Source organism: Ammospiza nelsoni, chromosome 10 (genome assembly GCF_027579445.1).
Source record: "Ammospiza nelsoni isolate bAmmNel1 chromosome 10, bAmmNel1.pri, whole genome shotgun sequence".
Classification (NCBI taxonomy): Eukaryota; Metazoa; Chordata; class Aves; order Passeriformes; family Passerellidae; genus Ammospiza; species Ammospiza nelsoni.
This window is the reverse complement of record NC_080642.1, coordinates 10,766,966-11,022,888: the sequence shown is the minus strand read 5'-3', so window position 1 is coordinate 11,022,888 and position 255,923 is coordinate 10,766,966. Positions and strand designations below refer to the sequence as shown.

Genomic DNA, 255,923 nt, shown 5'->3' with positions numbered 1-255,923 from the left:
ATTCCCTTGTCAGTTCCCAATTCCCTTGTTTTTTGTCCCAACTCTCAGCCTGCACAGAGTTTTCTGATTTGTTTGTTCTTAGCCAGCATTTCTGATACTGGGAGATCAAGGTAGTTTCATAACCTCTAAAAGACATGTTCTTGCTTGTTACTCACACCCACCTAACCCATTTTTCCTCCTTCCTAGTTCAGGAAATAAGCCTAGACTACATATAATTATAGTCTGTGCAGTTATAAATGAACGTGCCTTCTGTGTTTGACACCTGCCTTTTAACTGGCATTGAGAGGAGCACGCCTGATAACCTAAGACACAGGACACAGGAAAGATGGGAGAATGACAGATATTTCTGACATAGCAGCACATGGACCTCCCATCTGCTTCTGTCAAGGGAGCTGATGCTACCCACATGGAGCTGAACGTTTTCTGCTGAGACCATTTTGCAGCGAGGAACCTGTGCCTGGCTCAGCAGGCAGGCTTGGCTTTCAGACAGGTATGAACTGCACATTCACTAAAATGCATGAGGAGTCACAACTGCACGTGTCAGGTAAGCCTGACTGACAGGGATTGTGTATTCTCTGCGGTATTGGCTATGCCCAAACCACATCCTGGATCTCACTGCCCAGTGAGGCATTTTGTGTGAACCACTGTAAGAGCCCTGCACAACGAGGAGGATTGGAAGCACAGCTTTGTTGTGAGTTCATCTGTGTTTATTCCTGAGGATGTAGCAAATAGCTTTTGTCCATGTTAATATGCTAAATATCATTAGTGTCTCTTCTCCTGTGCTATTACAGTGGTAGGACTGCTAATGCAAATGGTTCTTAAATGGAAACTTGACCTTACATGACTTGCATCCAAGTCCATTTAAATCTCTGTCACACATGTTTTGATGCAGCCTAAGGCCGGAGATATTTACAGTCCTATGAGTCTGTGTTTCATACAAACTAAAGCTGTTTCAAACAGTGGTGGAGAGGAATATCTTCTCATCCTACTGAAGGCTTTGGCTTTTGGCAGGTGTCTGACCCACAAGTACACAAACATTGGGCCCTGTTTGTGTTTAGGATGCCTGAACATCCTTTTGCACAGTGTATTCAAACACACCAAATCTGTGTAAATTGCCTGACTGTGGAGGTTGCAGGAACACTTAAACTGGGTTGGCATTTCTGTTGGGAAAAACCAGCATCTGTCTCAGTCAGTCTTTGAAGAAAGCCTCTAGCCTGGCCATTAATTAGGCTGCAGTTTACCTGGCTTGCTCAGTGATGCCAGTGAGAAGTGGCAGGCTGTCAGCAGATTAATAAAGCTGGATAGGCTGAACACAGCCTTGGCTTCGAGGCAATTCCCTTCTGATGGGTATTTCTACAGGGAGTGGTCTCTGGAGATGATTTCAAACTCCTGGTTTCTCTGGCTGATGGTTTGCTGACACCACTGCAGAAGGGAAAAGGCACTAAATTAACACATTGTCTTTCCTGGGTAAATGGAGCCAATTAAAAGATTTTGTAAAAGCAAGAAAAGGCTTAATGCAGTGTATTTTTATCCTACCTATTTGTAAGAGTTCCTCCTGTCTTGACATAGGTTTATACAGGTGTTTTGGTGCTTTAATAATTTTTCAACACTCTTTTTCTGAACAAAACCCAACTTCTCTGGAGAACTGTAACTGTCTGATAATAAACTGGAATGGTTAAGGAAAAAAAGAGAGCATCAAGTGTGGTAAATGAAAAAAAATCCATTAGCATATTCCAAAATCTTCTTATTATAGTCAATAACAGTTTATTTTCGCCTAAAAATGCAAGATCATTCTGCAGAATGACTTTTTAAATCTTTGATTTCACTTCAGCGGTGATGAAGCAACATTAACCTTTAGACTCTGAGTTTATCTGTGCATATGTTCAGGATTTCTTAAGGAAAACAATTCTTTTGTGTAGCTCGTAAAAAGATTACACAAGCAACAGAAGATTTTAGGAGAAACTCAAGAAATTGCAGAAAGCCTTACACAATCACTGGAAAGGGCAGCTGCAGGTTAGCAAGACCTTGATGGACAGAGATGCTGTTACTTGCCAAAATGGGGAATTCCTCTGTAACAGGCAGGCATGATTTAACCAGAGGGCAGGACCCTCTGCTCCTGTTAATCAGCACTGCTAATGGAGATGTAGCAGTTCTCACTGGTGGAGGGTTTTGGCAGTGCTGATTGCTCTGGTTAGGCAGAATAGCCATCTGCACAGGGAGTGATTCCTGGCACCCTTGCAGCTCTTTTCCCAGGTCAGTGTATTTCCTGGCGTTTGAAAGTTCCTTTCTCTTAATAGCTGCTATCCATCCTTATAAAAATAAGGATAACAGATGAAGCAGAATGGCCAGTTTTGCTCTGCCTCTATTGACCTCACTGGATTTACATTAGAGAGGATTTTGGAGTAATAAATTTGCATTTGCACAATTACTAGGAACTGTAATTCCTCCCACCCTGACTGCTATTGATTCCCAGGTGCCAGATCAGTGCAATGCAGCCCTGTGCCACTGTAAAGGTGCAACAAATATTGTTAGCCTCCCAGGATAAAACAAGCCTGGACAAAGGTTTCTGAAGGAATGGGTGAGCCACAGGAATATTTCATTAGTTTTGTGGATGGTGTTCAGAGAACAGCTCTAAAGGCGAGCAGAGGAAGTGTTCAATTTATATGGAGAATTATGAAAGGCTGCTGCCTGCATGTGTGGGTAAAACCTCCAGCTCTCACAGGAATGTGGGCATCTTGAGGAAAACACTTCGTTTAGGGCAGTAAATTATTGCTATGCAACTTGACAAAAAAAGACAGAATTAAGTCAATGGAAATTGGATGGATATACAGGCAGCCTTACTCCACAAGCCATGCTTATGGAAACTTCTTTTTTTTTTTTTTGGAAGCAGATCTCCCACCTGCCTCTTCCTTATGAAATGAGAGATCTTAAAGATCACTGAAGAGGAGGGAATCAAGAGCAACGCATTTGTTAGCAAGTCATAAATTTGCAGGGAGAAAGCGCGGGGAGCAGAAGAAGGATGAACTCGAATTTCGCAAGGGCGAGAGGCGCCCTCGGAGCCCAGCAGTTGCTCGGCTCTGGCACGGAGCCATCAGCTGGGAGATGCAAAGGCGCAGAGCAGCATCTGACAATGAAGTTCACAAGTTGTTAACCAGCAATGGAAAGATGCTCTCGGCAGGCTGCAAGTGAAACGACCTCCCAGGTTTAGCACTCAGTCTTCATAATATGCCAGAGACGTTTCTGAAGAGAGTAATTGGCCAAAAGGAAATGAACAATAAACCCTGTGATGGAAGTCAATGCTCCTGAGAACTTCTAATTTTTTTCACTTAACATTCTCTGTATTACTATTTCTCTGTATGTAGCATGGATGAAAGATCCTGGATGAACTGGAGTCCTCTGCCCACCCTGGGAAGGCTGAACTTAGAGGACATTTCAAATCAAGGTTGTTCATCCTGGTAAACACAAAATCTTCATCTGATCCGAAACAAAAGGTGTCCTTTCATGTTTGAGCCACTCAACTTTTTTTTAAACCACTTAAAATACTTCAGATTTGCATTTTTTTCTTTAAGATTTTGACTTCTATTTCAAGCACATTAAAATTCTCCCCTCCACTCCTTTTTAGTCAAAACTCTTCACTGAATTCTTCTTCAGTTTATAAATAGTTTTGGTGCCTCTAAACCATCATTTTTATGACTTTCATATTTCTGGCAAAAAAGGAACTGCTATTATTAGCCATCTACAGTCTTCAAGACATTACCCAAAGTATTGTCAAACAAACTCCTGTTCCATTATTGCTGAGAGAACACCCTATTAAATGGATGGTGTTTTTTATTTGGCCAGTCACTTCACACAGGTTTCTCAACCCACAGCTGTGAAATCAGCTAGCAAATTGAGGTTGAAAAATACCCTTGGAGGAAATTTCCAGTTTGTTCTCCCATGGCTTTGTGCTCCCAGTAGCCTTTTGCCTGAGCCCAAGCCACCACGTTGAGGTTCACCAAGAACTACACCTGACAATGTGGATGGAGAATGTGTGTGAGATCCCACCCTAATGGACACAAGTGCATGGGATTGGGCTGAAAAGTCAGGAAAATATCATGTGCTGGTGCTACAGTATAACAGAGGAAATTTAGTGTTTTGGATATCAACATAAGTTCATGGGGAGGTGGGGAGGGATAGAATGTCAGAAAATAGTGCAGAAGGTAATCTCACACCTGAGGAGTTGCAGCTGTACTAATCACCAGAGATTAGGAACAGGCCTGCTCTTAATAGGTCACAGCTGTGTCCAATAAGGAGATGAGTGTCACAAAAGAGTGGGTTTGCTGGGTGAAGAGGGGAGCTGGAGTTTGTTGGTTGTACTGTGAAGAAGGAGCCAGTGCTGTGAGGAGGTGACCATGAGAATTCATCAAGATATGAAACTTTTGCAGTAAGATAACAGGGGAGGAGCTGTTTATAAATAAGCTATGAGTCCCCATTACTTTCCAGATACATCTGTGGGTAGTTTTTGGTTGGTTCTTTCCTTTAGCTCCACTTTTCTGCCCTTGCCACACCTGAGATATAATTACAACCTGTGTTACCTGCACATAAGTCAGGTTTAAAGTACAATTTTTAGCACATCTAATGAAATGAAAGTTCTCCTTTGCAAGGAGTAATAGGAGAAAAGGTAATAGAAAACAAATGTTACCTGGCAAGTCAGGTAAAAAAACTTCAAATCTGGACTTCCTTGTGAGGAAAAATATGGGGCTGCAACTCTTCCATTCTCCATGAGCACTCTGCTCCACTGGTGAAAAGATATTTCCTTAAGCTTTTCATCTGGTGAAATCACCTAACCTATCCTTCTCAGACGTGGAACTTTTCTGCTCACACATGCTGTCAGTTGTTCTGTGAGGTTATTTCTCATGCAAACCAAAATAGTTCCTGATTTAAAATGTTCCTCAACCTGACTGTTCACATGATAAATGACATAATGGAGTCACATTCGTTAGCACCAGAAGCAAACTCCAAAATAGAAGCAGACAATTACTAAACAAACATTCTGTAATTATCTTTTTTTTCCTGACCAGCTGAACGATGAAGAAAGCAGCAATGTGCAGAGCTCATGATTAGAGCTGGTCATTTAGGCAAGAAAAAATATCGGGCTCTGGTGTATTTCATCAATCAGAACGTGGAGGGAGCTGGTTTCAGCCGATGGGACCACTATTGTGGTGGATGTTGATAATTTTCCCAATGTTGCCTCCCACTGACTTCCCTTTTTATATTTTTAATCTGTCTCCTAAATCACTTCATGCAGCTGTCTCTGGCTTATTTTCTTCTGTCTTGCATTAATAATTAATTGGATTGCTTTTGGTGTGCCCTTGACCTTTAGCCACTTCCAACACTTTGATATAAATCTTTGGATGTATTGCATTATACATTCCATTATAGATGTTTGAATGCTACATGGAGGTGTTCACACGCTGGCCTGTCCTCATAAGAACTGCCAAGAGTCTTTTACAGACCTTTTTTACTACTTCGTTGGTGCTCATTAGTCCATTATCTGGCAAAGTAACAGTCTTCTTCTGAGGCACATCACTATTTCAATTACAGAATGATCATAATTAGACTCTCTGCTCATTAGGACTTCATTGCTTCATCTAAACATGGGAACCTGTATAAATCTTAATTAAAAGAAGAAGAATTGCTTGTTGTTTAAACATGAGTTTAACCTTAAATAGGAATCTGCAAATTAAGGAAAAGTTTAAGTGCTCTTTTACATATAGGTAAGGTAATGCTTACTGAGGGCTTGCCCAAACAGAATAAGTGTTCCAGATGTTCAAGGCAACACAGCTGTGGGATTATTTGCTGGGGATTCAGGGAAGGCTCAGGGCAGTTCTGCCTGATGTACTGTTGGGTCCCTTCCACCTACCTGGCAGTAGAGGGGCAGAAAGTTTGGTTTCTCTTAGATTAAATGTTAGGAAGAAATTCTTTACTGTGAGGGTGGTGAGAAGCTGGCACAGGTTGCCCAGAGAAGTTCTGGATGCCCCATACCTGGAAGGGTTCAAGGCCAGGTTTGATATGGCTCTGAGCAACCTGGTCTAGTGAAGGGTGTCCCTGCCCATGGCAGAGGTGTTGGAACTGGGTGATCTTTAAGGTCTTTTCCAACCCAAACTGTTCTATGATTCTTAATATGCCATTCTGGCAAACATTTAATTTGTTGAATGAAGAAGCAGTTTCTTTCGATGTGAAGCAAAAATTGTCACTGGGGAATATCTTGAAGGGGAGAGTCTGAAGTGTAATAATTATTTGTTAAAAATATTCAGTGTGTATTTACAAAGAATGAGGCACAACTGCAATGCAGTCTGATGTTTTGCCATTCCCAGAAGTATTTATGACAGATATTATCATTAGTTAACTCCTGATGAGCCCTAACATGGGAGTGTTTGGCACCGTGAAGTTTTGTGGCTCTGTGGAACTGGGTTTCTGAAAAGCCAGGGCACAAGTCCTCACTGTGGTTTGTTCTGTACAGTGAAAAACCAGGCTGAGGGGATTGCTGGGGACTTGCCCACAGCAGAGCATGGACACCCAGCTGAGAGCTGGTGAATCCCACAGGCCTCCTGCCTGCCTGCAGGAGAGGGAGCTGCTCAAGCCTCCAGGGAACAGCTCTGTGGTTTGCCTCTCCCGCTGCAGCCAGGTCTGCTTGTGCCTCTGGAAGCAGCTAAGCAAGTCTTTTGCTTTTCAGTTACATATCCAAAGGGCTTGTGCTTTTGTTATTGCTGGCAGCATCTGTCAGCTCCTCCTGAAACAGCTCTCCAGGCGTGCAGTAGATAAAATTTGGTGGTACTATGGATCAAGTCAACTACTGCTGGTTTCTGTAACAAAATAAGGAACATCCCAGCCTTGTCTTCAACAAAGAGAGAAGGTTTAATTTGCAAAGCAGTAGTTAACAAAGCATGTGTTATCCTCTTTCTATTAACCTTAAGATTAGCCAAGAGAAACGTGGAATGTCATTTTCCCCTCCAAGCGATGTCCAGGGCTTGAATTGATCCTAGGTAAAAACAGCTCAATCTTATGGGGTTTTTTATAACAAGGAGTGGATTAAAGATCCAAGCAGAGCTACTTCATCACTGTGGCCTAATGACATTCAGTAAATACAAGTGGACCACTTAGATTCCAGAAGCAGGAAGAGCAATGATTGATTAATCCTTCAATGTTCAAGATCAGAAATAAAGTCAGGGGGATGCTGCAAAAAAGCCAGGAAAAAGCATGGAAAAGTGACTCAAAGCCCCATCAAGTGTTAAGGGAGCATCTCATCCTCCCAATGTCCAGGGAAAACATTTCTTTTTTTAATAGTTCTTTTTTTAATCAGTCAGTATCACCAAACTCATTCTGGTGGTAGCCATTATTCTAATCATCCCAATTTTTATATGCTCAGGAGATTATGCAATATCAGATCCAATGTTATTGCTCAAGGATTCATGCCTTGTGGTTTAAAGATGCAGCCTGAGGTGGAAGTGCCAGGACAGAAGTGGAACTGGCTGTGCCCACCATGGCTGGTGGTGAGAGCAGGGAGGGGCAGGGACAAGCAGAGCTGAAGCTCAGGGCTCACCTGCCCACTTGTCAGGCACACGAGTTTCCCTGGGAGATCTGGGAACGTTTTGGCTTCGGTAATGAATCAAAAAAGTGGAAAGATTTGTTCTAAACACTCTTAAAATCAAATATGTGGAGTTCTACCTTTTTATCTGGTGAGTACTTGTCCCTGATTCATGCTAGGGAAATAAACACTCAGATTTTTAGAAGTATCATACAAGGGTTGAATTGCTCAGATATTGAGAATAGTGTTATAAAATCAAAGCTTATGAAATTACAAATATAAAAATCAGGGTTTTTTTTATTTCCTTTTTGAAAATATCTCTTCTGCTGTTTGTTTAGACAAAATTATTGAGTATGGCTCACATTAATTTGTTGGAGTTTTTTCCAAAAAGTATTGTCTTGGTAAGAACAGAGAATTCTGTCTCTCTGTGCAGTCTATCTCTGCATACAAATGATTGTTTTTAGCTGTGATTTCCTAACTCCTGAGGGAATTAATGAGTAAAAAAGAGCTCTCCATAATGCATGCATGTATGTGTGTAAGTCAGTATATACAGTTTATATTGCTTATTTATTATTTATGTCACAGCAGCATATTCAAAAGATAGGTCTATCTTTTTTTCTTTGAAAATATTCATCTAGAAAAATTACTGACCTGTCTATCTGCCCCGTCCCTCTCAGTGCCAGCTCAGGTCCCTTTTTGTGATCCCACAGTGGGTCCAGTGCAATGACGCAGCCTGTGCCAGGCCTGGGCTGGAGCTGAAGGGTTTGATTCATTCTGAGGGGTCCAGGTGCTGCTCCTGTGTGACAGCAGGTGCGTGCCCTGCGGGGATGGCAGTGGGGAGGGGGGCTCTGGACAGTGTGGGATGCAGTCCATGGCCCCGTGGAGCAGAGCATCCCCACAGCCTGAGGGAAACCCCCACCATCCCCAGGGAGCTGGGACCAGGGACTGCAGCATCCTGCTGGCAATGCCAGTCTTCTGAGGCAGAAAGACACAGCAGGCTCTTTTCATTAAAAATAGGTCAAGAATTAATTGAAATGAAGGAACATTTTTGGTAGTGCAGAAATTTGAACCAGAGTTGAACCTTCCTTTTCCCCCCCCCCCCTACATTTGATGCTTAGTATTTGAAAGATGTGCAAAATTTCTGGATTTCTGCAGTTGGTGGTGATCCAGGAATGTAATAAAGCTCTTCCCTCACTGCCCTCTCCCCCAAAATAATTCCTGAAGATTTATTCATTATTTCACACATCACTAAGTAAACATCCCCCTTCCCATCACTGGCCTGATGGAGACTTAGTACATTACTGTGTAAAGCAGAATGATCATGATCTGAAATGCAATACACAGGCAATCTCAGTATCCTTGAGGTATCTCTGCCAGGAGCATGGAAAGCAGTTCAATTTCAAGAGTAATGAGTCTAATTTGCAAGTCTCTTCTACTGAGCCTTTTGTGATTTTGCTGTTCTCTCCTACAGTTACAAGTCTTGACTAATAAACAGTGTTATTATATATAATACAGAACATTTGCATGTCTCACTGTGCAGTGAGGCTGGATAGGGTAGACCTCAGCTTGAGTTTTGTAATATTTTCCAATTAGATGACCAGACACTAGTGCTCAAAATTCCTCTTTGGTGGAGGTTGGCAATCATTGTTCCTTAGCAACTGAAGTAATGTTAAATTAAACTGATAAAAGATGCTCTAAAAAAAAAATTAAGAACTCAATCAGAGTGATTAATTTGTGATGCCCTTTTAGGAAAGGTTTACAGGATGTGTTGTGAATTTTCTGTCTGCCAAGTGCAGTTCTTCATCAGCTGGGTACACAAGCTTTGAAAAACTGTTTTCTGATGAAGTGAGTAGATCTACTCACCCCTCCCAGCTGATGAGGAAAGATGTACCCCTTGTAAAATCTTTTTTTTCACCCTGCCTGCAGTCCTGGGAAGTGCTGGCCAGGCTGGGAGATGTCAAAGGTGTCACTCAAGGCACAGATCAGCCCTCAGGACATCAGGAGATGATGTCCCACCCCAATGCTGTGGACAAACTCTCTCCAGCACCTGTTTCCACCATGCTGGGCCACCTCTTCTCATGCACAAAATACTGAACTTACAAACAGAAGAAAATCACAACCTCCACACCCCAAACTCTGTTTTACCATTCCTCCTTGGTTTAATTAAAACCACAGTTTCAATCCAGCAGATGGAAGACTTTGAGACTAAGCCTGTTCATTTCTTGGTGGTGAGACAGAGCCTGCTCTGTCCACTCAGAGGGACAGGCAGCATGTCCTGCCTCCTTCAAGCTGCTCCTCCATGTAAGTTTTCATGGTGGGCAGTGTGAGGCAGATTTCTGGAGGGTGGAGGCAGCAGGAGTGAGGCTTGGGGTGCATCTCATGCACAGAGAGGTGATGCTGTGCCCACCACCCCAAGGCCACCCTGGGAGCCTGCCTTGAGGAACCTGGAGAAAAGGACCAACGCTCAGGTCAAGGCAAGGCTGCAGGCACTTCTTCTTGACTGAGCTCCCCAAGCATTCCCATCTTTCCTCTGGGCTGTCCTGACATGTGCCACAGGCCTGCCATGACTTCCAGCTCCTTCACCATGCAGTCACTAGTGAAAAGCTGCTTGTTTTATGCCCTCCAGCTCCCTTTTCTTTTCCAGTGATTGCTGTTGATTGCTGGCAATCCTTCTGACATGTGCACTTAATCCGTTTGTGACAGCAAGATGGGTCAATGGGCGAGCTCTGAATAAACAGTAAGAGCTCCAAACTGGAAACAGGGATTGCTTTGCTGAGCACAATTCTGGTGTCCTGGCTCCCACTACAGCCAGAGGAAAGTAAGAGAGTAATTATGAGTTATGTTTCTTCTGCATCTCTGTTAGTGTGAATCTAGTTTATGCATCATAACAGAAAAGCTTTCCAAAAAATATTGTTCTGCAAATTTTCCATAGTGATGTCCAATTTTTCTTCTGAATTATGTTTGGCTCTTGTCCTAAATAATTTCCAGCAGCCTTGGATTTCACAGGGCATTTATACACTTGCTATAAAATCTGATGAGTTTTAAAAGGTTGGATTAAAGGATTTGACACCCATGAGCTACCTGCCAGTTGGCTGACAGTGCCTTCCAGCTTCACTCCCTTCTGTTGTTGTTATCAAGCAAATTCTTACCCAGAGATTATTTCCAATTTGCCCTGATCATGGCGGTGATTCTCAAAGTACCTTCTTTGGTAAAGACTGAACAATCTCAGGCTGGCCTCCATCAAATAAACAAATTACTCTTATAGGACTGCAGAGTCTTGAGGTGTGACCTGATCCTCTCCTCTGAAGCCATTAGAGATGGAAGTACACCCCTCCAGGTTAGTTATTTCATCTCCAGGTGAACTAGTCCATCCTTAGGTTGCTCCATGTGCTTTCCCAGACAACATGAAGCTGAACTTCACCACATGTTCTCCACTCCCCTTCTTAGCAGCTTTTACAGCAGGACTTATCTCTGCTTCTTTTTCTGCCAGCATCACCCACAGACCAACGAGCAGCTCACTGCTCCTGGCAGTCTCCTCTTGCCTCTCATGGCAGTCCTGTGATCTCTCCCGGCTATGCACAATCACATTTTCCAGTGTTTGTGCAGAATAATAGACATCCATGGAATCTGTGCAGCCCAAACCTTCCTTCGGTTGGGCAAACATGGCCTTTCTAGCATTGTGTGCCCAGCAGTCTGCAGAACACCAGAGCAGGGGCCCCCAGAGGAGCACAGGAGGCTCAGCTAACACACTGATCTTAGTGAGGTGGATCTGTTTTAGTGCAATGCTCCTACTGTTCTGTTGTTTTTCAGAATATGACATAAAAATATTCCTAGACATCTTGTGAGCACCAAGAAAGCAGGTGTTTTGTCATGGACCACACAAGAGCTTGTGGTTTCCTCTCGCTTTTAATGACACAACCCATGAATTCTGTTTATAGCGTTTTGGATAGACCACTGTGTTTCCCTTGCTCCATGCTGTCCTCAAGCTCTTCAGGCAGACAGCAGCTCTGTCACAATTGGATGTGATACTGGCACTTACCTTCCATCAAGGAAGATGTTTTTCCATAGCGTAATTCCATATTTATTGAATCAAGTCTTAAACCTCAAGAGGTAAAGTGGGCTGTATTTTATACAGAAAATGGTTTTCCCTGCCAGATGAAATCTCAGGGCAGAGTGCCTCATTTTATATAGCTGCTTGGATATTTCTTCTATCTTGGGATTAATGGTGATGGGGTAATTTAGATTCTGTAGCAACCTGAGATGGCCGGATTTACAGAGTTATCAGTCCAGCCGCTTACAGGCATCTTTGCTTTAATTGAGTTTAGTGCTGTGAAAATGATGAACTTGATGAAGAAAGCCTTTTCCACTTGCCTGGAGAATAAAGGCCCTGAGGCCTTTGTAGATAAAGAATAAAAGCTGAGGCAGGACCAGCACACTGCCTGCCTTGCCAGTGCAGCACCCACAGTGGGATGGCAGAGTGGTGCTGTCTGGAGGTGCTCCCAGCCTGTGAGGGCAGGAGGGAGCTTTGCTGCCTTGTGGTGCCTGTCCCAGAGTCTGACCTGAAGCAGAGCAAGTGGCTTCTAGACCTGGCACCTGGCTTCTAGACCTGGCAACTCTGCATTTGAGGTGCTTTTGTTTGCATCACCTAATCTCCTAAAGGAAGAGGGTGGTTTGGACATATGACTCATGAGCTGATGTCCATCTGTCTGATTCCTCTGGCTCCATAAACTGTCAGCCAATTTTTAGCCTGATTTGAATCATCCCAAACCAGCTCAAACCTAATCATGACTTCCTACAGGTTAAAAAAAAAAAAAAAAAAAAGTAGTTGACATATAGAAAAGATAGAAAAGAGAGAACTGTTAATCCTCCCCTGAGGAGGAGGAGGAGGACACATCAAATGCAACAACATTGGGACAATATGAATCTGGAACTGTCAGACTGAGACCTCAAGTGGGAAAGGACCATCTCCCTAACCAGGACCAGCTTCTCAGCTTTAGCCAGTGCATCAGAAATGCCAATCTCCTGCTGTCTCACTCAAAGCCTGGCCACCCTCTCATTTTTCTCACTGTGTTGGCAGGAGATTTGTGAGTACATCACCATGTGCCATTTCAAGCTTCATTTGAATAAGCGTCCCATATAATAGACTTTTATAGCTCTCTTCTGTGAATTCTAAATTAACACAACTAATTAAAATGTTCCAAAGTTTTATGTAAATAACTAATTAGCATTTGAGAAGGAATAGTAAATTCACAGATGGTCATGCTCCACTCAGGGCCCACTGTGCACAGTGTTGGGCCCTTGGTGCAATGTCCTGCCTGGCAGGACTGGACTGCCCAGGTTTCATCCCAAGCATGACCCAGCACCATCCACCCTGCCTGCAGGCTCTGGGAACTCTGCATGTCATGGGGTTGGGCCCATTCTCTCTGTCCCTGACATTGGGGCTTGCAAGAGTACGGAGAGCACAGGAGTGTGGATGAGAACATCAAGGAAGAAGAGGTCTGTGCACAGGAGATGAGGGGAGTGTCTGAGCTGGGATTTTCAGTGTTTGTATTGGCATTGCTGTAAGGATGTTCCCCTAGAAAACCTTCCTCAGGGGTACCTTTTAGGAGTAGAAGCTGCTACACTGAACACAACACAGCTGAACCTCAGCACTGTGGGTTCCAGCCTCAGCACTCCCACTGAGACCCTGGAAGTCTGTCCTGTCACACAAACCATGTGTCCATGGACCACAGCTGGGAATGAAGCTAAATATTTTGTTCCTCTCTCATAGGACTAGAGCTTATTGATATCTGTAGCACAGTGGAGAGGTGATGCAGGGGTAATACTCCTGTAAGAATGGGGAGATTTAAAAAATAGATCTGCATCTAATTGCCTCCAGGTGGAAGTTGGAAAGTTGGCATCTGGACTCTCCTGTGTACCAGGATCCCTACATTTATGCAGCCCATGGCACCCTGCACATCTAAGTGCTGTTGCTCACAAAAAGGACCCCCACAAATACAAGGAAGGAGTTGGCCAGTTGGAGTTTGCTCTAGAAGACAGAGATTATCATTAGAGCAAGTGAAGAGGGGGAATTCATATTCCCTTCCTACTGAACAGGTCCTACAGGATTACCCTCACCATTTCAAGGGCAGCTCTGACTGTTTGCACCTTTTGCTCCCAGAGCTGCAAAGACCTGGGGGAGATGGAGAGGTTATAAAAGTCTGCTTTAGAGTAAGATAAGGGTTTTTGGTATATTTGAGTGGGTCTCTAAGGAAGGAAAATGAGCTTGGGAAGATTCATGTTGCTAGGACAATTTTTCTTGGCCAGAGGGAAATCAAGAGAGCAGAAGCAGGAGTTGGTGGGGAAATCAAAGGGTGAGTTAAAAGAAAGGAGTGTGAAGAGCCTGGCTGTTTGTGTTGAAATTATAAACAGGAGTGTGTTTTTCAGATATATTCTTGGGGAAGATGTAAAAGTGGGAGATGAAGTAAAACAGTAAAGCTGTTGAGGGGGAGAAAGGGCTAAGCTGAGCCTTCCTATTGCGTGGTCTTATTTGCAGTCCCTGTCTGCCCTGGAAGCATCCCCCATATCTCTCTCTGTTTATACATGCAGAAAACTCCTGCAGAGTGGGGAGGAAGATGCAAGCTCTCCATCTGGTCTTCCAGACGTTGTTTCTCATCCTGGCACCAGCCTGGAGAGGAGGTGAGCTCTGAATTGGGTGGCCAGAGGGCAGCCTGGCCATGGTACAGGGCTTTGGGGCTCATGGGGAGGGGAAGCAAACCCAGAGAAGCCTCATTGTCCCATCCTTACCCTGATCCCAGACACATTGCTGCAACACCCTTGGGGAGCACGAGGTGGGTATGTACAGAGCATCTCACCCCAGCATCAGCTCCCTGTTCCTAGGCAGAGCATTTGGCATTTTATCTGTCACAAGAGGAAGCTGGAGAGCAGCCTGCTGGTCCCATGTTTCTTGAATCCATAAGTACTGGTACCAGCCCTCACTAATTCTGGGCACACAGGAGCTTGGCTAGAGCCTGTTCTGAACTGACTCTGCCTGCAAGGAATGAGGGTCAGAAATCACTGCCCTTCCTGCATGGAGCCCAGGTGGGTGGGGATGCTTGGCAGGGGACAGGCTGCACCTGAGGCCCCCTCAACAATTCAAAATAAACCCAGAAAGGGCACCTGGAAGGAGTTCAAGGTGCATGGGAGGCTGGTAAGCAATCAAATGTAAAGGTATTTGGATCAACTGAGGAAGGTTCATCATCTTAGGCTGGAATGTCAGCAGGTGCCTGCCGTTCAGGACAAGCACAGGGTGCCCCCGGGGTGCCTGGATTCTGTCTTGCAGGGGGCACAGGGGACATGTCCCTGTCCCTGTGCCCACGTGAGCCCTCTTGCAGAATGAGCCCCTGGACCACGGGGTTTCCTGCTGAAGCAGCACATGTGCCAGCTGATAATGACCAGCATTCATTTGTATTTCTGCATTCACTGCTAAACGGCTCTGCCTGGAAAATTGCCTTGAAAATGTGTTTCAGGATGTGCCAGATAGTCTCATGCTAATTTCTCAGCCAAAACCTCCCATGTGGTGTCCAATGTGATATCAGTAACTCAAAGGCAGAGGAAAATGAAGCCTCTATTTGCTTTCAAGCAATTTATTCTCTTGTTGTCTTTTTACATCCAGCAGCTAAGTAAATTACAGGGATGAAAATACTAAAGGCTTTTAATTTTTTCACTGTAATTTCTTAGCCCCTGGCAACTGAATAACAACAAAAAAAAAAGAGATATTATGAAAAAGTAATAAAGCCTAAGTATAATTTTTAATGATTAAATCCACGTACAATTTTAACTGATTAAAAGTAAGAGGACCTGTTGGAGTACAAAGAAACAGCAGCAGGCTTCAGAGTTCAAGTAGTTGTAATCAGCTTCAATTTCATATTAGAAAATGAAAAGAGAAAAATTTCTGCTGGTGATAACTTTGTATTTCTACTATACTTCATCTTTCTCTTTTTTCAGCCTGCTTTTAATTCTATCAGCTTTAAGCTTAATTCTGCTTTTGTGTTTCTTAACTATTGAGGATTATTCAGCCCTTTGAACTGATTTCTGACATGCTCTGTGTGAGGTACAGTGGTATCTGGAGAGATTGAGATGAAAGATCTCTTAAAATATTTTTCTAGCGGGGCTGTAACACACAGAATTTCATGGATATTTGGGAATTCAGTGATAAAGCTCAGAATTATTTCATGCCCTGATGTCCAAGCTGGAAATAAGAGAAGCCCCACTGTCATTCAGGTGCAGTAGGTCTTAAAATGTTATTCTGAGCTCTGAATTCTCACACAACAAAACAACTGCTAGGCTTACGCAAATCCTGTTATTTTGGCACCTTTTATTTTTTAGGATCCAGCTTGAGTTTTAAAGACAAAACTCAGCTTGGAAGAGGAAAGGAAATAGCCACTTCTCTAAACTTTCAGCTTCACCCTGCCCCACCACAACACAGCTCTCAGGAAATCACTGCATACTGATTTCTGTATTTAATGGTGGGAGCAGAAGCAGCGCCAAAGTCATCAGCACACACAAAATGTTTGCTGGAAATATACATTCTCAAAATGCAAGAATTCCAGACCAAGAAAGCTCCTGCCTCAGTCCTTTCAGATAAGCTTAATATTTCAGTTGTTACAGTATTTATTTCAAGTCTTCATTATAAGGTTGGAACAGCAGTCCTTGGACAAATCACAACAATTTCTCACAAAACCTCAATGTTGGGACTTCAGATAGTTTTAAAGTTTTGACTTCCCTGAATATATGAACACCTGTGTATTGAGTTCAGTTTTCTGTAGCTCTCAGCAGGGTATATGCATGCACATATAGGAGAAATCTCATATGCATAACCTAGAGGACATTCCTTTTCTTTATCTTCCTGCCAGGCAGGAGCCTTCACTGACCCCGTTCTCTGCTGGATTTTCCCTGCTGACACACCAAGGCAAACAAAAAGGCTCTCTGGACCATCCAAAATGAGGAGGTGGCAGATCTGTGGGGTGACCTCCGAAGCCCCGTTCCTGGGGAGGATGCAGCAGAACAAAGTCACCCTTGTTGGCATTCAACATTTCAACCCCTGTGCAGAGCCTCTCCTTCCCCTGCAGCACATCCCCCTCACGGGCTCACAAAGGGCTGCATTCATCAGGGACCAGCAAATGGGTATAATCCTTTTGAAAGACAACAGGCCCTGCCAGCTCCTCCAGGCCTTGGTTTAAAATGTTCATCCTTCCTCAGTTACTCAAGGCCAGGGCCACCTTGGCTGGCTCTCGTGCACGTGGAGGGGTTTGAGGGTCTGAGGACCCTGTGGGGTGGGGAAAGGGCTGCCTGGGTCAGCAAGCCCTGTTGAAGTGGTTACGTGTTGTGTGGGAGCTCGCTGACTTGTGTCCCAGGAGCTGTTTGGTTTCATGCCCACACTCCTCCCACAGACAAGCTGCTGCTCAACCTTGCTGCTCTGGATGGGGTGAACCTTCTTTGCTTTTCCAGCCTCAGTTTATTCATGGTTGGTTTGCTCTCATTTGTTCCTGTGCCAGCACTGGTCATTAGCTTAAAAAGCTCTCCCCGGTGCTGGATTTATCATCTGTGTGGGTGTAGGGAACGAGCAGCTCCTTGTGGCTTCCATTCACAGAGGATGAGACCGAAGCTGCTTTCGTTCTCCCGTTGCACAGAGGAAATGCTCAGTCCTCCCCATTGCTCTGGTCTTCTCCTGGGCTAAATAAATGGAATTTTCCTGCTGAGTCATCCCAGGCCAGGCCAAGAGGCAGCCTGACAGAGCCTTGATGCCAGAGCTGTGGCTGCAGAAGCAAAGACTGAGATGGTCGTGGTGGTGCAGTCAAGAAGGGAGAGGAGAGATCCCAGTGGCCTTGAACTGGAGCAAGGATTGATTGTGGTGGTGATGTGAAAACACTGCAGCATAAAAAAGTGAACACATGCCTAACCCTTGTCAGTTGACCTTAATATAGAGAGCAGGGTTGCCCTGATGTTCCTTGTCTCTTTTCCACATCTCTGTGTGTTCTCCATTCTGTTCCATGTCCCACCTCTCCTGCTGCCAGTTTCCTTCTTCTCTTTCTGAGTCTTTGACAGTCTTATTCTGCACTGCTCTGGGAGGGCGATCAGAACTTAGCAAGGTGATTGCTTTCCCAAAAGTCATCCCAGCAACCACCAAATGCTCTGAAGGCAGCCTAGAAAGAGCTTGAAACAAATTTAAGCTGCTAGCTGTGCTTACAGGCTGCAAGGTGTTTTATGTGGGCTTCTGTTTGCCAGTGAATTGCCTCCCACTCTTACCAAGATCCAAAAATCCCCAGGTTGTTCCCTGAAATTTTGGCTTAGTCTAAAAGCATATCTGAAATTGTATGACACACAGTGAAACACAGGCCATCAGTTCTAGTGCACACAAATACAATTTGGAGCCCATCTCCTGAAATTCAGACCCCTGACACAACTCTGGCCCTCTCAGACTCGATGAGGTGCATCAGCTCCTCCCAGATTCCTCCTGTCTCCCCATCTTGCATTCCCTTTCACACCTTTCATGTAACAACGCCCCCAGTGGAGGTGATTTCTGTGGCAGCTCTGGAAGTCACCCTCTGAGTGATCCTAGAGCTGTCCCTCTTCCCACTGGAAGGAGCAGGCCCTTTAAGGAAAGCCATAATGGGCAGTCAGAAATTGCCCTATGTTTTGGTAGCTCCTGTTGCTGCCTGGGAGATGCATTTGTCACCTAGCAACGACATAAGGTGATAAGGAAATAACAGCACGTTAATCTAATGGCCATGAGTTACCATCCATCAGGGAGCAGCCTCCCAAATCTACCAATCAGGGGAATAGGATTGAGGAGGAAAGAGATACCAAACTTGTCATCCATAAGTGGAGCAGGAGTGAGCACAGGTTATCTTCATGTGTCTGTACAAATGTATCTCCTTGTGGGGGGATGATAAAATCCCTGGAGAAATCCCTCAGACTGGAGCTAGCCCTCAGACACAGAGCTATCCAGAAGTTGGGTCTCAGTTTTGCAAAACCCAAAGGCAGCAATGCCCCAGCAGGCAGGGAACAGCAGGAGGGTGCCAGCCCACCAGAATTTTGGTGCCAAACCTCTCTGGGTTTTTGGTGTCCAGTCCTGACTGTCTCAGAGCAAAAGCCAAGGCTCTTTATGGCATTCATGTATTCAAGCCGTTCAGCTGATGATGGACAGGGAGAGTTTTCCTGCTGAAGCAGTGATTCTTTTCAGAACTGGAATCACTCCTGAAGCAAAAGACTGGGCTATTCAAGGACCCCCTTTAAGGCAACTCTGTCTCCTTTTGACGTCATTACAGAGAGTGCAGGACAGACTTCACAAATTGCTATCATCCCTTGGAATCCCTGTATGTGTCCAACCAGCAGAAAACATCGAAGTTTGCCTCAAGACCAGGAGCTGAGCAGTGATAGAATTCAATTATTTTCCTTTTCTTCTGGAAATAGATCCAGAACAGAGGCCCCATGTTATTTTTCAGTACCAGGAGCTCATTGAGGTACCTGCCCCCTGAAATACCAGGGGTGATCCATTTGATGGCTCTGAATTGAAAGTACCCTGGATGCTGATATGAGGGAAGTAATTGTGAGAGGAAGAAAACTGAAATTAGTTCAATGATGGATGACCTCACTGAAGCCTGTAAGATTGTAAGAGTCACACAAGGAACAAGAGTTCCCAGCAAGGCTGTGCACATTTTTATACTGCAGGAGCTTTTACTTTAAGAAAACAGCTAAGAAATTGGTTTGGCAATTTACTGTTGAGCAGCACTGAAAAGGATTGGTCTGAAGCAGGACAGCATGTTCAGACCATTTATTTTGTGTAGCACATGCACTTAGCACCATGATGAGAGATGCTTTCTCAGCGAGCATCATTTCAGGGACTCGCCTTTCATTAGTGCTGAGCTGGAAGTAAACATGAGAGAACACCAGGGCTTGGGCTGGGTTTATGCAAAACTTGAACATTAAATAACAAACCCGTGTTGTGCATGTATATCACAGCTGGTCAGACTTCTTGACCTTTCAGCTGAAGCAAAGCCACAGAGGTACATCTCAAGAGCAGCTCGGCTTTGTCAATCATTACAGAAGTAATGGCATCCCGACATAATGCTTAACTCTGGAGTGACAGCTAAACATATTCATGGCAACACCCTTTGTGTTAAAATCTGGAAGAACCACAGTTAATGGTGCATTTCAGCCACGGGCTGTAAACTTCAGTGACAACCTATTACTGACTGCTGAACAAACTGGGATTGTCCCTTCCAAGGGGATCAGGGCTATGGTGCAAACCATCTTCTACCCCTGTTTAACCACATCACCTGGGTGGCTCTATAGGAATTGAACGTGCAGTGAAATTTTGTGTCCCTTGTAAGAATCATTAGGATGTATGGGGTTTTTTAAGCTGCATTTTCCTGGCAAACCCTGACAGCTGCATAACAGCAGTGCTGGTGCTGGTGCTGAGTGCCTCAGGCTGGGAAGGGTTTCCTTCATCCTTGGTGCAGGTTTGAGGTGGTGGGCACAGTGCACAGGACATGGTTAGAGCTAACTCTGCTTTTTCTGTAATGCCAATATTCCATCTGAAGGCAGCATGCCATGAAAGCGTGGCCCCACTGCACAGACACCAGTGACTCTGTTTGTAGCAGCTCCTGTTAAATGCAGCCATGGGTTAATATGGAACTAAGCCTCAGCAGCAGGAATTTGTGAACAGCTCGGAAAATACCGAAACAACTGCAAGGTGCTGACCTTAAACCCGTGTTCCTTTAACTTCTGGTGGCTGTTTGTGTCCCTGCAAACCCAAATTCACTCTCTGGCTAGCGGTAATTTCTGAGGGGCAGGAAGCCATTGGGTAACGTGTTCTCTGGCTGCAGGCACCATGTGCAGAGAAGTTTTAAAAGCACCAAATCACAGAGGGTAAAACACTGCTGCAAACAAAGCTCTTCCAATGTTTCTCACATTAATGATGCAGAGACCTGGAGCTTTGTGTTTAACTTCATGGATCACAGCAGGAACTGCAGTTCTGTGTTTAACCTTCTTCCAGGTAACCAAACCCTTCACTGGGACCAAGCTGATTTTAGGGGTTTTGTCAGGGGGAGGGGAAGGTTCCAACTTTTATAGAATTTAATAATCAGCTTTCTTTTGTTATTATTATTCTGTGAAGGATTTTTTTTTTTTTTTTTGAGAACCTAATGAATTTGGGGAAGATTTAATGCTCGCAAAAATTCCAATTAATGCAGAGAAAACACTACTGCCTTTGTCCTTTATTCTGTCTGTGCCCATTGAGATGGAAGAGCTTGGGGCTTCAGCAGCACGGGTGGGTGTTTGGCTGCTGTGACAGATTCCTGCCTCAGAGCAGATGCACTTTGCTGCAGTTTAACCACGCTGAGGTGGCTCTGCTGAGCTGGTTTGAAGGATGATAAAAGAGAGGCCAGAGGTTGTCATTCAGCCATGAAGAATACTCAGGATACATGTAATCACAGCAATCAGCTATCTGCTTTTGACTTGTTATTTAATAATCAGTTGAAATGCAAAAAAAACCCAAAGGAATTAAAATATTCTGCAACAGGGTGCATGTGTGACATGGCAAATTACCTCAGTTTTAAAAGGACACGTCTGGAAGAGTTGAAGCTTCTGTCTTTTTCTCTATTCCTCATTTGGATTTCAGCCACTTGTGAAATTTCACAGATAATGCTTTATATTAAAGACTTGCTGTACCCAAAAACCTCTGGTGAAACTGGGACTGAAAGGCAGTGTGTGCACAGGATCAGACACATTATAGAGATCTGAGGGGGCATTTCTTACTGTTTACAGTGGCTTGAGCTTTGCATAACAAATAGAACCTGTTAATTAGAGACTTTAAAAGAGATTTTTCAGTTATGCATATTTGATACAAATTTCTAGTTCAGAACAGAGCCTTCAGTTTGACTCAAAGTCAAAAATCTCTAAGTCTTTTGGATATATGCAGAGGGAAATCCAAAGTAATTATTTACACATTACATTCTAATAGGTTTTTTCCGAGAAACAAATCTAAATTCCTCTATCTTGCTCATTCTGCTTTCCAGTGTTATCACAACTCTATACCCGATCTGAATTTTTTTGTAGCAACATTGGACAACTGTAATAACACACCTAACACCAATCAGCCAAAAGAATCTATTGAACTGGATTCAATTATACTGATGAACTGCTCTGGTTACTTTTTGCACAGATAATATGAAACTGAGGCTAAGATCAACAAGGCTTGCAAAAATAAACTGGCTTAAGCTGAGAATAGAAAATATACCTGAAAAACAAGTTTCAGGTTTGCATATTTGCAATACCTGAAACCTGACTCTGAGAATGATGCACCACCACTATCTGAAAAGAGGAAAATGCTGGGTAGAGCACACTTCTGGTCAAAATGACTCAAATTTACTGCTGCATTCACAATTAGCTCCCAAAAAAAAAAAATGAGCCACAGAACAAGAATTTGGTCATGGGCATTTTCAGCAAGTATTTCTGAATAGCAAAGCCCAGTGCAGCAAGCAGGTCTCAGACTCCAGCTGGTGTTTCCCTGCTCTTGCCTTTCCCTCTTTCACATCAAAAGAAATGCTTTCTCCTTGGCCTAGCTTTCATCTGAAAGCTATTGAATTTATTGAGCTCTTGGTGAGGTTCTCTGCTGATTTCGATTTGGGCTGGCTCAAAGCAGAGCCCCACAGAGGCAGATCCCCAAGGAGAGGTCTGGTTTCAACCCTGCAGGACCAGCACTCCTTTTGCTCTTCCTCTCCAATTTTCCACTCTAAGAACAGTAATTATACGGATAAATTGTGAAAAACAAAACATACTTGCCCTGTCTGATTTATACGTTGTTTTCAGTCAGCAGACTCCGGGTCGGACTGTGAGCTTGGCGAGAGGTGAGTGTGGCTTCATTCTCTCACCCAGGCTCTTTCAGGGGTGCTGTGCTCCTGCCTGGCACACCAGCACAGCTGAGGAATGAGGACTTTCAGGAAAAGGCCACTTAGGGTTGGTTTTTTTTTTCCAAAAGAGGAAATAGAGGCTGGCAACCCTTTGGGTTTTCAGCAAAAATGCTGGTGGAGGGCGCCAGTGTTGAAAGGCAAACAAGTGGAATTCTGCTTCTTGCATTGTCTGCATTGCTCCCATCCACACAGAGAAATTTTTAATGGGCTCCCTTTATGGAAGAAAACTTCTCAATCTTCTACTTACTGATAGTGCTTATCTTTGTGTTGGTAGATGTGCTGGGGTGGGTACAGCAGCCCCCTCACGCTGGACTGGGAGTCCTTTTTATTCTTTCCTTTTTAGGTGTGTTGGACAGAGCGATGAAAACTTTAGCAGCTGGTATGTGTGGTAAGTCTCAGATCTGCTTTAAGGGGAAAAACTGGCAAATAATATTCTTTGATGGATATATGGAGAGAAAGGCATTAAGAGAGACTGATAGCTAGAGAGCATTGCTCCTGGGCTGTCCCTGTGTTCTGTCTTTACAAACTAATGGAAATCATTTATCCATATCCTCCTCACTGTATGCTGACAACTGAGCTGGGAAAAAATGATGGATTGTGTCAGGGAGAAATGTTTGAATTTCCAGCCAGCACTGGCTGCTGAGCATTCAGGAGTGAGACATTGGTTTCTGGGGACTTTGATCATGTCCAGTGTGCTGGTGGGGAAACACAACATTTAAGGGCTATTTGCAAAAAGATGTTAATGAATATGTTAATTTGAAGACATGCAGCCATCTGTCGGTGCTGCCCACAGATGGTGACAGTGCTGTTCCTCCCCTGCTGCCTCTGCCTCAGGTTCCTGGTGTTGTTTTTCCTGGCCCTGCTCCTGTCCTGCGGGATCTGCTGCTGCCTGCAGTGCTGGCTGAGGGGCCGGAGCCGCCTGCCCCGACGCACCGTGGCTGTCTTTGCCCTCAGCAGCTCCGATGCCTTCTGTGGTTAGTCCTGTCCCTGCTGCAAGGTCCTGCTGGCCCTGGTGGCCTTCCTGTGGCCCATCCATAACCCAGTAAAAAGCAGCCAGGCTTGGGAGCTGGGATGCAGCCTGGGGCTGTATTGATGGTGAACAGTAGAGTGCCCAGTTCTGGCATCTTGTCCATGTGTCCCAAAGGTGCCTACCTGGGGCTTGACCAGGCAAACACTGGAGGTGTGTGAGACATTCTCCTCGGTACCAGGCCACTCAGTGGTCCAAGACATTGGGGCAGCCACAGGCTCTGGGGTCAGGCAGCCCTTTCCAGCGTGTGTCGTTCATTTCTCACTCAGGTAAAACTGTACTGGTCTAACTCGAGCAACCCCAGTATAGCTGAACTGGCTAACACACCCTGATCTGTCAAAAGATTGTCCTGGTGGGTGCTGTTCCTTATTGAGGCAGCCACCCTCAATATTCCCCCAGGAGCACCCAGATTTTGAGGACTGGGCTGTAATGACTGTGTAGCAACCAGAACTGATCTGGAGTACGGCAAGCAGCATCAGCAGGCTGAGCCAGACAACATCCCTCCAAGAAAAATAAAGCTAATCCTGTCATTAGGCTAAGCCCTTCCCAGAGGACATATTACCTGCTTGCTGGGTGGTCACAGACAGTGTCTCCACAGGGAGGACCCACCCAAACCCACCCAAATTCCTCTGTCCCAACTTCTTGTATCTGTAGTTTGTGGTGAAAGACTTTGTGATGCCATCCTTCAAAAATTACATCGGTGCCTTTCTTGTTTCCAAGTGGTTTGGCAGCTCCTCCTGGGCTCACCCCTCTCCCTCCCACACTTGCCCTTCACGCCTGTCTGCTGTACAGTGGTGACTTTGCTTTTTCCCCAGCTGCTGAAGCACCTCCGTGCCCATTCTCCGGATCCCTGAGCTCCTGCAGGACTGCAGAGATTTCCTCTTCTCCTGCCTCATGCTTCAGCCTCGGGACAACTGAATTGCCTCCATCTTATGAGGATGTTATGAAGGAAAACAAGGTCTAGACACCACATGTTGGCTTTCAGGGATCCTGCTTGGTTCATCAGAGATCTTCTATCGTGCCAAAGGAGTGTGAGATCAAATCAGCCTTTTCCACAGGTCGGCCGAGAGTCTGAAAAGCTGCACAAATTTCATCTGAACCTGAAAGACGAGACTAAATGCAACAGAATAAATGCCAAAAGTATGTGTTGAATCTGTCACAGGAGTGCAGCTTGACATTTTGATATCTCTGGATTTCAAGAAGCTTCCTCAAAGGCCTGAATGCATTTGGGGTTTCTGGCTCAGCCTCTCGATTTATCTCTCTAAGGCTGCTTGAGCTGGTGCAACCCCATGTATTTTAGGACCAAATGTTGATAAATGACTTGGTAGTTACTTCTCAAGCTTGGGCTGCCTCCTTCACTCGGCACTGTGCCAAGAAACACCCTCTGGCAAAGTCATGTTGTTCTAATACATTGCAATGCAATCATGCCACTCTGTGATGAAGGATCATTTGCCACATTTAAAATATTTAGCACAGCATATCAGATTTGTCTAGTGCAAAAGGCAGCAAATTTATGGCCAGGGAAGAGAAAACAAGAGACAGGGATTATGTAGGAGTAGCAGGAGTAGGAGCTGGTTACAGTGCCTTAAAAAAAAGTGAGTTTGCTCATTTGAGCTGTTCTTAATTTCATGATGACGGTCCTCAGCTAGTCTTCCCCCAGCACTGCAGACCAGAAGACTTTTAATGGCCCAGGATCCATGTGGATGTTCCCCACAGAACTAAATTAGGGGCTTAGGTACTTAATACTTAGCTACAGAAATCTATTAGGATAAAGAATGCCATTTCCTTTGAGGTGATCACTGCAGACAGGATGGAAAAATAAGAAGCCATCTACACTGCCTTGTACCCACACAGGACCATCTCAACCAAAGCCATTCCTCGGAGGTATTAGCCTAACTAGCTCTCAAATTATTGAAGAAAGATGCTGAATTTTCCCCTTAGCTGGATTCCAGATGAAAGCAAAGATTCCCCTTTGTTTGTCATGGGCAGGGCAGGTCACTGAAGGCTGAATTCAGCCTGCCTGGGCTCTCTGCCTCTGCTCTCTCAGTGGCAAGGGCTGGGGGTGCAGTCAGACCTCTCCAGCTGCAGAAGGGAATGTCAGCCCTGGTCCTGTGCTGCCATGGAGCCATGAGCCCAGTTTGGGCTGCTGGGTCCATCTGGGATTAGAATCTCAAAATATTAATGGGAGTCCACAGCCTGCCTCATGGAGCACCTCCCCACCTGTAGAGTGAGGCTAGCACCAGTGCTCAGGAAGGAAACTGGGAAGATAAATGCACTAAAGGTTATCATATTCCCATAATGATTCTATGTAAGTACATTTTTTAGATAAAGAATTGCAACTTATTCTGAGAAAAAATTATTTGCCAAAACCACTGCAAATTATCTCCCTAAAATCTTATTTTAGAAGCAGCTTTAATGTTTGACACTTGTGTGAAAGGAAATAAATGTCACTTGTAGCCAAATGAATGTTTGTGCCAGCAGGCTAAAATATTACTGGGTTTATTAATAAGGAAAATTAGCAAGTGCAGACTCAGCCAGGGGAGAAATCAAGCACCTTCTGAGTGTCCTTTTGCTGGCTAAACTTAGTAAGAATTGCAGGTAATCAGCACCTCTCAGGATCAGATCTTTCACGTACATAACTGCTTCCACCACTCAACCCCTTCAATTTATGCCCTGAAGCATGAGATTTGATTATGTTTGTCACTGCAGCTTGCATAGCCTGTTAGTGGGCATTAAATCAGCTGTCACTTGATTCCCACCTACACACTGTTAGCTCCAGTGACCCCTTCATGGCAGAGAACTCCACAGGTTGTCTGCATTATGTGCTGCATAAAACATTACTGCCTCCTGCTTATTAATGGCTTGGCTCTAAATAAATTGCTGCCTTTGATTTCACTGAATGTCACCTTTCTAATCAGATGGCTGGAGAGGCTAACAAGCAAGGACTGCTCAGGTTTCAGTGCCTCCAATCCCTCTGCATCCCTCTTTCTCCAGGAGCAGTGATTCCTGAGGTGTAAATCCTTCCCCAGCCACCCAACAGAGGGCAAGCAAGACTTTCAGCACAAAAAACACTCGAGGGAAGGGGTTTGTTCCCCTGCTGCTTGTGTGCATTCAAGTGTGTTCAGTTTCATGTTTGAGGTGCTTTAATTATGCACAAAAGGAATAAAATTTTTCCATCAGAATTGCAACAAGTGGTTCACAGTAAAGTAAGCCAGTGCCTGTCCTGAAGTCAGGCTGCATCTGGAGTCACCAGCGTGGGTGAACCTGTGTGCTGTGGTACCTGTGCAACACCACAGGAGCTTCCAAAAACAGCTGAAAGCCAGAAGGTGTCTGTAAAAAAGAGCTCATGTAGAGCTGCTGTGGGGAGGACATAAACTGATATTGCTGCTGGCTTGGGGTAAGGAAGGGAAGTACCCTGAGAAGGAGCTCAGAGCCCTGATCCTTGACTTCCTGATCAATGGAGTGGAGAAGAAGATGGGTTTCTTTCTTCTATAAAAGCATTTTGGGTGCCCCACCAACCCCTTATTATCTATGGAAGCTGCCTGTCCCAGCTTGCCACCTCTCTCCTGTGTTCTCCAGCAGAACAGACAAGGTTTCTCCAGACCGGTGTTCCCATTCTTACACAAGCAGAGATTTTGCTGGGTAATTGATATTTTTATAAGTACTCAGCTCTTAATGAGGGCAGTTAAAGCAGTTTGGCTGATGTTTCCAGAATTGCAAAGAGAGAAGAACCATTTCCTTATTATTCATCACCTTAGGAGTAGGGTTCACCTTGGAAAAGCACTTGTCCTGCTGTGACTCTCTGGCTGCCACTCATCCTCTGGTTTACACTTCCTGCTGACTTTGACAAGAAATGGCAAACAGCTCTAGAAAAAAGCAGAAAACACTAGAAGGCAGATGTGTTTCTGAGTGAACTTGTCACCAGCAAGACTTGTGGAGGGAAATGGGAGTGGTGCAGAGTTGCCAATTGCTTGGTGACCAAGCAAAGGACAAAGGGAATGTGGTGGGCACAGGGCTGGACTTCCACATCTGCAGATTAAGAGCTGAATAATAAACTCATAAAGCGGCTCTCAGGCAAAAGAGAGCAAAACCAGAGGTAGCTGAGCCATAACAGGGCATCAGTTTGGAATGCCAGGAGGGTTGGACATGAAAGATGGGGAAATAATTTAAATGCTCATTAATTTTTTTTTTTTTTATTGTGATCCAAAATTCTGCATTATGGGCTGTAGACTTCTGTGCAGGGAGGATGAGGACGGGGCTGGGGACAGATGCCCGCTCTCTTTGGGTCACTAGATGGCACAATTCTGGCTCTTTTCTTCCTTGCTCAAAGGCATTTTGCAGCAGGAACCTAGCAACTACAGGAGAAAATAGTTCTCGCTGCCGTAGCGGCGGTTGGACAGAGCATTTCAGTCATTAATCACTTGCCCACAATATTTAACAGATGGAGAAGAACAAACTGCGGGAGTCCAGCCCCAGCTGAGAGAGAAAACCTTGCACTCTTGGTGGAATTTTACTTTTCTCTCCTGGAAAGTTTAGGAAATGACTCTAAGCAGATGTGTCTACGCTGAGACAAAGTCCTCAGCTGCTGCAGATGCATTGCTGCAGGTGTGTCCTGGGGCCTGAGCTTTGTGGCTACCAGCAAAGGTCCAGGCAGCCTCCAAAATCAATCCCCCATGCCCAAGGGTTGGTCCCATTTGTGCTGCTGCCTTTTGTGTGTCCTTGCAGGAGAGCAGTGATTCCCTCCACAGGAGTCAAAGCAGCTCCTGAGCAAAACAAAACAGCTCCTGAGCAAAACCTGGATGCGGGTTAGGGACACACAACACTCAAAGGCAACTGTGCTTATTGTATCCCACTGATGTTACAGCCTGTAAGGAAAACACAGTTCTGCACTGCTGCTGCTGTCTCCTGGAAATAATTGTTCAGATCCACCGAATTCACACCAAAATCAGATGGCAATGTCTGTGAAAAGGCAGGAAATCCATATCCTGGGAAACACTGATGCAGCTGCAGTAGAAGATAGCCTAGTTCACAAGGTCACAGTAAGAGTGGGCACTAATTACAGCTGGAGATGTTAAAAGCCTCATGAGCAAGGCTGATCTGGGCAGGGAGAGGACGAGATGCTGCAGGCAGAAAAGGACAGCCATTGCAGGTGTCATTTTCTAATCTCCCTCACTTGCCTGTATGAAAATGGGAAATCAATAGTTATCTGTAAGGCATGGAATCAACTTAGCAAAGGTCTTACCTAAACACTTTACTGCTTTCCATAACCTGCAGCCAGCCCTGCCAGAGTGCACAGAGATGTCAGGAAGAGGACAACGGGGAGCCCCAGTCCAAGGAAGCACCCTGGGGCAGGCACACAGGCAGGAAAGGTGCTGATCCCTGCTCTCAGCTAAATCCCTGACTCTCCCTGTGCCCCGGGAAATGAAAACAGAGGTGCCCAACCATAGAAAAATGCCCCTTGTAAGCTAGTGAAAATATGGAGAAACCTAAAAATCTGTTGGAATTGATGGATTAAATGTTGGGCCTCAACTCAGCTGGAAATTGCAATTGAGCAAAAAGCCTTGGTAAGCCATCAATGGCCATCAGGAGGGGAAAATCAGTCTATTGCCATTGCTAGTGAGCTGCTGCTGATGGAATGCAGGTAGGTATTAAGGAAATACCTTAATGACCGAGCTCACCTGATACATCTTTAGCCTTAGGGACTGGTTGTGATTTTGAAAGAATAAATAAGTTGTGTTTACTTTCTGGGAGGTTTCTTGCTAATGAATATATAATTAAACGAGAATAGATCTGCATTGTGACCTGATAATGAGCTAATGAGGAGTGAATCCTGCAGTCATGAAACCAGTGTCAGTATTAAATCAAACAGGGATTAACAATTAAATATTAACAGCTGATCAAAACATCAGCTAGACTGTCAGCAGAATTTGAATAATGAAGCAATGCAGTACTGGACTGGTTACAAAACATTAACTTAGCAAAACTAAGAGCTGCTGTGACCTTTTCCTGGTCCTCTTGTGCAGGAGATGGGTCCTCAAAACCTACCATAGAATTTGGCTACAATAGAAGTATGATTAAGGAATTAACTCTTATTCTATACACATACTGAAGAAGAGAGGCTCACAAGTGTTGATGCAATATTCTTGACATACAAAGAATATTTGTACATAAATTCTTTGTGTCTGAAGTGTATTTGAGGAGGATGAGTTAAGGTAGTATTTGTGTTTCCCAAGGAGGAACACAGGGCTGGAGGGGCCAAAGAAACTAATCCTCAGTATTTATCCCTGATCAGGGCACAGACATTCAGTGCCCACTGAGCCACTGCTTGGTGTGACACACACATTGCAAGTCACAAAACAGCTCCCACCACCTTGAAACAAACTGAAGACCATTCAAGATAAAGGCCAAAAATTCTCCTCTATCACTGAACAGGAGAAATCAGTGATCTGAGATTTGTAATTACACCTGCACTTCTTCTCTGCTTAACAAGATATAAATCTTCACAGCAAGAAATAACCTTTGTGCTCAGAAACAGCTAGGGAAAACAACAGCAAGAAGCTGGCAGGCATCCCTGAGTGTTTGTGGGGAGGGATAATGTGCTGGCTGCATAGGCTGGGCAGTTTTTGATGCAGAGTGGATGTTTTTGCTGGGTACCTCCTCCCCAGGAGCAATCTCTGAGCTGGGTGAGCTGGGCTGAGGCTGCCTGCAGCATCTCTCCTCCCCTGGGGAGGCTGAGGGAGCATTTGCCTCTCTGGGCAGGAGCGGGGATGTGGGCAGTGGAGCAGTCACTGAGCACAGCTCTGCCTCTGGGGTGTGTTCACCCTCCATCTCCTTCCCACTGTGTCTCTGAAGGAGCAGGGCAGCAGGGACACAGCCCAGGAAGCAGAGCCAAAAATGTTCCCCGAGTTTCCCTGCCCTGGCAGAGAGAATCAGTAGTGCCAGCTCTCCTGCTCCAAAGACCCACAGAAAACACATTTCTGATGGGGCTGTAAAAAAGTTTAAAAAAAAAACCAAACTGCCAAGTTCTGAATGCAGTTTCCAGCTTCCTGCAATAACAGACCAAAATTCCTGTCACCTCCAGATCTCTTTGTGCATTCTTGGTACAATCTGTGAATTCATCACATCGCTCATAACTCTTGTACTCGTTGTCTCTCAGGACCTTGTAAAAAAGCCTCCATCACCCCTCCTACTGTGTTTACATCTGTTTGATATAGCTCATCTGTTGGCAGTAACCTGCTCCCAGTTTGGCTGACATAAACGTCTGCCAGCCCAACAGCACCAACTCTGCAGGCACCAACTCTGCAGGCACAAACTCTGCAGGCACGAGCCTCCCTTGCCTGGGCAGCAGAGCTGCCACCAGGGCTCTGCTGAGATGGTTGTGCTGTGCCCTGAGCCCTGTGGAGGTGCCAGGGCTCTGCTGAGATGGTTGTGCTGTGCTCTGAGCCCTGTGCAGGTGCCTGGCTCTGCTGAGATGGTTGTGCTGTGCCCTGAGCCCTGTGGAGGTGCCTGGGCCTGCAGCAGAGCCATATGGAGCTGCTGTCGTCCTGTCTGTTCCAGACCCTGGGTGTTTCTCAGCTTGGAGCCATGTCAGGGCTGGGTTATGTTTTGGCCTTGCTGGTCAGCTCTGTGCTGCAGCACAAGGTGCTGCTTCCAGGGGAGCCCATCAGAGGACTCAGCCCTACATCTTCCATCATAGGAGTTATCAGAAGTGCTGCTTGGGATGCAGCTCACTCCAGCCTCAGCCAGCCCATCTCCCTCTGGCCCACGTAAGATAAAGTTTCACTTCATGCTGTCTGGGAGAAGGAAATCCAGCCTCCCCATCAAGCAGCCCATGGAGGAAGCCTCCCTCTGTTAGTGCTTCACACCCAGCTGAGACTCCAGCTTTGTTTCTCCACTGTCCCTAAGCAGATAAATCTCTGTGCTGGGAGATTATTCTCAACCCTCAGTGGCCATGATGTGGTGTGGTGCCCATGGTCAGAAAGGACTGGATTTGGACAGTTCCTATCACCCCTAAGAAAAGTCTGTCTCAGCTTCTCTCTATTAAAGGCATGAAAAATGTTCACATCCATCCTTATGGAACATGTTAAGCCACACAGGGGTTTTCATCTCCCACCCTAGTGAAGATCTGGCTGATGCCCTAACCTCATCCAGCCTGTGGCAGCCTGGATTGCAGCCAGGGACAGCAGTCCTGAACTAGGCTTAAATACCTTTTGATGGAAAGGGACAATAGATTTTAGTATCATTTATCCTAGCTTCTAGTTAATGTAGATAAATTGTAATGCACAAGTTCAGATTTTGGATCTTCACTCACTTTGTCCAATAAATGTTTTTATTAAGCAGAATGAAGCTGGCAATTTTCAGATTTCACTGAGTTTAGTGGTGTACCTTTTAACACTGACTGAGAAGGACTGTATTTTTCAGGCAAGAATGCACCTGCATTTACAATCATTTCTCACTGCAGACTCATGGACCAAAGAGAGGGTCAGATATTTAACACAGCTCTTATCTCTTGAAAAGCTCCCCAGCTGCCTGTAAGAGGGGCAGACCCTCCTGCTGAGGGCACGGGGTCCAGATGTTGGTCAGGCAGTCAGTCCCTCCCTTTGGCAGGATTTTCTCCTTTTCTCCTCTGTTGACACATTGCCAGACATGGAACAGATCCATCTTGCCGTTTGGGGGTCTTCATGCAAAACACTGTGCTCTGGAATGGCTGGTTTACCTCATTTCCTCCAATATTGTTGAGACAAATGCTGAAAGGAGTTTGTGTTGGTTATTTCAGTCTGTGCTTATACAAGTGGTCTCAGCACTCAAATCAAGAGGATTCCAGAAAGCAGGATCTTCTCAGAGTTTACTTTCTTGAAGGAAAGGTATTTTGAAGCTCTCATAATGCAAACATCGTAGCATACAGTAGATCCTTGAAATTCAACTGCATCTGTATCACAACCACAGGAGCTTGAGTCTCTGTGCAATCCACTACAAATCAAAGCAGAGCTCTTTCTGGAGCACTTACCTCCTGCTCACACCCTTGTGTCCACCGCATACATTTTGGAGGTGGCTGTCTGGGAGGATGGCAAATGCACGTTTGTTACGAAGGTGGCAGCTGAGGAATAGTCCTTCCTCAAGGAGTAGGCAGAATGGAATCTTCCAGAACTGGTCTCTGTGAGGCACAGGGAGAGAAATAAGAACTGCTAATGAGTGCTTAGTGACTTTCAGCTGCAAAGTTTCGTTATTTAGGGAAAGCAGCACTCCAAGGTGTGATATAATAACAACAACACACTTTATGTCATCCTTACACCCCAGCTCCCACATGAAGACCTTGATGTTCTTTCTGGAGCTGCCTAAGACTATTCCCATTTTACAGCTGAAAATACCACCCCTGGATGATGAGCAACCATGCCAAAGGACTTTCCCCACCCTGTAGCACACCTTGAGCAATGGCTCTGTCCCTGAGCTGTGCCTCAGCCATGCTTCCTCACCTCTGAAGAGATACATGCAGCAGGTGAGCAGGGACCCGGACAAGAAGCAGCCAAGTGACCCCGCCATGCCAAGCCAGCAGGACCAACCAAACTTGTACTGGATGCCCAAGAAGATGTTGTGGAAGAGCAGGGAGGAGCGCTCCACGTAGACATCCACGGCGTACCACACGGAGCCCGTGATGCCAGGGAGACCTGGAGAGAGGGGCCACACACAACCATGGGGGATCATACCTAAAGTACAGCTGCAGGGTGGGAAGACCTTCCTGGGACAGCAGGTTTTGGCCCCTGTCCATGCTCAGGTGGATTCACCCTGGCTCCTGCTGATACCCTGTACTGCCAGGCAGAGGCTGCACCTCTTGGCTCAGCACTCACACACACTTCCAGCACACTGGCAGCACTCAGATTTCTGCAGCAAAAGGCAGGAAACTCCTCCCATCTCAGCTGCTTGTAAAGTTGTCTCCAGAATTCAATTTTCTGATTTGTTTTTTTCTGATTTTCAGAACTTTGATGATGTGCTTTTCAGACAAACTTTGAGAAGTGAATTGGAAGATGTTTCAAAGAGCCTCTTGATGTGTTTTACATGTGCTCCCAGTGGCTGGGGTGAGTTATTAAATCTGCTTAGACTGAAGAAGAGATATCTGCTTGATATCGGCAAAAAGTCAAATTATATTATTTGGTACTTAGTTGGCTATTTTCGTGTTTAAAATTCTCCCACTGGCTGTAACAGCAAAGCACCTCAGCCAGTTGGGTATTTTTCACCTAGAAGGGACAGACATGCTATTATCCTTTTATTAGAGATCAGCTGCAGAGATTTTGGGATAAGTGACTTGCCCAAGGTCACACAATCTGTGGCAGAGCCAGGAACCAAACCAGGATGCCAGGACTTTCTAGTCTTTCAGCAACTGGTCTAGAGACCCACAGCAAGATCTCTTTGCTGTATCAACAACCTCAACTGCTCCACAGTGAAACAGCAATAAATGGAAGTCAGTCAACGCAAAGCCAACTCACCTGGTCAAAGCATGAACTGAAAGCAGATAAACTCAGCTACATGCTGTTTAAGGCAGGTGGTGAGCAGAAGAAGCTGCATTACACAAATAAATCAAATAAAGATCCTTTCCCCTACAGAAAATCACCAGCCAAAATAAAAGAAGGCTTTTAATGCTTCCCCACTTTGCTAAAGGGTGTTCTACAGAATGGGAACACTGTGGGGAAATACCTGCAAGGAGCAACATAACCCCAGCCACCAGGCAGATTCGCAGCTTGATGAGCGGCTCGTCGGGAAGGAATTTCACACAGTCCAGTCCCAGGACCAGGAAGAGAAATCCAAATCCTGACAGGAGGTCTGCTGTTATCATCATGGCTCGGGTCAGCACCAGCTTCACTGCAGGACAAAAGCAGATCATTCCAGTGCACAAGGAATGGAAATGTGGGCAGGGAATGGGGTCAGATGCCACGGGAACATTTTATTTTCTGGTGTTCAGCTTTTTTCAGCTTCCCCTGGCAGTAATACCTGACTGAGAAAAGAAACATGCCTCTAATTATCTGTCACTGAGTGGAACAGATACTCTTAGTCTGCACTCAAGTGTCCCCACCACTTGCAGAAACATCTCTGACTCTTACATACCAGAATGCTCGGCGTAGATGGAGTCGTACTCATCACAAGTTTGGATCCCATCAAAAACGTTTGTGACACATTCCCACCACAGGCCACGGCATTTCGTACTCACCTGTGGATTGAGAGGACAAAAGAGACCATAGGTTAAAATATCCACCAATGCAGCAGGTGGTTGTCTTAGTCCTTCAACAGAAATCCTGGTCCAGGTACAATGATGGTAAACCAGAATGTTTAGCTTGAAGAGAAAAAGTAGAAATATGGAGAGAAAGGACAATGTTTTCTATGTCCCTACTAATGTTTTTACATTAGAGCAAAAGAATTCAGACTAGACATTAGGGAAAAAAGCCTTTCCTAGTAAGGATACAAATTTTTAAGGAAATTTCTGGGAGGAGCTGGGGGGTGGCTGACCAGAAAGATCTAAGAGCAGGTTCGCTCACTCATTGTCAAACTCTTGTCTAGGCTGAGCTGGGCAGGGCTATGGACCAGACAACCCGAGATTTTGCTGCCTGTGCTCCCCTTCCTTACATCATCCTCCTGATGGCTAAGGAGCAGCTCAGAGAGTGGGAGAGGAGTGCAGAGGAGTCTGGATGTGAGCCCGGGGAGGGCTGCCCCCAGATGACTCAGCTGTAAACACTGGCTGGAAAACCAGAGGCAGCTGATGCTGATCCCGGCCCTGGGGGTGCTGATCCCAGCCCTGGGGCTCCCTCTGTGCTGCCAGCCCCGGGACCACGCGTGCCCAAGCCACAGTCATCACTGAGACACGCAGACTGGGCCAGGCCAGGCAGCAGCATCGTGGTTAATCGTCTGTCCCCCAGCCGTAGATACCATTCCCAGCCCAGCCTTCCATAAATCACTTTAATACGGGAGGCGTTTCCATTTCCAATGCAAATATGGCAACAAGCTCCTTTAAAATATTCCTGGAATTGCTCATAGGAGGAGCAGAGTTAATGTTGGTGCAGCCTTGGACTCCAGCCCGCCCACTTCTGCCAGTGACACCCGCTGCAGTTAATGGAAAGAGAAACTCTCCCAGCAAAGGAGCTTCACGCAGGGGAAGGGGACCAAGCTTGCTTGGATGATGCAATAAATTCATTTTTCTTGCACTGTGTAAATCACAAAGCAGATAATAACATATCTCGGGCACATAATAAAGTCTTATTCAGGATGTACTGAGGTCTGTAGCCAACTGTAATATTTTCTCCACAACACAATGTCTGAGCCAAGCTGTGCACCTCCTCTGTGATAGTGCTGTCTGGATCAAAGGGGAGGAAAAATGACTCGCTGCTTCAGACTGGCAGAAGAGATGCTATTTATATTTGAATGAAAATAATCTACATGTTTTGTTTCATGAAGATGAGAAGTGCTTAACGTTTCTGAGAATTTCAGAGCATATTTAATGAAAAATATGATGAAAAATGAGAAGCAGTGATGGAAAAAACTAATTTCATTGATTCTGTGCTTTTCAAGAGAACAGAGTCTCGTAAAACAATTTGCTATGTTTACATTCAATGTATTTTTACCGTGGCCCTCTTAATGCAGTTGCAGGTCCTCTTCTGTCTTAATTCACCACTGTTCAGGCTGTGCTTGAAATTAGCATATTTTTATTAAATTACATTTTATTCCACTTTTGTTTATATAATTTCTCTTTCCTCCCAAACCACCATAGGCTTATTTATACTACTCTGCATTCAGCTAATCATGTCACTTACTTCCTCACTTGCTGATATTATTACTGTTTTTTAAATCTTACAAGCAGCATCTACATCTAAATTATTTATAAGAAGACTAACAGGATTCCAGGCTTTGTCACCCTCCAAGCAAAACAGAGGTCTTAAGCACAACAGTTATGGTCTAGCTTGTGAAATAACCCCCTTCCCAGACTAATAAAAATTTGTTTAATGTTTTTTTTTTTTCTTGGGATGTTTCAGTTGTCACTACTCCTGGGCAAAGCAAGAGCCAGCCCATCTCCACACAGCCTGTGTACAGCCAGGGATAATTGTCCCATTGCCTGGTGCAGGAGGGATAGGAACAGGTGTCACTGTGGGGACCTGTGGCTGCTCTCAGCTGCTGCTGAGCTATTCTGCTTTCTGCTGCCAAGGGCCAACACTTGCTCCCCTCTGCTTTGTGTACTGTTGATCCTTCTGGTTGTTAATCTGCTCCCAAGCCACCCTTGAGCATCTTCCCTTGTGCTGTCAGCACAGACCTTCAGGCACACGGGAACTCACTGCTGTAAAGGGGACAGGGGTCAGGGCATGGGGCACCATGTGGGGACATGGATTTCCCCATCCATGGCTGGACTCCTGCACCATGTTGGTAGCACTAATTCCCCATCACTTCTCTCCCCCTATAGCAGATGTGCTCCAGCTTCCCTGGCCCAGCTGAGGACTCCCAGAGCAGCCAAAATCACAGCCATGCTCCTCATCCTCCACTCGGATTACAAAACACGACCTGCTTTCCCTAACACAAGTATGCATGTAAAACATGAACTGCATAATGACTGTAATACACATAATTATATCCTATTTATAATGTATAATTAATATTAAAATAACTCTCATACAGAAAAAAAGGGAAAATTACAGAACAAGCGCACGCTTCTCCTTCTGGGGAAAGCGGAGAAGACAAACACGTAAGCGATGTTAGTCACAGTGTTTTACCGCACTCTGAGAAGGTGCCAGCAGACAATGATTACAAGCCCAGCTTGAGTGTAAAACAGGCAGCATTTAACAGTAGTGGTGGTATTTATAATCCACCTGCAACAGGGAGGGACTGTCTACACAATACAGCCCGCGTTGAGAAGCAGATTATGGTCTTTTTCCACTACAAACTACCGCAAAAATGGACCCAGCCCTGTCTTAATGCTTCACAGGGAGTCACTAACTTGAATAACTTTCTGTAACCTGTTGTTTCTCAAGGGAGGTGAGGGGCTGTGAGAGCTGAGTCAGGTCCCTGCAGCCTATCTGAAGGTGGCTGCTCCTGGCACTCTCTGGCCTTTTCTTCCTGGGATGCTCCTCTCCACTGGGACCACAGTGGGGGCTTCATCCTCCCCACCTGTGAAGGACCAGGGTCAAAGCCAAGCAACCAGCCACGATCCAGCAGCTGCTGAAGGATGGAGTTCCCTTCTTCTGGGGCCAAAGTTGCCTAACTTACCCTTTTTCCAGCTGAAAACAGGAGTAACTGCGGACTCTAGCCTTTCTGGCCATAGACATTCCCTATTTAGAGAGGCAGTGAGTCATTAGGGTCATTAAGATCAGTGGTCAGGTATTAAGGCTGGGGGCGTTTTGCTCCATTATTTAGTATTCACACTCAGAGCCGGAATGTGAGAATAGTGGTTGCTAATGACCAAACTGGGTGTTAATGGAGCACTTCGGACAGCCCATCGCAGGTGCCTTTGCCCAGGAAGACAAGGTTACACAGCCCCAGGTAACGGACCAGCTCTTTACTGGACTCACTCAGGAGCTGGGCTTCTCTCATCTGGTTTTCCCCACAACTGGACTCCCTTGGCCCTTCTGAGTACACTGATACTTTCATCTGAGTACTTTCTGATAGGAATCTGAAATGTCTCCCAAATGAAGAGTCAGATTCTATCCAGCACCACTGGGTGCACTCTATTTATCCTGAAAAGCAGCTCACTGAGCAGACATGCTGACCACCAGGAGCTGCACTGCATTGGATCATCACCTTGGCACTTACATCCACCTTTCAGGGTTTCTGACAGTCAGACAGTCAGACAGTCAGGATTTCTTGTGGCGTAGAGAAAAAATTTTTTCTTGTAATTAGTTTTATCCTTCTTTCCCTGGATAATTCACCCCTTCACGTGCTGCAGCTAAATGCTGCATTGCAACCACTGAGTGCAGAGGAGCTCGTGGTTTCATATGCTGGATAGCAGATAGAAAGTTTCCTCCTGATAACTTCAGCCAAATTTTCTATCCTGGAAAGTGTTTCACCGTCACTGCCTAAACGATACAGTTTGCCAGAGAGCAGATTCCTACACTGTGGACCTGCAGCTTAAATGTACAGAAATGAACGGCTGTGCTGGGAAGAAAATTACAAATTCACAGTACTGAGTGCTGGAGAAACAGGGATGATTTTGGACCTTTTTGGAGTCCAAATTTGGAGTCTTTGGGGCACACCTTGCCTGTAAGCAGCAATCTGCTCCCTTGTTTGCAATTACCTTTTGCCAATATCTTTCTCTAATACAAGAGTGCTACTGTCCACATGAGTTCCAGGAGATATTGAGTCCCCATGCTCCCCTTAGATTTCTGGTAGCCCTGTAGCTCAATGGCTGGCCAGAAAAAAGACTTGAGGAGAACAGTTGTACATGCTGGATGTCTCCACCAAGAAGGCTGAACTACAGAACTAGAGACATCTTCAAAATATCCATGCAGTTGGAGGTACAGGATAACTCTTCTCAAGTTCATGCACATGTAAAACTAGAGCCTGTAGATCTTTCCTGAACTTATTAAGTAAGAGCACAGTCTGGATAAAAAAGTCTGGCAAAGAGAATTTCACAAAACACCACTTTTCTCCTGCTCTTGCCACAGTAATTATTTTCATTCTCATCCACTTTCATCCAGCACAACAGGGAGAAAGAACATGAGAGTGGAGTGGAGCAATGACACCAGGAACAAACTCTCTCTAGCACAGATTGGTTTTGGTGATCAGACTCTCCTCACCCCAGTCTTACCTCCAGGGAGTCATCGGCATTCACCATCCAGCAGTCTGTCCAGGTAGATATTATCAAAAACACAGCAGAGAAAAAAGCACAAAAGAAGCCCACATATTGAAGGAAAAACTTCATGCCAGCAGGTGCTCAGCACACCCAGGGGAGTGCAAACAACAGCGCCCAGCCTTGTTCCCAAAGCCAGGGCAGAGACAGAGTGTCAGTGTGCCAGAGGCCCAGCAGGGACCATGAAGAGCAGGACCTCCTCTCTTGTGCAGATTCCATCTGGTGTGATGGCTGCAGGGCAGGGCTCATTGCCGGGGGTCAGGAGGAGGGTGAGAGCGCCCACGGGAGCTGCTGCAGCCAATCCGCCCTGCCCCGCTATGGCTGCTGTCATGCCTGACTGAAGAGAAATGGGGCTGTGCAGAAGGGACAGGTAACTGCAGCCCTGGCTGCCAGGGGAGGCAGCTATCATGGCAGGTTTTGTCAAAATAGGCATTAGAAAATAGAATCAAAACTTGTTCTCCAGGGCAGAAGTCTTGAGCCTTGCTGAGGGATACAGAGAGGAGCTCTCATGTGCACACACACATTTATTCTTGTTCAATTATTTATGCTTTACCAGGGAGCAATTATTAAGTGTCTTGGTGTAGATCCCAGGCTCCTTGGTTGTTACCCTGTTGGTCTCTGGTGCAGTGATGATCTAGTTCAATGCAGAAATGTCACTAGGGAGGAAAAGGAAAAGGAAAAGGAAAAGGAAAAGGAAAAGGAAAAGGAAAAGGAAAAGGAAAAGGAAAAGGAAAAGGAAAAGGAAAAGGAAAAGGAAAAGGAAAAGGAAAAGGAAAAGGAAAAGGAAAAGGCAGCAGTCATGGGCCTTCAGAGCCAACATCCACCCCCATCCCAGACACAGAACTCTACATTCTGAATTTAAGTCAAACTTTGGTACCTCTCATGCCTAGGCCTCAATTTGTTCATGGCATGAGTACACCTCCCATGTGGAAATCTTGAAGTTTTCAGACTAGTGCCAGTCTGGAGGATTTCAGTTGGTTGGAATTCCCTGCTTGCTTACTCTGACTGCAAACTTCTGTTTTCCTGCCAGGCTCTGCAGGTGAGCAGGGGTCACACAGGCTGCCAGGGGCAGGGCCTGTGTAAGAGGCTTCTCAGTGTCTCCTCTCGTGCAGTGCTGAGAAAGCCATCAGGGCTCCAGAGCATCCTTCAGGAGAACCAAAGGGGAATGCAGCTAGAAATTGCTCCCACTCCAAAGGTACAAAAGCACAGAAACCATCATATCCCCAATTATCAATATTTTTGAATATGAAGAGAGGCAGTAACAGGCTGAAGAGCTGCCTTGAATGGACATATATTCAACACAGGGCAGAGGAGCAGCCTCCTGCTCTGCGTTCAGCTTTGCTTCCAGCTGCTTGCCCAAGCTGGCGGTGTCTGTCATCTGAGCTGTCACCTCCAGATGGAGCCAAGCGGCACCTTTACAGCACTGCTCAAAGCTTCTGCTTCTCCGGGATTCCCCTTCAAATACCACAGCAATGAGAAGTTTATTCTCACAACAGATAACCCGTATAATTCCAATCATAACCTCATGAGACAGTTTTGCCGACAGAGATCACAACTTTTACCCTCGATGCCAGGCTTACTCCACTCCTCATAGGTCACCTTGTGGAATAGGTCCTCAGCACATGCTTTGGGAGGCTTAAGTGGAGAACATAAGTCCCAGGTCATAAGGCCAGGGTATGCAGGAGGCTCTGCTGCTTCAGCTTTCTGTTTCCTAATTCCATTTGTAGAAGCTGACAAGTGAGAAACTTTTCTTCTTCCATCTTTCCCAGATGCAGGTCCCGATGTGGTTATGTGGATATGATGCTTTCTGCTAAGTTTTCTGGAATCCAAATGTCTGGATAAGTCAAAGAAACCTTCATGATTTTCACTTCATGGCTGTGATAAAGGTAGCTTTGTGTTTTCAACAGTCCTGACCCATGGGGACATGGCAGTGACCACACAAGTCCCATAAAGGATCATGACTCTCATTAGCACATACATGTATATAGATTGCATTTGTCTGAGACAGGTATGAAAACACACATCATCTTCCTGTACTTGCATTGTTCTGAGCTCATTAACCTCTGTCTGCACCCATTTTTAAAAAGCATCCTAGTCAGGTGTTATTAGTGGCAACTCAGAAAAAGCAGTGTGGTGAGCTAGAAAAGGCCTGAAAAATCTGAGACAGCCTTCCCACAATGAGCATTAAGTCCTCATCAGTGTCAAGACCAGAGCTTGACAGCAGCAGAGCCTGGATTAACCAGGAAATGTATTACAGCCATATGAAATGTACTATTGCCATTGCCCTCTCCTTCTGTCCTGTACTCACTTTCAGAGAGGATAAGCCCAGTGGAAAGAAAGGGGACATTTTCTCTGATTTGGTGTATGGTGGAAGTGTCTCACGACAGAGGTAGGAAGTGAAAATCTCCCATGATAATAGCCAGAGGGGTGTCTCTAAGCTTGTGTGATGGGCACATCATACTCTGTTCTTCCAGCCCAGCCAATGAAATGCCCATGGATGTCAGACCATGAGGCAAACTCCACCAAGGGGGGGAGGCAGCATATGAGGCACCAGTGCTGCCTGTGCTTCACTCCATCTCTCCCCAGCTGTTATTGTAGTCCTGGTGATGTTTATTTTCCGCATGCCCAGCAATGTGCTGCTGTCCCAGCTCCTTCCACATCCCCGTGTTCACCTTCCCTGCAGGGCAGGGCAGGTGAGTGACCCTTCCTGGAGCAGGATGCCAGTGCTTCTCTGGCCATGAGTCACTGGGGGCAGGAAGTGGCTCCAGCCATTTGCATCTAGCTTGGGGCTCTGGAGCATCCTGGCCTGGACAGCAGAGCAGGTCAGGATCCTCCAGTTTTCCCTGGTGTGAGGCTGCTCCAGAGTGTGCAAAACACAATGAAGGTGGCTCGTGGCTTTTCACCTGGTGGAGAGACCAATCCAATATCTGGTCCCTCTTTAGGTCTGTGTCTTCAAACACAGCCATAGAATCTGCTGTAGTTACTAGAAAGAATACAATATTCTTTATTTAGTAGAAATTGGCAATGTACATGTTTAATATTCTTTACTTAAAACAAGTCAGCATCTTCTTGAAGCAAAGTCTGTAGCAGTTTCTCATCATGGTCTGCTTTCCTAACTTGCATGACAGATGTCCCCTCAGCTTCAGAAAACAGCTCTCCCAAAATAACCTCCCAAGATGCCTTTGTATAGCCCAAAACCTGTCTGACATGATGCAGGGTAGATTTCCAGTGAATTTGTAGGCTGTACTACATATGCTAACTGTGCTTTGACACTAACAAAAGCATTAGAGTATCCTAATATTTGATTGTCAAAGCTTGGCCTTGTCAGGCTCTCACTCTGTGTGGTATCAGTGCAGCAAAACTTTGCTAATGTAAGAGTTTTATCACCTTGACTACACTCAGTCCCAGCTCAGGGACAAATGCACCATGGGTCGATTGCTTTTATTACTCATTAACACAAGGTTGTCTGTGCTCTCCCTTAAAGCCAAGCTATTTTATGTTAGAGAAAGAGAAGCTACTGCCAGTCTTGGGAAGTGGTTGCCACCAGTCTACTGACAAAACCATTTTTGCAGCACCACCCCCTGAGGTTGCAGTCCCGTGAGCACAGAAGGGTGGGGTTCTGCCTTTACTTCCTCAGTGTCTAATACACAGTGTAGCAGAGGGCCTGGAGCAAGAAGGAAGTGGTGATGCTGTGCATCCATGCATGGAATACAGACCTCTCTGCAAACAGGCAGGCACCCATGACGTGACTTGTGCTCAGAGCTTGTCCAGCAGGACGGGCTCAGGAGTCAAAGGTGATGGAGAGCTTTGGAAAGGGTTTTCCTAAGAGCCCTTCTGCTCCATGGGCTTGTCTGCCCAACCCTTCCCACTCCTCCCTCCTGGCTGTTCCACCTCCATTTTCCTGCTTCACACACTTCCACCATGGCCTCTAAGTGTGTTCAGCTCCAGAGCAGTGCTCCTGGGATGTGAGATGTGTACACAAATAAATTACAGAGCAGTGTGTAATGTACCCCTTCAGCCATGCTCACACAGTCACAAAACCTTGGGATTTAGCTTGGCTTTAGCTCAGTAACCCCAAGGAAAATAGTAAGACTTCTGAGCAGCCTATGATTTTTCAAGCAGGCAATATATAAGATTAAAGGAAAACAGGAAAGCAAAGGCATGTTCTGGTAGATGAGAGCTTAAAGGATTGGTAAGTAAAAACTGTGTTTGTACGTGCGTGGTTGTGTGTGTCTGTATATTATACACACAGATATTGCACACACTCCTTTAAAACAGCTTTTTTAGTCACTACAAAGCAATAAATGCTAAAACAAGCATTTCATTACAGTCTTTTCAGGTTCTCAAAGTACCATCTTCTCCTCAGTACAATAAATTTAGTTTTATGGCTGCCTATGAAATCCCACACCTGAGAAACACATCATCTCAATGATGTATTGCTAACCCCACTTCAGAGCTGGGGCAAACCAAGCCCTGACTAAGTGCCTATAGATGGAGAGCGAGGAGTCCCGCTCCCCTTTAGCGCCGGGGCAGGACTCCCTGCCCGGGCGTGGTGAGATCCCTATCGGTGAGAACGTGTGTGACCGCTCGGCTTTCCCGGGAGCCGCCGCAGAATACGCGCTGCCCTCGCTGCATGCCAGCTGCACGCAGGTGTGTTTTGGCAGAGGAGCTGGGTAGTGGAGCAGACACACCTTTTCTCGGCATGTCACAAGTTCCAGTGCACAGCCCTCGTCCCCAGGCACCCCGGGGGCTGTTGATGCCCTGCCACGTCCCTGCGGAGTCATCCTCACCCAAGCGTGCCTTTCCCAGCATGAGCCTGAACTTTCCCGTGCGCTGATACCAGGGTGATTAAACGCAAGTGAAGCACAACCTCCGTGCCACTGCTAGCAATCGTGCGGGAAGGGGAGGGAGAGCAGCGTGGGCATTTAGCACTCTCCAGAGTCCAGAGAAAAGCACAGGAGAAAGGAGCCGCGGTGGAAGGGCACTGTGTCGTGTCCTGCTCCTCAGGGACACCTTAGCGCACGGGAGGGGCCGCAGGTGAGCCTGGCCCTGCAGGGCTCTTCTGGCTGGAATCCAGCCCCCCCTGTGACTCACTTCACAGGAAACATCCGCTTCAGACCTCTGTGCCTCTCGCTGATACTCACCAACCTGCTTATCAGAGTGACGAAAGACCCTTTAGGAGACTCATCGAGAAAGGGATGAAAGTAACTAGAGGGTTAGAAATGCACAGTTTGGTAACAGGATGTTTGGTCTGCTATAAAAAGCCCAGGAGGACGAGAGCTGAGGCTCAGAGAGAACAGTTGCTGCTGTGATTCACAGACCGTGAACGCAGGAGAGTTTTGCGATCTGGTTAGATGAGTGGGGGCCAGGTTTGGGTGCAGGGTCTGCAAGGAGTTTCCCTGCAGAGCTCTGGGGGTGTGACTCTCTTAAAATCAGTGTCTGCCCACTTGCCTGCCATCTGTCCGTACCGACACACTCACTGTCCTGTCTCTCCTCCACATCGGAGTCTCTCTGCGCACTAAAACAAGAAAGCCCAGCATGTCCTTTTTCCCTCTTTCTTTCACCTGCCCCTATTCCCTATTCTGCCCCGGTGGTCCTGGTTCATGAAGGGCCCAGTTTCTGTTCTTTAGGAAGATGTGTTGTTCCTCACCCACGCTCTCCCGAAGGAGATCATCCCTCCCCTCTTTTCAGGCTTAGAGCTTCATTTGCACCTTCTTTGTCAACAGCACAGGGCGTGGGCTCACGGAGCGCTCCCGAAACACCCATCGGCAAAGCCTCTGTGTACATCGGGCTTAAGGGATAGTTTCACCAGCAGGGACACAGCTGTGAGAGAAACACCCCCAGCGTCTGACCTCCAGCCAGATAACTGGGGTTTTAAACTCCCTCCAGGCATTGAAATATGACCTTGGGTTTCCAATGTGCTCTCCCAGTCCTAGCAATAAAGGGTGTGTTGGAAAGTCCGGAGAAGAAACTCCTTCCCTCCTCCTCTGCCAACACAGTTCTGCTTTCAGTGCAGACGGGTCTTGCACGTAGCCAAGGCGTTTCAAGAGTTTCATTTCCTTGCAGGCATTAGAATTTAACCAGCCACATTTAAATACTAAGTGTTAAACTCTGCTCCCCACTGAAAAATCCAGCCGTGTGTGTCATGGCAGGGGTTAGTGAGTGCTTCAGAAATACCTGGCTCTGATTTGGGTGTCTTAAAGAGGACTGACCACATTGAATGTCAATACTTACAAATCCCATCCTTCTGCTCCTCTCAGTTTTCAAAGACAACTGCTTGTTGGAAGATGGTTGTACAGCGCCAGTGTGCCTCTGAGGATGTTGAGCAGCTGTTAACTGTTTCTGGCCTGTCATGAGATTTCCTACAGCACAGTAATCTGTGCATCTTGAATGTTTCCAATGTCCAAGGACATCCCAAATAGGTTTGGTCTTACTGATCCCCAGAGGAATTCCTAGCAGCATGTGAAGGGGACTAAGTTCAGCAACCTGAAAAAGACACGAAACTTCATTTTCTAATCTTTGCATTGCCCCTAACAGTCTGATCTAGAAATCTGGCAAGAATTTATGGCAGAGCCTTTCTAGGAAGGACACTGGATCACTTTATCTTCCCAGCACTAATTATCTGACATGTCATAAGGGCTTAGGAAAAGGGCAGAGGTTGTGGTCCAGGCACAGAAAGGTGAGACATAGCCATACCCTGAGATGAGAATCTTTGAGTAATTTCTAAAGTGCTGAGTACAGCTTGGGCTTTTCCTTGGTGTGAAGGTTGCCCCCAAAACCAGACTCACAGGTACTTGATCTTGATGGCTCACTTGGTCAGTGGTTGGGCAATGTCAATGGTGGTAGCTCTGACTTCACAGAGGTAACTTTGTCTTCAGGACTGCCTGAACAGCAGTTCCTGCAGAGCACCTCAGATGAAGTCATTAGGCATCTTTTCTCCTCCCCATCTCTTTGTAATACCATTCCAATGCCTCCTTCCTCCCTTGATCTGATTTCAGCAAGAACAACCTGAGGTTATTCCAAAGAGGAAAATTTTTCAGTGGTGATTCTGAAGGTGATCAGATTCTTGCCAGTCTCAAGAAGTTAATTTCATAATAGGGTATCAAGTTCATAAATTACCATGGGCACCATCCATCTCTGAGTTCCTGGCGGACACTTGGTAAGATTTGGGTAGAAATGTGATTCTTGCTATAAATTATCTTGGAGGATCTTGACCAAGACCTTGGAAGTATCAGGAACGTGATGAGAGACAACAGGATGGGTAGATGGCAAGGACTGGCTCTTTACAGAGCCCATCTGCTGGAAATGCACTTAGAAAACTCTTCCATGGATGGTACCAGGGATGATTTTTATCTTGTCAGGACCTTGGTGCACATCTCTCATGGCTCATGCACTGAGCATGACTCTCACACAGACATGGATCTGCCTTGCTCTCAGTCAGTCTGGGTCTCACTTACTCTCCTTGTTCCCCCTCTCCTGCCCTGGGACTGCTGTGCTCCAGGTGTTCCTAGTGGCACATGGTGGGGAAAGTGGCCACACTTCTGACAGGGCACACTTTCCATCTGACACATCACTGCTGAACCTCTTCCCAGATGCCTCACCACACCTGTCCCAACGTGACATTCTCATTAGTTTCATACATTTTGAAAATTGCATTTCTTGTTGATATGATGTAAAGCTACCCTCTATCTACAACATTTAACTCCCTGCTTTTCCTACCATTACCTCTCTAGTACTATGAAACTCATTGTTTCCAGGAATTTGATTGTGTCTGACTTTTGTTTTCTATCTGGCCTCTGGTACAGAATGTCCAGTGAAAGAACAATACTAAAATAGAAAAACTGAAAACAAAATAAATCCTACCATACGGGTCAAATCTCTTGGCCTCCAGGGGTTGGTTTTCGTGCCTTGGAATCTCTATCAGAGCTTCCAGTATTGCTTTGGGAAACAACACACGAGCAGCCAAGTGCAGGACCACCTTTATTCCTTGGCAACTCACTGCCTTGCACAGGCAAGCCCTGAGATCTGAGAGCTGTGGGTAATGACACACAAAGTACAGCTTTACACATGCCAAAACCACTTACTTACAGACGAGAAAGATTCCAGTGTTTTTGAGGCATTCTGAGGCACAGTCTCAGGCCCTGTAGTCATTTGTTGGTTGCTGATTCAGAAGAGAAGAAAAAACAAAGGTAACAGGTGAAAACTGAGAAGCTGGGGAGGAGACACGATTCCTTTCAGAGCCCTCACTAGGGAGAGGTTTGGAGGAGAAGTCAGGAGTTCAGCCAGCCTCACACAACTTCAGTGTGTTACATGTAAACACATTTTAGCTACAGCCAGATGAAATCCATCATGTGAAGAGTGGAATTAAACTACTCCCAAAACTGTAACCTTATTAAAACTGGTGGGAAAATATGAATGTTTGAATGACTGCAAGAAGAGGGTTGATTATTAGCTTGGTTTATCTCCAGATGATTAGGAATTCCAGGTCATGGCTGCTGACCAAACATAGATCAGTTTATGCTTTTTCTGTCCCCAATATTTGAGAATGAATAATTACTACAGCCTATTTTAAATCATATTTTCAGAATCAATTCCCTGTGTGTAATCAGTATTGAATAAGTCCTGTCAGTGCTTCGATAAATGCTACCTCCATCGAGCACAAATTTCAACAACAAAGAGGAAATCTGAGCTTTGCTCCTGGAAATGATGGTTTCAATTCATCTGTGTAGGTAAAAGCTCTGGTTTTGATGCTATTCACTGCCCTGTGGTTTATGGGCAATGGGAGTCATTTGAAGGAAGTCTTCTCCAACAACATTTTTGTAAAAGTTTGTACTGAATGGCAGCCCTGCAGGAGTAAGCAGCAGATGAAGGGTTAAAGTTTCCTTGTGCTGTTGCCCTCTCCAGCCCTGAAAGCTGTGATCTTTGGCTGCTTCAGCTGCTACCATGGTCAAACACAGTCTGCAGACCAGGCTGGACACAATCCTGACTAATCCCAGGGAAGATTTGCAGAGGTCTTAGATCCTCCTGACATCTGGGCAAAGACATCTAGGCGCTGCCTGCAAAACAGAGCTCGGAGCTAAGGTTCAGCAGGGGTGTTTCCCCTGGATGGATGGAGGAGTAAGTGGGAGAGAGAGAAGAAAAAGCAGCCTGCAGAAAACAACAAAGTCTTTTTGAGGTTTTTCCAGACAATGTAAACCTGAGCTAAACACATGTGGTCCTACCAGTCCACCCTTTTCCTCCAGAACCTTGGGGACTTCAAATGAAACAGCAAGTCACAGAGTTCAAAAGAAACAAGGTGTTCCTCTTTCCTGTGAAATACTGAGTAAATCTGCAAAACTCCTTCCTGTAGAATGCTGCAAGCACCAGATGTTTAAAAAAACAAACAGCTGGATTTATGGAGAGAAAATCGAGTGAACAAAATTAAAGTTAAAAGTACTGGCATGGACTCAAGGTTTATTGAGACATGGATCAGGGCATGTTATAATGCATTTTGGAGAAGGGTCACTGTTCTTGCATTATTTCCTGGCTCTACAACCAGCTGCCACCAGAAACACGGGCTGGAGTGCTGCTGTCTGGCCATTCCCATTTTCTGGTCCAGTTGTGAAGCTTGTGCCTTCACTCTGAAACCAGAGTAATGCAGCTGTGTGTGCCTGCTCTGCACACCTGCTGCTCTGTGCACCTGCCCATACTTATAATAACTTACAATCAGGCGTTTACCCATGTGCATGAATTTTAGCTCAAGGATGAATTCAGGGGAGTCTGGGGGCAAGCTTTAGGGTATGCAAGGACAGAGAACCACACGTGAGCCCGTGCTTCCCAAACACAGGCACGCACAGTGAGACTTTTGCCGAGAAATGTCTGAGAGAAGAGGAAACCAGGCTGCTCACCTGCAAGTCCTGGCAAGTGTTGAAGCTTGTTTTTGCCAGAAAAGGAAACAGGTATCGTTTACTACCCACAGAGCTGAGATCTGTGCTGAGTACAGCGCTGAGGCTGCTCTCTGACTCACACCCCCCGAGGGAGTGACATGACCAAGGTGTTGAGCATTTGGCCAGGGCTGTGGCACACGAGGGCAATCTCTCTGAACAATTAGAGGAGTCTCTCTACCTGCAGACAGAAACATCCCAGTTTGATTTCACGGACTGTCTGTACACACGCCTCCTCTCACTTGGTCATGCTATTGTAAAGGACAAAAATTCAGCTTGCATGTTTACTTAAGAGCAGGCCAATCACTGAGGACTGTCACTAGGGGAGTACCTTTAGCCTAAAGAATACAGAGGAGATTGCAACATCTTGGATAAACCCAGGTCTTTCAGCTGAGATTAATGATCTGAAGGAATGGTATTTCCCAAAAGTCAGGTATAAAAACTAGGTGAAAATAGAGGGAAAACTCTTCGGGAGTTCCAATGGGGAAAAAAAAAACCAACACAAACAAACCAAAAAACAAAAGAGCCTCAGGCAGAGGAGGAAAGACAGTGATTAGGAGTAAAAAGAGGTTTTATTTTCCCCATTGAGGCAGAACAGAAAATCATCCAAGAAAAGAAATCAAATATTTCATGACTCAAAGGAAGGAAGTTCAGAAGAGGAGACTAGGTACTCTTAGGGATACTGTAAAATCCACTGCAAATTCCAGAGCACTGAGAACATTGAGGAGTGATGAAGGGGAAAAGTGGAGTTTCAGTGTTTATCTTGCTATGTAAATTCCTTGTGATGATTCCACAGAAATAGTTTCTGGGTTTTGAAATCTTCATGAAACATGAATAAAAAGTATCAACCTCAAATCATTCCTAGAAAGCAAAATACAAATTGGGTGTTCATGAGGCTGGCACTGTGCATGAGGGGACTGTGTAAAACTCTGTGTACAGATTGTCAGGGATGTTCAGTGGTCAAAGAAGCACTGGCAACTTGTGCCGCAGCCTGTGAGGGCTGCATGAGGTCTTGAGAGCACATGGATGTGTGTCCTTACTGCCTTTCATTGGCTTTGTTTGACCCAAGGCCACTCTGTTAGCCAGCAGCCCTGCCCAGTGCAGCACCATCAGGGACTGAGGAGCAATGCGATGGCTGCACTGCCCCTCAGGAGCACAGCATCCATCTCCAGGCTGCAATCCCACAGTAATCCTCACAGAATATTGCTGTTTCCAGTCTAAGTTCCATGTCCTTCTGGAAGGGGAAGACACTGAGCACAAATGCTGTCCCTACAATATGAGCAAGCAGTTAGACTCACTCTAACAACAGTTTTGGCACAAACTGTCCCCAGAGTGCCACCAGGATAAATTCGAAGATAAATCCTAAACCAAATTTTCCCAAGGACACCGTGGCCATGAATTTCAGTCCATGCAAGAGCTAGTAGCATGGTCAGGGTGCTACAACATGCATCACATGCTAGTTGCATGCATTTCCCCAAGATCAGTCTTGATGTGCCTCTCAGTACCAGCGCAATCAGATCATTGGTACCCAGGACTCCTCCCTGTACTTTCCTAGAAGGTTCAGTATAAAGTCCAAGACCTTCCCATCCCTCCTTCTGTTTCCCCTCCTGGCTGCTCAGAGCTTGTAGACAAAGGATCTAAATTTTCTAAAAGTGTCTTGGTGACTTTTAACCCTGTCCAGAGCTGACCTTGCACTGCAGGAGTCAGTGAGGAGCTGCCCAATCTGTCGGGGTAGGGGCTGGCAGGAGGGCCAGGAAAGGGGTGAATCAGTTCAGTGCTCTGAAGCACCAGGAGCCCTGCACATTCCTGTGCAGATGGACACTGTTGGACTGAAATGACTCCACAGATGTCAATGATCAAATCCAGACACTCCTAAATCCTCTCTCCTTAGGTCCACAAGAATTTCTGCTCTGCCTCTTTACCAGGCAAGGAATTGTTCCTCACAGGAATCAGCTCAAATAGCAAGCACCACGCTGGTTCCCCTGCTCCCTGTATCAGAGTTCTTCATGAATACACAGATAAATCCAGCTACTTTGTTATCTCTACATTGCCAATGAAAACTTTGCTGCTTTCTTCTTCTCCACTCCCAGAAGTATAAAACTGTGGTCCACAGAAACACAGGAAATCATTTATTCACATGCAGAATCACAGCTCCCTAATCCTTCAAAAGTGGAAAAAGGCATAACTGGAAAACTTTGCTACCAGGCAACTGGGGTGGATTTCATCACACCAGCACTGCTGCCTGGACACTGGAGACCCTGAGCCACAAGTGTTTTCAGAGCAAACCAGCTTTGCTTTGTCTCTGGCCGGTGGAGCAAGATTGCAGTGGCTTTTCTCCCCTTTGACCCCCCTGGCATTGCACAGGACTGCTCAGGTAATCATGAGTGTGTTTGTTTGTCTGTTTGCAAATCTCAGGAAGCAGCTCCAGCAAAATCTCCTAAGTCATCAGAATGCAGCAAAACACGGTGTCAAAACAATGCAACCCCATCCCTACCTCCATCAGGACCTTTATCAGGAATTATCACCTGCTTATCTCAGAGTTTGGGATTACAGCAGGTCCAGGCTGAAGGACCCCTCCTTCCAGCCTGTGGTGAGGGCGGGCAGCACTACCCAGCCCATGCTGTGCCCTCTGAAGGAGACATCATTTCCTCACTTTGCCTGCTATGATGCGTCAATATTCAAATATTCGTGCGGGAGAAAGGGAAACTAGAGTAACTGGACAAACACACACCCAAGACGGAGGACACTCCTTCCTGGTCTGTAATCCCCTGGTTCAATATACCTTAGCAAATCACTGAAGAGAAATTTCTCCCAGTAATGCAGAGGTGTACTGTCCTTATTAAAATGGTAGGTTCAAAAGTTTGGATTTGTTTGTGGATGATGAGTGTTTGCACAGCTGCCTCTCTGAAAGCCCTTCAAAAATCAGAGTGCTCATAATTCCCATTGCTGCTCTACTGCCTCCTCTGTGGCTGGTTATCCCACGCGTGCTGCATGTCCAGGAGCCAGGCAGCGAATCTGCCGGGGGAAAATGTCCCCTGCCTTGCCCGGTGGCACTGAGCGGGGCTGGGGAAGAGGGTCACACACACAGCACAGGTGGAACTGGCACAGCCCTGTCCCCACTCCCCTGCCCGCTGTGCTGGCTCCGGGAGGGACGGAGGGAGACCCGGAGGGCCAGGTTTACAGCTCCAGCAGGTGAATGGCAGCGGCGGGCTGTCAGTCCCAAGGAAGGCAAGGAGGGGTTCGTGCTCTCAGCAGCCCCAGCGCGAGGAGGGGGCAGACCAGGGCACAAACAGGGCACCCTTTCGAGGTGCCAAAACATCCAGGGGTACCAACGCAGCCGTCCTGTAGGGGACAGAAGGGATCATTCCTCTGTGGGGAGGGTGCAGGGAGGGGTCACGGGCCCTGAGGGAGGGTCACTCCCGTGAGGGGGGGTCACTCCCGGCCGTGCCGGGGCTGCCCGGGGCGATGCGGAGGGTCACAGGCCCTGAGGGAAGGTACACTCCCCTGAAGGAAGGTCACGGGCCCTGAGGGAGGGTCACTCCCCTGAGAGGGGGTCACTCCCCTGAGGGAGAGTCACTCCCGGCCGCGTCCGGGATTGCGCGGTACGATGCGGCACGGCGCGGGGGGGTCACAGGCCCTGAGGGAGGGCCACTCCCCTGAGGGAGGGTCACTCCCGGCCGCGCCCGGGGCTGCGCGGGGCGATGCGGAGGGTCACTCTCCTGAGGGAGGATCACTCTCCTGAGGGAGGGCCACTCCCCTGAGGGAGGGTCACTCCCGGCCGCGCCCGGGGCTGCGCGGCCCCCGCGGGGCGGGGCGGGAGCGCGGCCAGCAGGGGGCGCGCTGGGCGCGGGTTCAAGAGGCGCGCGGGGCGGCGCGCGAGCGGCAGAGCAGCAGCGCAGCGCGCGGGGCAGAGCGGCGCGCGCCCTCCGTCTGTCCGTCCCCTCAGGCCCCTCAGCCCGCAGACATGGCCAGCGGAGGGCTGCAGCTCCTGGGCTTCGTCATGGCCTTCCTCGGCTGGATCGGCATCATCATCAGCACCGCCATGCCCCAGTGGAAGATGGCATCCTACGCGGGGGACAACATCGTCACGGCCCAGGCGCTGTACGAGGGGCTGTGGATGTCGTGCGCCATGCAGAGCACGGGGCAGATCCAGTGCAAGGTGTACGACTCGCTGCTCAAGCTGGAAGGTAAGTTGGGGCTGGGAAGATGGTGAGGGTGTCGAGGTGTCCGTCCCGTCGGGGCTGTCCCCTCCGCCTCAGCGCCTCTGGTTTCGGTCGGGGCGGAGGGGACCAGTCCCGCAGGGTCATTACCCGGTGTCGGTCGCGTTAAAGTTCAGGGTGAACTCTCTGGACTGGGTTTGCCAGTCCTATTGCACGTCCAATGTCCCATCTACGCCGTCGTCCCCTCGCCCCCGCCCGGGTGCCTGTCGCTGTCGGGTCTCACGGTCTCTGTCCCGTTGGATTTACTCAGCCTGTCCCTTCAGGGTTGAAGGTGCAGGGCTCGGGGTCCCCCATCTCTTTCATGTCTCCTCATCCTGTCGGGGGTGGGATGCGTGTCTCTTGGGGCTCCCCGGGAGAGGAGCGGGGCGCTCCAGGGGCGGTGCTCGGGCAGGCGCGGGAGCTGCCCCGCATCCCCCTGCCCGCCCCCCCAGAAATGCCCCGGGAGGAGGAAGGGTGAGATTCTGTACGTGCGTTCCGGAAAGCGCCGTGTTTGCGAACAAGTGCTTTTGGCTGTAGAGGTCCAGCCCAGGGACTGGGCTGCCCTCGTTGGGCAGCAGCGCTCAGCAGCGTGGCCGGAGTGGGCTCTTGAAGCACGGGTCCTGTTTGCCTTTGGCTGTTTTGGTCTTTTGTTCTCTGGGAAAGTCGCTGCTGCTCCCGCGGAGCTTTTAAGCTGAGGACTGGCAGGTGAGCTGGCCTTCTGCCCAGGTAGTACTGCCTGGAGTTTTTAGACAGGCCAGTATGCCGAGATAATCTTTGGGTCTCTTATCTTGTCCTGGGACAGTGAAGCCATGGTGTGCAGGCAGGAGCTGCAGCCTGGCTGGCCGGGGGTGGCACGGGGGGTACCAGCCTGGCTGGCCGGGGGTGGCACGGGGGGTACCAGCCTGGCCGGCCGGGGGTCATTCGGATGCTCAAGCCGAGCTGGAGCCTCAGAGAGGGCTGTTTCTAGAGCGCCGGGGCAGATAACTCAGGCTGAGACCGAAAGGGGTTAAAACAAATGTACTACTTTCTCAATATCCCTTGTCTCATCGCAAGTCCTGGAACACCCTCATCCCTCCCTAATTAATAAAATATTAATTGCCACCGTGGTCACCTTCTCTTTCCCAAAAGAGTGAGCAGGCAGTTTCACGTAAACCGATGTCGGCGGGGAGTGTCCCCGAGTCCCGATTGCCACCAGCCCTTCCCATGTGTCACGCGGTGGAGCCCGAGCCACCTTCGCGGCCAGCCCACATCTGTCCCGCTGTTCCCTGCCCCAAAGCCCCGCAGGAGGTGCGGGTCGCGCCCATCGGGAGCGCTTCGCACCCACTCGGCACTGGCAGGGTGCGGGGCCGTGCTGATCGGGGCAGGGCTGGGCGCGCAGTCCGGACTGCTCGGGGTGCTAATTATGTGTCAGCTCAGCTTCAATCCTCTTATCTCTCACTGGGGGTGGGGGGCGAAGATGCTAGCAATGGCTGAGGAATCTCCATCCACCCCCTGGATGGCTTGCGAAAGGTAACCTTGCCTCGGGGACTGTGTGCAGCCCATTGTGCTGTAAATGGAGCCCGCCTTGAACAGGCTCCCCAAAACCTGCCCCAGGCCCTCCTGACCTGGCCATTCATGGCCGAGCGCCGAAACCAGCTGCTCCCTTCACCTTTGTCCGGCCAACAATGCGGGCTCTTCTCTTCCAGGGGAGGGAGTGACGGGGACCGAGGCTGAGCTTGTGGCGACCTTTTATGTTCTCACCGAGCTCTGCAGGACGGTATGCCTGAGAATTCTCAAATACCAGGGAGATCATAGGGTGTGTTATCCTCAGTGAGGGCTGGCAAAAGGGCTCCTCATTTCTGTGCGCCCTCAGCTTGCTTAGGCTGTGCCTTTCCCGCTTTTAGGCAGATCACGCCTGGGGGTGTACACCTTATCTTTCGTTTTCCCTCCTGGTGTCCCTTCAAGGTCTTGCAGTCACATAGGCCTGGGTCGGGACCAGCAGTTCTGGTTTGGGTGGAGGTGCCAAAAAAAAAACAAACCCCCCAAACCGTTTATACCCGATCAACAGCCACACCCCAGGACAGGTGCAATTGAGAGCTCCCTTACTGCATTCATCTGTGTCCCGGTGAAGGTGGCACAGCTGTGTGGGCAGAACTTCTGCCTGGCCAGCTTTCCTGCCAGGGCTTCATCTGCCCCAGGTGCTCTGAGCCACATGGCAGAGCCGCATGCACTGATGGGAGCGGCTCAGATCTGTAATTACTGTGTCCCCGTAGAAAGGACTGAACCTTCTTGCACCTGCAGTAACTCGTGTTGTGGGAATGCTGGAAGGCTTTGCCAGCAAGTTTTGGAACATCTGGTAGCTGTTGCCGTTCCTCTGGATGTGTCAGTGTTTGGCTGCAAGGCAGAGATGGGGTTGGCACAAGCTGATGAGCACCATTAGCCAAGCGAGGGGCCTGCAGCTTCCCGTGTGGGCACACTGCTGGAGTGCACCCGTGCTGGCACTCCTCCCGCAGCTGCGTTCAGCTGAGGGCTTATGTCACTGCTCCTATTCAGGCAACAGAAAGGCTGCGTTTTGCTGGCTTACGTGAAAAGCAGTGCGTGGCCACACGCAGACATAGAGGCAACAAATGCCACCCTTGCAACGAGGCTTTGTTGCACAGCCTCAGCATTGTTCTTGTGGCCCTCCAGCATGGTCCATGGAGCTTAGCCTGGCTTTGTGCTCCTCGGGGTCTCAGGGGGATGGTCCCAGACAGGAGGGAGTAGGGCTCCTGGTAGCTGTCTCTGAAAGGTTCCAGCCCCACCTAACCACATTCTTCTGTTCAGGACAGATGTTGTTCTGGATCCTGTCTAGGCTGTTTTAGCTGAAGATACTCATCGACCTGTTTTTTGCTGGGAGAGGTTCTGTGTTTGAGACAAGCTGAGACTCATCTATCACTTCATCACCAAACCTAGTACATCCACAATGAGCTTTTGTGCCCTAGCCCAAAAAATAAACAAGGTTTTGAATGCCCTCTGGGTCAAGCAACATGGCTGAAATGTGAAATCTTCCCTCCTACACCTTTACCTCCCTGGCTGAGCCTGTTCCAGTGGGTGGGGGGAAGGAACGGTTCAAGCTCAGGTTACTGCTGCTCAGTTCTGGTGGTTGGGGAGTTGGGATGGTGGCCCAGGGAGGGACAAAGCATGAGGGACATGTGTCCAATTCTCCATCTTTAGATCTTGATTAAGCAGGTAGAACCTGCTGATATCTGTGCTTTCATGTGGGTTAAGGGTTAATTTGCTACTGTGTTTCTCAATCCTTGTTCCTTCCTGATGAAAAATTGCGATTGAGTGATAAAACAGTCTCATTTGTGCCGGCTTTGAGAAGGTAGAGGGTTACTTGGAATGCCACCGAGGCTGTTCCTGTGCAGGGCCCTGGTGTCTGCAGGAGGGGATGGATGGAGTCTGTCGCAATACACTGGCTTTATTGCTCTGCAGGCAGCTTCTAAGCAGTTTTCAGTAGCTGGTGTTACTGTGTGTTACTAAATCTCTTGGTGAGGGAATTTCCAGGCTTTGTGGGAAAACAGGCTGCCCAGGTCTCCTCTGCCCAGGAATCTGGAAGTGGTGGGATCATGCTTGTTTTACTACCAATCTCTATTTGTCAGTGGGGGTAGGAGGGCATCGAACCTTACTTGCTTTCAGATATGCAGAGTACAAGGCCACTGTTACCTACTGAACTTGCCTCTTGTGTACTGGACATGCAGTAGGGAGTTCCTAACCGTCCCATTTTGTAAAAAACCCCAGGACCCAGAGTCCCTGTCCTGCCTGGATACCTCGGTATGGTCTTTTAGACTTGTAGGGAGGTGATTTGAAAGTGTCCAGACTGGAGTCTGCTGCTGGGTATGCAAGGTGGGCCTTTGCAGGGTCCAGTAGGGGGGTTGAAAGCCTCCAAGCCATTATCAGCTTTGAGTACAACTCCAAAGTGTGAGAGAGATGTTTGCTGGCCACCTCTGAAGCTTGCTCAGATCTTCAGTCCCCTGTCTACTGCACAAAAGTGACTTTCACATGCTGGCAGGGCAGACCTGCAGGATCTCAGCTCTCGCTCCTTCCAGGGAATCCAGCTTTCATGAAACCCCGGTGGGAAGGAAGGCTTTGAAGGCTGCTGGCTTCTCTCTCTGCTGGAGGTGGACAGTGGAACATGCTTCATGTACTGTAGGAGTGCTTGAAACTCCTGGGGAACTTCCTTCATAAGGATTAGAGGGAACTGCACAGCATCTGTTTCACCTGTATTTTGTCATCAGTTAGTTGGATGAAGGCCCATGGGAAGGGAAGGAAAAGTCCTTATTTTAAATTAAGGCAGTTGATGAGCATCCATATCAGAGAATAATCAGCACACAAAGCCATTACAGCAATTTTGCCTTACAAACAGGCATTACAAAAATCCCATGGCACTTTCCCAACAGCTTTTCTTTAATATGAAGTGACATAAACAGATTGAATAAGGAAATGGGATGATAGAGAAGACCTTCAAACATCTGCAGGTGAAGTACTGAAGTATTTTTTTATATAACTAAGCAGTTACCAGCAATTACTCCTGTCTCAGTTAATGGTAGTTGTGGGAAGGAAAGCATATTACTTAGGCCTCAGATAAACTGAATAAAGTTGCTTGTGTCCAAAACCACTAACAATAATTCTGAATAGTTTGTTAGTATTTTTTCAAAAGATGTGGGTGAAACAGGTGTGAGCTGCAGCTGCATGTTTGTGGACTTTGAGGTTTTTTATGCCCTGTAGAATGCACATTTGTAATTGTCATCAGGCATTTTAAGCTTCTGTTTTTCAGTTCTTGCTGCTCTGTTGCTGCAGGGTTTTCAGACGATGTCTCTCATTGCTAACCAGCAATCAAAAGGCTTGGCTTCAGAGTGAATACTGGTTTGTATTGACAAAATACTGTTGCCATCTGACAGCTCTTGTTTAGTGCCAGGCCACTTTGTCTTACCTTGTGTAGGACTGTTTTTTCCTCAAGGGCTCCCAGGGCTGCCTGGGTTTTTCTGTTCCTGTTGGTGAGACAGTTGCAGCAGCAAGGAGTGTGGGGGAAATCCTGTTTTCCCTCTAATATGGTAGAAGTTGTAAAGTTAAATTGCTGTGGATTACTTCTACTTGCTGTCAGCAGCCTGTCCTGTTTAGCAGGTTGAGACAATATTGTACTTGTATAATTTTGGATTTTTAAAGCATCTGGAAAGGCTCGTGTGAACAGCAGAACTATTATTAAAGTAGCTTTCCCAGCCCCTGGATGTGCAGCTTCCATTGACAGCGTGCCTGTTAATGTGTAGTTACTAACTGCTAGCTTGTATGATGATTAACTGTGGCCAGTGCACTGCACACATTGCAAAAGTGGTCGGAGGACAAAAGCCCTCCCTCCCAGGCTGTGCAGGGAGCACAGGGCAGGTGGAGGGTGGTTGGCTAACACAGCCATGTCACATTTCAGCTTCTTGGGACAAAGGAACAGAACGTTCTGCACGGGCAGAACCTGTTCTGCTGTCCCACTGCAAGTTTCCTCCGTGTTTCTGTCCCTTTGTGAGCCATGCATGAGGAGGGGGCGAGGGCACCAGGAGTTGTCCCAGCAGCGTCTGCTGAGAGTGGGCAGCCCTGGGGAATGCTCACAATGCTGTATTTTGTTCAGCTGCTTCTGCCAAGCTTTTGTGGCATGCATCCAGTTAATACTTATACATATTGAGATTTTGGTGCATTTCATAGTTGAGTTTTTAGAGGTCATAGAAACCTTTTCCAGCATTTTCCTTTGTTTGTCCCTTGGCACTGTGTGTGAAGGTGAAATGTTTTTTTTCTACCCTTATAACTATTTTTCTAGTTTTTAGAGATAGCATTGCCTATTTTGAGCTTCATGAAAGAACTCTTTCAAAACCCTCTCCTATAAAGTGATTTCTTCTGCAGCAAGACTGAGCCAAACTTCCTGTAGTCTTGATAAAACAGTTTTGGTACCTCTGCAGAACATAGGGTTTCCCATGCCTAGTACAAGCTGGTACTCAGCTGTGGGCCTCTCCAGAGCTTCTGCTGTAGGGCACAATTTAGCCTTAACTGTATGGCAGCTGAATTGGTTGCCTGTCAGCTGAAGCCTTTCTGAACACTGGCATCGCTGTTGTAAGGTAGAAATTACTTTTGGAGTGTAATCTCTGACACTGGAGATAAATAAATTAAAAACCAGTTTGGATAGTGCAGTGGTGATTTATGCTAAAGTGACAACTGGCTTTGTTAAAGGGTTTCTGTACGTGCAGCAGATGGGCTTTGATTAACACAAGGGTGGTGCAGAGGTGTGTCACCTTCCCCTTTGAAGGAAGTGAGAGGTGATATTAGCCAAGCTGATGGAGGAATTTTTCCCAAGAAAGCCAACACTCATCTTATGAAAGTGTGTTCCTTCCTGTTGCTCCGATGGTCTTTTTGTTGTGTTGTTTGTAACTGGTTTCATAATGTGTTGACAGAACAATAAGGCTGTGTGCAGGGGCAGATCCAGATCTGTTTTAGAGCAGAATTAGAGCCTGGTGCTGGTATGGGTCACAGGAGTTTTCCTGCACTAGCAGCTCTGTGGGACAAAGTGTAGTAAAGAAGCTGCAGAGGGTGGCTGTGTGGCTTTGCTCTCCTCCTGGCCAGGTCTGGGCTCTGAGTTTCAGGTTGGGCCACAGAGCCCATTGTTGGGGCAGGGACTCAGATGGGCTCACCATGAGCGTGCAGGTGCTCTGTTGAAGGCTTAAATCTTGCCCTTCAAGCCTGAAATGCTTTGTAGAGCTCTACCAGGATGCAGTTCAGGGTGTTTGAGGGGTGAGCTTCAGAACTGAGATTCTGTGTCAGGGGACACCTGTGCCTTGGTAACAGCATGCTCCCTGGAGCTTATTCATTTTATTAACTAGCCCTGTTTGTTCTCAGGGCTTTACAGGGCTGTGTATGAAAATTCATTCTGTTCAAACAAACCTGATTTGCCAGACAATGAAGCTCAGGCTCTTATTTCACTGCTAGTCAGGTGTTTTGTCACCTGAGGGTTTTTTTAGTAATGACTTGATTTACATTAGTACTTTTCTTTGGTATCAAGAAAATCTAAGTTCAGTAGCTCATATTCATAGGATTAATGTGTCCTCATGCCTTCAGATGGCTCCATATGAAAACCAAATCCCGAGGTACATCAAGTCTGTCTGCTGAGAACTCACTATGAGAGGCATCACTCCATGTTCCAACTCTTCAAAAGCACAAGAAGCTCTTAAAGCATTTAAGTGTCTGAGTCAGTTAAGCTAAATATTTTATGTAGAAAACAAGGTATTTTTCAATTGTCCGGGAAAGTCCTATTTCTTTTGCCATTGTATTTTTGTACCCTCTGAGACTCAAACTGAGAATGTAGCACAAAAACATCTGAATCAGCACCGAGTTACTTGTATAAAAGACAGGTTTTGGAAGTGTTGAGCAGTAAATGGGCCTCTCTGTCTGCTGTAGCACTATTCATATGTATGTCACTATTCATATTAAAACATGTGCTTAAGTACTTTGTCAAGGTAGAGCCTAAATCTGAATACTTCTTTTGATAAACAGATATGTCCTTCCAATTGGGATTCAAATGATCAAGGAACAAAAGATGTCTGGGGGCAATTCCCAGGTCATTTCCTGCAAAAGGCCCGTTGCCTTGCATGCCCTTGTTTGCCATGCATTTTAGAAGAGGCAGAGAGCCCTCTGATCCTGATGCATGGCAGCCTTGAGACTAAAGCTGAGAAGGAATGTCTTGCTTGGCTGTATCCTGTGTATTAGGGAGCAGGAATATTTAGATAGAAGATTGAGCCCAGTAATTTGAATTTTGATTTGTATCTTGACTTTACTTTGTGGGTAACTCAAATCCTGTTGTCTTCCAGGCAGTCTGCAGGCCACAAGGGCTTTGATGGTGGCTTCAATACTCCTGGGGCTCGTTGGAATGTTTGTTGCTGTGACAGGCATGAAATGCATGAAGTGCATGGAAGATGACCAGGTGAAGAAGATGAGGATGGCTGTCTTCGGTGGGGTGATCTTCATCATTTCAGGTTGGTAACACACAGATGTGTTGAGTGTGCTGTTTCCTAGGTGGCACATATCCTATGCAGAATGTGGGAGGGCTTGATGTGTTGCTCCAAGAGCATTTTGGTCTGGGAACTCCTTAGAGGACTTTGGCTCAGGCTACCTGAGACACCTTGGCACAGCATTACAATCTCCATATGGACTTCATGCTTTCCATATCTGTTGACCCTGCTTCAGTGAGAAAAGGCTGTCAGCAGAGCAGTCCTGCCTTTGCTGCATGTAACTGCAGGAAGCCTCAAGTCTGCTCTTAACTTCTGTCCCAACCAGCACTAAATGGAACAGCTCAGAACTTCCAGGGTAGCAGCAGCTCAGCTTTACTCCAGATTCTGATTCTACTGCATTCTTACTTTTGCAGTGATATTTTTGCTGATTGTTTTCTCTTAAACCATGACGTTATGTTCTCTTTGCAGGTCTGGCAGCACTGGTGGCCACCTCGTGGTATGGCAACAGGGTGGCTCGGGCCTTCTATGATCCTTTCACCCCTGTCAACACCAGGTACTGACCCATTTGGTGTAACACACTATGGTTTAGCATGACAAGTAGTCACAGGGCTTAGGTTTGGGTAGCAGTCACTCAAAACAAAGAAAGGAATTTTCTGAACTAGCTGGGCTGGCTTCAGGCTGTGCAGAAAGAGCTGTGACTGGATCTCATTATCCATGTGGCTCTTAGGTCTTGGCTTTAAGGTAACATCACTGCCAGAGATCTCACAGCTGGGACTTGTGTAATTTTTGCCCCACTATGTGCTGAAGGGCTGGTTTGCACAGAGGTTGGCCTGCAGCTGTTGGGGGTGACCCAAAATACTGGAGAAACCCAGCTCTGAGCTTTGAGGGTCAACAAAGCCTGACTGCTCCAAGCTGCTGCCTTGTAGGAAGCCACATCCATCCCAGTTTCTGCTTCCTCCCGCTATGTGTGAATGCATAACTGCAAGTAATACCTCTGGATCACAGTGATTCTCACTTTCTCTCTTCTTTCTTCTCCAGATTTGAGTTTGGGTCAGCTCTCTTTATTGGCTGGGCAGCTTCATCTCTGGCCATACTGGGGGGATCCTTCCTCTGCTGCTCCTGTCCACGGAGAGAAACTTCATATCCCCCCACCCGAGGCTACCCAAAAAATGCCTCCTCCACAGGGAAGGATTATGTATAAGGAAACAAAGAAGAGGAGCCACCAGCACTGGTAGTGAAAGCATTTTGGAGAGGACACTACAATGCCACTGTCCTGAGCAGAGTCCAGGCTCTAGGTTCTGCCTTCCTCTTCTCCCAAAAATGTGTATATTTTTGTAATCCTCTTTGCTACTGGACGTAACTTCTCCTTTCTCTCCCAGCCCGTGGAGGAAGGCTAGCCTAGATTCATAGGTATTGCCACTGGAAAGATGAAACCTCCAAGCTTGGGTTAAGTTTAGCATTTGGGAGTAAAAGGGAAAATGATACTGTTTTTATAGACGGATGTTGGTGCTTTTTTTAGTTGGTTGTTTTTATTTTTTTTAACTAGATGGTAACAATTCAGTCCCATATCCCATTAAGTTAGAGCCCAGTTTGGTGTGTGTAGAAATTAAAGGAACTTATATACAGAATGATGAAACCAATAGCTTAAGGGGAAACATAATTTTGGGGAAAAGGCTTTACATGTAAGAATGTTTGGAGATGTAAAATGCTCTTGTACTGTCTTATTGGCATCATCTTCAGCACCCTCCTTTCCATGCAGACAAAGGGTCAGAAACAAATTGCTGTGGCTTAAGTGGAAATCCACATTGTCCATGCACATGCTGTTGGCTAATGGAAGATGCAGTGTAAGGTAGAGACCACAGAAGTTACCAGACTCCCAAAGCATCTGCAGGTTTCCCTGGTGCCAGGGAAGAGCTCAAGGAAAAGGATTGCCTTCTGTTTTCACTGTGTGTCTATGGTGAGGCTGTGGCTGTTCCTTAGACACCGAGTGCTGCCAGTGGTTGTTTCTCCATGTTCCCACCCTGGCAGCTGAGCTTCAGCTTTGTCCCTGTGTCTGTTACAGGTCACCTTTTACACTCTCCTCTTTCCTCAAGGCTTTCTCACTTGGGCTTAGTTTCCCAATCTCTGTTTGCCTGAGGCAGCTAGCTGTGTAAAACCAAACTGAATGCACTGCCACTCCCTGATGTTTCCCCAAGGATACCTCACACACTGCCATTCCATCCTGTCTATTTCTTGTAAACACTTCCAGTGATGATATGAAGGCAAATTCCAAGAAAACTGACCCAAAGGTTATGGCATTTGCTTGTAATCCAAGTTCACCAAAGAGGAAGAAACAAACATTTTAAAGATATAGCCATCCTTGCATATTAAATCATGTCTAAAAAAATAATAATGCTGTTCATCAAAGGTTCCCACCCCTTCCCTTGAAACACCCACTCAGTCACTTGGTGTTGGCTGATGCTGGGAGTTAAGTCTTGTGATTCCTAGAGGGATGGTGCCACTTCTCCAAAGCTCCAGAAGGAAACTGGTACTTCTGACCAGGCTTTATAATGGTGTGTATGTTCAGAGGTATCAGATCTCTTGATTTCTTTCCATAGACAGGGAGAGCCTCTGGCTGAGCTGTGTACCACATTGGTGGTCTGTACAAACCTTGTACCTGACTCCTGCAGCATAAAGTTACTAAAAGAAACCAACCAGAGCATTTGCTTCAGGCTCGAGTTGCTGTTGGCCTGTACTTGGAGCTGGGCCATGTGGCTTCCCCTTCTCCATGGGGAATTGCCTCTGCACAGCAGCTGCCTCGGGAGACCTCTTGTCTTGGGAGGTGGCAGCTCAGGTCACATTAAAGAGCTGCTGAAGTCTGTGCTTTTGTATTTGCATTAACCCTGAGCCAGGGAGCAGATGCTTGTACTGGGAACTTGTACAAAGTGTTTAAACAATTTCAATAAATGGACTTTTTTAAGGAAAATCAGACTATTACTTCATTTCTTGTTTTTGAGCAGAACTTGGAACAGTGCACATGGAAGTGAAAAGTGGGACTTGGGCTTTTGGGAGCCTGCCTGCCAGGATGGAGCTTGTTTAGCTGTGTGTATCTACAGCAGACTTAGGTGGGGACAGATCTTCTGCAGTGAGTCAGGCAGTTGTGGCCTCTGGCAGAAACTCACTCAGTAATTGCTCCAATTGCAGCCCAGAAACCAGAAGGTCTGCTCTGCTCCTCGGCAAGGCAGGCTGCACCCTGGGTGGAGCAGGAAGGGGCAGGGGCAAGGCAGACTGGCCCTGGCAGGGGAGTGGGAGCTGCAGGAATGGGGAAGGGATGGGATAAGGAGCCAAGGTGTTCCCAGGAGAGGTGCTCTGCCTTCAGAGCAGGGAGAGTTCTGCTGATCCATGTATGACTCCTTCATCTCACTCTAAGGCCCTTCAGGGAGTGTACTGTGTGTGCTTCTATTGTGACAGCACAATGTTTCTTGCAGGCCAAGTAGAGAATGGTTCCTGTTGGGCATGGGGTCTTACAACCTGCTCTGATACCTCCCCAAGCTCTAGCCCCCTGCTTCTACCTGCCCTGGAAACCTTTTTCTGTTCATCAGGGTTTTGAGTTCATCCCTTTCATATTTTTAAGTACTTGTGATGAGGGACAAACTGTATTTAAAAAATTTTCTTAAGCTCGGTCAAGGAGCTGCCTCCTCTAGTCCCTCACTCTCCAAGGGCTGTTTGCTTTTGTGATTACAAACAATAGGAACAAAGCTAATTAGGCCTTGTAAAGCTGGCAGAGCAAAACAGCCAGGCATGTGGCTGGCTGAGTGAGCTTGCAGTGCCTGGAGCAGGCTGGTTGCCTGGCATAGTTTGGGCTCTATGGTCATTCTTATTCCAACCTGTCAATTAGTCAAGGATTTCCATTGAGATTAATTTTTTCCCATGTTTTCATGTTCTCTCCCTCTCCAAGGACTCTTGCAACTTCTACTCTGAGGTTTCCTAGGCAGAAGAAAAGAGGAAAGCAATTCCAGCTCTAAAATGGTCACTTAAGACTTCTCAGCAGCACTGCAGGAGATGCAGCTCTGTGTGTGAGGCTGGCACAGAGGCAGGAGCCAGAGGCTACCTTGTTTGTTTGTTTGCTATATTTTAACTGGACAAAATTCAAAGCCAAACTTTCCTTTCCTCTCCTTTTCTGCCACGATCATGCAATTCTACTTGGCCATGTTTCCTACAAGCCTTTGGCCATCTCTGCTGTAGTTTGCATAGGAAAGGAGTTGCATGGGTTGAAAGTTGGGGGAGTTTCTCAGTGGATTTCAGTCTTTGCACATGACTGACATTCCTGCTGCTAAAGCCATCTTGCAATGAAATGATGGCATTTGTGTCTGCAGACAATAGGAACTTTGACTGCTTTTTGGCACCTTCTTCCATATCATATTTATTATTCACATGGTGCCAGAGCTCTGTACACTATGCAGAGAACTTCACTGTCAGTGGGAATTACATGCTCATTTATATTGCTTAGATATTTTGAAGGAGTAAGAGACCTCAAGATGTTTTTGGAATAGCATCAGCCTGTTGGATCTCTTGGCTTCTCCAACTGAATAATTTTAAGAAATCATCCATGCCCAATGCCTTTTTCAGATTCAGTTTCTGATTTGCACATGAGCTTCTTGTAATAAATTTGGCTTTGTTTTCTGTATTGCTCTGAACACATAGCTAAAGAGTATTAAAGCACTGAAAACTGACAATTAAGATCACAGAAATAGCAAAGCAACCTAGTGACAGCTGTTGACAGCTGTTTGTGAAACACTTATACAAGCTCAGAATCTTTTTAATGTAAGGCAGAAGCAGAAATTATGGCATTACTGAGGGAAAGAAGTTAATGAAGGACTTCTTCTTGAGAGAAAAGCCCAGAAATGTCACTAACCGTCTGAAGCTGCTCAAAAGCAGCAGATTTGCAATCTAGATGAGTAACCAGACTGACAGAGCTTGAGCCTTTGTCCTGAGCATAGAGACATATGGAGTAACTTTGGGGCAGCCAGTGAAGTGACAGTGATGTGAAATTGTCTCAGTCTTTTCACAAAGGACAGCTAAAAGTTGCCAATGGTAGCAGCATCTTCCAGGGTCTTACACCTAAGTCTACCTGGAAAGTTACTTTGTGCTCAGCTCTTTGCACAGTGCCAGTGCTGCAGTCAAATCCCAGAACAGCCTGGCTTGGAAGGGACCTTTCCTCGTCACCTTGTCCATGGCCCTGCAATGGGTGGGGACATTTCAATAAATCCTGCAGTGTCACACCTCACCAGTGGCCAAAGCCTGGCAGCTAGTGTGTATCCCATCAGGATTAGTCGCCCACAGTGTTGTTTGCCCATCACCTTAGCAGCCACCAGCTGGCAGAGGAGATGGCTGGTGTCACACGGAGCAGAGGAGCCACAGGCTGACATCAACCACGTGTCTCAGCCACGGCTTTGCATCCAACTGGGCTGAGCTTTCCAAACTGCCCTTTGGGTTGCAGCACTAACACTATTGCAAGGGTGTCCTCCCCGTCCCCCTTCATTACACTCTTCATTCCTCCACTCCCACTGCTTCTTCAATTTGCCTTGTAGCTGTTTCCCTGCTTCTAGAAGTCTAGCCTGTGACAAGGAGCTTGTTCTTCTATAGCATATTGCTTTTGACCCTTTCTGCAGCTCCTGAAGTCCTGTGCTCAGGCATCTGCATCACTGAGCAGAAAGGGAAAAACACTCCTTTGTTGAGCCTCATGTGCTTGATTGGAAAACATTCAAACTCCTACAGCTTTTCCAGAAAAGCCCTGCCTGGATTCCTAGCATACTGCATCGGGGACTTGGAGTTCCTAGGGTCTACATTTCCTTCAGGGACCTGCTGTGGATACCAGGAGCCCCTTCAGCTATGGAGCCTGTGGGTGCTCCTGCTGTGCTGCCACAGGGGCCACAAGGAGCCTTCAGCTGGTGGGTCCTGCCTGGGCTGGGGGCCGAGCCCTGGGCAACACTTGGATAACACATCTGCTGGGCTTGCCTTGAGGCACAGAAGCCACCCTCCACTCCAATCTGGTTCATCAGCCAGGCCCAGGAGCAGGTTTTATGTCAGAAACACGAATTTTGATGTTTCCCATATTGTTTGCCTTGCTCTAGAATGGCTTTGCTTCCATTGTGTCCTGATTCACGTAGTTGCACAGGTTGTCCCTCCTGCTAGGAGAAGGACTGTTTGGAAAAGTGTTTTCATCACCAGGCAGGTCCATCTGACCATCCCAGGCTGTTGCTGGCTGGTACAGCCAGGCTGGGTGGCACATTCGGGGACATTGCACAAGTCTGCATTCTTACCATGGTGTTTTTGTACTTCACCTACCCCATCATACAATTCCACACCTGCCTTTTGTCCAGGAAGGTGAAGGATGTGACTGACATAAAAATCTGCGTTTTCACATCAGGGCAGAGGATCCCCAGGACTGAGGGGTACAAAGACAGCCTTTGCCAATGTCCTATAGCTTGCAGGTGGGTTTTAATGGGAAAAAAAAAAAAAAGGGAGAAAGTGAGGAAAGAACAACATGAAGTAGCTAGTGCCAAGCTTTCTTCCTTCCTAAGCTCCTAGAAAAGTTCCAGCTATGTGAAAGCTGCTCAGTGCTGCACCAGTGCTCTCGCCTGCCACGGATTCACCTCCCACTGCAGCCAAGGGCTTTGACTTTTAGTTTCGAGCCACCCAGCAAGGTTCAGCAGGTGGGAGGTGTGGGATGCTGCTGCTCCCAGCCCAGCACTCCTGGCTGCCCTTGGAGCCAGCTGCCCCAGCAGGACAGCAGCCGGGGAGATTGAAAACAAGCTCGGCCAAGGGAAAAAAAGCAAGAAATAGCATTCTTATTACAAGGTAAACAGCATTAACTGCGTCTTGGGGGAGTAGGAACATCACGGCGGTGATCGGCTTTTCTGCCCACAGCCGGGGAGGGGCGGTGGAACGCGCTCCACCCTCCCTTGTGCAACACTCCCCAGGCAGCAGCTGTAAATAATCATTTACCTGTGTCTGCTCCTCTTTGGCAGCTTTTGTCGCTCAGTGCAGCTCCCTGTGGAGGGGTGGCTGCCCTGAGGTGTGCATGGCACAGACCGAGCCCGGGGCTGGTAGGGCTGTGTCCCACCAGCCCGAGCTGGGAGCCCCGGGCCAGCCCTACCAGCAAGGCTGCCAGCTGCGCTAAGGGGGATGGGAGAGTGTGGGCTGCTTTTGTTGTTTTTTCAGGGAAAAGAGCTCAACGGTTCCTTTTAATTATTGTTTTCCCAGACCCACGATAACATTTCTCCACACTGCATTCTCTAGAAAAGGTCTGGTAAAAACACATTGGCCAAAACACATCTGTCAGAGAGCCAGGTCTGCTTGTTTACCTGACTCCTGGATTTCAACGCAGGTGCTCTGAAGTCTTCTCTGAGCCTTTCCTGACTTCAGGTCCTCAGAAACTCAGGACAGAAAGGGGAAGCCAGTCCCTTCCTATGTGCTTTCCCCTCCAATGAGTAAAAATGCCTCAGAACTGACCCAGACCTACGGGTAGTCGCTTTTGTTGAGATTTACTGGTCACTGTCATATTGTAACATGACAAGAGCATCCTTTGGGAAGTATGCGTGGGATGGATGCTCTGGGAGCATGAGCAGCAATGTGCCCATGCCCAGGCAGCCCTGTGCACAGATCAGGGGACATGAGGAGGAATGAAACCCTGGACTGCTGCCTTCCTTCAGGGAGGGATGTGGCCCTGGCCCAGCGAGCAGAGTCTGCACGAGAGGGAGTCTAATTTACAGTGCCCTGTAATTTGCTGATGCTGTAATATGTTTAGCTTGGGGAGAAGGCTGTGTTGATGTTACTGTGTTCACTCACATTGGAGCTGTGGTGTGTTCCATCCACATGGAAAACAATTCCACAAAGGGTTGGGGCTGGGCCATCTCCGTGAAAATAACGGGCAGTAGCTCAGCTGGGGCTGAGCTGTTGGGGCTTTCCTGGGTGGGAGCAGCCCCCTGAACCCTCCAGACCCAGGTGGGATGTGACAGCCCAGCACCTGCTGCAGTGACACTCACTCTTCCTTAAGAGCTACTGCCAAGGTTAATCAGACTTCAGGTGTCAGCACAGGACCAGGCAGGATCTCCCTAATGCTTTTGAACTGGCCCCCAATCACTGGCTGCAGTGTCAGAAAACATAGATCCATCCCCCTATCTATGACTTTTCCTCTAGCTTGTGCTTTTTTTGAGTCCAGGCAGTGAAGGTGAGAATATTGTTGCCAGTACCAACAGTGATAGCAGAAACAATAAAAATTATTTCAAGACACAGACTGGGGTGCCAGGGTGATACTAGACAGACAGCAGATAATTACTGCTCTGATCAGGTCCTGCTTTGGGATACAACATTGTCTTGGCTCAAACACACCTCTGTCTTTGCCTGGTAGATTTGTCAGCAGTAATTGCTTACACCTGTGCAGGGCTTGAGCTCATGGGACTGCTCCAGGCTGTCTGCTCATCTTTCAGGGTAACACTGGAGGACTGAGCCCTGCAGATATAGGAAACAGTTGTTTGAAATTCAAGCTAACTCCAGAGCAAGTATTTCTCTCCACAAGGCTTACATGGCTCTTCACACCTAAATTCTTCATCATCCTCAGAGCACCTAAGTGAGTTAGGGCAGTGTCTTCACTCTGCTTACAGATGGGCAGCAAGCAAACCATAGCCCTGAACCCTGAATGCCTGAAACCAAGTGAAGTGCCTGCAGATCCAGGAGGCTTTGGACTTAGGTTGAACTTGGACCACTCAGTCCTCAAACTGCCCTGGAAAGGGGGAAGTCTCCCTTGCTCCATCCTTGCCAGCCATGTGTTCTTGAGTCCTTCTTTTTGCCATCTCTAGGCTCTCTTCACCCGCACTGAGCTGAGTGAGGAGCTCTCTGCAGGGTTTGCCAGTGGGTGCTCAGGCCAGCAGAAGGCAGGGACTGGGCTGAGAGCCTGCAGCTCAGAGGCAAGGGAGAGAAGCAGAGTGCTGGGGTAGGACCACACTTCTGGCACCAGTGACTCCTTGGGCAAGGCAGGCCAGCAAAGCTCCCAGGCTTGCCACAGAATTCCTCAGAAACTGAAACATTAGGTAAGAGTCTGCCTGGAGTCCTGTGTTTCAGAGGAATGATGAAATTTTCCTTGCACACACCTATTTCTACTGAAGGCAAGAGTTAGTCCTGATTCAGAGCAGCTCTTATCACTGCAAGACAATGTTTTAATAGGAATTTCCTTACAATTTGTTCCCAGAGCCAGGCTCAGGCCAGCTTTGAAAGATGATGATATCAAGACCGAAGTCCAGAGCAGATGAAAATTGCTGTTACAGAACTGCACTCAGCATGAACCTTTTTCCAAAGAAGACATATCAGGTGTTTTGAAATAAGGTAAAAACATTAATTACAGCCATAGCAGTAGTTCAAAATGTGACAGGCCTTTTAGAACTTGTTGCCATAGATCACAATGTCAATATTGCAAAAGAGTAGTTTGTTTCCATCATAATCAAGTTGTCTAGCACTGAATAATGGACTACTGGAGGCTGCCTCTTTATCTTGGCATACACAGAGCTCAGCAGTGTGTGTCAACACCAAGAACACTTGAAGGATTGCATTGCTTTATCTGCTTGGACCCAAAAATACAAGAGCTTTGGAGGAGATTCAAAGTTTTGTAAAGTACCTATTCTAAGCCAGCTTACCCCCTTCTAATATGGGCAAACTTGCTTATCTATGTCCTGGTGTTCAGAACTTAGCCCTCCCTTTCCTCCTATTATTCACCTGGGTAATGAAATCTGTGCTGTGCAAAAGGGGCACACAGGGCACACGAACTTACAGAGGTTTCCATTGGTGCACTTCTACCCAAATTATTTCCGTGTTACATAAATGGTGTCAGCCCTCAGCCCCTCTGAGCAGTGGCTTCAGCTAAGCTGTGCCAGGTGCCATACAAACAGCTCAGAGCTTGGAAAAATACATAATGTATTAAGGGTGGGACAGAACCAAATATATACACTTAAATCAACTTGTTCATGCATGACTGGAGTGCAGTAACAGCTCCAGTGAGGCAGCCAGGGTTGAGCTCAGTGTCCCTGAGCCTGCAGCACCTGGACTCTTTTCTGGGCCATAACTTGGCTGTTCCTACTAATTTTAAAGAAGGCATACCTATGGAAATTATAGGACAAATACAGCACAGAGAGTCCCAGAACTCGCCATTGTCTTGTCCCTGTTAGGTTCACTTAATAATTTCTTAAAGAACAGATGGCACATTAAGTGCAGGGCAAGCTCTGCTTCCTTCCTGCTACAGCAGAGATGTGCAAGTAAAGCAGTGGATCTGCTAATCTCTTCCATGATGAGATTTAGATAAAGGCTTGTTTGGGACTCCCCTGTGACATGGGTAATTTTGATTCACATCTCTTGGACAAACGGGAGCTAAAAGAGTGATTACAACATCCATGACTTCCCACAAGAGATTCTTTCAGGACATTTGAGTTTTTATCTTTTTGCAAAACTAATAGAAGTTCAGGAAAAAAAATGCTGATAAAACCTAAACCCTCACTCTTCCTTCTTTCCATGGAATTCAACTGCAAAACAACTTACAATGTAGCTAATAAAAAATGGAAAATTTCCTATCAGAGTCATAGCTTTTCCTCTCAAGAGCAATTGAGGCGATTTCCTATGAAAGCCTGTTTCTGCCTGGTGCCAGTAGCAGTGTTTTTCTTCCCAGGAGAGGTGGCTGCACATATTTGTGGAGACCAGCTGTGCACTTGCTGCTGGATGTGCCGTCACACCCAGCCTGGGATGGCAGATGTCCCTCCCCACAAGCATGGGTCTGCTTCTGACACCAGTAACTCTGCATCCCCATGATCCTTGGGGCTCCCGTTGGCAGCGCAATCTCCTCCATGTCAGAGATTTATTTTTTCCTGCTGGATGTTTCTCATGTGGCTTTAATTCTGTTTGTGGAGGCAGCTGCATGCACAGATCAGAGGAATGGGCTGGGCGCAGAGTCAGCTTCCCACAACTTATCTCTGGTTGACTGGGGCAGGTGGGGAAGGGAGGATATGGGCTCCATCCATCCCAGAACCTGTGGGATGGCTCAGGATTGTTACTGTAGTGATGGTATCTTCTTGCAGAGAAGACCAGAAGAATGTGGCGGGTGCAACCTGGGACACATTCCCACACCCGCCTCTGAGTATTTACACTCATTCAGCTCCAACATCCCATTAGGCTTGATGGAAGCAATTAAAAAAAAAGCAGCAGTAGCTGTTCTTGTTCATTTGTTAAAACCAACTAGTGAGATTCTGTTACAGATGAGCAGTCAAATTTTAAGCTGACTGGTGAAGTTAGGCTCCCAGGGTAATTCTGTCTTTTGGAAAAGTTGGTGTGTGTGTGTGTCAGTGTAACATAGCCCAGCCCAGCACAGGGAGCCTTCCAGCAGAGCCAAGTTTAACTGCTCAGTAGAGGGGAGAATGGGGATCTGTTCTGACTAGGACCAGCAGGAGAAAAAGTGTGTTTATGCAAGCATTCATGTGTGTAGGTGGCACACACACACACTGGACTGTTTGCAAAGACCAGTGCCAGAACATTAGATGTGATTCCAGCATCTGCTTGGAAAAGACTTCTAGTGGTATCATAAGAGTAATGAAAGCCTGGAACTGCTGCCATTTGTGGGGTAATTTCTGTTATTTTTGTGGGGGGATCCCACTGGGAAAAGATTTAGTCCATTTGTTTGTTGTAACAACACAGGAAGGTAAGAGGTTTTCCTTTTATCCTGCTAGAACAGCTACCTTTGGCATCATATCCCTTTTCTCATCTGGTTGAGATCCATATTCAAACCAGAGCTTGTCCATGGCTACCATTCAGTAAACAGTAACAAGCTAGAGACATCTTTTATCTAGATTGAATTAAGCAGGCAGCAGATTGAGGATGTAACATGTTCACCTTTCCTTTTGCTGGAGCAGGAAGGGATGGATTGGACCCCACTGGGAAAGGGCCTCCCTTGATTCTGATCACAGAAGCTTCTCACTGCAGCTGATTGAATAGGAAGCCCTTGAGTTACAATAAAACATTCTAAATGTGGGTGACAAGCCGCTGACAAAACCAGTGGTGAACCCTTGCTTCAATTGGGTGCTCACATCATTCTAATCCAGAAATGATCACAATCTCTGCAGACTTGTACTGTTTGAAAATGCCATCAGATTTTCCGACCTGGAAGTGCCCTGAGGCAGTCCTCGGCTATTGACTCTGGACTTCCAGCAGCCACCGAAACTTAAACTGAGTCCTTTCTTCTTTTGGATAAACAATCCACCCTTTGCCTCCCTGTTCCCATCCAACAAAACACTCACTCTTGTAAATGAAAGCAAGCTAATTTACTGATCTCAACCGCTCTTTTCCCAACATGATATTCAATGCTGTGAGTCACCAGAAAAGGCTCTCCCCTTTTCCATTAAGGTCAGCAGAAGCTTTAGCAGGGAGTAGGTGCCTGGTCGTAGTTCCAGGCTGAGCTGGCAGCACCAGCAGCAGTGTCCAGGTGGAGAAGGATTTTCTGCATCTGCCTCTGCCACAGATACAGCACCATGTCAGAGGAGGTCAGATAAGCAAGATAAGTTGTATTGCCTGAATCTTCTTTTTTAACAACTCTTTTCGGATGCAAATAATTCAATTTAATACAGGTAGGTGCTGCCCCAGGTCTAAACATAATTTGGGTGACAAATGAGGAATGGCTTAGGGGCAGGGAGCAGTCACCTAACTTTAGAAACAGTTTAATCTCTCTCTTAGAGCTGCAACAATGAGGACTTTTCTTTGTGTTTCTGTCCCCAAACAAACTTCCTTTGTTCTGGTGCAGTTTCTCCTCCCTTGGAATTTGCTGTCCCAACTGCCTCACTCCAGTCATGCTCAGGCTTGCTCCAGTGCCAGCAGTGTCTCAGAATGAAACCTGAATGATCCCTTCTCCCCCTCTCTGCCTGTGTCCAGCCATCCAAACAGAAGCCAGAAGCCATTCCCTGCAGCAGTGTTGGCCCAACACAGTGCATGAGGATCAGGAATGGAGGGATGGCACCTGCTGGAGCCCAGCCTTTGGGTGCAGATACTGAGTCACTCAGATATCCAGAGTGGTGGTTGACTCACCAGGAGCATGTGAGTTTGTCCTGAGTCCCTGATGAGTGTTTTCACACCCAGACACTCCTCAGCTGGAGTGGAGGACAGGAAGCCACCCAGAGAAGCCACCACCTCAGGGTTAGGGCACTGCCTTGAGGGGACAGGTGCAGCCTCCCAACTGACCAGAGCAGGAACATGAATTCAATCTTCCCTCTTTCACATGGATATACCAAAGGTCAGCACCAGCAAGGCTGCCTTTGTTCAAGGTGGCCCTGGTTTTGGCTTTGAGCCTGTCTTGGGCAGAGGATGGGGAAATGCACATCAGCTCTTCAGGGAGTCCAGCCTGAACTGCTCCCTTTAAGGGGCTCAGCTCTTGGACACCTTGGCATAGCTTGGTGAAAGCTTGCGATCCTGATGGCTACAAGGACACTCCTAAGTGAGGAACTAGAGGCTAGGAGCCCATCCCATTCCCAGCTGAGTCCAGTGGATCAGCAGTCTTGGTGCCTGACTCAGCCCAGCTCTCCCATTCGACCTTACTGAGGAGCAGCTTCTAAATCATGGTGTGACTTCAGAGTCAGGTGAATCAGACACTTGATCAAGAGTCACTCTAGAATTTATGGATTTCAGTACAAGCTTAACAGTGGCCATATGCCAGGGTCATTTTCTAAAGGGAAATGTCAAAATGCAAAGTCGGTGAGATGCCTGCTGCAAGAAACCCCTCCATTTCCTTACTGCTCATGGAGCTGTGCAGCCATTTCTTCACACAGAATCAGAGCAGTCTGACATCTCCTGTGTCATCTTTAACCCTTATCAGGTTCCTCTACACATGATTGCAACAGGTAGGATAAGGCTAGAGTGAAAAAGCAGCCCACGTTCAGTGAGGGATTCTCACTGGTAGTGTCCAAGCCAGTGTGAAGTTGGGACCTGGAATCATTGGAGAGAGCCAGGTTTTACCTGGAGAGGCTGTTTCTACCTGCATCTGCCTGTGTGATACCCACCCTGAAGTTGTAAGTGGGGGAGCAGGAAGGGACCCACTCTGTCCCTAATGGAGTCTTTATTTACACCCTCACCTTAGCTTCTTGCTGCATCCTGGTTTGTGTTTTGTCCTGTGCCTTGTGGGAGCAAAACCCAGGTTTCAGGAAGCGTCTCATTAGATTTTCCCTATTTTGAAATGGAGTGAGTCACTCTCACCAAACCAGCCACTGTTTTGTCCTTGCTTTGGGCACTGAGACAAGCACAGGACTCACCCCTGCCCCATGACTGGCCCCAGGATTCTGGGGAGTCGGGGGTCCAGGCAGCAGCAAACACTCATCACCTTCCCTCTCAAAAAATGTCCCTCTGTGGCTTTTAGACACAAACATGAACGTACATGAAAGGGCAGTGGGTGGGGGCTTGTGCTGAATAATAAGCAGCAGCCAAACAAGTCGAGCAGGTCTGTGGAAGCAATTCAGGCAAGCCAAAAAGATCGGTAAGGTGAGATGTAATTATACTCCCTCCGAGCTGGGACACAGGAGGAGCCAAGCACCCAGGACACAAACATCAGCCATGCAGCCCTGCTGCACCAGGGGGAACTGGCCTGTGTAACAGCTTGTTTACAACTTCTCATTCGTCCTGGCTCAGCCAGCCCCACAATGATGTAACTCTGAGCACCTTATACCTTGGCCAGGCCAAAATTATTTGGGGTGTAAGAGGAGATAGGGAAGAGGCACACAGGTACTTAGGTCAAATTTTCTTTTTTCCTTTCATGTGTCCTATCCTAGAAATATTTAACTGAAGAATAATTTAGTCAGGATTTTTCCCATGTTTTCTGTTGCGTGTCATGTATTTTGCTGGTGTGTCAGTGATGGAGGAACTGCAGAGCAATAGCTCACATCCAACAACAGTAAAATGAAAGTTCAGAGCCCAAGCAAATGCTCTCCAAACCTCTTTTACCCTGTTAGATAATAAAGAAACCAAAAGGTACCTTGGTTATCACCAGAAAATAGCCTGTGGGAACATCCTGCTCATTCAGCTATCCCTAACTTGTTTTCTTTCTTTAGCTGTATGAGGTTTCCAGTCTCAGCTGTCCAATGGCACAACATGAAAGGGTGAAAGGGTGGCCCTTGGGAGCCAAGTGCCCAACCAGAAGCTGAAAGAAACCAGTTACAGCCAAAGACAAAGCTTAACCTAATGAGCATCATCAACAGAGAAAAAAATGAAAGCAGGAGAGTTTCAAATTGTCCTGTCACTTCAGATAAGATCTGACTTTCTACACGTAAAAATGGAAGTAAAATTAAAGGGAGTGGGGGCGAGAAAGAAGCTGGGGAAGTGCTGAAAGCTTTCAGGCTTTGTTCTTTCATCACAAAAAAGAAAAAGAGGGGCACGTTTTCCCCTTTGTAAGTTTTACTTAACGGCTAGACCCTTCTTCATTTCGAGCCAAGGGAATTTTTGCTTTTGAGTTTGAAAAAAGCAGAATCAGGGTCATGATTTTTAAAAAGCTTAAATCCCAGGCGTGTTTTAGAAACAGATTCAAAAGCACATGCTCACTGCAATTATCTACGCCTGCGGTGTTTTCAGACATGTGGACTTCAGGAAAACAATAGCCAGCCCTGTTATCAGCACAAAGGAGGATCAGTTTGGAATTACCATACCTGTAACGTAGGCAGCCCTCAGCTCTGAGGGCTTCTATTCCTACTGTTGTTCAGCTGTGAATTTACTTACAACATTCCTGGAAAAAAAAGGAAAAAAAAAAAAAAAGAAATAAAGGAGGGCATTCCTGACTGAAGTGTGGAGCAATTGAGAGCTGGCACCCCCTAAGAAATAGCTCTCAGCACAGGTCTTGCCTAAAAGCAGGGGGATATTCTGCCACTGGAAACTGATGGTTTTTGAAGCAGGAAAAAAAATCAGAGCGAAAGAATGTCTGAACACAGGGACACTGCTCTCCAGTGCAGGCACTGCATAAGGGTAAAGAGGTGAGGGATGGAACACTCCCCTGTACAGGAGCCATGACTCCTTCCATCCATTTAAAACAAAGGACCGTGATGAACCATTGCAGCTCCAGAAAATGGTTCAATAGAAAGGTTTGGTGCTGATGGCAAATATCCAGATGCTACCTGGTGTGATCACTGAGGCACACACACCTTGGGCTGGGCTGGTGAAATGCTGTCACTTGGAAACCCTAAGCTTGTTATTTAGGTTAACTGCATGTGACTTTTTTATGTATTTGAGTTTCAAACTCCCAGGGATAATACTGTTGAATCTCAGAAAGCTGGCTGGGAATCAGGCATGGGCAGTCAAGCCTTAAGGACTTGAACTGGGGAAGAAAAAAAGTGATGGTGAGTTTTAGCCGGTCCTGGCTCCCCTGGGCGGCACCAGAGGAAGTGGTCCCTGTGTGGTGTTTGCATTGCAAACTGCACTGAGCAGGCAGTGACGCTGCCTAACCAAAGTACCAGAAACATCTTAAAAACATCTCAGAAATCCTGAAATCCTGGCTCTCTGTGTCAGGGGCTACAAATCCTCAGTGGCCTGGGTCTCAGTGCAGCCCAGGGACAGGGGGACAGGACCCACACCCCGGTATCTGCAGCAGCCATCTCGGCTCCTTCCATAATCGATGGGGAGAAACTGGGAGGAAGGCAGGCGTGATTCACCGCACCTGCCGGCGCTCCTGCCCGGGGTCTGCTGTGTGTCCCGCTGTGCGGCACTGCCCTGCCTGTCACCGCACTGCCACCACCTGTCCCCTGCTGTGTCCCCCTGTGCGGCACTGCCCTGCCTGTCACCGCACTGCCACCACCTGTCCCCTGCTGTGTCCCGCTGTGCGGCACTGCCCTCCCTGCCACCGCACTGCCACCACCTGTCCCCTGCTGCTGCCCGGGCACAGCGCTGCTATCGCCCGCCCTGCCGGCAGCTCCTGCTCAGAGCCGCGGTGCCGAGCAGTGTTGTACATCAAAGGCGACTCCGACGAAGGGGAGAGAGAATGATGCATCTGACTCCATCATCGGAAGGCTAATTAATTACTTTATTATTCTATACTAGGTACATTGTATCTAAACTGAATCTGCCCTGCACTCACTGTTGCTCACAGCTGCTCACACTGCACTCATCTCTGACTCTCCCGTGACACCGTGACAGTCCCAACACACACACACACACACACACACACACACACACACACACACACGCACACTTCTTGGCCCCGATAGGCCAAGGGAACAAAACATCCTCACTTTGGGTAAACAATCTCCATATTGCATTCTACTTCAGCACAACACAGGCACACCAAGCGAGATAAGAATTGTGTTTTTTCCTTCTTCTCTGCTCGTCTCACAGCTTCTCTCTGTTCAGAGGGCATGTGAATACCACAGAGCAGCACCCCCAAAAGCAGCACCCCGCCTCCTGCACGAGCGATCCCTTGGTGGCACTTGGGAACAGGAGCAAGTTTGTGTCACCCTTATCTGCGAGATCTCAGCTGTGCATTTCATTTCTCTGTGAGCTGAAACCTGCTCCGGGTGTGATTCATGTGCCATTACCATGGGTAAGCCCCGTGGTGGCGATTAGCAATCTCTTATATAAACCGTGTTTCCAGGGTACCGAGCACCTGTGAACGATATTAAACCGTAGGCAGAGGCTTGGGAAGCTTCTGGACCTTTCTGAGCTTTGGCAGGGGCACCCGTGGGCTCCCCCCTGCCCCAGGCTAGCCAAAACTGTGATGCTGCGTGGCAGGGAGCCAAGGCCAGAGCCCTGCCAGAGGGCTTTCCCCAGCGTGGGGAGCAGATACCAAAGCTCCCTGGCAGGGTTACATGGAGGGAGAAAAAGCCAGCAAGAGACAGGGATGGGGAGGAGGTAGAGCAGGGTGATCCTGGAAGGGAGGGCTGGTTTGGAGAGGGGGAAGTGCTTGGAGGCTTGGCTGGGGAGGAAAGGCTGGTGGAGGTGTGGGGTGAGGAGGTGACAGTGGAATGTGGGGACTCTCAGAGCAGCCTTGCTGGGGTGATGGGATGGAGCCTGGAGAAAACCAGTGGAGGAAGGGCAATGAGGCAGATTGGTTTCCAGCTTTCTGTTGCAAATGAACAGAGGTGGGGGAGGCTCTGAGGATAGATAGGGAGATTCAGCTAATCTCTATCAAATTAGCCATTCTTTAAAGACTTGCTGAGCAGGCAGTGCATCCCTGGGGGATACGGGTGCCAGTTCTGATCCTTATCCCCCTGTGCCCATGGAAGTGCACTGCTCACCACTAGTGCAGCATGTGCAGAGCCTGAGTGAGTCCCAGCTGGGGGCTGAGTGTGCCCTGTGCCACCCTCACACCCCTGGGGTCCCTGTCAGGGCCACACTGAGCCTCTGATGAAGGGATAAAGGGATCTGGGAGAGCTGGTCCTGCAGGGAGCTGGGCAAAGCCCACCTGACATCTTGTGCCCAGCTCTGCCATGCACTGGTTAAAGCCAGCTCCATTCTCAGCCAGAAAAACCCTCTGATCAGTAGTGAGCCAGCCAGCTGCGTATTTACCTTCCAAGGCTGGCCAGCACTGACACGCTCTGCAGGGCCAGGCCCAGCTCCAGTGCGAGGGAGTGCCCGGGAATGCTGTGTGGGAAGTGGGAGGATTTACAGTGTTTGCCATGGGGGTCGGGGGGGTCACCTGAGCCCAGGGGGCCTCCCAGGTCCTTCTCCTTGCCAAGAAAGACTTTCCTTGCTTGGCCTCCCAGATAGCTGGATTGAGCAGCCCCTTCCTGGGGTCACTTTGGAGCAGCTCAGAAATGAAGCCGTGGGTAGGGCTGCATCCCAGCGGGAGCAGCATCCTGCTGCTGGCACCAGGAGATGGCTCCAAGGGCTGTGGGGAGCTCGGCTGAGACATGAAATGGGCTGCAGACATTGTTCTGTGTTGCTGAGCATTTTTTTTTCTTTTTTGCCTGCTGACCATCTCTTTGTACACCCCCACCCTTCTGGGCTGCCCTGACACCAAATTACAGCAAAAAATAGATATTTCCGGGGTAAAATGGGGTCAGTGCCTGATCCAGGAGGGGTGCATAGGGATGGACTTTCTTTTCAAAGTGCAAAGGCTTAGAGAGACTGCTTTACCAGCCAGCAGAGCATTCCACACGGGCTGTAGCACCCCAATGTTTCCCCCACCTCCATGGACACTGTGACCATGTTCACAGGGGTCTTAGGATGAGGGAAGAGATGAGGATCTGACCCCATGTTTCAGAAAGCTTGATTTGTTATTTTATGATATGTATTATATTAAAACTATACTAAAAGAATAGAAGAAAGGATTTAATCAGAAGGCTAGCTAAGAATAGAAAAAGAAAGAATGATAACAAAGGCTCGGACTCTCTGTCCGAGCCAGCTGACTCTGATTGGCCATTAATTAGAAACAACTAACATGGGCCAATCAAAGATCTACCTGTTGCATTCCACAGCAGCAGATAATAATTGTTTACATTTTGTTCTTGAAGCCTCTCAGCTTCTCAAGAAGAAAAATCCTAAAGAAAAGATTTTTCATCAAAGATGTCTGTGACAGGACACAAACGTAGCTACAGCTGAACTCCCCCACCTCTGCTCATTGCTGGGTTGTTGGGGCTTTTTTCCCTCTGTTACCAAGAATGCAGGAACCTGCTGCTCCTGGATGGCTCTGAGCTGAGTTTCTCTTCCAGCAGAGCCGCTTCCCAAGCAGGGCAGAGAGTGCAGCCAGCCGAGCTGCCGGAGAACTGCACAGCAAGGGAGGCACCTGGCACTGAGAGCCCTGCAGAGCCCTGCAGAGCCCCAAGCAGCTGCCCTGCACAGGGAACGGCCCTGGGCCACCAAAGGGACACGGGCAGGGAGCCCTGTGTGCCCCCTGGGCAAGATACAGCCGGGGCACATTGTTCTGGCCACTGCTCCGGGGGAGGCTGAGTGCGAAGAGGGCTCACAGGAACAGCTTTCCACAAAAGTGGTTTGAGTGACAATAGGTGACATGTAGCCTTCTCCTCTGAGAGGAGTTCTTGCAGGAAAAGGCAAAAATCTGAGTAAGGTCTAGCAGGATTTCCTATAGCCAGCCCTGGGGACAGGGTCAGTCTTTCTGGGTCAGTGAATATTGGATATTTATGCTAATTGAAAAGCCTGGCAAGGTGAGGGCTGGCTCTGCAGATTCGTGGTATGGTAGTCCCACTCCCTGTCTTAAACTGTGCTGAACACCATTTTCAGCTTATTTGCCCAGCAAATGCCCTGACAAGGTTTGGGTGCTTCTGCTGTTGCCAGGGCACTTTTGTCCAATCCCCATTTCTGAGATTTCTCACCCTGGTTAGGAAACCAGTTGCAGAGCACCAGCGATTCCTCTCAACACGACTATTTCCCAGCCTGGTGAGTCTCCACCTTCCTGAGACAAAGTCTGACCAGGTGAGAGCCTCTCCAGGTGTTCCTCTCCAGCCCTGCCTGGCCGCCTGCCTCACCCCCCACACACATGGCTTTGCAGGCAGGGGATGCTGCTGCTGCTGCTGCTGCTGCTCTTGCAGCTCCATCTGCAGGTGCTCACCCAGGCTGTGCCTGCACTGAGCCGCTCCCCAGAGCCTGGATTTCCAACCAGACTGCTTTGCTCACGCTGGGCTTGCACAGTCTGTTGCTGTCTGTCCCTTTGCACCGGGTTCCTGCCCTCGGTTGCGTCATGGGGTGCCGCTCCTGCTGGCTGCCCCACTGTCTGCCTCTCCACGCGCTGTGTTCTCATGCCTTGCCTCCAGACTCTTCGAACCAGTCTGTATGATCCTTCTTATCCTCCTCCAGATCTCCCCTGAGATGATTTCTCCAGGACAATGATGGGAAATTCATTGTCTAGCTATGAGGAGAGGAAGGGTGTGGGGAGGAATCTTTATCTCCCATCCCTGCTGGGACATTGGCTCCTGATGTGATGTGACCCATTTGCTGAAAACCACATTTTCAAACTGTCCAGCAGTTATTCTGCTCATTGCTGGGTGAGAACAGTCTCTGGAGAACAGGATCACACAGCCACAGCAGCAAGTCCTGGGAAGATGGTGCAGGCAGTGTGCAAGGCTCCTGTTCCCATCTGCCCATGTCCCCTGTGTCACAGCAGCTGTCCCTGGCAAGGCAGGAAGGGCTGTTTGGCCAAAGTCCAGCAGCAGCTAAAGCAGAGCCTGCGACAGCATTTCATCATCCCAGTGTCCCTCTGCACTCAGTGCTCCCCAGGGCACACAGGGGACAGTGGCAGCCTGTCCCAGCTCTGGGCAGCCTGTACAGCTCTGGGCAGCCTGTACAACTCTGGGCAGCCTGTACAGCTCTGGGCAGCCTGTCCCAGCTCTGGGCAGCCTGTACAGCTCTGAGCAGCCTGTAAAACTCTGGGCAGCCTGTACAACTCTGGGCAGCCTGTCCCAGCTCTGAGCAGCCTGTACAACTCTGGGCAGCCTGTACAACTCTGGGCAGCCTGTCCCAGCTCTGAGCAGCCTGTACAACTCTGGGCAGCCTGTACAACTCTGGGCAGCCTGTCCCAGCTCTGGGCAGCCTGTACAGCTCTGGGCAGCCTGTACAACTCTGGGCAGCCTGTCCCAGCTCTGAGCAGCCTGTACAGCTCTGAGCAGCCTGTACAACTCTGGGCAGCCTGTCCCAGCTCTGGGCAGCCTGTACAGCTTTGGGCAGCCTGTCCCAGCTCTGGGCAGCCTGTACAACTCTGGGCAGCCTCCTGCTGCTCCTTTGGCTGCAGCTGTTGTGATGGGGGCTCTGGCACAGCCTTGAAACCACAGCCACAGGGTTCTGCATCAATCCAGGTGTTGGACAGTCAGGTTAGGATCTACAAGGAGAGGATATGAGGGCTGAGAAGGCCTTACACACAAAGAACATCTCCAGATCAAAGTGATGCCTCAGGAGCTGTCATGACTGAGGAGGGGCCTTTGGTTTCACATTACTAATAACATAAATCCTACAAAAGCTAGTGTGGGGTTTACACAGGAAATTCATGTCCTGTTGGCTGTGCTTTGTGGAAGACCTGCTCTGAGATGTCTGTGGGCAGAGCTTGGCAAACTCCGCACAAGTGGGAATGTTGAGATATTGGAGCAGACTCTGGGTTTACTTTCCAGGAAGAAAAAGGATCCTCTGCCCAGGGCTGACTCACTGTCAAGTAGGAATTCAGGAAGCTGTTGTACAAGATGATAAAATAAAGAGGAACACCAGCCTGCAAGGCTTTTAACTTGACAGATGAGTAGTTTGCAGCCTGTCTCTTGTGCCTACATGCATGGGCCTTGCTCATCCACCTGTCTGGAGAAGATGGCAGCAAGGGCAGGTAGGCTGACCACTGGCCTAGAGTCTGGGAACTGCTGGCTCTCAATTTTGGAATTGGAGAAGTTCTGCCACTTGTGGTATATAAAATGGGGGGTAGTGATGCCTCAGCAAAAGTTGCTTAGAGTGGCTGTGGGGATTAACTAGTTAATCCTGCAAAATGCTGTAGGTCTCTGAAGTGTGATGATTATATTACTGAATTTCACACAGGCAAACTGTGTTCACTTCACCTGAGAACTTAAAGAAGACTGCTCTCATTCAGACTCCCAGAAGAGTTTTTGCAACCTCTTGTGTATGTGACCTTGTCAGGACTGACACACCAGTCTCTGTGAAATCAGCCGTTGTGATCCCATTCATTTTTCTAGCAGGCAAGAGTAGTTCTTTCATCAGCTCACGTGTCTGATGCAGAGACCAACACCTGGGATTTCAGGTCCCTGGACCTGGTGCCTCTTTTGGCACAGCCAGGCTGGTGTTGGACTGGCTTCACCTGCAGGTTTGCAAGCTCTCCATCCTGAGTAAGCTGGCAGGAAGCACAAAAAGAGCATCACTCACACATCCCCACATGGTAAATTCCAGCAGCCCTGTCAGGAGCAGAGCGTGCCTCGAGCATTTCAGAGCTAGCAGTGATGCCTCATGAGGCTGCCTAGAACAGAGGCTAGGCAGAGTTAAAGGAATAAATAGGTATTTATGAAAAGGCCCTCAAAGAATACACCTTGGGCAGTACAAGAGCCTGGCCAAGATGAACTCCAAGTAATGAGTTTTTGCACTTTTGTAAGTTCTGACCATTTCCATATTGGGGTTAAATGTCCAGCTACAGCTTCAGGTTATGAAGTCCCATCCTCCCAGTTTGCTCTCCTCAGCTTGCTATTGTTTGTTCTTTTTGAGCCTGAAGCTGCTGAACCAAGTGATGTCCTTGGTTCTCAGGCTGGAAAAGGATTGCTTTGTGTAACTGAACTGTGAGGAGATACAAATATGTACATATATGTATATTTACATATACATATATACATACATATATATCCTATAGTGACATATATGTATATTTTTATATATATGTCACTATAGGACACGAAACAACACAAGCACACACCACTGTTCTCAAGGTGAAGAAAAAGGAAGTTTATTTTCTGACTCCAACATCCATAGTTTTCCAAAAGTGACAGTGGATTGGAGGGTGAAAGTGCCACCTCTCCAATGACACTGGACAAACCGAGAGTCCATCAAATTTCTCCTCCTCCATAAAAGAATGCAACACAATAAGTTATTTACAGAAAGTGTGTGAGAAAGTTTGCTACAAGAATGTAAACATCAGAAGGCTCAGAAAATCTTTAAAAATCAGGGCAACACCTATATGTTTTATATGTAAAAAAACATATATGTGTCGCCCTGATTTTTTAGCATACAAAGTGCTAACACTATATGAAGTTCAAAGTCATATAGTAATGCAGTATTGAATGCACATAGAATGCAGTATAGAATGCCTGTACCTTTATTCTTCTGCCCTTTCTTTTCTGCTACCATATAGGTCCCTAACTGTAAGTGCTGCTGTCTGCAGTACAACTCCTTGGTCATCTGAAGCATCTCCAAATTTGAGGCACTGACCTATATTCCTTCTGTAGGCTTCCTTGACCTACTGTGGCTGTTCTGTCACTTGAGCTGCTGTATTTGAATCTGATGATCATACGTAGCATTTGGAAGAGCATCTCTGAGTTTTGAGACTCCTTCCTGAGGAACATAGGCTCCATGTAATACCCCTTTCATGGAAAGGTTTCATGAGATGCTGATCTGGCAGTAGCTCACACATTGCTCACCTGGCTGAATGACTGGCAGCCAGTAGAAGAAAGAAATTTCTCTTCCCACTCCTGTCAGAGCCGTCCTACCCAGTGGGCTGGGCAAGTCCCAAAAGAAAAGCAGCAGAAGTTCACCCGAGGGATTGTGGTAAATTTTGAGGGCAGATGGATACATAAAATTCAAGCACTTTGTTTAAAAATAATAGATAAAAGCAAGTGTCAGTTAACAAGCAAATTTGTTGACATACAAGGGTATCAGTAGTATACAGAATCCAATAAGAATGCAATACAGGATCTGGAAAACATGAAAGCTAACGCCTAAGGCATCAGGAGAGGGCAGTGAGGAAGCAGAGGGCTGGGGAGGGTGCCGAAGCGAGCGGGATCCCTGCGGATCTGTCCCGCACCCCCGGGAATCCGCGGAGCCTGCAGTGGCGGGGAGCGGCCGCCAGGCGGCGCTGCGGGCCCGGCGCGCTGCGGGCCCGGGGAGCGGAGCCGGTGCCGGGATCCCATCCCGAAATCCCGGGATTTCCCCCCAAATCCTGCCCTGCAGAGCACCGTGCCTGCGGCTGCAGGGAGCCCAGCGCCCCGGAACTGCACCGCATCGCAGCCAGCCCCCCGTGTGCTGCTCATTTGTGCGGCTGGATAGCGGCGTTTGTCAGCCGGGCTCGGCCGAGGGACCGCGCGGAGGATGGAGGCAGGAGCTCGCCCAGGATGGAGGCAGGAGCTCGCCCAGGATGGAGGAAGAAATTCGCACAGGATGGAGGCAGGAGCTCGCCCAGGATGGAGGCAGGAGTTTGCCCAGGATGGAGGCAGAAGTTCGCCCCAGGATGGTGGCAGGAGCTCGCCCAGGATGGAGGCAGGAGCTTGCCCAGGATGGAGAAGGGAATTTGCCCAGGATAGAGGAAGGAGCTCGCCCAGGATGGAGAATGGAATTCGCCCAGGATGGAGAAGGGAATTCGCCCAGGATGGAGGCAGGAGCTCGCCCAGGATGGAGGAGGGAATTCGCCCAGGATGGAGGAAGGGATTTGCCCAAGATCTCACTGCATCTCACTGCATCCCAAACTTCTTCTGCAATACAGACCCCTTGCTTGCTTGCTACCCCCCAGCTCCCAAAATACAGCCTGTACAGTCCTGCACTTCAGCATTCCCATACTCTCCTTCTTGCCCTGCCTCCCATTCCAAGGAGAAAGGGAAGCCACTCTCACTGTCCCACTTTACAGGGCACTCCATCCTCATTCTCCCCCCTGCACCCATCCTGGCCAAGAGGATGAGGACAAGGGACTGTGGACAAACACCCAAACTCTGGGGCAGCCATAGAAACCATAACATTGGATAAAACCCTGCCATGAAGGCCAAGCCAAGGGCTGCTCCTTGCACATGCAGCGTGCTGAATCTGGCCTCGATTTCCAGCACACTTGTCAGGCCAAATCCTGATTTATTTATGGCAGTTTTCCAATCAACTAGAGTAGACCAGGACTCAGGCTGAGACACACATTCTCACTAATGTTTCATAGAGCTGTACTTTTTCTTCCAACACGATGGTCTTGTTAGTAGCTGGAAAGCTTCAGAAATGTGCAGAACAGATGCAGGTAATTTGGGATTTCCAGTCTTGGGAATATTTTGTGCACACTGAAGTCAGTGGGAAAGCTACCACCACTTGCAGTGGGTGCTGGAATGCCTCTGAGCTATTTGGCAGAATAAATTTGATTGCCTTAATGAGTAAAGGAGGGCTTGGGTTTTCCACAGGATAAAACCTTCAGCAGCAGTGAGCTCTGGAAATGGCTGTGTTATCACTCAAGTGTCCCATAAAAACAGATCAAACCCAACAACAGCAGCAAAGTCCTGAATGAGGGAAAAAGGAAACATTTTTTTCTTAAAAGCTTTGGGAATTTGGAGCACTGGGAACCATCTCAGTGGAGGGATCAGTTTGAAAATGAAGATGTTTCTTAACCCCAGCTCGTTGTGGGAATATGCAGCCTGATATTTCTATTCTGAGCAAAGATCTTATCTGGCAAATGAGCCAGATTACCCAAAAGGCCTGTGTTTATCCCATTGCCATGACACAACAAGGCCCAAGTCCCACTCCCTGACTCACACAGCTGTGTGTGCAGCAGAGCTCATGGCAGGAGGACCTTTGAGATGGAGATTCCAGGAGTTCCACAGTGTCCATGGGCTGCTTTTGTCCCACACCATGGGTGTTCCATGCACTCAGCTCACAAAGGCTGTGTCTCCTTCTCAACCACCCAGGGAAGGCTGCAAGGTGGAGTGAAAGGCTGAGATTCAAACCTTTGCTGCACTTCTTCTGGTCTGTTATGTGATGATTTCCCTTTCTCCAGTAAGGAGGTTAATTTTCTCTCTGAAAAGAGGTCCAGCAGAGGCAAAAAGAGCCCTCCATGCAAGAGCCAAATCTCTTGCATGGTGCAATGACAATTCACAGCCTCTGTCACACTGATAGGTAACAAGAGTGTCACCTGTGTAATGGGAAGACTATTCCCTGGAGAATATTGGAATCTTGGACTAGATACAGAAGTATCTCACTATGGAATATTTTACATCATAAGGCTGTTTAAAGAAATCATGAAAGCCACAGCCCTCTGAGCTTGTTGCTCAGGGAACTGCACATTTTCCTATTGTGGGAACAGGTGATGGAAAATCCTCCTTCCATTATCAAATGCTCATGACTGACCCCAGCCAGGAGAGTGTTTTCCCTATAGTGCATTTTCCCTTCACATTGTGTTATTTCATCAGTTTAAATCCCCTGCTTGTGTTTCTTCAGTTCCCAGCTCCAGCAAGCAGCTTCAGCTGTGGCTGTGCTCAGCCAAGCTGATGTGCTGCACGTAGGAGACCCTGAGCTGACCCTGCAGTGACTTCCCTGGGTGCCTCACAGTAACCTGTAGATACTGGTGCTGTAAAAATGCTTTTGTGAGAGGCATAAATACAAACACTGTGAGATCACATATTCCGGGCTGTAACTGAATGCAGGCTCTTGGAAGGAAAACAACTCAAAGCCCTCCTGGAAAATGCTGTCAAGTACAAGCACACTCCATAAATTTTTCCACAGCCCCAAATGTACCATGCAGCAAACAGGCAACTCTTGGAAAGTGGGGCTGTGAGCCCCACAGTGGCTGGGCATTGCTAGTGTTGTTTGTGATCTGTGCAGGATGGGAGGAGGAAGGGTTATCTCAAGCCCTTGTTGTGGTGATGTCCTTGGGATCTCCATGGGAACCAGGAGCATCAGGAAGGAGTTGTGCTTGCTCTGCAAAGAGAGCCTGGTGCCGTTGGTGTGGGGCCACAGAGCAGTTCCCTGTGCCCAGGGAGTGCCCAGCTGGGCTGCTGCAGGCAGTGCCAGCAGAAAAACCAACCAGGGGCTCAGGAGAGCAGCACTGAGAGCCCAGCACTGACACTGGGCAAGGAGGGCACACAGACTGTGCAGGAAACTGCTGAACTCTGCCTTGCTGCACTCAATGCCACCAAAGGACCTGAGAGTCAAACATGACCCAGCCCAATACTTTCATTTTTGCTGTCTTTTCTCCCTGTTTCTAGGCAGAGCAAAGAGTCCAAGCAGGATTCCTAACAGCTTGCTCTGGGGCCATCACCCTTCAGATTTCCTTTGAGAAGCTTGACCATCCTGGCAGATGCAGTCAGAACAGCAAACATCTGCTGTGCAGGTGATTTAGGGACAGCTTACCTGGCTGTGCAAGGTGCCCCAACAATGACAATTGCAGCATGGCCATAGGGAGCTCAGAGCTCCCCACCTTCCATCTCACACTTGTCTATTAGTGTCTGGTGCTGTTGCACAAATGCCAGGAGCAGGCAATCAAAAAGAATTATGAGCTTAATTAAAACCCACCATGACCATTTAACGAGGCATAATGAAGCTCTCCAGGCTGGAATTTGCCCAGCACTCAAACACTTGCTATTTCAAATGAGTGAGAGTGGCCAGAAGTGGTTTTGCAGTTCAGGGGAAAACGGCTTGTCCAGTCCTACAGTGCCTCTACATCCATGCCAAGGGCTCAGGGCAGCACAGTTGTTTGTGCATCTCCCATTGAGCCCTGTCTGGGCACAGAGCCACCCTCACACAGCCCCTGCCAGAGCTTGGCCCAGCTCAGTGTGCTGCACACCCCCTTCTGCCACTCTGCATGGATTTCTCCCTGTTTCCAGCAGTTACTCTCTAATTATTCCCTGGAGCAGGGGCTGGATGCTGGGACAGAAAAGCTTGTGCCACAACCCTGCAGAGTCCCTCCCAGACCAGTAAATAGTTGTTGATATTGAAAATAATCCCTCTGGCTTCTGTTCACCCTCAGAGGAGGAGAATGCAGAGGCTGCACCCGGCTCCACTGCCATCTCCTGCTCACGCTGCTTTTAATGAGCCTTAGCCATGCTCCTCAAGGCTCTGTCCCAGCAGCACAGGTACATCTGGCTTGGGAGAAGTGCCAGGGCTTGGCCATGATGCAGGACCCCATCCATCAGCAGGCTCAGCCTGCAGAGCTGTCCCTACAGGCACTGAGCATGGGCTGGGGGCACTTCCAGCTCCCAGACCTTGTCCCGTGTCTCTGTGAGCACTCTGAGCTAAAGGTGTCCCTGTGAATGTGAGCACCCTGAGCTAAAGGTGTCCCTGTGACTGTGAGCACTCTGAGCTAAAGGTGTCCCTGTGACTGTGTGAGCACTCTGAGCTAAAGGTGTCCCTGTGCCCTGTGAGCACTCTGAGCTAAAGGTGTCCCTGTGAATGTGAGCACTCTGAGCTAAAGGTGTCCCTGTGACTGTGAGCACTCTGAGCTAAAGGTGTCCCTGTGACTGTGTGAGCACTCTGAGCTAAAGGTGTCCCTGTGCCCTGTGAGCACCCTGAGCTAAAGGTGTCCCTGTGCCCTGTGAGCACTCTGAGCTAAAGGTGTCCCTGTGCCCTGTGAGCACTCTGAGCTAAAGGTGTCCCTGTGACTGTGAGCACTCTGAGCTAAAGGTGTCCCTGTGCCCTGTGAGCGCTCTGAGCTAAAGGTGTCCCTGTGCCCTGTGAGCACTCTGAGCTAAAGGTGTCCTTGTGACTGTGAGCACTCTGAGCTAAAGGTGTCCCTGTGCCCTGTGAGCACTCTGAGCTAAAGGTGTCCCTGTGACTGTGTGAGCACTCTGAGCTAAAGGTGTCCCTGTGCCCTGTGAGCACTCTGAGCTAAAGGTGTCCCTGTGAGCACCCTGAGCTAAAGGTGTCCCAGTGACTGTGTGAGCTAAAGGTGTCCCTGTGCTCTGTCCATCTCAGGCACTTCCCTGGGTTTGGAATGTCTCAGCTGTAATTGTCCTGTTCTCTGTGGCCAAGATTTTGGACAGATATGCAGTTCTGTGCATTCTTGCCTCTGGTTTGTTGTGAAAACCAAGTGCTGCCCAAGCCTGGAGGTTTGGCAGGGAGTGCCCACTTTGATTGGGAGGTTTTTTGCTTTGCCCAAACTGGACAAGTCACAGGTGTCTGAAAAATTTCTTGTTGCACTTGCTCAGTGTGATGGGGCTTGCAGGTGCTCACTGATGTGGCTGATGTTAATATTAAATTGTGCTCTAGATAGAACAAATATGCCATAGTCTGAAAAATCAGCACATTGATGTCCCAGTAGGCACACCAAAATTTGTTGCTATATTTCATTTTCATTTTGTGAGGATTCATTTTATACAGCTAACGTGGAGCTAATAGTATTTATTTCTTGCACAAAGAAATTAGTGAATGTCAGAGCAGCATTTAGAGACAGCACAAAACAGAGAAAAGCTGAAAGTGAAGTTGTATCCTCAGAGCAGCATTTAAACACTTGCACTGAAGCTACAAGCTGAAGAGGAGAAAAAAAAGGATGAAATTGTTTCATATGACATGAACACCTACTCTGTGGTGTGAGCAAACCCCAGTGCTGAGGGGGAAGGAGGAAGGAAGAGTGAATAATGGACAGTATCCCCTGGAGATCTCCTGAAGAGCACTCAGCTCACAGGAAATCAGCAGAACCTTTTGGAAATAAATGGGTAGCACTGATACATGACAAAAATACAGCTCAGAACATGTTTAAGGGAGGGATAGCTTGGTCTTTTCTGTCCAAGCTGTTTGGATAAAGGAGTGAAAATATAGCTATGACAAAAACAAGCCAACCAGGACGGTTGGAGGCCTGGGGAAGAAGAGGCTGGGCTGCATCCATGGGTCCCTGCCTGGCACTTTCTCCCTGACATGCTGAGAGGAGCTCACAAATGCAACAATTATTGTCTGGGTGTCACATTGCTGAATGTCATTGAAATGTCCCAGACTTCAGGTTTTCTGTGCTTGGTGCAGAGGAAATGTCCATGGCCAAACCTCTGCAGAGATGAAGCACTGCTGGCATCAGCTGCTTTATCTTGTATTTGGGGCTAACTCTGGCCACTTCTGTGCTGACCCTGCTCATTGTTCAGAGCAGAAGAAACCCAGCCTTGACATAGCTTTTGGGCTGGACACAGGAAAACCTCAAGTAATGCTTTTTTGAACACAGAAGCTCATTCTATTCACACAGGAATGTTTGTGTGCTTGCGAAGCTGGGGGTGCAGCATGGGAAAGAATGAGTTCCTGTGATGTTTTGTGATGAAAAAGTGGACACACAGTTAAAGAAAAAAGGTCCCATTTTATCCCAGCCAAGCCTCATTGGGGAAACTCCAACAAAATCAGTGATGTTTGGCCCAGAGATTGAGCATGTTGGCATGAGCATAAAATGAAGCATCCAAATGGTCACAGATGATTTATGAGAATTCCTCATGCCTTCACTGCCATTTCCTCCAGCTGTCCGAGCTCCTTCCACACCATTCACCCATTGGAGAGCAGGAATTAATCTCCTTTTTCCTAAATGCTACATTTGGGAAAGACATCTGACTGAGCAGGCCTTCTCTGCACATGGGAATGGCTTCAGATATTCAGGAGTTTCCTTAACATAAACATAAAATGCTGGCTCCAGCTCCCTGGAAAACCAAACACCTCCCTTGGGTTCCATCTCCCTGGAAAACCAAACACCCCCTTGGGCTCTCTGGAAAACCAAACACCTCCCTTGGGCTCCTTTAGCAGGTATCATTTCCCCTGTGGAAAGTCTGTGTGGGATGGACACAGCATCAATTAGGGAACACCCAGCCCCAGCTCATGGGCAGTTTGGTACCTCCCCAGTGTGAAAAGGACAGAGTTGTTTTACTTTGGGGTCTCTACTTGCTGGTTATTTCTTCCTGTCAAGTTTGTCCCAGAGCTGAATAATGGTTTTACATGTGTCCTTCTCCAGTGTTCACCTACATCTTCAGGTGTGAGGGCTGGGTCCTCTGGGACCCCTGGGATGTTTAATGTCCTGCAGAGCCCTGCCATGGCTGCTGAGGGAGGAGGAAGGCCACAGACCTTTGGTGTTCCTGTCAACCTGACCACCATGAGCTTGACAAATCTCACTTCCACTGGAGCACAGTGCTCCTAGCAGGTCTTGCTGATGCCTCATGCCTGGGGAGCAATGCTCCAAGCTGGTTTCTTTGCTGCCAGGTGTCCTCTGGCTGGAGCTGTGCCATGCTGAGGACAGGAGCCCAAAGGAATGACAGTGTCAGAGCAGCTGGGGCTTGAGGGTGGGCACCAAAACCACAGCCCTGGGAGGGGCCCTGGGTTGCTGCTACCTGTGCTGACCCTGATGTCAATGTTAACCCTCAGCACTGCCATCACAGATGGATTTTGCTGTCCTCTCTCCTCAGGATCTGTCTCTGGCTGTGCTGTCCATGAGCCACCCTTGGCCTGGGGCTGTCCCCTCCATCTCCACCAGGATGCTGCTCTTTGGGCAGGGAGGAGCTGAAAGAAAAGCTGTGGGCACAGCCACTCCAGGTGCCACTGATACAGCACAGGACCCTGACTGCAAGCTGCTTTCATGGAGCTGGGGAAAATCCCCAGAAGCCCTAGCACGTAGGGAAGCTCTGGCCAGTGCAGAGTGAATTATTCTGCTCAGATGTTAGTGCAGAGGGAGAAGAGCTTCCCAGGGATGACTCACAAATTCCTGAATGTGCTGAGGTTTTTCTGGGATGAGGTCAGCTCTCACAGAAGCAGGGCTGCTGCAGAAGGGGGTGAGCTGATGGCTTGGTCTCCATGCTGTGTGTGTTCAAAGGGACACCACAACAGCCCTGGTGCAGGGTCCAGCTCTGGCACACATCCCTCTCCAGCTGCTGAGGATCTCTGCCAGCCTCCCCTTTGCCACCTCTCCCTGCTGAATTAATACCTCCAAACTCATCTGGAAGCAGAATATCAGCAGTTCCTTGGGATTTGCTCAGTGCTCATACCCAGCAGTGTAGCAGGCTTAGAGGCAGACACAGGAGCAGAAAGAAACACAAGGAAACAGTGCTAACATCAGACATGCTTTTATTTCAGCTTTCAAGGTGGTTTTCCAGGTCTAATTGTGTTCAGTAGTTAAACAGCACATTCATTTCTTTGTTACCTGCAGCATATTGGGTGTCCCTGTTCTTATGTTGTTTGGATTTCCAGGTATTTGAGGGTTTAATTAGGTCTTGTGTTTGTTTAAGGAATTATTGCCCACCCAATTGAAAGATAATGGGACGCTGTGGCCTTGCCAAGTGTTTTTATGCTTCAATAAAACAACCAGCAATTTACACAAGGCAATAAAACAGTACCCTGCCTCCTCAATGAAGAAACACAAAGCCAGGTTTGAAACCAAGTCTAGCTCAGAAAATAAATCCACTCTTACTCAATGCACTCCATAAAATTAACTGGGTACAGAATCCCCCATACACTCTCCTTTTCCCAGAAGTTTGGAAAATCAGCACAAGATGTGTTTGAAAATCCTGTAATGTATCAGCAGGATTTGTCCCAAGCCAGGTTGCTGTCTGTGAAACAGACTGATTACTTATTAAGGCTTCCAAAGGGGCATAGGTTTGATCACATACCCCACCAATCCCTTATTTCTTTTCTCTCTGGGCTCTCTCACCCTTTGAGCCCAGCCTGGTGGTGTGGAATGCTGGAGAACCCCCTCTGATGTAAGGAATTGCCTCTTTACCCACTCTGCTGCAGGGCTCAGGCATTTGAGGGCATTTCCCACACTGGCATTCAGAGAATTCTGAAGGCTGTGCTGACCTTTTGCCCTCTGAACAGCTCTGGCATCTCTGTTCAAGGGCTGAGAGCATCCTCGAGCCCTCAGGGTGGGCTCCTGTTGCTTTGCCTGCTTCTTCTGTAGTGGCAAAGGAGAATTCAGGAGACTGTGGCAGGGAAGAGCCCTGTTCCCTCAGAAGTGTCTTGCCATGTGTCTTACCTCAGTTTGAGTCTTGAGCTTCAAAGACCTCCTGGCCACAAGGATGCTCTGGCCTGCCTGTTCAGGACTGCCATAGAGGAGAGATTTAAAGCTCTGTGGTGACCAAAGTGGCAAGAAGAGGTCTGAGCCCAAAGTGGAGTAGATCTCCCTTCTTGTTCTCACACAGCACTTCACTCTTCAGCAGAAAAGGATTTCTGCTAGCTGTTGCAGTGGGAAATGCCACAACAACACTGAGCTTTGGGTTTTGCTCTATGCAGCAGTTTGTGCTGTGTGTTGCTGTTGGTAGTGCAGCAGGGGCACCACCTGCTCAATTTTGCTCAATTTTGCCTTTGGAGATGCCAACCAAACTGAGGCCCTGAAGCACAGGATGGCAAAAAGGATGGTGGTGACTCACTCTGGGGCACCAATACTGCCCTGGATTGCAGCTGGAGCCAGCAAGAACACATTCCCCAGTGCATCCCCTGCTCTAAACCCATCAGCCCAGCAAACCCAAGCATGTGCTGGTTAAGAGCTGGGAGTCGATCACAGCAGCATTATCCCTGCTGCCCCCCCAGAGTGCCCCCCCAGCTGTGGCCAAGGACAGATATTGAGCGGCTGAGGTGTTTTTTAGGCCTGCATCTCCACCCAGCCAAATGCTAATCCTCTGCAAGTGACCTTTGCTTTGGGGTGCCCCTGCAGCAGCTGCTGCTCTGAGTGACCTTCCTGGCTTACAACAATGGAGCTGTTTAAAGGAATAAATACTCAATCTGGCCCATTGCAAAGCGAGGTTCACAGCAATCTCTCCTGACAAGAAAAGGTCAGAATCTCCTCAAATAGAAACACACCCTGGTACTAAGATTAAAGCTTTCCCATATCTCTTCTGCCATTAAAATCCCACTTCTCATGAGAAACATATTTTCTCCTTTCATAAAGGATCCAGATCATTTGAGCCATCAGCTTGTCAAAGTATGATGGATTAATGCAGCAAAAGGTTGCTGAGGCTTTTAGCTATCCTTCTCTGGACAGATACTTCAAAAACCACTCGACCTGGCACACAGAGCAGATTTCACTCCTAGTCCTGCAGGCTTGGCCAGGGGATGCTTGTGAGACCAGATCACTGCTCTCTGCAGAAATGACAGGGGTCAGAGAAGTAACCACAGCCTAATTTCTAACAGCTGAGACCTTCGATGCAAGGAGCTGATACAAAAGCAGCACTGTCTGTGCCTTACTTCTTTTCCATTAAAAGCTGGAACAGAAACCAGAAAATTAAGGAAAACTGAGTCCTTGCTACTGTGTTTAGACATCATCTCCTCTTGGCTACCCTCCAGAATCTTTTTTTGGACAAGTCCCAGAGGTAATGCAATGTAGGAGAGAGGGAGCAAATGCACACTAGGGTCTATTTTTAGTGATTACAGTAAGGCTGAAATCTGTTCCCTTCGCCCAGGCCATCCTCAGCCAAAAAAAAAGGCCCCAGAGAAACTGTACTGAGAACTGTACTGAAGCACAGACTGTGCTCTCTGCTGGGCTGCTCACCCACCAGCAATGGGTGTCCCCTGCAGGGAGCAGGAGAGCTTCTCCTCTGGCCTGGGTGATTTCAGGCTGCTTGCTTCCCTGCCTGGGTGCCCAGCATGTGGTGTGCTGGGAATCTGCTCCCTGCACAGCCTCCTGCTGCTCCCCTCAGAGGAACAGCTTCTAACCAGAGAAACAGCAGCTTTCACACAGTGCTGCACCACAGGGAACACAGAGGCCATCTCCCTTCCCCTTCTTCAAGAGTGTTTCTACTCTGCTACTTCTGTAATTACAGGGAACACTCCAATGAGACAGGGTGTTTGCTCCTCTCCATTATCACATCTGGATCTGCTGCTCCTGCCATAGGTCCCACAGCTGATGTTACAGCCACCCTCTGTGCCTGCACTGCTGCCTGGTGCAGTTGCTTGCCCTGGAGCCTGGCATCCCTTGGAAGGGCAGGAGGGGAGCCTGAGGCAGATCTGATCTCACAGTGCTGTTCTGGAGCAAACTGGAGTCACTCCATATCCTTACACTGCTGCTCCACCACATCCCATGGCTTCCATACCCAGCCTTTTTGCAATTTACACCACTGTGAAACCGGAGTGAGTTTGCTGCTGCAGGGGGTTTGTCCAGCTTTAATGAAGCCTAAATGTTATCAATGGGGGAAGAGAAGGAAAGAGACAGAATGAGGGAACATGTCATTGCTCGGATTGGCAGGATCTTTTCCAAACTGAATGTTTTCCACTGGCCTGCAGTAGTTCAGCAAATAATGACATTAATCCACTCCTTCCAAGTCTCCTTCCTCCATCCACCCCTTCCAGCCCTTTCCCCAGCAGCAATGGCCCTGCAGAGCATCTGTGCAGCATCCAGCTCTCCCCAGTTATTGACACAGGCACAGGGGATGGGACGAGAGGAAGAATGGTGCTGCAATCTCCTGCACACCTGAGCTGGCCACAGAACCCCAGCTGCCTCATTCCTTTCAGCTGGAGCTGACTGTGAGGAGGTTTCTCATGGATTGAGGGGCAGAGGGTACCCCTGGTGCTCTGTGCTCCCAGCCTGGTGCCAAGCATGGCAGTGCAGGTGTTATGGACCCACTGCCAGGGGAATCTGGGCATGGTCCATTGCAGGCTCTGAAATCTTTGTGTTTGCTCTCATTGCCCCAGGGCCACACAGTTGGCTCCAGCGCTCTGACTCCAGTATTACATTTGTAAAGACTGATCAAGACCCCCCAGAGGACTCTGCATTACACAAAATGTTAAGAATTCCAGTTCTGTTTCCTTTCCCAGGAGTAATTTCCCTTAAGACAGGGTTTGCTGAGATGTCCTGGGTTGGTTATTCCCTTCCCACATCTGGGTGGGAAGAAGTGTGCCAGCAATCTGTCTGCCTAGCAGCTGTAGTGAAGTGAGTTTTATGTGTATAGCATTAGCAGAACATTTTGGGATTCTCTAGGATGAAAACTGTGGCCATATAAACCTAACACCTTGCAGTAAAAACGATTCAGCCAAATGTGCTCTGGAGTGTAGCTTTAATCACCTCTGGGCCTCCCTCTCTGCATGCAGTGTGTCTGTGATCTGCCCCAACAGCAAGCACTTCACCCTCATGAAGGTTTTTGATTTTTAACCAGGGCAGGTCTTTAAGGAGATCAAAAGCTATTTAAATTGATACTTAAATGTACATAATTTCTTCTGTTTTCCCTTGTGCTGCAGCTGATAGGGCTGTAGGTGTTATTTGCACCTCTTGGTCAGCTCAGTCAGAACTGCATTAATGTACAGGAAGATGGACTGTGAAAAGTGAGCCATGTGGAACCCAGTGCTTGTGAAAGAAGTCAGCTTAATGTCTTTCATGGTCTCTCAGCCCCCCAATGTTTTACGGAATCATAAAATTAAAATTGTGAAAGGCTGCAAACACAGGAGTCCCCTCTACACCTCTGCCATGCCACTGCTGTGAGAGGCTCTGGTGTTTGCTGTGGTCCTGGTGGGGATGGATCTCAGTTATCCCTGCTGGTGATAACCAGGGAGCTCCTCCCTGCTCTGTCCTGCCATTGCCAGACTGTTTTTTCATTTCCTCAGTGGGCTTTGCCTTCTGGGCTTCCCCTGCTGCTCTCTTCACCCCTCAGGTTTCCCAGGCAGGACGTTGGGTTTCCCCCTGTGAGAGATCTCCACTCCCTCCTGTTGGGCCTCTTCCCCCTGCCTGACATTCCCTTCTTCCTTCCATAAGTTGGGATCTGGCTCATGTGGAGGGCTCTGTGGGGAAGACAAATATTTACTCTTGGAGTCACAGTCTCTCACTGCTGGGCAATGCAGGCAGAAAGCTCTCTGGATAAAACCTTGCTGCTTGTAAATTATATTTTGGATGGGATGCAGCATCTACCTGAGCTGGCTCAGCTGCCCCATGGCTTCTGCATAATATTATTTTAAAATGCCTTCTGAGTCCTGAATGATATTTTGAAACCAGAAAAGAACTGATAAGAGGAATGACAAAACCAAACCAAACCAAAAAACAAAAACCAAAAAACGAAAAGATGAAACAAAACAAAGAAACACCAAAAAAAAAAAAAAAAAAAAAACCAACAAAAAACCCTCAAAAAACAAAAAAAAAACCCAAAAAAAAAAAAAAAGGAAAAAAAAGAAAAGCATCAAGGTGCTCAGATTATAAATTAATGCATACAAAAAATAAGCATGAGGTCATACAGAAGAAATATATGGCCATACTGGATTAAGGGTAGTTTTATTGATTTTAATGAGGGTTTATTTACCATTTCCACTAAAAAAAACACAGACTGCTTCAGACAGCTTTTGAGAGGCCCTTGAATATTTCCCTGTTGGCCCACTTCAATGCCCACATCTGACTTTCACAAACTCTGATTCTTCCATGCCACTCAAGTCCTCACTCAGCTGAGGTGAGGCAGCTCAGGCCAGCCCCATTGCAGCCAGCACAAGGAAACCTGGGGATCAAATCCACCTGATGTTTACCCCAAAGGCTTTCAAGGGCAGGATTTTCATGGGAAGCTGGTGGTGAGTCTGCAAACATCCATACCAGCTGCATGTGAGTCTGGGCCTCTCCATCTGCACACACACACATCTCCATCAACCTCATTTTGGGCGAAGAGGAGGTTTGGTCTCTGTGGCCTCTCTGCCATGCCATCTTTCTTCTCCACTCACACACCACCACAGAGAGCTGCAGTTGATCAGCCAGAAGTGTCACTGGTGTCTCTACATCCCTCAAATCCAGCTCAGCAGGCTGTGTCACCTCCAGGCACTGATGCATGTGAGCTCCAGGGCTGAGCCAGGCTCCGGCTGTGTGAGCGCACGCTCTGCACTTGACCCATCCTGTTGGCAATGTCACCCACTTCGGTCCCATTACAGCAGCCATGAATTGCACCCTGTTCATGCTCTGGAACTGCCACAGCTCCCAGCTAAAGTTCAGACAGTTGCACAATGGAGCCATTCACACGTCTCATTAACTCCGGACTATGCATTGAAAATAACTGTGTCATATGAGTCTCCGATTCAATTTTCCCAGTTTATATCATTTATAGGTGCCTTCCTGTTCATAACAGCAACTCTAGTTATGTAAAAATTTTTGTCTGTCAGTGGAGGAAAAGGGTAGAGTACAATGGTACAGTAGAGCACAATGGAATAATTCTTTGGTGTTATTAATTGTTGTCATCCCAAATAAGATAGGCCATAGAAGTATTTTAAATCTGAGGTCAAATGTGACAGGCATGGAGCCAACTCCTTCAAGACACCAGTGTGCCTTTGGTTCTGTATTTTAAACTTCTTGAACTTGTTTTTTTTGTTTTTTAATTTACAACAGCAGTCAAGTTCAAGTTTCCAAGTAAGAAAAGTGTGAAGGCACTTGGAATTCCATAAGGCTCATACCATTGCCTACACATGGGAAGACACAAGGATCCTCTGCTTATGTGATTTATAGGATTGTATTTCTCTGCCGAGTGCCAACAGCAAGCCTTATGTTGTATCTGTCTGTGCTCTTGTATTAAGGTTTTTATAGCAGATGCAGCACAGGGGTTTCTGTGTATCACATAGCACGTGCAAACTAAAGCACACATGTCCAAAGCTTCAGGAGGCACAGTGGAGGGGTGATTGCAGAGATGGCTTTGGGGAGTTACTTTTGGTTTGTGCTGCACTGGAGAAGCAATGGCAGATTCTAGAACACAAAACCCTGTCCCAAACAGGCAGAGGTACAGTAAATCCCATAAAATGCAGCAGAGAGACAGGACAGACAAAGACAAAGAAAAGAACGAGCTGTCAAGGCTGGTATTAATAATGGTGTGCAACAGAGAGAGAAGGTGACAAGCCTGTGCCAAGGCAACTTTGCTGGATGCTGCAAAGGAAGTTATGAGATGACCTTGACAGTCTGTGTGAGGATACAAGAGCAGGTCAGGCACTTAGAGCAACACTGCAAGCAAAGCTTTGCTGGCTATCATTTTGTGCTTCTGCAGAGGTAATGTCAAGAGGAAGTCATTAAGGAAAACAAGGCGGTCATCAGCAAGATATGAGGTGGCCATGCATTGGAGAAATATCAGGATAGAGGGCTGCTAGGACAGAGGACATTCCAGGTTCTTGAGGCAGTAGCTCATGAAATAACAACAGCTGGCATTTGATCACAGGTCAGATGTCTGGGAGAAAGTGATAGCTGCTCCCAGGTCCTGAGCCAACAGAAATATTGCTAGAAGGAAGTAAAAGTCAAAATGCTTCGGAATAAAAATTAAAGACCTGTTCACCTGTGCTGACCTCAGGTTATCAGCAACCCATGCAGTGCAATGCACCAGAGACAGGCCCAAACATACAGGGGACAGCTGTGGGGAAGCAGATTTGTGAGCCACCAGCAAAGAAACAACAGGTAGAACCTGGAGCAGATGCAGAGGCATCCCCAGCAGGCACCTTGTGCTCTCTCATCCATGTTCTACACTGTTGCAATGTGCTACATCTTGCTATACCAAGATTTAAAATTTACAGAGATAATTCCTCCTTGGTCACTCGTCCTTTCACTCTGCCCGAACCCAGACTTGTTTTATACAACTCTGATGATGGATTTTTCCCAGAAGGAGAGTCTCAAAATATGGTGCATGATTAATATTGCATCTTTTCATTTGATATTAATTTCCTGACATTAACTGACATTCACAACCACTCTCACACCTTCTAGAATAAAACAGGTGTTGGGTAGATGGAGGCATTCTATGGAATTCTGCTATAGATTCAGGTCTAAATCGTGAAGTACTTAACTAATGGATATGATATATTCAATTAACTTGCACTTTTGTACATGAGGAAAAACCCCAAACCTTCTAATTAAAGGTATGTTGTACTTTTCCGTCTGATTCAAAGCTCTCTATCTCACTAATGTGCATGGCTGAAGGGGTCATCTGTGTTTGATTTGGAATTATAAAGTTTGTCCATATTAAATATGAAAGCAAGTCTACAAATGAAACAAAGAGGGCTTGAAACCTGGGTCTGCTTGTACAGTGCACGTTGGAAAACCATTTTGAAAGGCATTTTAAGTTTTGCTCTTATCTTCTTGCCAAATCATCAGTGGTTTGACTCACATATCAGAATTTTCAAGCGAGAAAAAAAAAGCTTCAGATGAACCAATTCACGTAGGAATAGGTTTTTCAAAACAGCTGCACAGGGGCCAGGATCAACATCTGAACACGGGCTGAGTTGTTACATTTTTAGAATTATTCCTTTCATTAAAGGCATGAGGGATATCTCATGCATCTTGGGGCCTGATTCAGAGTTGTAACATCCTAAACCAGTAATTGCTGTGCTGGGTGAAACCCTCCCTTTATATTTGTTTTGGAAGCAAAGCCAGTTCCTTTCCAGCTCCATGGAGGAGAGCCTACCTTGCCTGTGATGCTGATGGCTGCGGCAGCAGCACTGCTGGATGTTATGGTGCAGATCTTCTGCAAGAACAAGACAATAAAGGGACCAGCAAACTTCTTTCCATCTTCTGCTTGCTGCTCGGGCAGTGAGCAGGCTCATAAAACTGAAAGTGGTTGTTCAAGCAACTGCCCTGAATGCCAGAGAGATACACTGGATTGAGAGCCTTGTATGTGCCAACTCTTGTTGAGCTCTTTGCTGCAATTAGCTAACAACAGACCACCACAGTGAGGGAAAGCCAAATGTCTGTGAACAAAGACAGTGTGACTCCAGGCAGGGAGGCTGCCAAGTGGGGTGGTGGCAGTCTGGTGTCTGCTCTAAAGTGAGTGGGTGCCTACAGGGAAAGCCCTGCAAGATGGGCAGCAGAATGGGTCAGAACAAATAACTTTTTCTTCACTGTTTCAAAAAGGACTTTTAATGACAATAAAGATCTGGACCAGAACATGCAGCAGCGTGAAATAAAACATTTTGTTTGATTTCTTTCTCTCTCCAGTCACTTGTGTACTTTCTGCATTCCTTCCTATGCAGGGCCTCAGTTACCACTGCAAGCGCAGAGATGCTGTTGACTTGGAAGCAACGTGGAATTGGGTACAGCAGTTCTGCAAACAGATCAGCTGAGATGTACCATTCAGAACATTCACCCAGAACATTCCCAAGCATTTTATCCCTGTGATTTGGGGCAGAGCTCTCCCCAGCTCTAAACTTCTGCAGTCACCAGTGGCACCTCTGGAACCCTTGAGAAGGTTTAAGCAGCCCTCTCATAATGTCACCTCTGCTCCCAGAGGAGTGCTGATAAACTTTTCATTGCAAAAGGCTTTATCTGGACCTGAGACCTTTGTTTTGCATGGGCAAATGGTTACAGCATGTACCCCTCCCACTGCAGATACCCCTTCAGGGCTGGGTTTTCCTGTTTGATACCCTCCCCAGCATGCCAGCCTGGCAGGCAGAAGGGTGCAGGGACACCCAAACCTTTAAAACATTTTGTGCCAATTTGCAAGAAAGCAACAAGGACAATTGTTATGAAATCGTTGCCAGATGGGAAAGATCTTCACCAAGAACTCTAGTAATCTCTAGTCATGTGGAAAAAAACTTCCTTTATGTGAAACCGTGGTAAACTGACTCCATAATCTGATCATTTGCCTGATGAGAGGCTGTTTAGCCCTGTTTCTGATCCAGGACACAGCAGTATAAACAAGGCATGATTTGATCAAAGTCACTGGAGCAGCAGAGGGGGATGCACAGCATGACCGTGAAGAACATCTGGCTTATTGCAGTAACAGAGTCTGGACCAAGTGGAATTCAAGCATCTCCCATTTCCAGCTGTTTTAGCCTATGAGAAGATAGGCAATATCTGTGGAGATATTCCTGAAATGTCTGAAAGAAATAAGGCCACAATGCTTTGTGAAAAACCCTACTGAGAACAGTGCTGTACACACAGCCTTTGGAGCAGCAGAGCCCGGCACATCTTACAGTAAAGCACCTAGCCAAATCCAGGGTTTGGTAACTCCCCCTCAGTCAGGAACAGCTGATTTCAGCCAAATTAACTGTGTTAATATGAAAAACTTCTTGGTGACAGGTGTTCAACACTGAGATTATTTAAAATGCCAACTAAGATATTTTTTTCGTGTGTCACCAGTCTGCATTGCCAAGCGTCTCGTCACAAGAAAGCATTAAAATTCATGCAAAAAAAAAAAAAAAAAAAAGTAACATTTTTGGCAGGGCAGGGCATTGCAGCATTGGAAGAAAGAAATCTTGGAGGAATCGAGACAAACACACAGCTGGGAACTGGAAAAGCTTCGCCAGCCACTCACTGTGCCCATCCCAGATTATTTATTTGCAGAATTCCCGAAGGCAGGAGGGTGCCGGGGTAAGAAAAGGCGAGCGGAGTGGAGAACCCAGCGAAAAACGCTCCAAGCAGCAGCCTGGCAGGGAGACAACACCACAACACCAAGCATCCTTTGAATAATGCCGCCCGCGCGGGGATGCGGGGCGGCGGGAGGAGTGCGGAGCGCGGAGGGAGAAGCGGGAGCAAAGCCTGCTGCCGCTGCTGCCTCTGACATCACCGCGGGACGATTCACATTTCCCGACGTCACTCCCCAGCCCCTGCGGCCGCGGGGCCGGGGATGCTCGGAGCAGCCCTGGCGGCCGCCGCGCCCCCTGCGCGCCCCCGGCTCGCTGCGGGGGGAGCGGGGCCGGGCCGGGGCCGGGCGGGGCGGGCCGGGCCGGCGGCGCGGGGCCCTTTAAGAGGTGCCGGCGGCGCGGGAGGCGGCACAGGCCGGGCGTGCATGGAGCCGCGGCCCCGCCGCCACCGCAGCCCAGCCCCGCGCACGGCCCCCGGCGCCCGCCGCACCGAGCCGCGCTCCCGCTGACGGACCCGCGTCCCATTACACCGACATCCATCGCTCGGAGCCCGCCGGGCGGACTGCACGGCGCGGACCCCGCATCCCAGCACGCCGGGATCCGCTGCACGGACCGCACCGCACCGAGCCCGCCGGGCGGACCGCGTATCCCGGACCCTCCCGCATCCCGAGCCCCATCGCCCCGCGCTGCCCCCGGCGCGGCGGGCATGGCCCCCGGCAGCCGGCGCGGGGGGGCCCGGCTGCTGCCGCTGCTGCTGCCGCTGCTGCTGCCGCTGCTGCTGCCGCTGCTGCTGCTGCCGGCGGCGGGCGGCGGGTGCGCGGCGGAGGGCGGCCCGCTGGAGCCCTTCGATGCGCTCTACGCCAGCGGGGTGGAGGCGTACTACGGCGGCGACTTCGCGGGCGCGGCGCGGTGCCTGGAGCGGGCGCTGCGCAGCCGGCGGGAGCTGCGGGCGGCGCGGCTGCGGTGCCGGCGGCTGTGCCGAGCGCAGGTGCGGCTGGAGGAGCCGGGCCCGGGCGCCGGAGGGGACCTGCGGTTCTTCGGCTCGGTGCTGCGGCGCGCAGAGTGCGTGCGGCGCTGCGAGGAGCCGCGCCTGGGCGCCGTGTCCCGGCACCGCGCCGCCGAGGAGGTGCGCGCCGACTTCCAGCGCAGGGTGCCCTACAGCTACCTGCAGCGCGCTTACATCCAGGTAGGCACCGCCCGAACCGCCCTCTCCAAAGGGTTACCCGCGTTTCCACGCTCCCGAGCATCCCAGGTGTGCCCCGTCTGCCAGCTCTCCCGAGCCGTACAGGTGTGGTCCCCCATAACCTTCTCTCTGGTGTGTGCCGTCAGTGTTCATGGCCAGTTCCCCAGACAGAGAATCCTGGATGGCAACGTAGATTCTCTCCAGTTTCGGTTCACCTGTGCTTTTCCTGTCTTGTTTTGGGTGGTTTTTCTGTTTGCTTTTGGGAAAGGATGTTTTTGTTTTAATGTAACACAGTTCTGAAAATAGTTCTGAAAATTGTCTGCTTTCAGTTTGCAACCCAGAAACCCCTCAGTAACCCCTCAATGATCTCTGCCAGAGGTGTTTCCCTTGCAGACAACCTGAACTGATTCCATGTTTCTGGAGCTGGAGCTGTGGGTGAAGCTGGAAGGTACATAACCTGTGTTCCAGGGACCTGATGGTCATTGTCCTGATGTGATGTGAAATACTTTGCAGTATTTCTGCAAAGTAACAGTGTGCAGTCAGTGTTTAGCAGCTGCTGACATCCTGAGTATCATCCTCCTATCCTAGTAACTTCTGCCTTATAACTGGTGCCTTCCCTGAGAAAAATGGTGTTATTCTTTCAACTTCTTTGCCAAAAAGAAGAAAAAAAAACCCAGAGGGAAAAAACCCAACCCCCTCCCACAACCCACACCACGATAATGGAATTTTTCTTATTCATTCTAGACTTGTGCTCTGTCAAGCCAGCTACCTGTAGTAAGTCTTCCTGTTCATGACTAGTAAGGACAAAAACTCTGGGAATTTTGTTTCATGCCAAGCAGAATGTTTAAAGCATTTCTGGAACATCTCCCTGTGGATTTCTGCTTTATTTGAGCACATTCATAACCTTTTAGTTGCTATAGGCAACTTAATAGGTGAAGACCTGCCTAGTGGTGCACAGGGAGGGTGGTTCTGCTGAAATCCATTTCTAGGTGGAGAAGCAAACATCTTTCCTAGGCAGTGCTGGTGCCTGTGATGCAGTTCTTACGCAGCAACATCAAGGAGGCGAACCATCAGCACTTTGAAACCTAGTGGAAAATCATAGCTACATTGCTTTTTCTATGCTTCCTTTTCTGTCATTGCCTTAATGTCCGTTTCACAAGTCAGGGACTAGAACTCCATTGGCTTAAACTGTAGTGGCCATGTGATGCATAGAGTTCCTGACAGAAATCCTGTAATTTGGCTTGTGTGCAGTGCCAGTGCAGCTGATGGTCCTTACTGTAAAAGATACTCTATGTAGTGTCAGCATCTGTGGGAAGTGACGCAAAATTTGTCATGATAAAAATTAATGATTCCCTTATCTGATTTCAAAGCCTTTTTCAGACTCACTGAAGAACTTTCCTCTAAATTAAATGATAGGGTTTTTGTCTCCCACTTCAGTAAAATTGATATACAAAACCCCAGAAAATTTTGGGGTGTGGGCTGTTCTTCCATGTATGCTTCTATTGAGACTGAGGTAATTTTCCTAACAGCATCCTAAGCTTATCAAAGCAATGTGTTGAAAACAGCCCTTTTAAAATTTATTTTATGTGTGACTCATCTTAATTTGCTTTTACAACATCTGGGGATTTTATGTTCATGCTAACACTGATTTCACTGCTCTCAGATGGAGTAGTGGATCTTCTTGTTATCTGCATGGCTGTCCAGGTGTCGGGCTTTGGAGCCAAGGGAAGCCACTCTCTGATTAGACTTGTTCGTGTTTTTAATACCTTTTCTTTAATCCTGTCTGATTCTCTTGGGTTTTGTAAGCAGCACTGTCATCAGCCATGCCCCTCAGAGCACCCTGCAGTGATTTATCCACATCCTCACCTGGCTGCTGCCTGTACCTGAGCTCTGCTCCCAGGACTGCCCTTTTGCTCTGGCTCAACAAGTCTGTGCACAGGAGGAAAAGCCCCGTGTGGGATTTGCCTGCACTTGCACCAAACACGAGCTCTGCTGTCGTGCACTTGGATGTGAACCATCCCCTCATGCCAAGGCTGAGTGCCAAGGCTTTGGCATGTTCCCTGGGGGTTGGGATGCATCAGCTCCACATCCTCTGCGTTGACTTTGGCTGCAGCAGCTGCTCAGCATTTTGTCTGAAAAGGGGAGCTTCAAAGTGGGGCTTGTGCAGAGTCCCTGTGCCTTGCTGTGGGTGCACGGACAGGCTGCACGGCTCTGGCCACTTCACCCTCGTGTTTTGCTTCTTGAACCCAAAGAGGAAATGGGATGAGGTGAAATACCCTGCTGTGTGCCCTGTCCAGCTCCTCCCTGGGCTCCATCACAGGACCGGGATGGTGAACCCTGGGAGGATGGCAGGGTTTGGTGCCATTTGTGGTTTGAGAGAAGAGCAGCAGCCTGGAATGTGCTTCCCACCTCCCACTCTTGCTGACCTCGTGCTTGTTTGTTTCTCAGGAGGGGAGAAACACATCCCGTCAGGAGGGAGTGACAGAGCAAGGAACAGATGAAAAAAACGGAAGGGTTTGGCTCTTGTGCAGTGCTTTGAAAAATGGTGCTGAATATACATGAGGTAATCCTTGCACCACTCCTGTGGGGTAGGAAAAGCAAAGGCTTTCAGTCCTGCTGGACACATGCACAGCCTAACGCTGGCCAGCACTGTGTGTGCCTCTGCTCTTTTGGGAGCAGCACAGCCACCCAGATGCCCAGGGAGCAGGCAGGGCTCCCCACTGCCTTTGGTGCCCTGGGAATTTCAGGTTGGGGTCTCCCACTGCCTCTGGTCTCACTGCAGAGCAAGAACCAGCACAGCCTGGCCCAGTCGTGATGATGTGAATGAGACTCTGCAGTGAATTGCTGGAAAACTGGTGCTAGATTTGGAAGTTTTGGACTTCTTTTCCTCAGCTTTTTGGGGGCTTTTTGAACTGGACAGTAGCGGCAGCTGCACTGGGCTGCATTGCTCCTGCTTCTAAGCAGATGCTGAAGATATTCCTGCACAGAGCACTTTAAAGGGACAGGGAGGTGATGATGTGTGTAGGTGAAATACCAGTGCTATCCCTCTACGAAAACATGTTCTATCAGCCTTTGATGTGATCATACCCATCATCCTATCAATTATTTCCTCATTTATCCGTGCTTTTCTGAAACAGAAACAGTGTTCTTCTGAAAACCGCTTTTCTATTTCTCAGACATGATCTGAGTGTTTCTGGTGACTCTGGCATGATGTGAGGGGAGGCTGTGGTGCACTGCAGGAATGGGACAGCTTGTGGGTTCAGCGAAGGGTTTCTGTCAGCTCTGGGCTCAGGATCAGGCTCCTGAAGTTGACTGCAGACTCTACAGACTGCCGACAGATTGCATTGAACAAGCAGCCCAAGTCCATGTGTGTTTGCAATACTACTTTGTGGCTTCTCAATATGTATTTAAGTAGAAGACTCCTCCTTTTTCTAGGATAGCTGGTGTTTTCAGGTAATTCGGAAATAGAGTGGGTGCATCTGCTTGAGGCAGTTAGGGTGGGGTGAGTTTGAGAAGGTGTGGAAGCAGAGAAGGAGATGAAAACATGCAATGCATGTAGTGGGCTCTCCAGCCACAGTGAGAAGGTTCCTCAGTGGGTTTCTGCTGCCATGTCCCATGGGCTGGAGAGCTTGCCAGATGCTGGTGAGTCTCAGCTCTGTGCTGGCTGCGTGGTCTTTGTCAAAGCAATAACCTCTGGGCTTGGCAGGTGGGTGTGGTACGATCTCTTTGCCCTCTTAAATATTTTATTAGTCATGTCCTCCTTGCTTTGTTGCTGTAGTCATCTTGTTCCTGTAAAAACCCAGCCTGCAGGCCATGATGTTCCTAACCCTGCTTTTTGGAGTTTTTCTAGCTCTGAGAGTGAGTGGAGGAGGAAATGCACACAATGTACACTGTGGCAGTGTTTGCTGCTGTGTGCTGCTGACTCAGGAGCCGTGTTGGAGCTTGCCCTGGATGGTGTGCCATGAACCCTGTGACAGAGCATTGCTTCCAGTCCCCAGTCTAACTTCTGCAAGTCAGCTTGGTCCAAAAACAACGAGTAACCTGGAAAAGTTGATCACTGTGTCAATTGCAAAACCAAGTCTTGTTTCTCTTCTACTTACTGATCCTCCCCTTGAGGTCTCTTTCCTTTGTCTCGCCCTGTTACCAGCCGCAGCATTCCCTGGCCTGCTGGCTGGGTCGATGGCTACAGCCTGTTTTAGTTTTCTGTGGATATTGGTGTGCTGTTGGTGAGCCCTTCCTCCCAGTTTGTAAATCCTGAGTTGAAGTGTTCTTGTCTCCCCACTTTGCTGAATGCCCCGTTGCACATCGGTGAAGCATGGCAGGAATTGTATGTACGTAGCCTGTAACCACCAGCCTTGGATCTAGATGATGAAAAGCTTTTTAGCCTGTGCTTGGGTTTAAAACAATAAATAAAACAAGTCCCCAGCATGTTGGACATTGCTTCTCTCTTAGTAATGCCAGATTGTAGGTGGAGCAGAAGGGGCAAGAGCCTGACTGTGTCTGGCTTATCCTGTCCTTGGCTTGAGCTCCCCTTTGCCATGTCTGAGATGTTTTTCAGTTTTGTTACCATCATGACTTCATGTTTTGCAAGCATAAAACAATAACGTTTAGGTTTTCTGAGTTGTAGGAGAGACTGTTTATTTGTTCTTTAAGGGTGTTTCTCTTTTTTTTAAAAAACAAGGTCTTGTTTGGGGAGAGCTTCCACTTTTATCTGCAGTGCTGTGTTTTCCACAGTGCAGCAGACGGGGCAGTGCTGGAGGCACCACTGGAATGTGTCCTTGGTCACACTGACTGTCCTGCCCACCCACACCACCAAGATGTCTGAAATGCAACAGGCACAATCACTTGATAAAAGACCACAGGAGAGAAAGAGGAGAGACAAGTGTGAGGCCAGACTTCAGAAACACTTGTGATAAAGATTATTCCCTGACTCCAGTTCTGCCTTTGAAAACTTCCTATTTATGACAATCCAGACCCAAGGGAGGAGAGTTGTGTATGTAAACCTTGGCCTTTAAGCTCTCCAGTCTGGTTGTTCTGTCTTCTGCCAGTGCTTGTGTGATCTTTCCACAGCCACATTTGGGTGTCTGAGTGTACCAACCCTCAGGGTAGTGGTTGTTGAGACACTTCAACCAAATCCTTTCCACCTCGAGTAATTAATCACTGCCCACCTCTGTGTGTTTCACAGGGCCAGAGACTTCTGTCTCTGTGACAGGTATGTGGATCACCTACCTAGGGGTTGTGGAGCAATTGTGGTTTCACATCAATGTAGTTGCTTAGGGAATTTGGTGTGTTTCACTCAAGGACTGCTGTTTTCCATGAAGGTTTTGCTCAGTTTTCCTTCATGCCACAATGCTGCATGCACCTAAGCAGGTCATGGGGTCCTGTCCTGGGTGAGCCGCAGCCTTTGGGGAGATGTGGTTTCACATGCAGCATCTCATGGGCACTGACACAGGATAATGTGTAAAACTTCTTACTTTAAAGTCCTTGGGGGAGCAGCTGTTTCTCACCACAGGCACCACCTGTCCTGCAAAGTCTGTCTGTGCAGTTGGTCCTGTTTTTGCAGGATTTATGTGACATCTCAGATGAAGACCTATAGTAAAACTGTCAGATAATCATTATTATTTGGATTTTTACTATTAGTGGTGTTTATTTATCTTCAATCTTGAGAATTGGTATTACTCAGATACTGGATAAATAAACAGATCTGAGACTTAATCTCTTGGAAAGTCTCTTTATTTAGATTTTCTGAGAAAGCATTCCTACTCCTCAGCAGAGGGTAAATGTTAGTGCTCAGAAAGTTAAAATTATTTTGGACAAAAATAAACTCAGTTTATGGGGATGGAAAACTTTGAGTCTTGATGGTTGGGTCAGTGTCCTGGGTTTAGGACAGGATACTTAGTCCTGCCCTAAGCCCGGGACACTGACCCAACTGCCCCTGCTCCTGTTCTTGCTGACCATTTCAAATGAAATGCTTCTAAAATATTTAGAGTTGAAAGTATTGACAGAGAGGGAAAGAGGTGACCCAGTGGTTCAATTCTGCTGCCAGCAAATGCAGCCTAGGTACATCTTTGTCATGAAGGTATCTCAGTGTCTTCACAGGAGTCAGTCTTGACTTTTTGGCCTTGAGTATGGGCTTGTGATGTACTAAAAATTAGACTAGCTGGTTGTAGTGATATTTCTGCTAGTTTCTTTTCTTTTTTGGGTGTTTGTGTTTGGTTTTTTTTTTTTTCGTTTTTTTTTTTTTTTTTTTTTTAATAGAGCAAATCCAAAAGCAAAACTAAGGTGTTTGCGTTTGCCACATCATTTCAACTGGTAGTAAATTAGCACAGCATTGCCCAGCAAATCAAGACACAACCAGTAAACACTTACTGGTCTTGGACTCACTAAGCTCATTTCATACAGCCTAGTAATCATCCATTTTGCCAGGGCTGCTCTTTTTGTCTTGCCAAATTCCCCTTTCTCACTTCATGGCTATGAGGTTGTGCCAGGGCTTCAAATTATACTAAATAGAATAATATAGGAAAACATACTAGTTATAGACCCAGTGCAGTGGGTCCCAGCCTGCAATATTTTGCAGTCTTTTGGAGAAAACAAGGTAACCCTGACTTCCTCCTTATTTCTTGGCAACCTCTGGTGACGTGGCTTGGATGATGGATGAGGCAGGTGAGACTCACATGGTTGGACTGGATTTTTTGAGACCTTGATCTAAAAGCCCCCCAGTGCAGGTTAATATCCCAAGTGGAACAAAACTGGGCACCAGCAGTGCAGGAGAGCCCAGGCTCCTGCTGCTGGGATGGGACCCAGGAACCTGCCCCTTCCCTGCTCCTGCATCTCCTTAGCTTCTCGTGGATATTGCACTTTCCCCTGCTGGCTGCTCCTTGGCAGAGCCCTGCTGCTGAGCTGCCCTGTCCATGCACCGTGGTGTGCTGGGATTTGTTAAGTGGCTTTTTGAGCTGCTGTTAAATCTCATCCATACGTCTGAGAGCTCTGCTCTGGCTTCTGCAGGGCCCTTTTGTTGTCCTTGGCCACAGGAATAACAAACGGCAGCTGATGATGGACTGCATGTGAATGAGCAATGCAGCTTAGCCTGCTAAGCAAACTTGTGCCCAGTCCTCTTGAGTTGTGGCTGAGGTTTCAGCAAGGATTATTCCAGTTTCTTGTACAACTGGTGATTTCATCGTGGATGGCACTGGCAGTGGTGAGAAGCCATCCTGTCAGTAGCTGCTGCCTTACTGCCAACCTCCTGAGCACTGCTGGAGCCTTGCTAGCAGGATTCTGGGCTCAAGGCACTGCTGGACGTCTGGAGCAGGGAATTGAGGGGTTATTTATCTTAGTTTTTTCCTTTGGAGGTGGTATGAATTAGTCATTGTCATTGGGTTTGTTCCCAAGGAGTAGGAACCCCTGTGCTCTGCACAGGGCATATTTCCATGTGTGGAGTCTGGAGTGAGGCCAGGCTGAGCTGGGATAAATGGATGTGAACCCGGAGTGACCCAGCTGAGGGCCCTGGAGTTCCTGGGGAAGCTGAGATCAGGGCTTGGCCGGTGTGTTTCTGCAGTAAGGGATGGCAGGAAGGAGGGCACGAACTTCCCTGCACGCTTTTGTTTCCAGCCAATGTATCAGCAAGGAGGTATTGACATTTTTATTTCTTGGCCATGAGCTGGTGGTGACTAATGAAGGCAGGGGGTCTGCCTGTGGGTGGGTTCAGGCAGCAAAGAGCTGTTCCTCATCAGCCTGTACCTCCCAACATCCTTCTCCTTTCCATGACAACTGGTCACTTAAACAGACCCTCCAGGGCTGACGTCAAGGGTCAGGGATTTGGCCACCAAATAATTACAGCAACCAAAATAGCATCACTTCCCCACCCCTTCCTTCCCACACGATCCTGCTGAATCCCAACTCATAAATGTCCTTTTTTTTCTTTCTTGGATGAGAAGCAAAGCCCACATGTATTAGCTGGAACATATGGCAGGGTTTGGCTGCAGCCCATAAGTTGTGAAGGCCAAATATTCACTTGTAGCTTCTTGTTCACTTTAAAAAAAAAAAAAGAGGGGAAAAACGCGTTCTTTCAGGATTGGATGAAAGGCTGAGTCTGTGCTGGTGCTGGGATGGGTGTGGGATAGCACGCTGACCGTGCTGTTGTGACAGGGAACATGTCCCCTCACAGCCATTGAGAGCAGTGGCCGCTGTCCCCTGCTCCCTGCCCTAATGCTGTTGCTCATGTCAGGCAGGGTTTGCAGACAGAATGTCACCAGCACCAGGGGTGCAGAGCAGTCAGCAGGTTTTACATGTGGATTCGTCATGGATAGAAGAAAATTCTGTCTTTGTAGCTCTAAAGGTTTTATTAAGGGTCATGGGAGCATCTGGGTGGGTGCAGAAAATTTGTGAAGGAGAGGAAAATGAAGGGACATTGTCAGAAATTGTCTGTCTGCACCACCAGGATGTACCTGGTGTACCCAAACTAAAAAAATCAGAAACATCACAAAAATGCTTGTTAGACACCAACATGCTGCTTTTCACCATGGCTTTTCCAAAGCAGCTGCAATGGTGGTCTTGATCTCACACCATATCCCTGCAGAAAGATGAGCCTGAGACTGTGCTTTGTCCTGTCAAAGTCAGAGGTGGGAGCACATGAATCCACAGAGCCTTCTGCCTGGAAAAAAGGGTGGGTAAATCCTGCTCAGAGTATTGCAAGTACGGCACTGCCTGCACCCACAGCCCTTTGAGGCCAGGGCTGGGCCCCGAGGGTGCAGTGGGGAGATGTGCTGAAGTTCATTGCCCAGGGCTGTGAGTGCAGCTTCTTTTGAAGATGGAGCCAGCCATATTCCTTCCCAGGAAAGATCAGTGGTGCACAGAGAGCAAGAGCTTGGAAAATATCCTTCAGAATATTTGCTGAAGGTGTTGCTGTGACTGCCCAGGGACTGAAGCACAGTCTGTTGGTTCCCTTGCTTAGAAAGCTGCTTTAAAGTGGTTTTTGCTAAGGCACTGCCTGTTCTAAGGTTTATATATATTCTGGGGCATCTGTGACCTGAGTTACTCTGTGTCTTTGGAAGCAGATGAGAAACTGCAAAGTTTTGTTGAAATAGTCCGAAAGGAAGATTTTAGTGAAAGAGAGGAAAACATTGTGTCTTATCTGCATTTTTCCTATTTATGGAGCTGCTGGTCTCTCTGTTGCAGGGGCTGAGAATGGACAGCAGTTTTTCTTACCTGTGGGCAGCACTGATGCTGGGGATGTGTTTGCAGGCTGTTAACCAAGAGCTGTGAGATGCCCTGAGCTCCAGAGGTGGCTGGAGCTGAGGAAAGGCTGTTTTTGTAGAGGGAACTCATGCTGCTTTGGGAGAGGCTTTTATTGTGTGGTGATTATCTGTGCTGCTGAGAGCAGCTGCTTGGGGCAGGGTTTGCTGAGGGAGAGGTGCTGCTGCATCTTGTGCTCCTAATTACCCTGGTACACTCAGCACACTGTGTAGGCACTGCAGGATGCTGCTCTAACTGCAGATCCCATTGTGGGCTGCTGGGGAAGCTGGTCACCACTGCTCCCTTTGCTTTAAATATCTTTTAAGATCTTTTAAATGTCTTTTGGGAGATGGTGGTTCCTTGGTTGGCAGCCCCACTCCATTTTCTTGAACACAAGTGTTGCACCCTGGTCCCCAGGTGGCTCTGCTGCTTCTCTGGAGCTGTCACTCCAGGGTCAGCCACAGACTCCTGCAGCCAGCCACCTTGGCTCACTGGGTGCTGCTCAGCAAAACTTGGGTTCAGCTTGGATCCTGCTACAAGGCAGGCAAGCACCAAATAAAACAGTGATGTGCCACTTGAGGAAGCAGCTTGTCCACTCAGCTGTCAAACTGCAGGTCCCTTCTGTGCATCCTGGGCTGGGCTGCAGGACTGTGGCAGCTCACTGCAGGTGTGTGCTGTGTGTGTGAGGATGGAGAGGACTCCTCAGGCTCCCCCAGAGCTGTTTACCCAGGTAATGCCCATGTCTGGGCTGTATCTCCAGCTGAGTTCCAGCTGCAGCCAGGCTCAGACTGGCTTCATGCAGCACTTCTGCCTGCATGGGGGAGCTGAAGCTGTTGCACCCCTGTCTGCCATCAGCACGACCTTTGTGTGCTCTCCCAGCCACCCCTCCTGCTACTGGAGTTTGCTCTCCACCACCCAAACTGCAAAATCTTCCTCACTGTACCCTGAGCACTTCTTGCCCAGGCTCACCACCCTCTAAAGGGGCAGATCCTACCCACACTCAGTGCTTTAATGCTGGGCTCAGGTCTCATTCCTGACTTGGGAATTTCAGGGTGTAACAAAAGCACAACATGGGTCATCAGTGCCTGGTTGTGCAAGCAGTGTGAGAGGAGGCAGCTCTGCAAGGCACTGCTTTGTAGAGGACAAGGCTTGTAGCTCCCTGGTGGCTTGGGATGTGCAGGACAGTTCAGTTTTGGCAGCTGGATTCTTCCATGTGATAGCTGAAGCTCTGGGAGCTGGAGTAGGCTATGATTCTGTGAATGTTGCCAAACTCAGATCTGAGCTTAACAAAAGAGATTTTCCCATCTTGGGAGACTCATTCCAACCTGATTACTGTTTGGGTAGTTCAGCAAAACAGTCCCTAGAAAATGATTTTTGCACTGTAGCACAAGGCTTCCCACAGTGGTGTTTTTAACTCCAAATCACTGTTTCTTTAATCACTATGCTTCTGTTTTCCAAATATATTTTTGGATCCTTGCTGGGAAATCTGGCTAGATGACAGACTCGGAAATAAACCCTTTTTAGCTTCTAATCCTTTTTGAATCAAACCAAACCAGGTAGAGACCTGAATAGCCATTCATCTGGACTTTCTCTTGGAAAGTTACAGCTCTTAAAGTTGTCACTGAGTTGCCAGCAATCAATATGCTCAGCTATACTGAAAAGCACAGTGTGGAAGCCATAGTGTCCTTCATTATGCTTTTGAGAAGTATTAGATAGTGAAGGTTTGCATGTTTCAGGCTTATTGTTTACATTCCTGTCCCTCTGCTGCTGTTTTGCATGGTGGATGTGGCAGCCCAGCTCCTAAGTGGTGGAGCCCTACTCAGAAAGGGTTTCAGTCCTTTGGGATCTTCTGTGCTGCTCTTTGGGGTTACTTTGGTATTGCAGCCAACCTGTGCTGAATGACCAAGTCCTGCTAAGTAGGATTGCCAGCTGAGCTCTTGCCTGCTCTGGGTGTGTGCACAGATGTGCATGGAGCTGGGGAGATGGACAGCAAAGCCCTCCTGGTGTTTGCCCACCTGAGATGGGAGGGAATGCTCAGGTGTAAGAGCCTGCAGTGCTTAGCCCCTGAGTGAGGGATTATTTCATCAGGCTAAGAATGTACTCAAGCCTAGAAAGGCCTGTGTTTGGGAAGTGATCAGGATTGCTGTGCCCAGTGAATGCTGCTGTTTAAGTGCCAGTTGGTCAATGGCACAGCTGGGTCAATAGTGCATTATGTCAACCACTTTACTGTCCATCTTATTTAAGCCACTTAATGGCAGCTTTGGAAGTTATTCTCTGCTATTGAAGGAGGAGAGCTAAGCCCAGACAGCTGAGAGTTCAAGTGTATTTAATTTTGCTGTTTGGTCTTGAGTCCTTGGGTTGGAAAGGTAAGGACTGTCGGAAGACAAGGCAGAATCTGCTTTTCTTTTTGTAGTGTTTTCTCTGTGTCAGGACGATCATCAGGCATTTTGGAGGTTATCCTTGTAGATTCCCCTGTTGCAAAATTGCAGTAGAATTTTGGCTATGCTGTATTCTCCCTTTTATGTGCCAGCAGGCTTGGCTCTCTGCTCTTATCTACCCTTAGTGCTTTAGCAGTCCTGAGCATGGAAAACTAGATCTGCTTTTGCTTAGCATTATAAGCCAAAAAGCAGCACTCAGCTATCTCTTGTTTCAGAGCCAGGGTGCTGCTGAGTGCAATCAGAGACTGTGTCCAACCGGTGACGGGTGACAACAGAAGGATGTCAGTGCTGGGGAATTTCAGACAGAGATATGTACCAAAGGCTGCTGAAAATAGCACGGTTTGAAGCCTTCTGAGCTGCACACTTTGATCTTGGTCCATGCTGAGGACATCTGCTCTGACTGATGGACTGCACTGTAAATTGGTGATGGGTTTAGCAGAGTCCTCACAGGTGTCTGGATTTGAGATTTGCTGATATTAGCAGTAAAGCTGTGTAAAATGTCTGAAGGTGTATCTGTCCTTTAATGTGAAAGCAGTGAGATGGAGGATAAATGGAAGGGAGTGTGATGCAGCTTATTCAGAAAGAAAAAGAGCTGAAGTGGTGCCTGTATTTGCTGTGGGCTCACATCTGTTCTAATGACTCAGGTTGATGCCTGATGACTTACTAAAGCACAGCTGCACTGTGCATTGAAGTGTGTGTGTTGGCTGCAGCCTGTTGGGTTTTTGTTCTGCACAGAGCTCAGATGAGATCTGGCAGACCTCGGGCTCAGGCACAGCAGCCCCTGATTGTCCCAACTGCGCTTGATTTGGGAGCTTGTGACCAGACACCAGGACAGCAGTGGCTGGGTTTGCTCCAGCCCAGCACTCCCAGCCCTGCTTTGCCCATCTGTGGAATGAGTTTGATGTGCAGTAATTGCACACCAGGCACTCAGTGTGTGAGGCAGGGCTGACATCACATATTTGGGGAATGTCAGATGCGCTGCGTGGTGTCCGTGCTCCGTGAGGGAGTTCCAGCAGGAACAGCACACACAAACAGTAGCAGATTAATTAAAGATGTCCTGCTCTGCAAAAGGCCAATTATGGAGCAGCTTGCTCAGAGTCAGTAGTGCTGCCTGGCCTATTAGCAGGGTGTGAGCTAAGTGTCCCCTCAGAGGAGAGCACTCATCCAGCTGTGGCAATGCACTGTCACAACTGTCCTGCACGTCAGAGAGGACACGTGGCTGTCAGCCATGCAGGTCCAGGGCAGGTCAGCTTCCAGCCCTCTGTTAAAGCTGCTCCACAGGCAGGGTCTGTGTTCCACACAGCAGACATTTGCAGCCAGGTGTTCCTTACTGCCTTTGCAGAGACTTCAGTACCTTTGGTATGTTTATTCCAGATGTTTCTCCTCAAGCTGCTACTGCTGCTGTTTAAAGGGCCCTCAAGACCTGATAATATTCATGGGATCTGGGGAAATTGAGCATTTCAGATGAGTGGGAGTCCAAAATCATCATTAGGCTGCAGAATAATGGCTGTCCTTGTTTTAGGCCTTCAAAGCCTGATAGGATCATGGTAAAAAATGTGACTCAAGGGTTTTCTTTGGAGTGGTTCCTGAGTTACAAACATTTTCTGATTGGGACCTGAACTGAATGTGGAAAACCAGCTGCCTTGTCCAGGGCAGCAGCTTTCATTTCACAGGACTCATCTGGCTGAGCATGAAGGGTGAAATGTCCTAAATGTCCTAAACCAAATCCCATCCCTCTGTCCCACCACTTTATGGCCCAATGCCATAAATCCCATTCTGTAGCTCACCAAAAATTACCCTGTGAATCTTTTCTACACACATCCCTGCTTCTTTCTGGTGGACCTCACCAGCAAGACCCCTGCAATCAGAATGAACTCCTGTAAGGAGAGTCAGACCCATCAGCCATGGGGCTGAGCAGGGCTGACAGCTCATCCTGTCTCAGCTGCACTGCTTGAGGAGAGTTGCTGAGAGGGATTCTCCCTTTCCAGCAAGGCTTTATCTATTTTTCATATTGCTTTACTTAAAGCAAACAAAAAAATCATTCTGGAAAAATAATTATTTCAATATCCACTGAGATTTGTTTTGGAAAGCTGATACTCTGCTTGATTTGAAATTCACAAGGTGAACTGAAATTTCAGCTCTGGAGCAGATTTCACTTTGTCTTCCACCGTGGAGAGCTGAAAGAGAAGAGTAAGCAAGAAAATGGGGCAGGGAAGAGAAGTGGCAAAGGGATTGGGGAAAGGATTCACAGCATCAAATGTGTTTGGCAGACTCCTGTGCCAGACTGGAGGAGGAGGCCATGGGGATGCTGTTGTATTGAGGGGCACTTGCCTGCACCAGGGTTTGAGGAGGATGAGCAATGATGAGTTTGTTTGTTTTGAAAGGAGGAATTTGCCAAAAGGTTGGATTTGAACTTTCTCCTGTGGAAAACCAGAGCAAGAGCTCCCGCTGAGGCTGAAGCAGGCAGGCAGGCTCACTGTGGCTGGAAAGGGAGCTGGGGGTCATCCCTCACAGGGTCTCAACCCTGCACAAAGCACACAGCTGCTGTCGTGTCTCTCAGCTTGTCACTTGGGAAGGTTTTGAAGGCTTTGTAGCTCTGCTTTCACCTCTAAAGCCCGTGTGCCAGGTGTATGGAAGAGCCAGCACTGTCCCACAGGGGATTTGGCCCTTCCTCAGGAGGGACTCATCCTCCAGGCCAGGCAGGCAGAGAGGTTTAACCAGAATTATTCTCAGGTAGTGTGCATTGGGTTTTCACATCGCTGAAACATGTCAAAAAATTGTTATTACTTTTTCTCCTAGTTCATAGTAGATTTCACATTTACAATAGGACATTGGTCTTCAGCAGCAAGCATAGACACATTTCTTTTCTGAACTACAGAGACAGGGATTGCTGCAGAAGAAAATTCACAATGTTTGGTGTTTTGATGGGCCCCAGGTTACCAATTGGGAGTGTCATAGCCTGTCCATAAACACCTTTTCTGCTGTAAAGTGAGGCTTTCCAAGAGCTTTTGGCCTTTGCCTTAGCAAAGAGGATACACTTCCCTGGTATGGGATGCAGTACCCCAAACCCTGCTTTACCCCAGACACACACCTTTGTATCCACTTGCACAAGTGTTAGTGTGTTAAACTGCTGTGTGATGTCTTCCACAGAGCTGGGCAGGCAGGTTTGTAAATTTGGGAGATCTGAGGCTTGCTTGTGCTTACACACTCATGTGCACTCGTGAGTGCAGAGCCTTAGGAAGGAGTAGAACAGCTGTATTCCTTGGATCTTTCCTAGCTCCTCAGTAGAAGAAAACTTGCCAAAAATATGGCACCCTGAATTTGTAACTGCTCTCTTTGTTCTCATTTGCTCATATCTCCAGAGGAATGAAGTAATTTATTTGATTTGCCCCGCTGCTTCACACTCCTGCTTATGAATGGCTGGGACAAGCCTGGCTGCGTGTGGTTTGGAAGGATGTGTTCACTTGCACGTTGGTGTCCAAGCAGAGTAGCTGGCTCTGAAATCCTATCAGTGAGGCTTTTGAGTAACTTGAAACCCTCCTCATAGATGCTTTGAATTTCTTCCACTCTGACATTGTGTAAGGCCCTGTTGAAGTTTCATTACCTCAGTAAGCATGGAAAAGCAGCCAGGCTTTTCACTGAAACCTTCCCCACAAAGGTCTGGATTCATTCCCTCACCCCCCTTTTTCCTTGAATGCAGAGCACAGCTTATTGTAGTTTAAATAACAGGGGAGAAGGCCAAGGCTGCATATGGATCTGGGTGGCATCCTGCTAAAGAAATGTGTCCTGTCCCCTGGCTGTCTCTGTGCCACTCTGTACTAAATATGGAAGGTGGCCTGTACAATTTTCAACATAATTAGGATATTCAGTACTTTTTTTAGAGTAACTTATAACAGACCAGTCCCAAGCAGCTGCTGTTTCATGGGCCATTCTTGGTATTTTCTGTGCTTTAAATAACTCCAGAGTTTCGTGATGTGCTCTGGTGAGACTTTTCCCTACTTTGTCTCGAAAATTTGTTCCAGAGCCTTGTGTATTGAGTCATTGATTCCCCATTGGTTTAGCAGGGCATTGTGGTGTGAGCAGTCAGAAGATTTCTCTATTGCTCCTTCTCTTAGGGGCAGTGTTCCTGGCAGAGGAACTTCAGCCCTCCCCAGAATGGTGCAAATCCTCCTCAGCACAAATATCCCCTTCCCACATTTACTGCTGAGCCCCATCCAGGTTGCTTCTAGCCTGACTCCTCCTGCTACTTGTAACATAGATCAGAAGAGTTACCCAGGAATAAAAAAATGTAATTTTTTGCCAATTTTTCATCTGGTTTCACCCAAGGAGACAACCACAGTGTATGCCACTGCTATGTAGAGAAGCTAAAATATCCTGTTAAAAAATAGAGACAAACATCTGCCAGCAGTCACTAATGGAGCTGCTGATGAGTTTTCCTTGCTGTGGAATACTGCTAGAATTTGGGAAAGATTTTAATTTTTGCTGCTTTTTTTTTTTTTTTTTTTTTTTGAGTGACCTAAGCCCAAACAACTGAAATTGGTGGCGAACTGAACATCAAGTGAAAAGGGGTTTTATTTGAACCCCACACTTACCAGTTTAAATCAAGTCAAGTTTTACTTGCTGATGCTTGGAGAGGAAAAGGAAAGACCTTTTTAGACACCAGGCAATGCAATATATGTGCCTCCCCAGACACTCCAATTTTCAGCCTTTTTATATTCAGACACCTATAAAATTAAGGGATTATTTTGTTTGGCACAAGATCCTGTCTATTTTCAGAAGCACCCAGAGCTGCTCCAAATGCTGCAGTTGCTGCTGCTGGGGGAATTGGCGCCAGGCAGCTGCTTCTCATTTCTAGGGAATTTAAGAAAAGTTCACAGTGCTTAGCTGATGTTTTGTGTTTAGTAAAGCCTTTGTTTTCTCCCTCAAAATTTCATTAATGACATTATTTGTTCCTTAAACAGCAAGGAAGCAATCAGGCAGAAATGACTGATGTTATTTGCTCATATGCAATCCAAAGTTGTTGAAGCAAGGAAAGAAGATGAGAAGACTTCTCGGTTCTGAGAAAGAAAAGCTGTTGCTTCTGGCTGTGCTGTGGGAGATCCAAGGCAAGAAGTTTACCTTAGCTGAGTGAATAAGCACAAAAACCCCATCTAACAGCTTTCCTCTTTCATGGTGGTTATGGCTTTTTTTTTTTCCCCTCTAACTAATGATTTTTTGATGTGCAATCTGCACAGAGCCAGTGTGTGATTCTGCTCAGTGCTGGAGGATGGGATGCTCAGAGCCAGTCACAGGTGTACAAACTTTTGGAGTTCTTTCATCTCATAGAGCCTGGAGTGCTTGCACAGGTGTGGTAAATAAATTCCTGGGAGTGTCCATGTTCAGCAAGGTGAAAGCAGGAGGGAGAGTTCCTACTCTTGGTTTGTACACCTGGTCAGAATCTGTTGGGCATCAGGCACCCACCACCCTGGTACAGAGGCACTAAAGTGTGATCATGTGCTTTGCCACAGATCACACCATGTCTTGTTAGAATTATTTGATTTAAAAAACTAAAAGAGCCCAGTAAGTTGCCTTCCATAGAAAAAATTAAGAAAAATAAACCAAAAAGCAATGTATGCCAGAAGGGTGGCAGAGGGAAATGGACCAACAGGGCTTCTCTGCCCTGCTCTGGAGAGCATGAACCTCTCCAGAAATCCATCCCTTTCTTGATTTGTTAATTAATTTCCGTGGTGTAGCTATTGAAACTCCTGTGCAGGTGGGAGGGTTTGCTCTGCACATTTTCATTGCAAGTAACTGCAGTAGGAAAGCAGCTCCAGCACACCACAAGGGGGGCTGAGCTCTGTGTGTTGGCAGCAGGACAGGAATTGTCTCTTCATTAGCAAGCTGTGAATGTTTGCTCTAAACTGTTGTTGTGAATTGACTCCTGCAATTCGTGTCCTCCCCATGCCAGATGCTGTCAGGCTCATCAGTAAAGCCACTCCAGGCCACCCTGTAATTCTGGTTAGACCTAACCAAACCCACAGTGGGGTGTGAGGGGAAACAGCTCTTGGTGTGTACACGCTTGTGAATGGGTGAGGTTGAGACACACGCTTGGTCTTTGTTAATGTTTCCAAGACAGAGGTTTGCCATGTCTTTGGGTGGATGCTGGCATTGCCCCTGGGTCCCTCTCTGGCTGATATGCAGGAAACCATTTTGCCATAAAAGCTGTGGTGCTAGAGCTGCTTCTCTGAGACAGCTGACATTTCACCCTCCTTGCTGAGAAAGCCTGGCTGTAATCTGCTAGATAAGGAAAGTGTTTTTATTTCACCTCCAAATACTGTGCTTGCTCAGAGTCTGGCTGTGCCACAATTCTGCAAGGAGAGGGGAGGCTGTTGTTTAGCACAGATGCTGATCTTACCCCCTCACAGCTTGCTGAGTCACACAGATGCAGCCCAGACATGATGCAGGCTGCATCTCAGACTTCCCAGGCTTTCCCACCCTTGCAGATCTCCCATTGTGGTTTCAGCTAAAAATAGAATTGAGGGACTTGATTCATTCTTCAGGAAAAGAGCAGAGGAATGACCTGGATTTTCATGTCTTTTGCATGCAGGAGTTGATGTTCCAAAGGCAAACATTGATGTTGGCTCCTGGAGAGATGATTGCCTTCCTGCTTCATTCCTGGGGACTCTTTCTGACTGTCACATTTTGGGCTGTGTGCTGGCTCCTGTGGCACTCAGAGAGGGGAAGCCTTGCTGGGTTGGGATTTTGCTGTGGTGCTGATTCAGGAAGGCAGATGGGGAGGATGCTGGAAGATGCCTGTGTTGTGACATGTGACCAGTCTGTTTGCAGGAAGAGAGCTGCTATGCTGCTTTCACAGCTTCAGTGATAAGCAGCCAGCCTGGAGCAGGGCCTGGAAAATGTACAGAGTCATGGGATTTTTCATTCTTGGTTGTGCACAGCTTCTTCATCTTGGCCCTTGAGAAAGAACAGAGCTCTGGTTTATTATTTTCCAGCTCACAGCCAAGGCAGACGAGTCTCATGGAAACTGGATCCTTGGGGGAGGAAAGTTTAGAGGGTGTTGGTTTGTTTCCTTTGCCATTTATCTTGCTTGAGGAGATGAAGGGCTGGGAGTGAGACAGGTATATCACCATCTGAATAATGTGGATTGTCTAGTGTGTTTTGGGATGAATCCCAGTTTCCTTTGGCTGTTTTCATCCTAAAAGGTGTCAAGTGCTTATGTACATTTCATCAAGTGACTTGTTGATGTTTCTCAATCAATAAATGCCTCAGCTGAACTGAGGCATGTTTCCAGCAGGAGGAAATGATCAGAGGCTCCCGAGTGCCCTAGGTGGGAGCAGCAGATCAGTCTGGAGGTGTCAGCTGAGGAGAAGGCTCATGGAAGCAGTGCCTGCCTGCCCCTGACACACTGATCTTGCTCTACACATTGATTTTCTTCTCTGTTTTCAAGGATGTCCATGATATCAGTCCCCCAGCTCCTTTTCATCTCCTTTCCCATGTCTATAACATTGGGTCCAACTGGGTGCCAAGGGGCAGCACAAAACAGAGGTGCCTGGCCCACACAGGGCTCCTTTGAATTCTGCTGTCAGGAGGAGGCAGAGTTGGATGAGAAACAGTTTCCTACTTGGAATTTCCTGTTTGGGTGCTGGGAAGGTTGTTAGGGATTCCAATCTTAATTACGAATTTTCAATTAAGATGCCTCACAGATAAACTTGAGCCCAATACCAGATGTGTCACAAACTCTTGCCTGCCATTCTGCTCCTTTGAAGCTCCTTGCAATAACAGACTATGGACGTGCAGTGCAGTGCAGAGACTACATTTGGATTTTCTAGTGAGAAAACCTGTTTGTCCCAGGCTTTTTGTAATTGCTGATGTTACTTTTAGTAACGTTTGTGTGCACTAGAAAATACATGATTAATGATATGGGCGAGGAGGAGGTTTAATTTTGGTTTTTGTTCTTATGCAACTGACAGAGAGCAGCTGTATCCAGTTACAACAAAGGTCCCCAAGAGTGGCCAGCACTGGGCACTCAAGGAAGGACAGAAAAACATGTTCAGAGCACAGACAGGATGCTTGTTTTCAATATACAAGGCAATTAGCAATTGCAGTGCTTCATTAAGAACTGGGGCAAATGATCTGGCCTGGCAAATTTTCTGAATTGAAAGTGCTCAGCATCTTTCAGAAATTGTAATTAATTGTCAAAGATCATAGATTCGTGTGAATGCTGCATTGAGAGATACTAAAAACCTTCTGTAGTCCAGCCATCTGCTTGAGATGGGTGCATGCCAGATTATTATTATTATATGTGTTTTTAAAATCCTCCTGAGGACAATCCTGAATTCCCAAAGGAAAATGACCTTGAAGTTGTGTATTCTTTTTCCTGATACCCAGATAAACATTTTCACATGGTACAAACTAAGCCAGTGGCTGTACTCTGGTTCCTCACCACCTTTCTTTTTATATGTCAGCCTGCATCTGAAGTATGTTTTCAGCTCCCCTCTGTGTTTTTGATTCTAGCTTGAGAAAGCCAACTGCTTTCAGTCCTGGACCAGACCTTCCAGAGTAATTTTCTCATGCCTCCTGTCCCTGCCCCAGCTCTGCTGGATGTGTGTTTAACTTGGTTCCTCTTTCTCCAAAGCACAGCCTTGGCATTTCTGGCTCTGGTGCCCTGCAGTGGGAATGCCAGGGCTGATGTTACTGTGAGATTGGCTCTTTGGAAGGGAAGCCCACATTCCTCAGGTTATCCTCGCCCTTACCTTTCTGCAGGAATCAGATCACTGGCAGGGCAGGGGTGGCCTTGGTGTTTGTAGGTCCAAGGCTGAGTTAAAGGGAAGGTGCTTGTAAAAAGGCTCTTCCTTGGCACAGCAGGGGGATGTGCCCACCCCAGAGCACTGACAGCATGTGCAGATGTTTTGGAGACAATGGGATGGACAAAGGCAGCGTTTCCTGTCAGAGAAGGTCCATTTGCTGAGGAAGGTGGTTTCAGGGCCAAAAGAGCAAGAGCAGAAGAGTCCCGTGGGTGGTTTCTTGCAGTGTTTTTCCAGAGGAGATGCTGATTTAATGCTTCCTGTTGTTCAGTGGTATTCTGCAGTTCCCAGGGCAGGAGAGTTCATGATGCTGAGCCCTTGTGAAGTGCAGTGGCCACACGTGCTCCCCACATCAGCAGAATTGGGAGATGCTGGGTGCTGCAGCCTGTCAGGCTGGAAAACACTGCCAGCTTCATGAGGAGGGGTCTGGAGGGCAGGGGCAGGACTGCAGGGTGTTGCTCTGGATATTCAGGGATCCTCCTGCCCTGCTGGGAGCTGGTGAACAGGATAAGGCCATAGCAGAGGGTCAGAGCCAGCTCCACAGCAGCTCCATAGCTCCTGAAGCTGCAACTGCTGGTGAAGACAACAGTTCCTCAGTGTTTTACTTATAAGCAAATTCCCCTGCACTGGATTATGAATTATCAGATCCAGACAGAGGAAGTCTCTCATAATTCTCTTCCTCTGAGGTAACTCAGATTCTTTGTGAATTAACTTGTTTTACAAACTAGAAGCACAGGATACAAAAACAGTGGTTAAGAATCTCCTCCAAGTAGTACTCCAGTGGATGGAAAGTTAATGTAAGTCAGACAGCTGTGCCAAATCCCAGCTATCCAAACTGGGTAGCAGACTTTCTGCTTTCCTATATGCCTTCACTTCCTATATGATGTAAGCACCAGTAAGCAGCTTGACACGTGTGTCTGTTCCAATCATGTCAATGGATAAAGCCACACAGAATGTGTGCTCCTTGGGCTGAAGTTGTCTTTGGAGAACTGGAGATGTGTTTTCCACCCCTCCTCCTCACTCTGGTACCTCCAAAGAGAGCTGATAGCCTGTCTTCCCTTCCTCCTGGCTTTTTACTTGCCTTAACCTGCTGATAGACAATGCACTCCAGTCTGTGATGAGCTGTCACAGAGCAGGGTTATCATCCCATACCACTGCAAAAGTGACAAGTGTTTGATACCATTTGTTTTTTCCTTTTTCCCTTTTCCATTTTCCATTTACCATCCTATATGAAGTTAAAGTTCACTTGTTTATGGCTGATCACATTTTGTCAGCCTTCCCAGCAGCAAGCAGTGCTTGGCAGGGTAATGCTGAGAGTGCATGGACCAAAAATTATAAATACCTTGAAATTTAGGTTGCATGCTACAAATTTCGGTTTTTATAGGGGAAAAAGTGTTGCTTCATGTTACAGAAAGGAAGTGGAAGAAGTGGGGAAAATCAAATGCTTCAAGGCAGGTCTTGTCCAGGAATGGAGTCCAAACAGATGCTGTCAGCTTGTGGCTCTGCAGGCAGAGGCAGTTTGGGAAGGGGACGTGAGCTGAGCACTGTACTCCTGTGTCCAGGGGCTCTGCTGCTGCTGCTGCTGCTGCTGCAGGGTGGGGAGAAGGGCCAGGGGAGCTGGAAGATGCTGTTCCCAAAATGAGGGAGCCTCCTTAAAAGCAGGAATTAGATGACAAGCAAGGCCCCTTCCCGCTGATCAGGTGGAGGAGGAGATGGGCAGGTGTGGGTGCCCTCCTTATGTGACCCCTGTGAGTGGTGATGAGTTATGGAAATGAGGATGTGTGCTGGGGGTCCCATCTGGAAAGAGATTTTCCTGTAAATTCTGGATTGCAATGAAACCTAGGTGGGAGGGGAGATGTGTGTATGGGTGACATTATCCTGCAGAGTTTTGGGATGCTCCAAGGTTGTTCTGGAGTGTTGGCTACCTGGATTTGTCGCTTCAGTGTAACCACCAAAGTTGTCACCATGTCCACACCTGTGAAATGAGGCTCCTAGTCATGGATAAATTCATTATATTTGGAAATTTTCATCATACTTACATAATAAAAAAAGGCCAGATACAATCCTGCATAAAATTCTGGGTGAGAACTGTTAGAAAGAAATTTTAGTAGGAGATGAGAGGTGACTTAGGGGAGAGATGATAGTAGGGATTATGGAAAAGTTGAACTGATGTGTTTCTGCTTTGTTAATTGAAAAAATATCCCAGGGAGAAAAAAAAACCCAGCACAGTAAATTTCTTTCAGGAGCTGGACACGAGTGTTTAAATACCCACTTTGGTTTTGCCCTGTGGTGTGAGAGAATAACCCCATTCAGCAATATATTCTGATTACTGTGTCAGTTCCCTTCTCTGGAACACAGAGATCAAAGTTTTTTAGAAAATTCTTCCTTCCCACACGGAGAGCTATTCCTAGTATTATTTTTGGAACTGGGGTTACCAGAAGTTTTCCAGGAAGAAAATTGCAAATCTCAGTGCTCTGTGGGCCATCTGCTTAATTTAATTTTATTCTTTTTTTTTTTTTTTTCGTACACGAGACATTTTGGAGCCTGTACGTAACCAGACAGTCGTGTTGACTGATTCTGGCATGTCACAGAACGAGCACCTTGTAGCCTGGACCAGATGTGGGGAGGCTAATGAGGTGTCTGTAACCTGAGTGTGAAAACCTGAAGCTGCAACAAAAATTTGGAATTTGATACCTCTTGAGGTAATGGAAATTAGTGCTTTAGGCAGAAGAGAAAGTGCAGATTTGGGGTAAAGTGCTATTAAAGGCAATGAAGCAGTACATTAATTAGAAATTAGGGATGTTACTTTGAGAGTTGAATGCTGGCTAGAAAGTGAGCTCCCTGGAAAAGCTTTCATGATGCTTCTTTATATTTGGTTATTTTTAACTGCTGAGAAAGCCTGCAAACATGGAGTTTAAATCCATAGTCACATTTACCTGGAGTATGATTTCCTCTCCTGCACTGAGAGCCAGAGCAGTGCTGGTGGGAATTGTGGTCCTGCACAGGGTCTGGGGCTCAGGAGTGGCCACGAGTGGTGACACAGCCACTTCTCCCCACCAGTCACATGTAGATGGAGATGGGGATGTTAAGGAAAGAAACTGTTTTGGAAGCCACCTTGGGATGCTGGATTTTCTTCTGCCTTGGCAGGAGCAAGAAAACTCAAACTTCCAGCTGTGTGCAGTGCCTTCAGACCACTGTCAGTCATTCTGACATGCTTGGACCTCCAGCCCTATAGCTCAGAACTGTTAATGACAGTATTTTTCTCTTCACCTGACCTCCTGACAGCTTCCTTGGAATGTGAGAGCCTGTTGGGCAGCACAAGTAGCAGGGGCAGAACCAGCCACTCTCATCAGCTGGAGATGTGGCTTTGCCTTTGCTTTTCTGGTTCTGGATCCTTGACAGGCACATCTCACCATCCCTGGATAGCTGGGAGTGTGCAAGCCATCTTCTCAGAGCTAAGGCAGGTCCCCCATAATCCCAGTGCCCATTGCCTCCTTGGGAGCTGAACCCAAGGAGTGGTACCAGATGGGACAGCCCATGGAGCCCAGGACGTGCAGTGCACGCTGTTGCCCATGTTGGTGAAATCAGGGCTAGCCTGTGTGGTGGCTTTGAATCTGGAACTTGCAATTTGGTGTTCCCAGGGGGTTCAGGCTGTGAAGATCTCCCTGTAAAGATCTCTTCTCTGGGGTTGGATTCCTGCCTACTTGCAGCATAGCACAGGTGCTGTGAGCTGGAGCAGGGACAAACTGCTTGTGCCTAACCTGGGGCTGCTAAACTCCCCTCAGATATATGAAACTGCACTTAAATTTGAATGCAGAATTTTTGTGGTGTCGTTCTCATAAAGTAGCAGGAGTGTTTTTATCATCTCTTGGAAACAGAAGGAAAACCCAGATAGCTTGGGGTGCAACCCCAGGCATTGCATGTGTTACAACTATCTAGACAGATAGAAATAACTACTTTAAATCATCCTTCTTACTTAGGGTTTTTGCTTTCCTTTGGGAGAGGACTCTTCACTCTCTCACTTATATTCCTTTGAGAAACTTCATATGTTTGTTTTTGTCTTGTCTGTTTGGCATGTTGAAGCAAAATGATGTGATTGACCTTTAGGGTTACAGATGAAGCCTGGTTTCCGATCCTCGTTAATTTAGGATAACTGCAGGAAAATCTCAGAAGCACTGAGATAGATATTTCAGATGAAAGCAGAAGCTGAATGGCTTGAAGAGGTTTAGCACTTGGGAAATTTGTAAATATTCAGCTGAGAGGAGCAGAGCATATGTGTGATTTACTGGGTGTGCTTGGCAGCCTTCGCCTGTTTATTGGAGCAGAGCAGGAATAGCCATTATTAAAAATAATGGCTAAAAAATTTAGCCTTTTTTATGATTAAAAAATCCCAACAAACTAACAAAAAAAAGTCCCCCAGGAAATATTTTAGAATTTTGCTTGAGGCTTGACTGAGCACACGGATTTGGTGCTCTTACCAGGGAATGCCAAAGGCATGGAGAGGAGGCAGAGAGCACAGCAGTGCTGTTCCTGTGGTGCTTCCCGGTGCATCCCAGCCTTGGCCCTGGCTCCCCAGCTCTGCTCACTCTGCAGCTGCTCAGCTTTTTTCTCAGGGATCTTGGAACGTGTTGGCAGCACCACGTGGATCACATGAAGCCAGGTCCAGTTCCCTGTCTGTGGGATGGAAACCTGCCCATCCCTGTTATCTGCCAGAGAGAGAGGAGGGAGCAGCAATATGTGAATTCAGCTCCCAGGGGCTGTGGAAAACCAGCCTCTCTCCTGTGCAGTCTGCTGCAATAAACATCAGCCCAGAGCCCCTGGGACAGATGGATAAATCCTCCAGGACTGTGCTCAGGGACCACTCCAGGTCACCATGGCTCTGTCAGTACAACACTGAATATTCAGCGAGGTTGTTGCTGTCAAGTGTCCTGGGCTTTGGTTTAAACATCAGACCAAACCCTTTAAGCACCAGACCAACCCTGCTTGGTGCAGCACCCTGTGTGCTCGCTCAGCCCCCGGGAAGCCGGGGCTCTCATGGAGTGAAGCAATTCACTGGAAAGCATTGGGGTAATTACTGACAAGGCTGTTTACATATCAAGTTCCCTCGTTGTGATGCACTGATTTGGCTCTTTGTACACAGCTGCCGGTTTAATGCTGAAGCCAGCCCTTTCCCAAGCTGGGCTGTGAGAGAACCGCTTAAAAATGTGTTGCCTAATTGCTGTTGCTTAATTAATGGTAGGAGCATGCCAGCTCTGCTCTTGGCTGTGCCAGGGAAGGGAGGCAAGCAGAGCTGGGAGGGGGAAGCTCAGAGGAAGCCCGGAGCACAGTAGGTTTGTGCTGGTCTTAATGATCTACCAAACACTGCTGAACTTTTTCACTGGGCTGCAAAAAACGTTAAAATTTTTCCTTCTCTTGTCCCTTCTTCCCCACATGGAGCCAAGTCTGAGAGGCAGCAGCTTGGTAAGGTATAGGTTGGAAGGGAAGGTGTTAGGCTTAACAAGTCCCAGAATCACAGAATATTCTGAGTTGGAAGGGGCCCACAGGGATCCTTGAGTCCAACCCCTGTGTGAATGGCCTGTCCTGGAGGTTTGCTTCTGCTACCTCCATGTTTTCTCTGGGTGTGTGGAGCGTGGGTGTCCCATGGTTGCCAGCATCTGGGGTGGCAGTGCAGTCAGTGTGGAGCAGTGCAGCCCCAGCAGAGTTTCCAGAAGGAGCTGGGAGCACTAGGATTGTATTACTTCTCTGCACCCAAGCCTGGTGCTTCACCCATCTCACTCTTCAGCTCTAATGTCACATGTTTTTTTGTTTTTTTTTTTTTTTTTTAATTTTTAGTATTTTACTGTCTTGCTGTCTTGCACTACTGGACTTGGGTGTACAAAGGTAGGAAAGGCTTGCATAATCTCTTGCTCTTCCCTGCCTGTGCAGGGGTCCTGTCCTGGCGTGCTGGAGGCTGAGCAGCATTGTCCTGGCTGCCCTTCTGGTGAGAAGTGCCAACAGGAAGGTGCTGATGTTCAGACTCAGTCACCAGCTCCCAGCTGTTTTCAGCATTAACTGTCTGCTGCAATGGAAGGGTCATGTTCAAGTAGAATATCCCTCTGTGGGTGTTGGATGTCTGTGGCATGGGTGAGGGTATGAATGAGTGGGTGTCCTGCAGATGAGTATGTGCAGCTCCTGCCCTTGGAGCTCGGAGAGGAGTTTAGATCCATCTGCAGACGTGCACTGAGCCTCTGCCGTGGTTAAATGGCTGTTCAGACTTGGAGGGAAGGAGTGGAACATAAGATCAAAGGTGGATGGATGAGGCTGTAGGTCTCAGACATCTGCTAAGTGCATTGCAACTGGCTGTGCTGCAACATTAAACTCCCAATGCCTCCTGCAGAGGAGAATTCCCACTGTCTGCATTACATGGCAGCCCAGATTCACAGCCTGTGCTGTGCTGCAGTAGAGTTTAATTTTTTTTTCCAGACCAGTTTTTAATCCACTTACTTTTCAATAGGCCTATTTGAACATAAATGAATGTAATTAAATATGTGTTTCCCAGTTGGATGAAGGCAAGGTAGAGGAAGGCAGATGGCTTGGAAGGGAACACAAAGGCTTTGGAACAAGGTGCTGTGAGGTGCTCTCATGTGGTTTTTGGAGTTCATGAGCATCCAGTGAGAGAGATGCCAGGGAAAACGTGGCTGATACCCATGTGAATTGCCTTGGTCAGAATCCTCCTGTTTGTTGCAGAAGTGCGTGGGACTTGTCAGGGGAAGTGGTGAGGAAATGATTTCTTTGGGATCTCGGTTATTGCTCTGTAGGAGTGTGAACATGCTGTGCTGCTGCTGTAGATCTGTTGCAGCTGTGTCATCTGATGAGGTGCTGAGCAAAGAGCTCTTCAGGCCAAGGGGCATGGTGCCTTTCAGTGCTTCACAGGATTTGGTGCACCAGAGTAACTTAGGAGAGACTTCAGTGTGTGTATGTAAAAAGGAGCATCTGGGTATGAGCGCAGGTCAGATTTAATTCTCACACTGCTATGGAAGCAATTCTTAATTTCTTGTCCAAGTGTGGAGTCGATTACCTGGACCAGTGAAAATTACCTCAAGTCCTTTGACTGTGGGACAGCAGAGTTCAATGCCTGCCTGTGATCAGATAAAACCTGAAGCTTGCTACAGTCCTTGGACTGAGAAAAAGGGGCTCCACAAATTTGTCCATAAGTTGGAGTTGCTTAAAAGGCCCTCCCGCAACTGAATCTTTGGTTTGTTTGCCCATTATTCTGGGAGGTGAAGTGGGATGCAGTTTCAGTGCCTGAGTTCAGTACTTTCAGAACTAGTCTGTGAAGATTTTTTGATTAAATTTCTCTGCAAGCATTAAAGGGAAAAACCCACAGTTTGCCATCAAATCTTCTCCCCAGGACAAGGTTCCTGCCAGCAGTGCTCTCAGAATGCTCCCTCTCATGCTGGCACCAGATTAGTTTTACACTGGAGGGGGCTCAGGGCGCTGCTGGCAGCAGATCAGTGCCAGCCTGTGCCTGGGGAAGGTGGCATTGGCTCAGGCTCAGCTGCTGGAAGGGAAAGGAGCCTGAAGGTTAAAGAATAGTTAAGCTGTTGGTACCCTAGAGCTGTTGGCCACTGCTGGCTGGTGGAAGATGCTGCATGTGCCTGAAGCCCTGGATTTCTTTCTGTTTTCATACAGCCAATGCTAAGACATTCATGCACACTGAGGAAACAGTGCAAGGATCTCTCAGGCTGCAGAGGACCAGTTTTGTGACAGCTCCAAGGCCTGAAGTGTGTAGCACCTCCCATCAGGGGAAGTGGGAGAAGGGGCAGGAGCAATGTTTTTGGGGTTTTGGTGCTGTGGGCTGTGGCTGGACTGCTCCTTCCCTCCCCAAGGCAGCTGAGTGGGGACAGGGCTGTGCTCAGAGCAGCTTGCTCCCCTCATGGTGACAGTGCCGGCCCAGCAGCAGTGCTGTGCTCAGAGCTTGCTCCCCTCATGGTGACAGTGCCGGCCCAGCAGCAGTGCTGTGCTCAGAGCTTGCTCCCCTCATGGTGACAGTGCCAGCCCACCAGCAGTGCTGTGCTCAGAGCTTGCTCCCCTCATGGTGACAGTGCCGGCCCAGCAGCAGTGCTGTGCTCAGAGCTTGCTCCCCTCATGGTGACAGTGCCAGCCCAGCAGCAGTGCTGTGCTCAGAGCTTGCTCCCCTCATGGTGACAGTGCCAGCCCAGCAGCAGTGCTGTGTGTGTGTGTGCAGATGGAGCACAGCAGCTTGGGGAGGGTGGCAGAGGACAGGGCTGCTGCCAGGGCCTCCTCAGGCCCCAGAGCTGCTGCCAGAGCAGGGACAGGGTCAGGGAGGGCTGCAGAGAAGCCAAGGGCCACACGCTGGGGCAGGGTGACCTCTGAGCTGTCCTGTTCCCTCAGTCAGGGCAGCAGGGCAGGGAGAGGAGGTCAATGTTTCCAGTCTTGGCTTTTATGCTTTGTTGCTGCTGCTTTCAGCAAACTGGTTTGGCCGGAGGAGTTGTGGGGGCTTGCAGACAATGGCTGCTCACATTTTCCAGCTGTCAGATACTTAATGACATTAACTCCCCAGCCTCCTGGGTTTTTTTTACTGATTTAATTTTTTTTTTTTCTTCCTGGCCCAGCCGGCTGAAAATCCTATCTGAAAATCAGGTAGCCCCAAATCCTGGCCCTCATCAGTGCCCTCCCACTCTGCCAGGCTGCCCCCCAGCAGCAAAGGGGTTTTTGCTTATTGGAAGCAAAGTGCCGAACATCTGAGGTGCAGTGGGGACCCCTGGCCTTTCCCTCCCCTGGAGGAGCTGTAAATGTGCATTAACCTGATGGATGTGTAGGAGGGAAGCAGCTCTCCCTTGAGAGCAAGGAAATAATTCATTTTGTGTATGGAAAAGGCATCTGTTCTCTGCACAGACTGCTGAAAGCAGCAAAAGCCACAGGCTCTGAGCATCCCAGAGAAGGGGGGGGCTCAGGGGTTTGCCAGCTCCATGGCCCTGGTCACACTCAGCCACCAGTGTCCCTGCCTTGGACCCTTGTGGCCCTTCCTGCCTGTACACTGATTAATAAACTAGAGCACTGACTTTTTGTGACTGCCTACTGCTATAGCATTATAAGCAAAGAAAGAAGATAAAAAGGTTTGTTCAGTTAGTTTTGTAAATTAACAGACAATTTGTATTCAGCTTTTCCTGAAGGAAGGGTGGTTGGAGAGAAGACACTCAGCACACGGAAACAAAAGGAAAAATACCTTTGAACTCTGTCCAGCTGCTTGAATTCTGGAGCTGAGGTGCATCACACCACTTGTAAACTGATAACTGATCCTTTCTACCTAGCTTTGACTCCAGGCATACAGTTTGCCCTTGATATAATATATAATAGATAATACATCATTTAATATTTTATATGTAGTATATACTATATACTATATACAATATACTATATACTATATAATAATGCATGCAGGTGTGCAGACAGTTGGCATGCTGTCACAATATGCTGCTGCTGTGTGTGAGCATGCCAGTATATTTAGATGATAAGAGCTCTAATGCTTGAGGAGACTTTGGCCTGGGAACATCCTGGAGATTGACAGTGCCTTTATGCCCCACTTGGGGTGTACCTGCTAGGTGTGTGCTCTGGATTTTGCACAGGATCTGCACGAAAAATAAAAAAAAAAAGCTCATTAGATATTTAGGAACATTCTAGAGAGTTTCAGTAAGTTGCTTCAATTGTTCTTTGGTGCTCCTGCTTTTTATCTGTCTTTGTGTATGATGCTATAGCAGTAGGCAGTCACAGAAAGTCAGTGCTTTAGTTTATTAATCAGTGTACAGGTGTGTTAGCAAACCCTCTCTGCCCAGAGAGCCCAGACTCTGGGCTGTGGGGTGGTGGAGTGTGAGTGACCCAGCATGGGAGAGCCACAGCACCAAAGTCTGGCAAGGTCTAAGCTGTCATTCTGTGTAGCAGCAAGGAGATTTCCTCTGCAGGTTTTGATTTAAGAGCTGAGAGCCCGTGGGTCAGGCTCATGAACCAAAATTCATTATTATAGTTAGATGCCAGCAAAAGCATCTTTGCTCCCCTTTGTGCTGAAGAAAGTGAACCTCAGTTGTTCTCAGAGGCAGCAAGTGAGGATGTTCTTCCCCCAGCCTCAGAGTGGGCAGTGGGACCATCTGGCTCGTGTCTCCCAGGGGTTTGCTTTAGCCTGCAGACACTTGCCAATTTACCATCAGTGCAGGGGCAGGAGTGTGGGAGGGTTCCCATGGGTGGTGAGTAGGAGTTGATAGCTTGTACCTCACAGACCTCCCGATGTGCAAGAGGAAAACTCAACTATAAAGGGCACTTGAGGGCTGTTGTTGCTCCAGACTTGACATTATTCCAGCCCGCTTCACCTGAGGCTTCTCCTTTTTGCACCGTTTCATTTTCTGCTTCACTGCCAATGAAAGCAATATTCTGTTTTGATATTATTAGTGCTAGAAAGCCTAATCAGCCCTTTTCTCTCCCTGACAATATCTGCCCTGCCTGCCTGAGAGCTGATCCACCCTGCCCAGCCAGTCATGCAGCAGGATTTCCCAAGGGCTGTGGCACAGCGTCCTCCTCCTTTTCTTGGTGTTTTTCCTATTTACCAGGCACAGAAGGCTGTGGGAAAGAGTCAGGCTGACTGTGTCATCCTTCTCCCTCTGAACTGACACACACTGAAGTCATTAACTTGACTATCAAATCTCAGCTGTGGGCTGAAACTTGGCAAAGAAGATTTTGGGCCTAAGTGTGTGTGTGGAACAGGATATAGTGGATTTTCCTGTAGGAAGCCACCTGGGTCAGGGACATAAGAGGGGTCATCATGACCATGCCTTCAGATTTCTTCACAGCTATGTGATTTATGGGCAGGGCACTCATCCTGGTTCAGATTTCTTTCACTGGTATTTATGGGCTGTGGTTCTTGCTGATCTGCTGTGCCTGACCCCTTCTTGTCAGCTGAACACATAATTGAATCATGTTAGGGTTATTGATTACAGTGTTCAAAGTGCAGTCATAGAAATGTGGATTTCCCCCTGGGAGAATTCACAAGTGCCCCTCTCCCCATCTTCAGATTGGATATTGCCATCCAAGAAAGCTGTGAATTAAGTTGTTCAGAAACAGACAAACCTGGAGCATCTGTTTATTGGGCCAGTTTACCTGGGGTTGTATTTTGGACTCCCCTTAGCAGTAGGAGTTTTGCCATTGACTGTCATGGCTCTAAGTTTTGATGCAAGCAAGGTGAGCTGAAGAGGATTTTCTTTCATTTTGTTTCACCAGCTTTCTGGTTTGAGTCTGCCTGTTACTTCGTTGCTCCAAACTACTTATTTGGCAGGTCAGGAGTGTGAGTCACAGCCATGGCCCAGGATCCTGCCTCCTGCTTTGGCCAGCAGCACTGCAGCTGGGGCAGAGCAGAGCTGCTGCTGATGCTCCAGTGCCTGCATGCTGCAGGGCATGGAGGCACTCACCTGGAGCAGGGCAGGGGGTAAATTCATAGGTTAATGGGTAAAAGCACTCATTCTGATCTGAGCCCAGACCGTTTTCTAATGTGTTGCTTTCCAAGGAGAACACTGTGTACTCTTACTTGGTAACTTCAGCAAACTTCTCCCAAAGGCAGGATTACTCTCAAAAGAAAAAGTCAGTGGGAGATGCATCTGCACACAGGCTGTCTCTAATATCATGGGCTGGGAAATGAAACTGGATTCTAAAAGGAGATATTCCCTAGAGATTGAATGGGCTTTGCAGAATTTGTGCTGACTAGGGATAACCTTTCCATGAGGATTGTAGGGAACATGGGTTTTGTTCTCTCTGCTGTCTGACTATATGACTTGTGCTGGACCCACTGCTGGAAAAAGAAAAGCAGTTCCAGTTGGCAGGACAGTGAGATACAGAGTTTCCTGGAGATATCCCTCCTGGTGTCTGTAATGGCAGGATCGTGTGGGCCAGTCCTCAAGGATTCATCTCTTGCTCCCCACTGCTAAAAAAAGCAGAGAAAGTGAATATGCAGACCCTTAGAAAAACTGCCTGGCAATCTTGTTGGTGAAAATGCCAGTGCCTGCTTCTAATAAGAAAGACAGGGAGGGAGGGAGCAATATTTTGTTTCTGGTGTGTAATGTCAAAGCAAACAAAAGCCCTCTTAGGGATAAAGGAGGCTCTCAAAGTGCTGTGGCCTGCTTGAGACGTGCAGAACTTTGTTCACAACCTTGAGGACTTGCAGGCCAGCTTCAGGCATCGTGTGTGTTGGCCAGACAACAATGAACCCTTTGAGCACACTTTGGGTCAGGGTACTGTTTTCTTGGAGGGGGAAAGGGAAGGGAGGCTGGTGCTTTGGTCTTGTATCAGCAGCCGTCTGTGGTGAGCCACAGATGGTTTCAGTGGATGGCAGGGCTGGCTGTGGCTTCTCTGTGCAGGGCTGGCTCCTGAGGCACTGAATCTGCAGCAGCAGAGCCATTGCTGTCTGTACAAGACTTGAAGTGCCTCTGCCCCAGCTCTGTGGTTTCAAAGAGAGCTTTTAAACTAACGTGGGAGTCTGTGAAATTACCCTGCTGCGTTGTGTCAGCTGTTGACACAGCAACATGACAGTATGTCATCACTTATTTCCTGCTTGAGGGATCATAAAGCCTTTTTGCATGGTTTGGTGCCATCTGTTTTCCAAAAGAGAAACTTTATTGTATTTCTCTTGCTCTCGTTGTCCTCCTCCTCCAGACTTGGCCTCTGGTGCCTTTCCTGAATGTTGCTCATGAGCTCTCTGGGGTGAGGTGAGAGAAGGAGTTACCCACCTTTTGTACATGTTTGGGGCTGCGCTGGCCCTGCTCTGAGCCATCTCTTTGGGCTGCTCTCATCTGCTGACAAAGAGGACTGTTCAGTGCAGTTCATGGGTACCTAAGTCTGACGTCTTTGCCTGGGCAGCCTGGGATCAGCAGGCCAGCTGACCTGTTGAGCATGAGACAAAAAAGTGTAATATGATACTTGGGAAACAGCAGTTGCTTTGCAGCCCTGGTTTGAGCATCTGGGCATAGTGGGAAGCCCTCAGCCCATATCTGAATGTGAGTTTGAATTTCTGGCTGCAGTGGGAAGCCCACCCTGTCCTGGGCAAACCAAGGGGTGCAGCTCCCGAGGCTTTGGTCCTCCTGGTGCTTCACTCAGAGCAACTCTTTTTTTCCAGCAGCCAAAAGCCGCTACTGTTGATGTTGTTCTGGTGCAAAATCCAGCCCAGGACTGACGGAAAATTGGAGGTGGTTGTCTCTCCTGCCCCATCACAAGAGAGCTTTTGCTGCTGTCCTGCACAGCAGAGCCTCTCCCCTCACCAGGGCAGGGGCAGTTCTGTGCAGCTGCAGTCGGACACACGGGCGGTCTCACGGCAAATCCTTCGCAGAGCTGCTGAAGGAGCTTGGCTCAGGTCTCGTGTCAAGCAGGATGAGGGAGGAAAACGCCTCCAGCTTGTTTGTGGTCTGGCAACCAGAGACCTTTCTGCTGCTGTTACTGGGAACCAGCGTTCCTTTTTACATTTACGTCGTTCCTGGATTGTTTCTGCTGCGAGTGGCTGTGCCACAGCCAGGCACCGTGAGCTCCAGGGAAGCGCTCCCAGGCAGCCAGAGGAGAGGGATGCTGCTGTCATGGGCAGCATCTGTAAATAATAACCCAGAGAGCTGAATGCAGCACTGATGCTAGCTCTGCAAGTCTGCCCATGGTTTGCCAAGTCACCATTTAGGTCATGCAGATTTTATTCTGTGCCCCAGATTTATTTTGGATGGAAAGCCACGTGTTTCCAGTGAAGTTACACCTGCAGGGATTTATGTTTTGAATTAGCTTCAGAAATGACCAAAACACATTTTTCAAAAGTTCTTCATATTTGCACTTTTTAAAGTACAGATTTTTTTTTTTTGGTAGTGTTAGAAGGATGCTCAGCATTTTTAACGGTAGTCTGATCTGGGAGCAGATGAATGTTTCTCCAAGAGCTTCTTGAAATGAACAGCTGTTGTTCACTAAGTCAAACAAAAGAGTTTTGTGGAAACTAAGTCCAAATTGATTCTCTTAAAAAACAAAACCAAAATTAGATGCGGTATTATGGTTAGGTGCACGTGCCAGAGGCTGAGTAAATTTAACAACAGACTTCTGACTTAGTCTTCACCCTATTTAATCCATCAATAGTTGGCTGTAAATCTCTGTTTAGAATAGAAGTGTTGGAAAGTGCTGCAGCTCCTGCACTCTCACTGGAATGCTGTGAGCTGTTGTTAGGGGTGTGTGGTGGCAGATCCTTCTCACTGATGGGATTTCTTTTTTCTGAGGTTTTGTAGTTTCCCCTCAGGGGTTTGGGGTGAGTCCCATACAATGTCATTTCCTCCTGCCTGCCTGCTGCCCTCTGTGACTTTCTGTCTCTGCCTACCTGTGTTGTCACCCTGGATTGTGTTTAAGCAATTTAAGGGATCTTTGTGAACCAGATGATGATTAGCATCCTTACCAGAAGTTTTGCTAAAATACTTAGCTGTATTTTCTTTTAAAAATCCCTGTTTCTTTCAGCTTTATCTTTTCTGTGCCAAGGAAAGCCAGACTTGGTACCAGTGAGAGAGAGACTGGTTCCTCTGCCTTCATCCATGTCATGTGCTGCCAGGGAGGTGCTTGCAGGTTTTATTTTCTAAATAAATAATTTTTAAGGGTTCCTGAGTTTGCTGATTGGGTTTTCAATAAAATGAAAACATTTGCAGAAAGCAAAAGGGTGAATCAACATCTGGCAACTTCCTCAGCCACTCTATTGGAGTTCTTTCTTGTGGATAAATGCAAAAAAAGAATTCAAGTGAAGTCTTTGTGCACATAAAACCCTCAGTGTCCAAGCATGATTGATTAGGAACGCTTGCTGTTTCCCTAATTCTCTTTCTTAATCTTGGCATCATCCACGTTTTCCGTCTTAGCTGTTTCCAGTGGGGCTGAAATGTTTGTGGAGGGGCAGGAGCCACCCACCCACCCACGTTGGAGGCTCCCCAGACAAATGGGGCAGTGTTCCCTGCAGTCACGGGTGGGAGCAGGGAGCCAGCCCCTGGCCACAGCTCAGGGCAGCAAAGCCATCCAGAGCCTGACCCTATTTGACTTCTCTTTTCTAGATCTCGGTCTCTATAAACAGCTTTTTATGGTATTTGCCCTTCAAAGAGGAACCAGGGTGTGGATGGGAACAGTGACAAAGAGCCACTTATAAGGACTCAGTGAGCTCTTACAGGAGTCCACTGCGTAATTTTCAGGTCAACAGAAAAATCTTGCAATGTCTTAAGCCCTGACGTGTCATCTGAGGTTTTTAAATGCTGTCATTCTGCCTCCCAGCAACCAGGGCCAAGAGGTTTGTGCTCCTGTTTAACAGGGAAACTGAGTCATGGGGATGCTTAGTGCCTGGCAGAAGAATTCCCAGTAAATCAGAACAGAGCCAGCAACTGAAAGCAGAACCTGAGTGCTTGGAAAATACTGACTTCTCCCAGGAGCATGACTTCATGTGTCCTCAGCAAGGGCAGGCAGCTCCTCATTTTTGCACAGTGGAGCACAGCTCTGCCCTAGACGGCAGGTACTGTCTCTCAGGGGGGCATCAGTGCAGGGGCTGCAGCAGGGGCACAGAGCTGCAGGGCTTTCAGTGATAGCAGCCTGTGCTCAGGGGGTCCCCACAGCATCCCTGTGGGACACACCACTCCCTGGGTGTCCTGCTCATTCCTGTGCAGCTCCCCATGGGCTGTGGATCATCCTGCAGCAGCTGGGAGCCATCCTTCCCTGGAGCTGCACCAAGCAGCTGCTTTCTCCATCTCAGGCAGGCAAAGCAGTGCAAGCAGAGATGGAATAAACACCTGTGTCCTGCCTCAAGAGACACGTGCATCCTTTAGGATGTTGCTTCCCAGAGCCAGTTGAGAATTGAGGAACTGAGGAGCTGGTGATTGGGTAGGAGCCCAGTGAAGGTCATCCATCACCATGTATCTTTCCAGCCCTTGATGTGAAGCAGGTTGTGGAGGGGTGTGTCTGTACAAGGTTTCCAGCAAGCAGGACCACAAGGGTGTGAGAAGATGGAGATTTACACTGTGTGTTATTAACTTCATCCAGGCTGTGACCTGCATCCTCTGGCTCTATCCACATCTGCTCCCAGTACAGGAATGTGTGCAGTCCAAGTGCCCAGTCCATGCACTGCTCTTGCCCAGGGTAGTGCTCTGTGTCTTATTTCCAGCTTGTGAGGAAGAAGGGTGAAGGTACACACCCATAGGAGAGCCTCCAGAGTCAGAAATGTGGGATGTGCTCATCATCAGCACTTGGCAGAGGGCACATCTCTTGGCTGCTCTCAAGGACAGACATGTGCCCACTTCCCCTTGGGTCACTCACTCCTTTGGCCACGTGTGAACTGGTCAAACTGGGAGCTGACACATCCCATCCATGTCATTCTACTAATTCTTGTGAAGGGAAAACTGCACCACTGGGAGGACCCGCTGCATTTCTGTAGTTCTTTACCAAGCCAGGAGAATAGAATCAATGAGAATGCCTGGAAGCCTCAGTCAGGGGAAGCACAACCCCTTAGCTCAGGTCTCCTTGCCTTTGTTCTCCAAGCAGGTTTGCCATAGGTGTCTCCCATTGGATGGGGATGTTTGGCAGCCCTCCAGGATGGGCAGCAGCTCCTGGGCAGCTCACAGGGTGAAAGTGATGCTGCTGCAGCAGCAGATCTTGTGATTTGGTGCTAATGGCTCTATAACTCCATTACTGTGCTTTTGTAGGGGGATTTTTTATACACTAATTAACCAACAGTTTGATTTGGTGGCGATAGTCTGGGCTCTATTACAAGTGGGCAATTGTAACTCAACATCCCAGTGGGGCCCTGTGGCACAAAGGAGGGGTTTGAAAGAGCTGCTTTTGGCAAAGGCTCCTTCATCCCACCGGGGATGGAATGTCCTGATAAGGGATGGAGCTGCAGGGCTAGTTTCACTCCTTCGAGGAATGGCATTGGGAGGCAGCCCCAGGTCTGGTTCTGATTTGCTGTGAGACAGACTCCTTACCTGCAATTGAGGGAAAATGATACCTCTGTGCAGGGGCCTCGCAGGGTTCAGCTGAGATTAATAGGGGAGGGAGGGGAGGTGAAATATCTCTGGCATTTTGTTGTTACTATTAATGATGTAGAGTGAAGCCAGGGCATTTCTGTGAAGGATCACTGCATTTGCCTCTTGAGATCTGGCTGTGTTTCTGCCCTCCCCTACACTCTACTAATCAGAACAAAGTTAAACTGTGTAGTAGAAGGGCTCAGAAAGCAGCATTTCTCAGTGTCTGAAGGAAAAGCAGCACATTTCCTGGTGTAATTAGGTTCAGGCTCTCAGGAAATGAAGGCTGTCTAGCTGATAAGTGTTTAGTAATGATTACCAAGCCAAGGCTGGGGAAAGCAAGCAAAGTGTTTTCATTTCAGAAGCAGCAAATCCAGCTGAGATTGTGGTGTGTGTCATGTATGGAGACAATTGTCCCAGTGGTATGTGGCCTTGCTCCCTGGAGCACGAGCCAAACCTGCCCTGGTGTAAGTCCACAGGAGCCTCTGGAGCAGCACCAAGAGCCTGAGCAGCAGAGCACACATCTCCAAACAGTGCCCCTGGGCTGGCAGAGCTGCCATTCACCCAGACTGGTTTGACTCTGCTGTCAAAGCCAGCAGTTCCTCTCTCAAATCAGTAACAGTGCTCATCAAAGCTGGGGGAGCTGGAGGAGGGTAAGAAGCACGTTTGCAAGGGTAGAGTTACATCCTCTCCAAATGAAATACACGTTTCTGCAGTGGTGCTGGGTAAACTGAATGTGGCAATGCACAAAGTGGGTTCTTCAGAGTGCTGTGTGTCAACCCTTATGACAGGGAGCCTCTCCCTTGAAATTCCAGGGTCGCATTTTTCAGGGAACATGCCTGGAGGTTGCTCTGCTTGAAGTCAACACAATCCATCCAGCCAGCATACTCATCCTGTCAACAGCCCTTGAGACCTGATGCGCTCTCAGTGTCCTGGATGAGAAGATGCCTTGTGGACCCCTTCCTCTGCCCTGTTTCGTGTCCCTTAATTTCAGAAGATGCCTTTTGGTAGGAAACCCTATCCCTGTTGTATTCGGATGTGTTTGAGTTTTATGAACAACGAGCATTGGAGGTACTGAGGAGTTTTGCATCACTGCTGCAATTCCTCTTGCCTCCCAGATGAGTCAGCCTGTACTTTGCAGCTCCACATTTTCTGAAAACTCTACCATAGCCTAGTGGTAGGTCTTTCTCTCCCTAACGTGTACTCTGGTGGAAATAATATACTGATGTCTTAAAATCTCCCAAATCCCTTATTTATTGCAGCCTGTGTAAATGAGTTCCAGAAGGGAGTACCCAACTCCCAGGAGGACAGGGCCATCAGTGGCTTTTAAGCGCAGTGCTCAGAGGCAAATCCTGGTTCAGGAAGCCTGTAAGCTGCTGGACATTGCTGACAATGCCCTGTGTGTGAGGGTCCCTGTGTACCCACCATGTATTTATGGCTTGCCCACAAGTGTCCACCCCTGGCCACTGCTGGGGGAAGATTCCTGGGATAATCAAACCTTTGGACTGGACTTGGTAGCCCATGCAGGCAGTGTTCCTGGCAGGACCTCTCCTTTGCTTTGCAGACCAACCAAGATTAAATTGCAGAATTGTGGATATATTTTCACTTCTTCCTTGTACTCTCTCCCTTTATCTGCAGACTTTGTTTCCAGTGCAGTGCCTTCGTGCTGGCCCAGTAGTGGAGAATCAGCACAAAAATCTCTCTTCAATTATGGCAGTTTTCTTCAAACCCACCTAAGGCATAAGCTGAGTTTACTTCCCCTTGGTGTCAGTCAGTTCCCCTCATGGTGAGCACAGCCCACCCCCAGTCTGTAGATCTCCTACAGACTTTGCAAAATGCTTGGATTGGAACGTGATGGGTTTATTTAATCAGATCTGCAGTGCCCTAATGTCCATCACCATCATGATGGCTTCCATGAATTCAGCAGCTGTCAATTATTATTTGCTGGTTTATGATTTGAGCCCTGGAAAAGGTATTCGAGAAATATTGTGTCTGGAAAAAATGTGAATTAAAACCATTTCCTTGAAGACTGTCAAGGTTTTGGGTGAGAAACAATGCACAGATATGCCATGAGTCTGCTTTCTTGTTGAAATTTATAGTTTGTTTGCTTTTCCCTTTGCTGCCCCATCACAGATCAGGGCAGGGAGAGATAACCTCTTCCTCAGATAGCACAGTCCTGTTTGCAGCCCACCCTCAGGGCTCTGCACTCTGCTTTTCAAACTAAAGCTCTGGTGCTAATACCACAAACTGACCATGGTTAGTCAGCTCCTTCTCCAGAAGACCTTTCTGTGGCCTAAGGGAAAGGTAGGGAGGCAGTCCTCAGGCTGGCACAGGCCTTAAGCCTGTTGACAAAATTCCATTTACAGCATGAAAGGGCTACAAAAAACAAGTATCATTTATCAGCAGGTTGCTGTGTCTTCCTGGCTCTGGGATGGAGGTGGAAAGCCATGTGTGCTCTGAGAAGGGCGTGTTCTGGGGACACAGGGGCTGTTTGGATGTTGTTAGGTAGCAGCAGACAAGCACATACATCTGCACAGGAAACTTTGGCTCCCAAAGGGCATTCAGCAGCTCATCATGTCTGACTCTTCTAAGAGGTGCTGAGCCATTGCTAAACCGTAGAAAGGGAGGAAAGTTTCTGCTGTAGGAATTTTTCTGCTTGTCTCAGATTTTTCTGTTGTGTTTTTCTTAAGTGTTTTAGTAATTACTGCCATAGAGATACCAGTGTGGAGACAGCTGGGTTAGGAGTGTGACCCAGTTATCAGTCAGTGCAGCTTGATTAGCTGCAGTGTGGATGCTGGAGAAAATTACCATCTAAACTGCAAAGCTGCTTTTAACTGCCTGCCAAGTTTGTTTTGTTCTGGTTTTCCCCTAAAAGCATGAGACCCTCCTCCCTTGATGGCAAAGGCTTCCCTCACTCCTCACCAGTGTGTTGAGTGAGATTCACCTTTCTTCTGCCAGGTATTCCCATGACTTTGGGGAACACCTGACTCTCAGTTATCAGTCATAATATAGATGAAAGCTCATTATTTGTCTGTCAAGCAGTGGCCTATAGGAGTGCTGGTGGTCCAGGGAGGGAATAGTCACATCCTGCTTGTCCTAGCTGCTTGATTTCATTAGATTAAAATGCCTAGGCTAATCTTTGATATTTTTCAAGGTAAGCAACAGCTCAGGCTGCCACAGGGATGTTATAACAACAGGAGGAAGGACATGCAACAAGAAATTCTGCTGTGGGAAGCCTGGCTGGTTTTATGCTGTTCACCTTTTGTTGCCATTAGTGAGTGAGTGTATTGCTTCTCCCGTGCTACTCATCTCTGAAGGAACTGGTTAATTATCTGGCCAAGGAAAACAAAACTCTGGGGTGCAGGAACTTCATGGGTAACCACCTGCACAGATTCCTGAGGGCTGAATGCATCCCACCTTTTCCTCATTGAAAATACTGTTTCACACACAGCTGCTGCTCTCAGGGTTTGTAGACTGAGTGTCTACACAGGACAAAATGTGGCTCAGAGTGTATTTCACAGTCAGATCGAAGGTTCAGTAAACACAAACATACTTCCCACTGCTTTCTCTGCAAATGAATCCTGCAATGCTTCAGTGTGTTGGAGATTTATATGGGAAGGGTCCTTCCCGCTGGGAAGTGGTTTTGCTGTGAGTAAATGCCCTGCTCCTTGTGCAGGATTGGTTACACAAGTGTGCACTGAAGCATGTAATGCACAGCCAGAAACGTGTGGAAATCTTCATTCTTACATGCCTGGGAACAGTCCAAGAAGAGCATGTCAGAGAGGGAAGGAAGGGAGAATGTGAGGGTCAATCTAATTTGTTTTTTTAATGCCAAATGGCCCTTTCAGACAGAGTTATCCAGCCAGTTTGCTCAGCATGGACTCATGCACACATGAAATAATGCCAGCGTGGCTCAAGTGAGAGATTCATTAAAAAAAATATTATTTCTGTCTTCATTAATTGAAAGAACTTTTTTCCATAAAGAATATTGAAGTGGTGTTTGGTTTTAGATTTCCAAGTATCTCCCACTTTCTGAAGACAAAATTAATCATGTAGTTAGCTCATTTGACCACGCAGCTACCAATCCACATATGTTTGTGTCCTGAAAATTGCTTGTTGGAATACCAAAAAACCCCAAGCTGTTTCTAAATTTCCTTTCTCATGAGAGATTTTCCTTGTGTCAGTTCTGCAAATTTGTTTTGTTTTGGATTTGAGTCTACCAGAGTGATTGGTAGGCAGCAGCACACCAGCTGGGATGGTCTGAGAGGAACTGTCCAAAGCAGGCTGGAGGTTGTCTTCATTTTGAAAATGAAAAAAACTCTGAAAATTTACATGGGGAGCCTTCAGGAATGCATCATTGTTGCCCTCCAACACAGCAGTAGCAGGGATAGGAGGCAGCCCTGTTTATCTTGAGTTGGAAGACAAGAAACTGGTAAAAGGTTTGGAGAGCAGGGGATGGTGTGGAACTGAACTCAGAGATGGCCTCACACCTTTGGCTCCTGGTACCTCTTCCCTGCACTCAATTAAGGTCTTTTCCTGCTTGCCTTGCTCCCTGATTTTGGTGGTTCTGTGGGAACAGTTGGTGCCATAGTGGGCTGCAAACACTTCAGCAAATGTGTGACCCATCAGCAGAAGGAAAATTTCCTAATTAACTTCTCTGGAGAATTTCGTCCTTCTTATTTGCAATAATACAATAGTTGAGATAAGGTCAGATGCTATTTATAACCATCTCACCGCTCCTTGCTCCTTCTCTCCTGGGCAGTAAGCTCTGCACAGACACAACAGGATTAATCCTTCATGGCACTGAACCTTTTATTTCCCTTGTTGTGCTTGCAGGCTCCAGAGCCTCCTTGCTCTGCAGAGCTCAGTGCACTGAACCTTCAGTACAACACAGCAGCACTGGAGCTGTGGAAAAGTTTAGAAAAACATTATCTGTTCAGCAAACCAAGGATTGTCTGTGAGGTTGGAAACTTTGGTTTCTAGGTCAGCTGAATGGTTTGAAATCTTTCATCACAGGCTCCATGCCAGGTTCATACACTCTGCAGTTAACTGAGGTTATGTGCAGGTAGGTCCAGTCCTGGCATGGGAATAAATGCTGAGGGATCTGACATATTTTCCAATATATAAACCTTACTTCTGTTCCCCCCCAAAAAAAAAAAAAAAGTTTTAATTGAAACTATATTTTATGTGATGAAGAAACCTTAATATAGAAGCAGAGTGAGTTAGGACAGTTAGACACAGAATGCATGACAGCTGCCAATATCTGATATTAAGTTCAATGCAATGGGAACTCAGTATGAAGAATAGTCTAAGGTCTTGGCTATATCATACCTGTGACCTCTTTTCTCAATCAGTCAGTTTGGCTACATTCTCTCTAAAATCCTCTGGCTTTTGCACCTCTTTCATCCTTGTTTTTTGCCCTGGCAAGCTCAGGATGAGCTGGGAGCAGCTGAATACCTGTAGTTGCTGTGGTTACAGCTGCAGAGTGTCAGTGCTCAGCACAAGCAGAGTGGTGGTGGGAGGGCAGCCCTGGCTGCATGAGCTGACTGTAAAGCTGTGCAGTGCTTGTCTCACAGGCCTGGCACCCTGCCTGTTCCACTTCCTTGTCCCACTGCCAAGCTCCAGAGAGCAGACCTAAAGGACTGTGAGTTTTGGGTTGTTGTAGCTGAAGCCATGGTGCTGCAGTGAGCCCTTTTCCCTGGGGAAGAGGACAGGAGTTTGTGCCAGCCTGCTGAGCATCTGGCACCAGAGGGGCTTTGGTCAGAATTCATTTGTCTGCAAGGGGTGAAGGCAAGTGTGAATTGAGAGCATGTGCCTGCCCTGGAGCTGAGCCAGTCTGAGGTGTCTGGGCAGCTGTCAGTGATGGGGTGAATCCTCTGGGTTTCTCTTTAGGGCACCCAGCAGCCGAAGTGGGGGTAAAATCAAGCAGCAAGCCAGACATGTTTCAGTGAGACAGCTTGGTTCTTTAGCCCAGCAGGCTGGTGACTGTGGCATCACAGGTACAAATCAGGTTGCTCAGCATGGAGTTTGCTGGCTTAAACATACCTGGACAGGTACCAGAATGGCAATCAATAGTAAGGGTCTGTTAGAATTGTGTTGTGTGTCACCATGCAGCCCATGGAGGCTCCATAAAGGATTTTCTCAATGGTTATCAGTGAGAATTGGGTTCAGTTGTCTAGTGATGATCAAGATGCTCACTCCAGGTCCTTTCTCCAGCCTGTGTTTGTTCCTGCACAGTGCTCCAGTCACAGCAGCCTTCCTAGTGCAGGCTGGAAGCCACAACCCCACTGAAGCCCAGGCCAGCACTGTCCCAGCTGGGAGTGAAACTGAGCATTGCAGTTTGCTCAAATTCTTTCATCTGAGGTTCTGCTGCTTAAAATATTTTTTATACGAACCACTCCTAAATCTCATTGAGGAAAATAAACATCTTCCAGCATCAGAGCCCCGCAGCACTTACGTGTTGTGTTTTCCCCTTCTCAGCTCTAGGTGTTGGTATGTCAAGATCAAAATGGACAGGACAGGGTGTTCCCAGGGCTCTCTCAGTGCTGTGCTCTGATTTCTTGTGTCTTCTCTGGCTGAAATACACAGGGTTTGGTGCAAAGCTGCAGCAAGAGTCCAGCAATCTCATTCCAGTGGGGTGAGCAAGCAGGGCTTAGAGCACATACTGAGGTTGTGAGTGCTCATTTGTCATTTTTTCCTTGCTCATTTTCATTCAGCAGTTGTTGTGCAAAGATCAAAATCTCCTTGTGTTATGTGCTTGCACATGCTTATGGCCCCCAAGTTGTTTGCCATCCAGATAAACAAAATTACTGCTCTGTGGGAGAAATGCTATTATTTTTTATTGTTATTAGTTAGAAACAATGGAAAACCAGGCACAAAGAAAACAAAATTATATTTTTCCAGTGGCTGCACAGTGAGATTGTGACAGGGCCAGGAACTGAGTCCAGGTGTCCTGAGTCCCAGCCCAGACCTTTAAGCACCAAAATATCCTGCTCCTTTTGAATTCAAAGTGTTTTGGCAAAAGTTTCCCCAGAGTGTTTCATAACTAATGTCAGAGCTAGACACTGAACGTGTCTTACCAGTTAGGAATTTTGCTTTTATACACACTCACTGACTTAAAAACTATCCCTAACCTTAGCAGCTGTTGGCTTCTTCATGTTACTTGAATGTTTCTAAGGCAAATATGGAACGTGATAAATTGAAAAGCATTGAGTTGAAATGTTCTGCTTCAAGTCCACTTAGCAAACTCCAAAGGTCATCTCTGCTGTGTAGAGCCAGCAGGACTAGACATAGAATGAGCCTTGTTTGAAAGGGATTTTCTGTTGTCTAGAAATCAGGCTTGTCCTATTTCACAGAGGTGGATGTTATCCAGAAGAATTAAGCCCATCCTGGAATCTCTGACAGTTTGCTGAAAAGGATCTAGAGCTAAAGGGAAAAAGAACATCCCACAGCAGACTATTGCAGGTTGTGTCTTTAGGGACCACTTCCCCTCCTGAGAGGTCTTTAGTCCCTTTTAAATCTGCACGGGCAGGGTGCTGTTTGTGAAATCTGTGGTGTGGAAGAATGCAATTCCCCCAGGCAGCTCAAACAGTGGCTTCTTAGCAGTCCTCTGGATCAGGTCAGCAGCTCACATCTCCAACAAACCTTTTGTTCCATCTTGACTGTCTCTGATTACCAGATGCAGTGGCATTCCCACAGACACTCAGCAGGACCTGAGAATTGCCTTTGTGAGATGCTCTGGTCAGTCCTTTATCCCACATCCGATGGTGTCCAGCTGCAATGAACTTTTCCAGAGTGGGATTATTTGAAATGATCTATTTCAAAATGGAACTTATGTTTCTGAATCGGAATGTCTCTTAAAAAAAAAAACAACTCAAACTTCTATTCTGGAGGGGTTTTGGTTTTGTATGTGCTGTCCTAGTTAAAAATTTCTTATAGTCATTTTTCATGCCTGCTGGAAAGCCAAGGGATTATTATGGAGAGTGGTGTCCTTTGGAAAAATCCAAATGAAAGACTGGAATAGATGTTGTTTTTGCAGTAAAATCTGGCTCCCCTGCACATGTTGTCAGTCCAGAGATAATCCTTAAAAACTTCTGAAGTTTACACAAGGCAAATATTTTGCGTTTCTGTGGGCACTGCAGCACAGCTGTGCTTTGGTGTGCAGGGGGGTGGGCTGGGATGCTGTGGCTCTCACCCTCATTTTGGGGACATTCCTGTGTGTTTCCTGGGCTGGCTGTGCCCTGGAGCCACTCTGCCCTGCTGCAGGGTGCAGGATGTGAAGCTCATGCTTCCCTGCAGGTCTCTGTTCCCATCCTGCTGCTGGGGTTTGCCTGCTGGGTGCCTGTGCAGGTGAGCTGCTGTACCGTGTCCCATGGATGTGCCAGGGCTTGCTGGCTCTGATGCCTCAGGAGCAGCCTTGCAGCAGTGGCACAGGGCTTGCTGTGGGTTTTGCTGCCAAGGAGAACACTTGGACCCAACCTAGCCTGGGCTAGCATTAGCCTGGCCCTGGCTGACAGGTTTGGGTCAGGCTGCTGATGTATCCCAGGGACCTGCCTGCAGCTTGCTGGTACCCAGTGGTGTTGGCTTTCTTTCAGAAGCAAATGTTTTAGTGACTTCTCTCTTGCTAGCTCGTGAAGAGGTTTCACCTGAACATCTGTTCTGCTCCTGATGCTCCCAGCAGCTGCCATGGATGTGTTTAGCACTAGCAGTTCTGTTTGTTTATGAGGCTTTCTCTAGGGTGAAACTGATGTCTGGTCTCCTTCTGAATCTCTAAACACAAAATAATTTGGTATATCAAAATAAACCTCTCTTTACACCTCTGCCACCATCAGCAGAGTTTGGCCTTTTGCAGCTATACACAGCTGAGCTTAATAAATGGCCCTCAGTCCCTGTCTCCAAGCAGAAGCCTCAGCCTGGACAAAGCTCAGCCTCCAAGGCTTGAGAGAGAGCAGTGTTTGCAACTGCTTTCCCCTCCTCTCTCCATCTCATATCTCATGAGAGCATCTTTCCACCTGGAACTGTGCAGAGGGTTGGAGTAGCTGAGTTGAGAGGATGTGCTGCTGGAACACAGTCTGGATCCCATCACCAGCAGACCCTGTTGCAGGGACTTGTCTGGCTCTCAGGAGCTCCAGCTCTTTCCATTTCACTTATATGGGGCTTTCCTCTCAATTCAACTTTTTACTTTAGCCTCTGCATTCAGGTTTTCCTTGGTTATCCCATCATTTCCCAATCTAATGGTGTCAAAAGGATGTCAGAGCTGTGTTTATGTTCTACATCACCAGTCTCACTTGGTCCTTCTCCCCTTGTTACAGCTGAACAAGCTGGAGGAGGCAGCAAATGCAGCTCACACCTTCTTCATGGCAAATCCTGAGCACATGGAGATACAGCAGGACCTGGAGAACTACAAGACCATGTCAGGGAAGGCCACCTTGATTGACCAGGAGGCCAGGCAGCACATGGTGAGTCTGAGGCTGAAGAGGTGCCCAGCTTAAGTATCAAGAAGTCTGGAGAGGAGAGACTAGGAGGCCAAAAGAGATTAATCTGTGACTGAGGAAATTCTTACCAATACAGCAAAACAAACTCTCCTTTCAGCATTTTCCCTTAAGGCAAGCCTGCTCCTGCCTTTTCTGGGCACTCTGCTCTTTGTTTGATAGCTGCATCCCCAGCCTGGTCCCTCTGTTCAGAGTGCTCTGGGGTTCACATGGCTGTGAACACACACCAGCAGGCAGCTTTGATGGAAGCTTCCATGACATCTCAGCTCCTGTGTGTTTCCTCCAGGACAGCTCCTGTGTGTTTCTTTTGACCTGAGTTGTCCCACCTGGGCAGGGGACATGCACATGGGTGGCTGTGGTGGTGAGGGTGCACAGTGGCAGGCAGGAGAGTGTCAGCTGCTTCCACCTCCACAAAGCAAAAGCCCAAGTCAAATGCCAGGGCCACCCCCAACTTCCCAATTTCACAAGACTCAGGGGAGCAGAAGTGGCTGTTGGGTGTAATTAATGGCGGTGCTTATTAGAGGCCATTCTAAAAAAATGAGCAATGTGTTCTCTTGGCATTCAGTGTTGTTGTTTGGTGGGAGGGTAAAAACAAAAAAAAAAAAAACAACAAAAAAATTTTTTTTTATTTCAATGCATAAATCTAGGAGTGATACTAAGGATTCCCTAAGCATGGAGGATTCAGAAGAGCCTTTAAGCAGGTTTATTAGGTTCCACTGGTCCAAAAGTCCTTCGATGGCTTAAACATTGTTTGGTACAAGTGGTTATATCTGATAGGTATGGGGAGATTGTCCCATCCCTGTCCCTGTCCCCTTGTACCTTCCTTTGAGAAGCCCTGCAGGATGCTGTGCTCCAGGCAGCATGGCCTGCTCATGGTTTGTGTTCTGCCTGCCTGCTTTGCAGGAGGACTACAGTGTTGGGGTGAGGCACTACGACAGGGAGGAGTACGAGCTGGCCATTGAGCTCCTGGAGCGTGCCCTGCAAGGATACTACTCTGAGGATGAGGATTGCCAGCTCATGTGCGAGGGACCACAGAGGTTTGAGGAGCACGAGCACCTGGATTACAAGGCTGGTCTCTACGAAGCTATTGCCGGTGAGATCTTTTTGCATTTTTAGAGTTCTCACCCGTGGCCCTGAAATGTTTTTAGTTATTGAGTTTGGGCTTGGCTGGATTTGTTGAAGTGTCTTCCCTCCCACCTCTGCTGCTGATGAGTAACGCTGCAGGAGGCACCTGGAAACCCAGAAAGTGCAGACTCAGAGCACAGTGAGCTAGAACATCTCATTTTGGTCCTGAACAGAAGCTGGGCGAGAAGAATTGCATTTCCAGATGTGTGGAGCATTTGCAGCTTTCTGTTAGAGCTGAAAGTTGAGGTGCTTTATCTAAACTGCTTCCATTTCCCCTGTACACAGTGTCACACACCTCCCTGGAATCCAGGCATTGCTGGCCTTTGTTTATGTTTTCTGTTTCTGAGAGCACATGAAGAGAGCAGCAGAGTTCTCTTGGCCGTGCTCCAGGTGGCCAGGAAAGTTGCCAAAAAAGCTTGTAACGTGGATTTTCTCCCCATCCAAAAGGATGGATTTGTCATTAGTGGAGGCCCACCTAATTATGATCTTGACTGAAATCTCTGGAGAGAATGGAACGTTGCTGTGTAATCTTCAGATTTGCATGTGTGGCTCTGAGCCAGAGAGGATTAAAACAGTTCATTCTCATTGGAAATGAGATTACATTTAATTAGTTGTAAGGGAAGGAAGAGCAATAAATTAACGTTTGTTTGGTGACAGAAATCTTATTTATCTGCTTATGGTCTTGGAGTTGCATCAAGCCCCGAAATCTTGCTTCTTATGTGGAAAATACTTCACTCAGATGCAGAATGTTTTTTGGGTTTGCATAATTCTGTTTGTGTCGGGAGAGGAAATCTAATTGAAACAACCAAGAGGAGAAACCACCAGCATACCGGATGGGAAGCTGCCCTGGTGGGGTTTGTTTACCATGCAAAAAATAGAAGTGTTGGAAAGGCTGACTTGGTCCCAGTGTGGCTGTCAGCTGATCAGGCCTGCTTTTAGAGCCTTGAGCAGGACACCCATCAAGAGAGCAGCCTTCAGTGGCAAAGCAGGCCCAGCATCCTTCTCACTGAGAGCTGCTGCTCTTCAGACAGGACAAACTGTTCCTGTGCTGTGCCAGCTGAGCGCAGCCCCAGTGGGCTGAGGTGTTTCTGTGCTGGCCCTTCCTGAGCACAGACAGGGCCATGGTGGTGCTCAGAGCAGGACATCACCTGGGGGGACAACAGCCAGAGGGTCCCTGCAAGGGCTGAGGCTTGGCCATGTGTGCCTGGCCATAACTACCCCAAACCCCAGGACATTCAGGCACCCAAAGGAACATGGAGCTGAGGGAGGGAAATAAGATCCTTGGTGCAACTGCTCTTCTGTAGGAATTGAGGTGGCTCCTTCCAGGACAGCATAATCCAAAGTTCACCCCTGGTCCAAGGCACTCAGGCTCAGACATTTCAGTAGGGAGTGGGAACACATAATACACCAAGAAAAGAGAGTTTAGGTTTCTTCAAACTCATTTCTTTTTAATCCCAAACTGATTTCCTCTGCTGCTGCTTGGGGTTGAAACACTCTCACCTTTTTCCCCTAAGGACAGATACATTTCAGTGAATTGATTACAGTACCAAGAAAAAACAGTACTTCTCATTGATGGATTGATTATTTCAGATCTAGGATGCTTAAACAGGTTTAAATTACAGCAATATGATTTATGTCCTTTCCCTTCTTGCTTTTCCTAATGTAATACCCTGAAAATGCATGGTAAGTCAGAAAACTACTCAGACTACCTGTCAAGAGCCAAGAGCACATAGGCACTGTTCTGAGTTTCCACTTGGTTTCATTGCAAATTCCTCAGGTGGTTTTTATGGCAGCTCTTAAGAAATGCCTTGGTAGCTGAGCACATGATTATTTTCAAGCCTGTGTTTGTTTCTTAAGGTTTTTAATGGTGTGCAGAGACAGAGCAAGCAAATTAGATTCGTAAGTACATTGCAGCAAAGGCTCCAAAATGGAATCAGATGTCAGTGTTGGCTTTGAAACTGTACAGCTGGTACAACGTCTATACTATGGAGTCCCACTAATTAAGAAACTTTGTTAATGGCAAGTATTTACCACGTGCTTGTGATTCCCTGAGGGGTGCCTCATCTTTGAGAAGCAGCAAACAGGGGGATTTTTGCTACCCAGATTTGCACCTCAGACCTTTCAGACTGGCCTTGCTTGGCTGTGCTGAGAACCTGCACCAGCCCCTCTTAGCTAAACCTCCCTGTGCCCTCTGGAGCTTTCTTGCTGCAGGAAAGGAGAGGATTAAGGATGAGCTGCAGGAAGGGAGTCTGGAGGTGGATTTCATGTGTCAGCACATGTGGCCACCTTGTCTTCACCTCTCTGCTTGCTTTGTGGTTTGTCTCTTGCGGCTGAAGTGCAACCTGCCACCTGCAGTCCCTGCACGCCGCAGCTCCTGCCACACCAAAGAGATGCTCAAGCTCCCTCTACAGTTGAGAGAAGGAGAAAGGCATTTCTTAAAGGAGGCAAAAATATAACTGCAGCTCTGTCCAATTGGCTCTGGGGGGGAGCCTGAGCTGTCGCCACATTTTACAGGGAAGAGCAAGGCACAATCCTTCCCAAGCATTTCTGAGATTCACATTCTCTGAACCTCAGAGAAAGGGAAAACACAATTCTTATCACTTGCTGTGCATGTGTTGTGCCAAAGTAGAATGCAATACGGAGATTGTTTATCCAAAGTGAGGATGTTTTGTGTCCTTGGCCTGTCAGAGCTAACTGTGTGTGTGTGTTGGGACTGTTGCTGACAGTCATGGGATTCTGTACAGTGTGAGCAGTTGTGTGCAGAGTGAGTGCTTGGCAGATTCAATTTAGATGAAATGTATATAGTATAGTATGATAAAGTAATTAATTAGCCTTTTGATATCCATGGAGTCAGATGCATCATTCTCTCTCCCTCACCAACGTCGGAGTTGCCTTCGATTTACAATATGAGCTCTTTCCCGCAGTGCACACTCACCTGCTGGGCCAAAGCAGTGTGAGTTGCACATCCCTCAGCTGAGGAGTTTGAACCTCTGTCTGTCCTTGTCTGGGCACTGTCACCATCCCCTCAGCTCAGAGCAGCTCTCCCTCTTTCGTGGCAGATCACTACCTGCAGGTGCTGGCCTGCAAGCACGACTGTGTCCGGGAGCTGGCCACGCGCTCGGGCCGCATCTCGCCCATCGAGAACTTCCTGCCCCTCCACTACGACTACCTGCAGTTTGCCTATTACAGAGGTAAAGTCCTGTCCCTCACAGCACTGCTGAGTTCTGCTCATTCGGTGCAAGTTCTTCCATATGGGAATAAGGCTATTTCCCCCAGTGCCCACACTACAGTGACGCAGAGGCACGGTCTGAAAGAGAAGCAAAGGACACTGGAAATGGTCTCTTCAAAAGTCAGGTTGACTAAAATACAGTGAAGTAATTTTATGAAGGTGTTTTAGATGATCAGTCAGGTTTTAAAAGCCCAACCTTTAGCTTAAACATTACTTTTCTTTATATAAATCGTGGTTTTTTAGGGTCATTTCATTTGCCTTTTAATATTAAAATCCTTCGGATTCATATGTTTCACATTTTCTGAAATGAACTGATACATTTTCTAAATTAATATATAACAGACATATGACTTAGCTCAAGCTTATCCCTAGATGCCAATTTTTGACAATTACCAAATATTTTAGGATTCGCAGCGAAGTTGCAGGAGTTGGCAGCATGGCAAAATGTCAGGGGTTGGCAGTGCTAAAATATCATGCCAGTTGTGTGGTTCTGTGGGCTATTTTATTATGTTTTGTTACATAAAAGAAAATAGACATCTGCTCTCTCAGGCTTTTGCTAATAACTTTTTATTGGAAAGGGCAAACTGTGCAAGGGTTTCAAAATTTCTATTAAAACATAAAGATTCATCATCACAACAGGAAGAAAGCAGAAGGAGTCAGTTCATGTGTGGTGTACAGGCTTCTTTATTCCTCTGCCCGGTTAGAGGTTTGCTGTGGTAGGTGAAAACCCCTGGGCCCTGAGAGATGCTGCACAGATCAGAGGCAGTTTGATGCCAGACAGTGTCCACATCCTGCCCATCCATCTGGATGTAATTGGGACACCATCTGGTCTGTGTGTGATGGTAGAAAAGTCTTGTTTCTGTGCCTCAGTTTCCCTGCTGGTGAAGTGGTTAAGACAAAGAGGCATCAAAAGAAGCCCATGAAGTCCTGGGCTGCTGCTTCAGCTGAGGGGGAGCTCAGGCTGTGCTTCCCTCCCTGCAGAGTCCCCTCCTGGGCTCTGTGTGAGCCCCCTGTGCCCTCCTGTGCTCCCCTGACCACTGTTTGTTCCCCCCAGTTGGTGACTATGTGAAAGCCCTGGAGTGTGCCAAGTCCTACCTGCTGTTCCACCCGGACGATGAAGATGTCCTGGAGAATGCAGGTTATTACGAGGGTCTCTTGGAAGGCACAGTGGATCCAGCCACCATCAAACCCAGAAAGGTGAGACTGAGTGACACCTCAGAGCTCTTGGTGGGAGATTTTAACAAAAAAAATGTGGTGGAAATTAAAGCAGCCTGGCAGCTTTGCCCCGGTGGGACCACTTTAAAAAGAGAAGCAGAAGTCCTGGGCTCGCTGGTGATGCTGAGGTGGTGATTTTCAGCGTGCAAGTTCAGAGTCACTGGTGTAGGGGAGAAGCTCGTGGACAGGATTTTCTTTAAATGGGGAATTCAGCCTAGTAAAGCCTGAGCAAGGCCAGGGAGGGCAGTGACCAACAGTGTAAACCCTCCTCTTGCCCAGTGCTCTGGAGGATACATGGAGGAGGAATGCAATGAAACTCCAAGCAAAGGGCAGCATCTCTTCAGACAGGGCTAGGAAAAATTTCCCAGGGGAGGATGGGATCCCAGCATTACTCTCAAATCTCTTAGCTTGGAGTTCAGGGCTCAGCCTGTTCTGCAGACAGTAGCTCTGCTATCACAGGGTTAGGCTGGGGTCAAGTAACCAAACAGTGTGTGTTCCATCCCCCAGCAGAACAGGCTTCCTCTCCAGTCTAGGCAGCCCTTATCTCTGGCCCTGGGGCTGCCTTCCTCACCATACAGAAATTCCTCCCATCCCATCCCATCCCATCCCATCCCATCCCATCCCATCCCATCCCATCCCATCCCATCCCATCCCATCCCATCCCATCCCATCCCAGTCATTTCTCTCGCACCATAAACAGAGTGTTGGCAGGAACTGTTTTTTCCATTCCTTTGGGAATTCCTTGACATCCAGGCAAATCAGGGTGAATTTGATAAAGTACTAAAAAATAAAAGTAAAATTATGAAAAGGAAAACAAGAAAAAAATGTTCTTTTCCATCACAAAATGAATCTAGGAAAAAAAACTCTGAAGTTGGCAAAAAAATTTAATAGTTTAGAGTGTTTGGAAGTTTTCTGTTAAAAAAAATAAATTTATTTTTGCTTTGCACAATAGTTTTCTAGGAAAAATACCAGTGTTTGCAGATTTTTCATTCAAAATAAAGCCCTCTGATCGACAATTTCCAGCTGCCTAAGCTTTGCCCCCTATCCAAGCACTCTGAGTGCATCCCAGGGCCAGGCCATGGGCTCCATGGCGGGAACTGAGGCACAGCCCAGCCAGGGTCCCTGCCCCACCAGCCTGAACTTGACCTCATTCTGCAGCTGGGGTTTCTCTGGCCAGCCTTTTGCCCAGATATTTCAAGGCTCACCAAGGTGTTCAGGAATTTCTGCCAGCTTTGGACATGTGTTTTGGGGATTCAGGCTCACTAATTTTGGGGATTCAGGCTTCTGTCATGTATTGAGTGGCTCAGCCTTGTGCCTCGGGTTGGCCCAAGCATCCGTCAACCTAAAGAAACCAGCAGCATTGCATGGAAACCAAACCCCTGTGAAGCAGAGGGGCATTGCACTGTCCTGCAGAAGCTGGCCATGTGCATCTGCTCGTGTTTTTGTTCTCTTTGCAGGAGGCCAGAGCGCTGCTGCGGCGGCACAAGCTGGAGTCCCACCTCCTGCGGGTGGCAGCGGCCGGGCTGGGATTCGCCTACACGGAGCCGGTAACGCCTGCCTGTGCTGGGCCAGCAGCTCACAGCTCTAGGACAGCTGCCCCTGCCCCTCTCCCGTCAATCCAGACCTCTGTGGGTGACTCAGGAGCTGGGTCTTGGCCTGGTTTGTTCCCTGTAAGAAAACAGGGATGGCAAAGCAAAGGAGGCATTCCTGGGGTGAAGGAGAGGCGCATACAGCCTCATCCACATTTTCAATCTGGTGAACTCAGGCCATTGCCCAAAGTTATGTGGGATGGAGCCAGAGAGGATGGTTGATGTCCCTGGGAGTCAGGCAGAGCAGGTAATCCCTGGCTTTGGCTGGAGCATTAGATTAAGAAGTTTGTCCTCTCTTTTCCCACAGAACTACTGGAACAGGTACGGCGCCCGCCAGGATGAGCACAGGTGAGCCACAGCTGAGCTGCAGCTTCACCATTCCCCATGGTGGGATCGTGGTGGCGTACCAGCCTGCCACTCAGGGGTACTGCCCATCCACCCAGCACACCATCCTGGTTGAATTAGGGCCCTCTGCCCCTTGCCATTGCAAACATTCCCACAAGAACCTTATTTTAACTGAGTGCCTCAAAACCAGCAATGATCTAGAGGGAACTTGATTGCTGAGCCAAGTTGTGCTGGTCAGATTTGTTGGTGTCTGTGCTTTGTTGGTGGAAGCTGTTGCTCTCATTACCAGAACAGCAATGTTTGCCATAGGACAGGGCTTCAGCTTGTATGGCTGTGACATTTGTACAAAGTACTGATTTGCTTGGAGTTTTTGTGTATTGTTTCCAAAGGAAGCAAAAATGCAAGTTGAAGAACTTGTGGCCAAAGTCATGATGTTCCTTTTCTCTTTTGCTCCTCAGTGTCCCATCAAGCATCAGCAGTGAACCCGAGGATGGGCCCCGGCTGTCCCTGACAAAGAAACCCATGCCAAAGCCAGATCGAGAGCTGAAGGAGGGTAAGGCTGTTGAACATGTCTCGACAAAACTGGGATTTTTTTTCCTGTTGCTAGAGACTGCAGACTGCAAAGGCTGGCCACTGGGTAGTGAGGGCTACTCCTATTTAAGGGAGTTCAAGTTTTGTTTAAGAGACAGACAAGTCTTCAGTGCTGCCACAGCATTTCTGTGGATCCCAGGGCACTGCTGTGTCCTTGGACTTGTTTTTCCACCTGCTGGGCTACTCAGTACAGAGCCCTGAGATGTGGAGCTGGGAAGCCGGGTCTTCCTCACCATGGGGAAAGCAAACCAGCAAACAGTAGTCTTCTATCCCAGTGCTTTTGAGATCAGTGTGTTCCCTGATGTCCAGGCTGCTGGACAGAGGATGGGTGCTGGGAGCAGCCTCATGCTTTGCTCAATGTGCTGGATCTCACCATACTAGCAATCACTTCTCTTTGCAGACTAAGCTTATGATTTCATGTCTTAGCTCACATGAAATCACTTTGTTTATAAGCCTGTCAGCAGACATTTCATCTGATTTCAGCACATTTTCGGCAGCCACAGAAAATACCATAACATCTACTAAAGATAGGATTTTTCCCCTTAACAATTTTGAAAAACAATATTGTAGCCAAGCACCAAAGCAGAATCCTTGCTGCAAAACAACGGGGTCTCAAGCCAGGAGATGTCTTGTGTCTCTAGTGAGCCAGCTCCACAGCAGCAGGCAATTAAACCTCACTGTAATGCAATGGGTGGTAGCTCTTTTTGGGGACTTTCACAGCTTTCCCCAACCCAAGTTGTGTCCAGCTGCTCAGTGTTGTGCTCAGAGTGTTGTTATCCCTTCTCTAGCTGTACATAAAATAGACAAATACCACAGGAAGATACCAAAGATCTTGCTTAAGCCAAGAGCTGGTTGAATTATATTTGTTGGCCTGTTTGCTGTTTATAACCCAGTAATTTCAGAGTCCTTCTTTCTGTTTTTATTCCTTTCTATGCTCTTATTCTGGTTTACTTGCAGAATGTTTTTGTTTACAAAGAAAACGGAATCAATCAAAAAGGAACTGGGATTTTTGTCCATCCAGATACTGCCTTTTTTGGTTGTTTTTTGTTTTCTTTCTCTCTTTTTACTTGGAAAAAGAAAAGGCCAAAAGAGAAAAGTCATTCTAATTTTGTACTCTTCTATACTTCTACCCTTCCCCGCTTCCTCCTTTCTGCCAATTCCTTCTCTCCCAAAAGTCCAAAGAATTCCTCAGTTTCTCTGGGGTGTTTTTCACAGAGCACAGACATAGGTCTGTCTGTGCTGGTGCTCAGAGCAGGCAGAGGCAAGGAAAGCAGGTGGGAGCACACTGTCAGTGTGGGGCAAGGGTTCCGTGCCCATGGCACAGAGCTGCCCCATTTGTTCCCTGGGAGGAACCGGGAGAAATGTTGGAAGTGTTGAGCAATAACTTCCATGTTCATTCCTCATGTGCTTATGGCTGGGGAAGAACAGCTGAGCTGGAGAACTCAGCCCTGTGTTGGAGCATGCCAGGAGCTTGGATTTGAGAATTCTGATTCTGATCCAGCTGCATTTGCAAGAAGTGTGATTATCAGGCAACAAAATCAGCACAGTGAACACCAGAAACATCCCATATTTTCCATTTCCAAGAAACTTAACTCTTCAGAAATAAAGCTGTGAGCTAATGACAGGGCTTGTGGGGTTTACGTGTCTTCCATAGGCCAAGGAGACCTGCCAAGAACACAGTTTTGACTCAATAGACAGGAAAAGTAGAAGTTACAAAAGCATTGTCACAGAGAAGTTTCCATATGCCACATGGTGGGAAGGAACTCTGCAGCTCTGTTTCCTCTATTTTGTTGCTTGTCTGTGACAACAAATAATTTTCTTCACAGTTTAGATATATTTCATTTTTTTCCTGGAGAGACATCTGGTTTAGGCTTTTATTGTTACCATTTCATTCCTTTTCTTTCTTTGAGGAGATGTGTGGAAGAGGCTCAAAAGACGGTGGTTTAGGGGCCTTGCTCTGGTTTTTGGATCAGTCAGATTTGATGGGGATGGATTGAAACCTCTTGTTAAAAGCGTGCAGCAGAGGGAGGCAGCTCAGAGGCAGGATGTGAGGGATGGCAGGGACAGCCCTGCCAGCTCCTTTGCCTCAGTGGAGGAGGATTATCCCGAGAGTCCTCTGGCTCACCCACTCCCTGCCCTCCTCTTGGAGGAGAGCAATGCTTGCTGCAAGCTCAGCACCATGTGAGGCTTTCTCTGTGTATGGCAGACAAAAAACACTGATGACAACTGCAGAGGGTGGCTTTGCATGCCAAGCCAGCAGCATCCACACAGCACAAAATGCAGTGGGAATCTACTTGGGCGTTGACAGCTGGGCTGGAGAGCCATTAGCCACTGTCCCTGTCTCTCCCTCTGTCCCACTAGGGCTTGGTGTTTCCAGGCTGTGGCCCCTGCATTTGCAAGGTAGCTGTTGAGAAGGTAGAAAATGCTGATGCTCCTATATCAAATTGATTTCATCTTCTTGTGTGCCCATTGCTTCTGTTTCTTTTGTGACTGATGGGAGGCCACACTCTGTAGTAATCACATGCCCTCTGAAAAGAGAGAAGCTGTGAGACGAGCAGAGAAGAAGGAAAACACAATTCTTATCTCGCTTGGTATGCCTGTGTTGAGCTAAAGTAGAATGCAATATGGAGATTATTTACCCAAAGTGAGCATGTTTTGTTCCCTTGGCCTATCAGGGCTAGGTGTATGTGTGTCAGACTGTCACGGGACAGTCATGGGAGAATGAGAGAGGAGTGCTGTTCTGTGCTGTTGTGAGCAAGGGTGAGTGCACGGCAGATTCAGTTTAGATGAAATGTATATAGTGTAGTATAATAAAGTAATTAATTAGCTTTCTGATGATGGAGTCAGATGCATCATCATTTTCTCTCCCCTTCGTCAGAGTCACCTTTGATTTACAATAACACTCTGTTCTCTGCTGCGGAGCTCTTTGCCTGTCAGCACACCTGGGTGACTTCAGCTGGCCTCCAGGCTCTGTACAAGATGTCCACAAGGCCAGGGCATGTTCAGCAGGATGGTTTTGTGTCTCTCCTCAGGGGGCCCTCTTCTCTACAGCGATGTGAAGTTTGTCTACAACTCTCAGCAGCTGAATGGCACCCAGCGAGTGCTGCTGGATAACGTCATCTCGGAGGAGCAGTGCCGGGAGCTGCACAGGGTGGCCAGTGTGAGTGGGCAATGTCCCTGGGCTCAGTGTGACACCTGAATGTGTGATCAGCCCCTGGAGACCATGGACTCATGCCTTGCTGAGTGTTACAGCTGATGGCAGGGTGCCTGTGGAGAGCAGGTGGATGCTTGTCCCCAGTGCACACCCATAACTGCAGCATGGGAGCTGCTGCTCCGTCCTGGGCTGCAGGACACAGCCTGTGCAGAAAGAGCTCCTTCCCCATGTTATAATAACCCAAAGGATGCTCATCCACAAGTCTGGGTGAGCCTTCTCATTCACCATTAACTGAGCTTGGCAAGGCACTGAGGGTGGCTGAACATCCCCAGTTGGGAGGTGGTGGTTGATATCCTGCATCTGTGCTCACAGAGAGCTGCAGCACCTTTCCACCCCAACTCACCTGGCCCAGTGAATGCAGCCCTGGAGGATTTGGGGAAGAGGGTGCCATGTGCTTCCATTGCAGATCCCTCTCTCCTGACACACCAGTTCACCCCTCATCTGTATTCCTGTTTTCCAGGGGATCATGTTGGCTGGAGATGGTTACAGGGGCAAAACCTCCCCCCACACCCCGAATGAGAGATTTGAAGGAGCCACTGTCCTCAAAGCCCTCAAGGTACAGCTCCCTCCTCCTTTTCCTCTTCTCCCATGCCCTCCCTCCCAGTCTGCACATGACACTGACCTCTCCCTGCCCCTCTCCTTGCCCAGTATGGCTACGAGGGCCGTGTCCCCCTGAAGAGTGCCCGGCTGTTCTATGACATCAGTGAGAAGGCTCGCAGGATCGTCCAGTCCTATTTCCAGCTCAACTCCACGCTCTACTTCTCCTACACACACCTGGTGTGCCGCACCGCCCTCTCTGGTGAGGAGCAGGGAGCTTGGGAGGGCTTCAGCCCTCCAGGGGGGCTTCATGAGCTCAGAGCAGCTCTGTTGTGCTTAATGCTTAAATGGGTGGCCAAGGCTGGGCAAAGTCAGCATCCCACAGCAGCAAAAAGTGGACACTGCTGTCCCTCAGAAAAATAATTTCTGGGATGTCTCTTGGTTTTCATATCCGCAACTCTTCTATTTTCTCCTCCCTTTTCTCTTGTCTGTCCCTTCTCCTTTCCACCTCAGCCCCAGCTCTCCATTTCACTTCCCTGCAGTCAGAAAAAGGCAGAGCTGTGCAGATCTGAGTCCTCAGATGTTGCCTTTTCTCCCCAGCCATTCCTTTCCTCCTCTCACCTGTGAACACCACCTGGAGTGGGGTCAGGGTAGGCTCCCACCCCATGATGGGACCCCACAGAGCATGGCATTCCCATCTCATCCATCCCTTCTCCTTCCCCCCTCCTCCACATGGCCCTGCCTAGGCCAGCAGGAGCGCAGGAATGATCTGAGCCATCCCATCCATGCTGACAATTGCCTCTTGGACCCTGAAGCCAACGAGTGCTGGAAGGAACCTCCTGCCTACACCTTTCGGGATTACAGGTAGGAAGGAATCTTCCTAGGAACTTCTCTCCCTCTGGCTGTCCCCACCGTGGAGCACTGTGGGATCTGTCCAGGAGGTGGGGGTCAGCCTTGAGACCTCCCCAGTGCTCCCCTAACTGGGGTTTCCCACTTCCTTCCCCAGTGCCCTCCTGTACATGAACGCAGATTTTGAAGGTGGCGAGTTCATTTTCACCGAGATGGACGCCAAAACTGTGACAGTGAGTTGGTGCTGTGGGCCAAAAGCTGTTCCTCATCAGTCCATGCTCAGGGCTCTGGGCTTCCCCAGGCAGCCTGTGGCTCCTACCTTGCAAACAGCCCATACAAAATCCAGCTGCAGAGGTGCACAGACCATCTGCTCCCTCCCTAGAGGCCATGCCAAGCAGTAAACCTGTGGATTAGGGGTTCTCCCCACCCCCAGTGCAGGCAGAGGGATGGCTGGTAGTTGTCCCTGGCCTGGAGGATTGCTGAGCTGCCACCCCATCTCGTGGTCAAACATGAGGTGGTGTCTCCACACAGATGAAGGGCTCTTGTTCCAGAGTGGGTCACAGTGGTGGATATCAGATCCTGAGAGGGATGTGGCTCAGGCATGAGCCCTCACCTCTGTTCGGGGCCATTAAGGAAGCTGGGCACCCACTTTATGGTTGGACAGAGGTCTGGGCACTATGCTGGGGTCTCTGGAGAAGCTGGAGGGTAGATTGTGTCTACTTAAGTGCCTGAGGGTTGGTTTGGTTGGCAGTTCTCCTCCCAAAGTCCTGCAGGACTCTTGTGGACTCTTGCCAAGAGAAGAAAGAAAGAGGTATTTGACAGCCATGCCAGGCTTATCCTGGACCTCCCTGCCATGGCCCCATTGTGCTCTAGGTGGTCACCTGTAGGCTTTCCAGAGACTCCATGCCATTGTGTCCTTTCTGCACGATGTCTGCACTGCAGGAGCAAGCTTCACAGCTCCCTATTTACCCCACACATTTTGCCAGCCATGCCCAGAGCTCTGCATGTCCCCCCAAGCAGCTCACCAGGTCCTGGGGTGAAGCAGAGGGATGCCCAGTAATGTCCCAAGCCCTGGAGCGTGGTGAGCCCAGCCAGGCCAGCATGTGCAGCCCCTTGCCAGCCTGTTGTGCTGTTTCCCTGCAGGCCTCCATCAAGCCCAAGTGTGGGAGGATGATCAGCTTCTCGTCGGGCGGCGAGAACCCCCACGGGGTGAAGGCGGTCACCAAGGGCCAGCGCTGCGCTGTGGCTCTCTGGTTCACCTTGGACCCTCTCTACAGAGAGCTGGTGAGTCCCTCCATCCTGTGTGAGGGGAGTTGGGGCATACCCAGCGTCCCACAGAAGCCAGGACCACCTTATTTTCTCTAGTCCCAGTAGATCTGTTTTCCTCCCATTACAGCCCCCACAGCAGCACTCTCATGAGAGGAGCTGGTGGCCCCAGGGCAGGTTTTTCCTGCCAGTCCTGGTCCTGGGCACGTATTGCCCTTGGCCCGTGGGGTGCAGTGCTGGGCTGGAGTGCTGAGTGGGGTGTGGAAAGGCAATTTCTGACACCTAGTGGCAGCAGCCTGATGGATGGGGAACTCCTGCAAAGCCATCCACAGCTCTGAGTGCTGGGTGAGTCCTGCTGCTAAGTCCTCCCATAAGCACTTCAGCAACTTGAAATCCATGGCTCTGGACACCCAAGATGCCTTGGAAGATCTGGGCCGTGATGCTTTTCACCAGGCACCTTCCACATTCTGTTTTAAAAGGCTGCTGTACCGGTCCCTGCCTCCCTTTGGTAGCAATTCTGCTCTGTAAAAATGAAAGATACAAGACCGAGCAAAACTAAATGCAAGGAGAATGCAAAACCCTCATTCCTCTGCCTTGTGATGGAGGTGGGCTGTGAGGTTTGGGGAAAAGCTTATTTTCAGACATGTAAATCAGTGTCTCTCAGGTTTTTTGCATTAGCAGAAATTCCTCCAGGCTTAGTGCCTGTATGGTGGGAGATCAGCCCTGCCTGAGGATCTGGAAATCAACAAGCAGAGGGGACAGGAGGAGGGTGTGCTGTGGCAGTGGCTGCTAGTGAAGTGTGATCAGGGAACCACAGAACATCAGCTCTGCCCCAACCACTGCAGCCCTGCAGGGAGGAGGGAATCAGGCATTGAGGTGGAAAGGGGTTTGATTAATTTTGCCCAGCAAATCCCCAGCTTGAGTCCCAGGCTCTCCCCCATCCTCTCACCCACACTGCTGGTTCTGGGATAAAATCCTTGCTGTGTGTCCTCCCAGCAGCCTGAGCCTCACTGAATTAGCTGGAGCAGGCACTGAAGCTCTGTGTTACCATTTCTTCCCTTCCCCTCTTGCAGGAACGAATCCAGGCAGACGAAGTGATTGCAATGTTGGACCAGGAACATCTAGGACCCAGTGAAATGAACATCAACCCAAAGGATGAGCTATGAACTCGGCCAAAGACTTTTTCTATTAAATATTTATTTAATATTGTTAATCTTATTAGAACCCTTCTATTTTTGTACAGAGATGCTGTATAAATTAATAGGTTAATATGATGGTGGAGTTTCAGGAATGCCTCTTCTGTGTTTAGCACAGCTTTTGCTGGAACCCTCATCCCTATGCCAGCACCTCCTGGTGGGGCTGCCTCTGCTTCCAGCATTCCCTGTTTTTCTCTAGCACTTCTCAGGACTCATTCAGGCCCACTCTACCCCCTTGGAGAACCCTTTTTTTCTTTTTTTAACCAAAAGTAGCTGCTTATCTTTAGCATCTGCTAGAGAAAACTCTCAGGTGTCCTAATGCACAAGTCTTCCTGCTCTGCTTCCTACTGGGGGAAACTGGAGCAGAACTGGAGTTATGACTGTCTCTCACCATTTCAAATATGCCTTTTAGGGGAAAAAAACAAAGGAAAACCCAAGTCCTAGCAAAACGGAGATTTCTCTGTAGGCATGTGGAGCTGGTGTTTGGGCATTAATTCTGAGCAGAGCTTCTGGAAATGAGCTGCTGAGCAGGGCCATGAGCTGTGCACAGGGAGAAGGGATGTGATTTGCAGCTGACTCTAGTGAAATAGGGTCTGTCACTCATGTTCAGTCCCTTCTCTTGCTGATGGCCTGGGAACTGAAGGATGCTGCTTCACACTGCATCCTTTGAGTTTCCAGCCCAGTCTGCTGCTGGTAGAACGCAGAGTTTGTAGTCATAATTTCTGGGTCCCTGCTGGAAAGCAGCTTAGGAAGTTACAGTGCCATGGTGTTGGGTGGTCATGGTGTAGCTCTGCACTCTGGATGTCCTGGCTGCATGCTGCCATCCTGGCAGCAGATGTTCATGGTGTGGTAGTATCTGTTTGCTCAGAGGAGTTCTGACCCAGCCTGAGGATGTTGCAGTGAAAGCAAGTAGTCAGGTAACTGCTGCTGAGCTAGTAAATAATTCCTCCCCATTAAATTTAGTCCTGTGTGTGGGATGAGAGAAGCCCCTATCTCAGTCAGAACAGGCACTGGGTCACAGGATTTCTGTCCCAGACATAAGGGCAGCTTTTATTTTGACGCAAGAGCTGCTTCTGCTGCTGGAACACAGTTCCTAAAAGCCAGGTTTCAATAATCTTCACTTGAAATTACTGCAAGGCTGCTATCCAGAAAACACTACAGGGACTTTTGCTGGAGTTCACATACTTGAGCTGCTTTGCTCAGCTCCCTGCTGCATTGGCTCTTTCATCTGTCCTTTTCTACTCCCCTCTGCCAGTTTTGGCATTCCCAGGACTTAAAATCTGCCACAGAGAATTGTGTTTTCTCTTTACTTCTGTAGCTTCTGCCTGTTCAAACCTCCCAGGCTCAGAAGCCCCCTCTTCCCATCCAGTCACTGACTGCAAAGGTTGTAGACAAGGATTGGCTTTCTGTAGAGACCTCCTCAAAAGCTGGTCCTGGGCAAGATAGAGGTAAACTGCATCTGGAAAAATAAATGCCCAGACTGTGAAGAGGGAACTATTACCACCCAGAAAATGCTGGAAGAGTTATTTGCTGCATCTCATCCAATGCTGCATCTGCAGAGGAAAAGGCTCCGGGAATTGCTTATTCCTTTGTTGTTATCTCCTTTCCCTCATTGATTGTTGAAAAGATTCATCAAGGTGGCTCCCCAAAGAACTGCCCAAGGTTCCTGCCTTTGAAGAACCTTCCCTGCTTAAGTGCCTCTTCTGTAAATGCTTAACTCCATCCCTCTTTTCAAAACAGCCAGAGGACAAGCTGGGGAGAAGAAGGGAAGGGCAGCTGTTCACTTTGGAGAGCTGGCCCCCATTTCATGGTCCCTCCACGTTCACCATGCTGCTGCATCCAAAGCTTGACTCTGAATGCTGCACCTTCCATGTGGGCCTGTGCTGCCATCCCCCAACCACCACTGCCCAGGTGCATCCTGCAGAGCTGCCCCTGTGCAGCCCCAGCCCTCCCAGGGGTGCCACCAGCTGCTTCTGCTGCAAGGTGAGGTGCAGGGGCTGGCACAGGTCATGGTTTGTTTGTTCCTGTGGTGGTTAGCCAGAGCTGTGTCTAAATCCAGGGAAAATAAACTGAACACATCTGGGCCTGTCTTTGTGTTTCTTCAGTCAAATAGAAGGAGAGACCGGGGAGTCTGGGCTCTGTCTCATGATGGTACCTGTGCCTTTGGGGTTCCCTGCCTTACACCTGAGAGCACAGCCCCCTCTCCATGCTGGAGCAGTGAGGACTCTGTGTGTGTGTGTGTGTGTGTGTGTGTGTGTGTGTGCTTTTGGCTGCCTGTCCCTGTGCCTTGCTGTGTATCAGCTGTGCAGTAACTCCATGCCATGGACCTGCTCCAGGCAGTGAGCAGGAGGGACAGTCCCTGTGCCCTGCTGGGTGTTCAGGGTCAAACAGGGTGCCCTGGTGAAACAGCTCTGCTGCAGGGCCAAGGAGCAGCCTTGGAGGATGCAGCATTGCAGGACTCACTGCAAACAGGCCCCAAGAAGGGAGGAGAAGACTCTGGGCTGCCTGGGCCACGCCTTTCACCATGCTGCTCTGCCAGTGAAACCTGCTGGCAGCCTGGGCCATGCTGAAGCCACGAAATGGGAATGCAGTAAGTCAAAGGCACTTTTCCTGTTTGTTTTTCCAGCCCTTTGCTCTGGCAAAATCTAGCTCAGAAATGGATTTGTATTTCTGCAGCAACAGCAGAGGGGGTGCCAAGTTCATTGGCACTCTGTAGATTCACAGGAGCAAGTTGCAGAACTCTTTGGGGTATGCACCGAAATACTGCATAGGTTTTTGCATCTGTGGTATCCAAGTGAGATGGGTTGCCACCAAGATGGCTTGGACTGAGAAGTGATTTTAACTCTTGGATTTGAGGTAGGGCCTGGCATCTGCCAGAGCTGTCAGGGTCACATCCAGAGTGCCTGCAGGGCACCTGCATCCCTGCTAAAAGAAAGCTGACAACAGTACTGAGTGTATACACGCCTCCTTGGTCAAATATGCCCCAGGGACAACCTAGAGTACTTATATTTTTGTTTCCTTCTACTTAGGTTCACATTGTTACTCCTCTCCTGACCTGCCAGTCTGGTAATTGCTGTTTCCTAAAGCCCCATCATGAAGTAGCTCCCCAGGAAGGCAGTGTCTGCAGTCACAGCACTGAGCTCAAAACTGATGTGCATTTCAGAGCACACCTCATGGCTCCCAGGCCAGCCCCAAGGCTTGCCCACCAAAGGGAAGCACAACCCATTTAGGTGTTGGCCATGTGGTGTTGTACATTCCCCAGTTCTATCATCAGCAAAAGGAGCCTTTTGGACATGGAGGTGTTTGAACCATGCCTTAGTTCCTTGTTCACTCAGCTGTGCTCTCCCTAGTAATAATAATAATAATAATAATAAATGTAGAGTGGGATTAGCAGGGTTGATTTATGACAGTCCTTGAGGAAAAAAACAACCTACACATAAAGGAAACATAATGGAATTTAAAAGTATTTAAAACAACAACTCAGATGGTTCTGTGTGTGTGTTTGGGTGTGGATGTGGTTTGGAAAGTGAAGCTTGCATGCTGTTAATCCATGCCAGGGGACCTTTAATCCCAAGGAGATTTGTTTTTCTTTCATGTCCAAGGGGGCCCAAGCCAAGTTCACTCAGCCCTTGCACAAAGGTGCTGCAGGTTGTGGGGGGCACTGGGGGAGCCTGCTCTATGCCACAGGCATGTCTCAGCAAAGGGGAGTCCATCATATTTCAGGACAATGCAGATTAAATGATGCCTTTATTAAGGACAAGATGGCACTTTGCTGTCAGGGATGCAGCAACAGAGTGTGAAGAGCCAGTGACAGCAAAAGCACCAAGGCTTGGGGAGCAGTGGCTGACAGGAGTCATGACAGCTCAGCCAAGCACCTGATGCTCATGCAGAGGGTAGGAGCATGGAAAACACCTCGTGTAAGTAAAGAACCTCCAAGAAAGGCCAGCAGAAAGCCTAAGGCTGAGCCCCCTTGGGCTGTAAATGCCTTAGTCCAAGTGGCTGCTGAAAGCTTCTCTCCAGCCAAGAGTTCACCCCTGAAACCTCACCTGAACATAAGACTTGGGGCCACTTACAAATTTCTGCATCTATAATCAAGGCTGAAATATGTCTAGTGGCTACAGCCTAAAGGAACCTGGAAATTCCATAGGCATTACCCTGAGAGACTTTCTGAGGCATTAATTTAAAGCAACTGAACCTCGCCAATGTTCTTGTGGAGGCTTAGAGCCATGTGGACAGTCTGTCTCCAGCAGCTTCACTGGATGATGACTAAACCCCATTATTTCCAAGCTTATAAAATATGGTGTGTTTGGTCTTTTTGTATGTCTTCTTTATTTCCCAGGCCCTAGACAGATAGAGGTGCTGTGACCATGGGTGGGAGCAGAGCCTGCCCTGGTTTGTCAGCTTTGCATTGCAGCTCCTCAGTGCCTGAAGCTGAAAAGAGTGGCAAAGCAAGGAGATGGAGTTTGCACTGAGCCCTGCTCATCCTTCCTGCTTACACCTGGGCAGAGCCTGGGCACTCACAGGCAGCTGAACATCTTCCCATGAAAAACTGTCATTAAAAAAAAAGAAAGGTTGTTTCCTCCTGTCCACGCCCTTGCCCAGCCTGGGGGAAAAAAGAACAAAACAGCTGGCAGTGAGATAAAAATGGGCTAGTCCTGCTTTGGGAAGAATTATATAAAAAGAGGAAAGAAGTATGTATGTCTTTTGTTTCCACAACTGCTCCTTATGTCTACACCCCACTGTAAGAGCCACCTTTTCCTGGGGGAGGTGTTCCTGCTTGTCTGTGCATTGGGCTTTGACCCAGGCCAGGTTCCAAGACACTGTGCTCTTGCCCACATGTGGATGGCCCCAAACATGTGTGCTTCCCCTCCTACCACTCCATTTCCAAATCAGCACCCAAACGGATGAGCTGCCTTGGTGTCAGTGAGAGCACCAGAACCAACGGAATGCAGCCTTGCACAGTGAGATCCTGCAGTGCTGCTTGCCCCAAGCACAGCCCTGCCTTCCCTTGGGACCTGGGGGTCCTCATGGACAGGTCCAACTGAGATGGACCTGATGTCACTGAGAGCAGCAGAGCTCCCCAGTGTCCTCCGGCAGCCCAGCATGTGTGGGGCACCTGACCATCCCGCCAGTGGAAACTGCTGTCTCCACAGCTCTAGAGGATACCACAGCCAGCCCAGAATTGCTTTTATCTTGTTTTAAACACATGATGAAAGCTGGGACTGGGTTGTTTCCTTCTCATTTAGCAAAACTTTTGTTATGCAGAAAAAGAAAAATCATAAATGTCAGCAGGTCCCAACCACCTGGCCAGCGTCCAACCCCACCAAAAATAACTGCAGCACACTTGAGGAACTTGAGAAAGCTAAACAGGTGACTCAGAGAGCTGCCCAGCCACCCTCACCTTGTTTCTGGTTGAAAGCACCCCTGAATTTCAGGGGAGAGGGTGCAGCTGAGCTCTGGCCAGGCAGCAGCATGCAGGGCTGTGGTGGCACAGCACAAGTGCAGGAGCCTGCAGTGTGTAGGAGCCCTGGTGGGAGCAGGAACTCTGGGGGCCCTGTGGGCAAACAGAGCAGGCTGGTGAGCAGACACACTTGGCAAAGGGACAAGTCAGCTAATGATTGTTTCCAGGGATGGTTTGCATAATGAAATGGCAATTCTAGTAGGTATTTCCTGAAGTTGAGCAGGGCAGGGCAGGGGGAATTTATATGGGCTCAGTTCAGCTTCTACTCCTCCTTGATTTGTAATGAGATTAGCAGCAGAGATGGCAGGGCACCCTCGCCTGCTGCCCCGATGGGGTGAGCTGATAAGCACCTCCTGCCTGGCCCTGCATGCCAGCCCAGCAGCTGAGCCATGGGGGGAAATCACCAGGGAAAACCACCCTTCCACCACACAGGGCCTTCTTGCAACCGTCCTGAGCTCAGGGGTAAAATGCTGCATGGGACTGGCCAGCCTGATCCTGGCAGTGCCAGGAGTGGTGCTGGTATCCCAGGGCAGGACATCCCAGTGTCACATCCCCTCCTTGCAGTGCTTCTGCACCCGATGTCAGCTGGCAGCATCAGGTTAAACACTTGTCCCTGCCTTACTGCTGAGATACGAGGCCACCACTTGGCCACCAGTGTGCCTTGGGCAGCCCCAGCGCAAGGAATGAGTGCTGGATTTGGCTGCATTGTGGCAGAAGCTGTGATGAAGTGTGACTGCCCTGCAGAGCCTCTCCCAGCTGCTCACAGTGCTGTGACTGGACTGTAGCAGAGGTGGAGAAGTTGTCTTATCATTCCCACCCCCAGAGAGGAGAATGTGGATCCCTTGACCAATTTTGAAAAAATCTTCATAGCGCCATGACAAGGTCTGTTCATGGCAAACCCAGAGCCACCTCTGAGTGTGCATAGCCCTAAAGAGGGAAATTTTGTCTGTAAAACCACTGAAACCCCCCACCTGTATTTTAAAGACTCGTATTAGTTACAGCAACCAAACAGGTGTGGGCCAAGTGTATCCATCCAGGGCAGAAGCTCCAGCTCCTGTGGAGCACCTTGGCACCCAGCTTATCCTTGCAGGGCTCCCTGCCACCACTGGGCATACCTGAGGTGATGGCTGAGCCTGATGTCCCCTTCACCATGTTGTCACAGGCTGCATTGCCCCAAGCCAGGATGTCCATGGAAACCATCTGTGGTGACATGCATTTCTCACTCAGCCCTTTTCATTGAGCCAAATCAACATCTGCCCACAGCCCAGGGGTGACCAAGTTGCTACAGGGGGCAGTTTCCCAGTCATGTGGTGATTGTGGGGAGCTGCTCCCACCACCACACAGGAAAAAACAACCCACCAGCATCTTAAAACCAGTTTGCAGCCCCCAGGCACCTGGGGGTTGTTTGTTCATCTCCTTTCATTTCATCACCTCATGTGAGAGGCTGAGAGCTGGCACTCACTGCTCCTGTGGTGCCAACTTTGAGATTGTTTTATTTGATTTGCCAACCAAAATGGGTGGAAGGGTGGAGACTGTATTTTCCCTTTTATTTTTGTTTTCAAAAAACCCTTCTGGCCCTGGGTGAGGCAGAAGAAGCTGAGTAGTTTCACGTCTATCTACTCTGTGACAGTTACCTGCCTACAGCACAGCCGGGCTCCTTCAAGCAGAAGAACTGGGTGTGGGTGGATGGCCTCCCTGTCTAGGTGGGGAGAGCTCTCAGCCACCTCCCACAGCATTTTTCTCCCCACCAAGCACACTGGAAAAGGCTGTCCTGTGAGCCCCTCCTGCTTTCCTCTGGCCAGCGGGTCAGAGGAAAAATGAAGTCAGCCCATGGCCCTGGGAGAGGATGGGGCAGGCCGTGGACTCCTCAGCAGCAGTGGCGTGATCACTGCTCTCATTTTGCACAGCTGCAGGGAAGGGGTCTGTCCCTGAAGTGCCCAGGGAAAGCCCTGGGCCATGTGTGGTTGACACCCTGAGGTGTTGTGGGCAAACACTCTCAGAATACCTACCCCCACACCAAACTGTGTTCCAGTGACTCTCAGGGATGGGATGAAGTGCATCTGGACTTTCTCTGGAGCCTGGCTGCACCCTGGGCTTCTCCAAGTGACTCACAGAGCTTTCATAGCATCTCTGCAAGCAGAGCAGCCCAGGAGGGTTTTTCCATCTTGCTTATGGCTGTGAAGAGTCAGATGTTCATAAGCATCTTCCAAAAGTTCAGCCACAAGCAAATGATGCGCTGTGCTCTTCTGTGCCCAGCAACCTGCCAGATCCACCCTGCCAGCCACAAGCCCACAAGATGCTGCCACAAGGCTTTCCTGACATCTTGGGCTTGCCCACCCTTCTGGAGCCTCCTGAGAGGCTGTGGGGAAAGTAAACGTTCCTGCACCAAAGCCAGGCGCTGCAGGGAGTGAGAAATCCTGGCTGATGAGCGCACACACCCTGCCCTGCTCAGCTGGCACCGTGCACATCCCTCCCTCCCTGTTTGCCGCGGTGCTGCCCCTGCAGCCACCTCCCGCACCCTGCTAATGAGCCTTTAGTTCCCCTTGAGGTGCAAGGTGCCACATCCTTTCTCCCTTTTCACACTAATTACACTGAAACAAAAGGGGAGATGCACCGTACCGGGAATGCTACCGAGCCTGAGTCCCCCACCCAGCGGGATGAGGTGGGAGCTCCTGATGGCACGGGTACAGGAACCAGCAGCCAGCCTCCCACTCCTCTTGCTCAACTGCTGGCGCCACCAGGCAAAGATAACAAACATCTCTCCTGCTCCTGTGATGAGCCTAGCAGCAAAAGGAAATTTCCAGGTCAGAAGCTCCTGCTGGATAGCCCGTGCTCCAGGCTATGGGGAAGAGCTGCAGTCCCATTTTGCTCCCACTGTGAGCACTGCATAGGACTGGGGAGACCCGTGTGCTGCACCCAGGCACTTCCTTGGGTTCTCCCCTGCTGCTTTCAAACTTCATCTCCCTTCCAGCATTTCCACCCTTCCCAAGAAATGACATGGCTGCTGCTAATTCCTTCTAAATACTACAGCTTCTGGAGAAAACCCAACTGGACTTTTTGTTTTCTCCTCCTTCAGTTGCTCTGCAAGCCAATAGTCACCATGTGCCAGGCCATGGTAGTCTGAAGGCAGCTCTGCCTTGCAGGCACACTCAGTATGAACAGGGATAAATGCACCAAAGGGATCATCCTGTTCTACCCTTCTAGAAGGGGGGAAAGGGCAGAGTGCTGCCTGGGAACACAGGCCAGCTCTGGGAGCATCACATTGACCTTTTCTCTCCCTGTCATGCCTGGCCACCCCAGCCAGCATTGCTCTTCTCTCACTTGCAGGGGGGATGCTCACTGCCAGCTACAGCAGCATGAATAGGAAGAAAATCAGGCTTAAGAAATTGGCCAGAATTAGTACAGATGTCTGTCTTGGGCATCCTTTTCTGCAGCCTCTCTGGGTTTGATTTGCCTGTCTCAACTGTCAAAGCTATTCCAGATGCCCTGGCCTAAGCAGGCATGCAAGGATTAATCTGTGCTCTCCTTGGGCCCAGCATCACCTCACTTCAAATGGAGATGTGAGACTCCACAGCTACAGTTTCTTTCCAGCTAGATTCTCTGGATGGGCTTCATCTCCTGTGAAACATCTCTGTTCTGCTTCCTGGCCATGGGGGCACTACTGCAAAAACAACAGCAAACAAACAAACTCCAATTTCATTCAGCTCACTGGTTCCTGGGGCCTTTTCAGACAGCAGCTGGTCACTGCCTGTGCAGGATCCAGGGTGCCTTCACCTCCTCACCTGCCCATCTTCATGTGGCTGCTGGCATCCCTGGCAGGGCTTTTAGCCATGTCAAATTTCCTCACCTCCGAGGCAAGGCTGAAACCATCTGAGACAGCTGCTGCCCATGGCCTGACTAATGTACTTGGCCTAATGGTTACTTGCTCACATTTACCCCTGGGTGAAATGATAAGGTTCTGGGCCAGGTGAAACACGTTCAGACATCTCTTCTTGGGGGTAAGCTGAGTCTCTGCTGTTAGAGTTGTGCAAAATCAGGTCTGTGTGTGGTTCTGGTGCTTGCTTTTTAACTGTGAGCCCTAAACCTCTGATGCACAGCACTATCCTGCCTGCTGATAGCTCCTAAACAACTGACTTCCTCCTGTTCAAACACTAATTAAGCAGCAGGAAAACGAGAATATAAACCATAATAGAGGCAATTGTATTGCTACCCAGTCACTTAAAGTTGGAATAAAACATTTCTCTAAGGAGAGCAAATCACCCTCAATGGCAGGCAGAAGCCACCACAGGCTGCTCCTCCAGCTAAGGGAAGCCCTGATCAGGATTTTCAAAGGATGTTGTGGGTTTGAGGCTTCCCAGAGAGGGAGGACTGGCCTCCATCAGTGATTTGCTCAGCATCAGCCTTTAGGGGGCAAATACTGCCCTGAGGGGAGGGCACTGGGCACTGCTCTGGGGCCAGGCTCCTTACACACGGGCATTGTGGCACCTTCTAAGCACAGCATGGTGGAGGTGATCCCTTACCTCCTGTTTCTGTGGAAAACATCTCCATGGAAATACTCCTGTTCACCTTCAGGCCAGCAGCTCTCTGAAGGCTTGGCAAGAGCCGCTTGACCATGTCCTTGGGATAAGAAATCAATGCCTTTATCTCACATTCTGCCACGGTGAGTGGATAATTTGATGCAATTGTCTAGCCACCCACGCCTTTAATTAATCAAAGAGTTTTTCATGCAGCACTGTGCAATATTTTATTTCCTAACACCCCTGCTCTGGTGTACTAAGGTCTGTTGTAACATTTCTTACCCAATTCCAGCACTGAGGGCTATGCAGTCAAGAAGAAGATGGATCACATGTGTGGAAATCTTCAGTGTTGTCTCCAGAGGCGACTGCCAAGGAATCAGAAGCTGAATTAATCAGAGGTTCACAAAGACATTTGGGAAAACAAAACAAAAACAAAAAGGAACCAGCCAAGAAATGAAAACAACCTCAGGAAGAAAACAAGAAGTCAGCAGATTTCCTGGGGTTTCATTTAGGAATCTCAGGAAAAAACTGGAAGACATCAAAGAATCTCCTAAAAAACTGGGAAACACTTTGCTAGAGTTCACTGTTCTAGGACAGAGCTGAAAATCCCTTCCAAGGGGCCACCACAACATCTTCCCCTTCAAACCTTCTTCTGCCCAGCTTCACGTTGGTGCTGCTGATGGGGAAAAGGGTAAAGCCTGGATATGGTTGGGCCAAATGCTAAACACCTGAACAGCAGTGCCTGAAAAACGCCTGTCCACACCTGAGAGCTGAGCAGCCCTCTCACACCTTTTAGTGCAAATGAGTACTTCTTTCCAGGCTCCTTGAACATTGTGGCAACCCCAGCCAGGAAAACGGGGACCTGGAGCCCGAGGCAGGGCTGAGCAGTGGCGGTGCCTTGCTGCCGAGCAGAGACACGGCCCCACACAAGCACTGCCCGTGACTGCCAGCACAGCACCGCTCCCCACCTGCCAGCCAAGGTGGGCGCCATCCTCTCCAGCTCCCCAGCTTTATTCTGGGAGCTGCACACCGTCTCCACGGCACAGCCCCGAGCTGCAGCAGGTGCCTGCCCAGCTCTGGGGGCTCTTCTCACATTTGGCCGCCACAGAGCAGGGTGCCAGGCTGAGCTTTGAAAGACGCACCATCCAACTGAGGCGCCGCCAGCTCGCAGCCCCGGGCGAGCCGCCGGCAGCAGCAGCCCGGAACCGCACAGGCGCGCCCGGGGAGCCGGGCCGGGCCGGGCCGGGCCTGGGGAAGTGCCGGGAGCCGGGCCGGGCCTGGGGAAGTGCCGGGAGCCGGGCCGGGCCTGGCCTGGCGCGGTGCCGGGCTCCCCACCCAGCCCGGCTGTGGCGTGGGAGCTGCAGCCAGGTGCTGCTGTGGGAGTTCCTGGCTGCGGCGTGCGCTCTGGGCAATCACCCGCCGGTGTTTTCTCAGCTGGAAGAAGCGATATGTATCGCTCTGGCAGAGCACTCCTGCAGCCGAGCTCTGTGTGTGTGCGTGAGGGGAAGGGGGAGCGCCCCTGCTGCCCTCGGGCACGGCACGCACGGTGCTGCGAGCCCGGGGCTGTGGCTGCGGCACAGCTGCAGCACGGGGCACCCATGCAGGGCTACTGTCTGCAATGTGCCTCCTGGCTCTGAAGGCATCTCTGGGCAGAGGCTCACTGCCTGGGGTGAGAGGAGTCATCTCTCCTGCTTTGGCAGGTGGTGGGTTTTGGACTTCATCTTCTGAATTTCCCATTTGTGCTGGAGTGGGTTGGGATGGGCACAACACTGGGGGATTCTCTGTGTGCACGGCAAAGGGCAGGGGAGCACCATCTTTCCCAAGAGGTGGCCGCAGGAAGATTTGTTTTGCAACACCAACAAGTCACTCGCTTATTCCGCCCGTGTAGAATAAACAAACAGGAGTTGCTGCCCTTCCACGTGGGGTGTAGGGGGTGAGAAGAGGCGGGTTTATAAACCTCTGCCCACGCTGTGAGCGCCGGAGGTGGCCGGGGGAGACGCGCGGCTCCCGCGGGGCTGGAGCGAAGCCCGCACCCCGGGCTGCGGCTGCGGGGCCGCGCGGGGCCGCCAGGGGGCACTGCCTGCCCGGCACCGCGCTGGGCTCTGCCCCCTTTTTCGTCGTTTTTGTGATTTTTTTGCCCCGCAAATCCCCTCGACATGGAACCCACGCGGCGGGAGACGGGACACGGGAGAGCCCTAGCTTCTGGGCAGCCAGCTCTCACTTTGTCTCAATTTTTTTTTTAATACATGTTTGGATTTCTCTTCTCTTCTCTCTTGATTTCTCTCTCTCCTTTTTTTTTTGTTTGTTTGTTTTTTGGGGGGGTTGGTTTTTGTTTTTGTTTTGTTTGTTTGTTTTGTTTTGGGGTTTTTTTGGGTTTTTTTTTTTTTTTTTTTTTGCTTTAGTCTGCTCTGAGACGCTAATTTTGAGACTGCTGGCAGCTGAACAGAAGAGGAAAAGCACCATCTCTTACCCAGGCCTGCTGATTTGTTTCATTGTTCCCCGTAGCCCTACACCAGTTTCTTTGCTGTGCCATGATGGTGTCTCTCAAGCTTTTGGAACTTAGCAACGCTGATTGTATGGATAGAGCCACCCTGCTAAATATTAACTAACAAGCTTAGTCTTCCCTTGGCCTTGATGCAGGCAATAATGAGACTGCATCTTCCAGGGCATGATTCAGAGTGGGAATCTAATATCCCCTGAATGGCTCCCCAGGGACTTTCTTGCCACTGCTGATGCAGAGAGCCTAATCTCCTACCCTAGGCTGTTGGGAGAGACAATGTAAGCATCTCCCTTGCATGCTGTAATGGTTGGTATCAGCCCAGCTGCTGGTGAGTAATTGCTGAGCGTGCCAGCAGGCACACACCTCCTGTTGCAGCACGTATCCCCATCATCCGGGGAAGTGGCACAGCCAAAAAGCCACTGGCTGCTGTGCCCACATTGCCACAAAGGCAAAGGGCAGGGCACTGCAACACTGGTGAGAAAATCAGCTGAAAGGTCCATGGAGACCCTTCCCAAACAATCTTAGAGCACTGAAATCAAAATCCAGTGGTTCATGGGCCTCTTACGGATATGGCTGTGCGAGCAGGGTGGGGCACAGCACTGCTGTGACTGCAGTGACTAAGGCAGAAGCACACTGGGCACAATCAATGTCCTCAGGTGTAGCAAACCCTTCAGGCCTTGGCTTCAATGCTACAGGTACACAGCCACTGTATAGCACCCTCAGTGTTACCTCTTGGTGCTCATCCATGCCCTGGACCTGTAGCTGCAGATCCCTGGTCCTGCCCCAGTTCCTGCATCTCCTGCCCCTAATCCCACAAAGTCTTTCCTATACTCACCTGTGGCCCCAGGCACCTGGTTTATTTCATGAAGGCAGAGCTGATGTTCCTAAGAATAAAACATATGACACTAAGAGCGTTTGCAAGGAAGTAAAAGCATTTTTACAAAACCATTTAATCCTCCAAACCCTCCCCCAAAAAAAGACTTTGACCAGTTTGAGCCAAGGAAGTCCATAGCAACGCTCACCCAGCAGCAGGGCAAAACTATCGTATACCTCTGAATATAATTTTGGCTCCTTCACCTTAGGGAAGCAAGCTGGGAGAAAGCCACAGCCAGTCCTTGCCAACAGAGCATAAAGATTATCTTCCTTCCTGTTTATTTGACCTTCATGGCCAGTGTATCCAAATATCAACAATGAGGCTCCAAAACTCCAGCCTCCACCTTCTGCTATGTGCTCAGGAGGACATTTCTGCCATGGGTCACAGGGAGGCAAAATAACCCAGGACCCAGAAACCACCAGCTGGAGCCTGGCAGGCAGAGAGAGCTGTTTGCCAAATCTCCGTGGCACAGGCACAGCCCACAGGGGCCAGGCAGGGCAGCCCTGCAGGGCCTGCCACGGCTCCCCAGCACCCCCCACCCAGCAAATCACACGAGGTACACATTCCACAGCCCAGTGAATCAGAAGGGCAAACAGCCCAAGCTCTGACTCTGTGCAGGGCTGGGCTGCCCACATGGTTTTCCCATGGAGAAACAACTTGGGAAGAGGCAGAGTGGGAGGCAGGTCCTGCAATCCTTCCCCCACAGCACAGGCAGCTGCTGTGCCATCAGGAAGGGGGTTTGCTAAGGCACACAGGACAGGAAGAACATGATGAGCAAGACACCCTCCACAGGCTCCACTCAGGTACTTGCCAAGTTCTGTTGTGTCTGGGTAAGCTTCATTCCAGGGGACTGCCAGCTTCAGCACACTTAGGACTAACAGCAGAGAAGGGCATGCACGTCTTCAGAGGTCCACCCAGGCTTGCAAAACACAGCTGGAAGCTCATCATGAATCCCTGCCCTGAAAACTTTGTGCTTGCCTACAAAGCATCCCAATATCCAAAATTCCAATGGGTATGGGTGGAGGGCAAAAGGGAGAGAAGCAGCTTGGGATTCCTCAGCACTGAAAGCCTTGCTGTAACCTAAGCAATGTAGAGGTTCCCTACTTGAGCAGTGGACCACAGCAGTCAGAAATGACAACCATATTTGAAACCTACTTGTTCAATGGAAACTGAAATCTTGTTTTACGTGATCCAATTCACTCATCTAGAGGCAGCATCCATCAGCTGAAATAGCAAATTCTCACAGCTGTTCTAGTAGCACTTCTCTTTTTTGAGACCAACATACTAATTTTTAATATCACATTCATTCATTCTGCCAGAGTACAACATGGGTTCTGTTACCACTGGATATTGATCTCTGGAGTCAACTACTTCTCTAGTAACTTGGAAAAAGGGAAAAGCAACAGCAATCAGAACCAAAGAACTCAGGCAGGCATTCCCTACCCCAATTAAACCTGCTCCCAAGGGAGGTTGGGGCAGCCTCTTCTTTTAGGACCTTTGACAGGTTTTCTTTTGACTCTCCCCATTCCTAAGCATCATCCCCCAACCATAACCCATAAAAACTGTAAGACAGCCATGGGGCCCGTGTCAGAAACCACTAATGAAGCTGGGATGTTAATGTGGTGGTCCATGGACAGAATGAAGCTCCCAGCAGATGGAGGGGACTCCACTCCCATCCCTTTCAGGACAACCATCCCATCAGCTCTGACCTGTTTCTTCAAATCCTTGAAAGAAAAATTGAGATGCAAAGGAGAAGGAAATGGCTTTGCTAGGATGCATAGGGTGATGCACAAAGCCTTTCGTGTAAGGCTATTTCCCAAGTGTGGACATCAGAGGACAGCACTGACCCTGTCTGTTCCAAGCACACCTTCCCTCCAGCAGGACATGGAATGTGGGGCACTAACTGGTGCCCTGCTCAGAAAAAAAACACATAAATCTGATGAAAGGTCAAAAAAGAGCCATGCCAAAGGCTGAAGACCTCACAGTTCAGCAAGAGGCTTAGGGGCTGACCTGCTGCATCTGTCAGAAAGGCAGCAGATGAATGTGTGATGGCACTTTGGACCACACCCTCAGGACATAGAGTCTGTGGGGACAGAAAACTGCACCCATGGGCAAGGGTGGCACTAAGTCCCAGCTGCTCAGAGGAGGATATTTCCAAGAAGACGCACAGGAAGGAAAAGAAGGTGCTTGGGAATTCAGCATCATTTTCAGTTCTGGCTTTTATTGTCATTCACTTCAACAACAAGGTGTTCAAAAACACAGAGGGCCTTGGTGCAGGTAACATGGTCATTGCTACAAGCATTGGCAGATTCTCAGCTCCATTAAGCCATAACACTTTGATGCATCAAAACAAAACAAAATCACAGCTCTACAGGGGAGGGCAAAAGCTACAGCAGTTCAAACTCACTTAAAGATTCCAGTTATACAGAAGTGGCATCCATAGTGGCATACAGTAGAAAGGTTTTCACAGCATATATTTGAATCATTAGTGATGCAGCAGAAAAGCTCCATCTCGCTGGCTGAGTTGAAAAGCAGATACTGAAATCTTGTACCGATTCCGGGCACATCATTAACTGCATTAACCTTTATAGTCAGAAGCTCCCTAGATCCTAAAATGACAGTGTCTTTTGCATCAATGTATGTACAATACTGAAGCAGCTCAGAAGGACTACACAATGGAGATGCAAAATCTTGGAGGTGAGAAGAGCACAGCCTAATTCACCTCCAGGGATTTGTAAAGTATCTGCTCTCTTTCCTCACACTAACACTGCCCTGCTGAATTAATCATTGCATCAAGTTTGAGCAGAACGACTCTCGTGCTTTGTACCATATAAAAAAAAATAAAGAGCTATAGTAAGTTCTCACACTGAGCATGTTAAATACTTTGAAATCTAGGACACTGCTCTTTGAAGTGTTACAAAATAAAATGATACCACAGGCTTTCAGTAGGTGCTCACTCCCCCCTCAACTGCAAAGTAACACAGTAATCTCAGTATGAAAAATACAAATTATTCATCCAGTGACTGGCTGTTTGTTACATTATTTGTAACCCCTTCTGCATAAAAATAATAATTAAAAAAACAGAAAAACAAACAACAACATTTAATTGTGGTTCTGTCAGACCCAGTCGCCCAAAAAGAAATAAAACTGATCATGACGCACTGTAGGAAAACAAAAAAAATACACATACAAAAAATATTTATATACAAACTTGACAATAAACCATGTGGCATTATCATTTATAGCTAACCAAGAGGCTTGCAGAGCCACCAAAAGGCAGTCTTTGAATGCAACACACTTCTGGCACAACAGACAGGGCACCCTAACCACATTGTACTCATGAAATTCGCAACAAAGCAGGGCCCACAAACAGCCACTGCATTGAGTCAGGAATATTTAGCTGTAGTAAGATAGGATAACAAGTCATTTAAGCTGCTTTTTACATCTTTCCCCAGCCAAATTAAAAAAAAAAGGCAGGCTTATGTTAAAAAGAACAAGCCAACTTGAAAGCAGCTGTGCAGAGCCTTGCTCCTCAGCTTAGGTTATATACCTTTAAGTATCAGTACTTTGGCTAATAAAAATGTGAAAACACACGTTGTTCAGTTATTCATCCACAGGACCACTGGCAGTCAGAAGAAATGCCTCAGAGCACAACTGTGGTAGAACCAGTAAGGAAAAAAACAGAGAAAAATCAATTTCTCATGTAAACATGGCTTATTGCTATCACAACACTCATAGAAACACAACACTCATAATTCCCAGAAATTATCCGTGTTTTAAGGCATCTTATGGTTATTTTTGTAGTTGTTTGTCACTTAACCTATAGCAACAACCACAACCCGTTCCATCCCTTTTACAGATACATCTATAGACAAGTCTGGCTTCCTCCCAAGTAATCTAGCACGGTCCAAACAAAAGGTAGCCTGAGTTTAGGGCAGCTAAAGTCCTACAAACTGACGTGCAGCTCTCACTCCTCCATTTAACTGGAGGCTAGGTGGGCAAAAAATCCTTATGCTAAACTAGGCAGGCTGCATGTGTGGCAAAGCCTAATTTTATAGCTTAAATGTCAGTAGTATCGTGGCATATGGTTGTATGTACAGGATTACAGTATACGGTTCAAGATCCAGTGGGGACAATTGGCATGACCAGTAGTTTTATTTACACTTTCAAGCCTGAAAGAGGCAAACGAGGACATATGTATGAACGTATACCCAAAACGAGGGGAACACAGCTGGATTGGTTTTTCCAGAGAAAGTGAAGGACAAGGCAAAAGTCAGATGGAGGTGCTGTCAGCGCTGGCCTGCCCAGCAAAGTGCATGTGCCGTCTCCGCTGGAGAATATTACACATGAACAGAGCACTCAGCTCTTGAGAAAAGGCTGTTTAAGTGCAGCGTTCAGCAGACTGATTCCCATTTATTTTTCAGATTGACTGTCAGTTCAGGGTTGGGTTGCTTTGGGTTTTTTGCATTTGGTTTCATTGCTGCAGTGCATTTGGGTGCTTGGTGGTTTTTTTTCCCAGGGTTTTTGGGTTTTTTTTTTTAGGCTTTTTAGAATTTTATTTCAACCTTCCTGCTTTACAAAGTGGGATAGCTGGGTGAGAGAAGCATATTTCAGGTCAGGGCACCCACAAGGTGTGTGAGGATCCAAAAGTCAAGAAAAGAAGCCCTCTCCCCAAAGGAAAACACAAAACAAGTTGGCCTTCTCAAGAAGGTCAATGGCAGTCAAGGAAATACCACCCACCTTCCCCCTTTGCTCAGCTCTTCCCCTTGCAAGAGCTGGAGTGGAGGTTGCAGTCCAGGAGCATGACCTAGACAGCACCCAGGGCATGACTTGGCAGGAGTGAGCAAGAAGGTTCCTCTGCCCTCCATCCAGGGGTGCGGTACCAAGCAGAAGGAAGACAAATGAAGGGCTGAGCAGTTTGTGGGCGGGGTGGAGGGGGGCCCAAGGCTCTCACTCCCCCTCCTCTTTGATGCGTTGCTGTTTGTTGCGCCGGGCATCCATGTCGAAGTTGAAGTCATTCCACTCGTCGCGGGGTGGGAAGGAGATGGTCTGGCGCAGCGTGAAGCGCACGGCGTCGATGACGCGCTCCCCGCGCGTCTCGCTCGAGCCCACGCTCACCGTGGAGGCGCCGCTGGGGGTGCGCAGCAGGTGGGGAGGGGAGGAGAAGTCATGGAGCTGCCGGTGGTCCAGGATGCCCTTCCAGATGGCATGGCGGAACTGCTCCGGGATCTTGAGGCTCACCAGATCCTGCAAGGCAAAGAGCAGGGCTTAGCAGAGGGGTCCCAGGGCAAGCTGGGCTCCAGGAACGAACACAGCCTCTGTGCCACCAAGAGCCACCACAGCTGCTAAAACCCAGGTGGGCACGATGCGCAGCAGAAGACAAACCACTACTCCTGGAAGTAGGCATTTGTGGCCACAAGGCAGCAACAGCCTGTTTTGAAGGCACAAAAGTCTATTTTTAAGTACCACAAGACACTTGTTCATGCATAAGACGTGGTGACCTACAGCTAGAAGCTTAACTGGACTGCAAGGCCTCCAAGACAACCTCAGGTAGATCTGCTGGCTGTCAGTGGTGGGGGATGCTGGGCTGCTGAAGGCCAATGGCCTTGAAAATTTCCATGTTAATTACAAAGCCTGTAAAAGGATTTTAGAACCCAAGGCTGAGCTCCAGTATCCAGAGCTCTGGGTGTGACTCTATAGGAACTGTCTTAATTACTTTAACATAACCAAATTTAGTAACAGACACATAGCCTTAGAAAACCTGTACTTTGAGGCCCCATCATTTCTGGTGCAAAACATGAGAGTTGCATTATCTAAACTCTGGGATACACAGTATTAGCTTCTGAAAAAATTAGCCACCAACTTCAGTTAATTTGGGTCAGTTTTTCTAATTAGAGCAGCAACAAAAGGAAGGCAGCCCATGCTAGGGAGCAACAGCACCACAGTCTCCCAAAGTCTTGGGGAAAAATAATGGGACAGCCAGCTCAGAAGAGAGCAATGGCCCCGGAGAGGAAGCAGCAACCCTGCAGCAAAAGCCATGCAAGAGTAAAAAAGTGAAAACAACAAACAGGGATGAGATGCCAGTGGCAAGGGAAGATGATTAAGGTAAGGCCAGAAAACAGAAGCAGGGAGGGAAAATTGCAGACCACTTCTGGAGAGCCTACTTGTCTGCAGGCAAGTGAGGTGTAAACTGAAACCAAGCCTTGCAGAATTAACAGGCGCGTGGGCTGGGGCCACTTCAGGGGCTCAGACAGACAGAGCTGGGGAAGGGGAGACACTTTCTCTGTGCCAGGCAAGGCAGTTACAGTGCTGGCCCCAAGTCCAGCCTCTCTTCACCTCACAACATCTCTATGTGCAACAGCCTTAAATTAAACTAATAAATAAAAGTGTACTGAGTCTGGATTTCTGACCTGTTCTAAAGCAGGGCCAAGAGCACAAACAAAGGAAATGGTGAGGAGTTACTTACATCCATGGAGTAATGCTCAATCTGATAGATGGTGGTCAGCCCCTGGGTCGTGAAATAATCCACACAGGATGAGCAGCCCAACCTCGCTAAGAAGCTGCAGAGGAGGAAGGAAGGAAGGAGAGAGAAAATAGGATCACCCTGGCTGCAACAGCCCAAACCACAGAAAAACCAAACACTCAGCCAATCTGCAGCAACAGGAAACAAAGCTTTCACCCTTGGCTTGACCTCCTCCAAGATATCCCAGGCCAGCAAGCCACATCGCTGCCACATCAAACAAACGAGGGAGTCCTTCAGCTCAGCACCCAGCAGACAGCCCTCATGGCAGCATCTTGCCTAAGTCAAGAGCCAGTGCTGCACAGCCTGGGTCTTGAGGCAGGAGGGCTCACACAGACCCTCCTGCCAGGTCATGTCACCCAGAAGGTGGCTGAGCCCATGGCAGCCTGGTGCATGCACAGAGGGCTTCAGCAAGGCATGGGGTCTAGGGCTCAGACACATCATGCACTGCCAATCAGCACATTCTTCTCTAAGTGTAAAGGATTCCTCGTTTATGGGCAGCATCTTTCAACTGGTTTGACCTCACAAAGGGCAGAGGGGCTTCTGACCCCAGCCACAGCTTGTCAAGGGGCCAGAGGGGAAAAAAAGAAAAGAAATGTTTGCAAGACAGCCTGGCACCCTCAAACTCCACCAGTCCAACAGATGCTGCAATCCCTCAGCTTTCTCACAGTCCTAACATCCCTGTTTCTCTCAGCTCCTCAGAGGTGGGGATTTGAGGCTTGGTGCCCAGAGGGTACCAGCCTCAGGACTGCCAAGAGCCCAGTGGGATCCGGTGCTCCAGGATCATTCAGGCTGCAGACCCATTCAGGGCTCTCTCCCCTGGCATGGGCAGCGTGCTGGGCAGCCTGCTCCCGCTCACCTGACGATGCTGCAGTCTGAGGGGTATGGAGGAGGGGGGGTGCAGTGGGACGTTGAAGGCATGGAGAGGGGAGGAGGCAGCGCCTGCGTGGGGCTGAGGCCATTCATGTCACCGGTCATGGCCATGTGGGTGCCCATCATGGGAACTGGAGGAGAGAAGAAGGAGGAGCACATTGTTACCCAGGCATGCCCAGATCCTGGCTTCACCCACAGCACAGCACCCAAGGACAGCACCCACAGCTGAAGCAGCCTGAAATCCCCTGTAAAACTCTGCACATGACAAGCTCATGAGAAGTTTCAGGCAGAGCCAAGGACCAGATGACAGACAGTCCTTCTGGAGCTCTCTCCTCACAGGAGAAAGTGCCACTGTCACGTCACCTTCCCTCCAAGACAGGCTGGATAGAAACCCTGGCTTGCCCTGCCACAGAAGAGGAGCAGGACAGAGCCAGCAGAGTAACCCAATACAGCAGCCAAACAGCTTTGTTTTCAGAGACAGCAAGAGCACCAGAAGGGGCTCAGCAACAGGTGTGGGCAAGAGTCCAGCTGTTTTGAAATAAATTAAAAAACAAAACACCAACCAAAAAAAGCCCAAATAAAACTCAGCCCCAGAACCATGTCTGTCATCCTGAATTTACAGGGCTGCTGAGCACACAGCAGCAGCCAGGAGGAACAGAACTGTGAGATGTTTCCTTTAAAATTAAGAATGGTTTTAATTTAACTGAGGGGAAAAAATGCTGCCAATGTTTGCATCTCCTCTGCTGGGAAAGGAAGAAGAAACAAGTCTCAAAAGCCAGAGGACAGTGCAGCCAGCTAGATCTGCAGCAAGAAGCAGCTCTGATCACCCTGTGCGGCTCTGAGCAGGATGCTGAAGCCTTGCCCTATGGCACACCAGTGAGCAATATTTATTTGGCTCTGCAGGTTTACAGCGAATGACTCCAGGCTCTCCAGCTTCACACTAGCCATGTGGAGATGCCAAGTCTCCTTGTTCAGACTAGCAGGGAGGAGAAGGAGGAATAAGAGTTTCTTACTGTTGGTTCCCATGCTGTCGGGGATGGTGGTTGGGGTCAGGGCGTTGCGCTGCTGGGGGTTGATGAGCTGGCTGACCGAGGGCAGCTTGTTCATGCTGTTCATCTTGCTGAGAGGTGGAGAGTTGGAGCCATACGAGGACTGCGACTGCATGGAGGTCCTGCAAACCAAGGAGATGTTAGGACAGGGATCACACACAGCAGCTGGTTGTTGAGAGTATGCACCCAAAGGGCTACATGGCCAGGGAAATCACTGATACCACAGGATCATCACAGAGAAAGATCCTTGGAAAATGAGTCAAGAGGAAATAAGAGGTTTCCCAGATATTCTCAGCACTTTAAAAAAGTGAAATACCAAAAAAAGGAAAGCTTAATTTTTAGCTGAAACTTTTTATTTAAGGAGAAGTGTGTATGCAAGTTTTTCAGTTGAAAAGAATATATGGAATGCTGTTGAAGTGAAGGGAGACGACCCATCTTTGTTGATCAGTATCGACTCCCTTCACTTCAACAGAATGCCAGCAAACATGTGCCAAGATTTGAAGAGTATTTTAAACTCTCCTTGTAGTCAAAAACTTTTTCATAGGAACAAGAACTGAAGAAACCATCTCAAACCATCCTAAACACCTCTGAAACCTGACTGAAGAAACAGTTTTCAGTTTGGGTCTGCTTATCACCTTGTCTTTTCCAAAATTCCTAGTTATAACAGCCAGAGACTCCTTGCTCAAGACAGATTCCATGCACTTCAAGGACCACTACTGAGATGGTCAGAGCTGCCTGGGATGCCAACAGGGAGCTTTTGCTGGTGTTAATGCAAACCTGGTATCCAAGCCCCGCAGGCTGCTTGCAAAGAGGATCAGGTTCCTGCTACCACCTGACAACAGCACTAGACTCCCTCAAGTCCATCCAGCCCCAAACTCTAGCCAGCACACTCATGGAGTGGGCCAGAGAGGCTTGCCAGAATCCCTGCTGCCCAGCCCCAAGGGTCCCAGCTGCAATCCTGCCATGTCAGTGATCCAGACTGCCAAGACTGGGCTGCTTCTGAAGGGCAGCCCAGCTCCCAGATCGAGTTACAGCTGTGGCATCCCATCTGCAGTGTGGTCCTATGTGGGACATGCAGAAAATTAGCATTAAAGCTGGCCCAACGGCACAATTGGCATAGCACTACCATGCCACAAGGGAGCAGGTATTTCTCTCTCTGACACCAGGGGCATTTGTAGGACTGGGCAAAGGTTTGGGAATGTGCCTGCTCCCCAGGCACAAGTACCCTCAAGCTGTGGTCACCCAGCAGAGCAGAGGTCACAGAGCCCAGCACTCCTCTCACACTGACCCCACAGTGAGTGTCCAAGGGCACATTCCCATCTTAGTTCCCACTAGGAAACTTGTTCCCATCTGGGTATAACTGGTTACACCAATTGCTGGGAACTGGCTTTTCTTCTATGCAAATAAAATAATTATTACTCCAAATAAGCAAAGTGTAAAAGGAAAGAAAAGGCTTATTCCTAGACAATTTATTAAAACCTTCAGCATTCAAGGTCAAGTTCCACACAATTACATTGTCTCCAGCTTCCTGCACTTTCAAGACTTGCAGTGTTGGGTGGAGAAAACATCTATGCTAACAGGCTAGAGTATCTAAGGCCCTGAAGAAATGTTACCTAATTACACAATTACAGGAGGTGCAGATGGGTGTGAACTGTCCTTTGGCAGTGAAGATGCAGGACAAGATCCAGCAAACTTCACAGACTCAAGGAAGTGGAAAGGATAAGAAGCTTCACAAATTAATATTAACAATGGCAGCAGCTCCCAAGGGGAAGTGAAACTGAGCCATGAAGTTCAGACCCGACTTTTCAGAGTGAAGGGAAAGATTCAGATCTGACATTTCAATTCCCCAATTATGAAAGTTGAGGCCAGCCATGAAATTCAAGTCAAGCTGACACCGCCCTTAGCCCAAAAGGCTTCTGGATTTAGGACCAATGAGTATTTTACTTCATGGGTTCATGCACTTATCTTAAGCTCCAGCTGAAATTAACACACACCTGAAGAGTCTATTAAGGCAAAATCTGCATGATCTGCAAGTGAGGAGGTCAATGAACACAGCAAAATTCCAAATCAAATCAACAAAGGCTTCCCAAAGGACACTGAGTTGCATTGTTTGAGGGCAGCAGTGGGCCTACCTTTGCCCTCTCCACCACCAGTAGTGATCTCAGCAAAGCTAATTAGGAGACTACAAAATACTTGGGGGTAAAAGAAAAACAAAAAGCAATCAAACACAAGCCAACCAAAACTTTAGAAAACAAAGGCATACTTTAACATATAGCTTAGGGACTCCATGCTTATCTCATTCATACTCATAAGAGTCAAGATTACCATCATCAAGTTCAAGGGAGTAAAACAGAAAACAAAAGCATTTTTCTTTGTACCCACACTAGTTTCAACTAAGCTATTCCATCCCATGAGCAGATGTTTAAAAGGACATCTAGCCAAAGAGAAGTCTCAAGATAAACCAAGATGCAAAATTTTATTGAAAATTAATGTCACACATCAATATAGCAAGAGCCTTAGAAACACAAGAAAATGTTTTTGGTATTAAGCACAAGGACTACATGGTGTTTGAGGACCCATTTAAAATATATTGCTTTTTTTCCTCGATTTTTAAAAACAGATACAAGAATGTCATGCACAGTGATTTTCATTAAAATTTTACTTACTAGGTCTCAAGAAAGATTAGAAGTCAGAGCATTAACATTTCTTTGATATCAATGCCAATGAAATGCATTTTAATATCAAGGTATAAGGGCTTCAATTAAGAGTATTATACTTCTTGGAACAGTCTGATACAAAAGGCACTGAGTCACATTCTGCAACTGAGTTTTCTCTCTTCAAGAGGCTATGTAATTATTTAGCAAATAACATCTGTAGTTATGCAAGCTCATATGAGGGCAATCAGTCTCTCATGCTTCAAGGCATATACTGATCATCTCAAGAGGTCAGGAAGGAACTTTCTTGTCCCATATATGAACAAAGTTCAGTTCACAGCCTCGTATAACTCTACATTTTCCCAGCTCACTGGATACCAGCCCTTCACCAGAGGCAGCAAACTGCTGGGACAAACACACTACCTGACTGAGCAGACCAGAGTCCTTGTTGGCTAGAGGAGCATACAGCCATGTCAGCAGCCTTAAATTACATCAAAGGTTCATTAAATGCAATTGGGCAGATCAGGCTCAGAGTTTAAGATTTCACCCAAGCCCCTGTGCCTGCAGTTTGCTGCCCCTGCAGACCCAGAGCCAGTCAGTGCAGACACACAAGTAGAATCAGAGCTGCCCAGTTCTGTGTCTGCCCTCTTTTTCAGCAGCCACACCAAGGATGACATCCCAGGTTCACACAAGGCCAAAGTGCTCATGGACAGTGGTTTTTAAAGCAAGGCTTCCCACAGGGCTGTGTAACACTGGGGTGCCACTGGTGTAGTTTAATAAGGGCATACAAGTGACACAGATGCTGCTCAGTTCCATTCCTCTGCTTTGAAGGCCCATGAAGCATCAGGGCACTGAAAAACAGAGAGATGCCCTTATTGCCCCCATCCCAAACTGCTTCTTATTCTAAAGCAAACAACAGTGCATCTTTTCAACCACTCCAGTGGTTTAAAGGCTTGGTACCTCGCTGGGAGCAGGGAAAGGAGGAGCTCCAGCAGTTGCTGGGCAGACAGGAACTACAGCACAGGGCCAGAGGTGGCAATAATGACTCCCCTTAGATTTCAGGTATGGGAATTTCCCAAGGCAGGCCATGGATGCAATCTGCTCTCTAGGGAACGGAGCTGTAGTACAGGGAGTGGATATATATCAAGTAGTTGACACAGACTGATATGACCTGAGTATACCTGATAAGGCCCAATTAGTCCACTTGGTTATTCCTTGAAAGGAAAAGGCTTATTTTCCTGAAGACACAGAGATGGCAAAGAAACAATGAAAAGACAGCTGGGATAAAGTTTTCATTTTATCTGCAGAGGACAGACTACAAAGCAACTCAAATTGCTTACAGCTCCAGGTATTTGATAAAAGAAAAAAAGAATAGCACCTTCTAATATAACCACCTGGTAGTTGGAAAGCAAATCAAGTCACCACTAAGATCAGCATCACAATCATCATCCTCTTACAGCCAAGTGGGACAAATCAGAAAGGCTTTCCAGAAAACAATAGGATCCAAATAATTTACATTCTTGTTCAGTGGAAGTCTGGGATGTTGTATTGCCCATTACAGTACAAAGCATTTCCCAGAGGCCATACCAAATGATGAACCAGAATCTTCCAGTGCAGGCTGTGCATGCCTCCTCAAACTCGCTGGTGAACAGGTCCAGAAGCAGTGCTCTAAATACAGATCAGTATATCCCTGTCACAGTACTTCCATATTGCCATCCAGAAGCAGAAAAAGCAAAAATCCAAGAATAAACCTTCACTGGAAGAACAGAAAATAGTGCCAAATATAATCCTATGTCTGGGCTGCATTTACAGTTCAGGTTCCCACCTCTCACAGGGAAAGGAATCACATTGCCTTTCTTTTCCCAAATAAAAAGGCACAGAATAATAGTGATCTGCTTTGTGATCTCAAAGAACTTCCTGGAATTTCCAGGCAAGGTAACAAGGCACTTGATTTTAATTAGCTTTCACAAGGAACGACCATAGAGCTGCAACTGTATGAAACAGGCACTGCTGGTGCTTAATTACTTGTTATTTATAGACTTAACTCCAGTTTTGGGGGCTCTTTTCCATCAGCCCTCCTCCACACTGCTATGGTAGAGCAAGTCTTGCTACGGCATTGGAGATAGCCAGAGATGGGATATGGCTCCCAAAGGGGATGTCAGTACAACTCATCACCTGCTCAGATCCCTGCTTTGCTGCCTGGAAGCAGATGTTGTGATGGTCAGAGAGAAGAGTCTTCTCCAACTGCATCAGGCTTTTTTTCCAGAGACAGAGTTTGATAAAAGCAGTGTGAGAATTTACAAGTCCTTGCTGAGAAACAGTCTTCTGTGCAGGAACTGCTAAACCCAGAAGCACTTCAAACACCCTCTGGTTGCAGGATTAATGTGCAAGGTGGACATGGCCTGAAGCCACTTGGCTGAGTCAACTGCAAGATGTGATGACACTGCTTTCCTTTGAACTATGAGGCTTGCAGAGATCGGGCAAAAGATAGGAGGGTTGATGAAAATGTTAAGGCAACATCTAAACTTCTGAACATCTGTAAGGAGAGGGGCTAGCTCCAACCCCTTTCCACAGCTAGGGCACTAGGGAGTTTTGGACACCCTGGGCTGCAAAAGGACAGAGACACTGGGCACAGATGGATATCATTACAACTCTACCACACATTCAACTTGTGCAGCTCAGCCCACCACTTGGGTCAAGCCCACAGAGTTGGGAGGAACTCCCAAGTTCAATAAAGCTGGATCAAAGTCAGCAGAGCTGGTGCAAAGTCAAGGTTACATGGCCATCCTTGCAATTCTGATGTACTTTACATCAGACCCTTTAGAGTGGAAATAAGTGGAAACAACTCATGATGCCAAAGTCAAGGGCTTTTTCTGCAGGAAAAAAAAAGTTACCTTACCAGCGCCAGTCCATATAATTATTACCTCTCCCTGTCCAGCAGTACAAAATACATCAGCTACTTATACTAGTGCATGACCAGCACTGAAACAGGCCAAATTGACTACCACAGACCATTTAAACACATATCCTCTGCTTCCATCACCCCAGTCCATGGACACATTTTTTAACTTAAACAAGACAAAAGGCATTTTAAAATTGAGACCTGCTCAGAGAAACCCCACTGAGTTTCACAAATACAGAAGTAAGAAGAAAGAGTATTAACACATTACAAAAATGTTACACCAAGGGGAGAAAAGTTACACCAAGACAGACGAAATTGTGGTTCCCGACCTCACAAAGCTATAGGTCACAGCTAAGAGGTCTGTACAAGTGTCTGTTGTTTTTGCAAAGTTTGAGTCCCTTCAGAAGTTTGCTCTCTCTATTCACTCTGCTGCTATCAGGCTGTGTATTTGCCCCACTGCTCCTAGTCCTGCCAGCTGGGCAGAGTGACCCTGCCAGCTCAGTTTAGGGATATACTGATGGGTTTGGGGGGCTGGAATGTTTTAGGATGGCATCGGTCTGTTTGGGAGGGTCTCTCCTTGAGTCCATGAGTTCACTCCTGAAGCAGGCTGAAAGGAGACTGTAAAGAAGGAACCAGAGAAAAGAAAAAGATGAATGTACAGGACCCTTTGCCAGCCACCAAGAGAGAAACAGTTACTTTCCACCTTCATGATCACAGCATGGGCTTTCAAAGAGGGAAAATGCAGATGTCTTAGCACCTACAGTGAGGGTATGTAACGGAGATTCAGAAAGCTGGAAAGCCCCAGGCACAAGCGAGTGCTTGGCAAGGAAGGGAAAACAACCAGCTGATAGAGAAACCTGATGCTGTCCTAGTCTCATGGGTACAAATAAGGCCCTGATAATGTTTCCAGTGACAAATGTAGGAGGAATAAAAGCACTCAAAGAGGAAAAGGAGTAGCAGCTTCCATTGAGTCCATTTCTAAGTACAATCACTTCAAACTCACAAGCTGGTGCTAGAGAGGGAGAACAGTGCCTATGGGCCATACTGATTACAGCTCAACTCTTCTTCTTTGAGAAGCTGAGGGGTCCCTGGGGCCACCAGCTGATGCAGAGGGCACTGCATCCTCAGAGCCCATTAACCACCTCTTTCTACCTGGTTCCTTTCATCTTGGCCATTCTGTAGGGAGAACACTATCCAGGTGCCTGGAGTTCACATGCAAGCACAGCACTACAAAACCAAACCAAATCATGCAAAATCCACTGTTAGCTTTCACACCAAAAGTGAGAATAATGAGGTGAAGGTACAAAGAATGCCTTCCCCACCAGCCCCCTTCCCACAACAGCAAGCACTGGCATCCTTGCAGCTCAGCTGGAGCACTCCAGGCACTGGATACTTCAGTCACAGCTCACTAATGAGGTTAATTCCTTCTCATTTGGATAGTGAGTTGTGCTGCTCACTAGTCTGAAAGGCAGCCAGCGGGCTCCTAGCTGCAGCCCTGCTGATAGGAAAGAAATCTTTGCTGGGTACAAGATCCCACTTGGATGTAAGAGCCCCCTTCTTGGTAGCCATTGGAAGACACTGTGAAAACCCTTCAATCACAGGAATGGGGCTGGGTGTTCCTTATGAACTTTATGGGTCTCTTCCAATTTGAAATATTTTGTGATTCTCTGCTGTAGGAAACTGAAATACACATAGTTTTGAAAACAGTGCTCAGCAGAGTGAAACCCACTACATGAAAAAGTGTTTCCTAATGAAACCCTCAAAGACTGTGCAGGTAGCTGTGTGGGAATATTGATGGCAAACATATTTCAGGGTAATGAGGAAACATTCCCTCCCCAAAGCATGAGCCACCTCTGATCTCTCTGGCAGGAATAATCATCTGGCAAATCTGTGTTTTACACAAATGGTAGCAGACTATGAACTCCTCTAAATAAATGTGTGTGCTGCAGTTCAAGTAGGGATCCAAGGATTTGACAGTGAAAAAGGAAGAATAGAAATTGAAAGAAAAAAACCCAACAACTTCCCATCTATGATCATGAAGGTATTTGGCATAACAGTAAATAGGAGAAAACCATGCACAAAGGAGCAAGCAGAGAGAGGAGACGAGACAGAGAAATACTGTGGTCTGGCACAATGTGGAGCTTTGCAGTATTTTGGTCATCTATTGGGACACAAGAATTCTGATTGTCACCAGATTTGTCCTTCCTATTCCAAAACAGTCAGACAGCTGCGTCTGCTGGTCTGTCAAATGCAATGCTGGTCTGTATGTACACAAGAACCATTATACAGTAGTTTTTAATCTGTCATTTTGGAGAACAATCTTTCACCATGATCATCTCAGCCTTACTGTTCCTACTCTTCAAAAAAGATGAAGCTTTTCATGTTATAGGAGTGACAGGGAAAGCTCTTTCCACACACCTAGACAGCTTCTCTATGTTAAAGACTGCCCCAAAAAGTAAACTGAAAAATCCAGTAGTTCCTCCATCAAGGTGTTACTCTGGAACACATGTGGGTGCTGCTTCATTTTGAGAAGGAAGAACCAAAGGCGACTTAAAAACATTCCATTCCCACAGATCCCTGCTAGGACCCACAGCTTCCAGCACATTCCACCTTGGTCACAGCATACACACTTTCCCAGCTCCCACTTTTCACATGGGAAACTGACCAAACATGAACCGGGACCAAAATTTCAAAGTACATCCCTGCATACAAAGTGAAAGGCCAGAACAGACTCAAAAAGGAGCCCCTGTGCTCCTGAGTTTGGCCACTCTGACAAGGAAGCAGTGGCAAGACATCTCCCAGCAACCTCCTCTTATCCAAGGCTGCTCTTATCCCAACCATTCCCTACAAAGCAGCTGCTCTCCCCACCCTCACATTGACACCTGAGGCTCCTTTTTTGAGGTGCAATTGCATCTTAGAGTCTTTTCAGCCTAAACATCCCTTTGCCCTGAACACATTCCTTCAGATATTAAGCCATACCATGGATTACTAAAGAAAAAGCACCAAAACCTAAAGTGCACCTAAGAAACTGCCTGAATATGCATTTCAGCACAGAGAACACTGCTTGATGGCAGGCTGTGGACAGAGACAACTGCAGCAGCTCTGGACAAATACTAGAAGTTATTTTTCTCCATGCTCCTGGCACCCTTTAAGGCTCTTAATCTTTCTCCCCTGCATGAGCACACTCAGCAACTGAGAAAAATGAGTATATAACTGGACAAGTGCCAGGAGACATGCCAAAAGAAGTTTCATTAAATTAAATGGCTGAAGTTCTACATGCTACTCTTAAAGGTAACACAAACACCAACCTCATTTGCCAGGAACCTATTCTACTGATATAGAAAGAATGAAAAAAGTAATCATGGCAAAGCCAACTGTCAGCACCAAGGGAAAGCTGTCATCTGCTGCTGTCCATTTCTGCTTACAAAACCATTTCTCAGCTGAAATGGTTGTGGTTCAGGTGAAGCTTTGAAGACAAGCAGTAGAGCACACAAATGCCACAATGCCTAGGAGCTAGTAAACACAAGCTATAGTATACACAAACAGTTCAGATGACTGATAAAAGTAAATAACAATCATGAGATTTTTAAGTACCCCAAAAAAAAGAGTCCAGAGCCCCTGGATGCTCCAGACATTTTGGCAGAAGGCTTTTCTCACACCTCCACAAGACTCCAGCTGACACTAAAAACACACAGGCCGAAATGTGAACACATGCAGAGATCTGGCAGAAAGCTGTGGTATTGCAGAAGTCCTGAGACAAGGCCAAGGCAGTGAAATAAATCCCTACAGGCTCAAGTGGGACTTATGTGGTGCCTTGGCCCCACGCTAACCTCTGCAGAGGAATGAGTTATACCCACAACATCCTGACATGAGATCCCAGCACTGCCGCTGGCAGCCACCTACAGCCCAGGGCCATTTGCTGTCACCCGAGACAGCAGGTGAAGCAATGCCCATGGATGACACTGCTCACTGCAGCCTGGGAAGTCATTCTCTGCCCAAGCCTCTGACTGCAAAGCTTTGGGAACCCAGACACCTATCTGGCCTTTCTTTTCCCCATCCTCCTCACACTTAGAGCACCCAGAGCAATCCCTGCCAGCTGACCTCGGAAAGGATGGAAAATTTCTCATGAGCAATGTGAAGAGTCATCTGGCAAAGTGAGTTTGTGACAATACTTCAAAAGTGTGTATAGAATCTTTTTTTTGAAGTGTCCACTAGCTGCAAAGCAAATTTTTTGTTTTGTGTTTCAGCTTTGCTCTCAACTTTCAGCTGCCTGTTTTAGGCAGTTTAATAGTTGAACTGAACAACTTGAAGTATTGCTGTACCACTGAAACACCAGCCCTCCAATGCACAGTTCAGCTGAGCTCATGCTCACAGTCCCAGCTCTAGACACTCTTAGCAAGGTGGTCAGATGGATACCCTGGAGAAGGCACTGGAGATGCTTCATGTTTGCTGCCATTCCCATGAGCAATGTGTGCCGGGATGGGCACACACAGCAGGGTTCTGACCACAGCCTGTCAATGGCTCTGCCTTGGGCTCTGGCTGGAAGTCAAACGAGGCACTGAGCCCCTCCTCATTCACCCTCTAGGGCCAGAAGTTGAAATATGTGAGATGAAAGACTAGAGAGGGACCTTGCCAGCAGTCAGGACATGCACTGGGGGAAGCAGGACTGCTTTGTCCCACTGCTCAGCCCTCAGCTGAGCATCGCGTCCCGGTGCACATCTGTGCAGAAACCTTCTGTGTCTCTCTCCTCTCTCCCCCCTGCACTGACACTGCAAGCACACTGGTACTCACTGCTTCTGGAGCAAGTGCTGGTGCTGTTGTTGCTGCTGCTGCCTGTAGGTCTCAATCGTGTGCTGGGGAAGGAACTGCATCAGCTCCAGAGACTCTTTGATCTTCAGCAACATTTCGTAGGTCTCCCGTCCCCTCACCTGGGTCACAGGAAAAGGACAGAGATTGGGGGGAAAGAAAAGCTTTAAAGGACTGCATTTATAGACCTTATTGATAGTCACCTTAAAGTCTTCAAAATGTCAAGTAAACAACCAGAGCAGGATGCAAATAATCTGTTTATACTGTATGCTCACACAATAAAAATGCTAGCTTTGTTCTAGAGGCGCAGCAAATAATGCTGAAGAGTGATAATCTCACACTGCAGGCTGATGAACATCTTGGGGCTGTCATATGGCTCAGTGTGAATCTATGCCAGCCAAAAGCAACATTCTGATCCAACCTATTTAGACAGAAAATGTCTTTACTTGCCTCAGATGTAAGCAGATCTAGTGCTGAATCTTACATGCCCTCAGAAAAGACATCACATAAATTTGGGAGCTGGGTTTGGTTCTCCCTTCTTCTCCAAGCACACCATGACTTGTGATTTAAGCAACTAAACATGGCACATGGGAAGGAGCTAATTAGCCAGTTAGAGACATTTCTTGCCCTTTCAGAGTCTGCACTTAATGCAGCATATTTCACTTCTATCACTGCATTACAATTGCACATAAGAGCCACAGAAGCAGCCACCTATCAGTTTTCTAGAGAAAGGTCATGTGCCACAGACCCAGAAATGACAGAGGAGGAAACCTAGTTAGATCTCAAAGACAATGTTTCCACCAGGACAGAGAGATCCCCTGCAATATTCTCATATGCCTTGCATAAGCCATTCTTAGCACCTAGTGGGATTTTTAATATTTTTTATTTGGAATATGTATTTAAAATTAGTAGTCATGGAATTAAAGAAAATAAAAATTATTCTTTCACACCCCAACCCCATCCTCAGTTCTTTCTGAAGTCTAGGTGAACCTCAAATCACCATTAAAGATACTAAACATAGGGTAAATAAAAAGAGAGAGAACTCACTGGCAAGTACAAGAGCTCATCATCTGGGGAACGTCTTTTTTTGATAGATGTCATCTGTATGCCATGAGTTCCTTGTCGAAAAGCTGGAAGAAAAACCCCAAAGGCACCCCATTAACAAAAAAGAAAGGGGGGGAGAGGGAGGAGAGTAGCATACAAAGAAGCAAAAGGCAAAAAGAGAGATACAAAAGAGATATGAAGTGCGTGACCAGCTCAGATCTGCAGTGCTCTGAAGAGATCTCTGCCTGAGCCACTCCAGAACTGTCCTTGCAGCTCCTGGCTCCTTAAGGCAGACATGATTGCAGATACTGGCTGGCCATGTCACCTGGAGAAACACATCAGCCAAGGAGTGCTGGATATATGACAAAACCCTGGCAAGCCACACTTTGAACAAGTACTGGCTCTTTACAGGAAAATTACAGAAAGTTTTGGTATTACAAGGCTCACAAGCTGTTGGTGAACCAGTGATCCATGAAGGTGAGACCATTGGCAGGGAGCAGAACTCACTGAGAAAATAAAGCTCCTCTCTAGTCTGCCTCCAGTCACAACCTGTGCCTGCTGTTCAGCCTGCTGCCTCCACTGAGTACAGGGGAAACCAAAGGTGGATTTCCACACCCTGCATGTCCAGTGAGGACCTGGCTCCCTTCAGAGCACAGAGAGGCTGCTTGCCAGGGGGTCTGCAATGCACAGAAGGGTTTGTGTGCAGTCTCAGTCTAGATCCCTGTGGCTGGGAGACACCTGCCACAGCACAGAACACTGGCTAGATGAAGCAAAGAATAACAGCATGACCCCAAACAAGCAGTAAAGGTTCAAAAGGTTAGAGTTCCAGACATACAACTGGAAGATGGCAAATAAACACCCCCTCCACTCACCATGGCAGGGCTAATCAAACACTGGCAACACTGCAAGGGAGCCCACATACCCAGACTGTCAAACACTGCTTTGTGAACACCAGCTCAGTCTCTAGGCTGATTCACCCTGGGAGAACAGATGCCCTCCTGCCTGCAAGCCCATGCACAGCACCACTCTGTCCCCGTGGCATAAGCACCCCGAGACAGCCCCCTCTGCCATCTGCCCAGCTGTGCAGCTACTTACGGCGCTTCGTACCATCACCATTCTTTGTGCTGTCGGACACTTGCTGCTTGCGGATGCTGTCCTCGTCTGCCTTGCGGTCTCTGCCCGGGCAGGCACAGATACGGGCTTCGAAACAGCGGCGCCCCAAGACCTGCCCACTGCGAACAGAGGTGAGGACAAACATCAGCTGGCATATCAGACATGGGCCAGCAGCCTTCCTCAGCTTCACACCACACTCTGCACCTGCCATCTACCAAGGTGCTGGGCAACTCCCAGCTGCAAAGATCTAAAAAATATCCTATAGCCCCTTGAATTAAACTGTTCTAAGGATATGGAATGCTGTCCTAACTGGAAGAGGAGCCAGAAGGGTTACACTCATGATGCACAACTCACTCTCTGGTTTCCAGGGTCACAATGATAAGGATTGGGCGGCGGTTCATCCCTCCAACGCAGCTGCTGTTGCACATGAAGTTGTACAAGACTGTGGTGAACTCAGTACCGACCTGGGTGAGACAAAGGTGGAGAGGAAGAGGTGGTGGATGGAAAGCTCTGCTTTTTCCAAGTCCTCCTCTTGCATTTCCCAAGCTGGGCTGCAAGTGGACCAGCATGAAATAGGCTCCCAACACAAAGTTTCCTTTAAAGGGATAAGGAGGGTGTTTCACAGCTTATTTCTGACAGAAAGGAAGATTCATTGTGATGAGGACAGGAAAAGCCCAAGATCACAACTCCTCTGACCAGAGTTACAACCCTCAACCCCTTGCATGCCAGGATGCCAGCAGCTTGAGCTCACAACATACCTGGGGTGGCTCGTAGGGGACCAGCACACTCTGCCTCCCAGTGATGGGGTCTTCTACATACTGGGCATGGCTGTTCCCTTCCACTCTGATCAGGTGGCTGGGAGGTGCAATCTGCCCTGCAAAGGCAAAGAGGAAAAAAAACAAGAGACTGTTCAGTAAGGTCATGCACAGGGTGGCAAGATCTGCCATTATGGGAGATGCACATGTCCCCACCAGAGGCCCATCAGAGCACACACAGGTGCCTCTCAGCCCTTGAAGCACCCCTTCACAACATCCCTACTGCCAGACCAAAGGTAACACAGGCTTCCCCAAGCTCACTCTGGACACCTGTGGCTAAACTTGAACAAGGGCTTCCCAAGATCCCAGAAGAAGTGAGCCAAAATGTGAACTGAATGGCAGCTCACAGCAGTTCTTCCAGCAGGTAACTCCTGCTGGATTTTCACACCAGCTGAAAGCCTTTATTTTCCTCCCTCTAATGCATATACAAAGTAAATTACTTCAAGTCTCAATTCCTACTCTTTTTCCTATCAATTGCTAGTCCTCTTCTGCTCCCTTCCATCAGTCTTGATCCTTAAAAAAAAAAAACAACCAAGAAGCAAAAGAAATATGCATTTAATTAATGGCCAGCTTGAAAAATCATGCTTGCTTACAGCAGCAGCAGAAGGGAACATGATCTTCTTCGTGCCTAGGCCGCTATCCAATAATTAAAAGCTTCCTTCCTACAGATTATCTTTAGTGTTTCTACAACACACAACTACATTCTGAGGAGAGAAGCCTGCTATTGGTTCATCTCAAGAATTTGTTTTGGGTATTAACTGTTCATTTCCTACTCAAAATACAGCCTATTTCTACAGAAATAATTATTTCAGAATAAGAATTTATAGGGTTTTTTCTCCTTTCTTAAAGCTTCATTATTGAATGGTGTCAAACCTCAATAAATCCAGTCCTGTCAGAAAAGCACTTTTTTATATAAAAAACTATTTTGAAGAACTGTTTCACTCCACTCTGATTTTACACTCCCAAGTCCTTGCTTATTTCTGGGGCTTGTCTAGCTGGCTGCACTGTAACCAGCAATGGGATCCAGACTCCTAAGACATGCTGCTAACTGACACCAACTGGGTTTTTTTACAGTAGGAGATAAATAATGTATGTAGAATAAAACAGATGCTCATCTGAACATACGTGAACTTAAATGACCAAGGCAAAATGGAACCCAGCCCATGAGCTTGCAGAAAACCAAAGGACATTTTAAAAACAGCTGCTCCTTCAGCAACGTGAGGAGAAGCAAGTAAAAGATTAAAACATTTATACTGAACTGGGAGTGTTACATGTAGAAGAACGTTGCCTACAGTTGATGCTGGCACTTAGCATTTCCCTGCCAGAGATAAACAGCCCCTCCATCTCTGAGGCGTGGATTAAGGATGGAGATGATATTGCATCCTGTTACTAGATCCCTGTCCCAGCCACATGGAAGCTCATTCCTGAGCACAAGAACAGCTGCTTCTCATTGCAGGAGCAAAAGCAGAGCAGAGAAGTGCTGCCAGAGGGGCAGTGCCTGCCATGGGGACAGACATCCATCCGACCTGGGCAGGCATGAGGTTTATTTAGTGCTTTCCTCCCAAGGACGAGTGTGCACAGGGACAGCTAAAGCACTGATTGCATGATCCTTCCTGCCAAGCACAGGAAATAAAAAGCTGCACAAGGTGTCACAGAGAGGTCTGTTTCCATAAGGTTTGCTCTGAAGCTGCTGTCACATCCCTTGGTGGCTGCTCATCAGCCAAGCAGCTCTGCAGAGGGACTGCCAGCACATCACTGCCCTCCTTACCCTCGTTGAACTCCCGGCTCAGCTCGTGGTTTGGGCAGCGTTTGACCACTTCAGTGACGTGCTCAGCTTTCTTGTAGACTGGCATAGCCCTGATGACAGCTCCCTGAGGCGGTGGGGTCATCACTTTGATCTGGATGGGACACGTCTTGGCGATCTGGCAGTACAGCTTTTTCAGTTCGGTGGAATACTGAATGGGGAACAGAGCAAGAGAGAGAGAAGTTCAGCTGGGGATGAAGGCACACCAGGAACATGGAGCTGGCTTTGTACCTGTAACCGAAAGCACCAGCCACTAGTGCACAGGCACTGCATTTGTTTGTACAACAACCATGCTTCCAGAGAAGTGACAAAACCCCTAGACCTTTACCTGCTGTAAAATAGCAGAGCATAAATCTACATCCTAACTTCCCCAAAGGCAGAAATCTTCAGATAAAGAGCACTTCATTTACTCAAACAAATAAAGCCTTTATTTCTCTTGGGCACACACTCCGTCTTGCAGAGGACACCCAACACCCACTAACAAAACAGATGCTATTCTTTTCACAGCATCCTGTAATCCTGGAAGCACTCAAAACCACAGACATAAAAGTGTTTCATCCTGTTTTCTAAGAAGCCCTCCTACTCTTGCAGAGGGATTAAACAAAAACATCAACCTTGGAACTGAACAGTATTCTAAAACAACACCCTGATCAATTTAAGAGTTATACCAAATCTGACACTTCAGCCATCTTTTAAAATCATCTCCTACATCTCTGTAGTAGTCCCTTCACTTCTGAACTGAAATCATTACACCTAAAAGTGAGGTAAATAAAATCCAGTATTTTGTTTTTCAAAGGCCACAAGAGTTGAACAGCCCAAAGACTAGCCCACAGTGACCAAAACCTAGAGTATAACCCAGCAGCTGGCTCCAAAAGGGAGGCTGTGACCATGCAATGAGCACTTGGAACAGAACAAGATGCTCTTATTCACTGTGCTAATTTGAAGCATACTAGATTTCTCTTAAGATGTTCTTCACTACAACAGTAAACTAATGCAGCATTTTCATGGAGTGTGTTCACATCTGGAAACCTTAGCTCAGCAAAACAGCAAGGGTGAAGTTGGTGGTTTCTTTTCAAAACCCCTCACCCAAAGTAAAAGCATCTGCTTAGCAGGGAGGGTGGCAAGGAAAGTCCCAAGTGGTTCAGTATTGTACAACCTAAACCCATTTTCCTGGATATCTCCCATGAAGGAGACTGTCCAGTCTCCCCTCCTGTGTAAGGCTGTTCCAAAACACAACAGGTTTTTCAGAACCATGCTCCAGAGGCATTCAGTTTTCTCCTGGTATTTAGACATTTTTGAGTGCAGAGCTCTCCCTGTAACAACCTAACCCACAGGAATTGCTGGCATTTCCCCATCTCCATGTCCTCAGTTCTTGCAGACAAAGAAAAGTGAAAGCCCCAAGGTGGTTGTTTCCTCACAGGAAAAGGTCTCTAGGAGCCCTGGGCCAATAGAGCCCCGTTCCCAGCTGTTCAAACACAGCAGTGACAGGTTCACACTGGTCAGGAGCACCCTGTGGCCATGGACCCCACCAGGACAGGGAGAGCCAGCACGTGCAAGGGTGGGTGGCAGATGATGCAGCAGGAAAAGGATTAGCTAGTGATAGTCAGGGATTATTTGCATTTCAGAGTGTACACACTGCTAACATAGGAAAAACCAAACTTGCAAGAGACACAGGGTAGGAGAGAGGGATTAAACATAAGCCAAGCCAGTCCCTTCCCTCCTCACTCAACACCATCCTGCCATGTGGCAGAAAAGATGCTACAGGTATTGAAGATACAAAAAAAGATTTCTTTAAAATGCAAAGGCCAAATTGTGCAATGTATTTTATGTGCCTGCAGGCTAGAGATTAAGCCCACAAAGGATTTACCCAGCCTGCGGAAACGGGGAACATGCCAAACAATTACAAAAAAAAAAAGTTGCGAAACACATCTAGATGGTGATTTGTATCATACATCTTTTAAACCTGAAATTCCTTATTGTTTTTTAATTAAAAAGCAATTCCTTACTGAAGGTAAGAGTGAGCTCACCATGTTGTCCTTCCATCTGAAGAGGTAGGAAAAGAATCACTTATATTTAAACAGGAAGAAAACCTGTAAAGCACTGTTTCCTTCAACACATCAGTTTGCTCATAGCACTGTGAAGGTTTCAAGGACAGAAAGCCTCAAAAATCTCAAAAAGCCAGCTAATCACTTGGATGCCTTAACATCACTGAAGCATAAAGAATTGGGCACCCAAAGGTGATAGGCTGAAATGCAAGGACAAATATTGAAGAGCAGGGGTGTACAGAGGGCATGGCATATGCCAGGAGGCAACGTGTCCAGTGTCTGCAGGCATCCAGAGAATCAAACAAATGGAAAGAGATACCCTCAGTCACTGATCAGGACTCCTGGTGCTGACTGTAATTTTACATATAGTATCTTCAAAGACAGAAAGCTGGGGTTACAAGAAAGGGGAAAACCAAAAATCACTGCTTTCAGAAGGACTGAGATGTACCCAAAACCAGCACAAATACTGAGGCTTGTGATCAAACAGCACAGCCCCTCTGTGAGCCGAGAAAGGGATCTGCTCTTCATCCACCCTTTGGCACCCCAACTGTTGGACCCTTTGGCTACAACCAGCAAGGAAGGCATTGGACATACACCCCAAATTCACACCAAGCAAACAGCCAAGAGCTAATGGGTTATGATGAACAAGCCTATCCAACAAAGAAACACAGGGCAGACTCAAGAGCTGCAGGTTCTGGCCAACAACTTGAGCTTGGAATGTCAGGATGGGAGGGTGCCCAGGAGCCCACCTCTGCCTCAGAGCACAGTCAGGATGGAGGAAGATTTAGTGACAGTGCCCAGCAGAGTCAAAAGAGGCAACAGGGGGCTGAGCTGCCTTTTTGTCACCTGACTGCAAGAAGAGTTCAAGCCTCACAGGCACTGCACAGGGCTTGGGGACATGGCACAGAGCCATGATTTCACATCTACCCCAGGCACAGCCGCCTGTGAGCGTGTAATCGCTGAAGGGACAGTCATTTAACACCGGTGTAAATCTGTCCACGGGGTACCTGCTGTCAGACAGAGACAGGCTTGAGTTTCCCCAACCCGCCAACTTTGCTGCAACCAGGAGTAACCTGATGCACAGCCATTTACTGGCATAAATAGATGCCAACAACTAGGTCATAGTGACTTCGTCCTGGATCAGTGATAATCGCTATATCCACAGAGGAAGACAGGATATTGTATATAGATTTCAAAGCAAAAGCACTTCAGAAAGTAAACCCAAGGCAGAAGCTGTCTGTGCACTCAGATAGTGCCTGAAAGGAAGGATCATCCTCTTGGCACAGGTGCTGTTCCTCAGTGGTCCCACTCCACCCCACCCTGCAGGAGGTGACAGTCCCCCTGCTCACCACTTTGCTGTGAACTTACACTCGCTGTACGAGGACTAAGATCATGAGCAATTCCCAGAAATCCAAAACATGACTATTAATCAATACACTTGAGCAAGAAAACGAAATTAATTAGGAGTACCAATATAAAAAAATGAGTCTGACCAAACAAAAAAGCCTATCAGGTAACAAGATGACAACCATTATCTAGCAGTAGGAACAAAGCTGTGAGGAGCCTGAGGAGTGCAACACCACTTCCACCAGAGAACAGACGTGAAAGCCATTGAAAACAAAAGAGCTGAGCCTGAAAATGTGTTATCTACTCAAGAGGGAGAGGAAAGAGCATTGGCATTGGACTTTTCCTTGGAGTTTGACTGCTGCCTGTCAGAAATTTAGCATTTTGCTTAATAATGCATTTTAAAATGAAAGATGCACACGTTCCAGTGCCTGCAGCTCTGCTCTCCCCACCTGCCTGTGCAGACATACTGTATTACCCACTCTTGGCACCCTGGCTGGTAATTCAGTATCACAATACACACGGCAGCTACCATCAGGCAACACCTGTCTGATTTTTTAGTAAGCCCCTTCTACTGAAGGTGTGTCAAAGAGTTGAAAGGCAAAAACAAAACACTTCTTGACTCTCAAATGGAGAATTTTTGCTAGAAGGGAGTGTAGTCTCCTGAAAGGAAGTGCTCAATGTAATACAAGCCACAATGGCTTTTTACTGAGTACTCAATTCCTCTGCAAAACTCTGATGCAGTGAAATCCCCCAAACACTACTTTCGAAATCTACCTCTAATATCTGTTTTACCATCTGATCCAGCAGAGGGATTATGGCTCCTAAATCTTTAAAAGGAGTGGGGTTCAGTCAGCTCTACAAATGCTGACAGATGTCAGCCTGAAGGTGATCCCAGGGGTTGGCTTAAGGCATTACAGCTCCCTGAGCCCCTCCTGCTCACATCAACAGGTCTTTCGAATCTTTTGCAAGCTTCTTTCAAGCAGTCATGTTTTAGTTCAACTCAGTTAACAAGATTCATTTTACTTGATGTTTTCAAAGCTGTCAATCAGCTATGCTTTCTCCCCTACCAAATTAACTCCTTAAGATGGGGGGAAAAAAGAACAGGTTAAAAGAGTGGGAACAGAATAGCTACCTGCACCAAAGTATTCACAGCTGAAAACAAGGAGAGTCACAAAGAAACAGAAAATAATTTGAACATGTTTTAATTATTTAGGAGAACAAAAGGCATTGGGAAGAAAGGAAGCTACCAACTAAGAACAAAAAGTGAAATCTACACAACCACTTTAAACATTTTTGCTATGCTTGACCATGATTTAACTTTTCATTTACAAAAAACTGCTGGAAGCGTGTGGGGGCACGTCAAACACACATGTGCACATGCACACACGCTCTTAGGAACCAACTTGTACCCAGAGGACACTCAGTGAAAGAGGAGTGATGCACACATGGACACCTCCTTTCAGATTCAACCTTCAGCTCAGCATAACCTTAACCACATGGCTTGTGAGCTGACTTGTTGCAGCTTCAGTGTGAAGTCCTCTGTCCCACCAGGCACCAGAGAAAAGTGGATAGCTTGCTGCTTGTGGGCACAGCTGGCATTCAAACCAGGGAGCCAGGCACGCCTGCGAGCATCCCCCATCTGTGATGCCCTGGAGCACGGGAGCAGCAGAGGATGCTGATGCTGCCCCATCAGTGCTTTGCAGGCATTTACCAAATTTCTCCACCCCAGAGCAAAGGAAAAACCATGTCACACTCTTTTCCCTCTTGAGGGAAGGGCAGTGAATCACCCAAGGGCGTTTGCCTTCGCAAAGACTTAAACTCTTAAACTTCATTTTTTCCCTGGGGCTCTCCTGCCCCCTCCCCGTCCCCACCGCCTCTCCAGGCGCTCACGAACAGCGCTGATGAGTTATTAAAATCCTTCCTCCGAGCGCTTTTCCCCGAGAGCCGCAGCCAAGGGCCGCCTGTTGCCACCTGTCAGTCGCGGGGATTAATTACCTGCGCCGGGCGGGGAGCGGCACATTCCTGCTGGCCTCGCCCGCCGGGATGTTGACATCAGGCAGGTGGGCTCCGCATCCCCCCGCGCCCGGGGGGGAGCGAGCGAGCCCGGGTGTGCGGGGCCCAGAGCGCCGCGCACAGCGCAGGGCAGCGGGCACGGGTAGCGCGGGGTGCCCGGGGCGGGCGGCACTCCCAGCCGGCAGCTGCTGCGCCTGCAAACCTGAGCGAAAACATAAATATACGGGCGCGCGTGTGTGTGTGCTGACCTGCTTAGGTAAACGGGCAAGGGGAGGGGTGGCAGGGAGGAGAGCGCAGAAACGTAGCCTGAGGACAGGGATTCAGGAGCCACTCCCCGGCCGCGGGCACCGCGCTGAGCGGCCCCCGAGCGGCCCCCGGGCTCCCCCGGCCTTGAGCGGCCCCCGGGCTGCTCCTGCACAGCCCCCGAGCGGCCCCCGGGCTGCTCCTGCACAGCCCCCGAGCTCCTGCGGCCCCGAGCGACCCCCCGAGCTCCTCCTGCACAGCCTCCGAGCTGCTCCTGCGCTGAGCGGCCCCACGGGCTCCTCCTGCGCTGTCCCGCCGCAGGGCAGCGAGGGGGAACAGCAGCTCTGCCCCTCTGCAGAGGCACAGCCGCCTCCGGCCTTGGCACACTGAGAGCTCCGCGCTGCCCTGCCCTCAGGAGCTCCCTGTGAGCAGCGCTGCCCGGCCCCACCGCCTGCCAACACACCCCAACTCGCAGGGCGGCATGTAAAGGGGATATGCACAGCTGGACACAGTACAGAACACTCCCTGAAATTCCCAAAAATACCGAATTGAGAGCATCTGCTAGATTCGCACATCTTTACGATAATAAAGATAATTCCTTCATTTGACAATATTCAGCGTCTCACTTGAGGCTCCCCGGGGGTTTTAATTCAAAACAATTAGGATGTATCACCTCTACCTAACACTGTATCACCTCTACCTAACACTGTCAGAAAAGCCACGATAGTAACAGCAGTAACACTGATAATTTCCCATACTGCTTTTGCACTATGAAACTGTTGTAACTGTGAAAACTTTACACATGGCTGCTTTTACATTTCAGTTTCATATCTACAGACTCACTTCATCAACAAATGAAAACCTCTGGAGGTTCAGCTTGAAAACCATTCTAAAAACAAACAACAAATCAAAAGTATTCTGTATCAAGAGGAAAAAATCTCAAGTGCAAAACTTTGGAGGCAAGCTTTACCCATTTTTTTGATACGAAGTGATAGGTGTAAAGGAAGGCTTTGCGAGTTCCCTTCCTTTGCTAGTCTATTATTTAAATATTTTTGAAATTAATTTATTTAAAAACCAAAATCATAAGACTCCTGCAGTAAAATGGCCTTAGTTTGGTGCACCCAGCTCACACACTGCTTGTGTATTGTATCCAGTCTCTCTGTCAGTTTCTAAATCAAAACTTCAGCAGTAGCAAACAAGTTTCAGATGCTAACAATGTCTAGTAATTTACATTTCCAATAGATTCCTTCGCAGCAGAGATTTTTTGAGGTAGAAGTATGAAATGAGAGCAAATCTCCGGAAAGGCAAGCTGATCTGATGCTGAACATCATCCTCAACATCTACATCTGCCAGCAACTTCTCCATTATGAATGCACAACCAATCAGAAACCTGTTTGCCTACCACAGAATATACAACATTAAGAAACATACTCTATAGGAGGTTCACTCTCATTCTACCCAAACTCACCTACAGGCTATGATGTGTTAAATTCCAGCAGAATAGTGAGGGGTGATCAATGTTAGTCTAAAGAATTACTTAATATTGGATCTGGAAAACATCCACTTCAATTATTAAGCATTAATTAGTAAGCCAACAAAATTGAATGGTAAAATTTTTAATCATTACAGTGATCACCAAAGCAGCTTTGTGGATAACTCCATTGCATTTCTCCCCTCCTTCTATAGGCCTGCTACTCTCAAAGACACGTGGCTACTTCACATCCTCCTAGCAAGGGGGTAACCCACTGCTAACAAAGCACTACACTGGAGTTACAAATATTTGCATCTCTATAAAATACGCTCACCTGCTTGCAGGTAATGCAAGTGAGTGGACAGTACACCTATCACATGTTTGCCTACATGAAACTAAGCTGATTCTATGACCTCAAGTGTCAGAGCAGATGAACACTCAGCAGTGACATAACCAGCAATAGTCCTTCCAGGCAATTCTACTCATTACACCAGAATGAATACTCCAATGCTGCAGGCAAAAACCTCCAGGACTTGCTTTAGTAAAAAAAAATCTTCAGCATATGCTTAACTTTTGGTAGCACAGTTAACCACTGCCTGCTCAAGCTAGCATGCCTCTGTGTCAGGGAATTTGTAAGCTCAAAGCTGAATTTAAGATTTGATTCAACACGTATTTTAATGAAAATCTTATTTCTGTTATAAAGGACTGCAGAAATTCACTGAAAAGCATGTATTCAGGCTCCCAACAGCAAAAGCTCCCCATCACATACTGCTCCTGACTCACATGCCTTGGCCTCTGATACTGAGCACCAGAACCTGTTCTGCTCATGGACTAATTTATTTAAAGTCCAGGTTGGCCCTTTCAAACCTCCTCCTAGCTTGGTGTGGGGGATTCAACTTTCTTACAGTCACATGTTCTAGGCTCAGCGAAAGAGGAAAGCTGTTGTGTGTTTCCTATTATCCTCCCAGATCTCATTTGTTTCAAGTTCACATGTTGCAGCATGCTCCATCCTACCAGCCAAACTCCAAAAACTCTAATCAGCTAGAGGAAACATCGTCAGGAGTAACCAGACACCAGTTTTTAGTGCATCTCCCTGTCACTTTTGTCCCCTGCTGAAAGTCAAAGGGTGATGAACTCAACCATGAGGGAAGAAGCACAGCAATACATAAAAGTTGCTCAATTAAGACAAAGTAAACAGCAAAGCAAAAATCCCAAAGCTCTCAAAAATTAGTCTGCTCCCACCAATTCTAACCTGGTTTCAAAAACATGAGTCAGCAGTAGAAGTCCCAGACAAGCAGATCAGATCTTGCAGCCCCATAGAGTAGATAGAGGCTTTGGGTCCTCTGCAATTTGTGACACAGCCACGGATTCAGGTGGCTCCACACCAGCTAAAGATCAGGGGAAGAAGCAGGGTACAAGCAAATGCCCAACGTAAGATGTTAGTACAAAACTCCTTTTAGTTCCTCCATCTGCAAATAAGGGGATTTCATTAATAACTCAGAGGAAAGTGAATGAGTCACTCATACAGTATCTGTTACACCAGGGGGAAGCCAAGCTGGACACGAGAATACATTAAAAAACAACAACAACAAAGTTGGTCTGGCAATATAGTCTTTTCAATCAGCAACATCCTTAAGCCTGCACATTCGTGTCAGAGTCAGGCTCAGAACTATCAGGCACTCTGCCACAGACTGCACCAGCCATTCAACACCCTGGGAAGCAGGACACTTTACTAGATGGTGACAGATTTCCACCCAAATTCTGGCTCATGCCAAAGGACTGGCCTACTTGTAAAATACCACAGGGTCAGCACGTTGTGAGGATAAAAGTATTTACGTCAAATACTGGCCCAGCTTCCTAGCTGGGGCACAGACAGAGTCACAGGAGATGCAAACCAGTCTTTGCACATTCATTCTGATACAGGAAAGAAAGTTCAAGCAATTCCAAGCTAAAAACAGGTTTAGTGTCTTATGACCTCTCATACTAAACACCTTTGTCCAGATAAATTTTCTATCCTATTTGTTCTTTCTTGACTTGGCTTTCAGACTCACTGTACTTTACAAAAAGGGTAAATAATCCCTGAAAAACTTCACATAACAAATAATTTGGGTTTTTTCCCTTGCCTTCCTATAGTGCTATGGCTGTTGTGCTGTGACCAAGTGCAGGACTGCTCCCTGACTGTTTCTGGATGGGGAACTGGCCAGTGTACCCCATGGAGCAGGGCTGGTAGCTAACTGGGAGGCCAAGGGGCTCACCTGTGAACTGGAATAAATCAAAGGGCTACCAACCAAGTCAGTAAATGAGCACTCTTCTGGATGTGCACTCTCAACAAAGACCAAATGGCTCAGATGGACAAAGGTGATCCCCTTTCTCCTACTCATTGGCTTCCCCTCCTGTTTATTCCACCTGAGGGAAGGTGTGGATACCTCTCCACTTCATCCTTCTAATAGACTATTAATCACACCGATGGGAGGTGATGGAAGGGAAGACAGAAAATATTAAATCTGACAGGCTCTCAGAGTGGCAATGCCAGTGAAATGCATCATTAAGGTGAGTAATTTTCCTGTTTACTTCATAGGCTCTGAGCCCCCCCGCTCCTTCCTCCCTGCCTAGATGTGGGCAGGACCCATCAAGGCAAAGCTTTGGAAGCAAGCAGCAGCGTCCCCAATTTCTACATAAATGCTGCAGGCCAAAGAGCAAAGGCAAGTTCCAACTGAGTCCTTGACAGTAATCAAGCACTGCGGCGCCTCTGGTCTTGTCTTGTGCATACCTTGCAAGTAGCATCATGTCTTCCCAGGGAGATTTCACTGGCACAGCACGCAAGCGCCTTGTTCCTTGGCTTCTATCTCAGAAAAAGAAAGTCCTGAAAACACACACACACACACCCCTGCTTTTCTGCTCCAAGGGACACCATTTCCCTCTAAATTGTCAGTGCAGTGTTAGAAGCCCTTTCAGAACAAATATATGAATTCACCAGAAATCTCTTTTGTTCCTGTGCAGAAAGGATAGTGCCAGACCCTTGCCAAAATGGCATTGAGTCTTCTCTGTTAATGTCCAGGAAACTATCCTGAGTCAGATCTTATTACATTTTAAGCTAAGTGCAAGTACCAGCAAGTCTCTTCCATGATAACAGCCAGGGCCTGTCCCATTTCCTGATCACATTACGCTCAACTTCCAGAATTACATCTATGCAAATATTGTTCTCCTGCTTGTTGAGCATTTCATTGATAATTAAAGTGAAAAGTCAGCAAAGCTTTTCTGTCCAGGATGGTGAGCAAGGCAACAAACTCACACAGAGACACCAAGCAGGAACAAATGTTCTTCCCATGTGTGAAGACCAGCAGAAAAGGGCCCTCTCCTTCTTCTAGGCAATAGAGAGTCCAGACTGAACCAAACTATTTCTGCAAACATCACTCTGTTTTCTGAAATTACTGACCCAACAAGGCCACACTCTAGATCTGAGTCACAGTGAAAACATAATGATTAGGAAAGACAAAAATTAAACCTAACTGAGCAAGTCATAAAGATGCAGTAACTCAGGTCAATAAAGCATGACAGCAGCTCCAGAATATTTAGGATGAATGGTGACTAAGTCAAACCTTTAAATCTTTTATTCATACAGTTAAGCTTTGGGGATGAGTAGCAAGAAAGTCAGCTATTACCAGCATTTGCAGAATTCTGGGATTTCTATTTTACCCAGATCTTCCTCCTCAGCCTTCTCCTTCCATCCTCGATGACCTAGCTAAGCACAGTCCTTGAGTCAACTCATGTGGTTTCTCCTGAGCCTACTTTCAAAGTCAAGACATGATTCAGCAAGGTGTTTAAGCAGATGCCTACCTTTAAGGTTGGGAGCAGCCTTGCTGACTCCAACAGAACCCAAGAGATTTCACTGGGAATATTCACGTGCTAGAGGTTATGCACTCACTCAAGTGCCTTACTGAACTGAGACCTTGATTTTCCTATGTACCGTGGGAAACAATTCATCAAGTTCCATGCTGAGGAACACAGCAGAGCTGCTGCAGCAGCCATCAGGACATTCCCTGCTCAAAAACACAGCACCTCACCCCCAGCCAGCCAGTGAGGTCAATGCTGTGGCATCTTCTCTGCTAGGAGGATGAACAAGCCCATGCCAGGTTTGGGGTACTTAATTTTGTCTCATACTCCCTGGAGCTGTACAACTGCAGCAAAGGGAAGAAAGCTGTCCCATAGAGCAGCCTTTAGAAAGGGAGGAGGGCTTGCAATGAGTTCAGAAAATGTTAGCAGCAGTCCTTCCTATCCCTCAGAGAAATAACTAATCTTCAGTTTTGCATCTCCTGCCCCCTAAGAGTAGAGTGTAAAACCACATCCCAGAGGACATGCAAGCCAAAGGGAATTGTGCAGTAACATGCCACAGGAGAAACTGAAGGCTTGGACACAGCATAGTCCAGATCTCTGATTTTTAGGCTGCTTTGAAATTTCAGCAAGAAAGCACAAATGTAAAAAATAAGCTTGCATGGAGCTGGATGCACTTCACAGGCAGATCTTCAAAAGCCTGCTAGGTAAACTCCAAAGGAATGACTACTCAAATACTCCATGACACAGCAACAGATCTATAAATTATTGGAAATAGATAACATCAAGTCTCTCAATACCTAGCAATTGATTTATTTCACTTGGTAGCACAGATAATAATGCCATCGGCATGATCTAACTAGAAATATAAAAGGAATTAATGTGGACTTCAGATGCAAATCCTTGCAACCACAACCTGAAGATAGCTTTCCAAGGAAAACACCAAACAGCACTTTGTCCCTGCAGACCTCACTACTCTGCACTGCTTCATTTGCAAACTGCAAGCTCTGAAGACCCCAAGCAACAGATGCTTTGTGAGAAGACCTAGTCCATTCAAAGCAAGACTGCTTTCCCAACCAAAAGCAGTCTTTGTTACTGGATAACAATGAGAACAGGAACAGTTCCCTGGGAAACATAATTTTAAAGTCAGATTTCCCAACTAACCACACCCAATTAGTAAGTAATGCCATGTTTTTGACTGATTGTGGAATCCCAGCAGATTTTTTACCAGTTTCAATTTTGTGATTTTCTCTATTGCCATAACAACAACCAAAAAAAGAAAACAAAACCCCATCATGATCTTATATAGGTGGCAGGTAACAAAAGGCAAGTCCCCTCCTCACTAAAAAGGAGTAAAACAAAATGGAACAAAACAAGACAGAGTTGCAACATCAGAAGTTATTCACTCACACTGTCTGGCACTCCCATTTTCCTTACAGCTCATATGTGGTGCATCAGAGAAAGGTGCAAAGTCTCCATGGGCAGAACAGGCTGCTGCCCTGCACCATGCTGTGCAGGTGAATTCCTGCCCTGGCAGAAAGCAAGCTTTGTGCTGGAATAGCTACCCTCAATCTCATAAGCCTTCACCACTGCAAGTGCTATCAAGGGCAACACTTGAAAGCATCCCCTTAGCAGCTCTCTGAAAGTAATGCTGTCCAAAAGAAAAGGCAGGAGAAAGGCTGGACTAACACTAGCAAGCCATTTTCAAGTGCAGCCTGCTGAAAACAATCAACTGGAATCAAAGAAGTCAAGGACTTGGAACCTGCACAAGTTCACTGCCTCTCTAGAATTTTACCAGCCACTATGTAGAGGAAGACACCATCGAACAATCAACTCTTTCCATCCACCAGCTTCTCAACTGAACAACAGAAAAAAATTTCACAGGGGAGTAAACATTTAGCTCTCCAGCTGCAGACAGCAAAGCACCAGGATGCAGAAAAACCATAAAGAGCATCAGAGATAATGCAAAACACACAACAAGCATGTGACCACGCTACTGCTACGATGGACAGCCGTTAATTATTGTGTAAGGGGGAGTGCAAGGCTCCTTTGCACTAAGCACTGGGTTAGAAGGAAAAAAATGACAATTTTACAAAGTGTGGAGGCAACAGATTCAAACACTCCAGAGGGAAGCACGTGGGAAGAAGGAAATTGGTGAGGGAGGCAAAGCCCTAGCCACAGCACACCATCTACCTGACCCTGAAGGACACCAAGGAATAGAGAGGCCCAGATAGACTGTAACTGTTGCCATGTATTTCTTATTTAAATACAATTTGTTTAATCTCAAGTTGGATTCAACCATCAAAGGCTCTCTCCTGTAGCACACCGACAGTTCGCTCTAAATCTCTGCACCTTTAATCCTTTAATTAGCCAAGAAAAATGTGATCTCAACTCTTCCACCAACCTAAGCTAATTTTCTGCATGAAGCTTCCAACTCCTGTAGGTTACAGGTTTTAGCTGCTCGTGTAGCCAAGGGGAAAAACACTAAACAAAACACACACCCCCAACACCCCATTCCCACACAGGCTGTGTGCTTCTCCAAGGAGCAATCTCCTTGAAAATTCCAACAAGAGGAACCCATTTTCCCATTGCAATAGTGGGCTGGGAGGCATAATTACATCATTCAATTCAGATAAGAAGCCAACAGAGATTTCTGGGAACAAGGCAATGTTTGCACACAACAGGGATAAAACTGGAGTGTTAAGCCAATGCTTGGCTAAGAGAGTGCCATTAGAGGCTTCAGCCATCTTTCTCAGAGATTTTGGGATGGGAGCTCCTAAGCAAGCAAACAGAACCCCAGACAGTCAATCACTGGAAACTCGCTCCAAAAGAGGATTTCTCCAGAGATGAGCCCTGCTATTTCTCAAAAGTGTCACAGCAACGCAGCTCTGAAAGAAGGAATAGCAGACTGCATAAGCCACCAGAGCATCAGGACAGAGACCCATTTGGGCAGCTTGAAATACATATCAGGCACTCCATGCAGCCCCAGCAAGAGCAAACTCAAGGAAGGACAAGAAAGCTACCTAAATTCTTCTTGTCTGAAGCCCTAATCACACTGGAGTGAGGTATAATCTGCACCTGAACACAACTCTGACCGCCTCTCCAGCTCAGGATGAGTCTTGCAGGGCAAGGCAAAGGCAAACAGTGCTCCTGCTCAAGGCATGGTCATGGTGCAGCTACAGGGACTGCTGGCTGGTCACATGCTGATCCCATGCAAGAGAAGTTGTTCAAGCACAGCAAGCCATCCTTGCACAGCCCCTAAACCATCACATTCCAGCTGCAATGTGCCAGAGCCAATGACCCTGCCCATTGCTGCAGCCCTACACAGACACAGCATCTGCATGTCCATGCAATGCTGCACAGAGCTCAAGGCCATGCCTCCCATGGGTGTTTACCTACCAAGCATTGACAAGCTGTAGGAGGCCTTCCTGTAGCTGGCCACATGTGAACAGCAGCACCAAGAGTCATCAGGGATTTGACAAAGGCATGGAGACTTGGCAGTAAGTATAACCTCCTCCTGAAGTGCCAGTGCAAAGCCCTGTTGACATCAAAGGCAGAGGACAGGCCCGTGTGCATCTTGCCGTTCTTTAATTTGCTTCTGTGTTGAGGTCTTGACAAAGATCAGCACATGACCAGGGCTGCCCCACTTACACCAGCACTTTTGGTGAAGTCACAGCAGGATTTGGTTTGACAAAAGGGTAGAAAAGACCTCAACAGTCTGCTGGTTTTAAGCACTAGCAAAATACTACCCAGGCAGTAGTACAACCCCATCTCTTCCTAGAAGAGACCAGTTGGAATGCATGCACTTTTCCTCTGAAAAGATTTTAGAGACACTGCATTCACAATGTCCACCTGAATCAGCCCAAATCAGTTCTCTCATCTCCTCAGCAAGGAATTCAGCCTGCTAGACGAGCAAAAAGATCTGACTAGCAGTTGCTACATTCCACTGACAACAAACCCCAGTCACACACAGTCCGCACCTTCAACACCCACATTAGCTACACGTGCAAACCAGAAATACAGCTGCATGTACATCTCTGGGGTTGTCTTACAAAAAAACCCCAAAACAATGCAGAGCTCAGTATGATGATGAGCACCATCAGCAATGATAAGAGAACCTCAGCATGGGAGCTTCTATTGCGAGCCTCACCACTCCAGCCACTCCTGAGTCATCTAACTGTTCTCTGCTGCCACAGGCCTTCAGAGGCATTTCAAATACACAATTAAAGGCAAGCAAATGAGCTCTGCAAGCTGCAAGAAGTTCATGCTCCATGCAGTTCCGACAGGACAAAGGGGATGGGAGATGGGAGTAGCTGGCAAGGAGCTCTGGATGGGAAGCTGCATTCCAGGGTCCAGGCAGGCAGCCTGGTAACTGAACCTCTGCACTGCCTTTGATCAGATGTATTACAGAACATCCTTCCACCAACAGTCCTCAGGGCGAGTACAGAAAAGCAGCGAACAGTTAGCGGATTTGCTCCAGGTCACAAAGCAAGCTCATCTCACAGCACCAAGATGAGGAGAGTTTTTTTTTTCCTCTTTTAAGAAAAAAAAAAAAAGAAAGAAAGGAAAAACTGTTCTGTGCTCTGAAAGCAGCTAATCAGATTATTAAAGTGCTTAAAAGTTTAATGAAGAAATCAAGGCTATTAAGTAAACATTCAGCTTGATGTCTCTTTTCCTTCTTACCCACCCTTCCTCAATGCATTCAAAATCTCTTTTTGCTATGGTATAACATGTTTGAACAGGTACTGAGATACAAACAAGTCTTGGCCCCATCTCATACAGAATGGATTGGTTGCAGATGTTCTCCTGCAAGCTACATCTTGCCTCCTGCAAGAGCATTCATCTCCAAAACACATCATTTCACCTAGTTTGCCTGAAGCCAAAACTCAAAGGTTATTTAATTTTTAATATTTTTTTTATTAACTCTAACATACCTACAGCTGTGCAAGCAAAACCCCATCTGGTTTTTCAAGGCACAAAGAGGTGAGCAACTAAGTTTAGATAAAAGTAACAAAGTTGGGGCAGTCATCTTTCTGCTCACCTCTGCAGGAGCCAACAGCAAATGTCAGGGGTGCAATAAAACAAAAAACCTGCTATATTTCAGAGAACCCTGACATATTTCACTATCTTCCTAGGACAAGTCAGACATGAGCTCATACAGTGGCAGGTGAGTCAGTGACGAGTCAGACGAGCTCCTTAATTAAGCTTTAGGGGCAGATGATCCCTCGAAGGTGTAATCAGATTGGTATGGCCAGTGGAAAAAAAAAAAAAAAAAAGAAAAACACTTTAAAAGGTTGAGTGAACTGCTACACCCTTGTTGAGCCATGCTGGAAAAGCTGAAGGCAGCAAAGCTGCCCTGAGACCCCAGCATGCAGGAATACCTGGCCACCACCCAGCACCTGCCTGCGTGCTCAGTTCTGTCCCTCCAGGGATCAGAGAAATGCTGACTTCCCCAGCAAGCAGGTCACACTGAGGTCACATTGTGGACATAGTGCCATCCCAGGGTCCAGTGTAAGGGGCACCCCAGGAGCTCCCCGCTCAGAGCAAGGGTTGCCAACAGCTCTGACCTGTGTGGTGGAGAGAGAAGAGGTCACAAGGCAGTCATTCCCAATCACTAACAGAATCAATCTTGGCTAGGTGATTTATCAACATTTAACATGCTACCAAGCCATCTTCCTTAAGCCCCATGAATTCTGTGTTTTGGAAGCTTCTCTGAAATAAGCTGCAAAACACGCATCAGAATACCGCTGCACTGAAACAAAACACCATTAAACAGATTGAGATCAGCAGGGTGACTAACAGCATCAGAGCTTTTTTTTTTCTTGACACCAGACATGCAGCATGGAAATGGTTTTCTTCCAGCACGTGTCCCTGCAAATTCATCCTGGAACTCATCTCGCCCATGCAGCTGCTCTTCCTGTGCTGCAGTGCTCCCTCTGAGTGCCAGCAGCATCAGCACAACCCAGCTCTCCCCATCTTTATCTTGCACAGATCAGGCTGCTGAAAAACAAGCCCAGAAAGACAGACTCCAACCTCAAGAGGCATGGCAAAGGAAATGGGCAAAAATGACTCATCAGAGAAGTCAGCACACAAAGGGAATGCCAAATAAAGGTCAAATTTATGAATTCCCTGTAGAAACTGATCAGTCCACATGCTTTGTCTTCATCAAACTGTACAGAACTAATGATAACACTTCTGAAGATTTTCCTAAGGCCTCACCACTTTCTTTCTGACTACCAATACCATAAGAGGTTTTAGTAGGATATCTAGAAGGGCACAGACTCCCTGTTGTTGAAGTCATGTTTGCTCGTATGCCTACAAGAACTCACCAAGTATGGGTCTAAAAAAATGACTAAGAATGAGTTGTATGAGAGGTTTGCAGGAGAAGAGATGGGAGACAAGGAACTCATTGCAAAAGCAGCCACCACCCTGCTGATTAACAAAGCAGGATCATTCAGTGCTCAGACACTGGACTAACATCTCATGGGAAGACTCTTCTCTCCCACCCATGGCAGTGCTGATGCTCAAATGCAGACAGAGCAGATGCACTGCCTGCCCTGGCTCTGCAAACTCTTCAGGCTGGGCACCAAGCCCAGTGGCACTGCTCACATCCCTTCGCCATGGGAATCCCTTCCAGCCCTGCCTTTTAAGGGGGGGGGGGTCCAAGGAGCTCTGGGTGAAGGTCAGATAGCAAACCTGAGCTCATTTTCCCCCACTGTAAGGTCAGGAGGGAGGCAGCTCCCAACCACAGCTCACACAGTTGAGCTAATGAGCCCTGACAAGTGGCAGGGTGAGTTTGTTAAGACTCAGCACCACAGCTAACACAGCACTGGTACAGCCCTGTGCTCTGCCTAGAGACAGGAACAGGCTTTCCCTCTAGCCACAGCCCCCAAATGGCCTGTGTGTCAGGAATTCTCACACCTGGCAGGCCCAGTGCTGGTAAAGCTCAGTATCTCAAGCAGGGGAAGCAATAACCCAAGCAGCAAATTTTAGCCTGAAGACATGTTTCAGTTGCCTCAAAAGCTAGTCAGTAGAAAGACTCTGATGTCCTGTAAACAAAGCAAAATAAGAGACATGAAAGGTAAAGCTAGTGATAGGGCACACACAGCAAGCAGCAGTGTCCAGTTGCCCCCCTCGGGCATCTCACATCAGGGGTTGAAGTGTTTTACAGCATGGGATCACAGTTCTGTATTTGAGGGTGGGTATGTGGAAAGGGGGAAGAGGGGGAGCAGAGGCAGAGGGAATGACTTGCACAATGTTACCCAGATCACATCTAAATCACAGGGCAGGAGTGGCTCCGAGGCTGGGCTGGGAGCCAAACACAGGCAGGGCTGCTCCTGAGCAGGGCACCTCCTCTCCAGGGCATCATCTCCTCTCCCCAGGAGCAGAGCTTGGTGCACCTCAGGGCACCAGACAGGCAGGGAGGAGAGCCCCAAGGCAGCATGGCCATCATGGCTAATGGGGAAAACAACAGGGCCACAAAATGTAGACCCAAGTCCTTTCTCATTTGTTTAGGAAAGCCACGTCAGCCTTCAGGTGCTGTTTTCCTGTTTCCTCTAGCACATTTCTCACCTTTCCACAAAGCTGAATTCAGATGGACTTCAGCAGATAACATGTATCAGCAGACCATAAAATACTGCTTCATATGAGACATGTAGTATTTTGCTCTGTTAAGAAAACTCTCACAGAACATATTTAAAAAGAAATAAAACAATACAAATGAGAGAGAAGTAGCACTCTCCTCCTACAGACAGCTCCACCAAGTTTTGTTTCAAAGTTTAAGTGTTATCTTGAACAACTGGAAATGGCAACTTTTTCATCAATACTCAGCTCTGTTTGCAAGAGGATCTAAGCTCTTACTTGGGCAGCTATCCTGCTGTGTTTACAATAACAAATCTGACACACCTGCACATAGCAAAACCTCATGAAAAGACTTCCATTGCATAATAAAGTTCATGCTCCTTCTATATAGAAGCCATCCCTACTCAGGACACTTCTTTTTAAAACAAAGTAGGAATTTCTTCACAGTATATGGCCTGCCAAGCACTGCAGCTAAACCCTCAGCACACAGAGCATCATCAATGCAACACACAGAGAATTATTCTCACTTCAGCACACCTCCAAACTGCTGTGTGCTCTGTGCAGAGTTGGCAGGCACATAATATCTATGACAAATGTGGTATTTCAGCCAACCTAAAGAAAGGAATGATTATCTCCAAGGGCAGTCTTTGTCTACACAGTGAACAATACCTCTTGCACCAGCCTCCCTGAAAAAATTTACCCAAAAGCAACTTATTCAACAGCCACTCAAATAGTTTTTGCACAACTTTTTTTTTTTTTTTTTTGGTAGGGTTGAAATATCTTCTAACAGTGCTCAATTAGAAGTTTAGGTTATAGAGATCAATGGTATGGGGGAGACTGACAACTTATTAGGAAACCCTCCTTGCCCTGGAGCTGCTGCCTCCCTTCTGGGCCAGCAGCCGTGACCTTTGGAAAGGTAAGGAGGCAACTGTGCTGATGCCTCTCTCAGCTCTGCCAGGCTGCTTTGCATGCCTAGCACTTGTGAAATCCAGGAGAGCTCAGCAGCTTTTAACATGCCAGCCCAGAGGCAGTCCCCATGCTGAATGCTACAAAAACCAAAAAAAACCCAAAAAACAAACAACAAAAACAATGACAAAAATAAAAAATCCCAAAAAGCCAACCAAACAAAGAAAAATCTACCAAAAAACCAAAGCATTAAAAAAAAAGAAATCCACTCCAAAAACTGGTGGTTGGGAAACTTTGGCACTTCTGGGACCTCGGTTTCCCTTCTCTAAAATGGCGACTCCACTCCTGATTTGCCTACCAAGCAAAGGTGTTTGCTGATTAGGGAAGTAATGTTTGTGCAGCACTTTGAAGATTTAAAGTACTACATTAATCCTACATGTTGTTCTTAGTAGAAGCCAATTTTTAACTAAGAGGAGGAAAAAAAAAAAGAAAAGCTGATTTAAATAGTGACCCTCCCCTACTTCAAGATGTTCACTCATCTCCCAACATCAGCTATTCTTATCTGTAAATGTTTTTTTAACCCTTCCTTCTCACAGTTCTCAGAAACCACAAATCTCATTCAGCTTTTATTTGAAAAATGGCTTCTTTCCAGGCTGTGGCTGTTTCTTGTAAAGTTAATTCCTTTGGTAATACTGCTGGAGGCACATTGGTATGTTTGGTGTGTGTATGTACACTATATATTTTCCCCCTTTTCACACGGTGTTGTTTTTATATATGTGTAGTGAAAGATACCTAATCCAGGATTATGATTCTCTTTATTCCTTTCTCATGAAAGTAGGTGGGGCTTTTTTTGTGCAAGTTGCAATGATGAAAATTATGTTTAATTATGCTTTTTCCTCTCCACATAGACAAGAAAGTCTCCTTAAAAAAAAAGTTTTTTGTGCCTAATTTTTCCCCTCTGAGTTTTCCTTCAAAAATAGCTAAAACCTTAAAACTAAAATTATGAAGAAGAAAAAATTTATGATGCCATCAAAACTAGAAATTGCTTGTACAAAACAGCAGAGGGGTCTTCTGTCCCAGAGGGGGACACAACTCCTTCCCCATCCTCTGTTCTTATGCCTCATGGTTTTTCACTTGCAGATCTCAGGAGTAGTGTAGGATCCCTGGAATGAGCTCTAACTCATCTCCAGTTACAGTGGGAGGGAATCAGCCACAAACATTGCAACCAAGAAGCTAAATCCTAGTGGGGAGAGGAGGTCATTCACACCATCTGATGCTTTCTCCCAGCAGGACAGGCGTGCTGGGTGCCCCACGCTGACTGTGCTGTTTGAAGATCACACTCAAAACAGGAAAGTCAAATTTTCAGTTCCCAGTGCTGACAAGTACCAGTTCATACACTAAGTAAATAACTTCCCTCCTCATTGCATGGGGTACAAACTGTCCCTCACAGCACAGTCCTGCACCACAGTTTAGCTCTGTCACCATGGAGGGCACTGGTCAAACAGCATAGAGCAAAACTCCTGCTCACACAGAGAGGCTACACTGCCTTAGTAGGATTTACAAAACAATCCGGGACATAAAAAAGCAGGAAAAAAAAAGCAAAACAGCATACACCACAAGGCATTTTCTAGAAACTGCTTCAAAGGTCTGTACAGCTACTTGTAAGGAGTAACAGAAGATAACTGGTAATAAAAACAAAATATACATGACAAAGATATTATGGGGAAAAAACACAATTACAGTCTAATGGGAACCTAATGCACTGAGATCTCATTTTACTCAAGCATAAAAACCCAAACAGAAGCCAGCAGTCCCCTCCTGACTGGTTCTCACAGGTGAACTGGTTCTTCCCAGCTTTGTGAGCTTGAAAACACCTCCCTGCCGTGAGAAAGGCACCTCCTTCAAAGACAATAAGCCTGGCTCCTCTCTTTCCAGGTTGATGACCTAGGACAAGTTACTTATGCCTGAGCAGCCTTGGTGTTAGGCCCTGTAATGTCACACAGAGGGAAACACACCTCAGGAGCTCCTCAAGCAAGAAAACACAAATGCCACCTCTCCCTGCATGGTGACAAATGACACCTGCCCTGGGCCAAGAGCCCACACATGCTGCAAGCAGCCTCTTGAGGCAGGCACAGCTGCTGAGAGCTTAAAGAAGCCGAATCTGAGCCACGTGCCCAAGCACAGCAGCTCTGCTGATCTGCCATGAAGGCCTCGGCTCCCAACACTGCCGATCCGCCGTGAAGGCCTCGGCTCCCAACACTGCACCAGCCTGCAGCACCTGCATCCCAAACTGCAACCCATTCTCTCATCTGCTGCCTTCTCCTTCCAGGTGGCTTCTTCCCCTTTGAATTGCACCATCTTTGCCCTTCCTCTCTGCCATAACAAGTGAGGCTATCACTAGTGAAATAAACATTTCCGGGGAACCTACTGGGCTGCAGACACTTACTCCCAGCGCGGCCCACGGGTGCCCAGTCTGTCTGTGCGGGGAGGGCTGCAAACCCCTGGACAAATGCATCTCACAAGGATCCTCCTCAACTGCCCTGTGCAAACAAGCACAGCCTACACCCCTGCTGACCAGGAGCCTCTGAGGAGAGGCAAACCCAAAATCCTCCTACAAGGCCATGTTCAACCCCTCTCTTCCAACAGCTTTAAATACAACATTAAAGGTGAAACTGGAAAGCTCAAATGACACTGACCAACACCACCAAGCAATCACAAAGCTAAGATTCCACAGGAGCACTCAGCACAGCGTTCAGGTATATTCAATGAGACAGTCACCAGTCCTTAAAAAAGGTTTTCATTTATGATACTGAGAGACAATCCACAGTCAGGACATACTGGACATGACCAGAGTTACTGAAATGATGCATTATTTGAACAGATTATTTAAGAGAACACTGAACACATAATTTGGAACTGTTGAGTCAAGGCAACGTACACCTCTAATTGCCCTCTCACTGCTTCACTATGCTTATGCACAGTCTTCTAATTCATTTTATAGGGACTAGCAAAAAATATCCCAAATTTAACTATGCGGATCAGAACACAGAATGTATTTAAACTAAAAATGGAATGAGTCAATCTGAAATAGAAATACTGAGATAGCCCAGCCAAGGAATCTGTTCTCTCAACCACAAAAACCTGTTATTGCTTGTGTGGACTAATTTAAGTACATTCTTTTCAGCTTCCTTAAAATGCAGCTTTTCCAAATTCACTAACCCCAGCCAGCACAATCCACTTAGTTGCTTTCATGCATGTCACACACACTATTATCTGCTTTGCTAGCAAAGAAAGTTTGAAATCTGAGCATTTTCTGATGGTTGAAGGTACAGCTGAATTTACTGAGAACAGGAAAACCAGTGAGCCTGCCTGGAACGTGGATTGCAGCTTTGGAGAGCTCCATGTTTCATAACAAACCCTGAAAGGACCAACCCAGCTCAGCTCCAACCTACTGCAGGGCATGAGAATAAACTGCTAAACTCAGGTATTGCCAACACCTGAATTATGCAAGTCTTGCAGGGCTTGGTGTCTTTCTTCAGCAGAATCAAAAATTTGCAAATAAATTTCAGTTTTCATTTAAAAACTCAAAGCAATTTCTGCCTTCTTGTGATTATCAGGAAAAGTTTTAAAATATTTAGCAGATGCACCCTAAAGGCCCAAAAACCTGGGAGAGAATAAGAAGAACCTGTTTGTCTTTTAAAAAAGAGTCTCATGACTTATATGGCGGTATCTTGCTTTTGGGGATGGGTGGATCAGATTCATTTTTTGATAGCTTGCATTTGGCAGTAATGTTAACTTTTACTTACCTTGACATACAACTCTAATTTTTACTTTCCTACTGCTATCGTGCTTTCCCCCATTTAACAGGTTCTCCTAGTGGCAGGTGGTTGCCAAATATTTTTTACGGGGAAAAGGGAGTGCAGCTGTTTATTTATTTGAGCTCCAGGTGGGGAAGATCGGCATGCAACTTCCACAAAGCAAAAATCGGAGGTGGCACACTTTTGAAATGCCTTGTTTTCTTCTGCTGCAGAAACAGGAGGAGATACTGCAATGCATGGGCATATGGGAATTCTCCCACAATAAATGAGACACTATTCTGCTAAAGTTCTTAGTTCACCCAATTCAGAGGGCTTCTCCCTCAACCTCCAAAATCTACTCTCTGTCTCATCTTTACAAACAATCACTGCTTGTTCCTTTGCAGCATGGTTTTCAAGAAGGTTTTGTTGTATGAGGGGGCATGCAAGAAACTTTGTTCAATTTAGACTATAAAGGCTTTTGTTTTCAAACACTTCAATAGAGTTTAAATTGTTAAAGATTTTCCTTCTGAAAAGGCTGATTAACCTGCTTATATCCTTACGTTCTGAGGTCATTAATTAAAAAAATAATCAAGGATGCTTATAAAGTCCTCTGCAATCCAATCTCAATTTGTCATCATTAATTAGATCAACATTGCATACAAATGAGACCTAACCTGATTAGACAGCATGTTTTACTGGAATTCCTACTGACGGTCATGAAAGACTTCAGAGAGAAAATCTGCAATATTTTCAAAGTGAACTGCTCATACATATGGAATCACCCTGTCACCTAGCATCAGCTAGTGTTTCTCTTTTTAATTTTTGGCCTTTTTTTCTTTCTCCTCCCCCACTTTAATTAGGAGCCCATCACACCCCTGAGCAGAGAAGCTGTCACACTCATCTCCCTCCCAGCCTATAGTACACAAATACTGCTGATTTTGCAAAGGGTGTCCACTGTCCTAGGACAATAAACCTACCCTTCGGCAGAATCTGAAGAAAAAACAATACCAAAAAGTTTTAAGAAAAAAATTATTCCAGGTCTGTTTCCAGAAACATAGCATTTAAATAACCACCAAGTACACTCTCTACTTTCCCCCACCTCCCACAGAATTAACCTTGGGTTCTAAATGCACAAAGTGGCTTAGAAACCTGAAGCACCTTCACAGGTCTCCAATCATGCCATGAAAGCAGCTCTTGCCTTTTGGAGAAATAATCCATTCCTCTTACCCAGCTCACTGCCTTCACTCCCATAACCTAATCTGACATGACTCAGCCCAGAAGATCAGAGGAGCTCTGCTGCAGCACATTGTCAGCCAGGAGAGCTGATCCTCTGCCAGGCACCACCAACCCCTTCCCAGAAGGACAAGGTGGGTCAGACTGGCTCATCCCCTCCACAAAAGGGGAAAGTGGAACACAATGGACTTCCTTACTCAATATTGTTATCTGGGGAACTCCAAGAGGGAAAATAGGGAAGAAAAATAGAAAAACTAAACCAAACAAAGAAACAAGGCTTTCAAGTTTTGGACTCTTAATAAGGGTGGGGCCATCAAGTAATTACACTTTTAATAGGTCACTGCAGTGGAAGAAACTCTTCCAGTTGGGTAAGTTCCTAATCCATCATTAAAAAAAGACGACAGGCATTAATCAAAGCGTATGAAGTCACATGGGGGGGGAGCAACTCCAAGAACTTGCTCTTGCTGAGAGGATGGGGCAATCACTCCTGCTTTCATCAACATTTCATGCGTGTTTCCACACTTCTCAGGACGACAGTGGGAAGCAGAGCCTTCACGTCCTTCCCCACCCACCCCACTGATAAAGCTGTCGAACGCAGATTACCAACTGCTCAAGAGCTCATGTGAAATGAGTTGGTGGATTAATTAGCAGAAGGGCAGAGCTCTGAAGATGGATAGATGCTCCACTTCACAAGGTGCATTGATTGAAGGTCCCCAGCCAGCACCACAGGACTGTCATAATCCACTGTGAATGTACAGCTCACTGCCAGCTCCTGCACGAGCAGCTACATCTGGGTCACTTGGCTCAGTGCAGGGACGGGACACCTGGACACACTCCCTCCTCCCTAATCAGACAGCTGTTTAAGAGCCCATTCCTTTAGTAAAATACATGGACTTGGACCTGAACAGACTTGCAACATGCATGTGGAACACACCTTCATCTGCTGGTCCACATCAGGGCAATGAAAAAGTAAGGAAGGCTAAATGAGCCTTTCCCCAGGCTACACACATCTGATGACTGCAGTCACCAAACAGTAATTTAATTTCTTTTTCAAAATCAGCATGTAATCTGAGCTTTGACCACTACCAAATCTACATTGAAATTCAGCCCTCACTTCCACCCCAAAACGCCGCTATCACTGAGGTGAAACATCTCATTTAAGCTTGCTAGTAGCTCTCTTGCCTTCATCTCTGCTGGAGCAACCTACTACATACGTTCAAACCTCATTTCAAAAGACTGCTTTTCGTAGTTGAAAGGACAGCATCAAACACTCTAGCTCCTTGCAGCTGCGTTAGATAATTCTTTGTACCATACGTATCAAAAGAGAACGTCTTTTTATATCTCCTTCAAAGGACCCTCTCCAGAACAGCTAGCAAAAATCCAAGCCAGCATTTTCTTGCCCTAAGAAATGCAAAGTAGAACTGACCAAGAGTTTCCTTACCTAAAGGGAATTGAAAATAAATATTGTGTGTAGTGTAATAGGAGAAACAAGGACATAGAAACAAGTGCGAAGTACAGCACAGCATCACTACCCAGGCTGATGAGTAAAAAAAAAAGCAACTTCAACCTCACTTAGAAATACCTCACCCTTTTATGCATAAACAAATGAAAATCTATTTGTGACTGGACCTATCACATTTTAACCTCACCTAACACGATTTTCTGAACAACGTCATTACTGTCAGTTCTAGACAAATTTTACCAGAAAAGGCTTTTAAAATGTAAGGGATATAACCTTATAGTGATCTGTGGTTATATGGCATCTTTTTCCACATGAGAGCACAAGGGCTCTGCTGCTTTGCTGGCAGCAGTAGCTGGGAGGGTTTTTTTAGTTGCATTTGCAGCTAGATTGTATCTCAGATCAAAGAAGTTCCTCAGATTAAAAAGAAAAATAAAAAAGCCACACTATTTTAATGCTCTTAGCTTTCGGTAAAAAGTCTTTTTTTGGTTAAAAAAAAAATTAAATCCTTGCTTTTATTCAGATAGCGTGGGGCAGGACATTATTCACTGCACCTTCTCCAAGTGCCAGCAGGAGAGGAAGGCAAATATTGAACATCTTTAAGATAGCAATATTATCCATTGTAAACATCTCTGCTCTAGAGCCCTAAGCCACAACAGCTGGACTTTCAGCTCCAGCAGTGCTGTGTCCTGAGCTGTGAAGTATCTAGAGATTGAACAATCAAGCCAGCGCCACCAAGGATCAAGAGCTGGGCTTCAGGCTTCAAGCTTCTGCCTTTTTTTTGTTAAGAAAAAAAGTGTTCTGAGAGCAAAGCATTAAATAAAAAACCCAAAACACCAAACCAACAACAAAACAATCCCACTCCCTTCAACAAAACCCCAAACAACACACAGGGCAGACCCAAGCTGGGGACACACTGGGGTTCCCATACCAGCTGCAAGAGGAGAAGGACACAGAAAATGACAGCCTCACAGTCCTGACGCTGAGCAAGGAGCACCACCTCCACCCTGCTGGCACAGCCCTGCATGCCAAACCTCACACAAACCCATGGATGTTGGGGAAAGCCAAGGGAAGCACTGAGGCAATGCTAATGCCCACCTCAGGTTTTACTCCAGTGCTCCTGCTAGGCCCAAAAAGGGAGCCACTCGTTCATCACGCATGATCTCTACATGACTGGTTTTCTGCAAGGCATTTTAGTCTCCTGGGATTTAGTGGTATTACTGAGGGTTAAATTCCCACCACACCCTCTCAGAGCAACCAAGATAAATGTCTCCCTTCTGTGTGACACATCACGCCCTGCAGAGCACTCTGGTCACTTTGCTCTTGCACAAGCCTGGGTATATATTACACGATAAAGTCACTACGGGCAGGGGGACCAAAGGCAGCAAAGGGATGCTGTGTCCTTACCGTCCATGTGGCTGACTTTGCTGTGCTGGACTGTTGAAATGATACATCGAAGCTGTGAGGTCCTGGGTAGTCTGTGTTGGAAGGGATGGCTGGCGAGGGAGAGAGGGCGTCAAAAGTGGAGCTGGGCTGGGCATAGGGCGAGGGGGCCGTGACGCTGTTCTGCGCGTGCTCCGTGTTGTACGGGCTGGTGGAGGAAGAGCCATTCTGGATCTGCTGGTCCATGCTGTTCAGGAGCCCCAGGTTCGTGTACTGTGGCTGCAGGCAGAAAGATGCACAGAAATGTTAGAGGAGTTGCATCAGCACGGGCTGGCCAGACATGGCACAGCCTCCACCATGGAGGATGCACGGCATCATCTCAGCACCACAGCTTGTGTCACACCAGGAGGGAGATTTGCAAAGGATATCCCCCACTTGACATTGGTGACTGAAACAGAAAGGAGCACAGCTCCTCAGTCACACACTGGATCAACAGCAGAGCTGGGAAAATAGCCTGTGCATAACCAGGAGGTGATTTGCAGGGCAGAAAGCCATCACAAAGAGGCAGGGTGTCTACATCTAGCAACACAATCAGATCTTTTCAAAGGTACTGCTGAAACCTGACAAAAGTCAGCAGGTCCCCTATACAATGCAACTTGTACAAGGCTACACCACCTTCAACAGTCTGATGCCCTACACAAAGGCTATGGACCTGATCCCACTATACAGGATGACATCAGGACCTCTAACTCAGGTGGTAACTGTGCTGAATAGTGACTCACTGGAAAAATTAGTTAGGTGCCACTATCTGCACCTTGCACTCAACTCCCAGTGACCAGTCACAGAGGGTGGTGGAGAATTAAAGTTCTCATCAAGTAGAATGGAAACAGCATAGAAGGCTTCTTCTCTTAAGAAGTATCAGTTGTACAGTTAAGTAGCAGTTAAGTGCTACTTAGCACTTTAAAAGCTTTCAAGTACAAACAATATATGAAACAACCAGAAGACATCAAAACTGCAAACCTCTAAGAATAGAGTACAGAAAGGGCAAAGGTTAGATTAAGGAGAAGTTAACACAAAAAATACATCTAACACCCTAAATTCAATGTGTAGCCATGGTCCCCCATATCAAAGAGGGGAACACAGTTTAGAGGAAGGTGAGAAGAATAAGAAAATCCTTTTAATGCCATCCTGTAATGTGACAGTAGATAGTCTTTTATCCAGCCTGAAAAGTTATGAGAAGAAAGGTGGAACTCGGCATGATAGAAGGTGACAAATTCCTAGACAACATGGAAAAACAGCAAATGCAAAAGTAATTTTCATGTTATCTTAAAAGAGGAGCTGTGGAATAAGCAAACATCTTGAGCAGAATTTTGGCTTAAACACACAGTTATTCTTCATAAAGGACTTATGCTTCACAAAATCCACAAATAAACATGGATTTTTTTTGCCACAAAAATGTCACAATACTAAAAACCTAAGTTCAAAAAGGCAGGAGACAACTTCTGCTTGAGAAAAATCCATCAAAACAAGTGTATCTGATTTAAAAATTCTGAACTACCAACACCTGGAAGCTGGGAAAGTATTCTGGAGAAAGCTACACAACCGCCACACAGTTTTAATCCTCTGAAGGACTCGCCTTAGTGACAGGGCAGCAGGCAAGTGGGATTCAGTCAGATACACAGGGATGAGGCTGTGAACCCAGTGGGTGTCCCAAGGGCACTAACTGTGCCCATCTCAGGGCAAGCAGCATCACAAAGGTTTATGGTGCCCACTCCCAGCAGCTCTGGGCTCAGCCAAGAACATGCAGCAATAAAGGTACCTGGTTCTGCTGTTAGCTGCTGACACAGCAGAGGGAACTCTGGCTTTTTCTCTCATCCAAGGCTACAAGCAGCTCATGTCCCTCAACACCCTATAGCTCCAGTCCCACCCAGAGTGATCAAGCTCAGCTATCTGTCAGTATTTCAGCTACTCTGCTCACAACTTCCCTCATCTTTCCAACAGTTATTCTTCTTATCAGCCACAAAGCAAGGCTCCCTGAGTCAGAGCACCAACCACAAGATCCATAACAAAAAGCTTTCTCAATACTGGGAAACCCAGTAGCCCTACTGAAGCTTTGAGTAGCACAACACTCCTCCAAAGACCTGGAAGGGAAGGGCACAACCTATCTGCTGAGCTCTCTTGGGAACTTTGGATAAGCCCTTTAATATCCAGCTTTACCAGTCACTTCAGCCTTTCACAGAGGAAAACAGGATGGTCCCTTTGCAAGGATGAAGTGTCTTCCACGTGAACAAACACTTCACACTCTCATCTGTACATCTAGAATGGACGTAGAGAAATTTAAACCACCCAATGCAGCTCTTCCTTAGGTTTTTGTTTCATTAGAACAAGCTAATATTTTACGGGGGTTTTATTAAACACCCAAGATAAGGCTGGTGCTCTGGGGTCTTCAGTGAGGCACATGGGACCTTCCAGAGACGGATCAGCTCACAGGAGCTGTGCTGTGAAGGTCTGGTTGGGGGGAACAGCACAGAAAACTTCATTTTGGAAGCTGGGATAGGCTGCAGAGAGAAGGGAGAGCTGGTGAGCAGGTTCCCTCCCTCGTTCTGTCGGTAACTTGCTATGTCCTTGGGCAAGGCACCTCTCCTCCCCCTCCACCCTCACCCTACTGCAGGCAGCAAGGTCTGCAGGGCAGGGATTGCTCCTCACCCTGTAAAAAGCCCTGCACTTAATGGGCCTCCTTTGTCTCAGGCCTGCAGGCAGCTCAGTAATAAAAGCAATTACATATTGAGTCCTAATCCTGGGTGAACCAGTGACTCAGGTTAGTCATTTGCCCTCCTTGCCTCAGTTTCCCCCTCTGGAGCAGTGTGGATGTTATTAGTGCCCAGCACCCCTGTTAGATGGGAGAGCTGGTACTTAATTGGATTCAGAGCTAAACAGTTGATGGGGGAGAGAGCAATCCAGACTGGTTCTTCTTCTCCAAAAGGAGATTGCAGCTTTGGCAACACAGATGACAGTTATGTCTCATCTCCTGCAGGCTATTCACTCAACCAAGACCTATTTAACGGACTTTAGGTACACGTCTTCCCTCGAGGCTAATTCCATATGGAAAGAGCCAGAATTCTGATGTGCTGTACCCGGAAGAGTCTTTTACCTTATCAATGATTTTGCATTTAATCAAAAAAACAACCTTCCTGCCCCAGAATATCCTAGTGAAACCTGAAGACTTCTCAAAAATATACAAGTATCATTCAATTGTTTCATTCCTCACGGAGATTATAATCAGACACACTCCCTAACCAGCAAATGATGAGAAGACAGCTGTGATGAAAACAGTCTCCTACACCAGCTCAGACACACAGACAGCAGAACAATAGTGTTTCAGCTTTCACTTAAAAACTATTTCTCTAATCCCAGGCCACTTAAGCTAATGGGGAAAGATGGCCAAACAAGCGGTCAGTGTTAACAGGACTGCACAGCCTGGAGATGCTGAAGGTGCTGCCTGGGATCCAATTAAACAAAAATAATAAAATAAGTGCCCCATTAAAATGTAAGATATCCTTCAGATATTCCAAGATCCTTTTCATTACTTTCAGTCCAGGGACCATCTGTCTAAATGTTATCGGCGGAGCAGCCATTCCAGTGCATTTATACACTTACATGCCACAGCCGAATGCCGTGTCCCCATTTGCTCTTTAAATAACTATTAATCTCCTTGCACTTATCCTCATGCTGACACAAGCAGCTGTTGGACTCCCCTTCTGCTGCTCCGAGTCCCCGCCAGCCTTTCACCTTCCCTGGCCCCTGTGTCCCCTCCCCAGGCAGGTGCTCCATCCCTGTGACAAAGCCACCAGGTTTGCATAGCCCGGCACTAAGCCCGGTCTCCCAGCTCTGCCCCAAGGCAGGCGTGGAGTTGTTTGCGCTCAAGGGGTCAACACCTGAACTGCCTGCAAGGTTTTGGAGGAATCTGATAAGGCTTGGGGAGGCACACGCCTTCTGACAACAGGACAATTAGAGGGGCAGCAGGCCCGGGGAAGGCACACGCAGGAATTCACCCCCCTGGCCCCTGGAGTGGGAGAACAAAGAGAGGCTGCAGACTGTCTGCAAGGTATTGCCCCTCCGGAGGGGGCTGCAGGGCGTGTGTTTGCACACACACCACTTCCTTTCACCAGTCACAGAAAGGAACACAACAGCATTTCATCTAGAAATTAATTCTTGGCAGGTTGGGAGCACAGAATTTAACACACGCTCATATTTTTCAGTCATTTTAAATGACTGAAACATAGCCTGACCACCAATTCCTGATATAAAGAGAAAACTATTTGGTGGAAAGAAATGAATTGCATATAAAGCTGAAAGAATGGATTATCTAATATTCAGTGCCTTTGTTTGCTATTTTGTTCCCTCCACCAAGTTTCTGAAACTATTAATATCACTGAACCATTATAAAAACCTTCAGGTGAGTCTAATAGCAAATAATTAGAGAGCTACAATTAGATCTCAGACCATGTATTTCGGAACATCATCTCAGAATGCATCTTGAACTACCAGTTTCGTTTCCTACATCCCATCAGCTTCACTTTCGGGTTCTCATGCTAACTCATGCTTGCGGGTTAGGAGAAACATGGCTCTGCAGGAGGGGCTGCTGAATTAAAACCAGACTGGAAACTGGCGATGGTTTAAGCACGGTTGTGCTGCCGGGAGGGTGGATGTCCCCAGGGAGCACGGGGGAACAGCAGGGGACAGCAGAGCCAGCGGCTCCGGGGCGCTTGCCAGCAGAGGGCAATGCAAATGCTCCAGCACGGCACTGCCCGAGCAGGGGAAGATGCCCCAGCCCACCCAAACCCTTCTCTCACCCTGCCCTGCAAGCAAGAACCCAGCCCTGGCTCTCCAGCCTAAAGCCCATTGTGTAAATTAATAAGGTTGTGAGAAAGATCTGCAAAAAGACCCTCCGTTCGAAAGGAAGTAACTAGTGCAAGTCATGAAAAGCTCTGAAGGGGACTTCCACGCCAAAAAAATCCCCTAAAATACACAGCTCCAGCTATTAACTACCCAGTTAGCAGCATTTCACAGAGTTTTGAGGGTTTCTCCACTTGAGAAAACAGACGAAAAGTTACCACCTTCAGGTGTAGAACACCTAGATGCCTCCACCCCTATCAAAACCCTTCTCCCCAATACCAAAAGATCAAGCATTACCATACACACCTACTGACTGTATTTTAATTCTCACCACTGGGTCTATCTACACAGCTCAAGAACAGTGTCCAACTACCCAAAAGCCTTGCAAAACACCTGGTGCTTATTCTCCAAAGATAGGAGGTGATGAAACTAATAAACTTCCTTAGTTATTACCAACAAGAAGATTTGCACAGCACTTAGGACATCCTGTGCTTTGTCCTTAACCACACCACAATGATGCACTAGGGCCAACTCTTGTAGGACTGGTAAGCAACTTACAGCAATACTGCTGTGCTGGCCCAGGGAAACATTCAGATTCCCGCTGGACAACAGCTATCTTAAAAGCAGCAGGATAAATATTTCCTATCCAAATCAGATTACAGACACCTCAAATATATCCAGATTCAAATCCACTAAGTTTTCAAACCTTCCTAGCAAAGGATTTTAGTAGGTGGAAATAAGTCCCTTAAGCTCAACAGAAGGGCTTCTATCACAATTATTAACCAAGATATTGCTGACTGCCAGCTGCTGTGATGGCAGCTGATACAATACCCAATGTCAGCACTCTGCTTGTGCCATGGCAGAGCAGTGCCAAGAAATAAAGGGCTCCACCCATGGCCCTCAGCTAAGATCAGGGCTGAAGCAGACAGCTCACTCATCGCAATGAAAGCTGTGATTTGCTTTGCCTCTCCAGTCTGTTTTCTCACACAAAAAAACCTCAACCAAACAAAAAACCAACCAGAAGACAAATTAAAAAAAAAAAAGAGGGAGACAAAGACTGAAAATTTTCAAACTCAGTTTGGACACTGCTCTGGTCCCCTTCAAACAATGAGGGGAAGAAAGGGAAGAAATGCACAGCTCATTTCAACACTGGCTTAGCCACACTCCCTCCAGCTCCAGTTCTAAAATGGAAATAAATCCTGTGGGTCTATTTTGCAGAGGCTTTTCCACAGAGCTACTGTGGAACTGAGTACACCAAGCACTTAGAAACCCTCAGATAAAATGATAATGTGCACCATACACTCAATGTGAAAAGCAAGGGGACAAAACTTTGGTTGAACCAAAGATACCAACAGTTATCAAGATTGATTTGTTCTAGTATAGTGCCCAGAAACCTATCTGATTTGAGTAATCCCACTCTTGGGTCATTGCTTTTTCCAGGAAGAGAGGAGGCTATTTCCCATCCCAGTAGTATAACAAGTTCCCAGTGCAATGGAGGGCATTGAATTAAAAGAAGCCCTGGAGTCAATCACTCTGGATATCAGACCTGCTGCAGCACAACCAAACAGCCTCTCCTCAGCTCAATCCCACCTGTAAGCAGGGAGCACAAATATTTCTGCATATTTCCTCCTATACTATTAAGAAGGTAATCTATTTGAGATCTGCAGGGCTGTGCAATATGTACAACCACCATATTTTAAAGAAACTAAATTCAAGAATAGTAAAGAAAAAAAAATTCTTCTTCCAAGAAGAACAAAAACCCAAACCCCATGAGTGACACACACAATCCTTCTGCACAGGTATTTCATGTTAAGTAGTTAGATAAACCTAGGAGTTGCCTGGACAGCTTCCAACACCACCTAAACACATAGGAAAGCTTAAGGAAGATGCTCCATTTCAACCAGCTGGTGAGGAGAAAAAAAACAAACCAAACCCAGCCCCCCACAACTACTCTCTTCCCCTCAAAAAACCCACCATTAAATGACCAACTCAATCACACCACTATGTTTCAAGCTTAAAAACTTGACTGCTCTGCCCACTTTACCAGAGCATTCCTTCTGTCCCAGCCATCTCCAATATCCTTGTGGCCCATTTGATGAACAATACACCACAGAAGCTGAACAGGAGAAATCAGTGCACAGCAAATACACACAGAATCACACTTGAAAAACAATCTGGCTTGTACACAGGAGGAGGCAGAAGAGCCTGTGCCATTTTCACTGGGATGAGCTATTCCAGCAGGCACACAGTGCCACATCTACACACCTCAGGTTCACAGAAGCAGCACAATTTCAAGAGCCATACCCTGTACGGCTGCAGGTCACATTTCACTGAGCCACAGGACTGTTGAATGCAGCAGAACTTCATGTTCAAGTTAGAGTCCACATATGCAAGTATTTGTGGGCTCAGAGAATGAGACAAATGAACAAAAAGTAACGTGAGGGCGAGTTCCTTTCCACCCACAAGGGCTGTAAGCTTTGGAGCTGTCCTGTTCCCCCCAGCCATAATAGTTTTCTGTTTTAGCTAAACTTTGAGTTTTGCCCCTTGGTTAATTAATTTTGTTTTTCAGCCAGGAGCAGGGTGTCTTTTAAAACAAGTACAGCCCAAAGCCTGTAATTCCTGACTCCTACCACCTGCCACAGGTTCACTTAAGAGACCTTGTCTAATTCAAGGATTATCAGAGTGACAGTGCATCCCACTCCACAGAAATATTAAGGCTGGTCACACTACACTGTGTAAGTACTTCTAAATATTTTCCAGTGCACATAAAAATAAAACCCCTGATTTCCCTAGAGCAGCATTTAAGGCTCTTAAAAAAATTTCTAAATCGGGCTCTTGAAAAAAGTTCTACTTGCATAGAAAGCTACAGTGTTTCTGAAAGTAATTTTAGGGTTTTTAGACTATAAAGCTTTATAAAAACAAAAAGTCCCTTTCATAAACATAAACCACTTTCATTAGAGTATCTCTGCTATGCTCAGTTATTTTGAAAATTCAGACAGTTTAAAACAGGAAAGTCCAAGACCCACCCCCACTGCACACAGTCATTTCTTGACCCTGAGCTCGTGCTTAGTAATTTATTTGACATGTAATTTGAAAACGTACCAACAAAAAAGAGAAGGCAGTAAAAAAAAAAAGTAAATCATACAATATCATCTCTGTGAAACACATGAAATCACAAGACATTACAACTCCATGATCTTAAAAGAAATTGATTAATAACCCAAACACTCAGCTTCCTAAAACTGAAAGAGAAGCCAAGAGTTTCCTACATTCTCCTATTACCAGCTGGACAACACAACATCAACAAAGATCTGAAGAGCCATAAAGCACAGACAAATAGGAAAAGCACCCCCTTGTGCTCCCAGGAGATGTAAATATAACTCAAGACAAAGACCTGCATCAGAAAAAAATGCCAAGATCTTGGCAAGGCTTTTTTTGCCTGATTTCAGTGGCTGAGAACAACTGTGAGATCCTAGCTCAGACAGCTGCCCAGAAATCCTATGTGCTGAGTTTGTACAGCAATGCTGAAAAGTTGGATAAAAAAATAAAAACTTTAAACATTAAGAGGGACCAATTAAAATACAAATGGGGAGGTGGGGAGGAGAAGCAGGGGCTGGAGAGGAAAACTCCAGTAGTTGATTAAAGCTGCCTTGTTTCTAAAGCTCTTTACTGGACAGTAACCATTGATGTTATCAGTCATCTCAGACATGCAGCATTTTATTGTGTTGAGAGGGCAGCTTAGGCTGGACAGGATATCTGTGCGTCATCCACAGTGAAAGGCTGCAGGCACAGTAACCACCAAAGTATGGCCAAAGGGCACAAGGACAGTGAATAACCAGAGTCAGATTAGAACCAGGAATTGAAGTTAGCTCCCAAATTCATCATTATGCTCAATAAAATCCAAATGCATCATCTTTTAGACATGAAATAAAATACTCCAGCTAGGTAGCATTTTAGTCAGAACAAGAAATTCAGATAATCTGCAAGTTAAATAAGTCAAGCAGTTAAACACACAGGAACAAAAAAAGAGAAAAAGAAAAAAGAAAAAAAAAAAGCCACACACATAAACCCCCCACGCCCACTCTTTGAAGCATGGTGCAACTATGGAATATAAGAATTCATAAGAAGAGTTATAGGAGGGCAAAGGGCAGATCAAAACAAGTTAGAGCAAGCAGAGGAAAAGGGTTACACTGCAGAATCAGAGTCCTTATAGGTAAAAGGAAGATCTAGTGGATTTTTTAATGTATTTGGCCATTGCTTCTGTCCAAATCAAGCAAGAAAACTCTTGCATGGTGACCCCAAAAGCCTGGACACAAAACAGCAGACTGAAAAGCTTTCAAGGTTGAGGGGGGAGTCAAGAGGACTGGATGCCAAATTTGGATTAGATCCCAACTGCAGAGAACAAAAGGAGGCAGGGCTTTGCCTTCCAACACTAGTTTTTGTAGCAAAGCAGCTCCTGGGCTGCACCAAGCTGGCATTGCCTGAGCCCAAGGATCTGTTGGGGTTCAGTACAGCAGGATACACACAGCCAGGAGACCTGTATCAGCAACAGCTTCACATCACTACTGCAGCTTACTCAGAGGTGAGCAGGAACTTTATGTGGTGTTTTCCAAAGATGCCAGGCTGTGCATACACGAAACACAAAAGCTGTCTTTGAGAGAGGGGGTGTGAGTGCACACAGACACAACATCCATGCAAAGGCACTGCCTCTTTCACAGTGGCTTCACTCCATCAGCTTTATAAACATCAAGAATATTTTCCCCAAGTATTGCAATCACTTTGCCACATATGCTGCACATGCAGGATTTCCAATGGGCTCTCTGCCATGGGGCTTCCAATGTCTAACAGCAAAACTAAACTCAGTTTTCAGCACTTCCCTCCCTGTCCAATACTACTGACTGCACCAAGCACCAGGACACACGGTGCCGTGGTCATTTATGCAAGGCACAGCTTCAGAGATTTCCATTTGAGATATTCAGATGCACAAACCTTTCCCTGTGCATAGAGAAAGCTGTTCCAGATTTCTGAGTAATAATATACCTACTAATTTCCATCAGACACCACATTAAACTCCCTACCCCCCCCAACTTGAACATTCACAATTCCTTTCAGACACAAAACACAGTGGACTGACCAAGGCTCATCTCAACTTTGGAAACAGAAAACTACTGCATGATACTGAAGTGGCAAAGTCCTGGTGACACCTAGCCAGGGTACATTCTAGTTTCCTTTAAAAGAACTTCTTGCATACTTTCCTGCTGCTGAAAGAAAGTGGAGGGAGATTTACTCATCTATTCAGTTCTAGTCAATCACCACCAGCACTCCTGAGGAGCCAATCCTTTGACTATGGATGAAATGCAGAACAGAACTGCAGCAGTGAGAAATCACAGTAAAGGCTTGCAGAGGCTACTGAGAATCTCAGACATAACTTAAATCTGCAGAATCCAAATTTTACAGAGCACTTAGAAATTTTTTTTTGTGCCATCGCTCTCCAAAAAATACTTTTGTGATTCCCAAAGACCCCATGACATTACCTAAAAAAGCTAAAACAAACAAGCAAAATTATTAAATACACTTTTCAGTCATTTCCCATCAGCAGAGATCCAGTTGCTGACTCAACACTTCTGCTGGCATCCACCTATTCCCATTGTTCTGTTCCCCTTGGCTCCCGAGGCGCTGTGCTCCAGCCCTGTGCATCATCCCCTGACACAGCTGGACCAGGGCTCTGCAGCACAGACATTTCTGCCTCAGCAGCACAGCCCAGGAGCCCAGCACCTCCTCCCCTCTCCCCATAGCTGGCAAGATTCTGTGTATTTACTTCCTAGATGTGGATTAAAACTGAAAGATTCATATCTGCTGAGACACAATCCATCCCTTTCATTCCCAGACACTACCCCACCATAAAATATTTCCCCTTCCCTCCCTAAGCTGGGCGTCTCCTCCCACTTTCTTGCCCTTCGTTAAAACATTCATCCTCTTGCCATCTTGAGGAAGTTGGACTAGTCTCAAATTTCACCAGGTCCCCTTGTACACCACTTCCCAAAGTCCTTGGGGGGAAGTTTAATCCGGATCCAAACTCTGGAATTGATCCCAAGAGGCTGCTGGGCTCCAATCAATGCATTAATTTTCAAGCGTGCTCAGCCTTGCCACTCGGGTCCACTTCCAGAGTGAGCGGACGACCGAGCACAAGCCCAGAAATACATCACACCTCAAGCCATCCACTCAAGATAGAACACACACATCCTGGTTAAAACTCTGCTCCTTTAGCTGTTCCACTAAGACCCCAAGTGAAACAGCAGTGGCAAGAGATTTGCAAAAATACAAGATATCACTGAGCACACTTGGATCAATTCCCAGGTGACTCAATTCTAGTACAAATTAAAAAAAAAAAAAACAACAGGCACAAAAAAAAAAAATTTTAAAAAATTAAAAAGGCAAACATTCAACCAACCAAAAAGCTGCCCTGGACATCTTCCATGGTTTTTGTTGCTTGCTTGTACATCAAGCTAATAACAATGGCCAGTAATTTCAAATAAAATCACCAAATTTAAATTCAAGTTTCCAAAGAGGCATTTGCCAATGCCAAGGACCTAAACCTTTCCAGGGTCTTATCTGAGATTTACTGAACAGTTATTTCTTATTGGGTTTACTCCTTCTATTAGCAGCCTTACAGAAGTAAAACCCCAATCCCCCTGCTCTTTGCTCCTTGGCCCAGCAGCTAAGCTAACCCTGGAGAGGCTCTCATAGGCCCTCCTTTAGAAGAGAGCCAAGATTCTCACCCAGGACCTAGTGTGCTTATATGAAATAGTGCAGAGAAACAGGGGTGAACCTTTCTTGCCAGTAACTCACAGCCAAATCATCAACTGCAAAGCCTTGTATGTTCTGGGCTGCTATACAGAAAGCTTTATGTCATGGTCTGCTCCTACAGCTCTTTAATCCATCTGACAATTACAGCCTCTTCGCCCAGCACAGCAAAGTTCTGATGGGAAGCTCTGGGAGACTGAAAACGGGAAGATTTCTCAGAAATAATTTAGTACTGTAACTGAAGAAAACAAAACAAAACAGGGAGATTTTTAAGAACAGCAAGTTTATTCATTGGAGAGACCCACCCGCATGCCTGACCATGGCTGAGCTCGCGTGTCACACTAAAGATCACTGCCTTGGAGAGCTGACAGGGGACTGCAAGGATCATGGCACTGAGACAGAATCCAGAAAGCACGTGCAAGGGGAAAAAAAGTCGAACCTTAACACCCTTGGAGAGTAATTATTTTCCTCTTAATTCTACTTGATACCAAAAGTGACTTAATACTAATCCAGGCCAAGTGGCACAAAGAGCTTTGAGCTCACTTCTGTGCTGGAGAGGATGGAGTGAGTGCTGCTGTTGGAGTACAAGAAGCTCCTCTCCTTTCTCATGATTTATGCAACCTAGCTTTAAAAGAGTTGCATTCATTTTATTGCCTACTCTGCACATTCTCAAGAGGCGTTGGAGGCAGTGCCAGAAAAATAACAGGGTTTAACAATGTCTAGCACAAATCCATCGGTGCAAGAGCTCCTTTCTGAAGCGTTTCCAGATTTTTTTTTTCAGTGGGAACATTTTGTAAATAGAATTTAAAATTTGCCTTGAGCCAGGCAACACCCGCTTTTATTCAGCCCTCCACGATAATGAAATAAGTAGTTTCTCCACTAGTTATAACTAATGCCTTCCAGAGGAAAAAGTGCAAAGCAAATGGTTTACACCCTCTCACATCCCACATCCACAACTTTCCTGTTGCAAATGCCATGTCTTCTTCATAGATCTACTGAAGCTTCTGTCTCACAGTAAACAGAGCTGCAACTGGAAATAAACCCTTCCACAGAGTTTATATTTTCCACAAGGCATAACTTGACAAATGCAAACAAAAAGGTTGCCACCAGATGGGCTGAAACACAAGGTAGAAAAAGTTCCTTTCTGGTGTTTCTCTATGCCCAAGGAGAAAAAAAAACTATTTCACTCAACTTAAAGCCATTAGATCATTATTTAAAACAAAGCAGGTAAAAAGAAAGAAAAATAGCTCCTGAGGAAGGTAGGCAATAGCATAACTGGGCTCATGCTGGAAGAAGAAAATCAGAGAAATTGGTGTTGGTGACACCATCAAAGATTCAAGTCAGACCAATAAAAATAACTAGTCAAAAGAGCAATTCTAGTCCCCAAGGAAAAAACATTACCAGACTATGTAGATATATACACACACCCCCCTATATATATATATGGATAATTTCATCCCTTCTCAAACAATGTCAATTTACAGCAAAGAAAATGGATCACCTGTTGCAACCACTTCAAGACGTAAAACATCCTGACCACGCTGCAATGGCAGCTCTTTTTCATCTCTCACACTGAAAAATGTATTTTCCTACTAGAAAATATTTAGTTGGGGTTATTTTTTGCCAAATGAAACAAGAAACTGAGAAGATCATCTGTCCCTGATTTCATAGTGCTTACTAATCTTTCTTTTGACCATGGAAAATTATAAAATGGAGCTGCCATTTCCAATCTGATGTCAAGTGTAATTACATGACTGTACAAACCCCAGAGCACGTACGTAACTGAGCAGTACCAACACTTCACACACAGCCAGACTGCCCTGATTTCTGCACAAGTACTGTGCAGTTAAAGCAGTGCAGATGGTCAAATGTCAGCAGGTTTCATTTCTGTGTGATAAAGCACACATTTTATTTTTTCCATCCACATGCAGGTTACAATCTGCTGAGGGCTCATCCCTCCACCTAAACAAGGAGAGGATTTCTCCAGGCAAAATCCCCAACTTGCTGCTCTGCATAGGGGTCCTACTGCCCATACTACCACAGGAAACTTTTGGTACCCTAGGAGAGAACAAAAGGCAATCCATGGCATGACAAACCTGCTGCAGTGAGGGGTGGATCTTTACTGGAAGCATACTCAACTCCTGCCCTTCCCTGTGTTTTTCCTGCAGCACGATCCCCTTGTTTCAGCCAGGAGGGAGGTGGGCACATGGCAAGAGGCAGGTCTCAACTTCCCGCTACCCATCTCTCCAGTCTACTTAACCCTCTTCCCTGGCAAACCCAAACAGGGCAGTAGCATCCACTTAGTCTCTCCAAACAAAATATCAGCTCATTTCCAACCTTCGGCTTTTCATCTTCAGATTAAACCTTTGCAACTGGAATGCAGTTTGAAAACCTCTTTGAAAAAAGAGAACCTGGCTATATAGGGCCTCTGCAATCTTGCAGAAGACCTCTGCAGCTCAAGGATAAGACATATGCCTCTCCAGCCTGCACAGATGGCACCACATCACAAAAACTTTAATCCCCTAAGTGCAATTACAGCAAAATTGAAGGATGAATGCACAAGAAGCGTAGCTGGAATTGCAGGGATACCATCATGAAACACAACCTCCAATGCATCTCCCTATTTCTTGCTCCTAATGATAGACTGTGCCCACCCATGTGGGGTGTTGATACCATTTAAATAAAGAGAGTCCACTGGAAGGCATGAATCCTGCACAGCTCAGGAAGAGATTTCCCTCCCCAGGGACTGGGAATTGCTTGCCTGCTCAGAGCCAGCAAAACTCCAAGATAGCATCACAAACAGGAGAGCAGGAGAGATAATCTGGTTGAGCCAAAGCCTTCTGCCTTGAGAAAAAAAAAATAGGCTTTATACAGCATCTATCCAGTGTTAGGCTTTATATAGCATTTATCCAAATGTTTTCATCATTGGTTAGACAAGATGTGGGGTTCAGAGGCTAATGCACAGACAATCCTTTCCTCCTGATACCTCCAGGAAGGAAGCAGGTGGGCTTCTCTTCTGGGCAGCAACCAGGCAGCATCTCTGAGAGATTGCTTCCTTTACCTCAAGTTTGGCTGCGGGCCACAGAGAAGGGGCAGCAAGAGGGAAAGAGCCTTTGTCAAATGACAACTGTGCCATGTTGCAAAATCAGCCAAGCAAAGTCACAGCTTTGTCCTCTGGTAGCTCTCAGCCAAATCCAAGCTGACAACAAGCATGATAAACCCTGGACACACTTTCACTGCACACAAATGAAGCTGATGCTCAAAATACCAGTTATATCTCAACACCCAGAGTCTTTCACCTTAAACTAAGGTTTGCTGAACTGCTCCTACAAAGAAAGGACTCACACCCAGGGCACTGCAACTCAAACACACACATGTGAATTATTACTTAAAAGCTAAGAGAGACAAGAAAAACAAAACCAAAATGCACCCTTCTGAAGAGGCTATCCTAACCCTCAAAGATATTTGCAGTCATATATATATTGCCCTTCTTAATTTTCAGTGTGAAGGAATGCTGCCAAAAACCCATAAAGCAGTGCACAAGTTCTTTTAGAATAAAACTAATTTCCCCCCACAACGATGATAAAAATCTTAACGGAAAGAGATTCTTTAATTTGTCTCCCACAAAGAGCAGGAAGATCTTTGGGAAGGATGACGGATATAATAAAAAGTCATGGCACATATTTCTTATCAGTGTTTGAACAAGATGCGTTTATTCTTTTGGCAATGATTTAATTTGATTTTAGCAAGCACTCCAAACTCTGCATCATCACTCAGCCAAACTGCAGAGGAACCCAAGAGTCCCTATAGGGAATCTCTACTGCTCTCATCTCCCCTCATAAGGACACAGGAAACTTGGACAAGACCAGACAAACTTGCAGGTTCTCTCCTTCACACCCAATTTTGTGCATGTTATCTCACAAACATTTGTACACAACACAAAATTCCACATGTGGAGATCAGGCAGGAAGACACAGCGACATTCAAAGGGTTCCTATTCATCAATACCTCATCATCCTATTAATAACCACCCAAAGTCTCTCTCCTTTTCACATCACCTACTCATAAGCACACAAGAGCACATCTCCAGGGTCATCAAGTCCAGTGCTCTACCAACAAAGAGCTTAATTATTCTTACAACTGACCCAGATCAAATGCTGGGATAGATTAAGCTGAAAAAGTGGTTCAAACAGGTTCTACCTCCAGCCTCCCAGGGCTGTGATTCACTTTAACACCCTTCTCCCCTCTCTCAGCTTTTCCCAAGCAGATTTGACCCATTTGGAAGGAACCCATCTGCCCATGGTGTTGGGCACCCCGCTCGCAGGCACGGGTGGCTGTGGGCGATGGTGCAAGCTCACCGCCCCGGCCACACAGCCTGCACTGGGGCTTGTGCAAGGGTGCAAGGGCCCGTTCCCAGGCTGGGAATGCATTCCCAGGGCTGAAGGCACCACGGAGCCAGTGTGTGAGGACAGCAGAGCTCAGCATCTGCCAGCACGCAGCCAACATCCTGGGGTGGCTGGGCACAGCACCCCAAGCAACAGGCTTGGGATGAGAGAGCGACCCCTGCTCTTCATCTTAAAACTTGACTTTAATATAGGGGAAATTATTTCCTTCCCTTAAATAAGGTCCATTTCTACCCAGAAAGTCGCCGATACTAAGTTGTTCATGAGTTGGTATGTCTGCCTTGTGACCAACCCAGCAACAGCTCTAACATCTGAACTGCAATTAGCAGTGACAAAGTTCTGCTTCTATTTGCACATTGAAAGCTTTTTATTTTTTTTCTTCTTTTCTAAGGAATTCATGCCAAAGTCTACTTCTTGTTTGCAAGCTTAAGGTGGGTGAGGTTCATCATTACCAATATATTTTAATTGAGCATTAACAAGTCTCCCTCTCTTTTGAGACAAGTCATTAGCAAGGCTGCTCTTCCTCAGAAATGAAGCCAAGTCAATGCTAATGGGGTTTGCCTTCCCCAGAGTACAATGCTTCACTGGATGAATAAAGTCAGTGCACCTTGTTCAAATCCAAGGAGGTAAGAGGGAGAGCAAGGGGAGGTGGAAAAAAAAGAAAAAAAAATCAGTGCTAAAGCCTTTTAAAAACCTCCCCTGACAGCAGCAGTGACGAGTGGCATTAAAGCAGAGTGAGAACGCTCCTGAGCGCATCGCTCCTGACAGATGAGCCCAGCCAGTCAACCATAGGGACTCCACAGCCCCACTGCTGCTATTCAGCGAAAGTTGATCAGATAGCAGCAGACAAATAACACCAAGCAAACACTCCAAGAAGGGCTCTCTCCACATTTAAGAGTTTATAATTAACCTAGGAAAAAAACAAAAGTCACCCATTTGGGTCTCCTGCATGGAGGAGCAGAGGAAGCGGGCGCACACGCACAGGGGTTTGGGCTCCCTGCAGACAGGGACGGGGAGAGCACGCTGGTTTCAGTTTACCTCTCGCTCTCCCCAGTCACAGACCCGCCATCCCAGGCGTGCAAGCCTTGAGTAAACCTCCAACAGGCTTCTCCTCGCCACCTGCCTCATCTCCCAGCTATGCTCTCCGCCTTTCAATTTCTACTTTGTTTTCTCTCCCAAGTGGCTGAGGTTCTGTCTGCTTTGGGGCTCGTACCCCGTGCCCTCCACTTGAAGCCTTTTCTTCAGGAATATACACACACGCGCACACAGAGCTTTGGCTGCTTTGCCACTCTGGCAAGTGTCAACACAGCTGCTGTCTCCGCTGGAATGTAAACCAATATTGTCGTTAGATCTCCCTCAACCCCAGTAACTTCCTCCAAGATTTGCACAGCGTGTGGCAATCCTCTCCACTGCCACCTTACAAAGCATTGAACCAAGCTGGTTAAAAGCAATTAAATAAATAATTTTAAAAAATCCAATCAAAGCTGCACCTGAAGTTTGCTTCCCACTCACACTCATGAAGTGCAAAGGGCAGTAGAAAGTAAAATGCATCTATTGTACACGCATTTATCCTTATATAATATGCCTCTGCAAACACTCTGTGTAAAATACCTTGCTGCTGCAAGTTATGAGGCAAGGTATAAACAGCACTGAGTAAAAGAGGTGTTGGTGCGGACGCTAACACAGCATTTGCAGCAGAGGACCTTTGTTTGCATATTTTTATGCTTTAAAAAGTAACCTAAGAAGGGATTTTTAACACAATTTTAGTTATTTCCTAGATACCATCCACTTGAAACCACAAGCAGTAATTTTGGCAATAAAAGACTCGTAAAAGAGTTATAATGCAGACAACACAGCTAGTATTCAGACTGCTACAGGAATGCAATCTGTGTGCATTGCCCACCATAAAAACTGCCTTGCCTTGCTTCTCCAGTGAAAGAAAATTATGTTGGCTGATCAGGCTTCCCAAAACAAATTTGCTGTCCCAAATGTAAAGATTTGAAGTTCGCTCTCATTTAGATATTTAGCCCAACAAACTCTGCTTCCCATTGTAAAATGCAAAAGTCTCACAAAAACAAGTGTATATTCCACACCTAACTTCAGGGGTGAAGAAACTGCACATATTCACTAAAAATAAAAATACATTAGTGATATCACAGCTGAAACCTAGAGTCCTTACCTCGCTATACTGGGACTGGGCATTGTTTTCCAGGTACAACATGTTAGCAGTCAAATTGATCAACGCTGCTGTTCTTTCTTCTGGCTCCAGGATTTTGACAAACACCTCCCACCCCCTAGAAGACCCTAAAAATATGGGATGATACTGTGGAGATAACAGGACTCAGAGTGTGCCTCTCTGCATAATTGAAGTTTCCCTTATATACCTAACTATAGGCAAGGAGGAGGAGGTGGGGCTCTCCTGCCTTACCTGTCCAATCTGTCAAAGTGCCACCTGGAGTCCTCCACTCCAATGGAGAGAGGCCTCTCCCAGCTCATTAAGTAGTTAGAATTCCTTATCACCAATCTCTAAAAAGCAAAGGGAAGGGAAGGAGGGGGGAATGGCCAAAAAAAGAGAAAAGAAAAAAAGAAAAGACAGGCAGAGAAAAGAAAAGAAACAATAACTTTCCCCTGTCACTTTTCTACAAGTTTAGGAACTCAAGAGAGCTATGGGATTGCTCTAAAGGAGCTGCTCCAAGAAACTTCTCCTATTTATTTTCTACAAAGATTCCAGGGCTGTTTTTTTCCAGGCACCGACCGGCTTGGCTGCTACCAAGAACCTAAATATTCACAAAGGGATCGAGACGCAATGCTTGACACCAGTGGTACGGTAATGCAGCTGAGGATTTGGCTGCTGCTGTGTGCAGATTTGGGACAAAAGCCCCAAGGACCTTTCTGAGAATCAATCACTGGTTCTGTGCACCATAACCCAGCTGTATTCTCCGTCACCTGTGTGCTCCCATCCACACTCACAGCCAACAGGTCCTGTGTTTGCAGGGCATCACTCCAGCTACATTTTTTCCCATCCTCTGCAGTTGCTTCGAACTTGCATCATGATTTAAAAACAAGTTAAAAAAGACTCGACCCATCCAAAGGGATTCACGGTGTTAAATGAATATATGGGACAAGTTTTCGGGTGCTGCTGCTCAGTAAAAACCACCTGGACAGGATGCCCACAGCAAACTTTTCAAAAGATAGGAAGAGCACTTAGCCGAGATCTGCAGGAGAGATCCCCACTGTGATTTCACTCTAGACAAGCAGACAAGCCCCCTGTCCTGCCCTGGCGTCCCCCGGAGCGGGGGTGCCGGGGTGCGAGCTCAGCGCTGGGCTGGCTCACCCAAGCCCCATGAGGATCCGCCGGGCGAGCGGGATGCACGGCAGAACAAAGGCAGCTGCTCCCGGAGCGCCGCCGAGACAGGCGAAACAGAACACCTTTCCACAGGGCTGGGGAGGGGGGAGAGGAAACCAAACATCCCGAGCAGAGTGCGGCCCAGCCTAATGACAGCGCTCCCAACTTTATCTGAGCACGGGTGTTCACGCAGGGCTCTGCCGAAACGCAAAGGGCGGACTGCCAGCGCTGCCAGGGAATACCGAGCCCTGCCGCGGGCGGCGAGAGACAGACCACAGGGGCTTTGCAGGGAGGGACAAAGGTCCTGGGCAGGGCTGCCACCCACACACAGCCCCAGCACCTCCCCGCTTTGCCCCGGAGCGGCTGCTGCTCCTGCCACGCCTGGCCCCGGGCACCATTTAACCCCGGCTTCTCCGGACCCGCAGGGGGGGACTGGGGCTCCGGGGAGATGGAAGCGATGTGGAGCAGGCTGCGCTGCTCACGGGGCTCCGGGGTGATGGAAGCGATGTGGAGCAGGCTGTGCTGCTCACGGGGCTCCGGGGTGATGGAAGCGATGTGGAGCAGGCTGTGCTGCTCACGGGGCTCCGGGGTGATGGAAGCGATGTGGAGCAGGCTGCGCTGCTCACGGGGCTCCGGGGTGATGGAAGCGATGTGGAGCAGGCTGCGCTGCTCACGGGGCTCCGGGGTGATGGAAGCGATGTGGAGCAGGCTGCGCTGCTCAGGGGCTGGCGGCTCCTGGGCTGCCTTCCCGGCACACGGCAGCTCCGCAAATTAAAGGACGCTGCAAGCTCACCAGCCTATTCCAGGCTGGAGCGGCCAGCACATTCCTAAAGGCTGCCACTAATAAAACGGGGCAAAACCATCTTCAGGCAGGATGTGAAACAAGAACACAGAGCAGAGGATTACAGTGTCCCCCCTTCCCCTGCAGCAGCCCCTTGCCACAACAGTCAGGGGTCTGATGTAGCTCTCACCCTGCAAGCACAGCTCACCGGAGCTGCTGGGTGCAAGTAAAAGGTTGGGAGCATTCTCAGTGCTTCCCAACTCCTCACCGAGCACAGTGCAAGGAGGCACTTTCCAGAACAGGCTGCAGAGAGGAGCACTGAGCGCTCCTGACCTACCAGGACCAGCAATATCCCAGTCCAGGTCAGAGCCACCTGAGCTTCACACACACCTTCAGTGCTCCTGAGTTACCAGCAAGAACTGCTTGGCACCCAGACAGCTTCCCACAGCACAGGAACAACTCAACAGACCACTGCCAGGGCCCCTTGCCCTCCTCCCCATCTTCCCCAGCACCACCTTACACCAGGGACTGTGCCCAATGCAATTATCTCATCTCACCCGGGATGGGCACAAGCCAAAAAGCCACACCAGCGCTAATCTGGAGATCCAGGGAAAGTTTGCAGGGAGCAGCCACAGCACCGTTAGCCAAACGGGCACCTTGCAGCACCACTGCAAAGCTTAAGCAGAGCTGGACATGAAGCAAGAATTCATGTCACCCATGGATCTTCTGCTGTCTAACAGTGAGGATATATTATGCCGTGCTCCGATGACCATTTTGATCCCTAAATACTGTCCAGTTTTTCATACTGGCCCATGAGTTCAAAAACTGGAGGGGAAGGAGACAGCAGGAGAAGGTACATAAGTCTCCCAACCTCAGCAGGTCATTGTAAAATCCTCTTTCATAGCTATGCTCTGAAACTCAGAAGATCCTCCTTTTCCAGGTCATTAATGCAGCATTGTTGTGTGAGGTATCTGCCATCTTCTGCCCCACAGGTGGCTGGAGGTGGCTGTGGGTGAAGCAACACCCAGATACAGAGAGATACGTGGAAGTTTATCCAAAGAGATCTGCATGTCAAACACGAGGAGAGGTGTATATAGCATGAATAAATTGACATGTCAGCACAAATCCCTGCCCTCTGTACACACAGCCCCGACGTGGCTCAGTGTTTCAGATGCATTACCCTGTGCGGTCACCTTGAATCAGATGCTGGACAAGTGGCTTTTTGCAAATCCATCATCCACAAGGGACACAAAAAATGACACCACCACACCAGCAGGGGTGGCAGGAGGTAACAGAGCAGGCACCAGACACTGTGCCCACCAACGCTGCTGCAGCCCAGGCACAGGTGTGTCCCTCTCATCCCCCACAGACCCGAATTTTGTTTCACTGGCTTCAGATCTAAATGCACTCTCCTCCTAAGATGCTCTCCTGGCTGGTGCCATCCCCTGGATATTCACACTGGCACCAGAGAAAAGTAAAGCTTGAAACTCTCTGCCTTATCATGAGGAAGAAAAGCTCCCAGACCCTCATTTGATTCTCTCCTTTTGCAGGTACAAAATTTTCAGATAGATGAGCTTACAACAACCTAATGGCAGCCAGGCAGCATCTCTTTGGGGTTCTCAGAGGAAAACCTGATTTCCTGAAATATCATATGGTTAAATGGCTGAATCATAAAAACAAAAGGACACTCCCACCCTCCTCACACTGCACACTCAGTTTTCAGCTCTGGGACAGCAATAGTCATAATTTGTCTGAGCCTTCTGGACAGGTCTGCAAGGGAATCATCAGCTGTAATGTCTGAAGTCATGGCAAGACAATCTTTGTAAACAGAGATTATGCCTTATCATACCAATTAGCCTAATCAGACAAAACAAAACACTCAAGCAAAGGCCCTCCTTTCACATATCTGTAAGAACAACTGCACACTGAGGGCAGATGAACAAGGTTTAACTCTGCTTTTAGAGTCCAACAAGCTTTCCACCACCCCAAACAGGAAAAAAATAAAGTAGAAGACAAAGAAAACAAAGTGTCAAGAGAAGAGCCTGGCACTTATGCTCTGGATGCTTAGTTGGATTGAAATTAAAAAAGTAGCTCAGCCTCAGGAAAGGAAGTCTTAAAGTAATTTACCTCCAATACTGTAGAAAACTAGAAATAATAATTGCTAGTTAGATTTGAAAGTTTCAGCTGCAACCCTCCCAGGTCTGACTCAGATATTCTAGAAGGCTTCTGGCAATGCTTTGTGGCTCCTGCTGGTATGCCGAAGAACAAAATAAAATACAAACAAGACCCCTAAGTTCCCAAAACGAGCTGTTGGCTAAATCAAACTGCTGATTCAGAGTCTTTGTTTGAATGCTTTTCCCCATGCTCTTACATGGCTCATCCCAGCTCCTCTCACCAGTACATGGGCAAGTTCTCAATAACCCTCTCCGGTCCCAAGGTAAGTGTGCAAAATGGTGATGATTAAAAATGTCATTAGCACAACTGCAGTGTTAGTTGGGGGATTGTGTAATTTCTTGTAGAAGGGGGGTGTGTGCATGCACACCTGCCTGCGTGTGAGGCAGTTCATGCAGAATTTCCTGCAGATCAAATGAAAAAAATCTGCTCAAACCTCTCCACTCGTACAAAAATAGCATCTGGATCGACTGCGTCACCACAGACTGTGACATTCACTTCACTCAGAAATGTTTACAAATTAGGACTGAGATAACAGGAGGAGGAGGGAAAAAATAGAACATCGTTTTTGGAGGATTTTTTTTTTCCTGTTACCTCTGAATAACTGCTGAATGCTCAAAAAACAAGCCTCTGCCAATTGGCTTTGACAGCCTTTCCAGTGCAGATCTTATAGGGACAGATGTATACTCTGCAATAGCAGGAAGCCAGGTTAAAGAACCAAAAGAAAATACTTTCAAAAAAGAAGCAAAAATCAACCTGCCTTCTTGAAAAGTCACGCAGAGTTGATCTTCATTGTTCAAACCACAAGGAAGAGAGGGAAAAACAATGTGGTTCCTGAAATAGGTACTTTCCTCTATTTTGTTTTTAATCTAACCATTTATGGCAAGACAGAACAAATAAAAAAGAGATGAGGTATAAAAGGCAGCATCATACTGGCTGCTGACTGGCTACAGCCTTGTGTGCATCGCAGCACTGCATGGAACTGCAGCTGATCCACATACAAGAGAGGGACCTGGCACCCCCAGCTCTCAGAGAAACCTCTCTATGCACCTGAAGCACAAATTCAAACCTCCTGGCTCCTCTCCACTGACCCAGGGAAGGTCTGAAGTCCAGAAATTTCTTTGAAATGCACTCAAATGTACAAACCTTCACGTTAGAAACACGCCCTGTCTGCAGGTGTTTAGTACTGAGGATCAATCCCTTCTTCCAAGGACTCCTAACTGCATTTTTCTCCACATTTTCAAAGGGCAGGGTAAAAGGCAGGAGGAGAGCCCAGCTCCTAGCTCTGCCCATGGTGCAGGTTGGCTTCTCCTTCCCAAGGAACATGCCCTCCCCAAGGCAATCCCTGTCACAACAGCCCTGCCCTCCGACCCTGGGTAAACATCTGCACACGCTGCTTATTTGAGCTCCTACAGTCTCGTTATCTCCCCCAGAACACCCCTAGGGCTAATTAGAGACTTAATGGCATCATGTCAAGAGATAACGCTACGTGGTGGGGGAGCAGGGAGAGGGAAGGTGGAAAGGAATTGTGAAACAAAACCAGTTCCCTTCACAACCGCTGTGCAATATTGGTTTAGGAAGGGCTCACGCAGCCCCTGGGCCTCTGCCCTCGGGCTGCTGAGCTCCATTTAATGAGAGAGAGCAAGACACTCCTCCGGAGAGATTCAGCTCTCCAGCCAAGGTGATGCAAGGTACCCACACCTTCCTCACTGTCTGCACAACCAAAAACCCTGTAGCCCCAACAAGGGTCATTCCCACCCAAGTGCCAGCAGTGACTGGCCTCCCACAACTGGGGTATGGCATAGGAGGCAGAAAAAGCATACAGATCATTTATCAAAAAATGTTTCTGCTTATTCCTGGCACATCTTTAATCTA

At 47.4% G+C, this 255,923-nt stretch overlaps 5 protein-coding genes across 6 annotated transcripts; 3 read left to right on the top strand and 2 right to left on the bottom strand.

The window, feature by feature from the left end:
* Nucleotides 1-20,465: 20,465 nt before the first annotated feature.
* On the top strand, nt 20,466-25,539 carry TMEM207 (transmembrane protein 207). Its single transcript, XM_059479515.1, has 5 exons — nt 20,466-20,606; nt 22,421-22,458; nt 22,865-22,909; nt 23,356-23,495; nt 24,364-25,539. The coding sequence occupies exons 1-5, from the start codon at nt 20,511-20,513 to the stop codon at nt 24,510-24,512; spliced, it is 468 nt and encodes a 155-aa protein (XP_059335498.1). The 5' UTR covers nt 20,466-20,510; the 3' UTR covers nt 24,513-25,539.
* Nucleotides 25,540-31,901: 6,362 nt separating this feature from the next.
* On the bottom strand, nt 31,902-39,519 carry CLDN16 (claudin 16). Of its 2 annotated transcripts, XM_059479507.1 has the most exons (6): nt 39,321-39,519; nt 34,646-34,748; nt 34,238-34,402; nt 33,022-33,213; nt 32,556-32,702; nt 31,902-32,477 (listed from the first exon to the last, which is right to left on the bottom strand). In XM_059479507.1, the coding sequence occupies exons 1-5, from the start codon at nt 39,432-39,434 to the stop codon at nt 32,563-32,565; spliced, it is 714 nt and encodes a 237-aa protein (XP_059335490.1). In that variant the 5' UTR covers nt 39,435-39,519; the 3' UTR covers nt 31,902-32,477; nt 32,556-32,562. The 2 variants fall into 2 exon arrangements, with proteins under 2 accessions (XP_059335490.1, XP_059335489.1); XM_059479506.1 differs by having other exon boundaries at nt 31,902-32,702.
* Nucleotides 39,520-53,196: 13,677 nt separating this feature from the next.
* Nucleotides 53,197-64,449, top strand: CLDN1 (claudin 1). The gene is made up of 4 exons (XM_059479142.1): nt 53,197-53,472; nt 61,344-61,508; nt 61,953-62,037; nt 62,523-64,449. The coding sequence occupies exons 1-4, from the start codon at nt 53,250-53,252 to the stop codon at nt 62,683-62,685; spliced, it is 636 nt and encodes a 211-aa protein (XP_059335125.1). The 5' UTR covers nt 53,197-53,249; the 3' UTR covers nt 62,686-64,449.
* A 40,111-nt stretch (nt 64,450-104,560) lies between these two features.
* P3H2 (prolyl 3-hydroxylase 2) lies at nt 104,561-169,459 on the top strand. The gene is made up of 15 exons (XM_059479668.1): nt 104,561-105,255; nt 152,070-152,216; nt 153,153-153,342; nt 156,434-156,565; nt 157,658-157,800; nt 159,276-159,365; nt 159,715-159,755; nt 160,211-160,305; nt 163,376-163,503; nt 164,018-164,113; nt 164,206-164,356; nt 164,841-164,958; nt 165,101-165,176; nt 166,087-166,227; nt 167,283-169,459. The coding sequence occupies exons 1-15, from the start codon at nt 104,776-104,778 to the stop codon at nt 167,373-167,375; spliced, it is 2,121 nt and encodes a 706-aa protein (XP_059335651.1). The 5' UTR covers nt 104,561-104,775; the 3' UTR covers nt 167,376-169,459.
* Nucleotides 169,460-182,953: 13,494 nt separating this feature from the next.
* TP63 (tumor protein p63) lies at nt 182,954-250,085 on the bottom strand. Its single transcript, XM_059479221.1, has 12 exons — nt 249,929-250,085; nt 231,671-231,925; nt 204,302-204,488; nt 202,477-202,592; nt 202,073-202,182; nt 201,701-201,837; nt 200,609-200,691; nt 199,547-199,683; nt 189,164-189,321; nt 188,137-188,281; nt 187,224-187,317; nt 182,954-186,004 (listed from the first exon to the last, which is right to left on the bottom strand). Exons 1-12 carry the CDS (start codon nt 249,968-249,970, stop codon nt 185,708-185,710), a joined length of 1,761 nt encoding a protein of 586 aa, XP_059335204.1. The 5' UTR covers nt 249,971-250,085; the 3' UTR covers nt 182,954-185,707.
* Nucleotides 250,086-255,923: the final 5,838 nt, after the last annotated feature.

Bases quoted from the DNA above. Each gene is read 5' to 3' on its own strand.
- TMEM207 (XM_059479515.1), top strand. From the start codon at position 20,511: ATGTTTCTCACATTAATGATGCAGAGACCTGGAGCTTTGTGTTTAACT. The intron at 20,607-22,420 runs GTAACCAAACCC...CGTTGTTTTCAG, and splicing joins TGTGTTTAACCTTCTTCCAG to TCAGCAGACTCCGGGTCGGA. The intron at 22,459-22,864 runs GTGAGTGTGGCT...TTTCCTTTTTAG, and splicing joins GACTGTGAGCTTGGCGAGAG to GTGTGTTGGACAGAGCGATG.
- CLDN16 (XM_059479506.1), bottom strand. From the start codon at position 39,434: ATGAAGTTTTTCCTTCAATATGTGGGCTTCTTTTGTGCTTTTTTCTCT. The intron at 34,403-34,645 runs GTATGTAAGAGT...TTTGTCCTGCAG, and splicing joins CATCTACGCCGAGCATTCTG to TGAAGCTGGTGCTGACCCGA. The intron at 32,703-33,021 runs GTGAGGAAGCAT...TGTGCCTCACAG, and splicing joins CTGCATGTATCTCTTCAGAG to AGACCAGTTCTGGAAGATTC.
- CLDN1 (XM_059479142.1), top strand. From the start codon at position 53,250: ATGGCCAGCGGAGGGCTGCAGCTCCTGGGCTTCGTCATGGCCTTCCTC. The intron at 61,509-61,952 runs GTTGGTAACACA...TTCTCTTTGCAG, and splicing joins GGTGATCTTCATCATTTCAG to GTCTGGCAGCACTGGTGGCC. The intron at 62,038-62,522 runs GTACTGACCCAT...TTTCTTCTCCAG, and splicing joins TTCACCCCTGTCAACACCAG to ATTTGAGTTTGGGTCAGCTC.
- P3H2 (XM_059479668.1), top strand. From the start codon at position 104,776: ATGGCCCCCGGCAGCCGGCGCGGGGGGGCCCGGCTGCTGCCGCTGCTG. The intron at 160,306-163,375 runs GTAAGGCTGTTG...GTCTCTCCTCAG, and splicing joins AGATCGAGAGCTGAAGGAGG to GGGGCCCTCTTCTCTACAGC. The intron at 164,114-164,205 runs GTACAGCTCCCT...CTCCTTGCCCAG, and splicing joins CTGTCCTCAAAGCCCTCAAG to TATGGCTACGAGGGCCGTGT.
- TP63 (XM_059479221.1), bottom strand. From the start codon at position 249,970: ATGTTGTACCTGGAAAACAATGCCCAGTCCCAGTATAGCGAG. The intron at 200,692-201,700 runs GTAAGTAGCTGC...TTTTTCTTCCAG, and splicing joins TGGTGATGGTACGAAGCGCC to CTTTTCGACAAGGAACTCAT. The intron at 188,282-189,163 runs GTAAGAAACTCT...TCTCTCCTCCAG, and splicing joins CGACAGCATGGGAACCAACA to TTCCCATGATGGGCACCCAC.